Consider the following 288358-nt stretch of genomic DNA (forward strand, 5'->3'; position numbering starts at 1 on the left):
TTCTTCAGTGTATTGCTTCCATCTTTCTTTTATTTCATCTCGGTCAGTCAGTGTGTTCCCCTGTTGATTATTCAAAAATCCTACTCTTTCCCTTTAATTTTCTCTAATCTTTTGGATTAGGGCTCTTATTCTACCCTTTTTGTTGTCCTCTTCTATTTCTTTACAATAACTATTGTAATAGTTCACTTTGTCCCTACGTACTAGTTGCTGTATTATTGCATTTAGGGTTCTGACTATCTTTCTTTCTCCTTTTGCTTTTGCTTTCTTTCCATCTTGAACCATTTTAAGAGTTTTGTCAGTCATCCATTGAGGTCTTTCTCTCTTTTTAACTAGAGGTATTCTTCCCTGATAATGTCTCTGACTTCAATCCATAGTTCTTCTGGTTCTCTATCAACTAAGTTTAAAGCCTCAGATCTGTTCCTTATTTGATCTTTATATTCTTGTGGGATATTATTTAAATTGTATTTTGACATTATGATTGCTTTGTTGTTCTTCTTTAGCTTTACTATGATTTTCGATATTACCAGCTTATGATCTGTTCCGCAGTCTGCTCCTGGTCTTGTTTTTGCAGAAAGTATGCAACTTCTCCATCTGCTGCTACCAATTATACAATCAATTTGATTCCTGTATTGACCATTTGGTGTTGTCCACATGAACAGTCATCTTTTCGGTTGCTCAAAAAGTGTGTTTGCAAGAAACAAATTTATATATTTGCATTTATATATAAATCATTTTTATGTTATCTTCACTAATCTGTGCGTTTTGATGCATACTTTACATGTGTATTTGCAAACCAGACACGAGTGCAATTGCCTTGCCCAGTTCATGATTTCTAGCAATTGGTGGTCAGAGGCAATTGGTGGTGAGAGGAAGGGCGGGGTATAAATCAAATGATAAATAAGTAAATAAATAATACCTAGCAGACTCCTGGAACAGGGGAAGCTGCCCTGGCCTTGAGTCAGACCATTGGTCCATCTAGCTCATCAGTATTCGCTACACTGACCGGCAGCTGCTCTCCAGAATTTCAAAGAGGGGTCTTTCCCAGTCCTACCTGGAGATGTCAGGGATTGAACCTGGGACCTTCCATAGGCAAAGGAGATGCTCTGCCACTGAGGTGTCGCCCTTCTCCGAGGCTGTGTGATCACTCCTTTGCATCAGGATGTGTTCACTGCACCACAAAGGAAACAAGAAGAGTTGCTTCATATAAGTTTAGTGGCAACTAACTCTTGCTGAGGTGAAGCAGTCACATTTTTGGACAGTGACATTTTTGGGGGGGGGTCTCTTTCATTCTTTCTAAGAAAAGCTCCCCATGGACTCGATTGCTCATTCGCCAAGGCTGAAAACATTTGGCCTGCTTGTAAGCGGCAACAGACAAGACCCTGTGATCCCCTTCTTTCATGTTCATTTAAGGGTGAAAAATTACCAGCAAGGACTCAATTAACCTCATATTCTGCTTAGCCTGGTTTGCACCATGAGCTGCCAAAGCCAATACTTATGCTCCATTGTTTTCACAATAGCGGCATGTGTTTTATTATGAGTGCCTAATTAATTCCAACATTGGCACTTGTTATATGTTAGCATTGTCCTCCGGGGTGAATCCCACCAAAGAGGGGGAAAGGGGGTAGCCCTCATTTCCCTCTTTATTTGGGGCATATTCCACCAGTTCATCCTCTCCTCAATGAAATTCTGTAGTAACAAGCAGGCAGCAAAGAGTTTTTAATATTTATTTATTTATTTATTGCATTTGTATACCGCCCCATAGCTGAAGCTCTCTGGGCAGTTTATAACAATTAAAAACAAACATACAAATTTAAAAACACATTTTTAAAAAGCAATTTAACACACACACACGAATTTTACAGAAATATGAGTAATGTTTCACAGAGTAGACCCATTGAAATAGATGGGTCTAATTAACTGGGTACATTAATTTCCATGGGTCTACTACTCTGAGTAGAACCTAGATGGATATAGTCTAAATTAACAAAACACCTATTTTGGTAGGTAATGAATAGATTCCTATCAAATCTTACATTTCTGTGATGTTCATGTTATTTTATATTCCTCGTTTTCCTTTTCTGTTCACATTGGTCCATTAGCCAAATCTTGACCTTTTCCTTTATAATATTTCCAAGGTGTATTCCTGTTAAGACATCAGTATAATCTGGTTGCATATTTGTTATGTAAAGTGCCTGGCCACCTCTGTCCCCCACATGCAAAAATAGGTAGGGATTGTTCTGGTTAACCATTTAATAGATATTAATTTTTTAAAACCAATTTTAATATGTTTTTAAAGCTTTTCTAAACAAGATGTTGTTAAAGCTGTTGCCGTAATAGATTTAAAGTCTGTTTTTATGGTGTTTTGGAGTGATTTTAGTGCTTTCGGTTGCCGCCCTTCAGGGTGGGAGGGTGGAATATAAATAAATAAATAAATAAATAAATAAATAAATAAATAAATATTCAGTCGTCCTTAATAATAGTCCACAGACTTTCAAATCCCAAAAGCAAATATTTGGGTTGTATCCAAAGCAATGTGATGAAACATGTCCTATCAGTACAAGGTTTTCTGCTTGTGCAATGGGACTTCGCCCTCTCTTGTCCCCTGTCACTTCCTGTTCTAGGGGTTCCCCCAACTCTACAGAGCAACCCTCCGGGCATGTGCAGAGGTGAGGAGAGGAAGGGAAGTCCCATCGTGCAAGTGGAAATCCTTGCGCTGAAGTTGTATACAATGAGGAAAGAAACTTAAAAAAAAAGACAGCCCATTAGCAGCACATTTTTTCACTGCTGAAAATGTAGACAATGAAAATACAAAATGAGCCATATGCTCAGGAGCCCAATTCCTCAAGAACTGCCTCTCCTCATATGAACCTGCCTGGACACTGCATTTGTCATAGAGGCCCTCCTCTGTCTGCCAATTCTATGGGCAATGTGGAGGATGGCACCACAAGATTTCAGGGACTTTTCAGTGGTGGCTCCCCATTTATGAATGCTCTCCCCAGGGAAGCATGTCTGGCAACATCCTTGTCTTCTTTTAGGTGCAAGGCTAAAACATTTTTGTTTACCCATGCCTTTGACAGGGTAGTGTTCTGGAGTGTGAGGTTCTGGCTTGTTTTACTGCTCATTTTTAGTAGGGTGGGTACAATTTGTCCTTTCCTAAATATTCTTGGATGCGCAAGGTTTAGGTATTGTGTTTTCTTGTTGTTTTATATGGGGTTGTTATGCCTTTTATGCTGTAAATCACTTTGGAACCTCTGTGTGAAAAGCGATAATTATAACAAAAAATTAAAACCAGGACCCTTAAACAATTCTGTTACAGTGGCTCATGAATTTTTATAGCTTGGAATACAAACTTTGCATGTGATTCAGATAGGTAAGATAGTGTGTCCCTTCTCAGGAAGGCCATAAACCACGCTAAAGACCTTCCTGGGAAGGGAGCCATCGAGGGACAAGTAAGTCTAGTTCTTTCATCTCTGTAAAAATTATATGTTAGCAACAGTGTAGGATGGTTTCTAAATCTACCATACAGGACAAACATTATTCTCACATGGAATGCCATTAAATCTTACTTCCAAAATCGCTAAGCCAAGAACATTATATCAAATTAGTGCAAATTATTATTTCTGATGTTTTGGAACTCAAATGTAAGTTGGTTATTTATTTATTTATTAATATATATCCCGCCCTTCCTCCCAGCAGGAGCCCAGATTACAGATTAAAAGATGCAACCTTAATTACCTGTGAAAATAGTTTAAATTCTAATCCTAGGAATGGAGAGCTAACTGCCCTGCAGATGTTGTTGGACTCCAACTCCCATCATCCCTGACCACTGGCCATGCTGACAGGGGTTGATGGGAGTTGGAGTCCAACAATATCTGGAAGGCCACAGGTTTCCCATACTTGCCATAGAGCCTCTCTATCCACAGTGTACCCAAAGAGTACATGGAGATGCACAGAGGGAGCACTTCAACTGAGGAAGCAAACCAGCATGGTTAATGAATTAGCGTTCAGCGTCAAATAACAATTTCAAATTATTGCCACTGCCTTTTTGTGGAGTTTTTGTTTGGCAGAGAAAATAATCCAGCATTGTGGGGAAAGAGTGAGCAAAATACTTTCTTTGCTGGATTAGATCAAAAGTCCATCTCGTTCTGGATTCTGTTTCCAATTATGGCCACATAGATGCTTCATAAACAGGCTGATGCTCCTCGATTAGCCCAGGAGCAGGGAAACTTTTGTCAGCCTGAGGGCTGTGTTTCTTTCCGGGCTACTTTCCGAGGGCTATGTGTCCTGAGTTCTTGGGTCTGGGAGGTGGAGAGACAGCCTGTCCTGGACAAGGTTGCACTCCCCTGGAAGGATCAGGTCTGTAACCTGGGGGTGCTCCTGGATTTAACCTTGTCACTGGAGGCTCAAGTGGCCTTGATGGTTAGAAGTGCCTTTTTCCAACTCTGGCTGGTTTGTTAGCTAGGGAGCCTTCTGGACAGACATAAATTGGCCACAGTATTCTGGTAACTTCCAGACTGGATTATTGCAATGCGCTCTACATGGAGTTGCCCTTGAAGATGACTTGGAAACTTCAACTGCTCCAAAATGCAGCAGCGAGATCAGCAGCTGGGGTTCCATACAGATCTCATATAACCTCTTTTAAAACAGCTGCACTGGTTACAAGTTCATTTCCAGGCTCAATTCAAGGTGCTCACACATATGTGTTTAAAGCCCTCTAAGGCCCCATATATCTACAAGACCACCTCCTTCCCTACCGACCCTCTCAGGTGTTGAGATCAGCAAAAGGGGCCCTCTTCCACCTCTCTCTGAAGTTTGGGTGGTGGTGGCAGCCTGGGAGAGGGAATACTCTGTGGCAGCCTCAGAGTTGTAGGATTTCCACCCACAGGGATCTGTCTGGCATCTTCACTGTACAGCTTTCGTCATAAGCTGAAGATGCACCTCTTTACCCTGGCCTTTGGTACTTTATATATATATAACCTTTGGGTGAAGGGCGGGTAATAAATTTTAATAATGATGATGATGCCCGTGGTGGGTGGGGGCAGAGGCAAAAATGGGTGGAGCAACAGATGTACATGTTTTTATTTATTTATTTATTAAATTTATATCCCTCCCTCCCAGAAGGAGCCCAGGGCCGCAAACAAAAACACGAAAAGCACTTTAAAACATCTTCAAAACACTTTAAAACAAATTAAAACAAAACATCTTTAAAAATCTTTTAAAAAAGCTTTAAAAACATATTCAAAAGCAGTTCCAGTACAGATGCAGACTGGGATAAGGTCTCTGCTTAAAAGGCTTGTTGAAAGAGCAAGGACTTCAGTAGGTGCTGAAAAGATAACAGAGATGGCACCTGTCTAATATTTAAGGGGAGGGCATTCCAAAGTGTAGGTGCCACTAACTTAAGGGTCTGCTTCCTCTGTTGTGTGAAACAGACCTCCTGATAAGATGTATCTACAGGAGGCCCTCATTTGTAGAATTAAATGAAAGACTGGGTATATAAAGGGTAAGATGATCTTTCAGGTATCCTGGTCCCAAGGTGCATAGGGCTTTATATACCAAAACCAGTCCAGAACCTTGAACTTGGCCTGATAAATTTTATCTTTGCACAGTAAGCTTGTTTCTACACACATTCACACATCCCTCTGCATCCTCCATCCAGGAAAGCAGGAAGCATTATCAGAGTTCAAGGGCACATTCCAGTCAAGAAAAAACATTTAGGGGGTGAATCAGGGTCAGTGAGGGGTGTGGTCCAGGGAGAGAGGGGGTGGTCTGGGGAGACTTCCGAGGTCCACATAGAGAGGCCTGGAGGGCCGCATTCATCTCCCAGGCTTCAGGTTCCCCACATTCTGTCTCTGAAGACATTTCATTGATTTATCAAGGCTAATAACCATTGATATCCTCCACAAATGTACATAATACTTTTTAGAGAGCCATATAAGCTATCACCACTTCTTGTGGCAGTGAGTTCCACAAGTCAATTGTGCAAATTCACATTAGAAATTTAGCTTTTGAGGGATTGCAGCACTTGTGTTTCAATTAAACATATATCAGGGGTTAAAATACATTTTTTATTTGCAGGAAGAAGCTGGTCGTCATGGTTTATGTAACAAAGGTTGTATAAACTTTTAGCAACATATTTGTCTCTGGTATGAAAAGTTACATGCTTTTTTTTTTTTTAAAGGAGCAAAATATGACTCAACATTTACAATTTCTAGTCTGGACCAGGGAATATTAATAGGGCAATTAGGGAGATTATTTTCTATATCACTTAGTTGCCAAATATTTGCATGGCTAGAATGTGGATTGATCAATCACTTTGCTTTCGTTATTAAGCCATTTTATAATCTCATAATATTTAGAGCTGTACTCTGCATTTCTGATTGAAATTAATTCCACTCATATAATTTCATTTGACATTATTTGTGCCTAGGCAATTGCTGTCATCATGGGCTTTGTTGACCATCATAAATGTTTAGAGGCAAATTAGCCATCCCAGGCACACTTTTCATTTAGTCTTCAGATACTAATTGTGCGGTTACTCTTTGTTTTTAATCAAATCAAAGATAACTGGAGGGGGCATAGAAAACAACTCACATTTCCGTGACTTGGCAGATTACGATGGGAAGTGAAGCAGTGCTATCACCTATGTCTCCATATATAGCTGCTCCTTCATAAGATCGGACCTTCTGGGCCAGACCAAAGATCAAAGCCCGGCAGAAAAAAATACGTCTCTGAAATGGTCATGACTCCCTCTGTGCCTTTGGGTTCAGCCCCAGGATGGCAGACTCTGGAGGAAGATGAGGAGGAATGAGATGGGGAAGCTGGAACAGATGGAAGCTCTTCCCTCTCCCTGATCCCATCTGGCTCGAGTGTGGAGACCAGTGTTGGATGGTGCCTACTGGGACTGGTGGGGCAGAAGGCAGGGAGCCCAAAAGTAGGTGGAGCCAGAAACCAATGCCAGGCAGGGCCAGCTAATTCTAGTCTTGTCCCCATCCTTCCTGATGAGTTCTACAAGACCAGCCCTGAAATGTAAGAGGAGGAAGCTGACAGCTGGTACCATCCTCTGGACTGGTTGAATGCAAGAAAGCAGGCAGGTGAGGGCTGGCTGGGGGCAGACTGAGGGTGGTGGGGCCCTGCTCCTTTTGTCTCAATGGACTAGCCTCCATTGCTAGGGCTCCTGCTGGTGGAAGGGCGGGATATTAATCAAATGATAAGCAAATAAATAAATAAATTGCTGCCAGCTGCTATTGAACTACAAGTCCCGACCACACTGCCTAAGGAGGGCTTCTGTGTTTACCCTCGAATTTGTTTGAAAATCATCCCCAATCCATCAGGACACATCCGGCCCACCCCAAGATCCGTGAGGTGGCCCTATGCTGCGCCCCAGGCACCTAGATATACCACCTCATCTGCCAGGCACCACCGTCCAGCTCCTAACCTGAGTGGTGGCTGATAGGGTGGAAGACAGGGAGGCCAATGATAGGCCGAGCGAGAGCCAATGACAGGCGGAGCCAGCTGATCCTAGTTCTGTCCCCATCCTCTTCCTTGCTCAGTTCTACAAGGGGCAACAGGGAGGCTGAGGAGGAGGAGGAAGGCGACTGGTAGGGCCACCCCCTGGGCTGGTTGTAAGTAAGATGGCAATCCTATTTTAAACATGTTATTTGCTATTTTTCTTCTCTCATGAAATTCAAGGTGGCATACATAAGAGTCCTTGGGCAGTCTTCCATCCAGGCATCAACCAGTTCCAGATGTGCTTATCTTCAGCAATGGCTGTACTTGTACCCTCAGACCCTGCCCTGGGTTTATCATAGCCCTGCTTTCATCAGAAGAGGTCCCTGCATTGCAGAGCTTGGGAAAGTTACTTTTTTTGAACTACAACTCCCATCAGTCCCAGCCAGCATGGCCACTGGAATGGGCTGATGGGAGTTGTAGTTCAAAAAAGTAATTTTTCCAAGCTCTGCTGCATTGTACTTATGCACAAAGAATATAGGTTCAAATGAAATTCCAGATGGCCTTTACAAACCTTGCAGGGTAGTTGTGAAGATGAAACAAGGTACAATTTGAGACACTGTGCAATTAAAAGTGCTATGGAAGTTGTGAATAATAACTGGCTTCAGTGAGACTAAATTGCCACAAATCTCAGTACATATGGTTTGTGAGTTGTTGTTTTAAATTAAAAACTGCCCACCAGGGGAACAAAACAATTTGGAAGTGCCTTAAGTCAGGCGTGTGTGTGTGAGGGAAAGCGGAACAGATTAAAATGCATCTGAAGGAGATGCCACAAACAACTCTTAACGTTATAAGGAAGCCCTTGTGTTCCACAGTCCATTACTGGAAATGCACATTGATGTTTTATTTTGATGGACTCTAAAGTGTCTTTGCGTTTTGTCAGAGAGGTAAGTTATTTGGAAGTGTTATTAAAAAGTTGTTACCCTAATTGGAATAATTTCAATACGAAATAAATAAATACAAAATGAAGGCTATGGGTCTTAATGGACGGATGTGTGTAGAAAGAAGAGTTGAACAGCATGCAAGTAACTCAGGCCTCCTCTCTTTTCTACAGTATTAGACAGTCATAGTGCCCCCCACACTTCCCAATCATAACAGCTAAATTAGAAAAGATGGGCACCCTTAATTTCCCCAAACAATCACTTAATGGGAGCCGTATTATTCCACGAAACAGGCGAATGGCGTCCCGATCCATTTTATGGGCCATCAATAAGCAAAACCTTGGCTGCTTTTAAGACTAAGCCAAAAAGAGACACTGGTGAAGTGGGGGGGATGGCAGGAAAGTGGAAAAAGGGGGGGAGGAGAGAAAAAGAGTATTTACACAAAATTTGTGCGCCAGCAAAGTGCAGGCAGTGAGAGGAATTTCAATTATTTAATCAGAAGGAAAATGGAAGCGCCTTTAAGTGTTGTGATTGGAGCCAGAGAAATCTAATGTGGGCTGACATTGAAGATGAGGGAAATGGGAAGGAAATTAAAGCTGCTCCTACTTAAATCATGTGGTTACAAATGATAAATTAGTTTCTCGATGCTTTCATTTAAGTGTTTAAGTGGAAGGTTTTATTCTTAATGTAGTGTTGTCACACGAAATAAAGCCCTTATCCGCCTCTGGGGCTGGCTGCTTTCTCTCTCCCTCCCGCCCCCCAGTTTTCCCCCTTTGCATGGTTGGTTTGGAAGCAAGCACGGAACCGGAGGGGCAGTTGGAGAGCCACAGTAACATTTTGTATTCTTTTGTTAAAGCGGCCCTGCAATATGCTTTCACCACACACTCATTAAGGTAATAGATGAATAATGTCTATTAAAATGCACTAGGCTTAAATGAATTTAATGTGCGGGTTGGGAAGGGGGGGAAAGTTATTTAGAAACACATAGGGAAAGCTCATTTGGAGAAGATACTATATGCATTTCTAATCAAGGCTGTGATTTTTCAGTGGTACATGTGCATAAAAAGATAATACAGTCAGGCCGGAAGACAGGGAGTCTGCATTTTCAACACAGTAGCAAGATTGCTCTGCAGTGTGGATGAAATCCAAAAAGACAGATCAATTTTGGGTGGAAAATTCCTAGGTGTACATGTTTTGCCAGTTCCACTTTTTAAAATAATTTAGTCCATTAATTAAGACTTCTTTGCTGTTCAGTTATAGGCTGAGGTGGCTTAACTTGAACATAAGAAGAGCCTGCTGGATCAGGCCAGTGGCCCATCTAGTCCAGCATCCTGTTCTCACAGTGGCCAACCAGGTGCCTGGAGAAGCCTGCAAGCAGGACCTGAGTGCAAGAATAATTGGCACATATCTAGCAAAACATCCTGCACATGTGAAATATAAACAACAACGGGGCTTTTAAGTTATTAGTTTTAAAAGAGTTTAGGGTGCCCTTCAGAGGGAAAAAACACTATGAGGCAAAGTCAGCATACAAAGTACAAACCATAAAAACACAAATTAAAGCAGAAAGCAGAACAAAAGCAGCAGCATCAGTTGCAAAAAATCAACATACACATATAGCAGAATCCATTAGCAGCCTTAACACCAGCTCACATGCATGCAAAATGCTGGAATGCCTAGCCAAATAAAAATGGCTGGAATGACACCACAGTCAGCATTCAAGAGCCTCTGTAGGGTAAAAGGTAAAGGTGTCCCCGCACTTATAGTGCGAGTCGTTTCCGACTCTTAGGGTGACGTCTTGTGACATTTTTACTAGGCAGACCATATATATGTAGGGAGTGCACCCTATAATATGGCCAAATGAGGTCCAGAGTCCAACATTCCTTGGCTTCTTATTCTCCTCCCCTCTCCACAATACCTAAAGGAGATCAATAACAGCAACTAGTTTAAAAAAAGGGAATACCCCAAGCCCTTCTGAATAGGGGAGGGATTTGCCACTGGACAGAAGTTTTTAGGGCAGAGATGGAAAACCTGTGGCCTTCCAGAAGTTGTCAGACTCCAACTCCCATCAATCCCAGCCAGAATGGCCAGTAGCAAGGGATGATGGGAACTGGCGTCCAGCAACACAGGTTCGCCATCCCTGAAATAGGGCTCTGTTTTGGGGGCTGGTACTTGCTACATGCAGATGCAAGCCTCATTAGGGCAGGGGTAGCTAATGTGGTGCTCTCCAGAGGTTATTGGACAACAACTTCCATCAGCCTCAGCCAGCATGGCCAGTGGTTAGGGGTAATCAGAATTGCAGTTCTCAACAACTGGAGGGCACCTCATTTTAGGGCATGGCCTGAAATTATATGATACAGCTATCTTGTTGAAGCCAAGCAGTTTTGGGGGTGGCCAGTGCCTGAAAGTGAACCCTATGCGTACCTCCTTGTGTTCCATTATGAAAGAAAGGCAGGCTATAAATATAACAAATAAATAAAACAATACTGTATTCTCAAAACAGTCATTTGAGGAAGCTTTGTAGCTGAGTGGGGATTTGAACTCGGGTCTCGCTGTCCCATTACCTCTGTTGCAAAATGCCCCTTTGCCACTGAAAGAAATGTACACCGTGATACATAATGTCATTTATTATTGATTGATTTAAGACACTTGTATACCACTTAACTGTTAGCATTTCTGAACAGTGTACCTAAAAATAAACCATGCAATGGCAGAAGGATAGGGAAACAATTACAGACGCACCAGGTTGCTTTGGGGAAGGGCCCCAGCGCGATAGCAGAGCATCTGCCTTGCATGCAGAAGGTTCCTGATTCAATCCCCAGCATCTCAAAGGAAGGCTGGGAGAGACCCTATCCTGAAACCCTGGAGAGCCACTACTGATCAGTGTAAATGATCCTGAGCTAGGACCAACAGTCTGACTCGGTATAAGGCAGCTTCCTATGTCTATATTTGGGGAGGGCCATAGTGGCAGAGCATCTGCTTTGCACGAAGGTTCCTGGTTCATTTTCTGGCATGTCCAGGTGGGGCTGGGAGACACTCCTGCCTGGAACCCTGGAGAGCCACTCCTGCATGGAAGGCAGATGTGCTACTAGGGAGCTCTAGCCTTTCCCCTAAGCTTACAATGCTCAGCACAGATTGTGGTGGTGGTGGTGTTGCTGCCTGCACTGCAGCCACAAACAATGACCCCACTGGGGAGCAGTCTGCTGGTGTCAAGGGGGTCCACTGGAGAGCACTTTCCTGATGCCCATCACACCTGGTTCTGGCAATGAGCAGAACCTCTGAGAGGTCGCCATTTTGGTCAGGAAAATAGCACAGGGATGGGGGAAGGGTTATCTCAAAGTCACTCAAAGTCACCTCTCTGCTCCAGATCTGAGTCCCCATCCCACTCCATCCTGTGACTGCTTTAATGATGCATCTCCTGCTCCCACTTGTGGTGTCCCTGAGCTGCTATGCAAAAATCAGGAAAAGGAAAAGGTTCTTTTTACAACTCCCTTAAAACTCTACAAGAAAGGCACTGAATAATACGGCGAGCACATTATTTGCTGAGAACCAGACAGAGAGTGTATCAGTTTAACATATGGAGTATTTTGAAGTGATATTGGCTAAGATCAGAGGCAGTTTTTAAATGTCATGCAAGGTAATGCTCCAGTGTGTCTCCTCATTTTGAGTACCTCCTCTTCGGAAATGTACAAAATGGCATTTGCCAAATGTAATCTCCAGTTTAAAAGCAGTATTTGAAGATCCATTTACCTGATGCAGAACACAAACCTGCCTTTCCACCCCTAAGACCTGTCATCCACTTCTGGAGTGCTTAAAACTGAGTGCCCAGATACAGGGCAAGTTGAAACAGTCAAGAAGCAATCTAACACAAAAAAATGTCATGAATGCAATGTGTCTTACTCAGATCTTTCTAAAACACATCTCCCCCACCCTACTCCTGCCCTTGATCCTGAAGGTCACGATACAGAAAAGTCCAGCTAATGGAACCAATATTTTACTTTGATCCTTAAAATAAAGCCCATTCTCTCTCCCTCTCTTTTTTAAAAGTAATTTTGGTCCAGCCTAGATGGAGAAAACTAGATACCACAGCGAGCTTTAATTGTTTGTCTGCTGATAAAAGAACATCCCTTTCCCACTTTTATTTTGGGGGGGGGGGTATAGAGAGAATAAATTGGTTAAAATTACATAAAGTCTTGACCAGTGCTTTGTGCCTGTGTATTATGATGTATGGATTGATAGACTGCAAAACAGTTTAAGGCCCTTAAAAACCACATAAAGGAAACAAGATCCAGGATCCAAAGGGTTTGGACATGCCCAGTAGGAGTTCTGCCTCCTCCCCTGTGAATAGCAGACCATCATGTCATAGAATAAACTGTGTTTGGAAATCACCTCCATGGTAAAAGATGTTAATAGCACACTCCATGCCACAATTAGGCCTACCGAGTAGGCAGAGGATGCAGCAGATGCTTATTAATTAATTAATTAATTAATTAATTTAAATTTACATTTATATCCCACCCTTCCTCCCTGTAAGAGCCCAGGGCAGCAAGCAAAAGTATTAAAAGCACCCTAAAACATCATAAAAACTGACTTTAAAATATATTTAAACAAAACATCTTTAAAAACATGTTAAACAAAACATATTAATAATAAAAAAAAAGCTCTAGAAGCATCTTCAAAAGCAATTCCAACACAGACACAGACTGGGATAAGGTCTCTACTTAAAAGGCTTATTGAAAGAAGAAGGTCTTCAGTAGGTGCCAAAATGGTAACAGAGATGATGCCTATTTAATGGGAGGGAGTTCTAAAGGGTAGGTGCCACAACACTAAAGGTCCGCTTCCTATGTACGGTATATCCCACTTTTCCTCCAAGAAGCTCAAGGTGGCATACATGGTACTCTTCCTTCTCTATTTATCCTCATAACAACTCTGTGAGGTAGGTTAGGCTATGACTGGCCCAAGGTCACCCAATGAGCTTCATGGCACAGCAGAGATTTGAACCCTGATCTCCCATGTTCTGCGCCAACACTCTAAACCTCTACACCATACTGGCTCTTAGATGTTCCTCTGGTATATCTGTGGCATATCTGCAACCCAGTGTACATGTGACTATAGGACTGGCCTGCCCAAATATATAACTTCACATGGATGTTAATGTGTATTTGGAACTGGGCGTAACTATTATGTTGTTCCACACATCAAAAGACTTAAAATCAAGCAGGCTTAAAATTCTTATTCTTATTATATTTGGAAATGGGAAGATGGAGGGTTTTTTTATTTTAAAGGAGGTTGGATCTTGTTGTTGGGGTTTGTTTTTGTTTTTGCAGAGAGGGGAGAGAAAAGATGTCATTCTTGGTTCTAACATCATACCCAGAAACTTACGTAGTAGGACAAATACTCGGCTGTCGGTGAACTTGGTCAAACCACTTGAACTCTCACTGAGCTTTCATTTCTTCCATCTTAAGAGGGTGGAGGATAATTCAATTTCTTCCTCTCCTTTAAAAAGCATTTTGAGATCTTGAGTGCATTGATTATTACATCTCGCTGTCTGTGGAGAACATCTAGTGTTTCTTATACACAAAGTATAAACTGAGCAGCAATGACAGGGGGAGAAATGTGGAAATGAAGCAGGAACTGAATTATTGTGTCAACGTGAAAGAGGAGACCAATGGCTCTTTCACACTTTACATGCCAATAAGCCTGAGTTTGCTTCAAAACTTTTGCTACTCAAAAGACAGCCACAGTCACAAGTGCCTGAACAAGTGGATCAGAATGATACACATGCTTTTGTCAGGTGTACACTTAAAACGCCTGAGGAATGTTCCTAAAAACAGCGATGTGAATGATTGCAGGATTCACAGAGGCTTATTAATTATTCTTAGGGTCCTGAACCCAAACAGTGTTGCAGTCCTCAACATCGGAAAGGTTTCAGATGACAGCAATGAAGATGTCAAAGGTCTACATGGCAAATCTTGTGAGGAGAGTATGGAGGAACCTCTTACGCAAAGCAGATTAAGGAGGAAGATTTGATGATGTCAGGCAGAATAATGTCTGAAAGAAGAAGAGAGACTTTCCCCACTCTTTTTGCACTGAGGATTGGGATAAGAATCATTGGGTTGTATTAAGTCCTACTTAGACTCATTGAAATTAATGAACCTAAGTTAGTTGTGTCCATTAACGTGAGTGGGTCTACTCTGAGTTGAACTAGCATTGAATAGCATCCAATGGATTAATACTTCAGCAAGGTATACCTGGGCTAAATAGTAGGAAGCAGTTTTAGAGATTCTGTGTGCCATAATGTCCTGTCTTGGCCACAAATGGAGCTAGTTGTTGGAAGTGGGGGCAAGAGCAACTCCTGTTTGGGTTCTTTTGTGTGTATTCCAGAAGGAAGATAGAGTTAGGGTCCTCCAGCTGGCTAGGCTTGCCTACCTTTACCTATGCTGTTCTCTACCTAACTTCCTTCTGTTGTAAACTGATATGCTCAGGGAAACTGACCTGCCCCTCCTTCCTTTGTCGTCTTCTTCGACTGTCCAAGGAGAGAGGAGACATCTTTGTCTTTGCTCTCTCTCCTGAGCCATGAGGGCAATACCCAAGTCTGCACATTGCACCTCCAACTTAGTTAGTTAGTTAGAGCTATCTACTATGTATTTTTTATAAATAAAGTAGCTTTTTCTTATTTTACTAAGTCTTAAGCCTCTGTGATCTAAATGCAGGGTAAAAGTCTGCTACTTAAGTAAATACACACACTGGCACACGCAGCTCATACCTCTACTCTCCATATGCATAATGCTAATAAGGCAAGATTTTTGTTTTGTTTGTTTATTATGACATTTATATCCCATCTTTATTCAAAATGTCAGGGTGGCATTCATGGTTGTTCCCCCATCCTCTCCATTCTATCAACACAAAAATCTTGTGATGTACATTGAGCTGAGAGACTGTTACTGGCTCGAGGTCACCCAGCAAGCCCAACTGATTGAGGGGGGAAAGCATGCCCACACTATTTTGCAGCCCTGTCTCTTTTTCTTTTCTTTTAGATGTGGCAGCTGTTATGCTACAGCAGCCATTTTGTGACTGGCTCCTACAGCACTTTCTCAGAGATCTATATGTGCCCACTGGCCCATCAAGTTTGGCAATCCCTGACTTAAGGGCTCAGCTGAGGGGTAGCCTTTGCTGGAGGAGCCCCTGAACTCCCAACATCTGTCCAACATCTTGCAAAACTTCCCTTCTGGATACTTGCTGCCCCCTTGTGTAACTCTCAGGCAATGGAGGCTGGTCCATTGGTCACATGAGTCCCTGCCCCACCAACCTCAGTCTGCCTTCAAGCAGTCTCCACCTGCCTGCCTTCTTACTTACAACCAATCAGGAGATGACTCTGCTGTCATTGGCTCTCACTTCACCTATTGTTGGTCTCCCTGCTTTCCACCCCACGAGTCCCAATGGGCACCACCCACCACTGGTCTAGGGAGTATCATGATTCCATTGTTGGACTTCCCATGATCTGGAGATGAGGTGGGAGGCTCTAAGGAAGAGTCATCTGGTGTGGACAATTCCCTTTTTAAAAGCCCTTTACAAAGTTCTGTCTTCCTTGCCAGCTGATTCTCTGTGAAGTATCACCATATAATAGCCTTGAGGGGAGATATGATAGCACTTTTCAAGTACTTGAAAGAAAGGTTGTCCCACAGAGGAGGGACTGGATCTCTTCTCGATCATCCCAGAATGCAGGACATGGAATAACGGGCTCAAGTTACAAGAAGCCAGATTTTGACTGAACATCAGGAAAAACTTCCTAACTGTTAGAGCGGTAACACAATGGAACCAAAGACCTTGAACAGTGGTGGGCTCTCCCACACTGGAGACATTCCAGAGGCAGCGGGACAGCCACCTTTTGGGTGTGCTTTAGTTTGGATTCCTACATTGAGCAGGGGGTTGGACATGATGGCCTCATAGGCCCCCTCCAACTCCATGATTCCATGGTTCTATGATTCTATATTCCTGATAATGTGGAAGTTAGGCCCACTTCCCCCCCCAAGAAAAGAAAAATGATAATTAAGGATCAGGCGAAGGGCATTGTGGTATAGTTGAGCAGGAAAGGACAAACATCTTTCACTCCTTTCACTTAGTTCACTCCTGGGGTGCTATTTGCCAGCTCTCTGCATGCCAAATAGATAATCTTTTATCTGAGAGAAACCCACCAAATACTGTAGTGTGTGTGTGTGTATTTGGGGGGGGATTCCCCTCAGCAGGAACCACCGAAGCTCCCCTACACCACCAGAGACTCCTGTGGCTGAAGAATCCCAAGACCTCTTCCATAGCCTGAGGAGGTTGCCCAGCACCCTTCCCTCAAGATTCCATTTCAGAACTTGCACTGGGTCTCTCCCAACGCTGATGAAGCCAAGATCTGAAAAATTAGGCAGAACCCCTTTAAACCCAAGGAGGCTTCCCTAGTGGCACTGGTGGTCGCTTCAGTGAGCTCCAGAACTTTGCTTAGAGGAACAGCTGAGCCTGCTCTGCTTTGATGCTCATAAGCAGCCTGCTCTGATTACCCAGCGCTCTCCAAAAATGCCACTTGGAACAGGGTAAGGAGCCACTTCTTCCTTTCCCAGCTCTGGGGCAGCCCATCATGGGCCAGGGGAGGCTGATCCATTAGGGAAGATGGGGCTCTGCCCTGCCAACCTCACTCTGCTCTCAGCTACCCTCCACCTGCCCATGATCTTACTTACAACCAGTCCAAAGGGTGGCATTCCTGTCGGCTCCCTCCTTTTTAGTCTCAGTTCTGCTCTTGTAGAACTCAGCAGGGAGAGGGAGGCAAAACTAGACTTAGTTGGCTTTGCTTGTTGTGGGTTCTGGCTCCACCTACTGTTGGCCTCTCTGCCCCAGCAATCCCAATGTGCTCCAACCACTGCTGTCATGCCAGGGGCAATCACAGGATCTCCTTCCTTGGATATTCTAAAGCTCTGTTCTTCAACTTTGGGTCCCCAGATGTTGTTGGACTACAACTGCCATCATCCTTGGCCACTGGCTGAGCTAGCTGTGGTTGATAGGAACTGTAGTCCAACAACATCTGGGGACCCAACATTGGAGAACACTGTTCCAAAGTATGGAGAGGGGAGCCTGTGGTCCTCTAGATGTCGCTGGATGTCTATCAGCTTCAGAAACCATGGCCAATGGTTGGGGGTGATGGGAGTTGTAATCCAAAAACTTCTGGAGATTGACAGGTTCCCGATTCTTATTCTAAAGAAAGTACAGGTGGGCCTCTGCTGATTTAGGCATTTGGAGCTGAAATGGATAACTGGTTAATTTTTTACTGCACATCCCAGCGCAGATGTAGTGCACAATTTTTAACAAAGATGGAGAACAAAAGCTAGAGAACAGGAGTGTCACTCAGCTATCAAAGTTGCAAACAATTACTTGATTTTGTATGTTATTGAATGAAAGCCAGGGGTGCCGGCTGGGACAAACAAAAAAGCCCCAAGATGCAAATCAAAATGCAGGGTGATTACAAGATGACCTGAATGAAGGAAAATTGACCAAGTTAATGGGCTATGCCAACAATAGAATGGATCTATAAGAGGAGGAGGGATTAACCAGGATCTCAGTGCACACAGATGGGGTTAGGCTTAATAATTACATTGGTCTCCAGGATATGAGTAATACCTGCATGCGTACCATGGATGCACATGGATAATTAGTATGTGACCAAGTGAAAAAGGAACCTAACTGAAAAGCAGATTCCAAGGAAACATCGGACCTTCCCAATTCCACCTTGACCAGCATCGATGAACAATGGGTGTGACATCACTAGGGTGCCAAGGAGATTGTGCAACAATGGCAGACATTTGGTTGGGACAAATCCCTTTTTAGAAAGCCCTCTAAAAAGTTCTGCCTTCCTCGCCACCTGATTCTCTGTAAAGCACCATCATACGATATTCCTCATAATGTGGGAATAATGCCCCCTTTTCCCCTCAAAAAGAAGGAAAAGGATAGTGAAGGATTGGGTGAGCAGAAGGCAATGGTGGAGTTGCAAGCATCATGATGTATTTCACACCTGAGGTGCTATTGGCCAGCCCTCTGCATGCCAAATAAGTAAGCTTTTCTCGGAGGCAAACCAACAAGCGAAGTGGAAGAAGAGGGAGGTTATATTAGCATGCATGGCTAAGTGCCATATTTATTTTGAAAAATCCCAGTCCCTTTATTACAGGAGTGGGGAACCTCAGGACCAGTTTAAGGCAGGAATGGGGCATCTCAGCTGAGGGGGCCAAGTGTGGCCCTCCTTTCCTCTCTTTTGGGCCCTTTGCAACTTCCCCCAGACCCCTTTCTTCAGCCACACCTTTCACAGGCCCTGCTTTGCACGCTCCTTGAGTGTTTTTGCCTGGTTGAAAATGTTCCCTGGAATTCTGGTAATGCCTTCTGCTTGCCTGGATCGAGAGAGGTGTGTGTAGAAACTAGCCTACTGAACAAAGGTAAAATGTACATTTGTTGCTCTGCCCAACATTAGCTTGCACCCCTTCCCTGAGTGGCCAGAAGGGGATGATGCTGTCCTCAGGCTGAAAAAGACTGCCCACTTCTGCTTTATGATGACCAACCAGAATGTCACGATATAGTGAGCAAGATTTTTGAGGCCACCATAACGCTTCATCAGTCTGGATGTTAAGCAAAGCAGGAGGAAGGGACAGAGTGAGAAAAAGAGCTGGTTTGGCAACAAAGCCATCATGGCTGAATTGGTCCAAAAATTCATTATTGTTATATAGCCCTAGAAGGGGCATGACTATGGGGGCTGCCATGATGAGTGCCTGCACTTCAGAATTTACCACTACACCACTGGCATAAGAACTACCACAGGTAGGGACCACTGTAGCCTAGTGGCAGAGCACAAAATATGCAGGCAGAAGCTCCTAGGCTCTGGCCCTGTAATTTTGCAGTTACAGGATTTCAGGTAGCAGAGCAAGGACAGACCTAAGTCTCTGAATGCCACTGCTATTCAGACTTGGTGGCTGGTGGCTCAATGTCAGCACCTTGGACAGCTCCTTGAAAAGTCAGACTACAACCTGGAGTGGATTCCACTGCCCCACTGACATGGAGCCAACCCCTGCCACTGCAGAATAGGCAACAGTGAGCTCAGTGTGCCAATTGTCTGACAGTATAAGCTGCTATCATCTACCTACCTACCTACCTACCTACCTATCTATCTATCTATCTATCTATCTATCTATCTATCTATCTATCTATCTATCTATCTATCTATCAGTTTATCTGTTAGCACAAGGATTTACACTTGCAAAGTGGAACTGCTTCCTCTCCTTCCTCCCACATGCTCTGCGCCCTCCCCAAATCTGCTTTGGGGGGTTGGGGAATCCCCAGAACAGATTTACGGGGTGCACAGAGGAAGGAGAGGGGGGTATGTTCTGTTGCACAAGTGTAAATCCTTGCGCTAATGGAATGAAAGAGTGCTACTTTGGATACAAGCCAAACTATGGTTAGCATGACACATCTCTAAAAAAGCGTAGAAGTATGTAACATCTGGACCTAGATATACAATAACCAATGGGCTAAGCCATGCATCAGAAAAGGTCGATGTAAACAGAAGGGAATTAAGTGGGCATTTGAAACAAAGCACTGATGGTGTTTGCTTAACATCAATAGGCAAGCAGTTCCCTAATCTAGGTGCAGATATATTAGAAATGTGATTATTATTTAATTGGGAAACTGAGACTCTCAAGATAATAAAAAGGCACAACAGTACTGTAAATAAAAATCAACAGGCCCATACTAACCCCTTTCTGTTCTCCAATTTATTCATTTTTCTGCCTCCTGGACTATAAAAAGGAACCCTTTCCTTTCCTCCTTTTCTGGACATGGGATTGATCTTTGAGTACTCTGCCTTGTTCCTTTTAACCTTAGTCCTTAGTCCTGGCATTGTGCATCCCCCCCCCTCTCTCTCCCAACCTCTAGGATTTACTGAAGTCCCATTTCTTTAATCTCTGAATCTCCTTTGAAAAAGAAATATCGCTGATGGCTAAAGAGAAGCTCCACCCCTCCCTGAGAAGTAATTGCATTAGATGAAATGGCAAGGCAAGCTGCTTAGCTCTTTCTCCCTTCCAAGGCTGGCTGCATTAATAAGTTGGGTTTTTAAGCCTGTTTCATCACTATTAATTCATTTCCCTTCCCTGTTTGCTCCTAAGAGAAAACTTGTTAGCCGGTCGGCTTTCTAAAGCATTGAGCCCAAATCGTAAAGTGATGCAGGAGCTAGTTTTTCTGAGTATGAGGAAGGCATGGAAGAACTCCTCTCATTCTGTGTATAAAGGTGCCTGGAGAACTTCACCCCAAATGGGGCCAATTCTCTCTCTCTCTCTCTCTCTCTCTCTGTGTGTGTGTGTGTGTGTGTGTGAGAGAGAGAGAGAGAGAGAGAGAGAGAGAGAGAGAGAAACGGAAACGGACTGTCTTCAAGTTGATTCCAATTGTAATTCCAATTCCAATTACAGGTTGTATTTTTTAATGTTTGACTAAATTATATGTCTAAGTCAATGTGAGCGCTTGTATCATAGGAGGAGAGGTCAACCGCAGGCATAAAACTCCCTGATACTGATATTAAACAGGCAATGTCCAATAAGGCAATGTCCAATACACATACATACGTATATACAGTACTGTGGAATCAAAGGGGTACATCCAAGGGCTTGGACATACTCAGTTGGACTTTATTTTGAAAATGGACTGCCTTCTAGTAAATCCCGATTTATGGCGACGCTATGAATAGGATTTTCATGGTAAGTGGTATTCAGAGGGCGTTTACCGTTGCCTTCCTCTGAGGCTGAGAGGCAGTGACTGGCCCAAGGTCACCCAGTGAGCTTCATGGCTGTGTGGAGATTCGAACCCTGGTCTCCCAGGTCATAGTCCAACACCTTAACCACTACACCACACTGGCTCTCTAGGACTTTATTTTATTTGAAATAAATAACTTTTCTCCCTCTGCATGTCAAACCCCCATCCTATGTCTTAAACTTAGAAGCAGAGATCCAAAAACTCATACAAATAATTTTATTCAATTATTAATTAAAACATTTATAGACTGCTCTTTCATAAAAATATGGCAAGGCAGTGTATAGTACACACAATTATGCGTAGCGCACTCAAAGGGATTCAGAGCTTGTGTTTCTTGAGCAGCAATGACGCCCATCCTGAGTGTCACATGAGAAACTAGTTTTGAAATGGAAAGGAGTTTCAGAAATTCCTTGTGACATTGCATTGGGGTTTGATGTACAGCATTTTATTTTTTTAAAATCATGCTGACTATGCCCAAGCCTTTGGATGTATCAGAGATAGTCCTTTGGATTCCAGGCTACTTAAGTGGTACTGCATAGGCATAGAATCACACTCTGAAGGAGGTGGTGGTGCACCATCTCCTTAAAAAGACCTCCCTGTACCCAGAAGTGTTAAACAACTCTCACCCAGTGGCAAATATCCTCTTTCTATGCAAGGTGCTCAAGAAGGTGGTAGTGGTGGTTCAGCTTCAAGCATGTTTGGAGGAAATTGATTACTTGGATCCATTTCAGTCTGGCTTCAGGCCTGGTCATGGCACTGAAACTGCCTTGGTCACCCTGGTTGATGACATCTCTTGGGAGAGATATAAGGGTAGTGCCCATTCTCCTTGATTTCTTGGTGGCTTTTGATACTGTTGACCATGGGGTCCTTTTGGAACATCTAAGGGAGGTGAGGGGTTGAGGGCATCATGCTTCAGTGGTTCCTCATACCTCCAGGGCCACTTCCAAAAAGTAGTTATGGGAGGCTTTTGTTTAGCATCATGGGAATTATCCTGTGGTGTTCTGCGAGGTTCCATCTTGTCCCCCATACTATTTAACATCTATATGAAGTTGCTGGGAGCTGATCAGGAGATGTGGAATGAGGTGTCATCAATATGCAGATAATACACAACTCTATCTTTCTGTTCCATCTGAATTGGGAAATGCAGTTGAGGTAATAGTCTGGATGAGGGCCAATAAATTGAGGCTGAATCCTGAAAAGCCAGAGGTATTATGTGTCCAGAGCTCTCATGTCCAGGAAGTGAGGTGACAGCCTGTTCTGGATGGGGTTGCACTCCCTTTAAAGGAACAGTTCTGTAGTTTGGGGGTACTCCTGGATCCAACATTGTCATTGGAGGGTCAAGTGGCCTTGGTGGCTAGGAGTGCCTTTTTCCAGCTCTGGCTGGCTCACTAACTTCAGCCCCTTTTGGACAAAGATGACTTGGTCACTACTCCATGTTCTGGTAACTTCCAGACTGGATTGTTAGAATGCCCTTTACATGGGGCTGCCCTTGAAGATGACTCAGAAACTTTAACTGGGTCCAAAATGCAACAGCCAGATTACTGTCTGGGGTTCCCTTTGAAGGAAGTAGACTGCCTTCAAGTCGATCCCAACTTATGGCGACCCTATGAATAGGGTGTTCATGGTAAGCAGGATTCAGAGGGGGTTTACTATGGCCTCCCTCTGAGGCTAGTCCTCCCCAGCTGGCTAGGGCCTGCTCAGCTTGCCACAGCTTTACAAGCCAGCCCCTTTCTTGTCCGCAGCTACCAGCTGGGGGGCAACTGGGCTCCTTGGGACTATGCAGCTTGCCCATGGTTGCACAGGTGGCAGGGCTCATAACCCCTGAGCCACTCACTGTGCGGGTGATCTTTAGCTGGCCCTTGACTCCCAGTAGACACGAGCGGTGATTTGAACTCACTGGACTCCCAGCCAGGCTCTCCTCCCCACTGTGCTATACCAGCTGTGGAGTTCCCTTTAAATCTCATATAACTCCTATTTTAACAGAGCTGCATTGGTAGTCATTTCATTCCTGGCCCAATTCAAGGTGCTCACTAGTGTTTAAAGACTTAGGCCCCAAATATCTGAAAGACTGCCTCCTTCCCTACAGACCCTCTTGGATGCTGAGATCAGCAGAGGGGGCCCGTTTGGTAGTTCCACCACTCTCGGAAGCTTGATAGTGGCGGTGGCCCAGGAAAGGGCATTCTCTGATGGCCCCTGTTGTGTAATTCCCTCCCCACCGCAGTACATGTGGCAACTTCATTGTGTAGTTCTAGGCAATTGTTGAAGATGCACCTCTTTACCCTGACCTTTGACACCTGAGATATATATTTTTAGGATCCACCCTATTTTGTGATTTAAAGATGTTTTTAATTGCTTTTAATGCTGTATTTTAAAATCATTGTAACTAGGGTCACCATCATTTTGTCATTTCAAAAAGAGTACATTTGGCTTTGATTGGCTTCGATAAGTGAAAAGTAAGAGTATGCTGTTGCACCATCTCAAAAAGAGTACATGTACTCTTAAAAGAGTACGGTTGGTAACCCTAATTGTAACCTACCCTGGGACCTTTGGGTGACGGGCAGGTAATAAATGATGGTGATGACGACTTTGGAATTGGAAAGGACCTCAGAGTTGTATTCAACTAAGTTCTACTCAGAGTAGACCCACTGTAATTAATGAACCTAAGTGAGTCATGTCCATTAACTTCAACAGGTCTACTGGGGTTTTCTTATTTTATTTATTTGATAGATCTATATCCCGCCCTTCTTCCAAAATGAGTTGAGCATGCCCAGGGAGATTTTTTCACTTTTATTTATTTATTTATTTATTTAATTACATTTCTAGACCGCCCTATAGCAGAAAGCTCTCAGGGCGGTGTACAACAAATTTCCACCCATTGCACAGCAGGCCAACCAAGTACAACCCCATCAATACGAAAAGATGCACCTAGTCAGTTCAATGGAATTGAGGTGAGCATCACAAGATGGATGCACACCCAGATGCCCATTGCATCGGTGTCGGCTGTAAAGGTTGAGTGGGAGCCTTCTTCCACACACAGCTCTCACTTGTTGGACTGGGAGAGATTGGCTGTAGCAGAAGCTTCCAGATTGCTTGTGTTTTTGTTGTTGTTGTTGTTACAGCAAGGAACATTAACGATCCAATAAAGCCGAATGATGAAATGATCTCTGAAACACTAAGACATACTGCGGGTGTTATCTTCCTGAGGCCATTTTCATTATCCTCCAGACAAACATGTGGGAGTTAGAGTAACATTAACTCATGTTCTCCAAGTTGCAGGTTCATTAAACTATCATGATTGCCGTTTCTATTATTTTCAGGGTTTTGCCATTTATTTACCATTTACCAGCTCATGCATATGGATGGCATGGTTTACACTTCCTGGAGAACTGTACTTTTCAGCCTAATTGATTCTGGTAATTAATTTGTTCTACCTGCTGGATCAGATGGAACTGCTGTCCACGCGCCCAAGGATTACCACTTGTCTTCCTAACATCCCTCCTAATTATCTAATAGCATGGGTTGCGAGAATTCTGGCTCTATTAAAACATTTTGACTATTAACAGCCCATGACTGGAATTGTGATGACAACTCGGTTTTGACAAATTAGAGCTAAAATCAGGAGATGAAGGAGAAGTGCCTTCTTTTAATTTCCCTGAATTTAACATCAATAATTAGAGCAATTTTCTGAGATGCGAGCTGAAATTATCCCGGCTATGATGTGGTGTATCACCCTAATTTTAGCAAATTGACTCTGGGGAAATGAATGTTACAGATAAGGAGGAGTAAAAAACACAACAAGCAAAGAGAGAGAGAAGGAAGGGGAAAATAGATAATAAGGGGAGAAACATAAGATTAAAAGGCAAATGAGCTGGAGCAAAATCCCAACAGGATAATGTTTGGGAGGGGCAGAAGGAGAAAATAAGAAAGTAAGCAGTCATGAAAAACTGTGGCACTGCAATAATTCAGCTTTGGGGCTAGGGACAGAAAGGAGTAGGGAAGCAGTAGCTTTTCTATTTTTTTTTTGTACTCTGAATATTTCTGGGTATTTTTTTTAAGCTCCTGTTCACCGCCATTATTGGAAGTATTTCATTTATTTAATTATTATATTTATATCCCACCTTTCCTCCAAGGAGCTCAGGGTGGCGCACAAACACTGTTCCCCTCCCAATTTTATCCTTGCAACAGCCCTGGGAGGTAGGTTAGGCTGAGAGACAGTGGCTGGCCCAAGATCACCCAGTAAGCTTCATGGCTGAGCAGGGATTTGAACCTGGTCTTCCAGGTCCCAGTCTAACTCTCTGACCACTACACCACACTGGCTCTCAAACAGGGTTTCAGCTGCAATAAATCGGAATATAGGGCAGAAGTATAAATAGGTGCTAGGGGAGTGTAAGTGTTGGAATATAGCAGTGCAGACTTCAAAGGTTGTATCCTTGCTCAGTCACATTGCTCCCCATATATAGCCCAGGCAGGTCACCATGGCTTAGCCCAGCCTACCTCACAGAGCTGTTGTGAACATATATTTAAATACCCAATATATATATATGCACACAGAAATGACTGATCAGAGAACCATGGAAGGGGACTTGTAGTACAACTCCTTGCCTGATGCAGGAAACCCAGAGTTAGACCATCTCTAACAGAAGGCTATCCACCCTCTGCTTGAAGACTACCAGCAAGGGACAGCTCATCCACCCCTCGTAGGCAACTGATTCTTTTGGTCAAGATGTTTTCCTTAATGTTCAACCAAAATACACCCTCCTGTGACTGAAGTTCAGCTGAGTCTGGCTATCTGGAGCAGCAGAGAAAAATCATTGTATATTGACATCCTTTCAGGTATTTGAAGAGTGTAATCATGTTCCCACTTAGTCTTCTCTTTGCCAGACTAAACATACCCAGTTCTTTAAACCTGTCCTCATATGATCTCTCTCCATCCCACCATCAGATCCTCTTCTTGTGGTTCTCCATGCCCCTGAGGTTTGGCTGGCCTTTCCTAGGGACTGAGCATGACACGCCTTGCCCTGTGGAACTCCCTACCAGTAGAGGTTTGGCAGGAATCATCCCTGACTTCTTTTACAAGTCTCCTAAAAACAGTGTTTCTCAGTTAGAGCCTTTTGTAATCTGAATTTTCCTTTTATCAATCAATATATACTGATGTTTTACCAACATTTTTATTATTGTTTTTATTATCTGATTATATTTTTATGCAGTATACTGTCTTGCTGTATTTTTAAGACAGTGCAGTCGAAGGTATTTCAATCAATCAAATTCTTGATCACTTTCGCTGTCCTCATCTGAACCATTTTCAGTTTATCTGCATTCTGGAGGCTGAAACTAAATACAGAACTCCAGATGAGGTCTGACTAGTGCAGAATAAAGTGGAATAACTATGTTAATACTAAAAGATGTTGTGTTAATTACTTAATATATGTGGTTTAATTGAACACATGAACCCAGGGGCCTTTGGCCATTTAACATCATCAGTTGAAACCCACTCCTTGAAACTCATTCCAGTTTCTTCCAGATGCTATTTGCACTGTCCATGCACATTTAGAGGTTGTTGTTTGGTACATCGCTAAACGTAAGCACTTAGAAGTATTACTAATTTTGCTGGGAGATCAAAGTGCCGTTAGTTTGCTCCCTTTGAAATCAATGGATATGTTTAGTCAGAAGTGATTCCCGCTTAATATTGTGGGGTTTACTCCCAGGGAACTAAGCATGGGATTAGAATCTTAGGCCTTAGAAATATTTGACTTTGGCTGACCAGGTCTGTTAATTTCTGATCTTATCAATTGAGGCTGCATTCCTAAGCATACTTGGGAGAAGCAAGTCCTATTCAATTTTTGGGTAAACATGCACAGGATTGGGCTGTTAGTGTCTTGCAGGAGGGACATTGTCCAAAACCATAATATAATCCTTCTCTGCACCAATACAAATATTTGATTTTCTCCAAGAGAACCTGTATTTATTTTGTATACAGGAGAATCCTCTTAGTTGTAATTCCTGATAGTTTCTATCACATTTTTATTTATTTCAACAATTTATATATAACTTAGCACCATAGTTTGTAAATGGTGCACTTTAAAAAAATAAGTGCATTATCATCTTCGTCTTGTTGGTTCTCACAACAGGCTCTCACAGATGGACAACTAAGACTGGGAGAAGGAGGCTCTCTCAAAGACTCTGCTGCTGGGCTATCATTCTGACCCATATTTGCCCCACGTTCTGACTCCAAATCTCTGGCCCACACTGTCGGCCAGGGATGTATCAGAAATCACATGGGATTTCACACGGAAAGTACTTTTGAGCATGGGAAAACAATGTGCATGGTGGTGATCCCACATGCATCTATTGTAGCACACGTGTTTATGATATGCACACACATGGGAAGCTGTGGCCAATTGTGGATTCTTGTTACATGCTGCATGTTGACCTGTAGCGCCCGGGTTGTGCGCTCTTTTTCTACATGCCTGCATTTTTCATGTGGGAAAGAAAGGCCATGGCAAGGGAAGACTCTTATGACCTTTCCCTCTGTCTCCTGTGTCCCACAGGGGACCCCCCTTTCCCACGCCTTCCCTTGCAGCTCCTGCACACCCCTGACCTGCGAGCAAGCCCTGCTCTCTTTCAGCACCACGGACAGCGGCTCCCTCCCTCGCGCACACTCGCCACCCCTGCGGGTGACATCGGGCAAAGCCGGTTTTCCCTCCGCCCTGCTAGTTCGCGATTGGCTCGCTCGAGATCCCCCTTCGGAGCGGCTCTCAAAGGCACAAATCCCCCCACCCACCCCCAAGCTCCCGAAAGCCCTTGAAGATCCACCTTGCTCTTCTCTCTGGGCTCCTCTAAACCGGGAAGGGAGGAGGAAGGCGACCGGTCGAGAACCAGACTCGTGGGGGGCTTTAAAACAAGAGAGAGGCAAAGAGCCAGGGAGCGCCTCCGACGTCCCGCTCTTCATCCAGCCCAGAGCCGCCTCCAGAAGCCGGGAGATGAACCTCAACTTCACTTCGCAGGCGGTGGCCCACTCCATGTCTTCCCAAAGGCCGACTTCCTTCTTCATCGAGGACATCCTGCTACACAAGCCCAAGCCTCTCCGGGAGGTGGCCCCCGAGCACTTCCACAGCCCCCTGGCCTCTCGGGTGCCTCTGCTGGACTATGGGTACCCCCTGATGCCACCCCCGGCCATCCTGGCGCCTCATCCGCACCACCCGCTCCATAAGCCTGATCACCACCACCCGTATTTCCTGACCACCTCGGGTAAGGGCTCCTTCCTCGCCGTCACTTCTCTCTTGGCGTCGTTCCCTATCGCGTGAGAGGGGGTGTCTGTTAGCACCCCTAACCTGAACCTATAGGTGTTTCTTCCGGCGGGAGCTTGTGGGCTTTAGAATGCGGGTCCTGCCCGATTTGCTGTCCCCGACAAGGCAGAGGCGTCCAACGCAGCCCAGCAGATCTCCCTCCCGAGGCGCACCGCTGACCTTGCATTCCCCGGCAGCGGTTCCCTCGAGGTGGCTTTCTGCCTTGCAGGGAGGAAAAAGGACAGGGTTTGGTTCCGAAATTCAAAGCAGCCGGGCATCTGCAATTCCTGGCCTCTTTGAACAGGGAGCAGCCGCTCGGGCCACGCCGCCAGAGAAGGAGAAAGGGCGCTGGAAGTTTTGAAAGCAGCTCCGGGCGGCAGAGACCTCCTCCTCCTCCGTTGGCGCCCCAATTGCGGCGTCGCTGCGCCTCGGAGCGGTTCAGGTCGCCTCCCCTTCATGTATTTCTCAGCATCCTTAACCGCATTAAAAGTTAGATCCCCTCGGAAGTGAAGTCCTCGGGATTCCTAACTTTCCAGAGCGCCGCGACTGCCCTGGTTCAGAAATAAAACAAACCCGAAGGCTGCACAGACTTCCCAGCTACTGTCTCCTCCCAGCATGCCACCATTGAAACGGAAGTTTTATTTAAATATCCTTATAACTACATTCTTTCCTATTTAATTCGAAAAATAAATAAAATCAAGGGTTATTCCCTCCTCCTTCAGGGTTTTAAACAGGTTCTCTCGAACAGGAAGGAAGGAGAGAATGATATTTTGTGGAGCGGCCAATGCTTTCAATTGTTTGGAATCATTTATCCTCCTTAAGTTAAACCCGATCAAATATTGGATTTTTCTGTGAACCGAATTCATCCCACAACAGGACTCCACTTTAGAACCTGTTAAAAAACAAGCTCAAGAGACTCTCATTATTTTAGAATAGAATTCCGCCTTTGACAAAAACCTTTCAAAAGCAAAACAAAAACCCTTACTATTAATTTATCAGCCACCAGTTGATCGAATTAACAAGTCCGCTACGCGGTGAAAATGAAGAAAAGGGGAACTGTCGGACAAAAGCTTAAATTTTCTTTCCTTAAAACGTATTTAATTAGAAATTAAATTCTGGTAGAAATTAAATAAGAGAACATCGCCCGAAATTGTTTCTTAACAGCGCAGTCCTGCACGTATTGATTCAGAAGTAAGGCCCGCTGTGCTCAGTAGGTCTTACTCTCAGGAAAGTGTGCACAGGGTTGCCACCTAAAAGAGGGGGGATCTTTTCTAGAGTTGAGAAGCGCATGAGATTCGCCCCCGTAAGATCGATTTTTATTCCATTCTTTTTTTCTGATACAAAAAACAGGCAAAAATGAAATTAATAAAACTTTGGGGTGCGGGGGAATTGTCCAGATAGGATAACTTCTTAGGAATACAAAATCAACGATCATGAAAAAGTAACGGAGCTGAAAGACAGTCAGCAAACTTATATTTCACCTGTGTGGATGTCAGCCACTCTTGCGCTTGTAACATTCCAAAGAGTATGTATAGCCAAAATCGTGTTTTTAAAGGCCTTCAATGTAATGAGATAGGAAAACAGGCTGGTGGGTACAGACGACCATTCTGCCCTTCCTGCATTTATACGCAGATCTACCTGGCACATTGTTAAAGCAAAATCCTCTTTAGCACTCAGCAGGATTTATCCAGAAACAAGCCAGTTTTGCCAGCAGTTACATGCAAACCACGGTGAATTCACACCTGGTAAAGAGTCGTCTGCACCCACCATGGAACACCGGATTACAGTCGCAAACCCCGCGGGTTTCTTTCTAAATGGCGGACGTTTACAGAACCTTGCAAGAGAGGAAGCCGAGGAGAACAAGACGCGGGGTGGGAAGGAAAGGGCAAGTAGCTGATCCCAGACACTTTTAAGAGCTGTCTCTTCCCTTCTGGGACGTGGGGGGTGGAGGGCAGACTAACTCTAGAAAACCTGAACAATGAACGATCTTTGAGGAAGTGATAGATGTGTCCGGATGGTACCCTTAACGGACGGAGCACACAGGCTCCCTCTATTCTCCGGCAAGGCAGCAATTCAGTCCCTGAAGCGTTCCCCGTTTCTGCGCTTTCAGCGCCGGGAAAAACTTCACGGAATGAATTGCTGTCTGTCGCGCAGCAGCTACGAAGTCGCAGGAGCTCTGCCACAACCGTGAAAGAGGCGCCCTGAAATCCTTCCTGAGAAGGTCCCGGAGGACCGATATAGCTGCGAGCGGAGTCCTGCGTTCAAATTTTACCCCCCAACCACAAGCACGGCGTTTGGCAAGGAATCCTTGCTCCCTCCCTCTTCAGGGGCACATCTGCATTACAGTTCCGGCCTACTTTACAAGGTTGTTGTAAGGATTCCTGAAAATAATAATAATAATAATAATAATAATAATAATAATAATAATAATAATAATAATAATAATAATAATAATAATAATAAATGTCTGAGGGTAAGGGAAGAACCTAGGCCTCTTGGGGGAAGGTTCGGACTGCTGGGAGGATCCTCGCAGCGACACCCACAGACCCGCCTTCCAGCTCCTGCGCTCAGAAGGGGGTCCCGCCGACTTCAGCCTAGGCAAGCGCATATCTTGCCAGGCTTGTGGTCTCCAGCCCTGCCTCCGAAGCCAGCAATGTTTGGGCCGCAGGACGTCGGGCAGAGACGAGGGACAGGCCAGGGCCTCTGTCTTCCCGGGTACCGGAGGGCTGGAAGAAGAAAAGCCCCGCTCCGTCGGGGCGGTTGGCGGAGGAAATGGTGGGCTGAGGCGCTGGCGCTGGAACAAGGCACGCAACCCCTCCGGTCCGCCTCCTGCTCTTTCTCGCCCTCAGGCCGCCTCAGGCCGCGTCGGGAGCTCCGCGCGTCCCCGGCCCGGCGTGCGTGCGCCCCGGCGCTCCCTCTCCACCTTTTCGGCTCTTAGGCCCCCGCACCTCTCCAAGGGTGTTCCCACGCGTAAAAAAGGGCTTCGGTCCGCTTTAGGAGCAGAAAAGAAGCAGGCCGGGCCTCTCATGCTGGTGAATCCATGTGTGGACATCTTTGGGCGAAGCGGCGTTTCAAGGAAGGGGTGCGCTGGGGGGTGGTGGCCTAAGACTGGGGGGGGGTCAGCTGGAGTCTAGGGAATAGGGAGCGCGTGAGTCTTGTGTAAGGAGGATAGATTAAGGGGATCCCGCCAAGGAAGAACCTGCTGCCACATGTGCTTCAGTCTGGTGGGTGGAAGAGAGCCCCCTCCCCGCAGGCGATGGGCTATTGAACGTTATTGCTTCCCGCCTGGGGCAAGAGACGGGCTAGCCTAGGGGTGGGGAACCTGGGGCCTTTCAGGTGTTGCTGGACTCCAACTCCCATCAGCCCCAGCCAGCATGGCCAATGGTCACGGATGATGATGGGAGCTGGACCCTCGGTAGCCCAGCAAGATCAGAACGGTAGCCCAGCAGCATCTGGAGGGCTAAAGATATCTCACCCCGGGCAAGGCGTTTAAAGGAGTGAAAAAAGGGCGGATGAGTGGAGGCATCAAGTACAGTAGAGGCCTATCAAGGGTTAGGAGTTGATGGCTAAGTGGAACTTCCACGTGCAGAGGAAGTCTACCTCTGGAGGGGGGGGAGATGCGCTTCGCGCTCCTTCGCCCAGGGCCTGAGCTTCTTAGAGGGCATCTGCCCGGCTGCTGGTGGGAACAGAACACTACGGGCCTTTGGGGCGGTCCAGCAGGTCGGTATCTTTATCTCCCCCCCCAATCCTGAAGATGGGCTGTAGCTTGGTGGGGCAGCTCTCCTGCCTGGAGGGCAGGCCCGCCACGGATCTGGTCGGTGGTTGTATCTTCCCTGCAGGGGTGCCGGTGCCCGCCCTCTTCCAGCCTCACCCGCACGTCGAGCTGCCCGGCAAGCACTGCCGCCGTCGGAAGGCCCGCACCGTCTTCTCCGACTCTCAGCTCTCGGGCCTGGAGAAGCGCTTCGAGATCCAGCGCTACCTTTCCACGCCGGAGCGTGTCGAGCTGGCCACCGCGCTTAGCCTCTCCGAGACCCAGGTAGGGCCCCGCCTGTGGCGACGTGGGGGGAATTGGAAGCAGGCACCACAAAAGTCCCCAGCCCCAAATCGTGTGTGTGTGTGTGTGTGTGTAATAGCCTTCCGCAAGGGGAATGATCGCGGGCTGAGCCCCGACCCGTTTTCACCTTCGCCCGAGAATCTGGGGACAGGATGACTGAGGCCGCGGCCCTCGTGCGCTCTTACCCGGGAGTCGGCTCCATGGATGACTGCGTGGGGTTTACTTCTGAGTAAACATGCGGAAGATGGCGTCTCAATGATGATCGTACTTTGATGTGTTGAGCGCCCCTCTACGGTCCAGAGGAAACCTGTAGTGAAGGCGTTTCTCAGGAACAGAAACCTCCCAAGGCTTTAAAGCGGGTCAACAGCCAAGCACAACGTGGCTTGTGTCAAAGGGCTTTATTTATTAATTTGTACCCCGCCCTTCAACCCGGAGGTTCCCAGGACGCTTTACAACATTTCAGTAAAACCTAAACAATAAAACTGTCGTCAAAAACAAATCCCTTCCGACATCATTTAAAACTATACATACATCTTAAAATAGCCATCCAACCGTCCATCAGAGAGGCAGCAGTTCTTAAATCTGCCACCCCAAGAAAACTGGGGCGGGGGAATCCGTCTTAGCTTGGCGTCTGAACGTGGTTACCGAAGACCATCGCTCTGCAGGGCGCTTTCCAGAATTGATAGAAGCTTTGAAGCCCCGTCGTTGTCCCGAGGACCATACAATGTATATGTCAATAGTGGGAGGGCAACGGTGAGAGAGATGAAGCTAGCAAGGGATGGGATCTAAGCAAATGCTACTACAATGACGTGCAAGGGACCTAATTGATGCATCTTTACTCAGAAGGAAACTTCACTCGCTCCAATGGGACTTACTCCCAAACAAAAGTGTGCGGCTTCGTTTCCCTTGCACAATTCGATGCTTTTTACCTGGGAGAAGTAAAGCCCCATGGGATTTACTTTCGAGTAAAGATGCATCAGGTTTCAGAATCAGAAAAAAAAAGGAAATGGAGGGTTTTCATGGTAAGGAGTATTCAGAGGGGGTTTAACATTGCCTCCCTCTGAGGCTAGTCCTTCCCAGCTGGCTAGGGCCTGCTCAGCTTGCCACAGCTGCACAAGCCAGCCCCGTCCTTGCCTGCAACTGCCAGCTTGGGGGCAACTGGGTTCCTTGGGACTGTGCAGCTTGCCCATGGCTGCACAGGTGGCAGGGCACGTAACCCCTTAGCCACTCCCTGTGGGGGTGATCTTTTGCTGGCCCTTGACTCCCAGGAGACACGAGCGGGGATTTTAACTCAGACTCTGGACTCCCAGCCAGGCCCTCCTCTCCACTGTGCTATACCAGCTGTATTCAGAATCAGAAGCCTACAGTAAAGAGGAGGGGTTTTATCTAACCACTACAGTATTGTGCCCCTCTCCCCCAATACATCTGAGTTTAAGCAAGGCTGGCATTGTGGGGCCTTGAGCAAGCCAGCCTCACTCAGTTTCAGTTTCCCACGTGTGGAACACAAACCCTAAACGTCCTCCTCTGAGGTTGTTTTTCCATGAACTTTCGGATGCTCACATGCTGTGTTCAGTGGCAGGAGTGTCGCTGGGACTGCCTTTTGAAAAAGCTAGGATAACTGGACTCCTAAATAGTATATTTTGCACAGTGTGTTCACAAGAACACTTGCAGATGTGGACACACACAGGAGGTGAATGGGCCCCTTCATTTCAACTCCTCAACGGGCCTGTTCCTTGTCCTGGGTAATTTAAACCGGTTCGAAATCCGAATTCTAGTTAAAAAGGGGGGAGAATCATTTGTTTGCTTGCTTATCTATTTGGCAAATGTGCCTTTCCCCGTCGGTTTTTTCTCTCCCCTGCCCTGCCCTGCCCTGCCCTGCCCTGCCAGCAAGGACGGTGTTCGGAAGAAGGAAAGAGCTCTGAATCCAGAGCGAGTCCCTACCTTCGACCAAACCACGCCGCTTCTCCTTGCAGGTGAAGACCTGGTTCCAGAACCGGCGGATGAAGCACAAAAAGCAGCTGAGGAAAAGCCAAGACGACCCCAAGGCTGCCGGCGCTGAGGAGGGCACGGAGCAGGGGGCTGGCGAGCCCGAACTGGTGCCATCGGACAAATCCACCGACGCCTGTTCTACCGCCGCTGCGGAGCCCCGGAAAGGCGGCCACCCGCCGGCGTTCCTGCTGGAAGAGACTGAAGACGAGGTGGACATCATCGAGGGGGCGGCAGAGCTGTGCGGGCCTCAGCATCTCATCTAGGGCGCGCTCCGGACGCTTTCCCTGCCCCGCCACGGACTCCGGAGGCGTGTCGGGACTCCCACCCAGGACGGCTGGCCCGACGCGGGGTGTCGGCTGCGAAAGGACTCCTGGGTCCGCCCAGGACAAGGGCCAGATGGATCTGACCCCAGACTCTGGTCCAAGACGGCGAAACCCCGGTCAGATCTGAGGGGTCCCCACCCACTCACACACCTCTCCCCTCCTGTGTGAGACTGGGAATCACCACAAACATTTTCCGAGCCCACAAGCTAGGGAGCAAGGTGAAAGGGCGGGTGTGTGTGATGGGGTGGGGGGAACGGAGCGAGGTTCAGAACGTGGATCAGATCCACCGAGGTGATATCAGCTGGAGGAAGGATTTGGATCAAGGCCTTTTCCTCCTGAAGGAAAGTGATAAGATAGTCAACTGCTCAGGCTGACGACTCTTCAGTGGGGCGATTTTTAAAGAGCTTTATTTCTGCGCGCCTGCTGGAGTGGGTTGTTCCCGTTCCTACTGCAAAATGCAGAAATCTAAATTGGAGTAAGTGGGGATGGTAGCCTCTAGTTTGAAAACGAAACGCTCACACCCACACCCACACCCCCTTAATGCAAATATACACCGTGGGCTCTTAGATTTGTGGAACTTTAATGCCAATGGGCCGTTTAATGATACACGTCAAAGCATTATATAGTTTCTATAAATCATCGTTCTCAGAAAACTTCATATTCCCCATTCCCTCGGCAAGCAGCCCGATCCTGTGCGTGTTTACTGAGAAATAAGTCTCACAGCGTTCACTAAGGCTTACTCCCAAGTAAGCGCTCACAGGACTCCAGTCCGAACAAGACTATTGAAAATGAAAGGCCACGATCCAAGCCAAGTGAAAAGCACTCTGGAGCCCTATTGGTTTCAACGGGCGAATCAAAGCACATACTGAAATCCGTATCCTTGGGAATAAATGTACTTCTAAGGTGCTTAGCTATAAATGGATCATGAACGAAATTTATTCCATGGTGTTCTCAGGATTTATTTTGTTATTATTATTTAAACCAAGCCCTTATCTCTGGTAAGGTGGTCGTCTGCTCTCCAGAAAGACTGCTGTTATATCAATATAGCTATGGATGTTTTGTGTTGTTTTTAAATTCTGTTGATAAGTGCAGCACTGGAAATGTAAGGGAGAAAAGTCAGAAGGAGTAGTTTACCAGTAAACCCTATTTCGAAAGGTGGGGAAAGAGCTACCTCTACAGCAAGGTAAGGAGGTTTCTTACCTGGAAAGAAAGAAATAAGGCTTTTGTGCTTTGCGAGATTTCAGAGACCTTTTAAATCAGAGCCACCGATCTAGAGAGGGACTTCTTGAATGGGGGAAGGAGTCCGACGAAATGACTTTTGAGGTGCCTCCCAGCTCTGTGATTCTAAGAGGGGGGTGGAATAAAACCCTACCAAACTATCCATGAGGACTGGTCGCTTGAAGCCAATAAATAAAATCCCTTTCAAAGAAAGCAAAGACAAAACTAGATGAATTGGAAATGATTCTCAAGCGATTTAAAAGTCTAACGGTGTGGAAATTCTACCTTCTTAAACAAAAAAGGGGGGGGTCGCCCTCCTCCTTGGCTGCAAAAACAGCAGAGGCCCGCGTCTCCTTCAAGACTGTTGTTCTATACCCACTAACCTCTGTACCTTTTTGTTCTACCCTAAGCCAGCAATCCTATACCCAGTTACTTGTGAGGAAGCGCCGTTGAACTCAGTGGGGCTTACTTCAGAGTAAACATGCACAGGATCGGATGTGTGTCTTTAAAAACCACCGTTCTAGGACTGTTCACTCCGAGGGAAACCCTACTGCTTGCAAGTTAGTCTGCACAGAACCGCGCAATTCTACGCGCGGGGGGAGGCCGAGGGTTGCCAACGGCACGCTCCGCGGCAGTGTGCGCAGCGGCTGCAGCCGTGGGCTTCGCGGTGCCACAAGTTCTGTTCCTTATCTTTGTCAAGTGCCTGAGTGTTCCCTCTGAGAAGATTCCCCCCTTATAGTTTTTGTTAAAAAAGATTCAGCCTGTATAATCCAAAAGCTCTCAAGCGCGTTGCGCTACTGTTTCCTTGCCTTTATTGCCCACCCAACCCCGGAACACGCAAGGCTAACGTCTTTTTTAAGGTGGTTAGAGGGCTGGCTGCGGTTGATCAAGTTGTAATTGAGAAGGGTAAGAGTGTGTGTGTGTATGTATGTGTGTGTGTATGTGTGAGAGAGAGAGAGAGAGAGAGACCCTCTTGTTCTTAGCTGCATCCTATTTTGTCCAAATTTCGACTGCCGTTTGACCAAAACACAAGTTAATATGTAAGAAAACCTCATCAGAATGAACCTTGAAAAAACCACGGCCATCTCCGGAAGGGATTTTAAGCATTCATTGAACCGCACGGTTTCCCTTTCTGTTCTAGCTTGCTTACATAGGGTTGCATTCAACGAAGTCCTAAGAGTAGATCCATTGAAATTGATGAACCTGCTAGTCGATTAACCTCAGTTGGTCTACTCTGAGCAGGAGCAGCATGGAATACCCCCCATATTATTTTCTAAAACTCCGACAGAACAGAACCAAAAGTTCTGGGGAAGGCAGGGAGACGCATTCTGGGTGTGTGTGCAGAGGCTTAGCCGTATCTGCTGTGCAGGGGGGATTTCAAACGTCAAGCCTACCCCACTTCCGTTCCGCCTCCTCAGAACCTCTGGCAAGATTACCCCTTGGACCTTGTGTTTCGCTCACGATTCTTTCGCTAGTTCTTTATTTTAGACTTTGGAGGGTTCTGATCTGCCATCTCCACGGTAGATTCCTTACAGATTTCTCCCTATCCATTTCAAACTTCTTCAATCATGTGTACAAAAGTTAAAATTATTGAAATGTTACGTTATTAAATTATATTCCCCCGTTTTTGTGGGTTTAGACTTTAGAGACTATGAATAATAACAATAATTTTCACAAATCGCACGTAGGGGGGAAATAAACATCCAAAGATCGGGTGATTTGTCTTTTTGCGATTCTCCTGCAAGTAGCAAGAAAGCACAACCGAGATGCGGTGCCATCAGATGTAAATAAGCCCTTCGGACTGTGTTCCATGAGACTTCCCCCCAAGTAAGTGGCTGCAGCCTTAATGTTTTGATGTGTAAGGAAGGACATGGCTTATTTCCCCCCCTCTCCAAATGTAGCAGGTACAATGTAGGACTTGTTGCTGGTGTTAAATGAGTTAAGCAGCACAGCAGAGAGTAACAGCGGTCTGAAATGCAAGTGTGCCAGCGTGTGTGTGTGAGTTTAACTAAGAAAGCAGGATTTTTACCCTGCATCAGGATCACTGAGACTTCAGACTTAGTAAAATAAGGAAAGCGACCTTATTTACAGAAATACATAGTAGATAGAAAGGCATACCTAGTTCTAACTAAGTTGGAGGTGCAACACCCAGGCGTGGGAGTTGACCTCATGGCTAGGAGAGAGAGAGAGCAGAGACAAAAGGTGTCTCTCCCCGCCAGTCGGAGAAGAGAAGAGAGGGCGGAAGGAGGAGGGGCAGATAAGCTTCCCTTAAGAGGTATCAGTCTAGCGAGGGAAGTCAGTCAGTCAGAGTATCACAGGTAAAGGTAATCACGCCTATCCATCTGGAGGACCCTAACTCTATCTCTCTTCTGGAACATAAACAAAAGAACAAGACAGGAGTTGCTCTTGCCCCACTTCCAACAGGACTATTTTGCCGTCACTTTACCGCCTCCCGCCAGGACCCTGTACAACTCTTCCAGCAACGTCAAAAGGGCATTTCCAACCCCCCCCCCGCCGTGAAATAATAGCAGGTAGACATGCTCCTTCTGCCAGGAGGCTGCTGTTCAATGCAAAATGCAGATTGTGTGGAAATCCCACTGAAATCAATGGGACTGACTTCTGTATAAGCATCCATAAAATCAGAATTCAGGAAAGAGTTGTTTTTAAAACCCTTTTAGTGGGATCCTGTTTCTTGGGTTGTAATAATGCTTGTATCGCATCAAGGGGAGTAAGGTAGCCACTGATAATAGTGTTGCTGAGAAAAACCAGCTCTTTTTAAAACCCACAGCTAGGCCGTTCCAGACAAATATGCCTGATGTTTGTTACTGATGAAAACATCTCTGTTATTTTGACAGCTCCGATGATCTTATGACAAAGCCAATAATTCCAACTAGCATTCCCTTTCACTAATAGCAAAGTCAGTGAAGGGCTGCAGTGTAATTGTAATCCATTGGTTACAAACATTTGTAGCGCAAAACTATAGATATATATTGATGTCTACTCAGAACTAAATCTCACTGAGTTCAGTTGGTCTCACCCCCAGGTGAGTGGACACAGGAGTACAACCTTACTTGACTACAATGGTGCCATAATTGATTGGGCAGCAGGTATTAAAAATATGCATTTTAATACCAGCACTTAGAGAAGAGTGAGGACAGCAAACAGCCTCCTGAAAGAGGCAGTCCTCTTTCTCGCACACAGGGTGGAACCTTTCTTTTAAGTCAGGGTGGGCAACCTGTGGCCTTCCTTACGTTCTTGGACTCCAACTCCTATCACCCCCACCATAGGCCATGCTGGCTGAGGCTGATACGAGATGAAGTTCAACAGCTTTCCCATCCCTGTCCTGTGTGCCTGCTGCAACACATATGAGCATTGCCTAAAAACAAGCAAAAGTTTGTTTCTGGCCTCAGAACTATGTAAGCAAATTTAATCAATCAGTTAATCAACTGGTCCACTCAAACCCATATGATTCATATGGCTGCCATATTTCAGTAAAAGAATATGGACAGACAGATGTGTGTGTGGGAGGCATTTTATATATATATATATATATGAAATTGGCAGGCAAAGCCAATTAAGTCTAATTTTCTCCCTATCCTCCTCCCTGCTGAGTTCTATCATGGCAACACTGAGACTGAGAAGGAAGCCAGCCTTCAGGGCCAGTCCTGGATTGGTTGTATATTAGGAGGCAGGCAGGTGGGGCTGAAACCAGGCTGCGGATGGTGGGGCATGCCCCATTGACCTGAATGGATCGGCCTCCATTGCACAACTGACCTACAAAATAGGACTGGGGGTTGGATTTAGCCATAATACTCATTCAGAGCAATAGGACTTAAAAAGCATGACAAAGGCTGCAAACCATGACACACTTATCTGGGAGTAAGTCTCATTGAACTCAATGGAACTTACTTCTGAGTAGATGTGTACTGGATTGCACTGTAAGACTGCAACCTTAACCATGTCTGCTCAGAAGAAAGTCCTACTGAATTCAGTGGGGTTAACTCCCAGGCACGTGGAGTTAGGATAGCAGTCTAAATCTGGATTAAACTCTATGGTTTTTCCCCTCCTCTTGAACCTGGCTCTCTCTTTCTGCCCCTTCACAACTTCCTTATATATCTGACAGAATGCATTGGCCAGTAACTTGAACACAGATCTTAGTAATCTGTTTTGCACTTGCCCCTATGCTTCAGGCAAATTGTCTGCCTTTTAAGAATTATTTTAAATGTCTGAAGGCATATTTGTTCAATTAAACATACGTTGATCCCTTGATTATTTTTTAAAGCACAATAGTGTTGTTTATATGCTGAAATACTGCCTATCAACTTTGGTTGGTGGCCCAACTACGCCCCTATCTGGACAGGGACAACCTTGCTTCAGTTGTCCACGCACTGGTAACCTCTAGATTAGACTACTGCAATGCACTCTACGTGGGGCTGCCTTTGAAGACGGTTCGGAAGCTACAGCTCGTGCAAAATGCAGCGGCCAGAATGTTAACAGGAACTCGGAGGTCTGATCACATAACACCGATTCTGACCCGCTTGCACTGGCTGCCTATATGCTTCCGGGCTCGATTCAAGGTGCTGGTTTTAACCTATAAAGCCTTACACGGCCTGGGACCACAATACCTGTTGGAACGCCTCTCCCAATACGAACCTACCCATACGCTGTGATCAACATCAAAGGCCCTCCTCTGGGTGCCGACCCAGAGAGAAGCCTGGAAGGTCGCAATGAGAAAAAGGGCCTTTTCAGTGGTGGCCCCCGAACTATGGAATTCTCTCCCTGATGAGGTACGCCTGGTGCCAACGTTACTATCTTTTCGGCGTCAGGTAAAAACCTTCCTCTTCTCCCAGGCATTTTAACATTTTAACATCTTAACATTTTAACATTTAATATATAATTATTTTAATATTTAACATCTTAACATCTTTACCAGTTTAATACTTTTTTAACAGTTAATATTTTAGTATTGAGTTTTGTACTCGTCTATGTGTTTAATTATGTTTTGGTTTTTGGTATAATTTTTCTGCATTTTTAGTTGTTTAATAATGTTTTAATTGTATTGGATGTTTATATGTTGTGAACCGCCCAGAGAGCTTCAGCTATGGGGTGGTATAAAAATATAATTAATGATAATAATAATAATAATCTTTGCAGGAAATAGTCACACCATTATGAAAGTTTAAAAGGGGCTTGCAGTGGGTTCATTACATATCCAGTTCTAGCCAATTGGTGCTGTGCACAGTCAGGTCCTGCTGAAAACATGTAGAACTGTTTCTCCCTGAGAGTGATTCTAGAGACGACTGGTGAGTGTACTCTTGCACACAATGCAATGGGTACCCTTCCACAGTCACTCCATCACTCAAACAATGTACATTTGTATGCACTCAGAGAGTTTAACATAGAACAGCTTTCCTACAGCTATATGGACAATGGAAGCTTTTCTGCCATCATTTATATTTTCATCAAGTAACTCATGATAAGCTTCCAAGGACCCCAGGGTTCCCTAGAACACAGTTTGAACTCTCTCTCTCTCTCCCTCCCCCCCAAATTTAGAAAAGCTTGGGGTCAAAGACTGTGCATTTTAACCAAGAAGAACTCTTTTCCCCGACTGCAAGGAAACTAATAATATTGATCTGAAAGATTAAAAGGGCAATCTGACCTGTTCTCTTGAATAACAAGCTAAATTGAACATCCTCCACATCTCACTCTAATGATAGGATGGCCTATCATGCAGAAAAAGAAGGTGAGCCTGTTGTGGAAGCTACAATATAAACATAATCATTAAACATGGTAGGAGGGTCAAGGATTTGTATTTCAGAGTGTACTACCTTTTGACACACACTTTATCCATCAGTTTACAACCCACTTTTAAAAATCATAGTCCTCAAAGTGGTTCACAACACAAGTAAAAAAAAAACATTTTTCCTCACTTGTACACACATTAACTCACTTCTGCTTGCCCTCGTCTTTGGCCCTTCTGATTATTCTTTGCTGTTCCTCATGGCAGCCTGGATAATGTTCTTCTAAGACAGGGGTGAGACATCTATGGTCCTCCAGATGTTGTTGGACTCCAACTCCCTTCAGCCCCAGCCAGCCCAGCTCATGATCAGGGATGATGGGAACTGCAGTCCAGCAACATCTGGTGGGCCACAGCTTCTTCATCCCTGCTCTAAGGCTTAAAGTCAAAGCACACTTACTAGGGAGTAAGCCCCATTGAACTCCACAGGGCTTAACTCTGGGGAAACATGCTTAAAGTTGATGGCACATCTTCCTCAAGCTCAGAACATGGTTACTTGTCATGGACTCCTGGAGTTTCTAAGTAACCCTGTGCATGGCAGAATGTAATAAGACATTCCTTGATTGACGAATGTGTTGCAAGCCCCCTTTGTATTTTAATCATTCCCATAAATAAAGACAGCATCAACACCAGCACTTCTGGCATTAAGATTAAACAGTAAACTTTTCTGTGACCTTTTGGTAATTTTTAGCAGCTAGGTCTTTAGAGGGAATTCAACAAAGGACATAGGAAGCTACAACCAAGAAAGGCAATTGGTCCATCTAGCTCAGTATAGTCTGCACTAACGGGCAGCAGCTCTCTAGGGTTTCAGGCAGAAGTCTTTCGCAGCCTTGCCTAGAAAAACCAGGGATTGAACCTTTGCATACAGAGGATGTGCCCCTGAACTATGGCATTTTCCCCTATTCAGATCTTCCTGGCCAACAATTATTGAAATATTGTTCTGGAAAGAGAATAATCCAAATGTCCTAAGACTGAGATGGAGTTTTTTTAAATGGATTTTAGAAGTATAAATATATTCCTTTATTGTCACAGTTCACTGCTAAAAGAAATAATGGAGTCCTGCTAAAAGTTACCCATGTGTGTAAGTAAGTAAAAGGGATTAATGGTACAATTTCAATGTCCCTAAAAGTTGAGGTTATATCTTTTCCCAACTTGTCCTGATTTCCAGGTGATGTGGAAGATGCAAGAAAGGCACAGAAGGTGATCAATTAAGACATTAAGTATTTCCCAACACATGGCTGCATTTGCATTTTATCCTAATAACAAGGCCATCAGCTCATTTTCAGAGGAACATGGGCTACTTCAACTAAATCCTCGGATCAAAGCAAAAATGTCTGCTTGAATTTTCTAATCAGAAAGGGGATGCTAATTTAGAGCCCTTAATGTGTGGTGGTAAGAGACTCCTTCAATTAACTAAATTCTATGGGCTCAGGAAAATAATACTAATACTAATAAAAAATAGATACAAAGAGAGTCAGACTGGAAAGGCAGAAATGCTCATTAAATCAAAGAGGTCCAGCATTCATTACCTCTAGCATCTGGGGCCAAACACCGAGCATGCAGCTCATCAAAGGGGTGTGTGTGTTTGTGTGTGTGTAATGGGTTAAATTGAGGATATAATCTAATTAAAATATTAGATGCGAGCAAATAGTTCTTTGATATCCCTCTGAAGGTTTCATTAAAAAATAGGTTCTCAAGCTTTGTATTAGGGGGATTATCACTTTTAATCAGAGAAACAACAAGTTTAGGACCTTAATCAGAAATGCTTCAAAGTGTTGCCATTTCAGTGGGGTTATTGCTATCTGTAGAGAAGCAGCTCTTAAAAGATATGCAGTATGGAAATATTGGTCAGTTGCAGCTTGCAGGCAGTATCTGGGGGAGCTAAGTGAAAATAAGGGGGGATTTGGGAGACAAAGCATAAACTAGAATAGAAAGAGATCCTCCCCTTTCACATGCATGCCCTGCACTGTGGGCCCACTTCTGCACGGTGCAATGCCATGCTGCAGCAGCACTAGCGTGAACAGCCTAACAGTGTGGGGCACAGTTGATCACACGGCTCTTTTCCAGGGAAGGTGATTCTATACTAAAGGCCTACAAAGTCATGCTAGCCGCATACGCACCATTGCAACATGGGGTTATACCATGCTGAAGCATGTCCCACTCTTCAGGGACTATAGAGGAAGAGGTTGAAGATCACATCTGCTTTGCATGCAGAAGGTCCCAGCTTCACTCACTGGCATCTCCAGGCTGGTTTGGAGACGTTTCAAGTCTGAAATCCTGGAGAGCTGCTGCCAGTCAGTGTACACAATACTGAGCTAGATGGACCACTGGTCTGACTCAGTATATAACAGCTTCCTATGTGTGAAAGGGTCCAGAAACAGTGCAGCTTTCAGAATGTGGGTCTCCTAAATGCTTCTCCCTTTGGCTTTTCAAGAAGTGCACATTCTTGGAATGAACATGTGAGGGGTTCTTTCTGTCTGGTTCCACCCACCCCAGTCACTTTGCACAGGATACATAAGATTATTCATTTATTTTATAAAAATACTTTTATACTGTAATTTTATGAAAAATATCAAAGCGGTTTGCAACAAATATCACATGCACATACGCACAAAATAAAAACCACGTAAACTTTGAAATTATAGATTGCTAGCTGTTGCAGAAAATGCTTTTCTTAATTCACAAGTCGGGCAACATAGAAGAGTTTCCAGCAAACATTTAAAGGTAAATATAGAAGATGCCTGCTGAATTTCATTGAATCATAAAATCATAGAATAGTAGAGTTGGAAGGGGCCTATAAGGCCATCAAGTCCAACCCCCTGCTCAGTGCAGGAATCCAAATCAAAGCATTCCCGACAGATGGCTGTCCAGCTGCCTCATGAATGCCTCCAGTGTTGGAGAGCCCACTACTTCTCTAGGTCTTTGGTTCCATTGTCATATGGCTCTAACAGTTAGGACGTTATACCTGACGTCCAGTTGAAATCTGGCTTCCTGCAACTTGAGCCCATTATTCCGTGTCCTGTACTCTGGGACAATTGAGAAGAGATCCCGGCCCTCCTCTGTGTGACAACCTTTCATGTACTTGAAGAAAGCTTTCATATCTCCCCTCAGTTTTCTCCTCTCCAGGCTAAACATGCCCAGTTCTTTCAGTCTTTCCTCATAGGGCTTTGTTTCCAGTCCCCTGATCTTCCTTGTTGCCCTCCTCTGAACCTGTTCCAGTTTGTCTGCATCCTTCTTGAAGTGCGGAGAGACCAGAACTGGACGCAGTACTCAAGATGAGGCCTAACCAGTGCTGGTTCTTTGGAAGAGCATTCCACAGGAATGGGCCGATGGCACTAAAGGCTTGGCTTTGTACTGATGTCAAATGAGCCTCACCAACTTGGGGGATGATCAGTGACATGTCTGCAAGATGAGCTCAGCGATCAAGCTGGGATATAACATAGAAACAGGAAGCTTCCTTATACCAACTCAGGCCTGTGGTCCGTCTAGCTCAGTATTGTATGCACTGACTGGCAGTCACTCTCCAGGGTTTCAGGAAGGGGGACATTATCACAGCCCCACCTGGAGATGGTGGGGATTGAACCTAGGACCGTTTGCATGCAAAGAAGGAACTCTGCCACTGAAGGGTCCAGGTGATTAGAGGCACCGTAACAGACTTCTCAGTTAAGTATCCTGCCTGTTGCAGCTGCCCAGCACCCTCCCCATTAATCCTGAAGCTAGCATTGACATGGTTTCACACAGAGACAGCCATCTTTTCAGGAGTCATGGGACTTAATTCGCTCATTAGGAGCAAACCCTAGCAGCCTTTCCCAACTAGTGGGCCACCAGATGTTGTTGGACCACAACTCCCATCAGCCTCAGCCAGCATTGCCAATGGTCAGGAAAGATGGGAATTGTGGTTCAACAATATCTGGTGGCCCATTAGTTGGGAAACGCTGCCCTAGAGTATGTTTTACTCCAGAATCTCTCTCTCTCTCCCCACCCCATTATTTTCCACACCACTAATCAGTCCTAGAACAAAAAATTTGGGAGGGTAGCTTTAGGTCAGTGGTGAAAATGTGCAGGAATGAGTGAGCAAGTAACAGTCAAATATTTTGATGGGCCAGAAAAAGATTTCACACAGATTATCTTTAAGCCACGTGCGTTGTCATCACTAGGGATGGGGGAGAAATTCAATTCAGTTCCCATTTCAAACCAAATCTATCAAATTTGCACTTTCCGAAACAATGTGAGACCTGAATCATGGCCATCTGAATTTTGCGATTGATTTTGCCAATCAATGTTTACAAAAAATGCATATACAAGGGGAAAGAGTGCATGTATAGATGAGTGAAAATAACATTCAAAAATGAATTATATGATGAGAAATTGCTTACAAAAATATGTATATTAGCCAAATCAGCCTACACAAATATGCTTATTAGGAGAAATTCACACTAAAATGCTGGAGAATATTCATTAGGATTTTTTTTTAAAATGCATATAGCTGCAGAAATGTGGACTGAATTTAAGTTTGGAAAAACGAGAGAACCGAAGCTGACAGATCCTGAATCATCACACATTATGTTCTCAGACTCCACCTAAGGTGTTGAAGTGTACAACGAAGTATACAGTGGGAATGTGACCAATATGTATATCTGTGGCTTCCTCCAGATGCCTTTTTTATTGTGCATTCATGATGACAGGTGCTTATGATGGTATCGAGGCAGATATAAGCGATCCCAGTTTCAATACTGTTTGCACCTGCAAAAGTTTCAGATCATACTGTTTTGTTTCCAATTGCTGCATGTCCAGTAACATCCTGCTGAAATCCTGTTAACTTTTTATACCACAGCTTTTCAGGACTGCTCCCCTCTTTTGTTGCACCGTAGCACAAGAGTTGCCCCTTCAGATGACAATAATGTGGTAACATTGGGGAAGCATCATAGAAGATCTAATAAAATGGAATGATGTGTGGATGGTCCATTATAAGACCACTATTAATGCACTATTGTTGCATCAATAAAAATAATAATTATTAAAATAATTATATCATCATCATTATCAAATTTATCCTGCCCTTCCTCCCCAAAGGCAGCATAGGGTGGCATATTGTGGAATATATCCGCAGGGAGAGGGGAAACAGTCTATGATACAACATAGGCTTAGTAAAGGATTGGTCAAGGGAAGAAATGGAAAAGGTGTGCGCGTGAAATAAATCGTTCAACAATTCTAGAACATTATATATCCAACTATTTAATTAGCAACAATAACATCTGACAAAAATAAGCGAGGCTGAGTGACTAAAGAGAAAATATTTCACATCTTCAAAGTTCATTCTGTGATAGCAGAAACTCATAATTAAACGCCAGCCCTTTGGCATTTGGGGCGCCCTTCGAAAGGAGCCAATGGGAAGAGCAAAACAGTCCAGCTCTCACTGCCAGGTAAGCCAACAGTCCTGTGACTTTGGGCTCCTCACACAATATGGAGGGTTTTGAACGCAGCTACAACTTGCTTCTCCTTTTCGTGCCTGTTCTGCAGTGATTCCAGAGATGAAATTGGGGGAAGGTTCTCTCCATTTAACGTACGCGCCAGGTTTTTTTCATCTTTGGGCTCTTGTTCTGTAGGCCTCGATACAAAAAGTTTTGGCTTGGGAATTGTCTTGGCATACTCCAGGGCCTAAAGCGAGCATGACAGTAAACAAAGCAAAACAAATGATCACAGTAGAAAAACACTGCATTTCCCCTGCGAAATCGAATCGACAGCACTTCATTCCCAGTGAAGGGCAAAATTACACATTCAACCTCCACTTTGTGTCTGGAAATGCTGACAGCTGTTGCTTCACCTCTGTAAAGCAACAAAGGGAGGATGCAATTTTCAAGTATGAAGCAGTGGGTGGAGGAGGGGTGCTTAACCCTCTCTTGCAGTTCTATTTCCACACAATTACCACCATCCCTCTTGCAACACTGCTCCCCCCCCCCCAAGCTGGGATTCCAAATGTGGGTTTGCAATAGAAAAGCAAGTAGGGTGGGAAAAGTCTCATAAAAGTGGGTGGGAAAAGGGTTAAGCACCCTTCCTCCTGCCTACGATCCCCTTCCCCTCTTGTGGAAATCATTTTCTCCTGATGCCGCGCAGCAGGTGAATGGCGATAGCCATTTACTAAGCGGTAACTTTCGCTTACCATATAAAATGGTTGTCTAGATTATCTTGCCAGCAGGACGTGGCTTTTTTAAAAATAATTTTTAGAATCCTCCTCCCCACCTCGCTTTAGAGCTGTGCATGGGTAAGAATTGCCCTCTCACAAGTAAACACCTCTCCCCCAAGTCTTCTTGTGAGTTGATGTTCAAACTTCCCTTACAAAAAACAGTACGTTCGGGAAGCTTCTGGAAGTTTCAGGAAGCTTCAGCAGCTGAGGGAAGAGCACCCACTTTGGAAGCGGAAGGTCCCAGGTCCAAGCCCTGGCACCACCAGTTAAGGCTGGGAAGGACCCCTGCCCTGAAACCCTAGAGAGGTGCTGCCACTCCGTGCAGACAACACTGAGCTAGATGGACCCATGCTGTGATGTTCCCTTCTACCAGGGCTGTATCCAGGACTCTGGTACCGGAGGCTTGAGCTAATACAACTGTTGGCTTACTGCAGGGGTGGGGGAACCTGCAGCCTTCTAGGTGTTGCTGGACTACAAGTCCAATAATCCCTGACCACTGGCCTTGCTGGCCAGGGCTGATGGGAGTCCAAAAGCATTGGGGGCAGGGGCAGAGATTCTCTGTCTCTGATTTTGTGAGTTTCCACAAGCCTCAAGAGCTTTCGCGCAGGCATATTTGTTCAGCAACACGAAACGAAGTGGGGAAAGGAGTCAAAGAGCTATGAAAATGCAGAAGGGGAAGTAGGTTTGCACTGCAATGTCCTGAAACTCTTATCAGTGCTAAAAGTACAGACTGCGTATTATATATACACACAGAGAACCACTGGGGGTGCTTCCAAGTGGGAGTTTGTTGCTGCCTTGGTGCTGCTCAAGCGCAGAAATGTTCCGTAGTGCCCACACGATGCCGTCTTCAACAAAATGCCATCTCATATTATTTTCCCATTGAATCCAGATTTAAAGTTTCCATGGAAAAACCAGTAAATTGGGGGAAAAAAAACTTTGCGGAAATGGGCAACCTGGATTAAATTGGGGTAGGTGGATGAGAATGGAGGGGCATTTTGATGAGAACATTGTTATGTGGATGCTGCAGGCGGAAAGTCCACCACAGACTGCCACGTAGGAGTGTCCTCTGTTTTCATAACGCAAGGAAAAGTGCCGCATAGGTCCACCCAGCCCCTCTTATCTCTCTGCTCGCCAAATTGCTCTTTGCTTTTGCTGGGAGCCAACTGACCTTCTGCCTTGACACAACCGATTTGTTCTCAGACCTCGGCTGCGGTTTCCAGACGCTTGTGATATTCTTCATGTTGTGTTCCTTAATCTGCTTGGCATATTCCTTCTGCTGCTTTATTTTCTCAGACTGTCAGGAGACAAACAGCAGCAGCTGAAGGGCTGGTTAGGGACATGGTGTGATAGCCAACTATAAATTTAGAGACAGGTACAGAACAGAGACTGTTGGACTCCAACTTCCACCAGCCCTAGCCAGCATGACCAATGAGCAAGGACGATGGGAGTTGTAATCCAGAAATGTCCAGAGGGCACCAGGTAGGTTATTCCTGTAGAGCACAGTAGAGTGCTGGACTTTTAAACCCGGGAGACCTGGTTTTAAAAAATCCTTGCTGAGATCAGTGGGTGGTATTTGCCAAGGAATGGTCTCTTAGCCTAGCTAAGCCTGCTTGTGAGGATAAAATGGGATTATGCCACCATGAACTTTTAAAGAAAGAAGCAGGATACAAATATGAATAATGATGTAAATGATCCTCTGTTCTCTTGGTGCTTCTGATTGTGTGTGATGTGATCAGAGTACTCAGCTTACTTTGAGGGTGCAGATAAAATATTTAAAGAGAAGTCACCGAGAGCTTAGTTCACGTTTGTCTTAGCAAATTATGTGACAGATGCATGTTCCAAAAAGCTGAACATTAGGGTCAGTCCTACTCTACCCTTCTGTTTCAGGCAGGCTACTCATATTTATTTTTTGGAGAACAACACACATTTATTTCTATATCTACCTGCCTTAGGTAACCATGGAGACATTTAAAAAAACAGGTTAATCTAAGCATTAAACTTATATAGCTGTCCATCAACAAATCGCCCCTGGGTGGCTTACAAGCACGACAATTTTAAAAATACAATTATATAACCATTTAAATCAACAATGTGGGCAGGGGCTTTCCTTGCAACAGAGACCTGCATAAACAATTTACAGCTGGGATGGGGAATCTGCAGCCCTTCAGATGTTGCTGAACCTCAACTCCCATCATCTCATGCTAGCTGGGGTTGATGGGAGATGGAGTCCAAAAACATCTGGAAGGCCAGAGGTTCCCTGCCCCTGGGTTAAAACCAAACTAAGGCCACAACAGTCTAAGCTACGTTTAAAGTTTAAAGCCTGTGTGAATAAAAAGGTTTCTTCATCCAGATAAAACCCAAGGAAAGCCTCTCTGGGGAGATTATTCCATAGCCAGGGTGCCTAAAAGACCCTCTCCTGCATAGCCATTGGCCTCACTGCACTTGGCTGGGGCACCTGGAGAAGGCCTCTGAAGAGGGTCCTCAAGTTGTCAAACTGCCCTGGGAAGATGCTTTGGCGACATCATAGATGTTGGCTAGTTGGTACTGTCCATAGCTGGCTTTCGCTGCAAATGTGCAGAACTGTTTTTTTCTTTTCCAGAAATTAATCCTGACGAGGGAATGGTTACATTGAAATGGAATGTGGTCTGGATGCTGCCAAACCACTCCACATTTGATCGACAGTTTCTCTGTCTTCACCCTGACATGCTCCTGATTATGTCTGGGGTTGTTTTTTCATCTCAGACAAACACTTGCATTTCGCTTCTGCCATCCCTGAATGGGATCATGTTAGGCTTGATATGTAATTTATGGAGAGAGAAAATATTTTTTGCTTCATGAAGGCCATTTCTGTGGCAATGATTCTCTTTGTTTATTTCGATTTGAACTGCCCAGCCTGCCTCCTTTTGCACACAAGGCCAAAGAAATCAAAGCAGCTTTTAAACTACTCTGGACCGGCATTGCTTGCTGAGTTATTTCTGCACCTACAACTCCCCCCTCCCGCACACACAACCTGCTCTGCTGGACTGCAAATGTTATATTGCTGTTGTCTTATCAGTAGAGTGGAAGGGCAGCCTGGATTATGTCCTACCATATTTCTGCTCAGAGCATCTTGTGAAATCATCCACAGTAAAGGGGGAGAGAAAAAAGGCTTCTTTTGGGTCCTTTTTTGGATGATTGGCTTCATCTTCTTCTTTGGTCCAGTAACATCTGATGTGTCTTAACAGGGCATAATGTGCATTCAGCTACTCTGTGGCTACATTTGCACTGCTGTGTTTACTTTCATTTTTCCCCTTCTGCGATAAAGCCAGGCCATCTGAATTCGCAGGGGCAGCTCAATTGCATTAAAGTAATGCACACTTGAACCAGCCAGAAGAGAATAAACTTGGGTGTACTTATCTGCAATTGGAATTCTCCGCAGGTGAGTATCGACTAATGGATGCCTTTGCCAAGGGGAGAAGACAAATACAGCTTGAAAACATGATCTGGTTTGAATGTGCCTTGGCTTGGAGGACACATTGTCCACCCCATCTCCCATTTTTTTTTTACATGGAGGACAGAATCACAGGGATGGAAGAGAGTAGAAAATCATCTAGTCCAGCCTTGTCTATCCTGGTGCCCTCCAGATATAGTTGGACTCCAATTCCCACCAGCCCCAGCCAGCATGGGCAATGACTAGGGGTGATGGGAGTTGGAGTCCAGCAGCATCTGGAGTGCACTGGGTTGAGGAAAGCTGATCTACTCTGACTCCCACATGAGCTTTCCTGTTGTCAGCTTCAGGTCTGGGGGCTGGGCAGTAACGAAGCAGCCGGCAGTTAGCTGGGCAATAAATCAGTCAAGGCCAGGCAGATAACGGAGGCCGGCTGGCAGAAGAAAGGCTTGACAAGCTAACCAGTAGCAGTGTCCAAGAGCGTTGTCCAGGTAAGGAAGCATTGTTCAGAAAGCTAGGGGTTCAGTCTGAAGGACTAGAGGCTAGCAACAGCGTTACATGCGAGGGGTCACAACCGACGTTGTAGTCAGCAGTCTGCTGCAGCCACGAGCTGCCTTTTATAACAGACTCCCTAAGCCAGGTGCCCGTGATTAGTCTCCCAGCTGCTCAGAGCAGCTTGTTCTTAAATGACCCGACCTCTTCCTTCGTTGCTGTGCTACTCGCTGACATCTCCTTTCTGCAGGGGGGAGGGGAGCCTCCTGTTCATGCCCAGAATCCGATTGAGTGGCTTCAGCCAGGTCCTGGACATTCTCCAGCTGGGGAAGAGCCAAAGTTGTGTCCTCAGGGGTTCCACTAGTTCCTTCTCCTGGGTCTGCCAACTCTTCCTCTTCCTCCGAGTCCTCTGAAGGGGCCATGACACCTGTATGCTAAGATCTTCCTTTGAGGTCCTTCTCTGGGTGCCTCCAACTTCTGTGATTAGGAGGGTGGTGATTAAGGACTTAAGAAAATAAGAGCCTTGCTGCTGGATCGGGCCAGTGGCCCATGTAGTCCAGCATTTTGTCCTCACAGTGGCCAGGCGGATGCCCATGGGAAGCCCATGAGCAGGACCTCAGAGCAAGAGCAGTCTCATGATTCCCAGCAACTAGTTTTCAGAGCCCTACTGCCTCTGACAATAGAGGTAGAACATAGCTATTATGGCTAGTAGCCATTGATAGCCTTATCCTCACATTTTGTGAAATGATCTCCCCAGGCTGGCTTGCTTGCTGGTGCTGAATCTTCTATCAGACCCAAGTGAAGATCTTTTTATTTGTGGTTTTATTATGCTGCTTTTGGTGATTTCTTTTTTAAAAAGGTTTTATATTCTTCTTTTGTTGATCACTTTAAGCTCTGTTTTGTAAGCCACCCTGGGAAGTACTGAAGGGTAGAATATAAATGTTCTTAGCAAACAAATACATTAATTACATTGATAAATAAAAACAGTCTAACCTCCTGGGCCTGTGGAAGTTACCCACCACCACATCACCTCTTTTTCTCTGCCCCCCCCCCAGCCTGCTTATAACTTTCATGCAAATGAGAGCATGCAAGCAAGCATATAAATAAATAAAAAGTGAATGAGTAAGCGGGGAGAAGTAAACAAGCTCACAAGACAATGAACAGTCTTAACAGGCAATTAAGACTCGAGCAAGGCCACGTAGTAATAGGGAAGAAGAGATTTTCTGCCACCCCACAACCAGTTCTTGATCCGAGGCAGGTAGATGTTGCTGGACTCCAACTCCCATCAGACTCTGCCAGCATAGCCAAAGGTCAGAGATGATGGGAGTTGTAGCCCAGCAACGTATGAAGGGCAGCAGGTTGGGGAAGACTGATCTGGGGGGAGGCATGCATTCTTTCCTGAACCCAAGGACGGCAATCAATTTGGTCCAAACCACAGATGCACATTTGCCACTGTGCACTTGAACCACGAAGCACGTCTGTGCAGTTCCTGGTTTTATGTTTTTATGTGAGGGACAGTTTCCATCAATGAACGAACCTGCTGAACCTCACATAAGTGGTTCACCATGCAGAGAGGCCCCTGCACAGCCTGGATTTTCAGGATAGCAAGTCTGTCACAAAGATAAGAGGTGGTTAGCTTCAGGGCCAAACATGACATGACCTTCAGTGCATCCTTGCATTAAAGGTTGGGCAAGTATTTAAAAAGTGGAAATAACACGGGGGGGGGGCTGATAATTAACATTTTCCTCCCCTGTTGCACTACTGAGGAAAAGGTTTGGTATGCAGCCCAATTTTTTAAAACAAATGGCCACGCATGCTGCTTACTTTCTCTTTGATGGTTTCATAGTCAGGTCCAAGGCCCCCAAGCTTTATGTCCATCTTCACGTAGCCTTTTGTCCTAGGACCCTAAGCAAAAAGTTGAAATGAAGTTTTGATTCCTGAGCAAAGATCTTCCACTTTCATTATCAGAAGATTTCTTTAGGATCAGTAAGGACTGCAGGAGGAGAACAACAGAACTGTAGAGGGGCCTTGCAGGAGGAGGAGTGTTGCACAGGGGGGACTTGTCTAAAAATCAGAAATATTTCCAGTGAACTTGGCATTCACAGTTAACCTTACAGCTGGGGAAAATCTCTCAGAATGGACAGACCATGATAACCCGAAGGTATAGCAACTGCTTGGCATATATCTATGTTCATACGGTCATTTCCATGTTGAAAAGACGGAGAAAGGCCTGTGCTTTATAGATTTATCCATACTGCTGCTGCCCCTCTCTGCTGATGGATGGTCTGGCTTCGTAAAGGCTCCGTAATGGCAGAGAGGACCCATGAGCCACAAGAGCCCATAAGAGCACGAGAAGAGCCTTGCAACTGGATCATGCCAGAGGCCCATCTAGTCTGGTATCCCATTTTTCATGGTGCTCAATCAAATGGCTCTGGGACGGCCAGAAGCAGGACATAAAGGCAACAGTCTCCTTCTACTGTTTTTCCCGAGCAACTGGCATTCAGTGGTATGTTGCTTCTGAACATGGAAGTTCCACATGGCCAAATTAGTTCAACTAATTTGTCAACCCTTCCTTTCAAGCCATCCATACCTTGTGGAAGAGAATTCCATAAGTGAATCATGCACTGCATGCAGCAGATTGACATAATGTTAATATGCCCTACCCATGCTAATAGGCCAGGGATGGGGAGCCTGTGGCCTTCCAGCTGTTGTTGTACTACAGCCCCCATCATCCCTGGCCACTGGCCCTGCTGACTGGGGCTGATGGGAGTTGGAGTCCAACAGCATCAAGAGAGTCACAGGTTCCCCATTTGAGTCAGACCATTGGTCCGTCTAGCAGCTCTCCATGGTTTCAGGCAGGTGTCTCTCCTAGGCCTACCTAGAGATGCTGAGGACTGAACTTCGGACCTTTTGCATGCAAAGCAGATGCTCTACCACTGAGCTACAGCCTTCCCCCCCTCCACTTGTTATGGCGGTATTTCCTAAGCTGAGAATGGTAGCTGAAGGACACAAACTGTATCAAGTGGTCTCTGATAAGAAAGAAGCAGAGCAATTCAGGGAAGGGCTGCATAAAGATATAAGTTTGAAGCAGATAAAGGAACAAGCTCTGACCCAACAGATTCCTTTCACTGACAAACTGAGGAATCAAGTTGTGTGTGAGAATGGGATTTTATATAGACTGTGGATGCCTACTGAGAGAAAGGATGAATGTGAACCAGTGAAGCAATTGATAGTACCTAGCAAATACAGAACCAGATTGCTAGAGGTAGCCCACGATGTCCCATGTGCAGGACGTCTGGGAATAAAAAAGACCAAGAGGAGATTGGCAGCACACTATTATTGGCCAAACATCTCCAAAGATGTAAAACAACATTGTCTATCTTGTGGAATATGCCAAAAGGTGGGAAAAAGTGGAGTAAAGACTAAGGCACCCTTAAAGCCCCTTCCTATAATTGGACAACCCTTTTATAGAGTGGGAATAGATTTGGTGGGCCCTTTTTCCAAACCCACAAGGCATGGCAAGAAATATCTATTGGTGGTGGTGGATTTTGCCACCAGGTACCCAGATGCAGAAGCACTGAGATCTGTAGAAGCCCCTGTAGTGGCAGAGGCTTTATTAAAAATCTTTATGAGGCTGGGTTTCCCTCATGAAGTAATCCTTCAGTTTGGATTACTGTAATGCGCTCTACGTAGGGCTACCTCTGAAGACGGTTCGGAAGCTACAGCTGGTGCAAAATGCGGCGGCCAGACTGCTAACAAGAACGAAGCGGTCTGACCATATAACACCTGTTTTGGCCCGCTTGCACTGGCTTCCAATACGCTTCCGGGCCAAATTCAAAGTGTTGGTATTAACCTATAAAGCCTTATACGGTGCGGGACCTCAATATCTGTCGGAACGCCTCTCCCGCTATGAACCGGCTCGTACACTACGGTCTGCTACGAAGGCCCTCCTCTGGGTCCCGACTCATAGGGAGGCCCGGAGGGCAGTGACAAGATCAAGGGCCTTCTCAGTGGTGGCCCCCGAACTATGGAATAGTCTCCCCGAGGAGGTTCGCCTGGCGCCGACACTATTGTCCTTTCGGCGCCAGGTTAAAACCTTTCTCTACTCCGAGGCATTTTAATTTTTTGTTAATAATTGTAATGTTTGTAATTTGATTTTAGCCTTTGCTGTTTTTAGATTGTGAAATTTGATTTTAGACTGATGTTTTTGTATTATATTGTATTTTATTGTATCTATGTTCACCGCCCAGAGAGCTATTGCTAGTCGGGCGGTATATAAGTTTTAAAAATAAATAAATATAAATAACCTCATTCGGCAACAGGAAGGGGAGACCTTCCTTTTAAGCTTTTTTCAGTGAGATTGGCTGGGCCTTCACTTGCCTAACATAGCTTTAACTGCAGAATTACACTTTTCTATTTGCTCCACACCAGCTACCATAGCCCCAGGGAATCTGGCTGTGAAAGTCCCACCTACAGGCTTGTGAATCCCCACATTATAGACATATGGGGAAGTCAGATTTGGGTCATCGCCTTGGTAAAGAAAACTAGAACTGTAATCTGCAGCCCTAAGCTCTCTTAGGAGAGAAAAAAGAAATTCTTTGCTGTCAAGGATAGTTTCTATGCCTTTGTGCTGTTGTGGGTATCTCTGAGAAAACTTATACGAGGCAAGGAGGCTTGCGAGGAGAAACTTCCAGAGCTGTGGGTCAAGGTGTATTATGACTAGTATTGCTGACCCACTGCTGTCCCCTGTGAAATTCTTCAGAACCCCGCATGTTAAGACTGTTATCCAAAAAAGGGACAAAAGGCAACCGTCTGAATATGGGATAAGAGAAAGGGAAGGAAATCTGCCCTGCCCAGTTATAGTTCTCGGATCTGGCTAACGTCTTCTTAAGGGCAGTGAAACAGCAGTCCACAAACAGCCACTGGAGTCACTGCCTAGGAACAATGATTTCAGCTTAGCTGGTCAGCTTTGGTGCCTGAAGCTAGCTTCTGAAACAGTTCAATTTGTCATGGGTACATGAAGGTATTTTCAAACCGTCCTGCCATGCTTTAGCATGTAATGGTTACTGTATGGAGTTTGGACACGCTCTAAAAAGAACGGAAGAGGAAAGCTATACTAAACTGAGCCTTGGTGAAGTTTGATGGCAGAACAGCAAGAATATTTGGGCTACTATGAGCTTCAGTAATCTTGCAGCATTTGATGGCCTTCAGTTGATTTTCCTTGGGAAATGGGGGGTGGGGGGGCAGGGTGGGGTGGAGTGAGTTGATGAGCAAAATGGGCATGACAAGGGATAATGGTTCCCTCAGACCTGTGGCTTGGCTTCCTGCTGATTTATATAAATGGCTGTGTTCGAAACCATTTTACAAATGAGCAGCTTAAAGGAGAAACAGTGCCCTCTGTGTCCTCCCAGTGAAAACAACAAAAATGCATTATCTTAAGGGACACCGCTTGCAAAAATGAGCATATCAGTCAAACCATCATGCCAAAAATGTGTTTAATAGAATAAATTCATGCTAAAATGTTGACAAATGTTCATGAGAAATTTTAATGAAAAATGCACCGATTGCTGCAGAAGCTTGGAGGCCTAAATTCAAGGTTGGAAAAATGAGAAAGTAACACTGTCAGGTTCGTCCATCCCTAGTACCATCACATAAAACCCAACTCCTGGTTTCCCTTCAAGCTTTCTTCATCTCTGCAATTTAGAAGGTGGCCATGGTGGTGGGAAGCCTTTCTGTTGTTGCTCAAGCAAGTGAGAGTCCGAGCCCCTTGCGTATTGGCTGCAAACCACTCAGAGGAGATCCCAGTCTCCCTTCTGCCCTCCCCTCGCTCTGTCTGATGTTCTCCCAGCTTACCTTCCTGTTCTCTTTCTCCCTCTTCTCCTTCTGCTTTTCCATCTGAAGCAAGTAGCCCTCGGAATTGCTGCGGCTCAGAACAGGTTGGCTCTCTTCGCAGCTCTCCATGTTGAGCTGCGAGTCGCTCTCTCCCCTCTGTATAATGGGTGGGAACATGCTAGCGAACTGGCTTACAGCAAGGTGGTCATCTGCCAGCTGAGAGATTTCCCGGTGATGCTGCTCTGCCGCCTGGATGAGCCGCGTGGCTGGAGAAAGGGCTCTTATCAGGTTGTGAACGGATGGCTGGGATGGCCTCAAGAAACAAGAGCAAACAAAGGAAAACAAAAGAGAAGACAATGAAAAGCGGGCAAATTGTTTTTTTGTCCCACCTAGCTGGTCAAGTGGGCAGCTTACATGGTATTCAGAGATACACTGCAGGGCACAAAGGCAAGCACAGTCCTCTGCAGCTTGCCCCTTCATCTGGCACCCAAAGGTATACTGTGCCTACACATGGAGGTTCTACATAGCCTTCAAGGCTATCAGTGGCTACTAGCCACAATGGTTATGCTCTACCTCCATGGTGGGAGGATCTAGCAGGCTCTTTCTATGTTCTTAATACTGACTATTGATAGGCCTTATGTTTTGTGCATTAACAAACCAAACATCAAACAATGCCTTTTAAAAAAAGGGTTGCTGAATAAGTGCCAGCGATGGCCACATTACTTGATAGTAAAATGGTACAAGACTTGTTGATAGCTGTAGTTTAGATGGCTTCCATAAGAACAATTAGACCTGTGGCCCTCCAGATGTTGTTGGATTCCAGCCCATCAGTCCCAACCAGATTGGACAAAATGGTCTCGGATGATGAGAGTTGCAGTCCAACAACCTCTTGACAGCCACAGGTTTCCCCATGCGAGGATTAGAGATATTCACCGAGGAAGTCTATCAACACCTATCAGCTATCATAACTATGTATAGAAGCGCGTAACTGTAAGATATGGCTCTGTCAGAGGAGGGTGACTGAATAGGTGGAGATGAGCATAGCGATGCAATCCAACCCTCCGCCCCCAAGACTTTTTGGCTGTAATATTCACTGAGCTCACTGGGACTTTCTCCTGCGTAAACACACTTAGCATTGCACTACAAAACAATTTTTAAAAAGCTCTTTCAGTGGATGAGAGCTATTATGAGACAATTGTGCAGATAACACGGGGAATGTTGCAGGAAGATTAATATTTGTGAAGTGCTAATTAGGGACCATGATGTGGGATGAGGTATGGACTGCCCAACTACTCATGGTAATTTCAGGCACAAATCAAGAGGAAATAAGCAAGTGCTGATTATATCTCTCTCATGCTTCCCGGATTCTCCATCTCTTTTAATAATATTAATCAGACTGCATCCTTACTCTGAGTTACCAGAAACATGGCTGCTGGGGATCTTCTTTGTATAAATTTGTCTGGGCTTCAAAGACCAAACTTCTCCGTTTACTGGCTGTTGAAGACCAGCATTGCACACATCCGGAAAGCTCTTGTGCCCTATGAGGTTCCTACACTTGCCATGGCTGGCCGTCGATTGAGGTTCTGAAACGGTACACCTATATGGAGATTGTCTGTGGGCTCCAGAAGCGTTCTCAGGGTCGCGTTGGTTTTTCTTCTTCTTTTCAGCAGTACATGGCGAATGAAACTCTAGGAAGTTTTGAGGTGAACTCGGCTGAAGAGGATTCCTAGCAAAGGTTAGTAAGTTCATGGAATTCTGCTTGCCATGCTGATGAACAACAGAGGCTGGGTCTGGGGAAAACTGGCTGCCCTGACCAGAGCAGTTTGCCGCCGAAGCAGCGACAGAAGGATTTGGGTGTAGCCTGTGATGCAATGGAGCTCTGGCGTCTTGCTCCAAATCAGACACTTCTCTGTAAGAGTTGGAATTTGTATGAGTGTTCTCAAATTCTAACGCATTGTGACATCTGGCTTGCTGGCTCCTTAGTTCTACTAGGGCTCCCAATTGATGCCAGAGAGGGCTCCCGCTTAGGGAATTTTCTTTCAGGGATGTAGCTTGGCTTGGGTCTGTTGCGCTCATCTCGGGCCTTTTGTATTGGTGAGCCTAAAATGAGCAATCAAATTTAGCATGAAACTCGGACACTCATTTTGTAGTAATTGTAGAATCACTTGTTGAAATGAGAGCAAGCGTATTGCAGGCTGCACTCTTTATAATGACATTTGTATCCCACCTTTCCTCCAAGGACATCAAGGTGACAAATATGGTTTTTCCTTCCTCAACCCAATTTTATCTTCAGAATGGGTGGTATCCACTGCATTTGTTTCATTTGTGCAAGGATTTACGCTTGCATGATGGAACTTTCCCCTCCCATGCCCTTCCCAAATCCACTCTAAAGGGTTAGTGGGTTCCCAGAACTGATTTAGGAGGTGCACGGGTGGATGGGGGGAGTTCTGTTGCACAAGCGCAAATCTATGCACTAATGAAACAAGGGACTTAGCACTACATTGGACACAAGCCAATAAGTCCCAGGATAGGCGCATGAGTCATTACCTTGCTGAAACTAAGCAGGTGTGGTCAGTGCCTGGATGGGACAACCATATCTATGCCACCTTGGATTCTGTGATGGAAGAAGAAAGGTGGGATATATAAATAAGTAGTGTTGCAGGTTTGACAGAGAGGGTGTGGTTGACCCAAGGTCTCCCAGTGTGAACTTCATGGCACAGAGTTGGGGATATGAAACCAAGTTCTAGTCCAATATACCAACTGCTATACCACACAGGCTATCACATTTCATGAAACAGTAGCCCTAAACATATATGGGGTTTTGTGTGTACCTATCATGTAAAATTTAATATAGGAGAGTCAGTCCATGTGAAAAGCGCTTTGGAACTGGGCCAGGGAGACTCAGGTACAAAACTCTGATTAGCCATGATTCTCATCAGGTAGCCTTTGGCAAACCACCATCTCTCACTCAAGGTTGTAAGGATATAATGGGAGAAACACCATGAAGGTGATAAATAAACGAAAAGGAAATCGAAAATAAATATGAATGCATTGGCGAAGACTCATCTAAAACCATGCCTGCAGAGGCGTCACTAGGCGGGTGCAGGAGATGCGGACCGCATCCGGGTGACACCATGAGAAGGGTGACACCCAGAGCCACCACGAGGGCTCCCATCTGGCTGGCGCAGAACCCAGGAGTACGCAAAACCCGCGCAAAGGCGCCCGGAGCCCAGACTGGAGAGGAAGCGAGGGACGTGTGAAGGGGAAGTGGTCCCAGGAGGAGGAGGAGATCTGTTGGGAGGAGGCTCTGCCCCTGGCAGACGGCTGCCCGCTGGCTCCCTCAGCACCCTGACATGGCGGGCCAAAGGCAGGCTCCGGGCGAGTGGGCGGGCGAGCCCCTCCCTGCGGTGGGCTGGGGCTGGGCGGGGCTCAGGGGAATGTCCTTGCCGGCCTGCCGCCAGCTCGGAGCCGCCGATCGGGGCGTCCCGGCAGCCAGTCGGTGCAGCCATCAGGCCCCGCACTGGGTGACACCAACCCTAGTGACGCCACTGCATGCCTGACTGTTGGGACAGGGACAAACTGGCTGAAGTGGAGTCCAAATAGGAATGAGAGAATGATTCATAGATCTTGTGATTGAGATAAAGAGAGTGGAACTCCATAGCTTTAAAGTTGAGTTCTTCAAGCACCCATCGCTTTGAACCACCAGGTTGTGGAAGTGATCCAGTAGCAGTTTTGGCCAACTGTACTACTGTCTGCGGAAATATGAATCGGTGATAACTGTGATAATTGAAACCAACCAACAAACCAACCCAGATATTCTGAGGTGCCTATTTAGGGGAACGGCTGTAGCTCAGTGGAAGAGCATCTGCTTTGCATGCAGAATGTCCCAGGTTCAATCCCTGGCATCTCCAGGTAGGGCTGCGAGAGACCCCTGCCTGAAACCCTGAAGAGCCACTGCTACAGAAGTCTATATAATACTGAGCCAGATGGACCAAAAGTCTGATTCAGTGTAAGGCGGCTTCCTTTGTCCCGAGGCCTATAGCTTTAAAAGAGTTAGCATCATAGCTTGTCAAGAATGCTTGTTTTGCTCATGTCCTTGGCTGCATTTGACCCAGAGTCTAGATAAAGGCATCCACCTTTCAAGTACTATGTAAGCGAACTTCAACCGCTGTGTATATGTCAAGTGCAACACAAATAGTAAGCAATCAGTGCATCACATTTTTGCATCTAATGGTATAATACAGGCTTTGCACGGGAAGGTTTGTGAGATTATCGACTCATCTTTGCCATATACGTCACAAGCGAAAAACGATTACTTCATGAAAAGAAGCAAATTGGATTTTATCTGAACAGAACAAATTAAGTGTATGTGTGGTAAGAGGTCATTTTTTCAAAGTCCAAGGACTGCTCACTTCCTTCCTTTCAGCCCAATGTTTGCAGCCTCAGAACATCTGGGAAATTGATTTTTTTTTAAGAATCAATTTCAGAACAGTCTTACATTTTTTGCAACTTTTTGCATCAATCAATTGTATTGAAGTGCATCTTAAAATAAACAAGGCAGCTCTGTAGCTCTGTTGGAACAATCTTTCTTAGAAACACACACACACACACACTGTCCCTCAGAGAACTACAATTCCCAGAATGATTTAACAATCAATCCCTCTTCCCTGGGAACTGTAGCTCTATGAACAGAATAGCGGTTTCCTAACAACTCAGTACTCTAAACAAAATCCCCTTGTGAAGATGAATATAAGACTGCATCTGTATTTTAATTGTTTAAATGTATATGGTATTTTTGTAAGCATTGAAAACACCATGCTGCAGTTGGCCACAGACAGGCGGCGCTGCAAACTACAGTGTGATCATCTGGCCTCCGGCAGCAGAGTGTGAGTGGGTGGAGAGCTGGAAAGCGAGTGGGCAGAGGCGGGCAGAGGCCTGGGTGAGCCGTGGAGCCTGAGTGAACTGCGGAGGCCTTGGCATCACTGCTGCAAGGTCTCAATTTCCTCCAGCCCATGTGGTGGTGGGGAGGAAGTAGGGTGGGCAAGCGAGGAGGCAACACCAGGCGGAGAGCAGGAGATTGAGCAAGTGGCTGGACAGTGGCGGCCTGGGCGAGCCATAGAGCGACAGGCCGAGGCGGCTCCTCAGCAAGCAATTTGTTTTGCTGCTGTTGACCCCACCATCTACCTGATAAAGGGACAAGGTCTGGGGGGTGGGGAGGCGTCTTGGCAACCTGGGGGATGGGGAGAGGTGCCTTGGTGATCCGGGGCAGGACAAAACTTTCCTTGGTGATCTGGGGTTGATGTGTGAAGCACACAGGGGCAGAGCCCCTAGTATATAGTTTTTTTCAAAAGATAAAGCTTTTTTTTTTTGGAAGACACACATAGGAGGCCGAAGGGTTATTTTCAGCCACAACCATGAGAATTTTCTCATTTTTAAGTTGCCTTAGACAAACCAATGAAACAAGATAAAATCTGGAGATCTCATCAGCTACTCTACAATACAGTTGTATTGGGCCCCATCAGCACTAGACATTTAAAGCAGTATCCTTCTTCCCAGGGAACTCTGGAAACTGTCGCTCTGTGAGGGGAATAGGGGCATTGTAACAACTCCCAGCACCCTTCACAAACTACAGTTCCCAGGATTCTTTGGGGGAAGACAAGACTAAGAGGTGGGGAACCTACTAGGATGGTGTCCCCCCCCCAGAGACTGATGGAACCAATTGGTTTCCAGGTGGCTCTGGGGGATTTTCTGACTAATATGACTGCAGCTCCTGTTGAAGCCCTGGCTGATCTGTGGAATACCCAGATGGCCTGGGCTACTGCCACAATCGCTCCAGAGCATCCTCTCCAACTTAGGGCAATGAAACAAGTTTGGAGGTGGCTTGAACGTAAGTGGAGAAAAAAACCCAGATGAATGCAACTGAAACTCATTGTCGAGCTTACTTAGTGGCAGTGAAGGCAGCAAAAAGGAGACACTTCTTTGCTTCCATTGCATCCTCATTTGTGCTGTCCAGCAGAGCTGTGTTTTTTTCTTTTTAAAAAACCTTTTCTTTTTACAACGCCTCAGTAGCGAGGAGGGCCTTCCATCAGCTTCGGCTGGTGGCCCGGTTATGACCCTATCTGGGCAGGTATAGCCTGACTTCTGTTGTCTACGCTTTGGTAACCTCTAGGTTAGATTACTGCAATGTGTTATACGTGGGGCTGGCTTTGAAGACAGTTCGGGAACTGCAGCTGGTGGAAAAGCAAGGAGGGAGGCACCCCAAAGTATTGCAAACAAGGAGAGGGGGAACCCTCCAAGTGCCTTGCCAGTGAAAAGCAAAAGGTGGAAACAAAAGTTTTTCATTTCTTCCTGAATTGATTCAGGTGGAAAGAACCCTATATCAAGGGCAAACTGTAAATCGTACATATACACAACATTAAAATCAATTGTCAATCATACCACAAATAATATTATATGTATACATTAATCTATTAAAAATGAACAATTCCAGATATACGAAACACTGGCTGCAAAAACCCTAATAGAGCTGCATCTGAGGCCTTTCTTTGTGTGGCTCCTCCGAGGGAGGTGTGGAGGACGGCAACATGAGAAAGGGCCTACTCAGTGGTGCCCCCCCCCACTTATGGAACTCTTTCCCCAGAGAGGTACAGCAGGCATTTGGCTCTTAATTTTTTGAGGGTTTTTGGAGGTGTAGCCTCTTTTAGGGGGTGGCTTGTCCCACTATCTTATCCATGTATTGTGTTTTTTTAACTTCTTACTTATGTTAGTATTATATTGGTTTCAACCTTTCTGTTGTATTTCGCTTTGGGTTCATTTTTATGAAGGAAAGCGATTAATCAGTTTGTTGTTATGTGCCTTCAGATCGATTATGACTTATGGCGACCCTATGAATCAGCGACCTCCAAGAGCATCTGTCGTGAACCACCCTGTTCAGATCTTGTAAGTTCAGGTCTGTGGCTTCCTTTATGGAATCAATCCATCTCTTGTTTGGCCTTCCTCTTTTTCTACTCCCTTCTGTTTTTCCCAGCATTATTGTCTTTTCGAGTGAATCATGTCTTCTCATTATGTATCCAAAGTATGATAACCTCAGTTTCATCATTTTAGTTTCTAGTGATAGTTCTGGTTTAATTTGTTCTAACACCCAATTATTTGTCTTTTTTGCGGTCCATGGTATGCGCAAAGCTCTCCTCCAACACCACATTTCAAATGATTTTTCTCTTATCCGCTTTTATTAAATCAGTTTAATAAATAAAAATAATAAAGTAATATAAAGTGCTATGATACTGTTTAAAATGTATAGTGCAGATGGGGTCAATGTGTGCATAGGAGTGGAGAGATCTCCCGCCATCTTGGCAAACGATCAAACTTGGAAATAGATTCAAAAACAAAAACAAAAAAGTTAAAGCTTCCTCAAGTCCCAGTTAAGGCCTCAGGTGCCACTCCTCATGAGGTGAGAGATGGGCTCCCCAGAGGTAACACACAATCCATTTAATCTTTGTCCGACCTGAACTCCCTCCATTTCATCCTCCACTCTCCCCAGGGCTCCTTTGTCCACAACACTTGCGCTCAGGACAGAGCGTATGCACTCAGAATAACTGCTTAATGGTAGGTATTAAGTCACATATAGAGCAGGATGTTTTAGTGAAAGCTTTAGCACTGGGGAATCTTGGCTCCTGGTGCCAAGATGGTAACTTGTTAGCCAGACCTTTTCTCTAGTGATTAATGTTTGTATGCAGAGCAACTCTTATGCAACAGTCTCGGCATGAGATGGAACCAAGAGGTGACTTGGCCATCGTTTCCCTGCTTGGGTTCATCAAACGGCGCTGTAAAAAGAAAAGATTTTTAAAAAAGGGGAATAAACACCGCAAACCCACTTTTTAGGAAGAAAAATTGCATCATTTTACTATCACAGCACAAGATTCCTCCTAACGAGAAGACAGCTGGAAACTCAAAACAGTCTGCTCAAGAGGCTGCAGCATAATCTCAAGAACACAATCCAACTCAGCAAAGGAGGAATGGCAGTCTTCAAAGCCATAATACGGGGAGAACCTTTACCAGGTACAGCGGTACATAGAAGTGCTCCCTAAAGACAGATTGGGGGTTGGGGGAAGAGCTTCCCTCCACAATTCCAGTCACCCCCCCTTATGCTTGTACATTAGAATGTCCATAAGGGACTTTAATGGGTAAACTGGCCCCCTTGAAAAGTACTGCATTTGAGGTGACATGAGAGCCAACAACTGTGCTAGTGTTATTCCTCTGATGGCTCCCCCTTCACACGGTCAAGTCACCAATGGATGTTGCACCTGCCAAGTGATGAATATGTGTGTGTGAACTGGCCCTCTGTCGTCTTTGCAGGAAAAAAGCTGTCTTCTACAAGCTCTAATGAAGAATCATTTCATGGTGCATTTTTCCTTGGCTCGAAAATAACTTTTCCAGCCAAACCTTACGGTATCGATGCCTACATCAGGGCAACTTTTGAGACCTCCTTTCTGTTTGACTCCAGGTAGTCATTACACAAATTCTGTAACTGGCCTAGCAATTTTAACTCCCCATTGCCAGAGCTCCATGAGGCCACTGAGTCACCACCCAGCAGCTCACAGGCAACTGCAGGTGGGGAGAAAGGGGTCAGGCAGATTGGGTCTGATGTCAGCCAGCACTGGCTCTGGGACTAGCTCGGGATCCAGTAGATCCTGGGCTGACTCAGCCCTGCCTTTGGAATGCCCCATCTGGGGGCTTTCTGCTGGGCTTCGCTGGCAAAGACGCTGCCAGTGTGACTCCCACCTGATCCAGCAGAAGTGAGCAGAGGGACGCCTCCACTCAATTCACCCCGCTGTGTAAGAGGGGTTTGAATGCAACCTAAGAAACAGTGCCCAGTTTGGCTTTCCCTCTTCTCCCCCCCAATCTCTCTGCCTTTTGTTTTGCATCTTTTAGATTGTAGGCCAGAGGGAAGGGCCTGTCTTAGCAGTGACATTTGTAAGCCATTCCGGAAAACCTTTTTGGCTGCAGAGCAGGGTAAAAACACTTTAAATAAATAAACAAACAATGAAAGGGGAGTGGGCGCTTGTCCCTTTTTCTCTCTCACCATGAAATGGTTTGTGCCGCAGTCTGTTTATCTTTAGCTTGAGTTGGCTGCTGCTTTATACATGCCCCATAACTATTAATCTTACAAATCCACTTTCAATTACCACTGCATTCTTCTTTTATTTTAAGAGCATGAGACCAAACTAGCCCTTTAAGCCTTGTATTGTTCCAGACCCTTTTTGCACTGCACTCTCAGAAGGAAGCTAAATTAATTACAGTTGCCCCCCCCTTTAGGTTCTGCTTGATCTGTAGTTGTACAGTAATTAAAGTGTTTATGTCCAGATAGATAAGGAAGCTTGGTACAGTAAAGCACCCTTGCAAGAGTTTGTCCTGTTGAAGGCATCCTATCTTATTCCCACTCCGCCATCCCGGCCATCAGAAAAAAATAATTTATGTTTCTGAACCAGAGTACAGTTTACCAACTAAGCACGTGAATGCAACTCTGCCAAATTCCTCTCATGCATCCTTGTATATCTGTATCAATAATATTGACACCCCCCAGTTTAGAGACTCACCAGACCAAATCTTTTCATGTTGAAGCAGTTAAAAAAAGCACAACCCCAATAACACTACACTGGTTTCTTGCTGGAAAATAGCTATTATAGGGAAAATTAGGAATCAAAAGTTGTCAATTGTGACTGAAAGAGTGCCTAGGACTAGGAATAGAAGGGTCTGTCAATTTCGGTTCTCTCTGTTTCTCATTTTTCCAATCTCAAATTCAATTCTCTGTATTTCTGCAACAAATTGTGATTGTTTTTTTTTTAAAAAAATACTCATGAATATTCTTCAGCTTTTTAGTGAGAATTTCTCCTAGGGAACACATTTTGCAGGCGGTTTTGACTAATGCACACATTTTTGCAAGCCATTTCTCCAAATATAATGCATTCTTGTATGTTATTTTCACTAACATATTTTTATACATACTTTCATCCAATATATGCATTTTTTAAAAACATTGCTTATTTATTTATTTATAAAAAATATTTGTATGCCGCTATTTCATTAAAAACATCAAAGCGGTTTACAACATGTTTAAAACAACAACCACCGTAGAATAAAAAAATTAGAAATACAATAAAAACGACGGTCAACTATTGTGAAGAAAGCATGTTCTTAATGCCTGCATAAGCCTGGCGAACAGAAAGGTTTTCAGCAGGTGCTTAAAAGTTAAAGCAGAAGGCTCCTGCTGAATCTCTATCGGCAGAGCATTCCAGAGAACTGCGCCAATGATATTGAAGGCTCGATTTCATGTTGATGTTAAATGAGCCTCGCCAACTCGGGGCACAACCAAATCCACTCCTGCAGATGATCTCATTGATCGAGCTGGGATATAAGGGTTCAGGAGGTCCCTAAGATACCCTGGACCTGTTATTCAGGGCTTTGTAAATTAATACAAGGACCTTGAACCTGGCTCGGTAACAGATGGGCAGCCACTGCAGATGTTTTAAACAGTGGTGTCACATGTTGTCAGCCATGTGCTCCCATCAGCATTGTGGCCGCCGTATTTTGCAGCAGCTGAAGCTTCTGAACCAGGGCCAAGGGCAGCCCCACATAGAGCGCACTGCAGTAATCCAGCTTTGAGGTTACGAATGCATGGACTGCAGAGGTCAGGAGAACTGCACCACAAACTTTGGATAAATTTGTGTTTTGGTCTTCATGTTTTTTCTGGAAAGTGTTAATTTGATAAATTTGGCTTTAAGTTATCCTGACCCCAGGTTGTTTTTAACTTGTTTATTTGTGCTTCATGGTTTTAAACTTGTATGGTTTTAAAAATTGTATATTTGTTTTAATGTTCAATGTTTTTAATTTTTGTAAACTGCCCAGAGAACTTTGGCTATGGGATGGTATATAAATGAAATAAATAAATAAATAAATGCGAACTGAATCGAATTTTCCCCCCATTGCCACTTACGAGTGCTGGTTATGAAGGAAACCCTCCGCTTCTCCTCGTAAGCATGGGGGCGGGGAGAAGGAAGGAAAATGCACGGACACTCATCTCCCACTAAAGAAAACATAATCAGTTGGACATCATTCGGGTCATGGAGCCTCAGAATATTTGCACACAGGAATAAAGGAACAGAGGAAACAGCCTTACATCAAGTCAGACCGTTGGTCCATCTAGCTCAGTACTGTCTACTCTGACTGGCAGCAGCTTTCCAGGCTTTCAGCAGGACAGTCTGGTTGGTGAAGACTGATTGTGCCCCCCCCCCCACATTACATACATGTAGATGTAAGCTTGGAGGATTGGACACAGTTAGGATAACTGGGGTGCACGTGACAAAAAACGCAGGAATAGCCAATGTGTTGCCCTCCAGATGTTGGTGGAGTACAATTCCCTTTATCCCTGACTGCTGGCTGGGGCTGCTGGACGTTGGAGTCCAGTAACATTTGGAGGGCAACAAGGGGGCTACCCCTGATTTCATGCATGTTCAATGAGATCCTGCTATGGGTAGAATGTGCCAAAAAACCCCACAAAACCTACACAGCCTGTGGCTTAGGATGAAGCAAATCAGTGGTGGCTGGTAGCTCCCCTGGGATTGCTTCTTGAAAGTTCAGACCAAAATCCGGTGCGGATTCCACTTCCCCCACTGACATGGAGCCACCGGTGAAGCAACGGCATAGCCACTGGTAGACTGACCCCATGTGTCTTCCCTACTCAGAAGAGCCAGATGGCACTTTACAGCTAGGTGTCCATATCAAACCAAGGAAATTCAGAATCATAACTTTCAGGGGTCTTCAGCTCATGCCATGAATCCTCTTGCTGAGGCACATTGATCCAAGTGCTGATTAATGGCTGAGCCTATTAGACCTCACAGCACTATAGGGCACTTTAGAAATATTAAGAAACCACCCGAGAGTTCAGCTCTTCCAGAACATATGGAGGCAGACAGTTTTTCTGCTAGGAAAAAAATGTTTTTGGTAGTGCCACAGGCTACATATTGCTAGCATGCCAGGCAGGTAGAGCATACTTCTGCATTATCTCTTTGAAAGAGGAATAGGACACAACTTCGACCCGCTCTTTTTCTTCTCCTTCCTTCTTTTTTGGGGAGGGGGGAACGAACTGTTCTATTAATGCCAATAAAATTGAGAAAATGATCAAATGAAATTGCATTTTGAGCATCATAAGCTGTGTAATGTCTATTCTGTTAAATTGAGGCCCGTAATTGCTTCTCTGCTGAAAAGATACAACAAAGGCAGCAATCATGAGATGTCATTATCCCGGACTAGGAAACCGGCCTTTGCAGGGAGGACTTCAAAGGCTTGTGGTTCTCGAATTGCATTTGGCTGCTATTGTTGAAGCGCAGGCAATCTTGATTAGGTGTTTACACGGAGGTAAGGCACGGTGCACAGAGAGTCTGAGTGCCTTGGTCTAGAGCCATTAAAAAATCATGCATTATGTCCCTCGCTTTGAAGTAAGGGGTTTACAGGGAGGAAACGAAACTCTACTGAGTACAGCTGAGCTAGATAGGTCCAGCTACTTCCCTTCCTCTCTCAAAGAAACTCATAATCAGGTTCTTAAAGAATCAGGCAGCGCCGCAAAAGAAGTTGATGCTTTAGAAAATATGATCTGAATGAGGGAAACATTCACTTCAGCCCAGATTTCTACAGCCTGGTGCAGATGTATACACATTTTCACAACAACAGGAGTAGCAGCAATAGGAATAATTAGCATTTATAGAGCTTTCCTCACTAAATGTTCCAAGATAAACCTCATCTTAGGGTTGTTTTGCACATTGAATAATTTTAGGTGTACATCTCTCTAGTGGAGACTTGGGGCCAAACCACATGTGGTTTAATGTTGTGCGTATCTCTCCCCTACATGCCCCCCCCCCGTAACTAAACTAGCAGCTGCTGAAAGCCCAGATCAGGATCAAAACTAGTGGGCCTGGCAGAAGAAGGTTTAACCCTTTCCTCCCATGCAGTAGGTCCAACAAAAATCTGCCCCCCCATGCTCTTTCAGACAGGTAGGAAGCTCCCATTAGTGCTGCCTTGGAAAGAAGCCCCCAAATGTTACTAGCCTGCAATAGATTTATTAGCCTGCTACGAGGCTGGTAGCCTATGCTTTCAGGCTGGCTGCAAAGGAGGGGAAATGCAAGCTATCTGCTCCTTAGCAGGCTATTAAAACAATAAAAATAAAGATAACCTTTTACCAAACAAATTGGTGGAGGAGAGATGTAACAATTGCTCTCTCCACCAGTGACACTCACTTTCCTACATGTAATACCTGGCTGCATGAGTGACCTTGGAAGCCCCACTTCTTTGCGGGGAAGGGATTTTCGCTGGCTGTTATTTACCATGTGTGCGCATATGTTTTATATGAAAAGATGCATGTGATGCTAAACCATGTGCAATGTGGCCGTCATCTCAGTTGGCTGTAGCTCCCTGGTTGTGTGTGCACCTGGACACAATCCCGCACTTACAGCCATGAAATGTAGGGGAAAGCCCATAGAACAGCCACGTAGAATTGGTCAGTGACTCATTACAGACAAATGGAGGGACCAAGAGAGTGGCATGCCCAAGGCCACTGTGGGACTCAGACTTTTTAGCTGAGAACTTATTGGCCCAGTTTAGATGCAACACTAAACCCTGACTTGGCATTTTGGGAAGGTGCTCTGTGCTTACACAGTCCCTTCTCCTTCCACCCCTTGCATGCTCTGCTTCAAATTAGTTACTACTGGATTAACCAAACTACAGTTTATCTTTACATCTGAACCAAAAGACAATGGTTTGTGCTTGCTCTTGAAACCAGGATTGCAATCTTGAGTATTCTAAAACAGAAAAGAACAACAGGATTTATATTTATAATAAAAAACAAACTATGGGTTTGAAACTAGCTTGCAAACCTGGTTTGGAGGGTATGCACAAATCAGTTTGTCAGTTTATGTTCTCATGTCACAGCAGACTATAGTTAATGGTTTCCCGTGAAAGTTCAGATGGCTCCTGCTTCAGTCCTCTCCTAACACAAGTGGGAACAATAAACCATGATTCCTGGCTTAGTATTACATCTGAACTGGGAAATATGGATTGTTTCACTTGAAACAAGCCATAATGTGAAGCCAAGGTTCCTTCTTGGCTTATCAATTGTGGTTTCTTTGAGTGAAACAAACCATGGCCCCTGCTTCAGATGTAATGCTGTTATGTTTTAAATTTACTGTTTAATGTATTGTTTTTATCCTGTACGTCGCCCAGAGTGGCTGGTCTACCAGCCAGATGGGCGACTAATAAATATAATAATAATAATAATAATAATAATAATAATAATAATAATAATAATGATGATGATGATGATGATGATGATGATGTTTTCTTACTATTTTATACTCCTTTTGGGAATAATAATAATAATAATAATAATTATTATTATTATTAATAATAATAATAATAATAATAATAATTCCAGAGCTGGGATTCAGGGTGGCTTACAAAAATTAAAACAAATAGTTAACAAATAAATAAAACATACAGAAGTGCTAATTAAAATATAATTAAACTATAATATTAAAACCATTCAAAACAGAGCAATTAAAAAAAACACAAAACACAAATTAGTAAAAACAGCACCCAATTTAATAGCCCTTGCAGTCAGTTCCCAAAAGCCTGTGGGAACAGAAAAGTCTTCATCTGCCAACGGAAGGAGAGCAGGGAGGGAGCCAGTCTAACCTCCCTAGGAAGGCAGTTCTAGAACCTGGGGGCAGCCACCGAGGAGGCTCTTTCCCATGTTTCCCTCAGACGTGGGAACATGGGAAAGTGGAATACATGAGAATTAAACTACATCATAAAATGATTTAATAAAATTACAAACGGGCAGAAGACAGTCAAATCAAGGATCAAACTTAAAACAGTTAAAAATTAATTGTTAAGGAATTAGCAAAAATAAAAAGTAAGCATGGGACAAGAACAAAAAAAGCACCATTGTATAAAGTTCCCAAATTGATAGTCTTGGGGAGCAATCCAAGACACACTTATCTGGAAGTAAGTCCCATTGAACCCAATAGAGCTTTCTTCTGAGTAGACATGTATTGGATTGCAACCTTAACCATTATTCAGAAGGAGGAGAGAAGGGAACTAGACATGCCTCCTGGGATGAGAGTTCCAGGGTCTGAGTGCCACTACCGAGAAGCCCATGTCCCACATACATACCATGCCTGAGTGTTACATGTGCATATAGGAAAGGGTCCTCAAATTGCATTAAAACCACAGATTAAATAAGAGATAGTCGGTGTTGTTAATGGAAATAACAGCACAATATATTACAATAGCAGCTAAAAACACGTGTGAAATGGAATCATAACATAAGTGAAATACTGTTGCGAAAAAAGCTACATAGACTGAAAATACAAAATCCCCTTGTGAAGCTGAATCTAAGGCTGTATCTATATTTTCATTGTTTGTATTTATATTTTTTCACATGTTGATATATGGGGGGGGGGTTGGAAGACACACATAGAAGGATAAAGGGTTATTTTCAGTCCCCAACCATGAGAAATTTCTTATTTCTAAGTTGGTCTGGACGAAGCAATGACAGAAGAGATCTCGTCAAGTACTCTACAATGCATTCTTCTTGGGCCCCATTTGCACTAGACATTTAAAGCAATATTGAGTCACTGTAAACAGTTAGGACTTCCCCCAAAGAATCCTGGGAATTGTAGGATGGGGCTGTGAAAGACTGAACTACCTGTCAGGGGAGATATCTTGACCATGAAGGAGGTTTTCCCAGTGTGAGACTCATCCATTGCACTCCGGGTGTGCTGACCCCTGCAAATGTGTGAAACTCAACTGCATAATTCTCTGTATTCCTTTCAGCGCCTGATTAAAACGTTTCTGTTTAGGCAAGCCTTTCCAGACACATGGATTTGATCTGTTTAATCTTTTTAGGTAGTAGCTGTTTTAATTGTTTAAAATATGTTTTTAATTATTTGTTTTTAACCATTTCATTGATAATGTTTATGTTTTTTGTAAACCGCTTAGAGGTCTTTACATTCAAGCGGTATATAATTTTTGTTAAATAATATAAATAAAATAAAATCAGGCAGTCCAGGAGTTTGAATCCTGCCTCTGTCATGAATATAGTAGGTGGCTTCAGGTAAGTCACTCTCTCAACCTCAGCTTCTCCCTTCTGTAAATGGCAATATTAAGACTGGCTAATCTTACAGATTTGTTGTATGGATTATTACAACACCATGCATGTGAAGCGCTTTGAAGCACCACACAAATGCTTATAATTGTAATATTATCTTCTTTCAGGGAACATTAAAGCTACAGTTTGCTTTGTGTACCCTTTACAGGTTTCTTATATAGAGCATTTTAAGGCTGCTATTATTTAAAATATTAATGTTCTACCTTTCAACCTCCTTCAAGGTGGCTTAAAAACATCTTAATCGAAAACAATAAAAGCCATCAATATAAAGAATAAAGCTGATTAATAGTTAATACTTATTTCAACACCTGGAAGCAGCGCACCTTAACTTGAAGGATCACTTTACCCCATTTATGACCACTTGGACCACTTTAAACTGCAGAACTGGTACGGTAGGGCCCCGCTTTACGGCGCTTCACTGTACGGCGCTTCGCTAGTGCGGCGGTCTCAGTTAGATGCAATTAGACTAAAGCCCCACTCATATGGGGTTTGTTCTGCTTTTACGGCGGTTTTCAGGCGTCCTGCGCCATTCTATTCAATGAGTTCCGCTTTTCAGCAGTTTTCTCTTTTCAGCAGGGGTCTGAAACGTAACCGCCGTATGAGTGGGGCCCTACTGCACTTTTACAAGTGACCCTATTGTGTGTGTGAGGGGGATAGGTTTCAGCACCTTGGACAGCTCCTTGCATTTTGGATTAAGACCCATGGCAGATTCCACTGACCCACTGACATAGAGCCATTGACATACAGCCACTGGCTACAGCTCTGGAAAAGGTTTTGCACATCACTGGCAGGGCTAGCTGGCCAAATCTTCTGGCTCCTCCAACAGGCTGCTGTTTTCCAGGTGCAGCAGAAAAGGGCTGGGGTGGCTAAGGCTGCTATCCATCTCCCAGGCAGCAGCAGTAGCCCTGTCACGCCTACCTGCCTCCTCTCTGAGCCATACGTTTCCTCCCTGGACACCAGCTACAGCTGCTGAAGGCCCTGGAAATCCTCTCCAATCTGCTAGCACAAGCTGCTTCTGGTTCAATTCCCCCCCCCATTTCTTCCCTCTTCTTCAGACTTTTGTTCCACACATTCCAGGCCTTTCCTGTGGGACCCCCAAGGCCTGGCAAAGTCTGGGGAGGGGAGCTCCAGAGGGCAGTAGTGGTGAAGCCCCATTGAGATGCAAGCAATTATCATTATAACCATCTTTATCTTGATCAACAACATTTCAAAGATAAAGGACTGATGTACTTGAAACAATGGCACACTTGGAAAGAACAGATGCTGTTTAAAAGCTAAAATCTGCAGCACTGGATGACCGTAGGCTCCAACACACAAATTCCAAATTCCGCCTTGGTAGTCAATGCAGAAAAATCACATCAACATCCTATCTGGCTTTAATTGAGGTGAGCAATATTTATCACCAAATGAAATCCAGAAGCAAAACCTGCATTTCCAAATATAGCTGTCAGGGGATATTTGTCTAGACACCAACTATTGTTAAGGCATTCATTCGGTGCCCCCTAGTGTGTACAAGGGTTTCCATCAGGCTCTTGATATTAGACTGATGAAATGTGCAGCATTGTTTAAGAAAAAAAATGTGCTCAGAGGCACGTTACCAAATTCTTCCAAGCTACACAGGAAGTGGATTGGACTGTAAAAGACCAACCCAAATTATGTTTGCATTTTGACAAATTTGTAGGGCAGTACAATAAGAGAGGAAGTTAGGTCACTATAGCTGCCTAATTTCCCTGCTTTTTAAAGTTTGGTAGAAATATCTGTGGGCTATAGTTACGTTCTTAAACCACATGGTTTTTTGCCTATTAGTGAATTTCTCTGCTTTTTAATCTGGGAGGTAAGAAATGGGATCCTGTGCAAGTTTGCTGAGAATGGATTGATCATTTGCATGCTTATTGAGTTCAGTGGGATTTACTTCCCTGCAATCATGCTTAGGATAGGTGACATTGACCACAGGGGATGGGGAGGGGAGCAGACAGGAGGGGGAGGAGGAGGGCAGGATTGATCATTTGCATGCTTTTTGAGTTCAGTGGGATTTACTCCTGTGCAATCATGCTTAGGATAGGTAAAACTTACCTGGGGGAGGGGAGGAGAGGAGGACAAGGGCAGGAAGGGGAGGGGGAGGGAGGAAGGGGGAGGAGAGCAGATTGGATGGTTGGGCACTGGGCAAAGGGGAAACCCCTTTCCTTGCCAAAAGGAAAACATTGTGAACAGTATCATTGCTTTTCAGGGTTTCCCCCACCTTTTTATTCTACAGCAGGCACATGTAGCCTCCCACCCAAATTTAAACCAAAGCTCTCCCTGGCCACATCCACACCAGACTGTTACTTCACTTTAGGCGGTCATGGCTTCTCCCAAAGCATCCTGGGAAGTGTAGTTAATGAAGGATGCGGAGAGTTGCTAGGAGATGCCCTGTTCCACTCACAGAGCTTCAATCAGAGCAGCTGATTGTTAAACCACTCTGGCCACTGGAGCTCTGTCAGGGGAATAGGAGTCTCCTCTCAGCACCCTTCACAAACTACACTTCACAGGATTTTGGGGAAGCCATGACTGTCTCATGTGAAATAAAGGCCTTGCATGTGTGTGGCCCCCTGATTAGGCAAGCCCAGCAGCTGTGAGTCTGGCTTTTAGAACACTGACAGTTGGTTCTTACTGAGCATGCCCAACATTATCTTTGAGTTCAATGCAAAATTTCTTAAATTAATTAAAAATCAGCCAGGCATTTTTTAAATGTTTAAACTGCAGAAGATGAAGGTCAGAGTATGGGACAAGGTCAGTAATAGGATTACAGGTACTCTGGGAACATGGCTGATTTTTAATTAATTTCAACAGATTATGAGAACTCTGAGGAAAAAAAAGTCTTTCCCCCCCTCTCATTACACTTTGAACTCTCGATTCTCTCTGACTGTTCTGTGTATCACCATGAAAATTTAGAGGGTTGTTAAGCAAGCATTTGTGAGTTCAGGATTATAAGTTTTGTGAGGTTTTGTTTTGAAATGAGCTTATGGGAAGCATCAGAATAGCATGGAGGGTATTTTTAATTTAACACTGCAGAATGTGAAAAATTCATGCTGCCTGTAGTATACAGTATAATTATATATAGTATAATTATTGCCTCCAGATCCTCTCGTTCCCTTTGCCCTACTGATCTGATTGTACGTGTGTGCGTGTGTAGAGCTTCCTTCTCCTTTTACAGGGAGGCTTCCATTGTTCAGGTCTGTACTGGGGCTTTTGTATATGAATTCTTCCCCCCCCTCCCCACCACCCAGTTGTAGCTGGGAAGCTGCTATTATTATTTTCATTTATATCCTGCTTTTTCTATAAGGGGCTCAAAGATTCTTCCCCTCCCCATTCTATCCTTTCAACACCCATATTTTGTAGGTTAGACTGAGCGATAGTTACTGGCCCAAGGTTCATGGCTGAGCAGGGATTCAAAACCAGGTCTGGTTGGAGGAACTAGTTATCATGTGTCTCTTTAACTTGGAAAGGCATTGCCCCAGCTCAGAGCCACTCCGAGTTTAAGGGCAATTTATCCTGTGTGATGCTGACCCTTGCAAACCGGAGCCCCTCCAGGATTGCTCCCTCAGCTTATCAGTGGAGGGAGCGATCTTGCATAGTGCTGTTTTGCAAAGGGCTTGCCCCTTACAAAACAGCATCCTCACCCCTGGAGAATTGCTGCCTTTCCTCATCAGGCAGGAAGGAGAGCTGTGGCTGCCTCTTCTTCCTGACGCGCCTTCCTCTGATGGCCCCGGGTTGCTTTGGGTCATTGAATCTCACCTGTAGCGATCTGTGGCTGGCTCAAAAACATTGGAATGGGTCTGATTTGGCTCGGGTTTCAGCCGAGTCTGGTACAAAGCCTTACAAGATGCATAATCACTGTACAAGTACCCATCCAGCAGGGCAAAAGCATTCAAGGAGGGTGCAGAGCTGCTGGGATGTGTGGCCTGAGGAGATGGCCATGGCCTATGGAGCGTTATGAGGGATAGATAGAAAACCCTGGATGGCTGCATCTGGCTCCTGGGCTTAAGATCCCCCACCCATGTGTGAGCAGGAACTTAAACAGCAGGCCAGGAAAGATCCTTTGCCCTTGGAGAGCTGCTTCCAGTCTGAGTGGGCAATACTGTGCTTGGTGGATCAGTAGTCTGATCTAGTATAAGGCAGCTTCACAGCCTTTGCTTTCAGTCCCCCTTCAACCATACATTCACTGGGTCAAGGGTGTGGAACCTGTGGCCCTGGGCTTCTATTAGAGCGATACAACAATGGAACCCATGACGTCAGGACTGGCGGGCTTTCTGACACTGGAGGCATTCAAGAGGCAGCTGGACAGGCACCTGTTGGGCATGCTTTAACTAGGATTCCTGCATTGAGGAGGGGGCTGGACTCAATGGCCTTATAGGCTCCTTCCAACTCTATGATTCTATGATATTGTCAGATTACAACTCCCATTGTCCCTGACCACTGGGCATGCCATCTGTGGTTGATGCGATTTGGGAATCCAACAACATCTGGTGGGCGACATTGGTCCCCCACCCCTGTGCAAGGCGGTCTTGAAGAAGCTGCCATTTCTCAGCTTCAGTGTGCCCCGCACACACATATGGAAATAATATCAACTTACTTTACCTGTTTTTGCAAAGGAGCCCAATCTACATGTGCAGCAGAATCACAGAGTGACTGAACCACTTCAGATTCTGGAGATGTCTGCTCTGAATGTTCCCCCCGATTTTAAAAACAACAACAACCATGCAAATCAATAAACTTAACACATCAGAGACAAACCTCTTGATTATTGGATGGTATATTGCATTGTACACAATACAAAATAAGTAAAATTTTAAAAAATTAAACCGGAGAAATGAGGTGTTCGGAACACACTACATGGAAATGGACTGCCTTCAAGTCGATCCCGACTTATGGCTACTCTATGAATAGGGTGTTCATGGTAAGCAGTATTCAGAGGGGGTTTACCATTGCCTCCCTCTGAGGCTAGTCCTCCCCAGCTGGCTAGGGCCTGCTCAGCTTGGCACAGCAGCACAAGCCAGCCCCTTCCTTGTCCACAACTGCCAGCTGGGGGGCAACTGGGCTCCTTGGGACTATTCAGCTTGCCCATGGCTGCACAGGTGGCAGGGCACGTAAGCCCTGAGCCACTCCCTGTGGGGGTGATCTTTAGCTGGCCCTTGACGCCCAGGAGACATGAGCGGGGCTTTGAACTCACAGACTCTGGCCTCCCAGCCAGGCTCTCCTCCCCACTGTGCTATACCAGCTATCTGAACACACTAAAGTGCAGCTAAATGCTAAGTATTATTGGATCTTCTAAGTAGAGGCCATTCGCCTACCTGCCCTTGATAGTCTTCGCTTTGCTTTTTACCATGGAGGTGAAGGTAGGAATTGTTCTGCTGAGTTATTAATCCCAAAGTGAGCTTGTTCTTTTCTACAAAGTCCTTTTCTGGTCTCTGTTTAAATTCTTCAATATGAGTAGAAGAACTGTCGCTGTGTATACTAGGATTGCTGTTATAATGGCAGAGAACAACAACTTCTTGTTCTTTATCATGCAGTCTACAAGATCCATTGCTGACATTTGCAGGTTGATCACAAGAGTTCAAGAGCTCCTTGTCAAATCCAGATGGAATATTTTTTGCTTTTTTCTTGTGTTGACGATCCCTGTATATGAATCTGAACTGTGAAGGACTGCCGTTTGAATCGAGAGAAAGAAAGGGTAAGTCTTCATCCTCTTCCTGGAGAGATTTATCTAACCCAGTAAAGCCAGCTGCCTCTTTATTATTCTTCCAGTTGGGATTATATCGCAGCTCAGAGTACCTGTCCACAATTTCCTCTTTGTTACTAGAAAGAACACAAAAATAAAAACTTTTAATCAAGGGAAAAAGCATTATTTTTAAAAGGCCACTCACTTTGAAATCCTAGGCATGGGCCCACTAATTCAAGCCAAATTCAAACAGATGCAAGGAGTTTGGAAAAGATTACATTATGTAAAAGATTACATAAGAAACTGATTCAAGGAAAGACGTCTCACTTGTTTTACGATGTATGGTGGCAATTTATTGTTTATGATAGTGACAATGTCCTTTAGTAATATTTTCCAATGACTTCTCTTGCGATATGGAATACTTGATTTATGTATTCTGTTTTGTTTTCTCTCCATTGTGCGATACTGCAAGACTTATTCACTAATAGGCAAAAAAACCTTGCAGTTTAAGAATGTACCTATAGTCAACAGAATTCTATCAAACTTTAAAAAGCAGGGAAACCTGACCTGACCTCCCCCTGGTAGATTCACCATAGCTCTGCAATTTCCCTGTTTTTTAAAGTTTGATAGAAATATCTGTTGGCTATAGGTACGTTCTTAAACTGCAAGGGTTTTTTTCTATTAGTGAATTTCTCTGCTTTTTAATCCGGGAGGTAAGAAATGGGATCCTGTGCAAGTTTGCTGAGAATGGATTGATCATTTGCATGCTTATTAAGTTCAATGGGATTTAATCCTGTGCAATCATGCTAAGGAAATGTGAAACTGACCATGGGAGGAGGAGGATAAGGGGGAGGGAGGGAGGGCTGGAATGGAGAGGGGAGGGGGAGAGGGAAGTGTCATGAGGAAGGTGATAGGAGGGGAGAGGAGGAGGGCAGGTTTGATCATTTGCATGCTTATTGAGTTCAGTGGGATTTACTCCTGTGCAATCATGCTTGGGATATGTGAAACTGATGTGAGGGAGAGGCAGAGAGGGGGAGGAGGAGGGGAGGAAGGGTACGGGTAGAGAGGAAGGTGGGGAAAAGAGAGGATAGGGGCAGAAGGGGGAGGAGATTGGGTGGGTGGGCACTGGGCAAAGGGAAAGACCCTTTCCTTTTCAAAAGGAAAACATTGCAAATAGTATAATTATTTTTCAGGGTTTCTCCCACCTTTTTATTCTACAGCAGACACGTGTAGTCTATCACCCAAATTTAAAGCAAGGCTGTTCCTGGCCACATCCACAGCAGACATTTATTCCACTTTAAATAGTCATGGCTTCCCTCAAAGCATCTTGGGAAGTGTAGTTTGTGAATAGTGCTTAGAATTGTTTCGGAGACCATTATTCCCCTCACAGAGCTCCAATTCCTAGAATTCTTTGGGAAGAGGGGCTGACTGTTAAACTACTCTGGCAATTGGAGCTGTCAGGAGAATGTCTCCTGATTAGCCAAGCCAAACAGCTGAGAGTCTGACTTTTAGAACACTGACAGTTGGTTCTTACTGAGCATGCCTACACTTATCATTGACTACAATGTTAATTTTCTTAAATTAATTAAAAATCAGCCAGACATTTTTTACATTTTTAAACTGCAGAAGATGAAGGTCAAAGTATGGGGCAAGGTCAGTAATAGGGTTGCAGGTACTCTGTGAACGTGGCTGATTTTTAATCAATTTCAACAAATTATGAGACTACTGACAGAAAAAAGTCCAACAGGGCTCTGGATATTTTTACTCTTGTTTTGGATTTTAAACTGACAATTCTCTCTGAGTGTTTTGTGTATCGCCATGAAAATATAGAATGTTGTTAACCAAGCATATCCAAGTTCAAGACTATGAGGTTTGTAAGATTTTGTTTTGAAATGAGCTTATGGGAAGCAGTAGAATGGCATGGGGGGTATTTTCAATTTAACATGGCAGTATGCAAAAAATCCATGCTGACCATAGTGTACAGCAACTCTCATGGCTGCATAATTTGTACATTTTTTGTACTCCCCTTGAAGACCTCTATTCTCTGTTCTTTGTGTTTATTCTTTGTATACTTTTGTCCTGCCTTTGTTTCAATAAACCATTTTTTTAAAAAAACAGATGCAAGGAATATTCCTGCATGTGCTTGTGTTTATGAGGACAAATGTAATGGTTATCTTTTACTGTATTTGTGACAAGAAGCATGCACCTTCTCTGCATTTACTTTAAACAATCATTCAATTTTCATTAAACAGCAAACAGTAATCTAGCAGTTCACACATTAAGGGGCTCAGTTGGCAGCACTTTATCTCCTGTGCCACTTCCACTCTGTGTCCTCAGGAGGCCAGGCAGACAATGATCACATCCACACCATACATTTAAAGCACATGGATTCTCCCAGAGAATCCTGCAAACTGTAGTTTGTTAAGGGTGCTGGGAACTGTAGATCTGTGAGGGGTAAAATATAGTTCCCAGGATTCTCTGGGGGAAAGCCATGTATTTGAAATGTCTTTAATGATTGTATGATGTGGAGGGGCTACACATTGATTTTTAGTTTTTGTTGAAAGCTGCTTTGAAATTTTTAGTAAAGGAGAGAGAGAAACTTAAGAACAAAAAGTAAGAAGAGCCCTGTTGGTTCAGGCCAAGGGCCCATCTAGTCCAGCATCCTGTTCTCACAGAAGCCCACAAGCAACAACACTCTTCCCACTTGTGATTCCCAGAGGCATACAGGTTCCTGCAGCAGAGGTAGCACATAGCCCTCGTGGCTAGGTGATAATGGGAATGAGGAGGTAAACTCACAGAGGCAGGCAGTGGTGGCTAGTGCCCACTGGAACCGATGGGGCAGACGACAGGGAGAGGCCCACAGCAGATGGAGCCAATGACATGCAGAGCCAACTAATTTGAGTGTTGTCCCTACCCTCCTCCCTGCTGAGTTCTACAAGGGGCAACACTGAGACTAAGGAGGAGGGGGATATTGACAAGCAATGTAAGTAAGGCTGGTTGTAAGTAAGAAGGCAAGCAGGTGGGGGCTCGCAGAGGTTGGTGGGGCAGTGCTGCATTAGCCCTAATGGAGCAGCCTCCACTGGAGGTAGCCCTCCCTCGCAGTGTGTCTTGCTTGCCGAAGGGACCTCTACAAGCTGAAGCCAACATCAGTGATGGTTGTTCTTGTTATGTGCCTTCAAGTCGACTACGACTTATGGCGACCCTATGAATCAGGGATCTCCAAGCCAACGTCAGTGATGACAATAATCCATTAAACTTCAGCTACTGCCTATAACTGGGCTAGACTAGGGACTGGAACTTACTGTCAACGTTCCTGCAGGTTTAGCTGGAGCATGGTCCTAAACCTAGCCATGATTATTCATGAATGTAAATAATATGCATGCACATGAGCAATTCTGAAGTGGCGTGAGTCCAGAAATGCGTCACACTTGGCTAAAAACAATGGAAACACTTCAAACAACAGAATATGAACCTGGAAGAGGCTCATTGTATTGAAGTCCAAGAGGATGAGCTCCGTTGTATCATGTTGTCCAGGGTCGCCCCAGTGAACCCAAACAGGGTGAACAGCTCCATCTCCAAAACAAGACAAAAAGAGGATATCTCTCTCTCTCTCTCAGTAATCTTGCGCCCTACTTTTTTTTTTTTTACTGAATAAGGGTTACATGCACTCCCTCTGAAACAACAGATGCAGGGGCTCTACTTCAGATTCCTAGCTTTGTTATTGAGGCAGACAGGGAGCATCACAGACATACGGGATGATCTTTGTCACCCTTAATGGACTCCATTTGAGAGCATGCTGTGATAATTTGGAAGAACATAAAATCAAATTTCCATTGAGTGAAGAGCTTTGTGCTCAGTCAGAATCCTCCTCCCCACAAAGACAGGAGCACGTTTCCTAGACAATTAACATCCTTTTCCACTTGCAACAAAATGTTCAGTAACTAGCCACTTTGCCTATTGAGGAGGCATGTGAAAGTGCACCGTTAATAATTTAGCTCTCTTTTCTTTTTTTTGCCATGTTTGTTTCTAAGCAGACCATGAAATGGAAAGTGTTTTATCATTTTATGATTTAGGCTTAATTTAATCCTTTTAAACAACAATTATTTCACATTTCTGCAGCATTAAGGCTTCAATGCACGCAACAAATCCAATTTCTATTTGCACGGAATGGGAAAGTTAATGCACCTCTCAAAGCAAAGCAGGGAAAACAAATAACCTCTCTGGAATTTTTTAATTTGCCATTTATGCAGTTATTGAATAAAAAAGGCAACTATTTCATTGGCACATTCTCAACAATCTTTTAAAATTGATAACATTTTCTAGTACAAGCAGATATATTTTAAAGCCCCTGGAAGTCTGCAGTTCTGAATATACACGCTTGAAATCAATAGAACTTATGGCCGTTTAACAGCTAATAACTTGCCAAAGAGTCCATATATTCCTGTAAGCTGGTTGCCTGCATTGTCCAGCCAAGAGACGAGAATTTTACAATATAAAATAAAGTAAATAAAATGAAGACAGCACCAAGCCAGAAAAAACAGAGGCAACCTCAAGAGGTACATAATAGAATTGTTATAAATTTGCAGAAATGACCCAATTCCTTATCACTGTGGACAGGTTTCAAGTACAACAGAGTCTTCGTCAGAGGCAGCTAAAAATCAGTTCAATACAATACAAACAAATGTATCATAAAGTTTAGTGCGGGGATGGGAACCTGGGGCCCTCCACGTGTTGCTGAACTCTAACTCATCTCCCATCAGCCCTAGCCATCAAGTCCAATGGTCAAGAAAGGTGAGTGTTGTAGTTCAGTAAATCTGGAGGTCCATAGGTATAAAGATTATGCCACATTGTGCTATTTAGGGTATAATCTTATATACATGTATCTGGGAGTAAGTCTTATTGAATTCACTAGAATTTACTTTTTAGGAGATGTACATAGGATTGCACTATTAAACATTTTTTAAAAAAAATAAGATACCCTTAGGACCTTATTAACACATCTGTAGAACAATATTCTTTAAAAAAAATTCACTAAATTCACTATTCACTAACTCCACTATTTTACAAGTATTAATAGTTAAGGGATGATAAAGAAATGAATGTGTTGATTCCATTTCTACTATTTTATAACACAAGAGTACATTCTACTCGAAACACTTTGGGCACTAGGGAGCTTCTACAAATAAATATCGCAATTTTCCTTGGCACTTCTTATTTATTTAAAATATTTGTACACTGCCTTTCAAGTTTCCAGGGTGATCCCCAGCAAAATAAAATGTCACTGAAATCAACACAAAATCAAGATCAAATGTAAAACAAAGCACCAGCAAATGAAAAGCAGAAGATTAAGGCAAATTAAAACTTTGAGATTCATCTCCATGGACGCTGCCAATCTGCCACTATTTTTGGGTGGGATTCAATCACATGCCAAAAAATTCAGAATGTGTAATAAAAGTTGATTTAGAGCTCTTGAGCAACAAACCAACTTTCCCCCCCAAATCAGACTTTTTGCAATAAGGAAAGTGATGGGGAATAGCACTGGAAACTGGGGGATAACATTTGCTTGACAGTGTTATATAAACCTCCCAACAAACAAATCAGTATGAATGCTTAACAAATAATCAATATCATCTAACCACCCTGCAAACAAACCAGGATGAATTTCCAATAAACACGTCGCCTGGAAGGTATTTTTGTTCTTCTCTTCCCTATCTAAGTCCATGGAAACAGTAAAATGATCCTCACCACCAAGACAACAACAGCCAGCTTGCCAACCAGGTACATGGATACTGTGATCAGTCAATCACTTGGTAAACAGCTGTCTTACAGCATCCGCTCTTCCAAACAAACATATTATCAGGCTCAGACAAATAATGGAGAATAAGTGTCAACGGCTATTGGCCATGTAAGTTAAATGGAACCTCCATTTACAACTGCAGTATACCTCAGACAAACCATATTGGAAGGATGCTGCTTTCATGCTCTGCTTGTAGCCACTGCTGGATACAGGACAATGGGCTAGACAGATCTTAGCCTGACCTGGCAGGGCTCATTTTTGGTTTGTCCTATTTTTAGGCCATCCAGACCAAAACAAGAAACAAAGAGCATTTATGCCTGTATATTAAGAAGGAAATTCTTTACCTTGCACTGCTGCATTTTTCCTCTCCAGAATTGCTCCCATTTGGAACCCGTGTTACTTCTCCATCTGAGTCCTCTTCTCCACTCAAACATTTTTCCTCCAGGCTGTCTTCATCCAAGTTGTCTTTCTGCAGCTCTTCGCAAGACTGTCCAACCAGCTCTTTGCTTCTATGGATTCGTTTCTGAAGTTCGAACTGATACTGAATCTCCTGAGCAAGGCTTTCAGAATCAGACTCACTCTGAGACAATCCTTCAGATGCTGTTTTCAAAAAGGAGTAATGGACGTGTGGCTGAAGTAACCCATTTTGCGATAATGGGCTGTTTGTGTTCATGTTGCAAAAAAAAGATCAGAAAGGGCAGAAAAAGCCACTTTGCATATGACCCTTCTTCTGTAAAACAAAGGAAGTAATATCCTAATAATTGCTGTCTACTATGTTTCCAAGATTGTTTACAGTTATATTGAAAAGGGGGGTTGACTATATGATCCTCAGGGACCCTTCCACCTCTGTGATACGTCTTGTTAGCCACTTTGCATTTCCACTGAAAGAAAAGCACAAATTTAAAAATAAATACATGTAATATTTTCAAGATTTTACTTTAGAAGTTCAGAACCCCCCCGAAGTCCTAAAAGTTAAACAATTTTTTTTAAATGTTTTCAAGCTCTAATGTGGAAAATGTGAAAATCTGAATGGCACTGGAAATATGATCAAACCTTCTAATGTAACTTCTTAATACAATCACTGTAAATGTTTTTCAGTTGTTTATAAGCAGCTCACACCATTACCCTACCAGAAAAAGGGCATTACTGTTGTTGTTATGTACCTTCAAGACAACTACGATTTATGGCGACCCTATGAATCAGCGACCTCCAAGAGCATCTGTCATGAACCACCCTGTTCAGATCTTGTAAGTTCAGTTCTGTGGCTTCCTTTATGGAATCAATCCATCTCTTGTTTGGCTTTCCTCTTTTTCTACTCTCTTCTGTTTTCCCCAGCATTATTGTTTTTTCTAGTGAATCAAAAAGGGCATTATAGTCTTGGTCTGTTTTCCTGTTTGCAAGGCTGAGCCTGAACTGCCTCTCCGGATGTTTAGATTGTGAGTAGGCAAACATTCCTTAGCAATTCCAGCGATCTTGATCATGAGTAACCAAATGCTACCCACATTGTATCTAAGGCTGCAAACCTGCACACAACTATATAAGAATTAAGAACACACAAAGAGCTGGTTGGATCAGGCCAGTGGCCCTTCTAGTCTAGCATCCTGTTTTAACAGTGGCCAACCAAATACCTCTAGGAAACCAGCAAGTGCAACAGCACTCTCCCTTCTTGGGGTTTCCAGCAACTGGTATTCACAAGCCTCCAACAGTGGGCAGAATATATCCATCAGGTTAGTAGCCATTGATGGCTGTTGATTATAAATGTATTTAGAAATAAGCCCCATGGGAGTTATTTCTGAGTAAGGGTTGCTTTGTAAATTCTGTAGCAGGTATATGGTTTAGATCATTTTCCATTCTTTTTTGGGGTGGGCATTACCATCAGATCAGAAGCAACCCTGTCACTGAGATCACCCTAAGCTCTTGTAAAAAAAAAAAGATGATCAAAGTCTGTTCAGTTTCAAGGCAAAACAAACTGAGTACAGAAGACATAACAGGCTGTCAGGTTGAGAGGGGTAAGACTGTAGCTGCAGACCAGAAACCACAGAGATATTGCTAGGTTAGGTGTGCCTCTGCTCTGCTTCTTTCAAGCATTTATACCCCGCTTTCCTCCCTGAGTTTCAAGCAGCTAAGTTAAAACAACAATTTTAAACATTGATATTGATACATTTATTTATTTATTGTTAAATGTGTATCCTGCCACCTTAAGCACACTGTTCTTCCAGGGCACAGCCTTTCCCAACCGGTGTGCCTCCAGATGTTGTTGGACCACAATTCCCATCTTTCCTGACCATTGGCAATGCTGGCTGAGGCTGATGGGAGTTGTAGTCCAACAACATCTGGAGCCACACTGGTTGGGAAAGGCTGAAACACAAGAAGGCAAAAAACAATACAAATCATTGCTTCAAAAAATCTCTCTCTCTCTCTCTCTCTCTCTCTCTCTCACACACACACACACACACACACACACACACAGAGTGTGTGTTATACACATATTTTCATCCTATGGATCTTTGAGAAGCACTGAGAGTCAAACTGACGCATCAAAATTGGGTGTGTGGGTGTCCCCTGAGCTGTCAAACCCTCTCCTTCCACCCCGGAGTTTCTTTAATAGTTGCATGACTGGAAGAAATTCAACAGGTCAACAGGTTTTCCACCACTGCGCCAAGGCGAAGCTGCACCTGTTGGGTCTGCATCTCCAGCAAGCTGGCAAACGCAACTCTTTGTTCCCTAGAAGGTGAATACTGAAAATGCCCCCCCTGCCTGCCTGCCTGCCTTCTCCCAAATAATACATCCCTCCCAGCCTGCCTGCTTTCCCCGATTGAACCCCTTCCCTCCCTGCTCCCCAACTACCTTTCAGCAGCAACGCCACGGGCTATTCGCAGAGGTACTTTCCGCAGCTCCCGCCCCGCCACTAGCGCTGCGTCTCCATAGCAACAGTACACAGATGCACAGACCTCCGCCCCGCCTATCCGTCTACTCTCTCCGCCTTTTCGCAGCACATACCAATCCTCCGTAAAGGGGGGGGGAGGAAGAGACCAACGTGCTTCCTGGTCTTGCGCTCAGGGCGGAATGTTACCGTCCAGCCCATCTTGCAAAGAATGCTGAGGATGTATTGGACATCCAGAAGCAAATTATAAAGAGACCAACAACCAGTTATTCTGAACACACAGCAAAAAATGCTGCGAATGTATATTACCTATTATACTTCAATGTGATAATAAAATAAAATTAAAGCTTCAGTCTCTCAGCCTAGCCTACCTCACAGGATTGTTGTGAGAATAAAATGAGGAGGGGTAAGAACTAGGTACACCACCTTGAGCTCCTTTGAGGAAAGGTGGGATATAAATGTAATCCAAAAAATAAATCCTTTAATCAATCAATTCATTGGCAAGATTAATCAATCAAAATATTCCTAAAAAGGAATCCTTAATTGGGCAGCAGCTGTTTTTTTTTGTTAAATTTCCTAAAGGTTATTTTATATATAGAACTGTGTATAATAAAAACTACAGTAGTACTGTAGTTCTGTTATCCAGGGCGTTCAGCTGATTATTATGCTACTTTTCTCTTTGCTAGTCAAGATGTTTTACTGCTTTTGGGTTGTGTTTTTGTTTTAATGACATATTGTTTGTTTGTCTTTTAGACTGTGCACTGCTTAGAATTTTATAAATATTAAGTAGTATATAAATGCAAAAATAAATACGTAAATTTAAAAAAGCTGGTGTCAGCCAAGGCTGCAAAACTTCTAGCGACTGCAATTAATGTAAGAGCCACAATGATGTCCTTCTGAGTTTTATACTGTGTCATTTTTTAAGTTTCATCTGCTTAGTTGTGTTTATATGTGTTTTGGACTTTGTACATGGTGGTGGCTGAAGATGAAAATATCCAGCTATCGAAACAGTGAATGGCAGAAGCAATCCCTTCACAGCGGGGAAGCCTCTCTCAAGCCAGTGTGGCCATCTCGAAACATTTTGCTGTCACAGGCAGAACAGCAAATGGTGCCCATCTCTCCCAAGTCAAGGTGTATTCTACCCAAGGCTGGCTAGGTTGTTTTATCACCTGGAAACACAGGAACACAGAAAGCTGCCTTATACCGAGACTGACCATTGATCTATCTAGCTCAGTACAGTAGGGCCCCGCTTTGCAGCGCTCTGCTGTGCAGCGTTCCACCAATACAGTGGTTATCAATTGCAGAAAGGCCCCGCTCCTACAGCTTTTGTTCCACTTTTACAGTGTTTTTCAGGCGTCAGGCGCCATTTTAGACAATGTTAGTCAATGCATTCCACTTTACGGCAGCTTTCGCTTTATGGCGGCGTTCCAGAATGGAACCTGCCATATGAGCAGGGCCCTATTGTATCGTCAACACTGACTGGCAGCAGCTCTCCAGCTTGTCAGGCAGGGGATGTTCCCTGCCCTACCTGGAGATCTGAGGATTGAACCTGGGACCTTCTGCATGCAAAACAGGTGCTCTAGTGAGCTATGGCTCTTCCCCGAGAACAGAAAACCCCACAATTTGCTTAATGATCTGCTGCCCTTTCATGACACCCAAAATAGCCGCCAGAGATACCCACCACACTCTGCATAATGGTTGGGCTGGCCCTGAATCAATAGGCAGCTTTTGTATTGGCCTGTGCTCCCCGCTCTGCAGCCACTCAGCTGTGTCCCCCAGACCCTGCCAGTTATGGAGGAAGGTTAAGCAGAATTAATGCTGAAGAAGATATGTTTATTTTATTATATTTTTATTCCATCTTTCTTCCCATGAGGTCATGAATGTATCTGGCTATGCCTTCATCCGTTTTATCCTCACAGTAACCCTGAGAGGTAGCTTGGATTGAGAGGGAGTGAATGGTCCAAGGTCACCCAGGTTAGATAGCTTCATTGGTGCATGGGGACATGAATACAAGCCTTGCTGGTTCTCTCATGCCCCCAAGACGCTGCATCCTACAAGTTCAAACCACAGTAGTCAGACAGCCAGATGAGCCACTTCAAGTAAACTCTCTAGGGACTCAGCCTTCCCATCTGCAATTCGGGGATATATATTCTGCAATTCGGGGATATTTATTCATTCCTGACATACAGAGTTGTTGAGAGAGTTTTCTGAGAAAAGATGTGTGAACTGCATTGTATACTCTGAAGTGCTAAATATTTTATTGCATTTGAGATGCTGGCTGACACACACAAGTTGCAGATTGATTCTCAACAGTTTGGGTGGTATTATTGGCAAAATGATCATTCCAACTTGAATCTTTTTATTTTTATTTTTTTGCAAAATGGTCATTCCGAGTAGATTCCTACATTTGTGGGGTAGTCACTTCTGCTGGTCTGAAGCCCTCTTGAAAATGTTGACTTTGAAGGAATGTCACGGAACAGTGCAGCCCCAGGATAAATAGAGAATGCTGTCCAGCACCATTCTACAGTACATCGTCCGATATTATCAGTAGGGAGTGATGGTCACAGATCAGTCTCTTTAACGTAGGGCAACTGTTTCTCAAAGACTGATGAATCTTGACTCTCCTCTGAATTCTTTGATGTCCTCATGCATGATCCTCTAATTTCATATTTCTTGCTGGCCTTCCAAGGGACCACTGGGCAAAAATAAACAGATATGTATAGATACTGCCTTCCCTTCATCATACAGAGAAATGACTATTTTACCATTAAATATCATGTGAAATGATCTCCGTTAGGCATTAATTGTGATGGTTTTATAATTGGAGATTCTATCATTACAACCAGCCCAGAGATCTTATGGTGAAGGGTGAGGTGAAAAATCTTATACATAAGTCAATACGAATAAATCATCCATGCTTGCACTTCTTAATTCAAATGATCCCCCCATGCTCACAAACACAAATGTCCATGCTGTATGCTTACAGTTTGTTTTCTTCTGCTGTCCGTGGTTGTCTTCATTTGGCCGGGATCTGTTACTTTCAAGGGTCTGATCCGAAACATCATTTTCTACACAAATGACATTTGGAAAGGAAAATAATGGTTCTAGAAGTGCTGCTTAGAGACATAAGGCAAGACAAAAGGATTTCGGGAATAAAGATAAAAAAAGAGGAATATAAATTGAGAGCATTTGCTGACGACTTGATAATTGTACTAGAAAATCCCTTGGAAGGAATCAAAATATTGATGGATAAATTAGAAGAATTTGGATCATTAGCAGGATTTAAGATTAATAACCAAAAAACAAAGATGTTGGTGAAAAACTTATCTTTAAGGAATCAAAAAGAGTTGATGGAGAAGATAGATTTTAAAATAGAAGAAAAGGTGAAATATTTAGGTATTATTATGACAAATAAAAATTCAAAGTTGTTTCATAACAATTATGAAAAATTATGGACAGAGATTAAGAAAGATCTGTTAAGATGGGACAAATTACAGTTGTCATTAATGGGTAGAATATCTGTAATAAAAATGAATGTATTGCCGAGAATGATGTTTCTATTTCAAACATTACCTGTCATATCCTCTGATTTACCTTTTAAACAATGGCAAAAAGATATTTCTAAATTTGTTTGGCAGGGGAAAAAACCAAGAATTAAATTTAAATTACTACAAGATGCCAAAGAAAGAGGAGGATTGGGATTACCAAATTTGAGACTCTACTTTGCTGCTTGTTGCTTAGTCTGGATAAAAGAATGGATTGTATTGAGGAACAAAAGATTATTGGATTTGGAGGGTCATAACTTGAAGTGGGGATGGCATGGATATCTATGGTATGATAAAGTAAAAGTTAATGTGGATTTTAACAATCATTTTATAAGACGTCCTTTATTGAAAATATGGAATAAATACAAAACAAGGTTTTTTTCGAAAATACCACTATGTGTTTCAAGTCAAGAAGCATTTTATAGAAGAGAAATGGCTGGAAAAGAGAAATGGTTAATTTACCAAGAATTATTAGAAAATGTGCATGGAGAATATATAATGAAAGAGAGAGAACAATTAATAAAGGAAGGATATAGTTCACAATGGTTTGCCTATTTACAATTGTTAGAAAGATACAAAATGGATAAAAAAATGTATGGGTTTGAAATAAATAAATCTGATTTTGAAGTAGATTTGTGTACAAATGATGAATGTATAATTGCAAAAATGTATAAATTTTTATTGAAAATGGATATGGAAGAAGAACAAGTAAAAGAGTGTATGGTTAAGTGGGCAAAAAATTTTGGTTATAATATACAAATGGATCAATGGGAAAATATGTGGAAAAAAGGTTTGAAATTTACGTTATGTTATAATCTTAAAGAAAATTTTTATAAAATGATGTATCGTTGGTATATGACACCAGAAAAGTTGTCAAAAATGTATAGTAATGTTTCTAATGTATGTTGGAAATGTAAACAACAAGAAGGATCTTTTTACCATATGTGGTGGTCGTGTAAATAGGCAAAATTATTCTGGGCACAGATAGGTAGGATGATGCAAAAAATTTTGAAGATAAATATTCAGTCAAAGCCAGAATTTTTTTTATTGGGCTTTATGGGTAAACAAAAAGAAAAGAAATATGGAAGAATAATATTATATATGATTACGGTAGCAAGATTATTATATGCTCAAAAGTGGAAAATGGAATCAGTACCAACAATGGAAGAATGGCTATTGAAATTAATGGACTTAGTCGAGATGGACAAATTGACATGCCTTCTCAGAGAAAAAACGATAGATACATTTCTTAAGGAATGGAAGCCTCTTTTGGATTTTTTGTTGAAAGAAAAAAATGAAATGATGATAATGGGATTTGACGATTAATCAAGATAGACTATGGAAAAAAGTGAACTTTGTATGTTTTAGGGGTCAAGTTTGATATATATTATGTACATATAGCTGATCTGTAACAAATCGGAAGTCACGTTTTTTATTTATTTATTTATTTTTGTATTGTTTTTGTTGTTTGATTTTGTTGTGTTTGTTTTATAAAAATTTGAATAATAAAAATTATTACAAAAAAAAAGGAAAGGAAAATAATGAGCAGCTGTGAATATGTGTATCTATGACATTTCTTCATGGGGAGCAAAGTTCAGCTGATGCATATTTAATCTGAAGCCCCATTGGATTCAATGCCCAGGTAAGTGTGCATAATGCCAGTCATAAGAACATAAGAACATAAGAAGAGCCTGCTGGATCAGGCCAGTGGCCCATCTAGTCCAGCATCCTGTTCTAACAGTGGCCAACCAGGTGCCTGGGGGAAGCCCGCAAGCAGGACATAAGAACATAAGAAGAGCCTGCTGGATCAGGCCAGTGGCCCATCTAGTCCAGCATCCTGTTCTCACAGTGGCCAACCAGGTGCCTGGGGGAAGCCCGCAAGCAGGACCCGAGTGCAAGAACACTCTCCCCTCCTGAGGCTTCCGGCAACTGGTTTTCAGAAGCATGCTGCCTCTGACTAGGGTGGCAGAGCACAGCCATCATGGCTAGTAGCCATTGATAGCCCTGTCCTCCATGAATTTGTCTAATCTTCTTTTAAAGCCATCCAAGCTGGTGGCCATTACTGCATCTTGTGGGAGCAAATTCCACAGTTTAGCTATGCGCTGAGTAAAGAAGTACTTCCTTTTGTCTGTCCTGAATCTTCCAACATTCAGCTTCTTTGAATGTCCACGAGTTCTAGTATTATGAGAGAGGGAGAAAAACTTTTCTCTATCCACTTTCTCAATGCTATGCATAATTTTATACACTTCTATCATGTCTCCTCTGCAGAGCTTGGAAAAGTTACTTTTTTGAACTACAATTCCCATCAGCCCCAGCCAGCATGGCCACTGGATTGGGCTGATGGGAGTTGTAGTTCAAAAAAGTAACTTTTCCAAGCTCTGCGTCCTCTGACCCGCCTTTTCTCTAAACTAAAAAGCCCCAAATGCTGCAACCTTTCCTCATAAGGGAGTCACTCCGTCCCCTTGATCATTCTGGTTGCCCTCTTCTGAACCTTTTCCAACTCTATAATATCCTTTGTGAGATGAGGGGACCAGAACTGTACACAGTATTCCAAATGCGGCCGCACCATAGATTTATACAATGGCATTATGATATCGGCTGTTTTATTTTCAATACCTTTCCTAATTATCCCTAGCATGGAATTTGCCTTTTTCACAGCTGCCGCACACTGGGTCGACATATTCATCATGCTGTCCACTTCAACTCCAAGGTCTGTCTCCTGCTCTCTGCGCTGCCACACTGCTCCTGCCAGAGGCATGCCATCCCCAACCATCATATTGGTCTTAGTGAGACTCTGTGTGGGTGTGTGCACGTCCGTGCGTTTGTGTGCAGTTTTTAAAATGGCTTACCATGGCCACATTAACACCATACATTTCTTCCACTATTATTCTACTTTGAACCATCATGGCTTCCCCCAAAGAATCCTGGGAAGTGTAGTTTGTGAAGGGTGCTGAGAGATGTTAAGGAGACTCCTATTTTCCTCACAGAGCTACAATTTACAGTGTGTTTTAACAGTCAATCTCTCTTCCCAGGGAACTCTGGGAAATGTAGCTCTGTGAGGGTAAAAGGGGTCTCCTAATAACTCTCAGCACGCTTCACAAAGTACACATCCCAGGATTCATTTGGGGAAGCCATGACTGTTGAAAGTGGAATAATTGTGGAATAACTGTACGGTGTGAATGTGGTCCATATGTAAACAAGCACGACAGCCCTTTTAGGTTCGGCATATGTTCTTAAATATGCAGAAAAGTAAGGTAAATGTTTTAGGAAAGCAATCGACAGTAGCTGTAGGAAGGCTCAACTACTCAAGAGGTCAAGAGCAGAAAATAAAATTTACTCATTCAGACATCAAGAACAACTTTTCAGTCTCACCTCTCAGATTTCTTTTTGAGGTACTGAAATCCCAATGAGATAATTTTTACTATGTCAGATGTATGTGGTAAATACATTGCTTGAAAGTTGATATTTAATGTAAGGGTGAACTCTAAGGAAGCTGCCTTATACCATCAGACTTTTGGTCCATCCAGAATTGTCTACTGAGTGGCTGGATTTCAGGTAAGGGATCTTTTCCTACTCTGCCTGGAGACACTAGGGATTGAATCTGAGCCCTTTTGCCTGTAAAGCATGTGCTTTACTATTGCCCTTCCAACTCTAAATGTAAATGTACTGCCTTCAAGTCGATCCCGGCTTATGGCGACCCAATGAATAGGCTTTTCATGGTAAGCGGATTCAAAGGTGGTTTACCATTGCCTTCCTCAGGGTGAGAGGCAGCGACTGGCCCAAGGTCACCCAGTGAGCTTCATGGCTGTGTGGGGATTCAAACCCTGGTCTTCAAGGTCGTAGTCCAACACCTTAACCACTACACCACATTGGCTCTCTCTTCCAACTCTAGTCACCTTGAAATAATTTTACTATAATTGCCATTATGAGATAAGGGTGAACTTGAGTTTCTCAGTTATCTACCCTGATGCACAAATACTAGCTCTTCCGTGGTCAAGAGTCTTCCATTCACACAGGTCACTTCCAGACAACCTGATTATTAAACATTCATCCTGATCTTTTTGCACAAAGTTTGCAGGGAGGTTAGACGACATTGACTATTTACTGAGCATTCATTCTGATTTCTTTGTGGGAAAGTTAGACAATGCTGTGTCAAGCAAATGTTATCCTACATGTTCAGAGCATTTTACCATCACTTATCGCAAAAAGTCTGGTTTTCAGCAGGGGCAGCAGATGTGTTGCATAAGAGCTCCAAATCATCTTTAACTGTGTAAGTATGGCCAGTATGTGACTGAATCCTATATAAAAATAGTGACAGTCTGGAAGCATCCATAAAACTGTGGTGGTAAAACAACCTTATAGAGACTTTGCCACCTCAAAAAGTAACATAAAACACTGAACACATCCATATCATAAATTGAAAGCACATGGCTTTCCCTAAAGAATCCTGGGAACTGCGATTTGTTAAGGATGCTGGGAATTGTAGTTTTTGTGGAGAAAACTACAGTTCCTAGGATTCTTTGGGGGAAGTCATGTGCTTTAAATGTGCTTTAAATGTATAGTGTGCAGGTGACCATCAGCACTGAGTTACATATCATAATCAGAAAGTGGCGAGCAAGGGTCAGATGACTTACAGCAAGCCATCTGTGAAAGAAACATGGGTGGTGGGTTTTTTGGGGGGTGGGGTGGAGGTCAAACCATCCAAAATAACACTCATTAGCAGGGCTGACGGGGGTGGGGGATTTAAATCCCACAATGTAAGTTGTAATTTGCAATTAAATTAAAATTAATTAAATTAAATGCACAATTTGAAATTTATTTTCTTCCAAAGTATGTTTTTCTAAATCTATTTTATCCTAAAAATACATATTTTAAAACGCATTTTTGAACTGAAGCATGAACAACAACATTCAGAGAAGTGTGAAATCCAAAGGATAACCACATTCTGATCTGAGCATTAGTTTGGGAAGTACAGATCAAGTTGATTCATATTGGAATTCACAAAGAGAGAATCCCTCAAGCATTCCTACTCTTAAACACTCAGAAACATAGGCTTTTTGTTCATTCCAGAACTGTGACCTTGTCTGTTACCTCTCAAGTTCCTTGCTTCACTTCCAACCTCTCATCAGTTGTTCCAACAGCCTTTCATGGAATCTCACTTCAACCCACTAGATCAGCCTTCCCATAAGAAGAGCCTGCTGGATCAAGCCAATAGCTCATCTAGTCCAGCATCCTGTTCTCACAATGGCCAAGCAATTACCCATGGGAAACCCGCAAGCAGGACCTGAGTGCACAGAACACTCTCCCCTCCTGTGGTTAGTTAGCTTAGTTGGCTGGTGATACTGTGAGCAGGGCCGACGAGAGGTGGGGGAAGCTGGTACAAATTACCGGGGCCTGGCGGTCTGGAAGGGGGCCCAGGCCCTGACTATGTTGCATATGTTTTTGTCTTTCTCTGCAGTATCATTATTTGTCTATTGTTTTTGACATCCATTGTAAAATTGGTGATTTTCAAAGAAAATAATAATGATATAAAAGATTAAAGTGTAAAGATTTTTAGCTGGTCCTCCCTTGCTGGGGGGGCTGAATTTTTTTTTCCACCGGGGCCCAAACCTGCTCTCGGCTGTCCTGCTCATTACTTAATGCTGCCCTGGGCTCCTTTGGAGAAAGGGCAGGTAATAATAATAATAATAATAACAATAATAATAATAATTTTGATAATTCTCTCTTACCTTTCTTCCATTTTCTGTGTGCCTTCCACAGTTTCACCACAAAAAGAAGGACAATGATGAAGAGAGTGGAAAGTAACACCGTCACGAGGATTGGGAACAAAAGGCTTGCTGTCTTCTTCACAATTATTTCATGGGTAAGGTTTTTTCCTGTTTTTTTTTTAAAAAAAAAAACAAAATGCATTAATTTTAATGCCTTTGCCACTGTTTCCCAGCAACAAAATATTGCCGTTTGTGTCCTGGAGAAACATAATATTCCCATAACAGTCATGGTTGCTTGAGGAGATGATGTCTGGTGGATCCTCCTCGCCACCAGCAAACAAGGGTACATTGGTTGTTTACAACGGTTCCCTTCAGCTGGAGTTTTTGGTTTTGTTCCCAAATAACCGGGTTACTGAGTAGTTGTATGATCTGTTTACACAAAATTTGTGGATAGGTTAGAGCCAGTGTGGTGTAGTGGTTAAGGTGCTGGACTACGACCTGGGCGACCAGGGTTCGAATCCCCACACAGCCATGAAGCTCACTGGTAACCTTGGGCCAGTTGCTGCTTCTCAGCCTCAGAGGGAGGCAATGGTAAACCACCTCTGAATACTGCTTACCATGAAAACCCTATTCATAGGATCGCCATAAGTTGGAATCAACTTGAAGGCGGTCCGTTTCCATTTTTTAGGTATCATTGGCTATTTTTATTGAGTTTTCATTCTAATTTGTTTGTGAGAAGGCTATATGATGTTGCATCAAGCGAGACTTATCCCACACCCTCACTTTCCGTATCGCAAAAAGGCTGATTTTGGAGGGAGAACACAGGAGCATTGAATCAATCAGGGATTGATGGCAATCATACTGTTGGAATAAGAACGCAAGAAGAGCCCTGCTGGATCATGCCAAACGGGGCCCATCTAGTCCAACACCTTGTTCTCACAGTGGCCAGCCAGATACTCATGGGAAGCCCAGAAACAGGACATGAGCACAACTCATTTTACATTAGGACAGGAATAGCCAACATGGTGCCTTCCAGACGTTTTGAACTGCAATTCCCATAATCTCTGATCATTGGCTGTGCTGGATGGGTTGACGGGAAATGGAGTCCAACAACATCTGGAGTGTGCCTCGTTGCATCCCTGCATTAGGATGTTAAGTTGCACTAACTTAGTTTGTTGTCAGAGAATTCAGAGTCGTCTCAGAACCTGGGTATGGTGTTTGTGTACTAGAATTTCCTTCTCTTACATTTAATATTTTCCCTGATCCTGTTGAATTAAAAAAAAAAGGTGGTATTCATTTCACATTTCGGAATGAATACAGCAATGTCAACGATATTACAGTGAATAGTTTGAAATCAGTGGTATATGTATACATATATATCTGATTAGCAGCAGAAATGAATTTTATTTTTCTGTTTGGAAACAGCTGCTAAATTATTTCAACGTACCAGTAGTAGCATTAGAATTCATAGTTGCTGCTCCATTGCTTGGGGACAGTGTTGACTTACTAGACTTTTCTTTTGTTACATTTAATATTTTTTCTGAATCTGGAGAAAATGAAAAGAAAAGCATTGTTGCTTTAATTCCAGAGCAAAAATTTAAGAGATGATGATGATGATGATTATATAGCACCATCAAACGCACATGGCACTGTACATACAATAAAATAATAAAAACCAGTCCCTGCCAAAAATGTGTAAAATGTAAATAAAATAAAAAAGGACAACAAAGAAAGGGACGATAACAGAGGACAAAGAGAGGACTGCAAATTCACATACTCTAGGTATGCAAATTGTGAAAATGTAAATAAATTAAAAAGATCCAAGCCGAAATTCCAAAAACTTTGGAAAAGAAAGTTTTTAGATAAGACTTAACAACTGAAATTAAGGGAGAACTCAACTTAAGAAGAGTCCTGCTAGATCAGACCAATGTTCCATGTAGGCCAGTGACCTGTTGCCGTGATGGCAACCAGATGCCTCTGGGAAGGCCACAAACAGGACATGAAGGCAATAGCCCTCTCCTGCTGTTGCTACCTGCCATTTGGTATTCAGTGATATACTGCCTCCGAAGCTGGAGGTTCTGTTTAGCCATCTGAACTAACAGACGCTGATCACCTTAGCCTCCGTGAGTTTGTCTAACCCACTTTTTAAGATGCCTAAACTGGTGAATATCACCACATCTTAAAGCAGCAAATCCCAAAAGTTATTTATGCGTTGAGCAAAGAAGTCCTTTTCTTTCTGCATTTCCTTTTGCTGACCCAAATCTAAAACGGCGCAATACTGATATTGCAGTAAATAACTTAAAGTAAGCTGTATATGTAGGATTATCAGCAGAAATGAATTTAATTTTTACATTTGGAAACAATTGTTAAATTACTTCTTCATACCATTGGTAGCATTAGAATCCAGAGTTCCTGCTGCAGGGCTTGTGAATGGCATTTGTGTAGTAGAACTTCCTTCTGTAATATTTAACATTTTGTCTGACTCTGTTGGGGAAAAAAAAGTTCATTCCTTTCATACTTCAGGACCAATGGTGGCTGGTGCCCACTGGGACAGGTAGAGAAGAAGGCAGAGAGACCAACATTAGGTGAAGCCAGAGCCAATGACAGGCAGAGTCAAATAATTCTAATTTGTTCCCATGTTCCTCCTGAGTTCTAGGTGTCATCTGCACTGTACATTTAAAGCAGTACCATCCCTCTTTAAACAGTCAGGGCTCCCCCAAAGAATCCTGGGAACTGTCATTTGTTAAGGATGCTGAGAGTTGTTAGGAAACTCCTGTTCCCCTCCCATAGCAACAATTTCTTAATTGCTTAATTCAGCTTTTGCTATATATATAAAAATAAAAGGCCTAGATAATACTGCAGACTTAATTGATTGTAGGTTATGAAAATCTGTTTAATATCTCTACCATGATTAACTAGATGCATGTATACATGTTAAACCAAGATCAATTTGGCATGCTGTCATGGGAACAATTGCCAATAAAAGAAAGAGACGATTTCTATGGGTGAAAACTGGTGATGCATTTTACATTTACCTGTATAATGCTGAGGGTTTTCCAAGGTTACTGCACTAACTTCAAGGGTGGTTGGGGTGAAGTCTGTAGTAGACTCTGAAAAATAGAAATATGTCAAATCAAAGTTTTCTTGTTTCCTCCATGTAAGGAAGGGATAAAGAACTTGCGACCCTCCAAATACTGTTGAATTCCCAACTCCCATCAGCCCTAGTCAGCACGGCCAATGATTAGGGATGATGGGCAAATCTGTCAATTTCAGTTTCTCTCAGCTTCTTGCTTTTCTAATCATAGGCTCAGTTATTCACATTTTCACATCGGTTTGCTTTTTTGAAAAAAGCTCTCATGAAAATTCATCTGCATATTAGTGTGAATTACTCCAAATATACTCGCTTTTGTATGCTATTTTGTGGAATATACACATTTTTGCAAAGCAATTTTACCTAATATAATGCACTTGTGTGTGTTATTTTCAGTAACATATGCATGTTTATGCACACTTTACCCCAGTATATGCATTTTTGTACACATTACTTGTCTGGAGAACTCCCTGGCAAAATTTGGAGAAATGTGAATTTCGAAGGATGTCTGTGTTTCGACTTGCGTATTGTTTCCAAAAGTGTGAATTAGGTAGGGTCACCTTTACATGCAAACTGAATGAAATTTCTCCCTCATCTGTAGTTGGAGTTCAATACAGTCTGGAGAGACACAAATTCCTTATCTCTGATGTAAGGCATTAGGCCATGGCATCAACCACACCTCCAGTGACACAGAACAAGGCCTCCTCTCTCCTGCTCTCCTAATGCTAGACCTCAGGGTCATTCAGTGAAATTGATTGGCAGTTGCCTCTTCGCATAACGGATGATTAATTGATGGAATTCACTCCCATGAGAAGTGGTGAGGTCAACTGCTTTAGCTGGCTTTAAAAGAGGGTTAGAAAGGTTTATGGATAATGGAGCCATCATCAGCTGTTACGCATGACAGCAAAATCAAGCCTCCAGTTTCAGAGGCAGTCTACCCCTGTGCACCAATGCTAGGGAGCAAAAAAGGAGGAAGGGCTATTCTCTTCATGACCTGCTTCAGGTATCTTTGAGGTTTCTGATTGGCTACTGAGGCAAGATGGCCTTTTGGTCTGATCCAGCAGGGCTCTTCTGACGTTCTCACATTCTTCTGATCTTAACAAACAAGGAGATTCACTTGGGAGAGGACAAAATTGTGGCCAATGTGATCCTTGACTTCGAATTCTGCCCTGCTTTTCCTTGGTGCTTTAATCTGACAGCTATTTTACTGGGCTGCCATAATCTGTCCCACTAGTTGGTCCTAATATGCTTTTATCAAGAAGATAACCAGCTGGGCATCTCCTCTCCCTCCGCCAGCCACCGCCAGCTGTGAATGAAATCAGTATCGCTCCCTCTTGAGTGTTGAACAGAACCATATCGGCACAGGCACATCTGGCACTTACTGATATGTTCAAGGTGTAAAGTTGCTGTTAAATTTCCTCCTGCGAGAGCTTTGTGGCGAATCACGCAAGTAACAACAGACTTCTGGGTGTATGCGCGGACCGTGAGGGTGCTAGTTGAATTGCATTTCTTGTCTTCTAGCTGGTGTTTGGTATCACCTAAGATGCATTTGGGAATACAAGGGAGAAGGGAATAACTCATATAGGTGGTATTTTTTAAAAAAGGCATGCAATCAAAACATTTGGAACTTTAGCTGACAGCAAGAGGCCTGCAAAGGGCTGTATTTATTTTTAAATCAATATGTGAAGTTCACCCTCATCTCTGCAGCCTTGCAGTCTGCCAATTCTTTGTTTTCCTTTTCTTTTTAGACTCCTTCCTGTAGCCTTCCCTTCACTCCCTAATTCTCCTGGAACACTCCTGTCTCCCTTTTGAATTTGATTCCTGTTTTCCTGGGCTCTCCTGCCTGCTCTGCCCTGCTGAGTATCGCAGCAACTAAGCCAATCACTGCCAGAGGCCATTCTGAATGACCAGCACCTCCAAAACAATCAGTTGAGCGAACCAGTCGCTCCCAGAGTCTCCATCACTGATGCCACCACCACCAAATCCCTTGTAGTGCTTTCCCATAACGATATATTAGGAAGGAATAGGACAGAGGCAGCATGCTTCTGAAAACCAGTTGCCGGAAGCCTCAGGAGGGGAGAGAGTTCTTGCACTCGGGTCCTGCTTGCGGGCTTCCCCCAGACACCTGGTTGGCCACTGTGAGAACAGGATGCTGGACTAGATGGGGCACTGGCCTGATCCAGCAGGCTCTTCTTATGTTCTTATGTTATGTTCTTATCTTAAAGCTATCCCAGCCACAGTATCTAGAACAGGGGGTGGGGAATCTTTTTCAACCCAAGGGTCACAATCCCTTGAGGGTACTCTTCAGGGGCAGCATCCTAGTGGTGGGCAGATGCACAACCAAAAGTGGTGGAGCAACAGATATGACCCTTACAGTAGACATTTTATTTATTTATATCCCACCTTTTCTCTGTAGAGCTCAAAGTGGCATACATGTTTAATCCCCACAACAACCCTGTAAGGTAGGTTAGGCTGAGAGGCAGTGACTGGCCTAAGGTCACCCAGTGAGCTTCATGGCTGAGTGGGGATTCAAATCCTGGTCTCCCAGGTCCTAGTCCAACATGCTAACCACTACACCACACTGACTACCTTCCAACAATGCAAAAGGTGGCGTTATCAAGATGTCAAGGAGACATTCCGTCAAGGCAAAAGCACTCAAGGATGACATGGAGCAGGGCTGCTATTAAGTATGGCTGAGGGACAGTGTGTATGGCCTGGGAAATGCCATGAGGGCCAGACAGAGAGGTCTGGAGGGCCACATTTGGCCCACAAGCCAGAGGTTCCTCACCCCTGATCTTGAGTTTTAATTCTAACACAAACTATACCAATATTTCCTTCTTACAAAGTTATGAAGACTTGGGAGAAAAGTCTTTTGAAATGTACTTGAAAGAGAAAGGGAAGCAAGGGTAATATATCTGTGCTGATGAAGACAGTTGCTAAATGTTGATTTTCTTATTGTGTATGCAAGCTTGATTCTGTGAGACACTATTCTGGGGAACTCCCAAACACCTTTCTTGAGTGTACTGGAACGGCCTGGCAACAGAATGAAGGAGCAGCTTGATGCTGAAAACGACAGCAGAGCTTTTGCAGGATTTGCCTTGTCTTGTCCAACCCGTGGAGAGGCTGGTTTTAGAAAGGGGTTTTAAAAGACATTGCACCAAGGAAGAAAGTTATATGAAACATACCAAAGAGCTCCATGCCATTCTCCAGCAGCCACGTAATCTGAGGCGGGGGCTTAGCGCCCCAGGTGGAGCACTTTAGGACCACCTTTTGTTCTTTATGGTGAACTGTTATCCTCGATGCTTCCAGAAGAGGCTTGGAGGGAGCAGCTGCAACAGGAAGACAGAGTACATCATTCGATTTGGAGGTGACAGTCTCTCAACTACAACTTCATCATGGTGAAGAGTGCAGAGTCAGCTCCTAATTTTTTTTCTTTTACATCTGCAGACAAGAGATGTTCCCCTCTAGACCCCATCTGTACTATACATTTCAAGCAGTTTTATACCACTTTATACCACTTCCCCCCCCCCAAAAAAACCAACAACCTGGAGACTGTAATTTCCTCATGGTGCTGAGAGTTGTTAGGAGACCCCTATTCTCCTCACAGAGCTACTGTTCCCAGAGTCATTTAACAGTCAATCCCTCTTCCCAGGAAATTCTGGCAACTGTAGCTCTGTAGCAATTGCACAGCATAACTAGCATACCAATCATATACAAGAACCCATGATCAACCGGCTGCCCTGGATTATTTGGAAGTGCCAACGCAGCACTGGTTTTCAGCCTGTTCTCTGGTTCCAGCTCCTGTCTTTGAAGCTTGGGTGGACAGATGGGTCCTGGCTCCCGTTCAGTAGCTGCCGGTGGCCTCACTCATGACACCGGCCTTCCCATCTCTACCTCCTTCCATCCATGGAAAGCCTGGAGACTCACCTAAGACAGTGACGTTAACCTGCTTCCTTCTGGTTGGCTGACTGTAGTGGATGCAAATGTATAGGCCTTCATCATGTGCTGCGACATTGGAGAGGCGAACAGATAAGTCATCCTTTGAATAATGGATAAGCTTATACCGCTGATCTCTTAAACCTACAAAAGAGACAAACAATCTGATAAGACAGTAAAGGGCCATTCAAAGCAGTACATCAGCTTCTGCCTCATTTTGAGGGGATGAGGAATGGGCTATGTTGTGGGGACAGGTGAGCAGCAGTAGGTGTCAGGGATTGGTGGCTGGGATCATTGGGAGGCAAGGTAAGATCCCAAACGGTGGGGAAGGCTTGGTTGAAATCAGAGGCTGGCAGGGATGGATGGTCACCAGAGCCCATGCCCATTAAGTGCCACCATCTTTGTTCTCAGTGGCTACACCTTGCAGTCCAGAGTCATCCATGCCAGTACAAGAGACTCTGGGGCATTCTCCACATCTGTATCCTTCTTCCCTTTGCCCTTATCAGCCATTTAAGGGACCTTTGAGGTGGCTACAGCTTATATTATAATATAAGAACTTAAGAAGAGCCCTGCTGGATGAGGCCAAAGGTCCATCTAGTTCAGCATCCTCTTCTCACAACTGGCCAACTAGATGCCTCTGGGAAGCTTGCAAGCAGGACCTGAGCGCAACACAGTTCCTGCCACTGGCAATTCCCACCAACTAGTATTAAGAGGCTTAGTGTCTCGGAAAATGGAGGCATAACATAGACATTGTGGGTCCTGCTCCGTGTTCCTCTGCATCTGTGGTGTGGCAGATGAGGAGGTAGGACAGGGCCTGTTGGTTGCTGTCCCATAAAAACCCAACTGGTCTCCTCTCTTCCTGTCTTCTGAGACCAGGTAAATTTTAGGCATGCTTTTGTATAAAGTCATTTGGAAATCTGCTGTTACTTTTTCTGATATGTTAGTCCTGCCAATCGCTCCTTAGTCTTTGCCTTTAATGATTGTAATGGTTGCTTATATTATAAGCTGTAGCCACCTCAAAGGTCCCTTAAATGGAGTGGAGAGTACAAATATTTTAATTAGCAAATAAATAAGAGAGAAGCCTGCCTCCATTTTTAATCCAGCAAAGCAAAATACCTGTGCCCCAAGTATCAGAAGTGTGTGAAACTCTGCTGTAAAGTGGCACCTTGAAGACTAATAAACATAGTTGTGGCATATGCTTTCCTAGGCTAGAGCCCACCCGGTCAAGTGCAGAGGGTTCAACTGCTGTTGGAAAGTGTGGCCGCTTTTTCCTTTTTTTAATTGTATGGGTGGTAATAAACCTACTGGAAGGAGTTGCTGTAGTCACAGATCCTAACCACAGCAATGGGGCTTCCATTGCATCGGCTTCCTGCAAGTGTGGGTTGACTGACTGAACCAAAAGAAAGGTATGTTGGTCCATATGACTCAAATCACTGTTCAGTAGGAAATCCTACCTCTTCCCCCGTTCCACTGGAAAAGTTATTTGGTCCCTGGCTTCCTCCTGTACCTACCTCGCCAGGTGTTGAAGAAAATGACAAACCCAAGAGGGTTCTTCCACTCCAGAGCAGATCTGTTGTGTCCAGCAACAACACAGTATAGGTCCAGATTCTCTCCCTCCAGTACAGTTATGTTTTCAATGCAAGCCTGTTGAAAACACCCTGTCAAAGAAAATAGGTTTGTGTAGTGTCACTTTAGGCCAACCAACAAGGTTCCTTTGGAGTGAAATCTGTTTTTAAGAGTTGATATTTCAGTTCAGTCCCATGGTAGAAACACGTCTTTTAAAATGTATTGCTATAGGACTGGGGGAGTTGGTTTGGGTGAAGTCTGTGGATATCCCCCAAGACTATAATTCTGTACCTGTAGGAGTGAAGTTTGCCATTTGTATTGGAGAGACCCGCTGAACTGGGCAAACAAGTTCCTTCATAAGCTAATAGTTCTGACCAAGCCAGCCTCTTTATGAGTTAATAGGCCTGTTGAGTGGCTGATCTACATGCTAAAAGATGTAGTCCAGAGCAGTCCCATTTCTATAGGAACTCTGGCAGAAGAGTGATCCCCCCCCCCCGCGCCATCCTGTGGCCAGGAGGTTGTCTCTCCGTGTTAGTCAGTCTGGAGGTGAAGCTGGAAAGACACAGAGAGGCTTGCCTCGCTCTCCGTGCTGAATTCAAAGCTATGCCTTGGAAGACTCCCCTAGAAACCTAATGGGAAAGCAAGATCTTTGGGAGTGTTAATGCTGCAAACTCCTTCATATTATGCTCAGGTTGCATATATGTGTCAATAAAACCATATATCATAAAGACACCATAGTCTCCATTGACCTTCATGCCAAGGAAACCAAACCCTGGGTAAGCTCAGGAACCTTTGGAAGTCTCTCACTGCTCAGAGATAGGGGTGTGCGCAACAGTATGTATTTATTTCCATATCTATGCACAATACAACTACAGTACAATCACTCCTTCTAAGAGCGAACTCAGGTGGTGAGTACCAAGCAGGGATGTAAAAAGGCATCATTTTCTGTTCTGCCATCCATTGTATGCAGCACAGTTTCTGTTCCATGGCAGTTTGTCTTCACCCAAAAACTACATTATTTGTCTCACTGTCCGCTGTGGTGAAATTACGTAACTCATTATGTAAATTACATAGTTCCATTGTCATTACATTATTCCACCCCTTTCACTTCAGTGCAAAAGAAAAGTAAGGCAAATGGGGGGAAATGTAATCAATTACATATTGTTTGTGGACGGAAAGCAACAACAACAGTGAATAGCCTTTCTATTCAATGAATTGATTTCCATTCTGGGCATGGGACAAACAAGTAAACATTGGCAACTTCAGCTTCCATTTCTGTTTTCATTGGAATTCTCTGACATCCCAAGCATCAACAGGATTGTACTCAAAATGGAGCCACAGAGAAATAAGAGTGAAGATGTCAGCATGCTCAAAGGAACCCCAAGGCGTACAAAAGTACAATGAAAACAAGCAACAACAAAAGACCCTAAGGGGGCTCCCATAAGAACAACAGAGCGAGGACAGAGCATGCTCAGTTGCCACAGAACATTAAGTGACCGTTGAAAAATAAGAGTGGAATGGGTGGTGACTGAGGAAGTGACATGCCCTTATTCAGCAGGAATGGCTAGCTTGAACCCTGAGCAGGAGCACTGCTTTTAGGAGGAAAAATAGATTGCAACATTATCTGCAGATCCCATACGTTATATGGTTTGAAATATTAGAAATATACTGTAAATGTGCGATTCCAATATAAAAAGTTATAAATGCTACAAAAATACCAACCTTAGAATGTAGAGAAAGCAATATAAATATTAATATAGATATCATATCCAACTTTCTACAACTAAACAAAAGGACGCCGCTTAATTATAAATCTTGGTTTCTGTAGTCTTGTAGCTCTCGCTCTTGGGATTTTGCTTAGTCAATTACATGAGCTACCGTATTATACTTATCCATTTTTTACAGGAAAGAAGGAGGACCTGTGACCTTCCAGCTGTTGCTGGACTACAGTTCCCATCATCCCTGACCATTGACCATGCTGGCAGGGGCTGATTGGTGTTGGAGTCCAACAACATGAGGAAGGCCCAGGTACCGCATCTCTGCTTGGCACGTATGTGAAATCGTATTTGTGTCAATGGGACTTACTTCCAGGTTAGTGTGTATGGGATTGCAGCCTTAGGATGTCTATAATTCTTAGGGACAAGCATGCCTATAACAGTTGTAATTAGTGAACTTGTTTTTGACCTTTTGTATGGCTGGCAGTACATTTACATGTGAATTTCAATTTCTGACCTGCCCACCCCTTTTCCCAGGTACAACGTGGGTAACATTTGGGGTATGGAGGGGAAGCTATGTTGTAGTTCACTATTTCAAACCCTCTGTGATAAAGGACCGAAACCCAAGTTGTTTATTTTATTTATTTATTTATTAAATTTATATCCCACCCTTCCTCCCAGAAGGAGCCCAGGGGGGCATATAGGAGCATGCTTTATTTGCACTGAATCAGCCAAACTGTCTTCTTATCTACACAACAAAGGAACATCAGTTCTGCATGATGTCTGAATTAAGCCCATCTCTCTGTCTAGCCTACCTCACATGGTTGTTGTGGTGACAAAAGAAGGCTGCCTTGAGGAATACGATATGCAACAGAGAAACAAGTAGGATCTGCAACAAACTATTGCCATGTGGAATGCTCCTGTTCAGACTTCTAGCTAGCCATGCCCTCTTCCAGGTTACTCCATGCCATCTCTCAGTCCCCCCATCCCAGTCAGTCCATTCATTCATCACGTTTGTGTGCTGCCCACCCACCCAAGTTCTCCAGACAGTTTTCATAGGCAATAAAATGCAAACTACAGTTACAATACAAACCCTTAACAACAGCAACAAACATCCACAAAGCAGCTAGAACAATTGGTTAGAATTCTGGGACCATCTTGTCTGCTCAATCCCCACTGGTAGTTCTCTTACCATCGTGCTTTTTTCTCTAAAGGTTCTTTGGTACTTCTGCAAACCTTGGTGTTTCCCCAAACCTGCTGATATCTCCTCCTTGTGTGTGGAGGGTGCCGTTTTAGAAGTATAAGGATTGACATCCAGAAAATTAGATCACTGTTAGCATAGAGGACACCATGGAATATTCTGAAGCTCTAACTCTAAAGAAAAGCCTTGCAAAGTTCACTGTGTCAGGACCAAGAGACCTGCATCTGTGGTTTTCCATGGGACCTTTCAGTAGCTTCACTGTTTCCTGCCATTAGCATCCGTGGGAACCAAAGTATGTCAGTTCAAAAGTCTTAAAATGAGAGAGGAAGGAAGCGCATATGCACGCAAACATACACACACACACACACCAGCTCCAGAATAATTTATGCATAAAACTTTCCCTTTTGAGGCAATAGAAAATCCAGAGTGACAACAAACAGAAGTTGTCCAAAAGTGCGGTGGACATGGTCTAGACTCTAGACTGTGGCCACACATTCTCAGCCCTGTGAACAAATGCCCCAGGGTGCAGCAAAATGCACGCTCAACCCACTTGCAGCACACGTAACATCATTAATTGTGACCTAAATGCAGCACACCATCTTCAGCACTGCGCATCTAATGCTGACCCCCACACACATGGCCGATCTACAAGTTCCAGTTAACGCCCATTCATTCATTTTTCTGTGGCCATAGGAACATTCGGAGCTGCTTGGCTGAACTCCTCAAAATGTTGGGCACTAGAGTTACGAAACTATTTGCTACTGATGTTGTTGCTGCTGGCCATGGTGGGGGATGCTTTGCCATGTCCGCTCCCTTCTTCAGTTACATCTGTGCCTTTTGACAACTCCACATTCCCAAACCAGATGAAGGGCCTGAAACACCTCCACTACGAGGAAAGGCTACAATCTTTGGGGCTTTTAGACAAAATCAGAGACGAGGGTTGATCTCTGCTGACAGCATGCCTCTTAACAGGGATGGGGGAAATTCAGTTTGGTTTGCATTTAATTGAGAATCTACCAGTTTTCCACTTCCCATAACAATGTATGAACTGAAACACAGCTATCCTTCAAAATTCATACTTCCCTAAATTTTGTGGTGAGCTCCTCCAACCATAAAATGTGTACAAAAGTGAGTATATTAGGGGAGAGTTTGCATAACAATTCATATATTAGGAAAGATAACATATAATGCGTATCAGGGGATATTGCTTGCAAAACATAGTAGGGAAAATTGCACACAGAAATGATTGTATTAGGAAAAATGCACACTGATGAATTTTTGGGAGGACTTTTTTAAAAATCACAAACTGGATGCTGAAATGTGACAAGCAGAACTTAAAATTGGAAGAACGAGAAACCAAGAGAAAATGAAATGTACACATTTTCCCATCCCGACCTCTAAATCACATAATGAGAAGATATGATTCCCGAGAAAAGACAATAATGCTGGGAAAAACAGAAGGGAGTAGAAAAAGAAGAAGGCCAAACAAGAGATGGATTGATTCCAAGAAGGAAGCCACAGACCTGAACTTACAAGATCTGAACGGGGTGGTTTACAACAGATGCTATTGGAGGTCGCTGATTGACAGGGTCGCCATAAGTCGTAGTCGACCTGAAGGCACATGACGACATCACCTCTAAATACCAATCACTGGAGAAAGACAGTGGGAGAAAGCTATTGTGCTCATAAGAACCTAAGAAGAGCCTGCTGGATCAGGCCATTGGCCCATCTAATCCAGCATTCTGTTCTCACAGTGGCCAACCAGATACCTATGGGAAGCCAGCGGACAGGACCCGAGGGCAACGAAACTCTCCCCATCTGCAGTTCCCAGTAACTGGTGTTCAGAAGCATATGGCCTCCATCAGCGGAGGTAGAACACAGCCATCATGGCTAGTAGCCATGGACAGCCTTACCCTCCCCCATGAATTTGTATAATCTTTTAAAAGTCATCACTACTTTTTATAGGAACACATGCCATAGGTTAACTATGCACTATGTGAAGAAGTACTTTCTTTTGTCTGTCCTGAATCTTCCAACATTCAGCATTCATTGGATGTCCACGAGTTCTAGTGTTATGAGAGAGTCATGTCCTGCCAGTGTCATAACCTGCATGTAGCCTTCCAAGAGACATCTGGATGGCCAGTGTGGTGGAAACAGCACTCTCCCCACTTGTGATTCCCAGCAACTGGTATCCAGAGACAATACTGCCTCTGACAGGGGAGCTAGAACATTGTGGCTAGTAGCCACTGGTAACCTTATTCGCCATGAATTTGTCTCATCCTCTTTTAAAGCCATCCAAGTTGATGGCCATCACTACCTCTCACGGGTGCAAATTCCACAGTTTACCTGTGTGCTATGTGAAGAAGCCCTTTCTTTTGTCTGCCCTGAATCATCCAGCATTTGGCTTCCTTAGATGCCTCTGAGTTCTAGTATTAGTACTGAGAGAGGAAGGAAAGTTTCTCCCTATCCACTTCCTTCACATCATCCATAACTGTATGCAATTTTATCATGTTCCTCCTTACTCACCTTTTGTTCTAAACTAAAAAGCCCCAAAAGTTAGAACCTTGCCTCATGGAGAAAGTGCTCCAACCCCTTAATCACTTTGCTTGCCCTTTTCTGAATCTTGTCCAGCTCTATAATATTCTTTTGACTAGAGGCAACCAGAACCATACACAGGTTGTACAAAGCAAGTTTCTCTGGCAGTCAGCTTGTCCTCCCCTCCAAATTCGCTCTGCTCTCACTAAGGAGCGTTGGGTGTGTTCCCAGTCTATGCACGTCGATGGTTCACATGGAATAATGGGCTCAAGTACACAGAATAATGGGCTCAGGTTGCAGGAAACCAGATTTCGACTGAACATCAAGAAAAACTTCCTAACTTTTAGAACCGCAGGACAATGAAATGAATGACCTAGAGTGGTAGTGGGCTCTCCGACACTGGAGGCCTTCAAGAGGCAGCTGGACAGCCATCTGTTGGGAATGCTTTGATTTGGATTCCTGCATTGAGCAAGGGGTTGGACTTGATGGCCTTACAGGCCCCTTCCAACTCTACTATTCTATGATTCTATGGTGCTGTGCAGAGCCAAAGGTGAAGCAGAGCCAAAGGTGAGCCGTTGACCATCTGTCTTCAGGACGCACGACCTCATCACAGCCTCATCTAAAGGGGGTCCAACAGCAGCACTACCACCATACAAATATATGGTAAAAGGTTAAGAAAAGGGTCCCCAAATGCATGTTTGGGTTAAAGGTGGGTCTGGGTCTGAAAGTGTTGAAGATTGCTGCCCTAGACCATTTCCCCAAATCTTCTGCAACACACCTGACAGTCATAGCTCAGTGGCAGAGCACCTGCTTGACATGCAGAAGGTCCCAGGTTCAAACCCTGGCATTTTCAGGTAGGGATGAGAGTGTCTCCTGCCTGAAATCCTACGTTCCTGAACAGTTCCCCAAATGAAGAAAGTTTGTTGTTGTTATATGCCTTCAAGTCGATTACGACTTATGGCGACCCTATGAATCCTTTTGGATGTATTCATCGGGTTTTCATGGTAAGAGATATTCAAAGGTGGTTTACCACTGCCTTCCTCTAAGCCTATGGCACCCGGTCTTCCCAGTCGGTCTCCCATCCAAGTACTAACCAGGCCTGATCCTGCTTAGCTTCCAAGACCAGACGAGATCGGGTGTGTTCAAGGTAGTATGAGAAGCCCCCAAAATAAGCTCCATTGTTGTGACTCACCTTGCAGCAGGAGGGGCAGCAAAGCCAGCAGACAGAGCAGGGGAGCGAGGGGCATGCTGCAGTGATGCCTGCTTCAAAGGCAGCCCCTGGGTTATACTGACACAGCTTCCTCTTTGCTTCTGAAGTCAGGGCCCGCAGCTGGCTCCTCCTTTTCAACAGGGCAGCCAAGTGCATGCACCATGACTTCATCAGCGAGAGGATCTGCCCCCTTTCCTCTGGCTGCTCCCGCCTAACTTCACACCTTTCAGATGGGACACTTTCCTCTGCAGCTGCCGTCAAGAAAGCAGAGGCCCTGGTTAGCAGGCTCTAAAATTAGCTTTTTTATGTGGTCAGTCCTGACATCAGACAGCTCAGCAGATTGCTCTTTGAAGGCCAATTTGCACTTTAATTTTTTGGTTGCTGCTCCAGGTATGGGACGTGCACTGTGACAATTTTGAGCAAAGGAATCACACTCAATCTCACCCAAAGGGCAGTTCACCAGTTAAGGTACTCGTGTGCCTGTATTAAGTTGATTCAAAACAATAGAAACCAGGACGTACTTTTGCTTTCAAAATCAGCCCATTGGGAAAAGAGCGAAAAGAGCAGGGAAACAGTTTTTGAGTGGATACCTTGTAGGATTAAACTGAATATGCCTTAGGAGATACTAATGGGGTGTGTGTGTGTGTGTGTATCTCCTGAGAGCTTATGTTTTCACTTTAATACATCTGCAGGGGGGCTCAGAATTTGTTTGGTGCAGAAACAGCAAGAGATATCCTTAAAGGGAAGCCAAATGGTTAGTTACTCAATATTACTTCTACAAGAACAGGGGAAGCTGACTTATACCAAACTAGACAACTGGTCTATCTAGCTCAGATGGGGGTCTCTCCCAAGTCCCAACCCTATTTCGAGATGCTGGGGATCGAACCTGGAACCTTCTGCATTCAAAGCAGCCACTCTACCACTGAGCTACAGCCGTTTCCCCCTGTGAGGCGTCCTTCCCTGGCTCTCCCTGTCAGGTTCCTACCTGCGCGTGGCTACTGCCTGTCACTAGGCACCACCAGGGACTCCACCAGTCCGGACCGCTCTCTCTTATGGTTTCTCTCCCCGCTCTAGCACAGATCTCAACAGATCCCCCTGCTAGGCAACCACCAGTAACGTCCCAATACTAGTATTCCCAGAGACTCTGAATACTGGTATTGTTATTCTCTTCACCGCTGCCCCCATTTGTTACAGTTCCCCTTCAGCCTTGGTCATTACCTTACCCTCCCTTCTGGTCTGTGAAACCCCAGCCAAGGATCAGGCCTTTGGTAAACCAAATTAAGTATTTATTACAGATAACAAAGCTAACAAGATTAACAAGATTTCTTCTTAAGGCACATAAGCATATGGTTTTACTCAATACTAATCCGAACTCCACCTCCCTCCTTCTCCACTCTCTCCTGTCAAACAACTCTCTAAACCCCACCAAGCAACCCACTCAGTTCTCTTCTCCCCCCCCCCCCGATTCCACTCTCACTCTTCCTTTTATACGTTCAGCCATTTTAAACACTCAGCCAATCATCTAGCATTCTAGTGCCCATTCACTCCCCCTCCTCTTTCACTACTTACCATATATCTTCTAAACAACCAACACTTACCATATATACATTAATATAGGAACATCACACACACCCCCTACAAATTTCTGCCACTATGGGGAGGCAACATTTGGATTTTCTTCTTTGTTCATAAGAGCAGCCTTGCTGGCTCAAACCAAACACTATCAGTGGCAATGTTCTACCTCAACTGTCAGAGGTACTATGTCTCTGAATACCAGTTGCCGGGAATCACAAATGGAGAGAGTGCTGCTGCACTCAGGCCTTGCTGTACTCAGGTCCTGCTTGTGGGCTTCCCAGAGGCATCTGGTTGGCCACTGTGACAACAGGATGCTGGACTAGATGGGCCTTTGGGCTGATTCATCAGGGCTCTTCTTAAGTTCTCTGCCATCACTGATCTTTTCAGTAATCAAGACCTCTTAATAAGCTTCAGCTCCAGGTTCCTTGGAACAGAGTTTGAGAAAGATCCGTTATTTGTTTGGCCTTCACTAGGCCAAGGATGGGGAAACCTGTGGCCCTCCTAATGTTGTTAGACTCCAACTCCCATCAGTCCCAGCCAGCATGGCCAATGGTCAGGGATGATGGGAATTGTAGTCCAACAATATCTGTAGACTGAGCCCCAGGTTCACTGTCCCTACAACAGGCAATGGGGGTTGATAGGAGTTTCTTGCTTACTGAGAGCTGTTTTTGTTCTTATTTTTCTTTCTACAACTGCATTACAACCGCTTTTTCAACAGGATCACCTGTAACATTGATACGCAACTTGAAGTCGGAACACAGCATCATATGAAGTTCTTTTAAAAAAAATCACTACTTTAGGTTTGGCATTATTAAAAACTAAATCTGTCTTTCTTAATGTCAATTATGTTATGTGAAAAATTAATTAAAAAAAGAAAAAAGCTAAATCATTTTCTGCACAATAGGTACTAAACAGTCTTAACAATCTTCCCAGGCCCACTTGAGATGCTGAAAGTAGGGTCATATCAACTGCATAAAGTAATATATTTGCCGGTCTATTTAGGATTTTTGGCATATGATAATTCTGATTGCGCAGAGATACAATATAAAAATTAAAAAGAAATGGAACTAAAACACAGCCTTGATGGATATCTTTATATGACAGAGTCATGCCTGAAAGAGGAAACTTCAACACATTCCAACCTTCAAACAGGTTTTAGAATAAAGAACTTTCATTAAAAATATGTGTCAACCTGTAGCCACAATGTTCGACCTTCACTGGCAAAGGCAATATGTCTCTGAATACCAGTTGCTGGGAATCACAAGAGGGGAGAGTGCTGTTGCACACAGGTCCTGCTTCTGGCATTCCAAGAGGCTTTTGGTTGGCCACTGTGACAACAGTCTCAACCCTATATTTAGCATTTTATCCCAAACTGGTCATCTGTGGAATCAAAAGCTGCACTTAGATAAACAGAAGCAGCATAAAGCTGTTCACCTTTAGCTGTGCATTTAATTTATCAAAAGGCATAAAGTATAGCCATTATCTATAGGAGATTTTCCTTTCCTAAAACCAGCTAATATGGAATTTTCTTCCACCCAGTCATCTGATTTCTGCAGAACATACTTGGCATAAATTTTGGCTGGAATATCAGTCAGGCTGACTGGTGAGCAGTTCCTGGAATCCTGCTGGATACTTTTCTTAAATATTGGTACTGTTATATTAAGATTCTAGCCTTTGAGTACACAACTTGTATTATTCATATGAGTAAATAAGCCCTGCCAATAACTAGTCTATATTACTCTTAAATAATTCAGGTGGCAAGAAATCCTCTCCTGGTGCCTTATTGTTCTTCAATGTCTGTGTGAAGTTTTCTGGCTAAGGTTGCTTCTTCTGTTTTATATGGTGCCAAAAACTGGGGCTTCAGGCAACCACTAGTGCAGAAGGTTCAAAACTGCTGCATAAACAGCATTGAAGATCCTGCACAGGTGGTACCTGACAACCCAGCGAAGCAGTAGAATTAGCCTGCTAACATCACCACTTTGCAGGAGAAAATGTGGCCAAATTGGAACTTTGTACCTCATGGGGTGGCTGTATGACAATCAGTCAGTTCATTGCATGCCACAGCTAGCCCCGTTAATAATTTCCAGTGGGGAGAATAGAGATTTATTACGCAAGGAACTTGTTATGTTTCTGCTGGTGGCAGCGAGGCAATTAGTTGCCTATTACTGGAAGAACCTGGACAATTTATCTATTGACGGTTGGCAACAACAAATTTGACCTGTTGCGCTCATGGGGAAACTAAACAAATATGTGCCTTAAACAGACAACAAGAGAATGACTTTATTGAAATTTGGTATATCTTTATTTCTCATGTGACTAGGAATAAGCAAAGTTTGCATCCACCAACCACACCTGGTAATCTCTGGTGGCAAAATGTTCTTGGTTAACTCGTATATTTGGGACTCTGGAGCAGAGGGAGGGGTACTGGGGATGTTATTTCTGTCTCTGTAGTTTTTATTATTTTTTTATCTGTAAAAGAAACATTAAATAAACATACACACTATGCTTTACCTGTTGGAACTCCAGCTGCTTATCTACATGAGGAATTGGGCCAGCCTTCTGCTGGAATACAAGTTCAGTTATTAAATTTTCAGTTCAATTCAGTTCAGTTATTAAGTTTTCATAACAGACTATTAACTCTGCTACCTTTACATTTGGTTTCTATGGCTTCTGGCTCTCCCTTGAACTTCCAAAAGCAAGCAGTTAGTTTAAATATACTTGCCAGAGAACTTGATAGCCAATTGACCAAGATACAGGCTATGTCAAAACCACAGCTAAGGCTTTTTGTGCATGGGAAAGACTCTTTGACAGATGTGATCCTTGAGATTTTCTAGACTGTACCCAGACATTAAGTTAGATCACCAGAAAGCTAATTATCTGGATCTTATTAACAGCTCCATGTAGAAACACTTTTACAGAACTAAGATTTAATATCATGCCCTTTGCTTTTTTGGATGGTCATTATAAGAAATTAAGAATAAAAACAGAGGGAAAATCCCCAAATGCTGGAAAATATGGTGTTTATTTTCAAAAAAAGCCCAAGTTTCAGCCACTATATTGTTTGGCCTTTGTCAGGGGCTATAAATAAAATAGCAAAGATACACTACATTATTAAACATAATAAACAAAGTACATTACAGCATAAGATCTTATTCTACATAAACTAATCTGTACAAAAAATGTTTTTATATGGCACTTACATGGACTGGTCTGTAATATTCTTTTCTAAAAAGACTGCTTGAAAGCATAAACCACCACAAAGAAGCTCTAAGGGAATTACATGCAACTGAGGACAAAGAATATGGGAGTGATCATCTGTATTGTTGAAACTTATAGGTGATAAATAATATTTTATTAAGGAGACAAATAGCGTGGATTTTGGAATTAAAGACGCTGACCCCTGGTGGTCTTAATGAGGGGTTGGAATTTCTTCCTCTCCTATAAGTTGTTAAGAGGCCCCTATTCTCTGGACAGAGCTCCAACAGCCAGAGTAGTTTTACAGTCAGTCCCTCTTCCCAAAGAATTCTGGGAACTGGAGCTCTGTGCGGGGAATAACGGTCTCCTAACAATTCTCAGCACCCCTCACAAACTACACTTCCCTGGATTCTTTAGGGGAAACCATGGCCACATTCACACTGTACATTTATTCCACTATTATTCCACTTTAAACAGTCATGGTTTCCCCCAAAGAATCCTGGGAAGTGTAGTTTGTGAAGGGTGCTGAGAGTTGCTAGGAGACCCCTATTGTCCTCACACAGCTACAATTCCCTGAGTAGTTTAACAGTCAGTCCTTTTCCCCAGAGAACTCTGGGAATTGCCAGCCTGTAAGGGGACTATGACTTTCCTAACAACTCTCAGTATCCTTCACAAACTACACTTCCCAGAATTCTTTGGGGGACACCATGACTGTTTAAAATGGAATAATAGTGGAATAAATGTACAGTGTGAATGTGGCCAACTGTTTAAAGTGGAATAAATGTCTGGTGTGGATGTGGCCCTCGAGAGAAATTGAAATTGACAGGTTTATTCATCCATCCCTAGTTATGCAAAGTACAGTCTCTTGTCTGTCTTGATTCTACTATGAATCCCCAATGTGTTTACTCAGCACAATCCTCAACATGTTTACTCAGAAGTAGGGATGGAGAAAAATTCTAATCTGCCCACATTTTAAAAGCAAACTTACCTTATTCATACTTTCTGAAACAACATGAGAAGCAAAACACAGCCACCCTTCAAAGTTCACACTTTTCCAAAATTTGCAAAGCAGTTCTCCAGCCAAGTAGCATGTACACCAATGCATATGCTAGTGTAAAATAGTCATAAAACGCATATATTAGTGGAAAACAACATATAAAAATGCACATACACGTGAAAATAACATACAAAAATGCGCTATATTAGGGAAAATGTTTTGCAAGAATGTGCATAATAGGCAAAACTGCATACAAATGTGTCTATTAGGAGAAAGCTGCATGAAAATGCTGATGAATTTTCATGAGGACTTTTTGCAAGCTGGTGTGGAAACGTGGAGAAGTGAACTTAAGAATGAAAAGATGAGAAACTGAGAGAAACCAAAATTGACATATTCACCAACCCCTAATCAGAAATAAGTCCCATTGAGCTCAAGGAAGCTTTACTTTTTAGTATGTGTACCTAAGAGTGCAACTCCAGAGTTCGAGTATTACGAGAGGGAATAAAGAATGTGTCTCTGTACATTTTCTGCACTCCATATTTTCACAAACTTCAATCAGGTCCCCTTTTAGTTGTAAGAACATCAGAAGAGCGCGACCAGATCAGGCCAAAGGTTCATCTAGTCCAGCATCCTGTTCTCACAGCGGCCAACCAGATGCCTGTTATGGAAAGCCTGGCAGAAAGCCCTGAGCGCAAGAGCACTCTCCCATTTGTGATTCCCAGCTACTAGTTTGCAGAGGCACACCACCTCCAACATTGCTCTAAAATTTTGATTTAATTTTTAAATTGTTTTTGTGTTTTAAAATTTGTATATTTGTTTTTAATGTTTTTAATTGCTGTAAACCACCCAGAGAGCTTCGGCTATGGGGCGGTATATAAATGTAATAAATAAATAAATAAATAAATAAATAAAATGAATAGCTTCAAGTGCTCAGCTTTTCCTTTCAGGGAAGATGCTCCATCAACATGTCTGTCCCCTTTCAGTACCTTCTGCACCCCCTGCTCCAAAATAGTAGTTTGGAGAGAAAACGTAAAGCTTCTGGGGGGAAAAACCACAATTCAACACTTTCAGCACAATTATTGTGAGAAATTCAGACTGTATACTTTTTTTATTGAAATCAATGATTTTCTAGTGACAAAACATGGAAGATGAGCAGTAACAGAAAAACATAAGCAGCAATTTTCCTCTTCTTTTTTGTAAAAGAGTCCTAATGAAAACTTGTGAAGGTGGCATAGGATTTCCTCTTTCTATTGTAAAACACGTCAACACCTGAAAGTATGTTGCCTTATTAGCACCAATTCCTTTAATGCAAAATCTCTTCCCACTCCAAAAATACTGGAAAGCGCTGCTCTTTTTTTCTTTTTCTTTTTTTGGAGAAACCTAACATCTGCAGGGCCGGGGGAGAGAACTTTTCAAACATCCAAAAATATACTTTTGTATGAGATTATTCAAGCATCTTCCTCCCCCGCCTTCAATTTTCTTGAACAGAACAGGCTCTTTAAAATTCTGGTCCACAATCTTTTGCAGATTTTTCTCAGAAGTAAGCCCCACAACATTCAGCGGAACACACTCCCAAGTTAGCGTGCATGGGATTGCTGCCTAAATAGTTAACAGAGCAAAAATGTATAGTAAACCAATCATTCCATACATACAGATCTTGCCTGACGTTATAAGTAACATTCAGACAAGACCGTGGAACAAAATGTTCAATTAATGAAAGCGGCTCAATACATTTTAACTGTTCTATATCTTATGTGCTACTCAAACATACTTTTGTACAGTACATAATTAAGAGTTAACAAGCCATCAGTGCAAACACACACACACACAACACCACCACAATCCTGTCCTGGCAAGCTATCCCCCCTCCCCCAAATTAAATATACACCAGTAACCAATATTTTGGTCATGATTGTCATTCATTGTTCAAAGTTCATTAAAACTCTTCCTCAGAAAGCAGATCTGCAGAATCCATAAACTAACTCATCTTCAGAATGTCTGTACATAGCCAAAAATAGTTTAAATTACATATATATATAGATATATAGATATATATATGCATATTCCTAAAAATACCAACAGCAATAACAACTGCAAACAGTAGTTTGTTTTCTTGCTGTCATGTAACGTTTTATCTCCCTGACTTTGCACTATACATCCCTGGTAAAAATAATGCATTTGAGAATGTCCTGCTGCATTTTACATGTTAAATGTACACATTGTGAGTTAAGTAAATATACATATTGCACTCAAAGAGCATTCTGTTGACTCTGTTTCAGTTTAGTGCCTGCTGTACACTCTGAAAAGCTCCACATCAGGGCTGATTCTGTCCTTTATATAAGATCAAATGTGACATGAATTAATGCTAGTTCAGGCTGGCTGTGTGGCAGAGCTATTAACCATTTGGCTACCACTCACTCAACCGGTATACATGGAGATATATTTTTTTAAAAGGAAACCTCATGATGCATGGATGAAGGGATGACAGAGCAAACAGCCTGGCAAAAAAGTCAACCCACATGTTGTGTTGAGCAAAGGCCCTCAGTTGATGGGAAGTACCACTGGACTATAATGCCCATCATCCCTGAGCACTAGACACGCTGGACCAGGATGTTGGTAGCGAGTTATAGTCCAAAATATCTGGAGGGCGCCAGGCAGGGGAAGGCTTCTTTAGAATATAATAGGAACGGGGAACCTGTGGCCCTCCAGATTTTGTTGGATTACAATTCCCATCAGCCCCAATCAGCATACATAGCCCAATGGTCAGGGACAATGGGAGTTGTAATCCAAAATGGCTGGAGGGCCCCAGGTTCCCCACCCCTGCCTGGAGCCATCTGAATTGATGAAAGCTTCACTATGCCATGATATTAGTGGTTTCTCAAAGTAATAATTCATATAATAATTCAATTATTGAATTCGGTAATCGTCAACAACTCTCAATACCATGTTCTTTACTTTAGGGTAACACTCAAGGTGGCAAGCCCATGTTTGAAATAGCTGCTTGCACTGATGGTCTAGGAATACAAACAAGAGCATTCGTTATCTGAATTTCAGTTGATCTCTTTTTCCCTGTGTATTCTGCACTCAGCCCGTGTCTTCCAGGAGAACTCATAGCAACATAACCTAATGTAAACAGCCCTCCTAACTCACAGAATTTCTGGTTTGCATTGTATTTTGGATGCTCCTCAGAGATCACTGCATGCTTTAATCGCAATATTAGGTGCAACTACATGCAGGGCCAGTTCCAGGTTTGAGAGGTTCCTTAAGGTGCACTCTGGTAGGGACCCCTAGTGGGGTTATCTGTCAGGGGCTGCAACAGAAGGCAGCAGCTCCAATGCTCCAATCACTGCAGTGAAAACCCAAGTGGGAGCCGCCATTTTAATTTCCCACAATGCCCTAGAGTGACAATACATTGAGGGCACTGTGGGAAATAAAAATGGTTGCCTGGCACTGGGCAAAAATGTTCAAGGGTTGTCCAGGGCCCGTGTCCATAATGGGCATGGGGAAGGGTACTGGGGCCCCAGCAGCTGCCCAAGGATGCCAAGTGCTGATGCTGGGCTTGACTATATGCGTAAAACAGTTATCTCTTTCTCACTTGCCTGGATAGATCCAATAAGCTATGGTAATGTGAGAGAGCACCCTGAACAATAATAATAATAGTCACTGTTTTAAACTGGCTTGCTGCTACTGTGGCCATGTGTCCTACTTTGCAGAGGACTGTCCAATCCAAGTCTGGTTTAAATATAAAGAATCCCAAGAAGGGGAGAACAGTGATGACTTTGGAGCTGCCCATCCACCGTTAGCAACTGGACAGCAGATTGTGAAGGCATGCAGACCACCTGTCCACCGTCTTACCCACTAGGGAGAGATGTACTGTACTTCTATTTCTATTACAGTAATCATTTATAAATGAGCATCTATAGAAAGAAATAAGTATATGTTATGCAAATCAGTGTCCACTTTTGTCCCCCCCCACCCCTATTTTCTTTTTGGGTCTTACATTTTCTCTTTTGTGGTGATCCTCAGTAGCCACCTTGCTATCTGGATTGGAAAGACCGCTGCCCTGAAATGGCGTCTTAGTTGCCAGGACTTAAAAACACTAAAAATTAGGATTTGGGCCTGTTACAGAAAAGAATCATCATCTTGCAATTAAACGCTAACAGATCTAATGCATGCCCTTAACAGCTCTTGTCCAAGGTGCTAGTCATCTTGCAAAAGAAAGGGGGGGAAAATAGAATTTTTAAACAGTGGGTATTGGGGCTGGGTATTTGCCAGGGGCCAGTCCCATTAAAGGGCACACCAAAAGTGCTAGCACTACCATCTTGGCAGGCAATCTGAGCATGCATGTTCATCATGAGAAATGCTTTGTATGCGTGGGAATGCCATCAAAGATCAAACACCCCAGACACAACTTCCATATGACCTCAAAACACAATGCTTTTTCAATGGAGGCCATATTGTTAAGTGTTACTAAGTATTGAGAGATCCAAGCAATGTGTGAACAATCCCTTCCGTCAAAAATTCTGTTCCCATCAAGATCCCTTTGGCTTGCTTCAAATATATCTGAAATATTTCCAATATTCCAACAATGGTGGTAAACTAGGCACATAATCCTACACTAGGGAAGCGACTCCATTTCTATAGTAATTTTTGGGTAGAATTTTGTGGAATGTAGGTGTGTAATAATTCAGCAAAATGTGGTGGGGGGGATGGATTCTATCCGAAACAGCTGGGAATGAAACCGCAAAGGTCAATTCTGTGAAAAATTAAACGAGTAACAAACAACAAAACAGAGAATTACACAATTTTGAACACAGTGCCTAATTGTCACTAATGTTATACAGAAGGCAGTGAAAACTGGTTCTCCTCCCTGGAGCTTAATTCAAGGTTTTTAAAAATTATATATATTAAAGCTCAGTAGCTTACATCACAAAGACATTTCTGCTGGACAGAAGCCTGAAGAGAGAACGAGAGAGTGTTTTGAGTACACATATATTGTTCCACGATCCAAGCATACATCTATGTTGAGCTATTTTTTCTAGACGCACGAATCCCACTCTGTTGCAGATATGCTATACAGTGTTATTTTTAAATCCATCTAACAGGTTACGAATAATTTTCTTCACCATCAGTAATTAGAAGAAGAAAAAGTTCTAATACACGAGACACTCTCCAGTCTTTAGAAAGGCCAGCTGTTGAACCCTTCCTATTGCCTTATTCTTGGAGCAAGGTCTCTCTCCAGTTAAAGCCGCCAGTTGGTCCATGTGTGAGAGGGAGGATAGGTGGGTCGGTCAGTTGCCACAGACCTGTCTCTCCGAGTTCTTCACAGCAACAAAACCCCAAGTATGGAATCTGCCATTCATAAAAGGATGGGATGAAAAACCAGAAGGAGAGAGACATTAAAGAGAGGAATATTAACCGCACACAAATGCTTGTTGTTAAAAGCTGGAAACATTTAGGCCCCATCTGCACGATGTGTATAAAACAGTCACATACCACTCTAAACAGTCGTGGCTTTCCCCAAAGAATCCTGGGAACTGTAGTTTGTTAAGGGTGCTGAGGGCTGTGAGGAGACCCCAGTTCGGCTCACAGTTCCAGTTCCCAGAGTTCCCCGGGAAGAGGGATTGACAGCTAAACCACTCTGGGAATTGGAGCTCTGTGAGGGGGATAGGGGTCTCCTCACAGCTCTCAGCACCCTTAATAAACTATAGTCCTCAGGATTCTTTGGAGGAAGCCATGACTACACAGTCACGTGGTACATATTTAAAATAGAAGTGCATGGTAAAATAGGATACCAAGATGCTTTAAAACGGGTGGGGAAGTGGATCTGGATGGTGGGGCGGTTCCTTACCTCCCACCCCTGTGATGGGTGGGTGGGGCTGCTCACCTGCCAATCGCCTGACGCTATTATGATGTCGTCAAAGGTGCTCACTTTCAGCACTGATCAGCTGATGGGTACTGACAGCATTGAAGATGTGCTAGAAAAAATAGCTTGCCAGGCCTAATAAAGGTCATAGGCCACAGGATCTTCACTGATACTTTTTAAAAAAATGCTATCTTCTCATCAATAAGTACAACACACAGCTGAGATGTACTTTTCAAGTTATCTGTTACCAAAATGACGTGAAAGATAAACTTCTTAAAGCATCCTTCTCCCCTCACATGATTCTCCAGCCTTTGGAAGCTCAAACAATGATCATGCACTGCTGAACAAATACATCTTTGTGCTCGTAAGGAGATTTTCATTTAGGGGAAAAAAACAAAGAGCCTCCCACCCCTCTAGGTATCGAAAGAGCTTTATATTGCTGGTGGCTGTTAATTACCTTTCTGACCATCTGCACAAAGTCCTTCGAATTCTGAGGGGACAGGCCTTGCAGCTGGCAAGTACATGCCTCTAGGGAGGAAGCGTGAGCCACTATCAAAATGTTATTCCCTGCAGCAAGAGAGGGAAAAAGAATGCAGACTCTTTGGTATGGTAGCTTAACTTTTTGGGACAAGCGACACATTACAGTAATACCTCAGTTAATGAAGTAGACGCGTTCCTGGACGTTACTTCTTTAACAGAAACTTCGGCACCAGAGGTAGGAATAACATGAAATAATAGGGGTAGGTCAACATACTTCAGCAAACTTTTTATTCAAAACTAACAATACGCATGTCTGAAATGAAACCACCAGGTCAAGCCTTGCATACAGACCACTGAAGGCTTTGTACACTCAGACAGGCAGGTGACAGGCAGCCGCCACCACCCCATGCTTAGCCTCTCTCTCTCTCTCTCTCTCTGTGCGTGTGTGTGTGTGCCATCCTCCCCTACGCTCGAGCAGACTCGTCTACAGTAAACGGTGCACCTGGCAAGGAGCGCCATTCCACCCATGTGCGAGGCAGCTGCCTGCAACAGCCGCAACCCAGTAGACAAGGAGCCACATTCTGACTATGTCAGTGTCACCACCCACACCAAAAAAGACGTCGTTAAAAGGAGCTTCTTTGCTGGAGGATTTGTTAACTGAGGTATTTACTGTACCTGCACATGTTTGTTGTGATGTTTGTTATGAAAAAGCAACCTTGGGAGGCTGTGATTTTGAGTGAGGATGCAGTGGGAAGGGTAAAGTGCTTAATCCTTTCCTCCTCCATCTGTATTCCCCACTTGAAATCATGTCATAACCAGGGTACTGTACTAAATTACACAGGGAGTCCCACCCCCAAGTAAAGGAGGCTGATTGCTTCAGGTGTTCACCATTTAACTTGTGGAGGGCTGTAAGCAAGGGGAAGATAATACACTCAAGGAGGCAAGGCTTGCTAGCACATCTCTGCTCCCCCTCACAACAGTTTTAAACATGTGAAGGACAAATGCCTGAATAAGGCTAACAAAAAGGCCAATTTATACATGCACATTCATCACCATGTAGGTGCAAAGATGCTTTTTTGCATTGCCTTTAATAAAGACAAGTGGGACCTGCAACAAAATGTTGCCACGTGGAATGCTGCTGTTCAGGATTCCAACCACTCCATTCCATTCTCTCTCCCCCTTCCCAGTTTTCAGTCCCCCCCTCCTCCAGTCAGTTAACATTCCATGACCAATGAGCATGCTCAGTTCTCACTGGGCTGTTTTCGGGGTCCCCCCCCAATTTTTCTAATATTTTTTTTTGTACTTCTACAAACCTTGGGGTTCACCGAAGTGTGATGATATCTCCCACTTGTTCATGGGTGATGCAATTTGGCCACATAAGTAACGACAGTCCCACTCTAGAACTAGAGGGAATCATTTTCTCACTGCACCTTTGGGGTACTCCTTATTACGTTCTGTGGCTTAGTAGCACAACCCTTTTGATCTCCCTTAAATTTGTGCAGAACAATGCATGCAACCTCTTGAGGATCCCATTCTTTAGACCCTTGCTTGGGAGTAAGCCTAGCTTAACTCAGCGGGATGTACTTCTGAGTAAATATGCACAGAACTGTGCTGCAAGGCGGGGTTTTTACTTGCCTTTGGCTTTGCATTCACTCAGGATCTCTTTTGTTACTTGGTAGCTTCTGCTGATGTATGTATCATATGACTCTGAAATGCCTAATTTGCTGACTGGTATATGAGGTCTGCGGACAGAAAAATACAGTGGTAGTGGAAAAGCAGGAATGGGAGAGGAGACCCACCAATAAATCTACTGGAACAAACCAACAACAAAAGCTATTGAAATTAAACAAGCCAGCTATCTTGGCTTCAGACTCAGATATTATTATTATTATCATCATCATTATCATCATTATTATTAACAACAACAACAACAATAATAATATAAAATGTGGAATGTTCCATTATATCTGGTAAAGATGGACAGACTCTGGCCAAGACTTAATTGCAAGTTGCTTTGAGACATTATTGTAGTAAGCAACAAATACACGTCATATATAAAAATAGTGTGACACCATTTGGGTTCCAGGGCTAAAACACACAACCTCCCCCTCCAACCATCATTTAACTAGAAGAATGAAAAGTAACCCTTTGTATACATGTTCCTCATGTGCTGTCAATGCTGCAATGGAAAATTAAGGGAGAGAGTGGCTCTCTAGGATTTCAAATGGGAACTTACTCAGCCCTACTTGGAGATACCAAGGACTGAATTTAGGACTTTTTGCATTCAAAGCATGTGATCGACCACTGAGTCATGACTCTTTCCTGTCAAAAGGGAACAAACCCCCACAACAATTCCTCTGTCAATCCCAGCCAGCATGGACAATGGTCAGGAATGATGGGAGTTGCAGCCTCAAAACAACTGGAGGGCACCAGATTGGCAAGGCTGGTGTAGAATAAGTGCCTTGTGTTTCATCTTCACAAGGCCCAAAAACAAAAACACACACTAGTGGTCTCCCCTACCTATACGTTGTATCAACACTCAAACTGGCTGCAGCTAAATCCACTGGAAGTATCCAGGCAGGGAGGGAACTGCCGGCAACCCATTTTGTCCACTCGAATAAGCCCGGCTCTACACGAATCTTCAAGTTATTTTCCTGTTGCAAGCCTGTAAGTTGAACAACAAAAACAGAACCCTCTGAATAAGAAGCACATTCAGGTCCAGGACAGGGACATAAAGATGATGTTCAAAGGCATTTCTCACTCTTGATTTTGCAAACAGGTGCGGTGCCCTTCACTAGAAATCCAGGATGGGCAGCCCTAATCTTTGGGGATGGAGTGATAAAAGTTGTAGGTGCGCATGCAGCATGGATTGGAGAGTGTGCGCAAAGTAGCTGTGGCAGCCCTGCATAAATGCATGTTGTTCGAGTGGGATCCACTCCCCAATTGCAGCATAGTAACAGCAGCTTCTTCCATGCCCCACCCCTATTTATAGCCATGCAATCCTGTTGGCATAACAGAGGTTTCCCAGAAAAAGAAGAAAACAGGAAAAATGAACAAACCAAGTCACTTTGCTGCTATCGTCTTACCTTTCAAAATATAGTGTGCAGTCTGTACGCAGCGCAGTGAGGGGGAAGAATAGATGTGGTGGATGACAGTGTTGCTTTCGAGGAGGGCCTCACCTGTGTGAAAACACACATCCAAAATAAGTGGCGTAATGTTATCACAAGACAGATAAGAGATGCCATCATATGCTGCAACTGTCTCCACTGACCATATACTTCCAGCTGCCCCACCACCCCTGCCTTTGGAGGGCATGTAAGAAGTGGCTGCAGGAGTGGGACTCTGAACGCCATCATGAGTGGGGTGTCTCTAAGAGCAAAGCTGAAACTGTCTAACTTCCTTTTATTTTTGCTATATTGCCAAGAAGTGTATGGCTGCCTGCTAATGAATGTAATGTTGTTATATTTATAGTGCTGAAAAGGTTTTTATATTTGCTGTGATATTTGTTATGTTACTGTTTTATAACTGCCGTTGTATTATTTTTGTTATCATGAAATTGTTTTTCGTAGTTGCTGTTTAAGCCACTTTTTGTAAGCGCCATTTTTGGTGGAAAAGCAGCATGCAAATAAAAAGGATGATGATGCTATTTGGGGAGGGAGCAGAGTTCGGTGGTGGAGTGCATCCTGTGTGCGCAAGCGGTCCCAGGTTTGATCCCTGGCAGTTCTACTGCGAAAAGGATTGGGCAGCAGATCATTTGAAAGAGCACTGTCTGAGATCGTAGAGAGCTGCTGCCAGTCAGAATAGATGGGTTGGCCAACATTGTGCCTTCCTAATGTTTTGGGCTGCAACTGTCATCATCCCTGACTGTTGGCCATGTTGGCTAGCACTGATGGCAGATGAAGTCCAAACCAACAGAAGTCCAAACCACCATGTTAGTACCTGGTACACATTAGGAAGCTGAATATAGGAAAGCGCCTTATAACAAGTCAAACCACTGGTCCATGTCACTCAGTATTGTCTATACCAACTCGCAGTGGCTCTCCAGAGTTTTAGACATGGACCTACTGGGACTCTTAGATCTTCTTCTGAGGCTCTTCTCCACGTCCCCCCCTCTGAGGGAGGCTTGGGAGGTGCTGACAAGGGAGAGGGGCTTTTCAGATGTGGCTCTCCGTCTGTGGAACATTCTCCCCAGTGAGGTCCCCCTGGCCTCTTCACTGACATCTTTTCGGTGCCAGGTAAAGATATACTTTTCTTCTCAGGCATTTGATAGACTGAGATGATGTCTTTTATCAGTATGCTGCCAAAGCTTCCTGTGGCTGCATGGGGGTGTTGTTTTATTTTTTTGTTTTTATAGCATGGTATATTTGTGGGTTTTTTTAAACATTGTTTTAAGTCTCCTGGAGACCTTCGGGTAGCAAGTGACTAATAAATACATAAAATAGTCGTCGTCGTCACCAATGGTCTTTCCAAACACTATCTGGAGATGCCAGTGACTGAACCTGGGATCCTTTGCATGCAAAGTACATGCTGTGTGCATGTGGCGATCCTTGATGAGAGGAGAATGAGGGTTTATAAGTAAACAAGAGTGTCTCCATTTTCATCTGTAATATGTGTGTTGCTGGGTAAGATATAATATTCACCAGTCAACTGATGGGTGCCTTTTAACAACGCAAAAGGCCACTATCGAGTCAGTTATTCAGAGATTATTGCTCTGTGTCAATTTACTCCTGATCAATAGTCATTTCCAGTTTAAAGCAGGACTTTCCCCTACTGAGCCACAGTAGTTCCTCTGATACCTGGCAGACAACAATTTCAGTTTTGAAACAAACACGCCACCGTTTGTCGAGATCTTGGTGGTGGTGAGGCAGTACTCACCTTCCACCTGGGGGTGGCAGTCATGTTGTACCTACCAACTCTTACCATACTGGTAGGAACAATTGACAAAGTTCACAGTGGCTCCCCACCCCTTTTAAATAATTTTTTAAACCATTTTTATGGATGCATGATAGTAGTTGAACATCCCAGCTGATCCGTCTAGCTATGAGCTAGAATAGAGCTGGCTGCCATTTTTCTCCTCTCCTTCAATTTAATTTCTGCAGCCCACTGAAACTACTAGAGCAATGCAATGAGCTTCAGGGAGGCTACCTGTTCGTCATTTTAATGGATCGCTGGTGTTTAGTGAAAATAAAACTTGTTATGGGCAGAGTTTCTCCATTTTTTTTTTTATCACAACTTATTTCTCTTATAAGAAAGGAGGACGGTAGCTCAGTGGTAGAGAACACATTTTGCATACAGATGATCCAAGGTTCAGTTCCTGGCATCTCCAGTTCAAAGGATTAGGTAGCAGGTTATGGGAGTGACCTTTGCCAGACAGCAGCTGCAAGTCAGAGCAGACAGCACTGAACTAAATGGGCAAACCAGTCTTACCTGGTATAAGGCAGCTTCCTACCGTCCTAAAAACTCTAGTTGGGAGAAATGTATCAACTACAGATCACAAAGAATGCAACTGCCACTTTGGTCAATTAAATTAATGGATGTGCCCTCTATCAATGCAACTGGAGCCAAATCTGGCCACATGATCTCTCCCCCACACCTTCCAACTGCGAACTCAGAAATAAAAGAAGGATCCTCTAGCAAAAACAAGACTTGCTAGGCAGGCCAAGGTAAAGAGGTGAGGTGGGGCTTGTCCCCTTCCTGCCTTCTCAAGTGGCACCCTTATGCATCCACACACTTGGAATATAGTGCAACTTACACCAGTCTCAGTCTCATGCCACTTAAATGTAATTAGGGATGTGCTAAACTCCTCCCAATTCAGATTTGGTACCAAATTTTCCACAAATTCAGTTATTGTCTATCGTTCCAGATCAGGCTTTTATGTAGCAATTTTTCATGGCTGTTTTCGAAAATGGTTTTTTTAACAGAAAATCCGCAGCTAAAATATTGATATTAAGAATAATTGTATAGATATTTCCTGTCAAAATATTGTTATTAATATGTCCTTTTTTTGCGAGGGAAAAAACAGCTTGGTAAAAGCAGCAGCTAGTGCACAAAGAACGAACTCAAATCAATACTGGCCCGTTAGGTCAACAGAATGCTTTCTGTTTCTATATTTAAAAATTAAAATAAAACCAGAGCAACTAGATAGTGGCCCTTCTTTGGTGGTCACAATAAGATGCCAAGTGCTCAGCACACAGCAATGAGTAGCCAGACTGCCCACCCTTTGCTAGGTGATCATGTTTGCCAACTCAGAGTTGTGAGTGACGTTCACAACCAACAATTTCACATATGCTCAAATGACCTTTTGTCTTGAACTATATATGGCTAGGTGTTGAAAGTCTTCTTTACTTGTGACATTTCACATAGAAGAGGCCAGAAGCTGGCCTTTCACACAGTACTTTGAGAAACTCAGCACTGGGAACTTTCCCCAGTGACTTGTTGCTTTCTCAAACATACGCGCAAATCAATGTGTCGCTGCAGCAGTACATGGATTTGCAGCCAAATGTTTTGTCACTGCTAAACTAACAGTTATGTGCAAATGGAGATCACAAGTTAAGTCATCGCCTCCAGGCTCATCCTGCTGCTAGTCTCTCACAAGAATGAGTACAAATGGCATCACAGAAGGGCAGCAGGATCACTAGGCAAAGCATGGAAACCACAATGTTTACGCAGGTTGTATGCAAATGGCAATACCCCTGTGCCTAAGTCAGCCTTTGCCAAACTGGGGTCCTTGAGACATTTAGGACGACAACTCGCATCATCAGATAGGATGCATAAATATATACCCAACTGCTTGTGTTACAGCTGGTTGCTCAACAGGCAATGGTCCCTTAAGAGAGTAAAGGAAGCCCAAGCCCAAAACTTTCTGGGAGGGAAGTCATGAGCTCCCTGTACTCAGCCTCCAGTGGGGGAAGAAAAAAAAAACACCTTTCCTGCAACAGGGAGCTTACCAACAAGCCGTGCTTGTGTACATCCAAACACGGTGATGGGAGCATCCTTTTCATAATCCCTGAAACCACCACTCCGTTGAGGTAGGCTGTGAGGCATATTCAGGTTTGTCCGTATGTACCTTCCTGTCAGGCAACAGAGAGAACAAGGAGGCTAAATTAGGTGGTTCTCCAATAGTAGGTCCCTCAGGTAGCAGTTCTCAAACTGTGAGGTGAGTCTCCCCAGCCAAGAGAGGCGCAAGGCATTTGGAAGATTGCGTGAAGTTCCAAGGAGGGAGAAGTTCCTTCATCAGGGAGCTCCAGAGTATTGACATGTTACTTCTGTACAATTGGCCCTGTGAGGGACAGAAGGTTATCACGTCCCGGCGCTCCCATGGGGAATTGCTCTATTCAAAGTGTACAGAAGTAAGGAGCCCTGTGCATTAGCCACACAGGCTGTGGGAAACTGACTGCCCTGTTTTAGACGATTTAATGGAAAAGAATTGGGGGTGGGGTGGGGAATGAAGGCAGCACTTTGCAACAGAATCCACCAAACTACAGATTCTGAAGTGGACCTCCCAGACCAAATCGGTTGAATCCACTTTGGAATCCCACTAGGGCGGATTCCTCCTGCATCCCTCTTGAACGAAAGTCTGTTAACGCGACGTTGAAGGTCTCCCAATAAAAACAAAGTATTGCGGTACAAACAAACTCACCTTTGGCGTCAAAACACTGCGAGAGCCAGTATTTCCCAAACACAACATCCATTCTTTCTCCATGCCGGCAGACAAAAAGACACCTCTTCTGGGGCCCGGGTGGGTTGGTGATCCTTAAGGGCTGAGCATCAGAGAGAAAGCAACATTTGGGTAGGGCGAAAATCCACCCTGTCTTTTCCCCCTTTCCATGGTCCAGCCTACCTGAGAGACAGGTTTGGAGATATAGTGATTGGGGGAAGCATGCCTTACCTGCATACTCTGGCAGAAGATAGTGAGGGGACCAGTATCCCCTGGCCCTTGATCTTCCTGCAGTCTTCGATCCACCACTCCGTCAGTGAACATGAGGAAGGATGGGGAAGCAGCAGCATTCAGAATAGAATACGACCTGTCCAAACAGATAAGGCTGGTTTGCGGATGCTCAGAGGCATTTTATTTATTTTATTATTTGCAACCTACTTTCCTCCCACAATAAAACTTTTACAAGTTGGCTTACAAGAGGGCTGGGCAGAAGGTAGAATAGGATGTATGGCAGATCTCTGGGTGAGTTGAAGCAGGTTGGCAAGGATTTCTGTCTCCCAGGACAGAAATTCCATACTACCAGGCTACCTGCTCACTGAGCATTCGGCCTGATTTGTTTGTTCAAGTTTGCAGGGAGTCATAAGATGTCAGGTCCTTCCAATGCATTTTCCTGTCACTTTCCTTATTACAAAAAAAATATATCATTTTTTTCCGGGGGGGAGGGAGGGAGGGAGTTTGTTGCACAAGAGCTTCAAATTCAATTTAGTTGCACAACTTGAGCTTGCCAGTATTTCACTGAATCTCATCCAAAAGCATTGACAGTCTGGAAGTACTCACAGATAACAAAATGACTCCTCTCCCTAAATTATATTGCTGAAATGAAGAAAGCTGGGTGGTGGTGGTAACCAAGAGTAGATGTTTGTGTGGAAGGACAGTGAGCTCATTTCACTTCTGATACTCAAAACAAATTCTTTAATTCTGTGTGTTTATCTTTTGCACCTGAGTTCACTAAGTGGAGTTCTGATTTAAAAAACCCCAAAAGTAGAACATGCAAATCTACCCCCTGGCTTACAATATCGAAAACAGTGCAATAACATATCACCATTGAAAAGGATCACAACTGCTAGACAAATCAGGGTAAAATACCTACTGGAGCCAATAACATTATTCATAAAAAACTTTTGGCAGGAAAAAGGGTCCTAACTCACCCAGAGGCCATTATTCATTCCACTGCCTTGAACTCCTTGGAGGAAAGGTGGGATACTAGTGTGATATACAACCACACACCCCTGTGAGCATTGGTCCTGGCCATAAATTATAAGGCCCTACAAATGGATTAAATTTGTGCGTGGGATAAACTGTGACAAAGAAATACAGAAGGCTGCTTGACGCCCAAGACAAACTGACTTGTTTTTCCCCCATCAGTGGGTCAGCTCTTCTTTCTCTGCTGTCCAGCTGTAGTCTCCTCACAGGAGAGCAAAACAGACCCACCAATTATAAAAGCTCTTGTCGCCAAAGCAAGCAGGATCAGAGTGCTTACCCATGAAACACCCAAGTGCCGCACTCGTCTGCTTTGGTGATGTAATTCTCAGGCAACAGTCCAGAGCATCCAGTCGCAAGAGAAGTACCATAAATCCAGCCTTCACTGGTAGTGATTTGCTCCACAGGAGACATAAAGATGAAGTCTCCCGGAACAAGCTCAAGCTCATCATCATTCTGTGGGGCGTATGGGTAGATCACCTGAAGCGTCTATGGGGGGAATAGAAGGGGAAAGCCTTCAGCCAACATCGATCGTATGCAAGAATATAGGAAACTGTGTATGTATGGATGTGAAAGTTGGACAGCGAAAAAACAGGGTAAGAGAAAAATCAACTAATTTGAAATGTGGTGTTGGAGGAGAGCTTTGCACATACCATGGACTGCGAAAAAGACAAATAATTGGGTGTTAGAACAAATTAAACCAGAACTATCACTAGAAGCTAAAATGATGAAACTGAGGTTATCATACTTTGGACACATCATGAGAAGACATGATTCACTAGAAAAGACAATAATGCTGGGGAAAAACAGAAGGGAGTAGAGAAAGAGGAAGGCCAAACAAGAGATGGATTGATTCCATAAAGGAAGCCACAGACTTGACTTTACAAGATCTGAACAGGGTGGTTCATGACAGATGCTCTTGGAGGTCACTGATTCATAGGGTCGCCATAAGTCATGATCGACTTGAAGGCACATAACAACAACAAAACTATGGAAGGGTATAGCTCAATGGTAGGACATCTGCCTTGCATGCAGAAGGTCCCGGGTTCAATCCCCGACAACTCCAGGTAAGGCTGGGAAATAAACTACTCAGCAATGGTCTAACTCAGTCTAAATCAGTTTCCTGCATTTCTGTGTCTTATACTGAGTTCAGAGTCAAATGACTGGTCCACTAGCTGAGTACTGTCTACACTGCCTAGCAGGGCCCCCTAGGGTTTCAGACAGGGGACATGCACAGTCCTACCTTGAGATGCTGGGGATTGAACCTGGGACCTTTTTATGCAAAGAATGTGCTCTGCCACTAGACTATGGCCCTTCCCCAACAAACCAGCAAGTGTGCTTTCCCAGAAGAGGCTGGGGTTGTGGAGCAGAGCCGCCCCTACTCCAATGGTGCCACTACAGCTTACTTGGAGGCACTGGGGCAAGGAAGGGCAGCAGTGAGGTCAGAGCTATGTGGATGCACCGGTGGAGGCAATCTGGAGCTCCCACAAATGTGTATCTGCCCAGCTGTAGCCTCCTCACAGGAGAGCAAAACAGACCCACCAATTATAAAAGCTCTTGTCGCTCAAGCATCCAGTACCATCCAGTTAAGTTACAGCAGCATCTGCATTGGAAAGGTGGCTCTGGGGCTTCACCCCAGGAAGGGTTTTGATGATGTTCACCACTCTTGGGGTGTGTGTGTTACCTATTATACATGCATTTTAATGTTCAATTTCCCCTTAGAGTCTTTGCAGGAACTGAATGTAAAATAGATAAAATGAAGGGAAAAAACAACACAACATATACATGAAATCCCCCCTGACTGCAGTGGCATGACATCAAGACACGTTGCTCCCAGAGGGGCTTGCTGCATTGATTTCACCATTGTGCTGCAGCAGCAGCAACAGGGGCTTCTTTTGTGAGCGAGCAGCTCTTAGGCAGGTGAAACAACCTTTTGAAGAAGACAGGCAGGCAGCCCTCAAACCACCTCATATGAAAACCTAGTGGAGGCTGGTAGTCCTTTAAGGAAAATAAGCCACTAAGCACACACACACCTGCCTTCTCTCCCCCTCCAGTCCTGGGGTTGGCCCTGGCTGTCAGCTTCAACCTCTTTCTTAGTCTCGGCATTGCTCTCATAGAACTCAGCAGGGGGGCAGATGGGGGCAAAACTAGAATGAGTTGGCTCTACTTCTCATTGGCTGAGGCTCACCTTATGTTGGGCTCCCTGCCTTCCACCCTACCAGTCCCAACAGGCATCCAGCCACCATTGTGTGAATCCATAACTGACTGGGGGAACCTGGCAATGCATGGATTCTGGAGTGAACTTCTGTCCCAATCCACACATTGGTCTGGGTAGATCAGCTGCATCCACTTCTGAATCACATCTCTCTGGATTCCTATCCCTGCTCCTGCCCAGTGTGGCCAACAGGGGCTGTCATATGGCTTTCCCAGTGCTCTGCTCTTCAGATTCCCTTGCCTGGAATCTAAGCGCCAAACCTGGTACACTTTAGCATGGAACATGCAGGATTTTTTTTTTTAAAAAAAATATGCATCTGCTATGCGTGTGTGGGAGGGGCTGATAATTAACAGGATCAAAGCAGTCACACAGAAAGAATCTAACCATTTCCTCCCTGTGCTGTGGTCCTGAGGAAAAATACCTCCTTTAAAAGCTAGTATTTGCATTTCAGGAAACCCCCTACTTGGCAGCAGTGGCAGATTTCTCCACAACCCTCCAAACCAAATGCCAGCTTCAGAAGAGGGATTTCCCTTCTTAAATTCTCCCTTCCATGCTTGCTCTGATCCTGCTAATGGAGGCAAGTGATGCAATTTGCATTTTGAAAAGTGCAAATTATTAGTATGTTCTAATTCTGCATGTTCGAAGTAAAGGGCTTAAGTGTCATTTGGCCCTAAGGCCAACAAATGGGAGACAGCAGCCAAGCTCCTCAAGGGGCCAACTCTGAAAAGGCCTCCAGTGCTGTTCACAAATGATAGTGGTGAGAAGTTCAAGAGCCCTTTGCTTAATACAATAAGCTCTTTAGTGAAAAACAGAGCTGGGGAACTTGTGGCCTTCTAGAAGTTACTGGACTCCAACTCCCATCACCCCCAGCTAGCTTTGCCATTGGGTCAGGGATTATGGAAGTTGTAGTCCACCAACATCTGGAGGGCCACAGATTTCCTATCTCTGTTATTTATTTTTTTTTAAAGTGGCTTTTTTGCCTGTGTCTCAAAGTGGGTGAGGTGCAGGACCATCAGGACCTATATTGGGACGGACAGATGCAAAGACCTTGAGAGCTAGATTTAACCATCCTGGACACAACCTGCCTCTGCCTACTTTATATCAAAGCAGACACAATCTTCCTCCTCATACAGCTCCCACCTCACAATCCCACCCTCACTATGTGCTTTGAATACAATGCGGCAACCTTCTTAAGAGCTTCAGCCCCCCGAGTGGGGAAAAAAGTTTTAATCAATGCCTCCTGGAGCCCCACGCTTACCTCATGATTAGCAAATCTAATATCACGAGAAAATATGGCAGCCACCCAGTCGCAGCCCAGCTTGACGTCTATGCTCTGAGCTAGCTTCTCAAGCGTGGCCAAGTGGTTGGCTTGGAAGTGGTAAGCCAGCGTCACATGGAGCTGCTTCTTATGGGGTTCCACGTGTACATCTGCAAAGAGGAAATCTGTGGTGAGTTGGGAGCCAATGGGACGGCAGATGAGCTGGACCAGAGCAAGGCCTGCCTAGGCTAGGTCTGACGGGGCAGATAATCCTGGGATCTTTTTTGTTTTTCAGTGCTTATTGAAGACTTTCTCTTTTTTTAAAAGCAAATCTGGTAAGCATTGGTGTCCATGGGATGGGGCAAGGGGATGTGGAAGAAAACAGAGCTTCCTGTGGTGTATAAATCCAGATCTTGCCAGAGGCACTTTATTAAACAAAGTAAAACAAAACCAAAGTAAAACAAGTGGCCGCTTGGAGAGAAATTCAGACAAGCATAAATCCAAAGTTCTCTGCCATAGACAATTTTCAGCTCACTCTTATAGCAAAATTTCTAAGGCGTACATAAAGCAGGTTTCTATCATCACATAATCATTTCTCAATTACTTGCAAAAAGAATGCCTGAGCTATGCACATGTGCCTATCTACTTGTGGTTTTCCAGAAGGTTGAGCATCAACAGTTTTCTTGGAACATTCTGAAACACACCCTGTACATGCTCTCTGCAGCATATTTCATGTCATTCTTCCCATCATTCTCTTCATGTCTGCAAGGTTCTGACTAAAGTTTGAGGTCCATAGAATATTAATTCCACAGGGATCACCCCCCCGATGACCCATAATCCCTAGATTCCCAGCTTTCATAAAAAGAGAGTATATAGCATTTGTAGAACCCGAGAGATGAGGCAAAATGTGCATGCACTATTCTTTTAATGTTTTGTTAGAAACTAGCCTGTTACCACATTTCAGGGTTTTACTCTCTCCCCCCCCCCCAAAAAAATCCTGTAGATGCCCATGCTTGTAAATACAGATTTAGTCCCAACCTGTACCTGTGTGAGTTTCAAAATTGTTTATAGACATGACATTGCTTTAATTGTTCATAGAATCATAGAGTTGGAAGGGGCCTTGTAGGCCATCGAGTCCAACCCCCTGCTCACAGCAGGAAATCCACAGCTAGAGCATCTCCCGCAGATAGCTGTCCAGCCTCTGCTTGAAGACATCCAGTGAAGGGGATCCCACCACCTCCCTCGGCAGTCGGTTCCATTGCCGAACCGCCCTTACTGTCAAGAAGTTCCTTCTAATGTCCAATCTGAATCTACGCTCCTGCAACTTAAAACCATTAGACCTAGTCCTACCCTCTGGGGCAGCAGAGAACAAATCTGTACCCTCCTCTATGTGACAGCCCTTCAGGTACTTAAGAGTGCAATCATGTCACCCCTCAGCCTTCTCTTCACTAGACTGAACATGCCAAGTTCCTTCAACCTTTCCTCATAAGACTTGTTCTCAATACCGGCTATCATCCTCGTCGCCCTCTTCATGTTTTCATCGTTATATTGTTTTGATGTGTTTTACAGAGAGCAAATCGCAAATGGAATGAAATAATTGCCCCATCTGTTTAAATCAGTTTTTTGCACTGCACAATTCAGAGAAGCATGAATTTTGAAGAGTTTCGGCCTGCATGTCGTTTAGGAAAGTGTGAATTAGGTATGTTTGTTTTGAAGTGTGAAATGAATCATGATTCTTTCCCCAACCCTACCATCACTGAAAGGGTTATTTACAGGCATCTTGAGATAGGTAGAGAATGCAGGAAGCACTAGCACCACAAGCCCAGAAAACACACACACATGCACGCACACACACACAGAAAGAGAGACTGCCAGAAAGGTTAAAGAACTGCCAAAATGTCAGCTTCCTTCTCAGGAGATAATGAATCAGAGGATGTATAGATTCTGTTTTTCTTTTGAACCAATGAGAATGGAAAAGATGATGCAGAGCACTGCAGGGCACCTCTCTCTGAGCTCAAGATGAAAGATCAGATCCCCGGGGATGTAAAAAAAAAAAAAAAAGGCCTACCTTCTTGGAACTGGTCGAGATATTTTGCATCTGGGAATACTCTCAAAAGTGTTGGAAAACAGAAGGAACCACATAGGACTTGTACAGAGACTGGAAGGCCCATCCTACAATCTGCTTATTTTGTGCTCCTACAGAATTGCGGCACGCAGATGCTGCCCTGCACCTAGACCACCCTAGGCAATCTGCTAAAATAGTACCTGCAGAGGGGAGCAGAGGACTCTAGCAAGTGAGCCAAGCTACATATTGAGAGCATGATGAAGGTGGGAGTAATTGTGATGTGGTAAGCGGCGGTAACGCAGCCGAAGCTCTGCTCATGGCCGGAGTTCGATTCCAACAGAAGGAGGAAGTCGAATCTCCAGTAAAAGGGGTCGAGGTCCACTCAGCATTCCATCCATCCGTGGTCGGTAAAATGAGTACCCGGCATATGCTGCGGGGTAAAGAAAGGCCGGGAAAGGAACTGGCAATCCCACCCCATATATATGGTCTGCCTAGTAAACGTCACAAGACGTCACCCTAAGAGTCGGAAACGACTCGTACAACAAGTGCGGGGACACCTTTACCTTTTTTTATCCTTGTGAGGTCAGAAAGATAAAAGATCAATCAAACCCTTTCTTGTGTTAGAAGGGCATATTATACAGCATGGAGTCTGGAGAATCTGTATCTAAAAGACTGTCTCCTCCTATAAGAAGCTGCCCAGCAATTCAGATCTTCTTCTGAGGCTCTCAGAAGTTAGGTGGGTGCAACCCAGTTGTGGAACTTTCTTCCTAGACCTCATCTAGTACCTTTGTTACTATCGTTTAGGACCCAGGCAAAGTCTGTCCAGTACAACTAAAACACAACAGGAGTGGCCAGCTGGGAGATGTGGGGCCGTAAACCTGCCTGCTGGCATTGATGTTGCTGCAGTGTCCCAGGACAGTGTGGGGGTGGCAGCAAAGACAAGGTGGCATGGACACACCAGCAGGAGCACTGGTATACTGCTGCCAGGAGGTCAGGTCCTCAGTTCTGCTTCTGCCTGCCAGCCACTCTGGCAACAGCCTGAGTTTAAATATCTGGGTATACAAAAACATGTTTACCCTGGTGCCAAAAGATTGTAAGTGTGAGGAACAAGCTCACAGTACTAGGGAGAACATTCTTTTTTTTTTTTACAATAATTTTTATTCAAATTTTCATAAAACATACAAAACAAAATCATAAAACATTCAAAGACAAAAAACAAAACAAAACAAAAATGATTAAACAAAAAAATAAAATGTTGACTTCCCATTTGTCGCAGATCAAATCAGTTGTAGGTCTACAATATATAACAATCCTGTCTCTTAAATTATATTATAAAATCACTTTCCTCTAGTAGTTATCTTAATTAATCATCAAATCTCATAAACATTACTTTATTCTTTCCACAAAAAGTCAAAGAGAGGTTTCAATTCTTTAAGAAATATATCTATCAATTTTTCTCCAAATAAACATGTTGATTGATCCATCTCATTAATAATAATAATAATCTTATTGTCATAACCATAGTCCAAATAAACATATCGATTAATCCATCTCATCAAAATCTGTTAGGTCCAATAATTTCAATAGCCATTATTCCATTATCCATATTAATTCCATCTTCCATCTTCAATAGTCCTGTTAAGTCCAGTAATTTCAGTGTCCAATCTTCCATTATCAGTATTCCATAATAATCTTGCTGTCATAGCCATAGTCATATAATAAGAGCTGATGGGAATTTCCTCTATCCCAAATATTTTCTTGCCATCAATTCTGAATAAGTTGCTGAAATATTGTTGTAAAGTCATATCTGTGTTCTTCTTTTTTACAAAATGCACTGGCTCATCTCTTGAGAGTTTTTCCATTGTCACATGGCTGCAGTTAATTCCATAGATTTTCTCTATATCAAGCTCCATCACGTCATTCCAGTCCAGAAGATTATCCAAGCCATTGATAACTTTATCTCTAATATCTTCATTAATTTCTTCAGAGATAACGTTAAATTCCAAATAGTAGATTTTATTTCCAATATCCATAAACTCCAGATCTTTTTCCAATTCCACATTTGTTCCAATCTCCAGGGCTTGTATCTTCCCTTTATTTTTTCTTTTCTCATCTCTGATCTCATTCTCCTCTCTCACAGGATCCCCTATTTCTTTAAGCTCCTGCGTCATTTTGTTCAGTTCAATTTTCAGCTCCTTACTGCCCTGTCGCAGGGTTTGTTTCGTTATCTCAATCTCATCCATTATTTTCTGAAACATAATTACTTCCAGATTCTCAGCCACTTTCTTGATTGCCATTTTTAAAACCATGAAAACAAAACAAAACAAAAATAAAGAAGAACCACTTCTTATTTCAGCAACAATTGGGTTAATATTCCAGGCTTGATGACATCACAGTATAAACAGAGCAGCCTGCCTTATCTCTCTATGTTCAAGGACACAAAACAAATTTAGTTCCCAGCATCAAAACAGTTAGTGGCGTCGTGAAGAAGCAGATTCGTCAAAATAAAATAGACCAAAAAGAGAATAGTCCCAGACAATATAATGTTCCTCGGAATAGAAATCCCTCTTCTGTTTATATCTTTAGAATGCACTTCCAGGACAGCTTTTTGCAATAGAAACAGAGATAAGCTGTTAATTTCATGAACAACAGAGAAGAGTTATAGCTCACCCAGAAGTTCTTTAAAGCTGATTCATTTGACAAATCTCTTTTTGCTGCAACAATTTAAACCAAGTAAAAAAAATAATAGAAAGAAGGGTGCTTGCCTGTTAGTCCGTTTTCTCTTTGAAGAAAAGATAAACGTATCGCATTAATCAGATAGAGCTTGTTCGGAAGTCCGTCCGGCATTGCTGGCTGGACCTTTTCTCATAAATTAATGAAATCCAGTCCTCCCAACAAAAACAGGCTTTTGAGGTTGATCTCTACGTTTCTCCCTGCCCGGGAGAAATTTCATCAGTCAAAAAAAAAATGTTCTGACTGATTTATATCTGAATAAGCTTCTTTTGAGGCGGGAGCCCGTCTCAAAAGCAGGCACAAGCGAAGTCACCCTTCCCGGAAGTCAGAACTAGGGAGACCATTCAACTGGTGGGTGCGAGCCCAGAAAGGGCCCTGCTCTCTGTTCACCACCACCCACCTGCTCCTCACACATGAATATATCCTGGAGAAGGTCTCACCACCTGATTTTAAAAGCAATATCTGGGGAACCTTTGACCCTCCAGATGTTGCTGAACTGCAACTCCCATCAGCCCCAGCAAGCATGGCCAACGGCCAGGGATGATGGGGGTTGTCATTCAGCAACATCTAGAGGGCCAAAGGTTGCCAGACCTGTCTTAGAGCACAGAGGGCTTCATACGGAAGCAGGCAGTCCCCGAAAAACCTTGGTCCAAGCTTTATTGGAGCTTTTCTAGCTTTGTCTTTTGCAGAGAAGAGTATGAAGGGCCACCAGTCCTCTTCGAAAGCCTCTTTGTTTTTCCTCTTTCCTTTTGCTAATCTTAATTTGATAGTCAATTTTTCTAACAGGGCAATTTTCCACACCTCTCGACGCCATCTGTCCAATATGAGACCTTCCAGAGTTTTCCAGACCCGTAAAATCACCGTTCTGGCAGCCACCAACAAGAAGCCAATCAATTTTCTAGCTTTGTAAGCCACCTGGGCGGCTTCTTTTTAAAGTCCAAAAGAAGGGACAGAATGCAACAATAATTTGAGTAAAACAACAACAACTATAAAATGGTAATTAAACAAATCCCATCATGACGTGAACACCCACCGGCTTTAGAAGTGGCTTCTGCAGCAAAATCTGCAGCAAATTTCTTGAGGACCTCAGCGCTGTCCTCTTTGACAAAGAGCCCAATGAAGTTGGACGAGGTGTAGAGCTCCAGGGGCAAAGGGGTGGGGAACTTGCACCTCCACCGCGTCACTGTAGCATGCAGAGCTTCACAGAGCGCATCCACTTTGCTGTCTTCGCACTGCCAAGAGACGGTGGTCAGATTAGAAGCCAAGATGACACTCCCAGCAGAATAAATTTACTTTAAGAAAGAAACAGAGAACCCAGAATTTTTGCATTTAGGAAAGTGACGGGGGAAATGCACTGAAATGCATTTTGCATTTGCCATGTGGGGAGGGGGATTCTTTAACATTCACCCCACTTTTTCTGTAGGAGTATTTGCAAAAAATAATTTCTAGACACACCTGATCTCAGGTGAACCCAGCACAGGAAAGTTGCATCCTGGTTGCTAGGGAAAAAGGAAGGGCAAACTATGGAGATTCCAAGGGCTAGAAAAAGAAAGAAAGAAACGGGAAAAGTGTACTAAAAGGGAGAGCAAAACAGTAGCTCTTTAGGATCCCAGTGATTCCTATTGCCTGGTGTCCAAACAACTTATTAATCAATCACAGCTCTGATTTCATTTATTAGCTAATAACACTGACAGGCAGAAGCAGCCAGGCTGGCTAATTTTGCACAAATAGCTTAAAAGGGTGCCTGCACATTTTGTTCCATAACTTTCTTTCTAGAGACAAACCTTGTTTAAAAAACTGAAAGCCCAGATTCAGGGCTACCTGCTGGGGACACCACTGAAGCCCTTTGTGGGAACCATGGTGCCCATGGGCAATGCGTTGGTGATCCCCCGTCTAACTTCTGCATAAGCTTTGTGCAAGCCAATCTGGACGAACGCTCAATGAACAGGTTGCTTGGAGGAGCCCTTTTAGCATCCCATGCACTTTGGCCCAAAGGCAGGCTGAGCGGCGCCTCCCTCCCGTCACTTTGCAGGCAGCATCACGTGTAATTCGGCCCTGACAATTCGACCGGACGCAGAAAAGGAGTGGGACGGCAAAAGAAAAAAAAAAGACACCCACTCACCATGAAGAATTGGCAGAGCGTGATGTGGGGAAAGATGTTGTGTGCTTTGTTCTTCCCACACAGCTGCTTTGACTGCTGCCAGAAGTCCGACAGCTTCTGCGCTAAGGGTCCGGTGGGACGCAGGTAGAGGACATACTCCCGAGGCAGGGGGTCATCAAGAAAGGGGTCGCATACGTGGGAAAAGAGCCTGGAAGCGGAAAACAGGAGAGATAAGTGGCAACTGCAGAAGAGTAGAAAAGAGCAAACGGGTCTGATCAAGGAATGCAATGGGAGAGGTTATTAATACAGAGGCTGTGATATCTTCTGCAAAAAAAAAAAAGGAAAGGAAAGGAAGGAAGAAAAGATCAGTCTGGAGTGAGAAAGCAACAGCCAAGCGCCTAGGAGCCTAGAAGTTAAGCCATTGGTCCATCTAGCTCAGTATTGTCTACACTAGGGGTAGCCAATGCTGTTGGACTACAACTCCCACTGTTCCTCTCCGTTGGCCATGCTGGCTGGGGCTGATAGGAGTTGGAGTCCAATGGCACCTGGAGGGCACCACTGGTCTACAGTGCCTGGTAGTAGCTCTCCAGGGTTTCAGACAGGAGGGAGTCTTTCCCAGCCGTACTCTGAGACGCCAGGGATTGAGCCTAGGACCTTCTGCACGCAAACCAGATGCTCGACCGCTGGACTACGCCCCTGCACAATGCACCAGAGCTCTCCAGATCTCTTGTCCCAAGGGCAGCTCTTTGTGATGCTTTGGAGGTGCCCCTGCCAGCTTCCTAGAACAGACTCCAGGGCAGCCGTTCCCAAGCAGTGTGCCTCCAGATGCTGTTGGACCACAACTCCCATCAGCCTCAGCCAGCGTTGCCAATGGTCAGGAAAGATGGGAATTGTGGTCCGACAACATCTGGAGGCACACTGGTTGGGAAAGGCTGCTCCAGGGGGTGTAATGGGAAAGGGGCACCGATGGTTCAGGAGCTCTGGGTTGTGGGTGAAAATCTCCCCCACACAGATGGAAGTTCTGCCCACAACTATTTGGATGCAGCTCTTGATGTGAGAGCAGACCGTGAGCCTCCATGTACTGCGACAGCATTTCAGTTCCCATGCGTTAGTACAATGGCAGGCTACCATACGCTCCCACAAGAGACAGCCCCCTATTTTCTGGAACATGCCTCTGGGAAATCAGCGTGTCTAAGCTTGTCCCTATTTTTGCCCTTAGGAAATGCCTTAACTCAGTGGTAGATCATCTGCTTTGCATGAAGAAGGTCCCCGGTTCAACCCCTGGCATCTCCAGATAGTGCGGGGAGAGGCCCCCTGCCTGAAAGCCTGGAGAGCCGCTGCCAGTCAGTGGAGACAATACTGAGCTAGATATACCAACTGTCCGACTCAGTGCAAGCCAGCTTCTTTTGTTCCTAATTGCTTCCATTCTCCAACTTCCATACGTGAAAGTGCCGTGTAGCACACAGCCCACTATCCCCAAAGGCTGGAGAAACTCACTGGGAACTGATGATAAAAGGCCTGGGATGGAGAACATGTGCCCCACCAGATAATGTTGGGCTACAACTCCCATCATCCCTGACCACTGGCCATGCTGGCTGGGGCTGATGAGAGCTGGGGTCCAGTGACATCTGGAGGGCCACAGGTTCCCCACCCCTGGTGTAACTAATAAAAATCCGCAGAGGTTACAGCAGAGATGGAGAACCTGTGGCCTTCCAGATATAGGACTCCAATTCCCATGAGCCTCAGCCAACATGGCGATAGTCAGGGATGATGGGAGTTGTAGTCCAATGGCACCTGGAGAGCCACAGGTACGCCATCCCTTGGTACCAAAACTATTGCAAACTGCTGAAAAAAGACTATAGGATTTGGATGGAGAACACATGACCCTTCAGATGATGTTGGACTATAGTTCCCATCATCTTGGCCATGCTTCCATGAGCAGCAATATCTGGAGGGCTACAGGTTCCTCATTGCTGTTGTAGGGCAATTCTGTCTTTCTAGACTAATCTCAAGACCAAAGCCTCTCTTGGCTTTTAAAACTACACAGGGCACACTATTGCAGGGTCAAGCAATGCCGCATATGCAAGAGGCTATTTAAGCGGAGGGTGGGGATCAATCTGTTGTACCTCCACCCTGCTTTGCAGATCCCACAAAGGTCTCTTCCATCTCTAAGATCACACAGGGAGACGGAATAGAGCGGAGCAGCCAATATGGCACCTTCCATATGTCGTTGGACTACAACTCCCAGCATCTCCATCCAGAAGGGCCAATGGTCACAGATAATGGCAGCTGTATTCCAACAACATCCAGAGAGCACCACATTGGCTACCCCTGGAACAGAGCCTTCAAGAATCTGTTAACGGGGACATCCATAGCTTGGATAACCATCTGTGTTATGAGGCCTGGGGTGTTACAAGGTCCTTATTTTCATCCGAGAAACATTGGAGGGAGGTTGCATTGGGAGAAGAGCTTGGGAAAGTTACTTTTTTGAACTACAACTCCCATCAGCCCAATCCAGTGGCCATGCTGGCTGGGGCTGATGGGAGTTGTAGTTTTAAAAAGTAACTTTTCCAAGCTCTGATTGGGAGTGCTGCAGCTCACTGGTAGAGCACATGGCTTTGCGTGCAGGAAGCCCCAGGTTCAATCTCCAGCATCTCCAGATAGGCTTGGGAAAGACCCCTGGCCTGAAATTCTGGAGAGTTCCTGCCAGTCAGTGTGGGCAGTGCAGAGCTAGATGGGCAATAATCTGAGGCAAGAGAGCTCGCTACATTCCTGTTAAAAGCCTGGGGAAAATACTTTCCACCAAAACAAATATGTAAAAATGAGATGTTGCAGAGTTTCGAATGTATTAATTCATACCAACCAGTCACATGCTGCTTGGACACTTCGGCCTCCTGTAGATGCCAGAGCTTTCTGTCTGCAGGAAGGGAAGGAAAGAAAGTCCCCTGTTAGTGCTCTTACAAGCACTAGATGGCAACCAAGGGGTGCGTCGTTGGCGTCTCTTTGCACAAGTTTGCAACAGCAACACACGCTAGTGAAAAGTTTGCCACTATAATCCCTTCCTTTTACCGGGATTGTCCTTTAGGTTTCTTTTCTTTTTTTAAAATCCCACCTGAATCCAATTTTGTCTCTGCAACAAAGAAAAGAGCACCAGAACTCGTGGACATTCAATTAAACTGAATGGCGGAAGATTCAGGACAGACAAAAGAAAGTGCTTCTTCACGCAGCGCAGAGTTAAACTATGGAATTCACTTCCACAAGGGGCAGTGGCGGCCACCGACTTGGATGGCTTTAAAAGAAGATCACACAAATTCATGGAGGGTTATAAGGCTGCCAGTGGCTACTAGCCATGATGGCTATGCTCTGCCATCATAGCCGGGAACAGTATGCTTCTGAAAACCAGTTGCCGGAAGTTGCAGGAGGGGAGAGTGCTCTTGCGCTCAGGTCCTCCTTGCAGGCTTCCCACGGAGGCATCTGGCTGGCCACTGTGAGAACAGGATGCTGGACTAGATGGGCCACTGGCCTGATCCAGCTGTAGGGCTCTTTCAATGAAATAACCATTTTCCCTTGGAAATTTTCTCTGTACCGAGAACCCTGAAGGGTGAGATGAGAAACTGGAGTCTCCATGGATACAACGTAACAGAAAATCTGTGGTCTTAAGTAAATAACCAGATCTTTCGTAGGCCCTGAACTCAAGACTGTGTGTGTGTGTGTGTGTGTGTTGTTTCTCCCTCCTGTGCACCCCCCCACATACCTCTGGAGAGTCCATATGCGCTCAGCGACAAACAGTTCACGCGTAAGACTGCAGCTGCTGCTTAATAGCAGTAAAAGCTTGTGCTGGTTGGACTCTTGCAACTGGGCAGGGAGGGGGCCCTTTGGGGAGTTCTGCCACCCTCGGAAGTTTGGGGTGGTGGTGGCCCGGGAGAGGGGAATTCTCTGAGGCAGCCCCTAAGCTGCAGAACTCTCTCCCCACCAAGGTACATCTGGCAACTTCACTGTACAATTTTCGGCGAATACTGAAGACGCACCTCTTTTTGCAAGTTTGTTTTGTATGCCATCTTTCAGGGCTGAGTGGGGGGTGTTGAACCTGGGTTTTCCTAGTCCCAGTCCAACCTTCTAACCACTACACCATACTGACGTTCTGATGATGTGGGGTGTTGCTGCGATTGGGATCCCACCCAAGAACCCCCAAAAGGTGGCAACACAAGAGGAAGGGCGGTCCAAATCAAGACTGCTGTGCTGGAAGGATGGGGCATCATTTTCCTCAATCAACCTCCCCATTGCCCCATGGGGGAGGCATAAAACACCCATATAGTACCCTGTATGTTTTGCCCAGTGAAACAAATCCCTGCTCTGCCCTGAAGCTCCCTGAGCGGCCACAGGCCCATCGTTCTCTCAGCCTAAGCTACCTCACAGGGTTGCTGTGCAGATTAAAACGGGACAGAGGTAGCAACTGTGTGCGCTACCCCAGTCCTGAGTTCCTTGGAGGAAGAGGAGAATTTAAAAAGTATGATAAATAAACATTTGCAATTGTGCGGGGTGGGGTGGGATATCAGTCACAAATATGGCACATGGAGGAGGATCAACCCCCCCTTGCTTTCTGTATCACAGTCCTGATAGAAATCAACTTCCCCAATGGCTTCTATTTCATTTAAGGGGGAACCCCCCCTCCGGAAGATCCTGTCCACAGTTCTTCTACTTCACATCTAGCTTCGGTGGAGGCTGGCCCATTAAGGCAAATGGGGGCTGCTCCACCAACCTCACTCTGCTCTCAGCCAGCCCCTACCAGCCGGCTCCTGACTTACAACCAGTCAGGCGGTGTCTGCATCTGTCACTGGCTCCACCTACGGTTGGGCTCCCTGCTTCCCGCCCTGCCAGTCCCAATGGGTACCAACCACACCGGTTTAGTTTGGCGCACAGTGGGGGGCGTGGACAAAATATGTCTCTGAGCACAGAGGCACATTGCAGCCCCTCCAAGATTTGCAAGAGCCTTTTCGAAGCCTCCCTACCGATGATCTTTTATTGATTTATTTTTAAACAAAACTGCTTCATATCTCGAGATTTCCACCATCACCACCTTTTTTTGGCTTATAACTATACAAACCAAAGCCATCCCTCACCCTCTCCCTCGGGTTATCTTTGGCATTGAGCATCTATCTGCATTAAACATTCATTTGTATCAAATACCTTCCTGGCATTATTATATGTCAGTAATTTTGTCACTGGGAGCAACCTGAGGGAAGAGAGGCAGGAGTTGGCTGATTATTCCTACGGCTTTCAGCAGCCACCCACTCCGGTCTCCCAGCACAGAGAGTTGAGAGTCAGACATGACAAAGCAGGAAAGACCTGCACCTCCAACCACCCCCCAGCTCTTGCTGACTCATGCCATTGAAAAAGAGAAGATTACTTGGGAAACACTTCCCAGAGCAGCTGATACACTGTGGACTGTGCCTGCTTTCTTGTGAGAAAAGAGCACTGGAGGCAGAGGGTAACAATTATTATCAGATTCCCAAGCCAAATCTGGGGGAGCAGGTAAGCACCTTTTGAAAGCACATCAGCCCCCCTCTGGCCCCAAGCAAATAGCAGCCTCTACCCAAAGGTTCCTGCTTCCCAGGCAGCAGTTGAGACTCCTGTCTCCTTCACTAGCTATATTCAAAATTGCCAAGCTGTTTTTTCCAGCTCCCATCCAAGTAGGGAGAGTGACAGCTGGCAGCCACCAGCCATCAATGCTCTTTTAAGCAAGTGTCTTTGAGCTGGCAATACCCACTGAGAAAGCATCTTTAGTTATTAGCTTAACAAAAGTGAAAGCATATGAAAATCCAGCCCAGTGATGAGAGAGGGATGGTTCTGTTCCCAAAGGCTTGTTGGGCCTCAGCACAATAGCTGAGGGGAGGACCGTTAGTATGCTCTGATCTCCACTGGAGAAAAGGACACGACATATCCACACACCCTCTGCCATTGTGTATCCTCTAGTCCAGTGGTTCCCAGCCTTTATGAGTACGAGACCTCTTTTATAAGATCAAAAAAAATCATGACCCTCCCAAGCTAATTGTAATTTTAGCCTCTGTTAATTGAAAAAATGGTGTGTGACAAAATCACATCTCCAAATATCCCTTTCCATAAAAAGCAGACAGGGAGGTGTTGCTTTCTTTTCTTAATGCAAAGGTCCAATCAAATTGGGAACCCCACCTCACCCGAAACACAGTCTGAAGATGTACAGTCCTGTCTCCCAACACCAGTGGGTTACGGTGTTGGTCTAAGATCCAGGTTCAAATCCCCACCCAGCTATGAAGCCCGCTGGGTGACCTTAAACCAGACACAGTCTCTCAGTCTGACCTATCTCACAGGGTTCGTGTAAAGATAAAATGGAAGACCATGTGACCATCTTGAACAACTTGGAGGAAAGGTGGGGTATAAATGCAATAGTAATTAAATAAATAAATACATTTCAGTGGCAGTATGTGGGCCCCAGCCTCAGCCAACCTGTGGAGCTTTTTAAGTAATAAACAACAACAACAACAACAGAAGCAGCCATGTAGTCATGGTGAGGATGCTAGATTTTGAAGACAAAAGGGTGGATAGACTGAGTAGGGGGTTAGTGCTTTTAGGCCTTGGGATGATCATCAGAACTGATCAGTTCAGTCATTTTAACAGCATTTGAATAACATGTGTTTTTAACTTGCTTATCTGTTTTTATGGGTTTTAATGGTTTAAATTTGTATACTTGTTTTTAATGTTTTTAATTGTTGTAAACTGCCCAGAAAGCTTCAGCTATGGGGCGGTATATAAACTCAATATATAAATAAATAAACTTGGTTAGTGTGCACTTGGAGACCGAAAGCAGAGCAGAAGAGATCAGTGCACACACACACACAAGCACACCTGCCCCTCCTGCAAGCATCTGCAGGCGTGCATGCATTTGGGCACATGGGGGGGAAGCCCTCAGCTGCCACAGCATCTTGGAGAGACAGATTGGGGGGGCAGAGTGTAGGTGGAAGAAAGGGGGGGATACTGGCACATGCCTCAGAGATGGGTGGAGAGCAAATCCTGAGCTTCCTCACTGCTCCTTGGCTCCGTCTGAGCTGAAGGCGAGATCTGAGTGGCCTCTCAAATAAGAATAATTTTTAAAAGGAGTTGGCAGTGAATCAGAAGCCAAGAAAGGCAGGCAGGCTGGCTCCCAGGAAGGAAGGGGAAAGCAGCCTTTCCTCACAGCCTTGCTTCTTTTTGCTTCACGAAAAGCCCTCTCCTCTCGTTCTGAGCAAGGGCGTCAGCAGCAGCGGCAGTGCGAGGAGATGGAAGTCAGTGATAGTAAACCCCTCTTCTTCTTTGCAGCTCTACCCTCAGCCTCCTTTGACATCTGCCACATGTTTTATAGGCAGATGCCTGCCTTTGGCGCACCTGAAAGATGCTCTGGCACTTCAGCCAAAGTCCTCCTCTCTCATTTGGAGCAAGGGGGAGGTGTCATCTGTGGCTGCAGTGGGGAGCAGACAGCATCCAGGTAGTGAAGACTTTTTGTAAAATAAATAAATAAATAATTCATTTCTTTACTGTTTGCAGCCTCTCTGGATTACTTCGCCGCCCTCCCGGGGGTCATGACCCCCAGGTTGGGAACCACTGCTCTAGCCATTTCAACACCACTTGCCCAAGGCAAGTGCCACTTTTTCAGTCCTATGCATAAATCCTTAACAGAAAAAAGGGCACATACCCTTTGTGCTATGTAACAGTCATGGTTATAGAAAGGTTTTCGCTTCCCATACATTCCATTATAAAGTAAGCAGCAACCACAAAGGATATCCATTCAATACAGAGGTGCATGTCAATAAATGTTAATGTATAATGGCAACAGGCCATTTACTTGAGAGGAAGTGATTGCAATAGGAAATGAGGCATTAGCTCTTAAGAAAAGCATCCAGACTCAATAGCTTCTCTGAATAATTGGTATGATTCTTTACTGGCATGCTTCTCCTGCCAAACTAATCTTATCTTGATTTTTGATTGGGTAACCTCCCTTGTAGACTGTGGGAATGCTGTGGACATAATATATCTCAACTTCAGCAAAGCTTTTGACAAAGTGCCCCATGATATTCTGATTAGCAAGCTAGTTAAATGTGGGCTGGATGGAACAACTATCAGGTGGATCCAGAGTTGGCTCCAGAATTGTACTCAAAGGGTGCTTATCAGTGGTTCCTTCTCAAACTGGGTGGAAGTAACGAGTGGGGTACCACAGGGCTTGGTCCTGGGCCCAGTGCTCTTCAACATTTTTAGTAACGACTTGGATGAGGAAGTACAGAGCATGCTTATCAAATTTGCAGATGATACAAAATTGGGGGACACAGCTAATACCATGGAAGACAGAAAAAAAATTCAAAGGGACCTTGATAGGCTGGAGCATTGGGCTGAAAACAACAGAATGAAATTCAACAGAGATAAATGCAAAGTTCTACACTTAGGAAAAAGAAACCAAATGCACAGTTATAAGATGGGGGATACTTGGCTCAGCAATGCAACATGTGAGAAGGATCTTGGAATTGTCGTTGATCACAAGCTGAATATGAGCCAACAGTACGATGTGGCTGCAAAAAAGGCAAATGCTATGTTAGGCTGCATTAACAGAAGCATAGTTTCCAAATCGCGTGAAGTACTAGTTCCCCTCTATTCAGCACTGGTTGGACTTCATCTTGAGTATTGCATCCAGTTCTGGTCTTCACACTTCAAGAAGGATGCAGACAAACTGGAACAGGTTCAGAGGAGGGCAACAGGGATGATCAGGGGACTGGAAACAAAGACCTATGAGGAGAGACTGAAATAACTTGGCATGTTTAGCCTTGAGAAGAGAAGACTGAGGGGAGATATGATAGCAATCTTTAAGTACATGAAAGGTTGTCACACAGAGGAGGGCCGAGATCTCGATTGTCCCAGAGTGCAGGACACGGAATAATGGGCTCAAGTTGCAAGAAGCCAGATTTTGAGTGAACATCAGGAAAACCTTCCTAACTGTTAGAGCCATACGACAATGGGACCAATTCCCTAGAGAGGTAGTGGGCTCTCTGACACTGGAGGCATTCAAGAGGCAGCTGGACAGCCATCTGTCGGGAATGCTTTGATTTGGATTCCTGCATTGAGCAGGGGGTTGGACTGGATGGCCTTGTAGGCCCCTTCCAACTCTACTATTCTATGATTCTATTCTATGACCTTTAAAAAGCAACTGGATCCCACCCAGGGATGGATAAATCCTTCAATTTTAGTTTCTCTCAATTTCTCACTTCTCCAGTCTGAAGTTCAGTTTATCACATTCTGCATCAGTTTATGAATTTTGTTTTAAAAGTCCTCATCAAAATTTGTCAGCATGTTAGTAAACATTTCTTGAAATATACATATTTTTGCAAGCAATTTTCCTAAAACAAGGCATTTTTGCATGCTATTTTCACTAATAGAAGCAATTTTATGGACATTTCCACCTAATATATAGACATCTGTACACATTTCTTTTTGTTTGGAGAACAGCATGTCAAAATTAAGAGTGTGAATTTTGAAGGACAGCTTGGTTCGCATAGTGCAGGAATGGGAAATGTTGCCCTCATATGTTGTTAGACTGCAACTTGCATCATTCCTAGCAAGTGGCAAAGGCATTCACCGCATTGGACAGTCTCCAACCGATAGCCATTTCAACGAAATGCATTTCATTGTGATGCGGCATCTTGATAGCTCCTGGCGGTTTAGTCATGCAGAACAATCAGAGTGATGTGCAAAAACACTGGGTCATATCCAGACGTAAATATGGTTAGAGTAGAGCAGCCTTCCCCAGCCTGGTGCCCTCTAAGGTTTTTGAGCTACAACTCCCATCAGCCCTAGCTAGCATGGCAAATGGTCAGGGATGGTGGGAGTTGTAGTCCAAGATATCTGGAAGATACCAGGTTGGGGAAGGCTGGAGCAGACTAACTTAGTTAACAACTAACTTAAGTCCCCTAACTTTTCAACTTTTTTTCTAAGCATGATTGAGTCTGGATCCAACCTGTTATATGGGTTGAGTGGCGCTTTTCAAGCTTTCACACCAGCATATAAAAAAATCTGTGTGCATGACGTTATGTGTGCTGTCAGGCTGCACTCAACTTTTGTATGCCAAAGCACTGCAGGCTGTGTGAATAACATATGTCATACTGGAGGCAGTTGTGAGGATTGCCCCCAAGGCACATCTACATATCTCTGGATCATATCCAGACATCACTGCTTTATTGCTGGGGAGGGCAAAAATGCGCACACCAGGGATGTAGTCATCCAGGCTCTCAGACCTCTTGCTTTTTTGGAAGCAGGGTCCCAATGTCTCCAGAATCCTATGAGTGAATCAGCATGAAAGGAGTGTGTGTTAGCCACTGAGTGTCAGGCCCAGGATGTGACTCAGGAACCAGACCAACGATTGTAGTTAATTCGTGTTTTATTAGGGTAATGTCCAAACAAAGACTGCGTTTTCTCATGAATCAATACAGGGATACAGGTCCTGTGGCATTGGGAGAAAGTTGACAGAGCAAGGGACTTCTTCCCGCCTGTTCTTTAAGAAGGGGCCAAACGGGCGCGCAATCTTTCGCTTCTCCTTAACTGCCCCTCAGGTACTGCCCACCTTCCCCCCCTTCTCTCCTGTCTTTTCAGCTGTCTGCGTGTGCGCAGTGAGGGGGGAAGCATCACCCCCTCCTCTTCTGAAGTTTCCGATTCCAGGATGGGGGATAGGGGAGGAGCTGATGGTAAACTGCCTTCCCGCTTTTCGGCTGTGAGCAGCCCTCCCTCTTCCCCCTCTTGCTCTGAGCCTGAAAGAGGGGGAGGCGTGAGAATGTCCAGGGAGGGCTCAGGCTCCCCGTTGCTAAGCGACCTTATCACTGGCAGTTCCTCTGTTTCGTCTTCGCTCCAAAGGGGGGAAGTTCCTCCCCCTTCCCTCTGCCATCCATCCGAATACTCTTCTCCCAACTCTCCGGGATCCAGCTCCCCGGGATTGGGACCCCAGCTCTGCCTTCCGACACTGAGAAGAGTCTTCTAACATGCTTCCTTGTCATTTCCTGCTAATTGGAGCCAATCAGAGTGAAAGGAGGTGAGTCAGCCACTGAGAAGACTCTTTTCAGTAGCTAACAGTCTCCTCTTGCAAGCTTATTGGCTCCTAGGGATGTCTCTAGTTGTGGGGGAAGAATTGACAAGGATCTAATTCTTGACTCAGCAGCAAAAAAAAAAAGGGGAGGGAGTGTGGTTGTAACTATCATGAAGGAACCCTGCACTTCTGAATTTGCCACTACACTACTGGAGCACACTTTAGCAATTACATTTCATCGTGTGGTGAGTCTGGTGTTGGATTAGGATGAGAGAGACCTTGAATTCCCAACTCAGCCATGAAGCCCACTGAGTGACCTGGGACAGTCACTGCCTTTCCGTCTATAACCTATTGTTATTATTTATTAAATTTATATCCCACCCTTCTTCCCTAAGGAGCCCAGAGCAGCAAACAAGAAGTGATAAAACAATAAAACATCTTAAAAATAATTCCAATGCAGATGCAGACTGGGATAAAGCTCTCTGCTTAAAAGGCTTGCTGGAAAAGGAGTATCTTCAGTAAGTGCCTAAAAGACAACAGAGACAGCGCCTCTCTCATGTTTAAGGGGAGGGAATTCTAAAGGGTAGGTGCCATAACACTAAAGGCCGAATTCCTATATCGTGTGGAACGGACCTCCTGATAAGATGGTATCTGCAGGAGGTCCTCACCTGCACAGTGCAGTAATCAAATGCATATATAAGAGGCAAGACAGCCTTTCAGGTATCCTGGTTCCAGCTGTATAGGGCTTTATACACCAAAATCAGTACCTCAAACTTAGCCTGGTAGCTAACTGGCAACAGGGTTGTTTTGAGGATATATCGAAGGGTAAGAGAACAACCATATACACTGCCTTGAAGAAAAGACACAACAAAACAGCGTTTGTTACAAGCTCATGGTCTGAAGATACATGATGTAGCCCCCTTGCTGCAATTAAGCTGCTCTGGGGTTTAGCGAGGGTCTGGATAGTAGACCTCATGGCAACCTTACGGATGCTGCTTTAAGTTCCATCATGGCAGAAAAGTGGGGGGAGCAATGAAAATAAAAATAAATGATCTGTGGAAGTGTTTCCTCTTGTAGCTTTCGTAGGCTGCTGCCATATTCCAAGACATACACACACTACAAGGAAAAGGCCAGAAAAACCATCAGCATCAAAAACAAGCCAGGGATGGAAATGGTAACGGTCAATGCTTTTTTGGTTGTTGTTTGGTAAAAAAGAGCTGTATCTGAAGCCTGCTGCATACAGCTGAAGCCTGCAGAAAGCAGGATTGAACCCTCCCCATTAGCTGATAAGCAAGGGGTTCTCAATTTTTCTCTGTTTGGGAGCGTGAGGGAGTCCCCCACAGGGAACTCCTGTCCGCAGCTCAGCCCTGGAAAATGCAGGATTTCACTCCCATCCCACCCATCAGGTGATGAGCAGGGTAGTGTTAAATCCTGCCCTGACACTATCTCATCATGATGTCAGATGATTGACAGGTGGGGGGAGATCGTGGTCTGGCTTGCTAAGTCAAAAAAGTTCCCCACCCCTGCTCAGGAAAAAGAAAAAGGTGCCAGAACGCATAGTCAGAAAAAAAGCACTGGCGGTGACGATGGTGAATTTACAGTTGCAGTAATCTCTTCCGTTCCAGCAGTAATGCACAAGCTGGACATGTGATTGGGGGGGGGGGAGAGAGAGAGAGAGAGATGAGGGGAGGGCCATAGCATATGTTGGCTCTGCTGGGCACACAGTATTTCAGTTACGCAACCTCTTGCCAGCTGAAGGATCCCTGTGCCTCCTGCTGAAGAGCCCCCCTGTCTTCTTCACACATGTGTGGCAGCCTTTAATCTGCTGCTTTGCTGGCTCCTTAACTCAAAAGCGTGGATGGGAAGCATAGCCGTCTCATTAAAAAAATATGGGAGAGATAACCAGACAAATGTGTTGGCATGTATGTCTGTGTCTGTGTGTTTTTAAGGAGCCTGCTGCATTACATGAGATCATTAACCCATACGGCCTTGGTGGAGGAGAGGGGACCTTCTACGCATACAGATAATCAGAAGTGTGGGCAGAACTAGAGCGCAGTTTCCAGAGCTTCAAGCACACAGGATTACAGGGACATGGGAACGTGCTATCAGTTAGCACTGCTATGCATAAGTCAACGGCCTCCCCCCAACTCAGATCTCAGAAGGGCTGATTTACTATAAACCACACGGTATCCATGTGGGTCATGTCACAGGGCAGTTCCAAGGGCAACAGCAATCTACCAGGCTCCCTGGTGAGTGTTCCTGTAAGATGCACACATTTATGGCTTTAGGCAGATTTCAACATTTGTTTTAATTTTATTATTGTATTTTTAAATTGTTGTAACCTGCCCTGGGACCTAACAGTGAAGGGTGGGTTAGAAACCTATATATCATCATCGCTGGTGGTGCCGCTGCCACTGGGGACCGCCCGGTTGGTGTTGACCTGCAAAAGGGTCTTTTCAGTGGTGGTTCCCTGTTTGTGGAATGTCCTCCTTAGTGAGGTATGTCTGTCTCCCTCATTATTGACTTTCAGGACAAATCTAAAAACATTCTTGTCTACCCAGGCATTTGATGGCTGGAAGACACTGTTCCTGGCAATCCAGAGATCACGGGTTGATAGGATGCTTTTAACTGCTTTTAGAATATTAACTGTTTTTAGGGGAAAAAATTAAAATGTTTTAGCATTGCTGTGTCTGCTGCCCTGGGCCCCTTTGGGAGGAAGGCTGGGATATAAATGGAATAAATGAATAAGTAATACATTCACAGCCTGCATTTTTAGAAGCACACTTTTAAACAGAAGATGCAATCTGTGGAGGGGCCCCTCAAGCAAATAGCAGAGATGAAACACAGAGAGGGAGCAACTAGAAAGATGCCTGCTTTCGCAAATAAATAAATAAGAGAGAGAATGTGCAGTTGGAGGTTTCAAATATGCTTTAAAATGCACCATCTGGAGCCACAGCGATAGTCAGAAAAGGAAATGGTTGTCATGTTGATTTGAAATAAATAAGTTTCTCTCACCATGTTGGAAGACAAATTGGATATGTGCACATGCCCTCCTTCCCTCCCATTTTCTACATGAAAGGGGGGGGAAAGCTGGACTCACATTCCATCTTCTGTTCTCTAAAGCCTCAAATGTAGACTAGGAAGCCCTCAACAACTCATCCCATCAAGGTATTTTGGAATGTGGCTAGCAACGGGGGCACTTGTTTGCTCCAAACCTTGCTTCATCACAGAAGAAGAATGCCAGAATCCATTAACTGGGCCAACCAAAATGCCACAAAATAGAGAGGAACTTGCTGAGTCCTGCAGAGCCTTCTCCTCCAGGTTGCATGTTAAGCAAAATGGGGGAAGGGAGAAGGTTGGAAAGGGAGAAGAGAAGCGAGGAAAAAAAGCTGGACTGATGCTGAAGCCACAAACTTTGCATCCAGTCACAGTCTTCAGATGGAGTGAGGAGACTGCAGACTTGGGCTCCATCTGCACTATATATTTACAACACAACCATATCACTTTAAACAGTGATGTCTTCCTCCCAAGAATCCTGAGAATGTGTTTGTGAAGGGTGCTGAGGGTTGCAGTGGGCCCGGGATCTCATTCCCACCCTCCCCACTTTCTAACACTTTTTTTAAAAATTTCAAAAAGGGATCTTAGTCACCCATATTAATTTCCCAAAGGCATCAAGACATATAAATTTGCATATGCTGTTTTTATCAAAATTAGTGTCATGGGCCCATGCCCTGACTCCTTTAAGCATGGAGGGTCGTCCCCAACCAAGTTCTAAGTTGGGTTGTAGCTCAGTGGTACAGCATCTACCTTTTACATGCAGGAGGTTTCAGGTTTAATCCCCAACATCTCCAGGTAGGTCTGGGAATGACTGAAACTCTGAAATGCCACTGCCAATCAGTGTAGACCAGCCTTTCCCAACCTTTGGGTCTCCAGATGTTATTAGATTACAACCCCTGTCAGCCCCAGCCAGAGTATCCAATGGTCAGGAATTATGGGAACTGCAGTCCAGCAACATCTGAAGACCCAAAGGGTTGGGAAAGGCTGGTGTAGACAATACTGAGTTATATGGACCAATGGCCTGTCTTGGTATAAGACATCTCCCTATGTTCTACTCAGAGGAGACACACTGAAATTGATGGACGCAAGTTAGGATCCTTTACTTTGAGTATCCTCTGAATGTCCTACTATGTGTGTGACTAACATGGGGTCATCTCCAGAGCTTGGAAAACTTATTACTTTTTTAAACTACAACTCCCATCAGCCCCAGCCAGCATGGCCACTGGATTGGGCTGATGGGAGTTGTAGTTCAAAAAAGTAACTTTTCCAAGCTCTGGTCATCTCCTAGCAGTGCCCCTGCTTCAGAGTGAAGAGCACCAGAAGAGCCCCGCTGGATCAGACCAATGGTCCATCTAGTCCAGAATCCTGTTTTCACAGTGGCCAGCCAGATGCCTGTGAGAAGCCCATGAGCGGAACTGTTGCAGTTCTGTTGCATATTTCTTCAGTCAATATTGTATTGGAGAAGGTTTTTTTTTTTTAAAGAAATAAAAATGCAACAAGGGACATCTTTTTTCCTTAAAATGGTGTTGTTAGATTCGCTCCTCTCTTATGATTTCAAAACCGGATGCTTGGGGCTGGTACAAGTTGCCTAATTAGCTAGAGATCTGCCATTCTGTGGAACTAGTTGCACAAAAGCTGTTAAAAGTATAACAGCTGTCCCTGAATGACTTTTCCAAGGAATAAGAAGAGCTCTTGATATGCTGTGTGAGCATGCACCAAGCAGCAGCCCTGTCACTGTGGCTCTGATGAGCTCCACTGAGCCATCCTACCCAACATCTTCCTGAGCATCTACCTTCAGTTCATACAAGGAGGTACTAACTATGACAGCTTAAAGAGAAAGAAATTGGCAGTGATAAAAAGAGAGAACTCACACTTTATTGCATAGGCAGAAGTGCAGAACATGGCTTGATTCACACATCACTATAAACCATAGTTAAACCAAATGATACCTGCAGCATGCTGGTCACATTGCTGCAACCAAGGATGCTTCACTCCCCCCGCCCGCCTGCTCCTGCTGCACTACGGGGAGCTAAGCCATGGTTTGCCTTAGAGTTATGCCCAAACCTGTGTTTGTGGTTTTTCCTCTCCAAAACAAACCACAAGCAAGGTTTATTTTTGGATTACTGCTCATGGTTTGTTTGGAGAGAATTCAGACAAAAGGTTAAGCCAAACCATGGCTTAGCTCCCAGTAGTATTGCAGTATCTGTACCTTTTCCTTTTACACCTCAAGGGAGTGATTTTGAAAGGGGAAATCCCACACTTCTTCCATTCCTGATTGTAGGCTCCAAGTGCTGCTTTTCAGTCACATGACTGCATTATTTATTTATTATATATCTCGCCCTTCATCCCAGAATATGTAGTATGGCTCTCACTGAGTCTTTATGCTTCCTTCTGAAGGGTTTTTTTTTAAAAAAAGGTATTATATTGCCATACCTCTTCTAGAAGTAGATTCTACAACCTTGGGGCCACTATGGAAAAGACCTTTTTTCTTTTCATATTCATCCTGATCTCCCTGGATGATGGAGTCCTGAATATCTGTTTGAAGTTCTTAAAAGATATGGTGGGGAGTTTGCACATGGAGAGGCATTCTCTAGTCACCACATCTGTATTTATTATGGAGAAGGCTGATCATGTAAACTCACACACACCATTCACAATTGATGCTGTCACACATTTTTCTTACCATTTAAACTCAGATACTTTTTGTTCAGAGCTTATAAGCATGGATTGGGCCAGAGTTTCAGCTGGAATGATAGTAGGAGGCTTAAAAACAAAAGATCAGTCTTGAAACAGCAAAGCAGCATTTGGGTGGGCTGATCCCTGCAGGTGAGCCTGTCCATGTGAACACATAGTGGTGGAAGGCAGGCTACACACATGGATCCCCAAACCCAACATCACTGTTCCACTGAATGTACAGCATTCCAGATCATGCGGAAGCTTTATCCAACAGAAGTCTATTTCAGCAAACACAGAGATGTGGCCCCCTCCATCCATTCACTGAATATACAGAGGGGCTCATCCGCAAACCCCTAGAGAGAATCCAACAATCCTCACTATTTATTAAAAAAAAAAAATCCAGTCAAAATCCTCAATGCTATTGTGTGGTCAGAGTGAGCTAGGGTGACTGTGTTTGGTAAAAATATCCAAAGGGAAGTGAGTTTAAAACACACACACATACTCTCTGCTGAAAAGGCAAAGCCAAGAGACTGGGAGTGGGTGGGAAACGGAAGCATGCACAGCTAGAAGGAAGTATAAGAGCCAAGGAATGAGGAAGGAAGGCGATTGTACAAATGGTGCCGAGTCCAAGGCTACTGCTTCTTTTGTCCTGGTGGGGTTGTTTTGGGAACCTGTTAGGACTCTTTTGGGTGACCTTGCATATGAAGTTCAGGTCAGCCCACTGGGATGATGATGATAATAATATAGTTGCTTGTTATGTAATGCATTATGCTATTGAAAATAAAATCTAATACAGCATTAACGTTTTCATACAACATACAAAACACACACACCCAGCAATAACAACCATAGGATGCTTTGGCAGCACACTAACTAAACCGAACTGCACTGAATCAGCTCAGTCCATCAAAGCTCTGGGGAAAAAGTAAGCCTTTGACTGGAGCTGAAAAGATGCCGGTGAAGGAAGGCACCAGGGGGACCTCACCGGGGAGAGATTTCCACAGGCGGGAAGCCACAACCAAAAAGGCTCTACTTCAGGGATGGGGAACCTGTGGTCCTTTAGATACTGCTGGACTCCAACTCCCATCAGCTGCAGCCAACATGTCAGGGACTTGTAGTCCAGCAACACCTGGAGGGTCAAAGTTCCCCCATCTCTGATCTAGGTGCTCCTAGCTGTTCTTCAGGGTCTGTGGCAGATGTCCTGCTAGCCAAGACCCCTTTAGCTGGAGATGGCAGGAAGTGAACTTGGGGCCAATGCGCACCCCACATACACATCAATAGACCTTCCCCATGAAAGGCTCTCTCAGACTGCACAAACTAACAGATGGAAGGGAGCACTTCAGTGCAATGGTGCTACAGGAAGCGGTCTGGGGTGATTCAGTGTCAAGTCCTCTCCTCACCCTGACTCACTACTGAACTGTTGCCCCAGCTACGAGCATGGAGGGCGGGGGTGGGATCAGGAACTCTCTTGACAGAGGGAAGTTCTGCTCTTTGGGAGAGTCACAAAAGCAAAGGCCTTGTCTTCTTACATACAAAACTGTTTACAAGTGTTTACACATCATGCTGTTCCAGAACTTAATTAAACAACTTGACATTCAGATGGGGAGCTTGTGACGCTTCAGATGTCATCCTAAAACAGGGCAAGTGGTCACTCTGCCAGTCAAGATCCAAAGATGTTGAGGACGGAAAGACGGACTTAGTGGGCAGGGTCCTCCTCACCCATGAGATGGGTTGCTCAGACTGAAGACCAAACACGGAGGCTAAGGATTTCTAAATCTTAGCGATGCCACATTGGTCCTTGTGGTCAGCTGACACTGAGTGCAATGGACCAAAAGTAGATGAGATGCCATTCATGCAATTAGCAACTGTGTGAATGGCTTTTTAAAAAATTAATTGTAGGTGTGCCTATCCCCCCCCCTTCATCCAGATCAGGCCTGCAATGGGGAGAAAGGTGTGAAGCCCTGCACTATTCCACACCTGCTTTTTGCGTTGGGTGGCAGGATGGGGTGTTTCTGTGTGGAGAAAGCTCCCATTCTTTCCAGTGTGATATTTCCACCTCTCATGCAGAAAGCAGGCATGGGGGACCCAATCTGTACTGTTACTAATTGCATGAAGGACCTCTTCTCTAACCAAAAGAAGTGTACAAAGCAACATGTATTAGGGAAACACGCGCACAAAAATATGTATATTGGTGAAAATAACTTTTTAAAAAGGGATATTAGGAAAAGAATCCCAAAATGGATTATATTAGAGAAAGGTTCTTGCAACAACAAAAAACATATATTGGGAGAAATGCACACAAAAATGTGTAGGAGTTTTTCTGCAAACATTTAAAAAACAAACCAGAAATGCAAACTATGCAAAAATGGGGTGAGCTGAATTTAACATTGGAAAAACAAGAAACTGAGAGAAACTGAAATCAATAGATTTGTCCATTTCTGATTACAAGAGGAGTGCAGAAGCTCCCCTGTACAGGGAAAATCGTCTGGCCATAGGTGCAAACAACTCGAAATAGTGGACAACAGAGGAGAATAAGTATTAATGAGGGTTGCCCCTTCCTGCAGAAAATCATAGCTCCACAAAATATATTGCATGCTGCTTATTTCGCAACTCTGCAGTTGCATCCTAAACACCATCCTGTCCTAGCCTTATTTGTACAGCCTTGTCCATCACACAATTAAGACACACTTAGTATGATTTCACAACCCACCAAAAGGGCTGAAACTGAGATAAGGAGGTGAACCTTAAGAAATGCCAAGATAAAGGAAGATTGCAATAAGCAAGCAGAAAGGTCATCAAGTGAAGCAGGGAACATTATTTGCCAAGTGCATTTCTGGTTTCATTAAACCAGGAGGCAAGACTAAGTTGGGAAGGATGTGCTAATGCTGACTCACATGCCGTCTCATTGATATGAAAAGGATGACTCATCAAGTAGTAAGGACTGATCAAGGAGTCAGCAAAACCCCGACAAAGTCAAGCTCTGATTCAGAAACAGATTCCCCATTTACCAAGAGGGCTTGGTTGAAGCCACGTTCAACAAGAGTATTGATCATATGAATGTTAATCCTTTCAGGGGTGCAATCTTAACTGCAGTCACTGTCCTGCAGGGTTTGACAGAACGGCAGGGCCGCTGATGCATCTACAGCCGTGCTGTGCATGCCAGCAAGGGTGGAAGATGGAGAAACAGGCAAATCGCTGCACCACCTTGGAGCTGACACATTGATCAGGCCCAATGCTGTCATGTGACAGCAGTAGGGCCGACTTGCAGTTCAATAGATCCAGGGACAGTCGAGCCCCTCAGCCTCCCCACTCTGGAATGGCCAGTTTGGGGGACTCCCACTTCTACCACCCACACGTTCAGCAGCAAGAATGAGGAGCTCCACACCAGCAGGGCAATGCTGCAGGTGGAAGCAGGAAGGACCGGATGAAAGGTCATCTCCCAATTCAAACCACCACCACACCTGTGCATTTGGGCTGCAGGTACTGCTACTCAACAACAGCAGCAGCAACATTTGTAGACCATCCTTCAACAAGAGCTCCGAGTGCTCAGGAACACTTGACAATGAAATACAAAACATCTACAGTAAAGCCACAATATTGTAAGAATAATCAGCAGCAACAGAATACATAATTGGGACTTAACTTTAGCCCTCTGTTTTGCAGGCGCAAAGTTGTACTGATGCAGAAGGGAAGTAGAAAATGGGGGTCCCAGGTCTTATTGAAACGGATGAGTTTGCACACACCCCATAACATCAAAACATAGCAACAAAAACAGCAGCATTGATAGATTATTAGTTTTACAATGCAGAAACAGAGGCCAAAAGTTTGCTATGTTCTAGTTGTGCCCCTCCCCCCAATCAATTAATCAAAGGTGAAGCCCAGGAGGTATTGGCACAATCTAGGTTGCCATCATGAGAAAGGGCTCAATTATTGAGCCCACCTGCTATAGCTGTAATGCAACCTTCTCCAACCTGGTGCCCTCAAGATGTCTTGGACTACAGCTCCCATCAGCTCTGGCCAGCTATGCCAGCCACAAGACACAGATCAAAGTCTGATCTTAATGTTCAGGCAGGTTCAGGAGAAGTATTTCTAAAGGTATCTCTTTGCACTTTTTTTTTTGGCTACGTATGGCTCCCTGTAGGATTGAGTGACAAATTGTTTGGTAAATAAACCCTGGGCATTACTGGGGGCTATGCAAATGCCACACATCCCCTGCCCTTTCAGTATAAAATATGGAAATCAATGAGACTGTCCTCATGCTACAAGTGAAGCAATTAATGCTGACATTTCCAAAGAAATATAATCAGAAGTGCTTTTTTAAAAAAGAAAAGGAAAGGAAAGAAAAAGGAAATAAGCCTGAAAACAATGGGGTACACAAAAGCACATTCTGAATGAGACGTATCCTTTTAAAAAACAAAATAACAAAAAAGAAAAAACAGTACCTTTAGAGAAATAAGCAGAGGGAGATGTAATCTGGTTGCCATAGCGCACTTCCTCTTTGCTCTGGAGCGGAGGATGATGGCAGAGAAGTTTTTTGTCTAAAATTATGCACAACGCAGAAGGCTTTATGGTGCAGATCAGAATTAGTTCTGCATGTAGCTTGGAAATGTAGGGTCAGAGCCAAAAAACAACACAGGAGCCCTACACTATGCCTTCTCTTATCCTGTACTCGCAAACTGAGGTTTCTCATCTTTAGGCATTTGGATCTAGAATGCTAGCCCAGATAAATGCAGACATTCTGGCTAAGTCCACATGTTAAGCTAAGTTGAGCCATGGTTTAGTGCAGTGACAGGGGGTGGCTCCATGTCAGTGGGGCAGTGGAATCTGCTCTGGGTTTTAGTCTGAACTTTCAAGGAGCTGTCCAAGATACCAAACCTATTGTGGGAATAGGTTTCAGTACCTTGGACAGCTCCTTGAAAGTTTGGACAAAAACCCAGAGCAGGTTCCCCTGTCCCACTGACATGAAGCCACCCCCTGCCACTGGTGTAATGTGAACGAGCAAATGTGCAAGCTCCCAGAAAGGAAATCATGGCTGCTTAGTTCTTCCCTCGTCATTTTGCTGCTGTGTCACACTCAGCTAAGCCAACCATGGTTTGGTTTAGCATGTTGCTGGTGGTTTGTCTCTCCCAGACAAAGCATGAGCTGTAAACCATAGGGCAAACCTTGGTTACAGCTCATCGTCTGTCTGAAGAAAGCTAAACCATGAGCCTAAATCTGGATGACACGCTAAGCCAAACTATGGCTTAGCTCAGCGTGGCGCTGCAGCAAAATAACCAGGGAGAAGCAAAGCAGAAGTGAACTCCTCTTGGGGAGCCTGCACATTTGCTTGTTTGTTTGAAGCCATGGTTTGGCTTAGCATTGCATGTGAATGACAGCAAATTAATAGGGGGAAGACTCTGCATATATCTTATTCCACGTAGTCTCTGCTCTGCTTAAAAAAAAAAAAGCACACACGCAACCCAATCCTCTCTCTGAAAATTCTATGCCAAGATAAGCTCAGACCTGCTCAAGCGAAAGCTGGATTCTGTAACCTGCATATGCTGAAGGATGAACCTGAAATCTGCATGCAAAAAGCATGTGCTAGCTCACCCAGCTACGGTCTCTTCCACTATGAATACCCAGACGTATTCTATAAAAATGTGAAACGTAATTATAATGAGTTGTGTAGGTCTCAATGACATGGCATTAACCAAGATCCTAAGACAAGAATCCCTTAAGTGGTCACATCCACGTATTTCAAGCAGTCTCATACCACTTTCAACAGTCATGGCTTCCCCCAAAGAATCCTGGGAACTATAGGTTGTTATGGGTGCTGAGAGTTGTTAGGTGACCCATCACAGAGCGACAGTTCCCAGCATCCTTAAACTACAGTTCCTAGGATTCTTTGGGGGAAGCCATAACAGTTAAAGTGGTATACGAGTGGTTGAAATGTGAGGAGTGGCTGTGACCAATATCCTTTGCAATGTTAAAATATTGCTGTTTTTTAAAAATTGGTTAATTTAAAATGCAAATCTTTACTATAAGCATTTATTTATTTATTTAAAACACCTCTTTTTCAGAGGGCACTTGGAGGAGAGACCAGATTGCTTCTGCTGTTAATAACTGCTGATTAGTGATTTGTTGTCATTTTAATAGATTGTGATTTTTTTTATGGAGTCTATGTAGTCTTATTTACTTGTTTTATTGTAAACCACCCTTAGGCCTGTGCAACGGGTGGTGTATAAATAATCAAAATATTTTTTTAAAGAATAGTGTTAAAATATTTAAGACAACAAACAGTAGCAGACACACAAACATAATCATTAATCAATAAAAAAAATTCCTCCTATGTTTAAAAAGGGCTATTATTTAAAGTTTATATTTTATGCAAGAGAGAGAGAGAGAGAGAGAGAGAGAGAGAAGCCAAACCACCTCCTGCAAAAGTGTGGCACTACAAGACTGTGAAAGGCTGGTGAAGGCATTGCATTGTTTACTTGTTTATTTGGATGGAAACCCTGGAGTAACTTGTGTGGTGGAGATAGGAATGTGCGCTGGTCGCTATAAATTTTGAGTTCTGTCTCAAATTTGGCATGAAGCAGCAGGAAGGCAGAACGCAGTGAAAGAAGAAAACAAGAGCCTCATTCAGGGTGCCGCTCAACACCATCTCCTTCAACAAGATTTATAACATTCCACTAACAACTGCATCCGTTCTTCCATGGAGGTAAATCTGTTTGGAGTGCACAGGTGGTAGAGGGGAAGCCCTTGTGATGCTTACCCAATAATTACCGACAACATTATTTCACTGGCATGTTGAACTTGACTTGTGCTGAGTGTGCGCCACTCAGTGGGGCTGCCAGGCCAGTGGAATTTCAAATTTGCAATGCATATCAGTGAGGATGAACTTTAAGAATATGGCCACCAGCAGTTCCATACTTAAAGAGAAGGGGAAGGAAATCTAGTCTATTTAAAAAGAAAAGGAAGTACTTTGCAGTTAATGTGGGAGCACAGGAACTGAAGGCATGTCCTGGTGGCCGAGGGCACAGCACGCTCACTTTATAATGCTAAGAACATAGGAGGCTACCTTATACTGAGTCAGGGCACTGATCTATCTAGCTCAGTATTGTCTACACTGAATGGCAGCAGCTCTCCCAGGTTTCAGGCGGGAGACACTCCCATGTCCTACCTGGGACCTTCTGAATGAAAAGCAGATACTCTACCACTGAGCTACAGGTCTGGGTGGATCTGGGTGGGGAGGCCATCAGAGAATCCTATGCGTGTGATCTGTTGATCCATAATCTTGCACCAGCAACAAGAGACAAGCTTTATGGCTCATAGACGTTTAAATGAGAAGTTATCTTCTCCACAAAGTACATAGTTAAATGATGGGAACTGTTACAGTGATGGCTGCTAGCTAGGATAGCTTTTGAAGGCAACTGGATAAATGCATAGACGATAAGGCTATCAGTTGCTACTAGTCATGATGACTCTGTTACCTCCAGTATCAGAGGCAATATCACGGGGACAGTACTGTTGTGCTCATGTCCTACTTGTGGGCTTTCCAGAGGCATCTGGCCAGCCACTGTGAGAACAGGATGGTGGACTAGATAGGCTTTTAGTCTGATCCAACAGAGCTCTCCTTGTGGCACTATTGTGTAGCGTAAGATACCTGAGGGGTGTGTGTGTTTCCAAGCCTACTGGACATGCCTACTCTACCCATTGGGGGACTTGCCACAGCTTGCTGGTAGAGCAAATGTTTTGCTCGCAAAAAGTTCCAGGTTCAACCCTTGATATTTGCTGGTAGGGACCAATATCCTGACTTGATACAAGGCAACTTCCGATGTTCCACTCCCCTGAGTGATGCAAGTTTGCACCACTGGACAAACAACCCATTTCCTCCTATCGAAGTCTGCATTCCACATTCAACAATGGAAATAAACATGCCTTGGAAAAGGTGCGGGGTGGGATGGGGTGGGGTGGGGTGGGATAGAAACCAGAGAAACAATAAGCTTCTGCTAAATTTCATCACTTCCGCAATAAACAAAACGTTATTCCCTTTCAGGCTTTGCTTATGTGCCAAGTTCTGCTTTTGTAACACAATAACTACATTGTTCTTTGTAACTCAGGCAGCCTGGTATGTGTTTTGGTTATTGCAGCTCTTTGTGGTACCATCCTCCAATGACAATAATGTTAGTGTACCATTATTTCCTTACGAGTGCTGCTTTGCTGGGTACAGCCCCCCTGGATAGGAACCCAGGGAGCTGCCTTCTACTGAATCTGACCAATAGTCCACCTAGCTCAGGATGGTCTGCACTGACAGGCGTATGTTTATAAGCACCCCACCCCAATTGTAAGAATAGGCGTAGAGTCACAGGAGACACCTAAAAACATTAAAGCGGACATATATTTTAATATGCAATTTTAGTTTATAATGTATATTTTCAACTGCCAATTTTTAAAATATTTTGAATTCTTTTTAAGGTCAGCTTGTTTTTAACTCACTCCTTAGAGGTTTTTATGATTAAGCATTACAGAAATTCCGTTAAAGATAATAATTAAAACTAAATTTTAAAAAGTTTCTAGAATGCAATGATAGTCTTTAACTTTTTTATAATACAACTCTTCTACACTTACAAGCTTAAAAATCCTGCAGGTTGTCTCTCTGCAAAGCTGATCAAGAATCATGTTGTGTCTTTAAAAAAAAAAGTTGATCTAAAACCTAGTACTTTTTAAAATCAAAGTACTAGAAGCTAGTTTAGTTTAATTCAGAGAAGTCACAAAGAACCTCATGTGAAGGGGCCTCCCAAATTAACCATAATGTGTGCTTCAGATACCATTTATTTCCTTACATTTATATCCCACCTTTCTTTTATCATGGGCCCCAAAGCTGGCATGTATGAAGTTTCCCATTCAGGTACTGACCAGCCTGTGCCCTGCTTAGCTTTAGAAAAGTGGTGCTTTCCTGTGTCTTTCAACCATACCCTGAGAGTATGGTATTAAAGGATACCTGAAATATTGTCTTACCCCTTATATACCCAGTCAATCACTGTGCTCTGCAAGTGAGGGCCTCCTGCAGATACCATCTCATCAGGAGGTCTGTTCTGCACAATATAGGAAACAGACCTTTAGAGTTGTGGTACCAACACTGGCATTCGCTCCCCTTAGACAGGCACCATCTCTGTTATCTTTTTGGTGCCTACTGAAAACTTACCTTTTTAAACAAGCCTTTTAAGTAGAAACCTAATCCCAGTCTGAGTCTGTGTTGGAATTGCTTTTTAAGGTGTTTCAAAAGTTTTTTTTTAAGGATGTTTTTAAAGATGTTTTGTTTTAATATGTTTTAAACTCTTTTGCTTTTAGAATGTTTTAAAGGGCCTTTAGTGTTTTTGTTTGCTGCCCTGAGCCCCTTCTGGGAGAAAGAGCAGGATATAAATTTAATAAATAAAATAAAATAAATAAAATAAAGAGAGCATCACTTCCCACATACAGCAGGAGCAAAGCACACACACACACACACACTTAGGGATGGAAAGATCTGTCAGTTTCAGGTCTCTCAGTTTTTCATTTTTCCAATCTTAAATTCAGTTCTGCACATTTCTGCAGCAATTTGCAATTTAATAAAAAATCCTCATGGAAATTCACCAGCATTTTAGTGCCAATTTCTTCCAAGAAATACTTTTTTATAGGTAGTTGTACATATTTTTGCAAGCAATTTCTCATCATATAATGCATTTTTGTATGTTATTTTCACTCATATATTCATTTTTATACACACTTTCCCTTAACACATGCTTTTTATAAACACTGTTTGGTTGGCGGATTATATTGCAAAATTAGAAAAAGTATGAATTTTGGAGAATGGCTGCTTTGGTTCTCATATTGTTTTAGAAAGTACAAATTGGATAAATTCTGCTTTAAATGGAAACTGAATCGAATTTCTCACCCATCCCTAAACACATTGCACATTTTGTTCAGAGCCCATTGAGGGGTGTTCAGTTAAGATGGGTACTGGCTGCCTCATAATCTTGATATGGCACTGGACCATATATTTCCCCCTTCCTTCCTGTCTTCCAGTGACCGCAATGGAGTGATTCAGAAATACACATGACTAATAAGCAACAGATCAACCATATCGTTTTCTTTTAACCCAAGCTGTATCAAATTGTACATTTCCAAAAGATTATGTCTTGGCACTTGACGTTTCCTTCTCAAACTCTGCTTGATCTATACTTGCAACAACTGCGCTGAAAAATGGCAACCTACCTGCGCTTTGCCTATCCTCCCACAGCAAGGCCAATAGCTTCAGGGCAGTAGGAGGGTGTGTGATTTCAATAAGGGTTAACAGGCACCCCCTCCCTTGCTCTGTACACCTACAGAGAAATCCAGAACAGTGCACCTGGAAGCTCTGTGGAGCAGATCTAGAGTATAAAATATTGAAAAATTAGTAAAGATTTTGGTCAGAGTCTACTACAGACCACCATACCAAGGAAAGGCTATGGAAGATGCTCTCCTGAAACAAACGACCAATGCTTCAACTGGTCAATGAAAGGCTTTGGCTGGATATGTTATGGGAAAGAGAGTCTGCTAAGCATGGAAGTTCCAAAAACATTCCTGACATGCCCAGGGCTTGCCGAACCGTTAGGCAGAGTGAGGCAGCCACCTCAGAAGGCAGGTGCTGGAAGAGACAAAGGCCACAACAAGATTTTGGAGGACAGAGCTCAATGTGCCACCTGACCAGCCCTCAATCCCCTTACACAGCCTGCTGCCCTCAGGTGTGGTGAACAATGCTATCCCATCACAGTGTTGAAGTAAGATTCAGTTGCCTGTCCAGTCCACTTCTGTATGTGGAATGGGAGGGTGCCATTTTGTCCTTTGCTTCAGGAATCAAAATGTCCTGAGTCGCCCCAGGTGTGCATTAGTAACAGCCTCTTATTTCAGACAATGAAGGTGGGAACGAGGGGGCCAGCTATCCTTGAGATAAACAAATGGGGAAAGAAGCCCACAATGGCTGGGAGATCCCAGATATGGTGTTATTAAGGGCACAATCACAAAGAATCCCAATGAGAAAGAAAACATAGGAACCATCTAAAAAGAGCCAATGTGGTTGCACGAAAAGCTAAATAAGAAAGTGGAATTGCTCGACTCATAAAAACATAAGAAGAGCCTGCTGTGTCAGCCCAGTGACCCATCTAGTCCAGCATCCTGTTTTCACAGTGGCCAACCAGGAGCCAGTGTGGTGTAGTGGTTAGGGTGTTGGACCAAGACCTGGGAGACCAGGGTTCAAATCCCCACACAGCCATGAAGCTCACAGGGTGACCTCGGGCCAGTCACTGCCTCTTAGCCTCAGAGGAAGGCAATGGTAACCCCCTCTGAATACCACTTACCACGAAAATCCTATTCATAGGGTTGCCATAAGTCGTAATCGACTTGAAGGCAGTCCATTTCCATTTTCAACCAGGTGTTTATGGGAAGCCTGCTAGCAGGACATGGGTGCAACTGCGATCTCCCCTCCTGCAGTTTCTAGCAACTGGTATTCAGAAGTACACCACCTCCAACCATGGATAACCATCGGGGCTAGTAGCCATTATAACTGCTACTTTGCTGCTTCCTCCTCTCCAAAGGGAAACTGTGTGATCAGTGGTGACCGGACCAGTGAGCTTCATTGTCCAGTGGAGACTTGAACCCTTGGTGTCTCAATTCCTAGTCTAGCATTCTAACTGCTACACCACATTAGCTCTCTGCTGGTTCCGAGAAAGTCCATGACTTTCCATCAGTTTGTCACATAATCAGGAGGTCACTACAGATGCTCTTGCTAAAGAATCCTGTTATACAGTTGAGGAGCCTCAGGAGGCTCTCCAGAACAAAGTCTGAAATCTATCATTCTTGTGGAGGGATTAAGAGCTGCCTACTTATTAGTAGTTAAGGTGCTGGACTACGGCCTGGGAGACCAGGGTTCAAATCTTCACATAGCCATGAAGCTCACTGGGTGACCTTGGGGCAGTCACTGCCTCTCAGCCTCAGGGGGAGGCAATGGTAAACCCTCTCTGAATACTGCTTACCATGAAAACCCAATTCATAGGGTTGGCATAAGTCAGGATCGACTTGAAGGCAGTCCATTTCCATTTCCATTTATTTATTAATTAATTTTTGATTTATATCCCACCTTTCCTCCCAGCTGGAGCCCAGGGTGGCAAACAAAAGCACCAAAAACACTTAAGACATCATAAAAACAGACTTTAAAATACATTAAAATAAAACATCTTTAAACACTTTTTTAAAAAAAGCTTTCAAAACCACTTAAAAAAAAGATTAAAATCATTTTTTTTTAAAAAAAAGGTTTAAAAACGTATTAAAAAGCAATTCCAACACAGATGCAGACTGGGACAAGGTCTCAACTTAAAAGGCTTGATGAAAGAAGAAGGTCTTCAATAGGTGCCGAAAAGATAACAGAGATGGTATCTCTGTCTTGCTAAGACACTTTCCATATAGGGGGTTGCACAAATCTCATGTGAAGTTGCTATGTGTCATGCACATCCAATCTAATGCTTGTCAAGTGTAGTAAGGACATGTCTAGCAGTAGTTAAAGAATCAAACCGGCAATAAACCACCAATGCAAATATAGTCTGTATCTCACACTTCAAAGATATGTAATCAACCAGCAGCTGGACAGGCCTGAAATAATCTGTCATGGATGGATTTTAACCGAGATATTCTTCTTCAGTTATTGAGTGTAATCTGGCCTTGCCCTACTTCAAAAGGGTCCTCAAACTAGGAGTTACACTTCCACCAGCCCTTTAAAAAGAAAAGAAGAGAAAAGAATCCTTGGTAGGCACATTTTATGAGACACTGAGATTTGAGAAGCCAGGGTTTCTTCTTAGTCACTTATATCCATTTCTCATAGGTATGCAGACAGAACCCTTAAATTTCCAGGCAAAACCAGGATTAATATATCAAAAGCAGTTTATTGGAAACTACAGGCACCCAAGACAAACAAAATAACAGAGTTGGGGGAGAAATTTAATTCAGTTTACATTTAAAGGCGAATCTACCTAATTCGTGGTTTTTTAAATACATAAACGGAAACACAGCCATCCTTTGAAATTCACACCTCTCTGAATTTTACGATGAACTACTTTAGCCAAGTGTGTACAAAAATGCATATACTGGAGTAAAGGGACCATAAAATGCATATTAAAATAACAGACAAAAATGCATTTTTTTAGGGAGGTTTTGCAAAAATGTATGTATTAGGTAAACATTATACAAACACGTATGTATTAGGAGAAATTTGCATGAAAATGCTGATGAATTTTCATGAGGACTTTTTAAAAAGTTGCAGACTGATGTGGAAATGGGGAGAATTGAACCCTGGAAAAACAAGAAACTGTGAGAAAATGAAATCAACAGATTCGCCCTTCCCTACAACATTGTTGTTATGTGCCTTCAAGTCGATTACGACTTATGGCAACGCTATGAATCAGCAACCTACAACATAATAACCTCTTTATAAAAGCTCACTGTTACAGTGCCCTAATTGAATGATATCACAAGCTTCTTTCTTTAAAAGAACATAACAGAAAAGAAGCTGGGCACTCAGTCTTGTTCCTGAAGCAGCTACCTTTGATTCATTTTGGTAAGCAAATCACTGTCAGAATGAACTCAGCCACACTCGTCTAAGCCAGGATCCCTTCTCGATCATCCCAGAGTGCAGGATATAGAATTATGAGCTCAAATTTTGGCTGAACATCAGGAAGAACTTCCTAACTGTTAAAAGTGGTACAACAATGGAACCAATGACCTTGGGAGGTGGTGGGCTCTCCAACACTGGTGGCATTCAACAGGCAACTGCTTTAAGTTGGATTCTTGGATTGACCAGGGGTTGGACTTGATGGCTTTATTAGGTCCCTTCCAACTCTACTGTTCTATGATTCTATGAAGTCTCAGTTGTAGCTGAGGGTACTAGCATAGACTGAGGTGAATTTTAATTTAACAGTCAAACAAAGAGACATACATGCACATTTAGAAAGAACCCAGCATATGGTGGCATGGTCAATGTCAGGAAGTTGTTGTAGTCCAAAAGTTCTGGAGGGCACCAGGTTGAGAAAGGCAGCAGTAAGAGATAGTGATCCAACACAAGTGATTCCAATGTGATTGATCCCTCTTACAGTTCCTGTGTCGTGTGTGGAATATTGTTGTAAACTGCCCAGAGAGCTTTGGCTTTGGGGCGGTATACAAATGCAATAAATAAATGAATAAAATAAATAAATATTAAACCTAGTTTTCTTTAAATGCAGAATGTTAATAAAATGAGTAAGATCTCGGCAGGTGCTCAAATTTCTTGGTTCATTTATGCATGCAAATGAAGCTGGTAATAAGTACCAATGTTGTTGGGGATTGTCCCTAGTGGAGCACAAATGAAACTGGAATTTGTGGTCAGGAATAAACACAGTAAGGTGTGGAAACAATCTTATCACAAAAATCCCTTTAGAGTAATGGAAACACTGTATTTTTTTTTTAAAGGGGTAAGCCAGGACAGGCTGCGTGGGACAGCAATGAATGAAGAAAAACAATTACATAGTACAATGGAATCTCCTCAACAGAGGTAACTAATGGGGGCCAAAACAGATGTGGCACGTAGGATCTTCAAACTGTTAATACTGCAAAGCAGTTCTGAGGGATCTGATTTTGATTGGCATGGTGGCTTGGAGGGGAGGGATCACAGGAACACAGAGTTGCAAGGGACCTCCTAGGCTGTCCACTGCAACCCCCTGCTTGATGCAGGAAATTCAGAGCTGGTATATCCCCACTAGATGGCCACCCACCCTCTGTCTGAAGACCTCCAGTAAGGAAGAGCTCCACCAAACCCGGTGGTAGCTAGTGCTCATTGGGACTGGAGAAAGCAGAGAGGCCAGCCCACAGTAGGTGGTGCCAATGAAAGGAAGAGCTAGCTAATTCTAGTTTTGCCCACATCCTCCTCCCTGTTGAGTTCTAACTTGGCAATATTGAGATTAAGCAGCTGAAAGCCAGGGCCACCTCTTGGAGTGGATGTTAGTAAGAAGGCAGGAAGATGGGGGCTAGCTGATGGCAGACTGAGGTTGCTGAGGCAGTGTCTCACCTCCCTAATGGGCCAGCCTCACTGACCAAACCATTTGGCTCCATCACTGAACTGCACCATAAGCCAGAGGAATCACGGGTAGGAAGAGCTGGACAACTCAGGGAGTAGAGGTTTAAACACTTTGGGGTGTACCAGCCATGCGCAAAGGTTCCTGTACTTGTGGACAGGTGAGTTTTAATGTTGTGCCACAGAGGAATCCAATATAACTAGTTGCTCTAGCACAGCCTTTCCGAACCAGTGTGCCTCCAGATGTTGTTGGACCACAACTCCCATCAGCCTCAGCCAGCATTGCCAATGGTCAGGAAAGATGGGAATTATGTCCAACAACATCTGGAGGCATACTGGTTGGGAAAGGCTGCTCTAGCAGATAGTTGTCATGCAACAGATTGTGCAATGTATTGCACAATAGATTGCGCAACAAAGTTACCAGTGACCCTCTTATGCATTCAACACATTTCACCATGCTAGATTAGAGCATGCCCCATAATACATTCCAAGGGCATGGTCAGGAACAGGGGTCACATAGCTTTTTTTTAGGCCTGTGAGCACATTTGGATTTTTGAGTAAGTGCTGGTTGCCACCCCCTCTGGTCACTTCTCTCCCTTCTTCCCCGGATCAGCCCCCAAAAGACACAGAAAGAAAAGTGGGCACACTTTTCAAAGAGATCTACATAAAAGTCAGATCTGGTAGAATTAAATGACTTCCCAACCATACTTTTAAAGCACATTTAAAGCACATGGTTTTCGCAAAGAATTTTGGGAGCTGTAGTTTGTTAAGGGTGCTGGGAACTGTAGCTCTGTGAGAGGTAAATTACAGTTCCTAGGACTCTTGGGGGGAAGCCATGTGCTTTAAATGTATTCTGGACACTGCACTTTAAGAAGGATGCAGACAAACTAGAACAGGTTCAGAGGAGGACTACGAGGATGGTCAGGGGACTGGAAACAAAGCCCTAGGAGGAGAGACCGAAACAGAGGAGGGCCAGGAGCTCTTCTCGATTATCCCAGAATGCAGGATACGGATTAATGGGCTCAAGTTGCAGAAAGCCAGATTTCAGCTGAACATCAGGAAAAACGTCCTAACTGTTAGAGCTGTGCAACTATGGAACTAATTTCCTAGGTGGGCTTTCCAGCACTGGAGGCATTCGAGAGGTAGCTGGACAGCCACTTGTCGGGTATGCTTTAAGTTGGATTCCTGCATTCAGCAGGGGATTGGACTCAATGGTCTTATAGACCCCTTCCAACTCTACTATTCTATGATTCTATGGTGTGGAGGGGACCTTAATTTGAGCCTTGAAAAGTGCATAGAGCTGAAAGAGGAAGTAAGAAAGATAATCACTCCTCCAGCTTCTTCCTTCAGCTCTATGTACTTCTCAGTGGAAAAAAAGATAGCTACCCACACCAACTTATGACCAAAAGGGCAGTAGCAGAAGGAAGGGAGACTCTGGGGGGTTCATGGGCACCAGGGAATACCTAAAAGGCGCTATTGCACTCATAAATCCCACACTGTCAACCCCTGGTCTGGAGAAAGCTGATGCAGCAACCTTGCTGAAGCTAAGCAGGTCTAGGTCTTGTCACTGGCTGGATGGGAGACTGTGAGAAACCAAGGTGGAATAATATACTCTAAATAGGGAGGTCACAGCATGTGCTTATTGTGGGCCACACTAGTCAATTTGGAAACGTTTCCATGCATGCAAGAGGCTTGAAATCCCATTGGCAGGTGTTTTGAGCAGGCTGCTATGTACCCTAGTGCATATTTTTGGTGCACTGATTTAACAATCAATCTCTCTTCCCAGGGAACACAGGGAATTGTAGCTCTGTGAGGAGAATAGGGGTCTCCTAAATGGATTGATTCCATAAAGGAAGCCAGAAACCTGAACTTACAAGACCTGAACTTATATTGTTTCAAATTTTCAAATTGTGTTTTAAATTGTTTTTTTTAAAAATGTATTTTAAATTGTATTTGTTTTTAGTTACTGTAAACCGCCCAGAGAGCTTCGGCTATGGGGCGGTATAGAAGTATACTAAATAAATAAAATAAATAAATAAATCTGAACAGGGTGGTTCATGACAGATGCTCTTGGAGGTCACTGATTCATAGGGTCACCATAAGTTGTAATCGACTTGAAGGCACATAACAACAACAACAAAACAACGCTCAGCGGCCTTCATGAACTATACTTCCCAGGATTCTTTGGGGGAAGCCATGACTGTTTACAGTGGTATAAGAGTGGAATAAACGTATGGTGTGAATGTGGCCTGAGACTTAGGAGAAGAGGGCTAAGAAGGAGAAATCTGACAGCCAGTGCCATCCCCAGATGGGGTGTAAGCAGCATCTTTTTGGTAAAAAAATTGAGTGCCGGCACTCATACCTTGATAAAAGTGCCATGGGTACCAGCACCAAATGGTTTCCATGGGCAAAAAGAGAGAGAGAGACGATAGTACTCTGGAGTGGTGAGTACGGTCACAAAATTAGTACTGGTTGCAAGTAAGAAGGCAGGCAGGTAGGGATCGGCTGAAAGCAGACTGAGGTTGGTGGAGTGGTGCTCCCTTCTCCCTGATGGACCTGCCTTCAGCGCAGCCTATGTAGGAGGAAGAGTTTCAGAGTGGGTATGAAGTGAAAGGGACATCTGAAATCACTTGCAGAAAAAAGCAATATTAAAAAAAAAATGATGAGGCAACAGCCTCTGTAAGCAGCAACTTTGGCTCCCAGCCACCTCCCACACACAGCTGGAAATAACTTGGTTTAAATAATTTTCTCATACACATGCATATTGCAATTAAGTATTGAACAGACTAAGAAGGGACAGCATTCCAAAACCTGGGACAGCTTGTCAATCCATTTTTAATGGCCTTCAGGCTCAGGGCAATTGTGCCTGTTTTTGCCTTTGGGGGCACCTCTCAATGAGGCTGACCCGAGTTCAAAAGAGAACGACAGATGCAGCGAGATCATTGAGGAGGGGTAGAGGGAACCAGCAGTTACAACTCCCATCCTCTCTGACCATTGGCCATGCTTGCTGGGGCTGATGGGAGCTGGAGAACCAAAGGCTCCCCACCCAGAATCTACAAGCAGGGACTCCAGCAAAGTGGTAGATCACACATGTTCTGCAGGCAGAAAGTTGCAAGTTCAATCTTTGATATCTTCAGGGTTTTTTGTTTTGTTTTTGTTTTAAAGGATAGAGCACTTTTTTTTACGATTCGGGAAAGCCAGTGTCGGTTCAGTGTAAACAGTACTAAGCTAGATAGATAATGATTCTGACCCAGGATAAAGATAGCTTCCTATGTCCTCTTCCACACTTTGTCCCAAATCAGGACACAGTCAAAGATTCTGTAGGGTCCCCCTTGGTGTGAACAGTGTTAAAGGCTCTCAGAAGGACCATAGCTCGGTGGCCAAGCATCTATTTTGCATGCAGAAGGTACCAAGTTGAATCCTCAACATCTCCAGATGGGGCTGGGAGAAAAGCCGGTTTGAAAAACTCTGAGCAACGGCTTCCAATCAATGTGGACAATGCTGAACTAAACAGACCAGTCGTCTGACTCAATATAAGGCAGCTTCCTGTGTTCTGCATAGACAGAGGCGAGCGAGACAAGACACAATCTAATGGAAGTGAGGGGAAGTGAGTTCAGGAGCCCTTAGCCTAGAGAAGGGGGGAAAATCTAGGTTCATTCATTTTGATGGGTCTGCTGTGTGTAGGACTTAGTTGAATACAACCCAACGTATTAATGATGTATTGCTTGACTGTGCACTGCTTAGAGATTTTTTGAAATGTTAAGCAGCATATAAATGCTTTTTAATATATCAGTCTAAGTCACTGCCCATGGCCGCATCCTGTGCCAGCAACTTCCATAGATAAATTGCATGCCATGTGGGAGAAGTACTTCCTTTGGCCCATCCTGCCAACATGGTGGCCACTTACACTTCACAAAAAAAAAAGAAGCCACAGATTTGCATATGCTAATTTATATGTACAGATGCAAATTTAAAAATATCTATAATTTAGAAATATAACACATCTCTGCATAAAGAGAGGGCTGTAGACAGATGTGGGCCTGCTCACTGTGCTGTCCCAGGGCTAACCACTAACCGGTAGTTTTAAACCCCCTCCTGCTCTCCTATTTTAGGATTATCTTTAGACCCTAACAAGCTGGTATAGCACAGGGGGGAGGACAGCCTGGCTGGGAGTCCAGAGTCTGTGAGTTCAAATCCCTGCTCGTGTCTCCTGGGTGTCAAGGGCGAGCTGAAGATCACCCCCACAGGGTGTGGCTCAGGGGTTACATGCCCTGCCACCTGTGCAGCCGTGGGCAAGCTGCGTAGTCCCAAGGAGCCCAGTTGCCCCCCAGCTGGCAGTTGCGGACAAGGAAGGGGCTGGCTTGTGCAGCTGTGGCAAGCTGAGCAGGCCCTAGCCAGCTGGGGAGGACTAGCTTCAGAGGGAGGCAATGGGAAACCCCCTCTGAATACCGCTTACCATGAAAACCCTATTCTTAGGGTAGCCATAAGTCGGGATCGACTTGAAAGCAGTCCATTTCCATTTTAGACCTTACTTAGGCTGTAAGTATTTGCATTAGTTGTGAAATCTCTTTGAAGCTGACTTTAAAAAACAACAACACTAGCTGCTTCTACCAGGTTACACAGTAAAAAGGGGGGGGGCGTTTTCAGAAGAGAGAGGCTGAGACGCATTGGAACTGGCAAACAATGAATGTGTTTCTACCCTTAGACCAGACCACCATTCAAACAGAGGTCTGTCCTCTGTAAAGTAGGACATGTAACCTCCTTGTCTGCCAGGCAGTTTCACTGGAGGATCCCAAGTTCTAGTGTTATTGGAGAGCGAGGAGGGGGGGATTGCTTTCTCCTTACCATAAATAACAAAAATTGCTTCGCCCCAGAGATGAAATGATTTAACATGGCCGTGCATGTGTATTTTGGGCCACCGGAGCAATGAAAGAGAAAACGAAAGGCAAGACTTAGAACCCCTTGATAATGAGTAGCAGCAGTTGCCTGTCAGTGGGGGTTATTTTGTATCATTGCTAATTGTCAGCCTGAAGGGAAGGAGGCTATAATTAGCCCTTCTGTGTTGTGTGTTTATCAAAGAGGGAAAATGGTCTTTAAAAGATTGTGTGGCTTTTGTTGTTAACTAAATTGCCATAGCAGATGGCGTGTGCTTTAGCGACCCTGCTTCTGATGACCTTCTGTATTGGGTCTCATTCATACAAGCTGGTAAAAGGGGAGGGGGTTGGCTTGTATATATGGTAGAGATTGACAGATCTCTATTTCTGGACCATATCAATTTAGCACACGTTCAGGCATGTCCGTTTTGTCCCTCTTCCCCGTGTGTTTTTAAAGGACCCGCATAAAAATGCCTGTTTAAATATGTATTTTATCACAAAGTACACAATGTATGGATTTCTGGACGTACTTTATCTGAAAAGACATGTCTCTAACACATTTTGATGCATTTTTTGAGCTGAGAGCTGCATCACAAAATTTGGAGACCTGCAAAATCCAAAGGACAGTGATGTTACAATCCGCACGTTGGTCCAGGAGATGGAAATAGCTCAGTTTTTGTTGGAATTCACTGAAATTGGATTTGGATGAAGGCTCGCCACCTTAAGTTATTAAGTGATCACAATGAAAAGCAATGCTGGCAAGGTGACACACCATCCCTCCTTGCAGCCTTGCTCTTTACTAAAGAGGCATATCCAAGTGGCAACCTCCTGTGGCTGTGCCCCTCTGGCATTGCAACGTTGGGGGCTCCACTCTCCATACTGCTTACCCAAGTCTTTATAGGCTGCACCGGGGCCTGGTCTGCCTCCAAAAGCAGTCCAGGGTGGAAACAAAGGCACATTCTTCTAGGTTCTTAGGGAGTGGAGTTGGGTGAGGATTTGCATGGGAGGGCTGTGGACCAATAACTGAGATCCCCCTCCTCCCCAACTATTTGCCACATTTATTTACTTCAATGGGTCTACTCTGAAACCAGTAAAACTGCAATATAAAAACACAAAAAAAGTGAATAAAATAGAAATTCAGATGATTCAAAGATGTAAAACGGGGTCCATTCTTATGGGTAAACCTGGGAAAATGAATTAGGCAAATTCATGGCGGGTAAGTCTCCCTTTGTTACTTTTTATGATGACTAGATGCACCCTCTGAATTCAGAGCAGGGATGGGATCCATTGGCTGCTGCCAGTTCACAAGCATTCCATCGACCTAACAGACTGTCATCGATTCGAGTTTGTTCTGTATCTGCTAGCCACTCCTTTTACCAATCCGTGGTTTTTCGCTAGGAAAAAATATCAGCACTAATACTGCTATTTTAAAGGAAATATCAATATTTCCCTTTAAAACTATTTTGAAGGAAATATCGACAAATGATCATTCTTACAATTGATGTTTTAGAGGCGGAAAAAGTCCATTTTCAAAAATAGCCATGGAAATTTGCTGCATTAAAATCTGACCCTCAGTGACTGAGAATAAGCGGATTAATGGAAAATTCAGTACCAAATTCGAACTGAGCAGAATTCTAGCACATCCCTAGTTCAGAGACTGTATTACACTGAATACCAGTTGCTGGGGAGCAACTGCAGGTGAGATTCTTTTGCTGTCACACCCTGCTTGTAGGTATCCTGGCCACATTTGGTTGGCCTTTCCAAGAAACAGGTTGCTGGACGACACAGGCCTTTTATCTGATCCAGGTGGGCACTTCTTATGTCAACCTCAAAGATGGTTGTGGGAATGGCCTATACAAATGTGTTCTCACACACATACACACACACCCTCTCCAAATTGCTAGGGAAGGGATTTCCATTTCCATGAATCAACCCTGTCTCTGTAGCAACATTAACATTTCGATTCCTTCCTCTCTCTCTTCCTATCTGCCTCCGTTCACTGGATAAACAGCCCTTGGCCAATGCACAGGAGCATTCAGCTGTATGTCAAGCCAGCCAGGATATTAATGCTGATTCTGAATAATTTGCACGGGGAATGCAGTGATCTGGGCACGCCCCACCGGAAAACAGTCGGATGAGCAGCGGGGGAAGGACCCAAAGACAACCAGATGTTAAGGTAAACCTATCCAGCTAGAAGATAAGGTCATGTGCGTACTTCCTGTCAATACAAGTGCATGCCAACTATTTACTGGTGTAATTAATCCTTGCAAATGAGCAGGATACTAGAGATGGAGAGATCACTCTTCCCACATTTATTGACTTCTGTTGCAAAACAACTATATTTACATGAACAGCGATCACTACTCAACAATTTGTTTACATGCAAACGGCCGCAGTTTCAATCTATGCTATCTCTTGGTGGAGCTCTGGAATAGGGATGAGGAAGGAATCTGCCAAACTCAGATTCCTAAGTGGAGTCACCTGACTTGTTCCAGGTGGATCACCACCCAGATCAGATCAAGGGTCCACTTCAGAACCCACAGTCCTGGGGATTCCTTTACGCAGCTGCAGTACTGCCTCTGTCACTCTAAAATATATATTTTCTTTTAACACTGTTCATCTCCACACAGATTGCAAAGCATTTCCTATTAAAAATCCTTGCAGAAACAGGATGGGATGGACGTAAGCATCACCTACACTATACATTTACAGCAATAGTGCACTACTTTAACAAACATGGATTCCCTCCTCCCACCCCAAGAATCCTAGGAACTGTAGTTTAGGGTGTTGAGATTTGGTAGGAGAGCCCTATTCCCTTCCCAGAGCTGCATTTCCCAGACTGGTTTAACAATTAATCCTGCTTCCCAGGGAACTCTGGGAATTGAAGCTCTTTGAGGGGAATAGGGGTCTTCTAACAATTCTCAGCCCCCTTTACAAACTACATTTCCCAGGATGCTTTGGGGGAAGCTGTGACTGTTTAAAGTGGTACAACAGTGCTTTAAATGTATAATGCAGATGGAGCCTTACAGAAACACACCAAAATACCTCCTCTACATGAATGTGTCCTTAATTTGCTGCCAAACCAATTTAAATTGGTGCCACAGATTAATCAACGACAGTTGAGTTGATTCATCTACCAGTTTAAAAGTTTGCAGCCCTCCCGAACCAGGCTGGCCTGTGGGTGGCTTTTAAGACTCTCTCAGTCAAAAGCAAGAAATCCTTTGCATAAAAGTCCTCCCTCCCTCGAATGTCAACCACAGTATCCGTCACTCTCTTTCTGGAAAACTCAGCTGAAAAAGGCAGAAGAGAGAGGGGGGGGCAGGAGAGAGCAGACAGCCAGAAATGATTATGACACTCCTGACCAGGAAAAAGAGTGTCATGCCAAAGAACGGGTGAGTCAAACCTCCAGATGCAGGACCAGTGTACCTCTGACAAGAAAGGTCCTCCCTTGTTTCCATTAGGCTTCACCTGTGACTCTCTGAAAGGGCATCTGCCTGGCAACTCTGAGGGAAAAGACAGCTGGACTAGATGGGGTCCAGGACCAATCCATCCAGGCAGTTCCCTGTGATGTCTTAAGCACCACTCCCACCCATAAGACAGAAGAGCCAGAAGAACAAGTTCTGCTTGTAGAGCCAGAGCAGAACCTGTGGGTTTTCCTAAGTGTCTGTGGCCTCTGCCCTAGTCTGTTAAGCTTCTAGGAGTCATAAGCAGAGTCTCAGCAAGTAAAAGGGAAATGCACCATTATCCAGGGCAGTAAACTGGGCTCATGCTGTACAGAACAAGCTACGGGGTGCTGTCAGTGGAGCACAGCAAGGGTCATTTAGTGTGCCACAGTAGCTGAAAACTGAAGCAGCTGAATTAGGGATACTCATGCAAGGAAAGCATGCATGGTGCTGCAGAGAGAGCTGGACTTCGATTGGGGAGGCCTGGATTCAGAAGCCTGACCAGCCAAACACACTGGGAGGCCTTGGGCTATTCACTGTCTCCCAGCTTAGCCCACCTCACAGAGTCGTCGTGATGATGACATGAGTTCAGCCCATCTTTGCCATCCTAAGTGCTTTGAAGGAAAGGAAGGATAGCGATGGGAATAAATTTCCATCCTCCATATCACAGACTTCCTACATGAAGCATCTGCTGACCAAAGAGAGGGATATTTATTTTCACTATTGACCCGAGCTTCAATTGAGACAAGAATCAGGCCTGGAATCAATTCGCAAGTACTAGAGCACGGACAGAGAAACCTTTTCAGCGCGAGGGCCCCATTCCCCTCTGAGTAGCCTTCCAAGGGCCACAAGCCAGTGGTGGGTAGGGTCAGAGCAATGAACGTGCATTTTAGCTTCAGGCAGCAGACTAGTTTCTATAAACTCACACACCCCACTATATCCTGCAGCCAGCCAAGCAAGAGGCATGATCAGAGTTCAAGGATGTTTTAACCAGGCACAAACACTCAAGTAAGATGTGAAGCAGAGCTAGTGAGGGGCGTGGCCTGGGGAAAAGAGGTGTGGCTGGTGATGGGGGTGTGGCCTAGGGAGAGTGTCAAGGACCTGACAGCAAGGCCTGGAGGACTCCATTGCAAAGTAACTAGCATGAGGGGGGCAGGCACTGAAATCTGGAGTTGTAGTTTCCCAGCACGTTTGAACTTCCAGAAAAGGGAAATATTGTTGGGATACGTATCTGCTTTGCTCCAGCATCCTGCCTTTCTTTGTGAAGTTGCACAGAACTTGCTGCGATCTATAGATCGGCGTCTTGTTGATCTTCAGAACTGTATTGTTCTTCAGTATGGTATTACTTTTCTTCACAGTTAACTGTGTGTTGCTTTTATATCATTAGGGGAAACAAAATCATTCTGTGTCAAAGATTTAACATCCTGCTCTTTGTCAAAGAAAGCCAACAAAATAAAATGGTAATCGTTACAGGGTTAAATCCAAACTCGAAACAACTGTATCAGAACAACAACAAAAGCCAGAAGCAGTAGCACGAAACAGCAAGATATAAAACTGGAGAAACAAAAAACCAAACAGATAAAAAGAAGGGGAGATATCACCCCAACAGGGCAGCTGGGAAAAGTGGATAGGAAATCAAGTCTCAGCCAACACCAAAGGTCTCTTTAAAAAGCCAGGCCCTTGACGTCTATTTACTTACCATGAGTTGTATCTACTCTTAGTTCTACTCAGAGTAGACCCATTGAAATCAGTAAACATAGAATCACAGAATTGTAGAGTTCAAAGGGACCTATAAGGCCATTGGCTCCAACCCCCTGCTCAATGCAGGAATCCAACTTAAAGCATCCCCGACAGGTGCCTGTGCAGTTGCCTCTTGAATGCCTCCAGCGTTGGAGAGCCCACCACCTCCCTAGGTCATTGGTTCCATTGTCGTATGCCTAACTTAGACCCATCAATTTCAGTGGGTCTACTCTGAGGGCCCTCCAGATTGGGGTTTTTGTTTTCTTTGCAGGTGTACTCTGCAACATGTCAGCCGCACAATAATAGTTCATTAGTGGTGGATCTATACTGGATTGTCCATGAATCATTCCGCTTTATTGGTTGTTCCACTATGCTTTTCCAATGGTACCACACTGCTGCTATCTGGAGGGCACTCTTGCACTATAGTGCCACAAAAGTGAAACACACACACATCTCGGAACATTTATAGTATGCAGAGTTATAGGATTTCAGCAGGAAGTTATGGCACATGCACCAGTTAGAAATTAAACACCCCACAACTTTTGCAGACGCAAAGAGTATTGAAATCGGGATTGCATATAACTGCCCCAATTATCACCATGAGCACAAATGATTATGAATGCACAATAAAAGGGATGTCTGGAGGGGCCCTTAGTTGGATACAACCCTATATTTATATAAAGCCACCCAATAACTTTGTTGTCTGGACAATGTACAGTAGGGCCCCGCTTCCCGGCGCTTCGCTTCCCGGTGTTCCGCTAATGTGGCGGCTTTCATTCCCCGTTTTAAAGCCGATTTTTGCCCTTTGGCGGCATTTTGCAGCATTTTCACGCGATGCACCCCATTATACTCAATGGGGTTCCGCTTTACAGCGATTTCCGCTTCACGGCAGGGGTCCAGAACAGAACCTGCCGTACAAGCGGGGCCCGCCTGTACAGCATAAAGTTATAAAACACAATTAAAAATGCAATATTCTAAACCAGTTTGCAGCACTGCACATTTCCAGCAAAAAGAAGACTAAATTCCTTTTAGCTCTTCCAGAACACTGCGAAAAATGTTTCATTTTAGCCCTAACATCTGGCACAATTCTGATTGCAGAATAGACGCTCATACAGCCAGAGCTGTAGTGGGAAATTTTCCCCAGTTCATCATGTAGTACAAGGAGAGGCTGTAGTTCTGTGGTATAGGGCAGAGGCTTTGCTTGCACAAGGCTCAAGAACATCCAGCTAAAAAGACCTCAGGGCCAGGAAAGGCCATCCACCTGAACCCCCAGAAAGATGCTGCCAATCAAAGTACACAGCACTGGGCTGGATGAGCCACTGGTGTGATGCCAGTATAAAGACAGCTTCATATGTCTGCATGACGAATCTTCATACTATTTTGTACACATCACCAAAACGGGGACAAAAAGAGGACACTGTTTTTCATAAAGAGTGCATATGCTAATTTCTATATATAGAGATGCAAATGTAGATGTAATTACTATTATTTCTCACCATAGCGAAAGAGACTGTGACGAGGTGAGCTGCGTGCCTGCTTAGTTTGCTGTTCAGGTGCTCACCGCGGATGGCCGCTTATTCTGTGACCTATTCTATTGGCTACAACAGAATGCTTCTTTCAAGTCTAATTTCAGTGGGGAGGAGACTCTACGGGCACCATGGAAGGCCTCTGCAGACACATGCGACTGCATGGATGCCACACTGGAAAACTCTGATATTAGCTATGGCAAGCCAGAAGGAGACTAACAAAACTGGGGCCAGGGGGTGGGGGTGGATGGAAAGAAGAGAAATCTGGGCGTTATGGGAAAGTTTGTAACAGCCTTGTGCCGCAATTCCAGGGGACAGTAGGACAAGCAGAGGGAAAGAGAGGGAGGGAGATCTGATCACGGAGGCTTAACTGCAACAGCCATGGAAAGCTCTGCCGCCGCCTCTCCACTGTTGCCTGTCAGTGCTTCATGGAGAAGGCCCATGGCTCAGCGGCACAGCATGTGCTTTGCATGCAGGTCTTGGGTTCAGTCCTTGGCATCTCCAGCTAAGCTGGGAGAGACCCCTGCCTGAAACCCCAGAGAGCTGCTGCCAGTTAGTGTAGGCACTACTGAGCTCGACAGACCAATGGCCTGATTCAACAGAAAGCAGCTTCCTATGCCTGTCGTTGCGCCAATGGCAGGAAGGGATCATGTCAGTGTCAGGGGCTTTGGACTCTGTCCATTGCCCCAGAATGGCAGGGAGTGGGCTCTGGGGATGCCGTACACATTTCCCCTCCCATTGGAAAGAAAAGTCCTTTATCGTATTTATTTATAAGAATATCTATAAACCACCAGCTCATTTTTTAAAAAAAGAAATGTCACAGGGATGTACAGTAAAATTATCAAAACATTGTGAAATCCTAAAATTCAGAAGAAATAGCCCACACTGAATCAAACTAAGAAGACTGAGGGGAGATATGATAGCACTCTTCAAGTATATGAAAGGTTGTCACACAGAGGAAGGCCGGGATCTCTTCTCGATTGTCTCAGAGTGCAGGACACGGAATAATGGGCTCAAGTTGCAGGGAGCCAGATTTCAACTGAACATCAGGAAAAACTTCCTAACTGTTAGAGCCATAGGACAATGGAACCAGTTACCTAGAGAGGTAGTGGGCTCTCCGACACTGGAGGCATTCAAGAGGCAGCTGGACAACCATCTGTTGGGAATGCTTTGATCTGGATTCCTGCATTGCACAGGGGATTGGACTTGATGGCCTTATAGGCCCCTTCCAACTCTACTATTCTATGATTCTATGAAATTCTCTACAATCGTTTTCAGCAGGTGACAAAAGACCAACATTGTAAAGGTGCCTGTCTGATTTCAGGAGGGACAGTGTTCCAGAATGCTAGCATAAAACACTGATATAACTCCCAAAGCAGGAAGATTCTGCCCTGCCAGGATGAGCCTATCAGGGTTCTGGAAGTGGCCATCACCCTTCCCTCTCCTGCCTGGTAGGATTGCGCTGCCCAGACAGAACGCAGGAGGCGTTATACAGATTTCAATCACGTTAGACAGCACTACACGCCAAGCAGTTTCCAGGTGGCACCCGGGAACTATTGGGGCAAAGAGATACCAATGGCTGTCAAGAAAATGTATATATTCTGCAGCACACTATTTTGAATTAAAAAAAAACACTAAAGCAAAATAAAAAGATACCTTAGGAAAAACAGCCTATAGCCAAGGAGCTGGTTGTGACAATAATGAAAAATGAATGCTGCATTAACAATGAAATAATCACCAGCGTCAGCACCGACGGACATTAGCAAATGACCTTGAGTAAGAACTCTCTTTTTCAAATCTATACTGACAGATCAGCCGAGGCCCCATCACAGTTTCCGTTAAGCAACTCGCATCCATTGTATGAGCTGCTAAATTTGGATCTCTGGTGGATTCAAGATTCTTTCATTTTGTTTCCAATCTCTCTCTCTCTCTCTCTCTCTCTCTTTTTGCACAACTAGGGATTGCTATGGTGTGTACCCTGCATCCTGTTCCTTATAAAAACCTGTCCAGTTCCTATTATTTGTTTGCTGTATTTACAGTAATTAGCAGCATCTCAGTGGCCTCCCTTTTCCCAGGGCAGAGATGGCGAAAGAGTGGCCCACCAGGTATTGCTGGACTCCCAACATCCATCAGCTTCAGTCAACATGGTCGCCAGCTCTAGGGATGATGGGAGGTGAAGTCCAGTGATCTCTGGAGGGCTCGCAGGTTCCCCTGTCACTGTTCTAGGGCCGGGTTGGGGAGCCTGTGAGGAAAAGGTCCCTCATCCCATGGACAAGGAAGTACGTGGGCTGGTAGGTTACATCCCATTACATTTATTGAATTTGTGTGTTGCTTCTCACAAACGAGTTAAAATGGAAATGGACTGCCTTCAAGTCAGTCCCGACTCATGGTGACCCTATGAATAAGGTTTTCATGGTAAGCAGTATTCAGAGGAGTTTACCATTGCCTTCCTCTGAGGCTGAAAGGCAGTGACTGGACCAAGATCACCCAGTGAGCTTCATGGCTGTGTGGGGATTCATACCCTGGTCTCCCAGGTTGTGGTCCAACACTCTAACCACTACCCCACACTGGCTCTCCACAAACGAGTTACAACAAGAATAAAACACCACAAAAAGACATAAAACATATTTAAAAAAAACAGAATTTTTTAAAAAATCCAATCATGGGTGCTGCTGAAATGTCCAAGAAAACAAAAATGTCTCTGCCTGACACTGAAATGATGACAAAGTTGGTGCATGGTGGGCCTCACTGGGGAGAGCATCCCAGAGACAGGAACCTACCACAAGAAATACTACTGGTAAAATCCTCCCTGCTGAGCTCCCCCACCCCACCCAAAAAAGGAGTGATGCTCATTTCTCACATGGCCTGTACAGGAGATACTGCCCACCATTCAGTAGTGTAGTGGCAAATTCAGAAGCACAGGGTCTCTTCATGATAGTCACGCCATGCCCCTGTTACAGCCACGCCCCCTTTTCCACTTTCCCTTGTCTTCCTTGCTCTCCCTGTCCTCTTGTAGGTCCACACTCCACTGCAACAGACATCCCTAGAAGCCAATCAGCATGAAAGGGGAAGCTGTGGGTTAGCTACCAAGAAGAGTCTTCTCAGTTGATAACTCACCTCCTTTCACTCTGATTGGCTCCAACTGGCACAAAAAGACAAAGGACTCTTCTTCGTGGCTAATACACTCCCTTTTCAGGCTGATACAGAAACAGGGACCTGGCTGGGATCCTGCTCCCAAAAAATAACAGGTCTACAACACCCCCCCCCGCAACCCTGGACGACTACATCCCTGCCACCATTAATGGATTTCAAACACAGTTCCTTTGATGGCACAGCACCTCAGCCACAATGGAGGCCAACGGGGAAAACATGGCTGGGTTACACTGGTGATGGGGTCTCCCATCCAAAGCAGCTCACTGAGTGATGTCATGTCATGTGAGCTTCCTGGTCACTCTTGAATACTGGGAGGGAGATGGAGAGCGGCATATAAGAGGTGCAGCACATAAGAACTAGCACCTCTCCATGGAGGCTGCACACCAAACAGCTGGTTTTATGGAAATTTATTATTTACTTGGAATAGTTGCCTGATAACCTAGTCCTCTAGGCCATTGGTCTTCAGATGGTGGGTCAGAGCCCAATACCAGGCCTGATCTAAGGTGGGTTGCAATAGCAGCAGCAGCTCTGTACATATATATAGCAAAAAAAAAAAAAATGGTCCCCAAATGCATGTTTCTCTTAAAGGTAGGTCCTAGGTCTGAAAAGGCTGAAGACCACTGCTCTAGGCAACATGCCACAGAAATCAAATAATGTAATAAAAGATTTTAAAAAATTAACTTCCGCACATATACACACACACACACAAATCCATGAATATATAACAAGGGCGGCAATAATCCCATAGGGATAAAAATAAAACACTCCTTTCAGATCTCTACAATTCTGCAAGGGAGTTATGTAATTTGAGGCAGTTGCTGAGATACATAGATAAACGAATAAATCACACTTATTTATCTGGCGTTTCTATCATGGCTTTCTACCAAAGTTCTGTACAAGGTACAAACACAATAAAATAATTTCTTCTTTTAAAACACACAGTAAAACTCAAAACACAACCAGGGTGGTGGTGGAGGAGGAAATGCACCATTAATTTATGGAATTCACAGTAAGAGGATGTGGTGATGGCAACAAGCCACAGTGGGCAGAGTCCAGTGCACTAGGTCCATTAGCACAAGGATTTACGCATGCACAACATAACTTCCTCCTTTCCTTCTCCTGTGTGCACTTCAAGCCCTCCCCCAAATCTGCTCCGGAAGGTTGGGGAAAAGCCCAGAACAGATTTAGGGGGGAAGGGAAAACATTCATTGAGCAAGCATAAATCTGAAAATACCTGAAAGGCTGTCTTACTCCTTATATACCCTGTTGACCACTGCGCTCTGCAGGTGAGGGCCTCCTGCAGATACAACCTCATCAGGAGGTCCGTTCCGCACAATATAGGAAACGGACCTTTAGTGTAGTGGCACCTTCCTCTTTCAACAAGCCTTTTAAGTAGAGACCTTATTCCAGGCTGCATCTGTGTTGGAATTGTTTTTAAGATGTTTTTAAAGATTTTTTAAAAGTTTTTTAAAAAATGATTTGTTTTTATGATGTTTTAAATATATTTTTAAAGATATTTATTTTTAATATATTTTATAGATGTTTTTACTGTTTTACCATTTATTTGCTGCCCTGAACTCCTTCTGGGAGGAAGGGTCTAACAGATACTTTAATATTGATATTGATAATGATAATGATAATAGAAGGAGGAGGAGGAGGAGGAGGGTGATAAATCCTCCCAGCTTTACTGGGGAAGGAAATGGACAAATTAATGCAAGAGGAGGTGAGGTCTGTCAACAGCTTCTGGTCACTGTGCTTATGCAGAACCTCTAAGTTTAGAGGTGGTGTTTCACCATATATCTGATGAGAGGGAGTACTATGGGGCAGGGGTATGGTCTTCAACCCCTGCTTGTGGTTGTCCCAAAAGCATGTGGCTGGCCCCTGGAAAGCAGCACGCTGGATAAAATGATGGACCCTTTTGGTCTGGTCGAGCACGGTTCTTCCTGTACAATTAAATGTCATCATGGAATCCAGTCAAGAAACCTTTGGTCGGCACTAAAAGCCCTCCTGATGAGCCAGGTTTCCACCAGTTGCTAAACCCCAAAAAGAGATAACATGCTAATGCAGGCAGAGCAAGCGTTACAGATACTGTTCCCCACTTAGCTACATTCACATGTAATATGGGTGAACACAAAGGACAAGGATTCCAGTGGTTGAGCAGAAAGGCATCAAATGAGGGTCTGGGGAGTGCAAAAGAGCTTCTCTCCCCCCACTCACATACTCTGTTTATCTAAAGGAGCACACTTCATCTGTCTTAATGGCTCACTGCATCTTATCTTACTCATGTGAGTGCCTGCAATCTAATCAACCAATCTTACAGGAGGGGGAAAAAAACAGCCATTCAAAGCTTTTTTTAAAAAAAAATCTTTTAAAAGGAAGTAGATTGAATTAGAAGCACAAGATTCAGCAGAAGCTGTTAATCTTCATTATCTGCAACATGTCACTCCCATCACTGTTACTACTAGACTTCAATAAAAAGTCTGGCCATTTTCACTACTTCATTGTGCAGATGCATCATGCAGTCTGTAAATCAGAGCTTAAGAACAAGGACACTGGTCCATCACCTATTTTCCCCACAAGCTGTCACCAGACTTGTGGCACCTTAATGACCAACACATTTTGAATCTTTAAGGTGCCATGAGACTCTTGATCATTTTTGTTATGACAACCTAACACAGCGCTGCCCTCCTGGAAATCGTTACACATCCTTAGCTTGAAAATGCATGAAGAGCTTCAGCTTTACCCAGAAGATCATTTCCAACTCATAACTGATGAAATAAGTAAACGTTATTGATTGTCTTGTTTTAAGAGGACAGAGGGTGAAAGGAAGGGTAGATGGACATTTCAGTGAAGGATCTGGCTGCTCTAGCTGGAGAAAAAGCACTTCCATCACACCATGACATTAAATATATCTTATATTTAAGATATATATTTGTATGCATATTATGCCAGGATATGCATTTTTGTACACATTACTTGGAGGGGAAAACTGCACTGCAAAGTCCATGTGAGTGACACGTGGGTGGTCTCACCCACCTGGGTTTGTTTATCGTTTCTGAAAGCATGGATTAGGTAGGTTCACCTTTAAGTGTGAACTGAACTGAATTTCTCCCTTACCTGTATATCATGAACAAAACCCAGAAACCTTCTTAGTAACCCTAGATGTGCTGGGAGCTCTTTCTACAACCAAAAAGGGCTCCTTGTCTCATCCCATTCTGGACTGGCAACCCAGCTGGCTGCAATGTGAAGCGTGGCAAACTGACACAAGCAAACTTCCCCCTCCATACTGAGGTTAAGGAGGTGTGATGTAGCTGGAGAACTGATGACAGAGAAAGGAGTTGGAGAGGTGTGTGTGACTCTGGACTAGCACTGGGGTCCATTTCCAATTGTCGGATTCGCCATAGGATTAATTATCTTTTCTGATATTCTCCATCTTTGCTGAGAGAATTTTGAAGTAGCAACTCTCCGTGCCTTGTTTCCAATTTATTATTTTTTTCCCTGATATGGTTTTAAAAAAAAATTGCTTAGAAATCATTGATAGTGGGAGTGATACTTTTATCAATCTACTTTCTATGTGAGCTCTGCAAATGTGTATTCCCTTTCACTGATGTCAATGAAGTGTTGATTGTAACTGAAAGACAGAAAGAAGCAGGGGGGAAAGAGGTGTTGATTGTAAGCAGCCTTAATCTGTCTGCTCTGCAATGCACTTGAAAAGGAATGTAAACAGGCAATCATTACAGAGTTCAGAGTAAAGATAGCTACCAGTGCAGACTTGTGAATAAATAGCAATTATAATATTGATAATTCTCTGCAAAGGAAAAATAAGTACTGGAGGAGATCAGAAAAATGAAAAGATATTGGAGGAAAAAGGAATCGGATTGTTAACGACCACCAAGCGGCCAGACTTAAAAATGAAACATAAAAAAGGAGAGGATTCCATCTCTACCCTGGATCCATCCTGAGCTGCTGAACAAAGCAAAGTGCTAACTAAGGCTGTGACTAAGACTTGTGAGGTGTGGCAGAATCCTTTGCCAACCCTTTTCTCCCACCCTTGGTATATTGTTCTGCATCCCAGAGGTGGCTGTACGGCACATATAGCCTGTAATTTGCAAATCATTCTGGTCTGAAGCACCCTCTAATATGCAAGGTATTCTTGGAAACACTTTGTTGCCCTGTAATCTGTGGTCAGGACACATTAGAGGTCAAGCCAAGCTTACAATGTTGTAAGACAAATTGGGTTTGTAAAACCAGAATCCTCCCCCACATTCCCTCCATGGTATTAGTCCCTAAATGCTACTTAGGGTGTCCATGTACACATCACCAAAAAAGAAGAAGTGCTTCTTCATCATCTTTTTTTTCTAAGACAAAACTGGACCCAGATTTGTATATGCTGATTCATATGTGTAGATGCAAGTTTAGAAATAATTACCATAATATAAAGATATATATCATTCATCTCACCATAGTGGTAAAGACTGTGAACAGGTGATCTGTGTGCCTGCTCATTCTGCTGTTCAGGTATAAACTATTAGTGGGCAATTTCAAGGCCCATTTTATTCTTCCTTCTTATGAACTTCTGTCTTTCAACCATACTTGGCTCAGACAGCTCTTCAAACAGAGGGTTGTCCTCTGCAAAGGAGGGCACATGGGCCACCCAGATCCACTTTGAGCTCATGTGATTTTGGCACTGCTTCCCCCACCCCTTTCCTTTGTCGCTATGCATATGTATCTGGGGAGTGTTTCAGCCTCTTCTTGAACATGGCCAGCATCTGTTTCTACCTCTGTATCACCCTGTTTCAGGGGTGGTGAACCTCTGGCCTCCAGGCCAATCATGATGCTTCAGGGGGTCCCATGTGGCCCCTGAGGCCATTTCACTCAAACCATGCACACTAATGACATCAGCTGATGGGCAAGGGACAGGGCTTAATCCGGCATTGGCTACTCAATCCTGCTCCCAGGAGGGAACAAGATCACAGCAAGATTTAATCCCTGCTCATCAGCTAAGCAGGGATTAAAGCTCTGTGTAAAAATGCCCTTTGAAACAGCTCCTGCATACGCGTGAGGTACTTCAAAGAGGCTTTTGCAAAGGCTTTAAGACAGCTCCTGTTTGCTCAAACGGGAGCACAGGAGCCGCCTTAAAGTCTTTTCCAAGTCTCCCCACGCTATCCTTTAAGTCTTAAAAGAGGGAAGACTTGAAAGAGGCTTTTCTATGTATCCCATCCCCCTTTAAATCCCTGATTGCAAAGGCTTAAGGGAAGCACAAGGGATTTTGATAGGTGGGTTCCAGAGCTTGGAAAAGTTACTTTTTTGAACTACAACTCCCATCAGCCCCAGCCAGCATGGCCACTGGATTGGGCTGATGGGAGTTGTAGTTCAAAAAAGTAACTTTTCCAAGCTCTGGCTGGGTTCCCCTACCCACCAATCACAGGATGTCATGATGACACCATGTGAGTGACAAGTGGATCACCCTACCCACCTGTCAAATTTGGCCTGCAAGGCAGATCCTGATAAGGATCTGGCCCATGGAGCCCACCCCTGCTCTATTTAAAGACTAATTTTAAAAAACAGGCTGCAGTTCTTTACACACATACCTTGGAGTAGGTCCCATTGAACTCAGTGGGTCTTCATAGGACTGAACTGCTATCAGTCACTTTGCTGTTCATAAAATTTTGAGCTTAACTGCACCTCATCTCTCACTAAGATCATCTGAAACCATCCTGCAATGGCCAGGATGAGAACCCAAGGGGCAATGTTTGAAGACATCCTGATCTGGATTTAAAGGGGTAGAATCCAGGGTTAAAACCATATGCTCCCATATCACTGGGTGACCTTTAGGTGTGCCCTTAGCTAGGAGCTTACCAGACCAAGAAAACCTGGGTTGGTGGTGGAGCGACCTAGTTGGCGATGGAGTCATTTTGTGACTGAGCTTCTGGTTTCTGGGGTATGGTGGTGTAGTGGCAAATTCAGAAGTGCGGGGTCCCTTCATGTTAGTCACAGCCATGTTCCCCCCTTTTTTTGCTATGGAGTTGAGAATGAGATCCTTGTTGGTGCCTTCTCCCACAACAACAGACATGCTTAGGAGCCAATAAGCATGAAAGGGAAGGCTATGTGTTAGCTACTAAGAAGAGTCTTCTCAGTGGCTGATTCACCTCCTTTCACTCTAATTGGCTCCAGTCAGCAGGAAAGGACAAGGAAGCATGTTAGAACACTCTTCTCAGTGACACTCCCCTTTCATGCTGATTGGCTCATAGGATGCTGGAGACAGAAGGACCCTGCTCTCAAAAAAGTAAGGGGTCTAAGACCCCCTGAGACCCCAGATGACTACACCCCTACTGAGGTATCAAGTCTGTTTCCTCATGGTGTCCTGCGGATTGCTCCACCTTAAACTGGGCTCTGAATATGTGGTCCCTCAAGCAGGCTTGCCAAATTCATGGAGGTGGCCCCTTGGTAGACTGCAGCGCTTTGCACACGGAGACACAGACTCTGCACTCTCCATGTCTTTGTAATTTAGATCTTCTGCACACTACCAGGGATGGGAGAGAAATTTGGCTTGATTTGCATTTTAAAGGGAACCTAATTCATACTTCCTGAAACAATATGCAAACTGAAATAGAAGTATGCTTTAAAATCTGCACTTTTCCGAACTTTTCAGTGCTGTTCGCCAACCAAACAATGTCTATATGCAGGGGACATGTGCACGCAAAGACACATGCTGGTGAAAACAAAATAAAAAATGCATTATACTGGGGAAAATTGTGAAGATTGTGTATACTAGACAAAACTGCACATATGTATATTAGGAGAGATACACACTAAAATGCTGATAAATTTTTGCCAGGACTTTTTTTTTAAAAAAAGGAATTAGTAAGCTGGTGTGGAAATGTGTGCTTAAGACTGCAAAAATGGGAAACTCAGAGAAGCCATAACTGACAGATTCAGACATCTCTACCCTCTCCACACACCCCATCCATAATCGATGGTCCCCTTTTGCTGGTAAAGAATAGCACAGAAATCATCATCTCTTCTGCAGTTGAGTAGAAATTCTTTAATACTCTCAGGCTCAGAGACATCTGGCCATGTTTCTTGGAGATTCATTCGATGTGACACTCAGTAGAAGGTCAATGGAAAAAAACTGTCAAACAGGAAGTGAGCCTGTCAATGTCAGCATACCAAACGCTGTGTGAGAAGCAAGTGGAGCAAACCACAAACCCTGCTCTCCGACCACCAGGCATTTGCAAACCAAGGCTCTATGACGCCAAAGGAGGCAACTCACAACATAACACATGCACTCAAAGAACATTCCTCAGTTTGGCCTTTTATTGCAGTGGGGTCCCCTTCCTTGCTGAGGAAAAAACTAAAGCTTCTCAAGTAGGCAACACAGTCATCTCTGCACAAACACATTTGGCAATGCTCAGACTTGCTGGAAAATCAATAGGGGCTGCACTGATGCAATGCATATGCATGCATGCTGTCATGTAACACATCAGTATCCCCTACCCATGTGGCTGAGCCTACAGTTCCTGCAAGGCATCAGAACATAAGAAGAACTCTGCTGGACCAGAGAAAAGGTCCATCTAGTCCAAGATCCTGTTTCTCACAGTGGCCACCCAGAAGCCCACAACTGGGATGTGAGCGCATTGACACTCTCCCACTGCTGCTCCCCAGCAAGACAATCAGTGTCACACTGGCTCTGAACCTGGAGGTCCCATCTATCTGTCGTGCCCAATAGACTTTGATAGACCTTTTTCTCTTCCTCCATGAATTTGTCCAGCCCTCTCATCAAACCACCTAAGCTAATTGCCGTCACTGCAACTTGTGGCCATGAGTTTCACAAATTAACAACATGCTGAGTGAAGAATACTTTCTCTTGCCTGTCCTGAATCTACTGCCAGTTGGTTTCATGCAGTGGTCCCAAGTTCCAGTATTTTTAGGGTGGAAGAAAAGCTTATCTCAGACCACTTTCTCTGCACCAGGCATGGCTTCATAAACCGCAGTCACCTTCTCCTCCCTTTAATCAGCTGAGCAACATTGTGGCAAGGGAGAGCTTCAGTGTGAACCAACTGTGCAACTTATGGGAGAGATGTAGCACACGCTTTGGATACGAAAAGATCCTAGGTTCAGTCACTGGCATTCTCCAGGTAGAGCTGGAAGACTTCAGTCTGGAACTGTCAAAATCTGCAGCCAATGAGTATAGACAAATTGTGCTAAATGATTCTTTCCTGCCTCACAGGAGGCAGTGACGGCCACCAACTTGGATTGCTTTAAAAGAGGATTCGACAAATTCATGGAGGATAAGACTACTAGCCATGATAGCTACGCGCTTTCTCCACTGTCAGAGGCAGTATTCCTCTGACTAACTACCAGTTGCTGGGAATCACAAGAGGGAAGAGCACTGTTGTGCTCATATTCTGCCTGCAGGGCCCATGGGTATCTGTGGCTGTGAGGACAGAGTGCTGGACTAGATGGGCTTTTGGCCTGACCCAGTAGCCAGGCTCTTTTTATGTTCTTGTGTAGAGGGTAGGCCTAGATTTAACAGGTTTAAGTTACAAGAGGCTAGATTTTGGATGCATTTGGGGAGAAACTTTTAAATGGTTTGACAATGGAACCAATTACTGGGGGTGGGCATGGGTTTGCCTTTGCTGGATGACTTCAAGCAGAGACTGGGCCACCATCTATTGAGGGTGTTCTGGCTCTGGATTTACTGCATCAAGCAGAGAGTTCAGGGCCGGCACCAAAGGACAGCCAGGTCAGGCCCTGGCCAAGGACCCCTGTGGCCCAGAGGGGCCCCTGAAGGGTCCCTCTTTAGGGTGCGAGGGTAGTGCTCCCATTCCACGATCTGCAGCAGCGATGACTCCCGACCCTGCCATAGATCACAGAGAGGGAGCTGCCAGCCCCCTCCTATAAACCACGTGGGCCTGCGATGCCTGCACACCCTACCTGCCATTCCTGTTGCAGTGAATGCTGTGTGTGCTGCGCATGCATATCTGCCATCAACCAAGATGGGGGCGGAGGCTCCCCTAAGGGACTGTTGCCCCTGCCGCCATCTTGGTTGATGGCAGACATGTGCGAGTGTAACATAGCATGCATGCATTCCATCAACCAAGATGGCAGTGGGGACATCAGCTCCTTAGGGAAGCCCGTGTCACCATCTTGGTTGACGGCATTCACATTGAGGTGATGGGAGAGGTAGGTGTGGCGTAATGGAGATTAGTGGATCTGATGTCAATCAGGCAATGAATCCACTCCAGGTTTTAGTCTGGACAGCTCCTTGAAAGTTCAAATTAGAACCCAAGGCAGATTCACTGCCTCACTGGCATTGGAGCCCCCACTCTCCATTGCAGGGTTGTGCTAAGTGATCTAAAAAGCCCCTGTTCCATCTCTAGGAGCCTGTTCCAAAGCTTCCTCTGTTCCTAGAGTATGCCCAGATTGGAGTCACATGGCAGCCCAGCCAATGGAGAAAGCAGAATATCTCAAAACTTCCACGCAAGCACATAGTAATCTCCTCTCCAACCTAAAGCAGCAATGGTAAAAAAAATAAAATGTCTAGGTTGACATAATATACGTAACACACCAGGGCAAAGGGATGCTCTGTACCTTGCCAGAAAACACATTTAAAAGACAGCTACATCTTCCATTTCAGAGGATGGGCCAATTACAATTCCTTCTGTGGAAAGACACTCTCCCCCCCGCCCCACCCCCCAGAATACACTGCAATTTGCAACTGCCGTTGTCAGTATTTTCTTCCCCATACAGCTGCTATTTCAATTGCAGAATCGTTATTCAGTGAACATTTGGTTCTCCCACCCCTTCAGCACTCTCCTGTTAGGCTCACTTCCAAACCAGATGCACACCAGCGCTCAGATGCACCCGCAGCCGCAGCAGAAGGACCTGGGAATTGCGTATTTGTGAGATAGACCAGTGAGTGATTTCATTTGTCACACTATCTGTCCAGGCTTTAGCTATCATAGGAACATAGGAAGCTGGCTTATACTGAGTCAGACCATTGGCCCATCTAGCTCAGCATTGTCTACACTGACTGGTAGCAGCTCACCAGGGTTTCAGACAGGGTTCTGTCTCCGCCCTACCTGGAGATGCTGGGAATTGAACCTGGGACCTTTTGCACGCAAAGCAGATGCACAACTACTGAGCAATCGCCCTTCCCAAGAGTATATATTAAAGAACAGAAGAAGAGTGCTCCTGAATCAAGCCAAAGGCTCATCTAGTTGAGCATCCTGCCCGTTATGGGAAACCTGCAAGCAGGACTTGAACGCGATAGCACTCTTCCCACTTGTGATTACCAGCAACTGGTATTCAGAGGCAGTTACATCCAAGAATCCCACAAGCAGGATGTGGTCCTCCACCACAGTTGCCCTGTCAACAACTTTTATTCAGTCTGAAAAAGGCAGTTCATAAGAGCATCAGAAGAGCCCCTACAGGATCAGGCCAAGGGCCCGTCTAGTCCAGCACTCCATTCTCAGTGGCTAGGAGCTCGTATGCAGAACCTGAGTGCAAAGAGCACTCTGCCCACCTGCGATTCCCAGCACCTGTTATTCCGAGGCTTATTGCCTCCGATAGTGGCAGTAGAACATAGCCATCATGGCTAGTAGTTACTGATATCCAGTACCCTCCATGATTTGTCTAATCATCTTTTAAATCCATTCAAGCTGATGGCCATCACTACACTTTCTGAAAGTGAATGTCATCGTTTAACTATATGCTGGGCTTAAAGCACAAGTCCCTTAAAAGAAAAAAAATAGTAATTGTACTTTTAGGGAAAGAAGAACAAATAATATAACGATACCAACAGTTATTATTAAAGAAACGCAAGGTTCTCTTTTCAGTATGGAATGATTAAGCATCATTTTCAAGATGGGTAGATGAACCAACAGAAACGATCTCGCTCAGAGGCTCAGAAATGGCAGCAGGTCAGGTGAGGGCAGCTTCTCACTGACCCTGCGCCTTTATACATAATAATAATAATAATAAATAATAAATTTAATTTATGTGTCGCCTATCTGGCCAATGGCCACTCTAGGCAACGTACATACAATAAATATGGCAGAATACAATATAAAAATACAGTGAAATATATAAATTATAAGAGCAAACAATACATAATAGGAGGCATTTAAAACAGAAGAATATTAAGCCTCCTCAGAAGTCCCGAAAGCCTGCTGAAAAAGCCAGGTCTTTAAGGCCTTGCGGAACATATTCAGGGAAGAGATGTGCCGAAGATCTTGTGGGAGGGAGTTCCAGAGGGTGGGGGCCGCCACTGAAAAGGCCTTCTCTCTAGTGCCCGCCAACCTAGCTGCTTTGGTTGGCGGGACTGAGAGAAGGCCTTGTGTGGCCGATCTTGTCAGGCGGCATGATTGGTGGCGTTGTAGGCGCTCCTTTAGATAAACTGGGCCGAGACCGTGTAGGGATTTAAAGGTTAAAACCAACACCTTGAATTGGGCCCGGAAAACAACTGGAAGCCAGTGTAGATCGAACAACATGAACCTAAAGCACACTGAGCCACTGAATACTGCTGGAAAGGGAGAGGAAGAAAGGGGATGAGGAGGAGAATCAGAAACACATCACACTGGACTGAAGCAGCCAGCTGTTGTTTTGGTCAACAGCTTCCTGGCAGGAGCTGTCTGAGCAGATAGAACTTGGAATCTCACAGTCCACAGACATTTCTAGCTCAGCATAGAGCCAGTTCCTGAATATACGTGCATGAGCACACATGTATGTGCACCATGGGGACAGTGAAGCCAACCCAATACTAGAAACAGGTTACGGCTCTGATGAAAAGCACTATAAAGCCAAGGTGAGGACCCGTGGACCCCCAGGTGTTGCCGAACTACAACTCCCATCACCCCTGACCATGGGCCATGCTGAGTGGGACTGACAGGATTTGGGACTCCCACAACATCTGGCAGGCCTGCTATAAAGCTTCTGTTCCCATCTTCCCTCAAAGGTTACATGAAAATTGTAGGGGAGAGGTCTCTGGGGGCGATTGCTGTTGCTGGAAGAGGAGGAATGCACAGTCTCTTCCCAAAGCTTCCAGGGAGAAATTTGTAAGTGGCCACAGGAGTTAGAAAAGCTGTCCAGTTCCTGCCCTTCAGGTCAACACCTACAGCAGCCAGGTAGGTGGCATTGGAGCAGAAGTGATGGGCAAGAGAAAGGCAGCTACCTTGCTTGACATTCACAACTCCTTTTGCAGCCCTATAGCGGTTAAGGTGCTGGACTATGACCCGGGAGACCAGGGTTCGAATCCCCACACAGCCATGAACTCACTGGGTGACCTTGGGCCAGTCACTGCCTCTCAGCCTCATGAAAATCCTATTCATAGGGTTGCCATAAGTCAGAATCGACTTGAAGGCAGTACATTTACCTATAGTGGTTAAGGCAGCCTTTCCCAACCAGTGTGCCTCCAGATGTTGTTGGACCACAACTCCCATCAGCCTCAACCAGCATTGCCAATGGTCAGGAAAGATGGAAATTGTAGTCCAGCAACATCTGGAGGCACACTGGTTGGGAAAGCCTGGGTTAAGGTGTTGGACTAGGACCTGGGAGACCAGGGTTCAAATCCCCACACAGCCATGCAGCTCACTGGGTGACGCTGGGCCAGTCACTGCCTCTCAGCCTCAGAGGAATGCAATGGTAAATCCCCTCTGAATACCACTTACCATGAAAACCCTATTCATAGGGTCACCATAAGTTGGAATCGACTTGAAAGCAGTCCATTTCCATTTGTCCTTACTTAAAAAGAAATTCCCACAGAGTTAAGTGGGACAGTTCTTCCTGGTACAAAGCAAGAATGACTACAATAATTACGAGTGTTTAGATGGTGCTTTAGGATGTTCAAAGTAGTTCACTGTTTTGCACATGCCAACTCTGTAAAGTAGGGCAGTATTATTAACCCCATTTCACATATGAGATGTTGAAGCTAAGAGAAACGGCTTGATCAAGTGTCGCTTTTAATAACTTCATTAGCCCTTACTTTTTTCTTTTTTTTAGGTAGATGCAATAAGGGGTGAACAATGTTAGCACTGGGCCCCACCACAGTTCTGATGCAAATCAGGCAGACCCATGCATGTTTTCTTGGGAGTAGGTTGCACTGCGTTCAATGGGGCTTACTCCCAGGTAAGTGTTCACAGGACTGTAGCAACAGCCACTATGCTAGCTCCATATGCTTAGCATTGCAGCCCAGATTTCTCTTTCTCTGCACTGCACTTGAAATTATTTCAACTTCACACATTTTTAACATATGTTTGTTCCTAATGGTAGAATAGACAAGTGTGTGTGTGTGTGTGTGTGTGAATTTTCCATCTGCAAAATATATAGTTTTTAAAGACAGAAAATCAACAAAACCAAAGAGAGCTGGCAAAGGGCATAGAAAAGCTAAGTGTTTTTTTAAAAAAGAAAGAAAGAAGAGAAATAAGGAGTGCAGCCTCTCCAATATTTATTGCAAGCTACTTAGGAGACCAAAATATGACTCACTTGTCTTTGGATAATAAATGGCATGGAGAACCATTCTAAATCCCAAGCCCAATTTTTCTTAAATGTGAAGTTTAAATTCAGCCGTCTGTTTGCAGATGCCACTGGAGGCTTTTGCTAAACAACAAGACTTTGTACTTGCGCCTGCTCCTCGCAAGACCACCCAAATCTCCTAGGAAAACACCTGACAAAGGGCATGTTTGGTCTCTCTCCCAGCTGCCTGCTCTCTCCTTCTTTCACCCCAAACGTCCTCTGCATTTTCTTATCAAAGAAGAAAGCCAGCCCTGTTGCCTTCAAGGTTCCTGTCAGCCGAAAAGTGGGCCAGTGAAGTGCCAACTGCAATTTAGGTTTGTGATTTTGCAGTACAGACAAGTGTCAACATTTGGCATACCAGTATCTTGATTCATTCATTCGCTTATTTATTATATTTATATCCCACCCTTCCTCCGAAGGGAGCCCAAAGAGGCAAACACAGCAGTGATTAAACAATACAATTGAAACTAAAAACTTATTTCAAACATCTAAAAACTAATGGTTTCAACAGGTTGCCACTAGACACAGTGGGTTGTATTCAGCTAAGTCCTATTCAGCGGAGAACCACTGAAATAAACAGACCTAAGTTTGCCTTGTCCATTACTTTCAATAAGTCTACTCTAGGTAGGACTAACATGCATCTTTCACCTTTCAGCCATTAGGTGCCTGCGTAAAGAAGAATGTTTTAAAAATCATCCTGAGTGTCAATAAAGAGGGAGACAGACACACCTCACCAGGGAGGGCATTCCACAAACATGGAACTGCTACTGAAAAAGCCCTGACAGGGGTCAACACCAACTGGAGAGCAACCAGCTTTTCCCCCTGTATAAACGTATGGATACAGTGAGAAGCAGGATTAATAGTTTATTACTGCCTTTGTGCGGTTAACAGTAAGGGGGGAAATCACCTCTTGAAAACAGAGTATGTTTACAGTTTCTTCATCATAGTCTCACAGATTTCCCCCAGGTATCAAAAGTTACTCATTAGATGAAACAGAGGAAAGTGGCATATTGAAATAACTCAAAACATGTGATCAAGGTCCAGTTCTGGCGCTCAAATCCATCAGCATCCTTTCTTCTATGCCAGTACTAGGACAATGCCTGGCCTTTTTCTGCCCATGATAATTCTGGGTGGTACATAAAAAAAAAAAAACATTGCATACTTCTAGTCATCATGGTGCCAGAGAGGACATGGAATATGGTCAACATGTGCTGAAGACATAGGAGAAAAATAGAAGAATACCCCCAAATCCATAACTCCCCTATCTACTCCTGTGTTTATCCCAGTATCATTATTGGGGTTGACTAACCCCACCCCACCAAAAAAACCCACCCCTTTCAACACTATCATAATTCTAACCATGTATGCTTAAATGGAAGTCCATCTGAATTCAATGGCTCTCAGGTAAGTGAGTACAAAATAACCCCAGCAAAGAAGCCAAATCACAAACTTCAGGTTAGGCAAAAGCCAGGTTTATTGATTAGTTTGGCCAGAGTGCAACATTCCTTCCCAGACTCAAGACTGTGAGCCAAATCCTTTTTCTGAAGACCAGTCCATTCTTCACAACCAGCAACTGAACATAAGAAGAGTCCTGTTGGGTCAGGCCAGTGGCCCATCTAGTCTAGCACTCTGTTCTCACAGTGGCCAATCAGACAGACATCCATTATAAGTCCACGAGCAGAATCTGAGTGCAACCGCACTCTCCTCATTTGTGATTCCCAGCAATAGTCAGACATAATAATTGTGGCTAATAGCCATTGATATTGACTCCATTACAAAGTGTTACACTGAAGGGTATTGAAAGACAATATGGACATTCTATCTGGGATATCATGCCTTTGCTAATAAGTGAGTCATGCCCGTTATAGCCTATTGAAGGCATGCCTGAAAATGTGTGGGTAACGCTGCTGAGATCAGACTTCAAAAGGGTGGGCTGAACGAGTCTTGGAGCAGTTGAGGCAGGGCCTATGTGTCCATCACCTCTCCCTCTCATGGTGAGCAGAAACAGAATTATGCAAAAGAAAAGATACTATGCAAACAGGCTTAAGTTATGCAGGTCAGAGAACTGAGTTTTTCCCATAGGATTTGGGTTACCATGGTGCACAGCATACACACACAGTCTTGATTCCATCTAAGATGCAATGAATTGTGCTGTGGTAGTCAACCTTCTATTAAAGGAGGGGAAAGGAGGAGATGGAATTCACAACCTTAGAGATGCTACGATAAGTAAAGAATCCTCTGTAACGTCACAGCGCTGTACTTCTTTCACAAGCACATTGCAGCAGCAACAGCACAAGCAGCCAAAAGCCCAAGACACTTGCACACCTGGATGGCTGCAGGTATTATAGCATTCAAAGAGACTCTCTGTATCAATGTCTGGCCGAAAAAAACTATGGAATACCTTGCACGTGTTGGCAGAAGTTATCGTCTCAGAATGACAACTCAGCAACAATATTACCCCTGATTGTTATCTGTATAGACCAGCTCAAGGAAATGAGTATCTTGATTTGCTTTAACTGTTTATACCTGAATAGGGAAACAAGCCTTCCCTAATCTGGAGATGTTTTGGAGACCAGCTAAATCTCCTTGACTGTCTGCTCTTGTAAAAAGCAACTCGCATTTGGCTTCTAATTATAAATGCCTACCCTTGTTAGATTTTCACAGCCCCATCAACGCATTAATTAACTTGTTCCCCAACATGACCTCATTGGAACATCTATTCTGAAGAACAGATTTTAAGGCAAGGGACTGGAGAGAGAGGATATTTGCTCCAGATTCCTTATTTCTAATCTTGACAGAAGTGTGCTTCAGCTGCGAATCTTCGAACACCAATGCACATATCTAGAAGTATCAGATATACAAGCTGTTATACACTCCATTGAAATCTGAAAAGATCTCGCTGGGATGTCAAAATTGGATAAGTACAGCCATGCAAATTGAAATCTTGTATCTCTGCAGTCAGCAATGACACGTTAGTGTATTCCCATTCAATCTGTGGAAGCCATTTCAGCCTTAACCAACCAATTCGCAAGTGCTGCATTTCAGCAATAGTTCTGAACATCTCTATCGAGCTCCGGATTGTTGACATGCATAAAGGAGTTGAAGTAGGACAATGGGGAAAAAATTAAATTCACAACTATGAGGGTATGAAGCAAGAGCATTGCTGGGGTGGATCCAAGGGGCACAAGCCCCAAATCTTTTCCCAAGAGCCCTAGGTATTTCTGGATAGATAATGAATCCAGTGTATATTGAATGTGGAGAGAGAGTGTGTTTTGGATTACTGAGTAGAATGTTAATTTGTGGAAATAAATTTATATAAGATGACCTTATCTAGAGATGATTTGAGGGGGTAATGAATGGGGATAACTGAATGGGAATTGAACAGATCTGGAGCAGGATCTGATAGTGAACTGGTGTGGGGTGCAAATTGATTGAAGAATTTATTTGAGATTATTTGGACGGGAAATTAGTTAGCCTACCTTCTATGAGATTTAAATTCTAAATATGCACATATATATATATAAATCAGCATATGAGAATTTGCAGGGGGGGTTACATTAAAGGTGCAGAATCTTTTAAATATCCAGCAATGCTCTGATACAAAGGCCATCAGGCAGTGCCACAGAGTTAGGGGTGGGAAGAGAATAATTCTTGGCTGTCTTTGAGCAAAACCAGCCAAGCACCGAGAAATGTCAAATATTTTATTCTGCCTTCCATATGGCTGGGTCCTAAAAAAATTGATGGCAGTGCCTAGGAATTTGTAACCGTTTTTCCAAGTCTCATTGAGCCACGTAAATCCACTGGCAGATTAAAAATAATCCCACTTTTAATATGCTGTTTAGAAACAGGACATTGGTGTGTGTGTGTTCACAACAGATCAACTACAAAAGGAAAGGCTAAGTACATTGAATCCTCTGCCCTGCCCCAACTTCTTCCTGGTTTAATTTTATCCTGTATCAAGTAATCCCACATATTAAACATGGCATCCAACACACAACCAAGCACATGGAGATTGCTTAAGAAAAGCACAGGCTCTCAGAATCATAGAATAGTAGAGTTGGGCCTATAAGGCCATCAAGTCCAACCCCCTGCTCAATGCAGGAATTCAAATCAAAGCATTCCTGACAGATGGCTGTCTTGGATTACAAAGATTTATGTTTCTGAATAATCCAGTCTGAACTACTTGATACTCATGGCCCTCATTCCTTCTTCAGTTACTAAAGTCCCTGGAGAAACTGCACACATGAAAATAATTTCCAAGCTAGCAAGCTGGCCATTTTTAAACTGAGCTCCTGTGCCTCTAGCAGGAGCCCATCGCACAGAAATTCAGACGGCAACCTTTTTCTTGATAAGTGATGTAAGTGATGTAGGAAACTTTAACTGCTTACATTCGGTGTGTCTGGCTGCTTAGTAAAAGGTGCTGGGGATTTTTGTTAAAGAGGGGTCACCCTTGCTAATACCCTGGAGAGTATAAAATCTGGGCAGCTACCTTTGCCCACTGAAGAGCCAGAACGATCCAGTGGATGAAGCAACTCCCCTATGAGGACAGGTTCCAGCACTTGGGGCTTTTTAGTTTAGAGAAAAGGTGAGTAAGAGGTGACATGATAGAAATACATAAAAGTATGCATGGCACGGATAGAGTAGATAGAGAGAAGTTTTTGTGCCTCTCACATAACGTTAGAACTCATGGACATCTAATGAAGCTGAATGTTGGAAGATTCAGGACAGACAAAAGAAAGTCCTTCTTCACACAGCACAGAGTTAAATTATGGAATTTGCTTCCACAAGAGGCAGTGATGGCCACCAACTTAGACAGCCTTAAAAGAGGACTGGATAAATGCACGGCAGATAAGGCTATCAATGGCTAATAATCATGATGGCTGCGCTATGCCACCATAGTCGGAGGCAATATGCTTCTGAAAACCAGTTGCCAGTGGAGGGGAGAGTGCTCTTGCACTCAGGTCTTGCTTGTGGGCTTCCCATGGCTGTCTCTTTGGCCACTATGAGAACAGGATGCTGGACTAGATGGGCCACTGGCTTGGTCCAGCAGGCTCTTCTTATGTTCTTATGAAGAGCAACCCCAGCCTGCCCCGTGGGTGGGTGGGTGGATGGATGGATGGGAGGTGGACTAGGAGAAAGTCTGTAGCTGAATGGCAATGTGTGCCAGACTCAAAGCCCAGCATTTCCAGATAGGTTTGAGGAAAGACCCCGGTCTAAAACCCTAGAGGCTAGCCAACGTCCACCTAGGAAGCTGTCTTGTACCAAGTCAGAACATTGATCCACCTAGCTCAGTATGATCCACTCCAGTGGCAGACAGCATGGTGTCCTCCATTTGCTGTTGGGCTCCAACTCCCACCATCAGCTGCAGGCAGCATAGCCAATCAGGGATGCTAGGAGATGCAGGCCAGCAACATCTGGAGGGCACAATGTTGGCTGTCCTGAGGCAGACCATACTGGGTTAGATAGGCCAATGCTCTGACTTGGGTATGAGGCGGCTTCTCATGTGGATTGAGTCTGGATGTACATCTTTGCCTCCCCCCTCCCCGCTCATTCTCTGCATCCTGGGACAATCGCCTGCTAGCCAGACAGCATCCAGCAGAGTCACAGGACTACTGCCCCAAAGATGGGCCATAAGCAGTGATAAAACATCTGGTGTGAATGCAGAAGGGTCCCAGGTTCATTCCCTGGCATCTCTGGTAGGGATGGGAGAGACCAGCGATTCTGCAGGGCCAGTGTTTATTTATTTATTACATTTATATACTACCCCATAGCCAAAGCTCTCTGGGCGGTTTACAAAAAATAAAAACATTGAACATTAAAAACAAATATACAATTTTAAAAACCATACAAAGTTTAAAACCATAAAGCACAGATAAACAAGTTAAAAGACCTGGGGTCAGAGCTCAGCACATGCTGTTAGAATGCCTGGGAGAAAAGGAAAGTCTTGATCTGGCGCTGAAAAGATAACAACTTTGTCAGGGAGATAATTCCATAATGTGGGGGCCACCACTGAAAAGGCCCTTTCCCTAGTGTTCTAGTGTAGAACTAGAAGAGCCAATGGGTCCGACTCTGTATAAGGCCTAGTATCGGGGTAGCAAATTCAGAAATGCAGGGTCCTTTCATTATAGTTACAACCACGCCCCCTCCCTTTTTCTTTTTCCTTGTCTTTCCTTTTTCTTCCTTTTTGCTGCTGGGTCGAGAATTAGACCCTTGTTCATTCTTCTCCCACAACAGACATCCCTATGAGCCACTCCCCATGAAAAGGGAGAGTGTTGGCTACTGAGAAGAGTCCTCTCACCAGCTGACTCACTTCCTTTCATCCTGATTGGCTCCAATCAGCAGGAAAGGACAAGGAAGCAGGTTAGAAGCCTCTTCTCACTGGCTAACACACACTCCTTTCATAATGGTTGGCTCACAGGATGCTGGAGACATAGGGGCCCTGCTCCCAAGAAAGTAAAGGGTCTAAGATCCCCCGAGTCCCTAGATGACTACACCCTTGATAAGGCAGCCGCCTGCATTCCTACCCCGGCTTCCTTCCTTCCCAAGATCACGCAGCAGAAGCCTGTAGCCTTGAAGATGCGCTGCTTGCGTTCTCCCCAGGAGGAGCCAAATCGCAGCATATATCCGGAAGAACAGCGGCTTCATGACAAGAGGCCTTGCAAAGTCGCCCAGGTCCTCTCTGAGAAGGCGGCTTGCCTTGATTGCCACCTCGCCTTTGCGTTTGCAAGCTGCTACTTAAAAGCCGCACATGCCGAGAGCATTAAAAAAAAGGGGGGGGGGAAGGCAGCAGGTCTGGTGTGTGTGTGAGAGAAAGACAGAGCGCGATCGGGCTTTGCCTCTGCTGCAGATCGGGATGGAGAAGCCGATGCCCACATATATGCGCGCGGGCGACGGCAGCAGCGCCCCTGTCAACGCCGTCGGGACGCCTTCAGAAGAGCAGCACCAGCAAGCTGCCGGCGACAGCCCTGTGCGCGCGAAAGCGGCGACCTGCCATCCCACGACCCCGCCGCTCCCCCGCCATCGCAGCAGCGCAAGCCAGAGGCAGCAATGGCCACACACAGATTAATCAGCACAAAGAGCCACCAACGGGCTTGGCAACCCCCTGCAGTCGTCCTCGCCGCCACTCGCACTGTCAGCTGCTCTTCGCATTCCTCTCCGGGTGGAAATGTGGGCCGGGATTTTTAAAAAATTAATTAATTACGCCTATTTGGCTCCTCTTCGAGCCTTCCGGGAGGAGCATGACTCAACCTCTCTCTCCCCCCCGCGCCCGCTCCCCGAAACGCACAAAACAAGAGGTCGGGCTAAGCAGCGCAAAGGCAAACCTCCCTCCCTGCACGCACCGCCCTCCCCCCCGCTCGCCCATCCCCGGTTCCATCCGCGACGCCCGCCGCTCCTTCCCCGGCCTAACTCACGCTCTGGCTTTGGGAAACCCCATGGAGAGGAGGACGTCCAGCGAGGAGCCGTGCTTGATCGTCCCCGCCCGGGGCTGCCTGTTTCTCCTGGGGGTGACTTTGCTGTACAGGTCTTCCTTGGCAGCCATGGTGCACGGCGTCGGGGGCTGGCGTCGGGGGCGTCGGTGCGGCGCGATCATCCGGCCATCACACGGCAACGCGCGCCGAGCGGGCGGGCGGGCAGGCGAAACAGCAACCGCTCCGCGTAACCACACGCTCCAAGCGAGGGCGGCGCGGCGGCGACGGCGGCGGCTGGCGCAGAGGAAAGGGCTTGCTCAGCTAGTGATCGGGCGGCGGCTTCCTGGGGAGGCTGCGAGGAGCTGTCTTTCCCAAGTCACTCCTCCACCTCCGCCTCTCCTCGCTTCTGGGTTTGCCTGTGCAAAGGTGCTGGTGGGTGCGGGTGCGGGTGCTGCTGGTGCTGCTGCTGCTGCTGCCGTCGCCGCCGGCTGCCCTCTCCTCTTGCCGCCGCACGTGCGCCCCGAAGGCGAGCCATCCAATCCACGCGAGCCCTCCCCTTTCGCAAGAGGCTTCTGCTGTCGTTGGATCTCGCAGTCGGGATTTTCTGAATGGATCAAAGAGAAGCAGATATATAGATATCTTGGAATGGGCAGGCGCGAGAGCTCTCTGTCTTTCCCCTCTCTCCTTCGTCCTCCTCCCCTTGCCCAAAAAAGGAGCCCCGCCCCCTCTTTTAAAGAGACAGTCGCATTCCCGGCCACTGAAGCAGGCGCCGGTGAGTCTCTCTTAAGCCCGTTTGAAGTCCTGACGACCCTTCGTTTGATCGGTGGGGGTGGGGGGACGGGGGACTGGATATAGCTAGGCCCAGAACCCGTTTCTAATATTAGCACCACTAACCAGTAATGTAGTGACAAATTCAGAAGTGCAGGGTCCCTTCACGTCAGTCATAGCCACATTCCCTCCCCTCGCCTTTCTTTTTCTTTTGCTGCTGGGTTGAGAATGAGATCCTTGTTAATGCTTTCTCCCACAACAACATACATTCCTAGGGGCAAATCAGCGGGAAAGAGTAGAGTGTTAGCTACTGAAAAGAGTCTTCTCAGTGGCTGACTCATCTCCTCTGGTTGACTCCAATCTGACTGTCACTCTGATTGGCTCCAGTCAGCAGGAAAGGACAAGGAAGCTCATCAGAAGACTCTTCTCAGTGGCTAACATGCTCCTCTTTCATGCTGATTGGCTCGTAGGATGCTGTAGACACAGGGATTCTGCTGAGACCTTGCTCCCAAAAAAGAAAGGAGTCTAAGACCCATTGAGACCACCCCCCCCAGCCCACAACACATGGGGGTAAAGAGAGACACAGGTGACAGTATTTAGTAGTTTGGGACAGGGAGTTGGTGGCTTATCCTTAAAGCCAAGCCTCTCATCCATCAAAAGAAGTCAGGTCCTGGGGCCAAGCAGTGCTTTGCCCCACTAGATGGAGCCATTAAGGACCAAGCCTGGATGAACACTTGAAAAACAGATATAAGCCCTTAAATGTGTTTGTGTCAGACCACACCAAGAGGTAGATTTATAACTGTATTTCAAATTTCCTGTGGCTTTGTGTGTGTGTGTGTGTGATATGTGAACAGATAAAAGTACTTTCTAAGTCCTCCGCCTGCCATTTCCCTTCCACCCCGACCACACAATTATACACATGTGGGAATGTTGCATGCATGTTATTATTTATTAAATTTATGTCCCTCCTTTCCTCCCAGAAGGAGCCAAGGGCAGCAAACAAAAACTAACAACACTCTAAAACATATTAAAAATAGACTCAAAATATATTAAGGCATCTTTAAAACATATTAAAACATCTTGAAAAAATCTTTTAAGCTCCCCTCCCTGCCTGGTTGGAAAGCCCTGTCCCTTTCACAAATGCAGAGTTCCATCACCTTCTCTGCAATCTGGTGAAACTGAGAAGGTTGAGGAAATCTCTGTCAGTTTCAACAACTGACAAGGCCAGCCTTGTCAATTTCAGCAGTGCCTACTCCTCTCCACCCCCCTTTTCTGCTCTTGAATAAAAAGGACAATGCTTTTTTCTCCAATATGACTAAAATTTAAGACAGACATGTATGGAGGGGGATCTTCTCAGTGGCTGAGCATCTGCTTTGCATGCAGCAGGTCTTAGGTTCAATCCCCAACATCTCCAGGTAGGATTGGCGGAGAACCCCATGTCTCTAGGAGAGCTGCTTCCAGTGAGAGTAGACAATACTAGGTGGGCCAATGGTCTGACTCTGTATAAGGCAGCTTCCTATGTTGCCACACTTGTGGAAAAATGAGTAAATTGTCAATGTAATTATGACAGTGAAGTGAAGTGTGTGTGTGTTTCCAAGAAGAGTGCTTTCAAACCTGAGTAGCTAACCTGTGGCCTCCAGATGTTGGTGGGCTACTGTGCCCATCATCCCTGATCATTGGCCATGCTGGCTGGGGCTGATGAGAGCTAGAGTCCAACAACATCTGGAAGGTCACAGGTTAGCCGTTCTTGCTTTAAAATACGCCTGGGATTTCAGCCTTAGTATTCAACTACCTAGTATTATTATGCTGCAATGGTAAACCTATGAAGAAATTTCTCTTTCAGGCTGCTTGCTTCTTGTTCCTACATCTGAAGTCCTCAGTTCCTTCTTTGGTTCAGCGGTGATGATCTAGCCTGCATAAGTAATGTAAAATCTTTATTATGGTCCAAGACCAGCGATTAGCCTGCATAAGGAACTGGGATGTGAACTGTTCTCCACCAAGAAAATAAGCTTTGGTCATGCTGCCAAATTATACAGTCAACATTACTGGAGGAAGGTCTGGCCTAAAGGGTTATTTTGGCACACTAGTGTGGTGTAGTGGTTAAGGTGCTGGCCTACAACCTGGGAGACCAGGGTTTGAATCCCCACACAGCCACGAAGCTCACTGGGTAACCCTGGGCCAATCACTGCCTCTCAGCCTCAGAGGAAGGCAATGGTAAACCCCCTCTGAATACCGCTTACCATGAAAACCCTATTCATAGGGTCACCATAAGTCAGGATCGACTTGAAGGCAGTCCATTTCATTTCATTTTCAAGCCAGGAGGTCCCAGGAATTCCACTGATTTCTTTTTTAGGGGTAAGTTTTCAGTAATAAAATATTTGAATAGTTCTCTGCTGCAAAATATTTTTTTCATATCACATCACAAGGAGGTTTACAAGATGCTGTTAGACCATAAGCCTCCAATGCTATATAACCGTCCTTTGTTGCTAAATCTTATCTTGATGGCAATTTGCTGTGCTGCCCCCAGTAAGAAAGTGGAGGATCACTGTCATCAGTGAAAGGAGTGATTCATCCATCATCAAAACCACTGCGGAAGCCTGATTGGTTGGATTCCACTTTGATCTGCCCTGCTTACTTGCTTGGTATGTAAGTTCAACTGTTAATGCCTCAGCTACTCCTGATTTACACCATAGCATAAGAGTAGGAATGACTCATTGATGGTTTTCCCCAAGCTTCAGTGTGCTAAAGCCATGTTGTTGTTATATGCGTTCAAGTCGATTATGACTTTTGGCGACCCTATGAATCAGCGACCTCCAATAGCATCATTATAAACCACCCTGTTCAGATCTGTTCAGGTCTGTGGCTTCCTTTATGGAGTCAATCCATCTCTTATTTGGTCTTCCTCTTTTTCTACTCCCTTCTGTTTTTCTCATGAGCTTATGAACATGGCATAAAGCCGTGAGCTTACCACAGTTGTCAAGGGAGATAGAAACGGGCAATACGCTGTAGTTTTGATGGAGCTTGTTTGTTTGGGCTGATACAGGAAACTGCCTTATATCGAATCAAACCATTGATCCATCTAGCACAGTGTTATCTACATGACACAGACTGGAGGATAAGACTAGCAACAGCTACTAACCTCGATGGCTATGCTCTATGTCTACTGTGAGGCAGAATGCTTAGGATACCAATTACTGGAAACCACAGGAGGGGAGAGTGCTGTTGTACTCAGGTCCTGCTTGTGAGCTTCCCATTGGCATCTGGTTGACCACTGTGAGAGCAGGACGCTGGCCTAGATGAGCCGCTGGCCTGATCCAGCAGGCTCTTCTTATGTTATTATGTTCTTAACAGATGTGGGGGCTGGAGATGCCATGTGATAACTAGGGTCCCAGGGGGTCTTAGACTCCTTACATTTTGGGAGTTGGGTCCCAGCAGGGTTCCCATGTCTTCAGTGTCCTTTCCTGCTGATTTGGAGCCAATCTGAGTGAAAGAAGGCGAGGCAGCCACTGAGAAGACTCTTCTCAGTAGCTAACACACTCCCCTTTAGTTTTTGTATGGCAACCAAGAAGGGAAACGCAGCAAATGAAATTCCTTACTTTACAACATCTCATCACATTTGCCCATGCACATGCACCGAAAATGGTAGATCTCTAGCTGACAGGCAACACATGGAGATCTGCATGGCATCATTAAGGGAAAATATTGCAAATGAAGTAAGTGACTGAAAGCTCATTTTATCGTGTAATCTTAGAAGGGGAGTGGCTGTGAGGAGGCATGGTGTGACTATAATGAAAGGATCGTGCACTTCTGAATTTGTCACTACACTACTGTGACGACACCAGGCCTGCTCTTAATTATTTTGAATGTTTGCAAGAGCAAGGGACAGGCTGTTGATGAAAGGTAGCTCCCCCCCACCCCCCTGGACTTAACTCTGCTTCGTTTTGCCCCATGTCAAGGCTTGTATGGGTCAACAATAGTAATATTGTGAAATAAGAACAAAGAGAAGGAAATGCAAAAGCTTTCTGTGGCTCAGCTCTAGGTTGCTGCCTCCAGAAAAGGGCTGCAGCTTTTCCAGGAAATGCTCTTGCAACAATTTATTTGTTTTAAACCATGTTGCAAAATTAAACAACATGGCCAGGGGCCAATAAGCTACTTTAAAGCACACGCTTTTGCATGTCTGTTCATAAGTAAGCCTCGTTGACTTCACTTAAGGGCTTGAATCCTATGCACCACTTTCTTGCTCTAGATTTCCTTCCAAGAAAACATGTCTAGGATCGGGTTGCATGTTTACTTTTTAATGCTCATTATCTCCATTGCATAAGCAGTTATCTAAGCATATATTCCATTTTAGAGCAAATCCTGCTCTTCAACAAGGTGATCAAAAGCTGATGGACAACATTCCTGAAACCTATATAAACACATTTTTGCTTGCTTCTTATGAATATCCGGGCTGTTACAAAGATACCTGAGTAATTGGCTGATGGGGATTGCTTGCTTCTTTGTAATGTGTCCTTCTATGAATGTTTAGAACACAGCGCCATTTGAACTGGTTAAGAGTGGTTTTTTTTTTAAAGAAACCGCACCTGCTTAGTCTGAAGGGAAGGTGGTTTCATGTTCTGAAGAAATCTGAGAGCCATTTCACACATACAGCTTTTAAAAATGATATGTGTACATGAGATGAATGTGTACCTAAAATGATGAATGTGGGAAAGAAATGTTCCAATCATGTGTCTCAGCCAAGTAACATCCATCAGTGAGTCAGGATAAGCCCTTGCGTGTAGAAGGTTACCCATCCCTGTTTGAAAGTAACAACCACCATACCTTCCCTTACAGTGCACCCTGTGCACATACACTCCAAATTCCTATTCTTAATTGTTCTTATTTATTTATTATTGATTAAATTTATATCCCACCCTTCCTCCCAGAAGGAGACGAGGCAGAAAACAAATGACAAAACACTAAAAACAACTATAAAACATATTAAAAACAAAACATTCTGTGGGGTTTACTCCCAGGTAAGTGTGTACACTGTACAAGATTGCATCCTAAGTAATGCTTCATACACTGGTGTGCATCACCTGCTGCATGTTTGTTGGCAGTAAAAGGACTAGAAGACTTTCTTAACCCATGTTCCATCCTTGCTGTTTGATTCAAGTGGCTGTCTTCATTCAAGCCACGGATGGGCAATCCGCACCCCTTCGGCCAATTTTATGCAGCTCTCAACCTCATGTCAAAGCTCCTCCTCAAGTGATCCATTTAAATCAGGGGCGGGAAATCTTTTTCAGCCTGAGAGCCACACTGCATCACGAGCAACCTTCCAAGGGCCACATGCCATCAGTGGGTGGGGCCAGAGGCCACAGTGGGTGGTGCAAGAGGTGCAACACTGACCTATGAACAGAGGCCACAGCCGTGCAAATGCCAGTGGTTTCTATATGCACATCTCCCTAGCCAGGCAGGTGAGAGGCATCATGGACACATGCCAGCCAGGGACAAACATGCAAAGAGGATAAGAAAGGGTGTTGCCTGAGAAGAGGCCTGGGGGCCAGACAGAGAGGCCTGGAGGGCCACATTAGCCCCTGGGCCTGACATTTGCCACTCGTAGTTTAAACCTCTGGTCCTGGTCCCTGACAGTGTGCTGGGCAGGGAGAGCAGGAGACAGAAAGAAAGGGAATGCCAACTTCTTGATCTGTCTCCTCCCACTACAGCTGGCATGCAGCCCCTGGTAAGGAATTTTGTTTTAACTGACAACAAAATGTAAAATAAAATAAAATGGTTGCCCACCTGTGATGTAAGCATGCATGGTGGGTTTTTTTTGGGGGGGGGACCTGTCTTTCTTGAACAGCAGGGCCCCCTCCCCATTCCTAATGTTACATGGCAAACCATTTTTTCAAGTGGAAAGGAGTTTCAAAAGCATTTTGCCACATGGGATTGTGTGTGTGTTTGTGTTCTGAAATGAAGATCCTGCGATTCAAAGTCGAAAATGTCAAGCATCCCACTAGGAATGTGTTGTTGGTCCTTGAGCACATCTGAATTAGCTTTCTGGATACCAGTCAAATGGTGCGCAATTATGACTATTTCAAGCGAGGAGGGGGATGAACCTGGTCTTCTAGGCTGTGCTATGGATAGAGGTTGAGGTTTCATGTGGGACTAATGTCCAGGTTACATTTCTCAGCATCAGGCTACAGAGATAAGAAAATGGCACCTGTTGAATTTCTGCTTCAAGCAGCAAAATGCCATAGATACATAGGAAGGACATTGGTCCATCTAGCCCAATATTGTCTACACTGACTGGCAGCAGCTCTCCAGGTTTTCAGGCAGGGTCCTCTCCCAGTCCTACCTGGAGATGCTAGGGATTGAATTTGGGATCTTCTGCATGCAAAGCAGATGCTCTGCCACTGAGCTACGGCCCTTCCTCACTGAGCTATAGACCTTTGCCACTTAGAGAGAGCAGCACCTTGTTGGGAAATGAAGTGAAGAGCCAGTCTGGAACATCCCCAGAAAAAGGTCTCAGGTCTCCTCCAGATGAACTGTTTTTGAGCATTCATTCTGATTTGCTTGCACAAAGGTTGCCTGCAGGTTAGATTATGCTTGGCTGAGCATTTGTGCTTGGTTGAACATTCATCCTGATTCACTTATGGGATGTTTATATGTCTTCCCATTAATCATTTGTTCATCCCACACTATTTGGTGCATTTTCCCATCACTTTCCTAACCAACAAAAGTCTGTGTTTATTATTTTTTTAAAAGTTGATTTGTTGCACCAAAATGGTGGAGCAATTTTAATCCGCTTTAATTGTGCAAACCTAAACTTCTGGTATGTGCTTGAATCCCTCCCACAAAATAGCAATGGTCTGGAGGCACCCCTCAGTAACGTTCTGATTCAGAGGTTATTCTTACAGGGTTGCTCTGCCAGGTTTTTTAGAGGCCTTTGTCATGGGGGAAAGGCTCTGTCTGTGGCTTCCTTTCCCAGCTGCTGCGGTGTTGAAGTTGTCTTCCTCCCTTTCTTTGATCTGCTGGGTTTTTTTGGGGGGGGGGCTGGGGGGAGTTAATTTGCTCTTTTACACAGCTGTTTTTTGTTAATTACTTTTGGTTCTTTTACATTGTGGTTTCCATGGGGATATGAGTTTATTGTTGTCATGTGATTTTATTTTGCTGATCTAAGCTCCTCTGGTTTCTTCTTTTGAAGAGGAGCAAGGCATTCCATTTCTAACAATCAACAATTACCCTGAGGCAACAACCCAAGCCTACACACATCCAAGAAGTTCTAGGATATTGCTGTCATTCTCACTGAATCATTCCCTATCGCTGTGTCTTTATGAACTCTACACACTATGTACAATGCTGTGCACACAGTTCATCCCATGTTTTTTCCCCACCCAACAACCTGCCCAGACCCTGAGATCGTCATCTGAGGACCTTCTTTGTGTGTCACATCTGAGGGGTGTCACCTCTGGAGGATGGGAATGAGAGAGCAGGCCTTTTCTGTAGTGGCTCCCTTTCTATGGAGCGCCCTTCCCAGGGAGGCCCTCCTCACTAACTCTGCCATTCTTTTGTTGCCAATTGTTATTGTTTTGTTTTTGTTTTCCTGGGCATTACCAATGATCAAATGTTTGCTTTTTGACTTGGTTTTTAAACATGCTAATCTATCTTTATGATTCTGTTTTTACTCTGGTTGTAAATCACTTCAGGACTTTTTGTAGTAGGAAATGATTTAATAAATGATGGCATACTGTCCTAGCTCAGTGGTAGCACATCTGCTTTGCATGCAAAAGGTCCCAGGTTCAATCCCCAGCATCTCCAGAAACCATGCAGAGGATTAGTCGTCCAGGGTCTCAGGGGGTCTTGGACCCCTTACTTTTTGGGGAGTCAGGTCCCAAAAGGTTCCCTGTGTCTCCAGTGTCCTATGAGCCAATTGGCACAAAAGGAGAGTGTGTGAGCAACTGAGAAGAGTCTTCTAACTTGCTTCCTCAGTGTTTCCTGCTGATTGGAGCCAATCAGAGTGCAAGGAGTCCCTGTTGGTTCCTGCTTCAAAAAGCCAAGTTATGGAGAGTGAGAATTCTGTAACTGCAGAAGAAGAGACAATTAATTCTGATGATAGTATCCCATCTACATCATCGAGCAATTTGGTACCAGCAGGAGACAAACGTGTAGACACTGAACTCCATAATTCAAGCAATATCTCTGCCAGGGAGAAAGGACAGTGAAATGGTGACAATGACAGAGAAGTAGAGAGCAATATTCAAGCTTAACCAGATTATTCTATAATCGTAGAAAGGGCGTGGCTGTGATGGGGCGCAGCTGTGAGTATTATGAAGGGACCCTACACTTCTGAATTTGCCACTACACTACTTCTCAAATGGTTTGCGATGCATATCTTTTTCTTTTTCTCTGCCAATTTCTCTCTTCCATCTATTCCATCTCTTTCATCTTTGTCAGTTGTGATCTCCCCTTCAATGGATTTCTGCCTCTGGTGGTTATTTCTCCTGTATGAATCCTGACTTTCCTTTAACCAGCACACAGGGACAGCAAGCAGGAAACTCTGAGATGGTCTCTCTGTCTCAGCCAGGGAATGCCAGACCTGGTCAGTATCTGTGATGGAACCACATTGGGCAAATTTCACCAATTCTCTGGGTTCACATTCGTCTTGATTACCTAAACTCTGGCTAGGAAATCGATTCATCTTCAAAATGCTGGGGATTTATTTATCTTCAAAGTGTTGAGATGATTTTTAACTGATAGTCAGGAGGAATCTTTTTTTTAAATGTTTTGTATTGGTATTTCCAAGGTACATTAATTATAGGAGTATATGACAAAACCATAAACAGACAACAACCCCCCCCGAAGTAACAAAATATTGATATAGGTGCATGAGATGATCTTGAAATCCTTATATTTTGCACATGTTGACATTCATAGTGCTACATGGGCACCGATAATTCCAAAGGGGCCCATGATTTTGTGGCAGCAGCGGCAGAGGTGATTCCTTGCTAACATGCAAGATGAAGGGCATCCTAGTGTTAAATGAATCTGGAGACTTTCAAGGCATGTTTCCTATTCAGGCCCTTGAGTTCCCTCTACTGTTGAATTAAAATACTGCTTGCAGTTTCTTTTCTTTTTTAATCTTTCCTTTTTTTAATGTCTGAGCATTTGCTATGTACATGACACATTCCCTCAACCAGTTTCCATTCTGATGGTTGAATGAGCAGTTCCATTATGCAAGTGGAAATCCTTGCACTGACAGAACTACTTAGTGCTGCACTGAGTACAATTCCAAGGTTCAAATCTCTAAAGAGCCATGAAGCTCACAGGGTGATCTTGGGCCAGTCACTCTCCTTTAGCCTAACTTCACTCACAGGATTGCTGTGAGGATTAAATGGGGGGGGGAAAGGAGGAGGAACCATGTATGCCAGCTTGAGCTCTTTGGACAAAAGGTGGGCTATAAAATATTATTATTATTAATTAAATGCATATCCCATCCTTCCTCCCAGTAGGAGCCCAGGGTAGCAAACAAAAACACTCTTAAACATCTTGAAAAACAGACTTTAAAATACATTAAAACAAAACATCTTTTTAAAAAAGTTAAAAATGTATTTAAAAGCAATTCCAACATAGACACAGACTGGGATAAGGTCTCTGCTTAAAAGGCTTGTTGAAAGAGGAACCTCTTCAGTAGGTGCCAAAAAGATAACAGAGATGGAGCCTGTTTAATATTTAAGGGGAGTGAATTCCAAAGTGTCGGTGCCATAACACTAAAGGTCCACTTCCTATGTTGTGTGGAATGGACCTCCTGATGAGATGGTATCTACAGGAGGCCTTCACCCGCAGAGTGCAGTGGTCGACTGGTTATATAAGGGGAAAGACCATCTTTCAGGTATCCTGGTCCCAATGTAATACATAAAGAATAAAGATAGATGCCCCATCACTGTGCTCTAGACCACATTCCATTTGCATGGAGCAACTGCAAGACACAAAGGGACTGGCAGAAGCCCAGCATGAATGATGAAGCCCATGACCTATGAAGTAATGCACAGATATTCTGCAGGGGCTGATCTGAAGGGGTTTCTCAGCAGATCAGGTGATGTGGAAAGGATCACGTTCTATGTGGAAACTTGGAACCAAGGCTCTACTACAGCCTTTAGAGCAGCCTTTCCCAACCAGTGTGCCTCCAGATGTTGTTGGACCACAATTCCCATCTTTCCTGACCATTGGCAATGCTGGCTGAGGCTGATGGGAGTTGTGGTCCAACAACATCTGGAGGCACACTGGTTGGGAAAGGCTGCTTTAGACAGTTAAACAAGAAGAAAACAGCTGGGCAACTGTAGAGTTTCTCTGCCATCTGGTGGAGAGGAGAGTTTCTACACGCAACGTCACTAGAACAAGAATTCTCAGAGATAGGTGCTGATATTTGATATTGCAAAACAGTTTTGCTAGAAGCAGCGGAGGCTGATCCATTAGGGAAGATGGGGCACTGCCCTGCCAACCTCCGCCTGCTCTCAGCTACCCCCTACCTGCCCACGTTCTTACTTACAACCAGTCCAAGGGGTGGCACTCCCTATCAGCTCCTGGCTCTTTAGTCTCAGGTTTGCTCTTGCAGAACTTGGCAGGAAAGAGGAGGGGACAAACCTAGAGCTAGTTTGCTTTGCCTGTTGGCCTCTCTGTCTGTTGCCTCACCAGTCCCAATGGACACCAGCCACTGCTGGCTACGAGGCACATCACTTTTTCTATGCCAGGAGAATAAAGCTTGATTCCTAAAACTGAAGAAATACTCCTGCTGTTGTGGTGTTTGTTGTGTTGTTTTTTCTGTAAAGTGACAAGGAAAAATACGTAACTGGCTGAGGACGTTTGAGGCTGCCATTTATATATGCTATGCAGAATAGTAGAGATGGAAGGGGCCTATAAGGCAATGGAGCCGAACCCCTTGTTCAGCAGAGGAATCCAAATTAAAGCACAGACCCAGAAGGAGAAGCGGAAGAAACTCCTGAGAACTCAGCTCCTTCTCCCCCTCAGCTGCAGAGCACCCCAGACACAGCTGAAGCCCTTCAGCCAGATGCAGACAGTGAACAGGATACTCCCTCGTCACCTGCAGAACGCAGACAGCAGAAGGTCAGGCAGAAGAGGGGCAGGCCTGTCCACTTAAGGCCAAAATGCTAATAGCTCACACCTGCTGACAAACCTGCTCCTTAAAAGACAAACCTTGGTTTCAGCTTTTTGCTGACTATAATGTCAGGCGTGGCTTTGTGTGTTTCCAGTTTCCCTATACCTTATCTTGGACTGACCCCTTGGCAATTGAACCCGGACCTTTTCTGACCTCGCTTCTGGACTTCTGGCTTGGCACGTAAGCTTGGAAAGGGCCTTGCCCTTATCACTCTTTATCCTTCTTAGCCTGGCAGATTTACGACCAGACTGCCAGCTAAGGACTTTCATGCCCTCGTAAATACCCAGGAATTTCCAGCCCCCGCCTGCACTACTGTCTTGGTGCAGAGCTGAAGGTACGAAACTGTCCTAGAGCGTGCTTGCCTGGTGGGAATGTGTCCTTTGTGCCTTGATAACGCATCTTGCTTCCTTGGATGGAGGATAAAGAGAGGTGTGAGTGTGTGTAGAAACTCGATGCTGATGATGAATTTATTACCCGCCCTTCACCCAAAGTTGCTTCCTAGGATACAATAGTGTTGTGTACAAAGATCAAATTTGCATGTGTTGCTCTACACGCTTTTCCCTTGGGTCCCACCCATGATTGGCATCCGGCCCTCAGAAGGTTGCCTTGGGAATTTGGCTGTCAGGCTGGAGAAGATTCCCAACTCCTGACTTAAGGCATATCAAATTTGATATGGATTTATCACTGATCAGATTTTTATGTTTATTCATTTTAGCCCCTGACGAAGGCCGAGTTTTGTGTGGCTGAAATGTGTTGGGCTTATTTTTCAATAAATTCATTTGGAATTTTATCATATGCGCTCCTCTCCTTCCGGCATCTTGGGGCTTCCCCCCTCCCTTCCCTCTCCTCTGTTCAGGTATGGCCACAGCTGATGCCCTAGCTGAGCAAAAGCCCTCAGTGCAACTGAAGCCACTTGGGACTCCAGTGACGGAGCTAGATTAAGAAGTCCCCCAGACTACACTCTCACTCTTCTAGGGAAAATGCAATCCCATCCAGAGCAGGCTATCTACTTAATTATCTGACCAAAGAAGCGCCTTCAGAGTCTCCATCTTGTTATGATTCAGTTTATTGGCCCTCATCCAGTACAGGCACTGATGCAGCACTAGACTATCTTAAAGCACATCCAATGCACCCAATGGCACTTACTTCTGAGTAGACATGTATTGGATTGCAGCCTTTGTCTCTTCCATCACGGCCCAGAGGAACTCTATTTATCCTCTTCCATCATTGGCAGCCCGACTCAGCCTATAAGCCAAGATGCTCTGCTACATAGGTTGAAGGAGCTACTTTAGGATTTTTATGAATTAAGTGAAATTCATGATTTTTCATGAATTAAATGGAGGGAAGGAGGGAACGGGGGATATAAATTAAATAAATATACAATTGGTCAGTTTTGTGTTTCTAGTTTCTTTTAAAAGTAACCCTCATTTCTGCACCTCTGTCCTACCACTCAGTAAATATATTTTATTAATTTGAGCTGCTGGCAGTGCCTGGTATATCATAATACAGACTCTGTCCCACCTCCTCACTTTATAATCTTATAATTTTCCTAAGAAGAGGTGCACAGGAATCACAGAGTTAAGTCTATCTGAAGGTGGCTGCAGGACTCAAAGGCATGTACTTTCCTACTCCGGAGGAATTTGTATAGCTCTGCAGTGCACCAGGCTCAGAGTTAAGGAATAACTGGGGGTGGTGCAAGTAGGGATGAAGTAGAAATTCAATTCCATTTGCATTTAAAGGTGAACCTCCTTCATTTGCACTTTATTTATTTATTATATTCTTATTCCACCTTTCCTCTAAGGAGCTCAAGGGGGGCAGGCAAACATGGTTCTCCTCGTGATTTTATCCTCACAATAACCCTGTGAGGTAGGCTAGGCTGAGAAGTAGTGGCTGGCCCAAGGTCATCCAGAGAGCCTCACTGCTGAGTGGTGATTTGAATCCTGGTGTCACAGGTCTTAGTCCAACATTCTGACCACTTCGCCACACTAGCCCTCCACTTGACGGAACAAGGTGCGAATCAAAACACAGCCATCCTTCAAAATTCTCACTTTTCCAAATTTGGCAGTGCACTTCTCAAGTAATGGGTACAAAAGTTCAAATGCTAGGGCAAAATGTAATATGACAAGCCCACTATCTGTACTTCCTGGAAACAACTGAAGACAGTTTTGCTTCAACAAGCTTTTCCAGCAAGATGAAAAGGTCTCTGCCTTAGAACAGGGCTTATAATTGCTTTCTTGCATTAATATATTATATATTGTATGAGTAACGAATATAAGTAAATAAAGGTATTGGCCAGATTAGTGAGCTACTTTGAAGGCTCAAAGGGAGGAATGTTGCGGAAATATTTCGTTTCAGGTTTGCGTGAGCTCTCCAAAGCGGCTAGACCCAAAATGTATTAGTAAAATGTATGAGTGGAACTGCTGAAATTGCACTTATAAAGCTAGGAGAAGAAGCAGAGTAAAGGTTATAAATATGTGCTTGCTTTAGAGGTCAAATACTTATCAAAGGAGATATGATGAAAATGTAGGGAAGGGGTTGGAGTAGTTGTGTCATGGAAAAGGAAGAGAAAATGTTATCTTGACCTGCATATTTTAGAAGATACAATAATGCTTATGCTATGTTAAGAATGTTTATACCAAGTTATTGTACTGATTGACATATGTTGACGTGAAGATTGAGTAATCAATGTAACCTTGAAAAGAGTATATAAGAAAGATGTGTGTTTTATGAAAGGGAAGGTTTGTGCGCAAATAAAGACTTCTAATCAAAGAATCAATTGTTGTGTCTTGAGAGTTTGGAGAAATGCATTGAACTATAGCAGGCAATAGCCTATTTAGACTCCTGTGACAGTGTTCATTCTGAGTAGTTTTTAGACCAATACTTGGTAGTTCTTGTACTCTTTTTAAGAATTATTTTAGCTCTTTTTGAGGATATGTCTGTAAATCATCTTGGGATCAGGACCTATATGTGGATGGCAGTCCACAGATTAATAAATAGTGATGATGGTGATAAAATGCATACCAATAGCATCCCAAAATGCATTACATTAGGGAAACTTGTTTTGCAAAAGTGTGTATGTTAGGCAAAAGTTCATACAAAAATGTGTTTATGGGGAGAAATTTGCACTAAGATTCTGACGAATTTTCACGGGAAGTTTAAAAAAATTAAAATCAAATCAAATCACAACCTGATGTGCAAATGTGGAGAAAAGAGAAACTGTGAGGAAGTGAAAGTGACATGTCTGCTCATGCCTAACTGTGGGTGCTAGTAACAAGCAGGATACCTCCCAGCCAGTGGTGGCTCCATGTCAGTGGGGCAGTGGAATCTGCTCCGGGTTTTCATCCGAACTTTCAAGGAGCTGTCCAAGGTGCTTCAGCTCCTTGAAAGTTCAGATGAAAACACGAAGCAGATTCCACTGCCCCACTGACATGGAGCCACCAGCTGCTTCTAGTCAGTTCTTCAGGCAAGAGGAAGGTGTGGGTGCATGCCTGATCTCTCACAGTGCCCTTTTCTCTCCCTCACTATGCACTCTCAAAACAAACCAAACATGTTTGACACGGTGTTTTAGAACAAGGCTCCCTCCTAGGGATCTCTGACAGCTGCATTAGGAATATGGGAGAAAAATTATGATTCCTTAATTACAGTGTGTCATTGTGTGCTGCAGCTCTTCATTCCTCAGCTGTCTGTTGGCATACCTGTTTCCCCTCTCTAATGCCAGTGTTTTGTCGGTTTTGCTACGACACTTACATTGGTGACTTGAGCGGCACTGGTATTAAGCATTGAACCTGTGGTGATAAGATGCAAAGCCCACTTCTGACTGACATGACAAATCAAAGGAGGTATGTGTGTCCCTTGACAGATGGTCCATGTTGCAACCTTTGAGAAGCCAAGTGAATTATTATTCTTGGCAATGGCTTTACAGTGCAGTCCTAACCATGTCTATTCAGAAGTAAATCCTAATGAATTCAATAGGGCTTACTCCCAGGTTAATGGGGTTAGGATTGCAAAATATAGGAGAAATGCAGAATTCAGGTTGAGTGGTTATTTTGAAACGCATCATGTTCGTAATGAGTCCACATGAGACACACTTATGGCCTGATTTATTTAATAATAATAATAATAATAATAAAACTTCTATCCCATCCTTCCTCCCAGAAGGAGCCCAAGGTGGCAAACAAAGAAGAAGACACTAAAACTTCTTAAAACGTCTCAAAAACAAAACAACTTAAAAAGCAATTTCAACACAGACCCAAACTGAGATAAGGTCTCTACTTAAAAGGCTTGCTGAAAGAGGAAGGTCTTCAATAGGCGCCAAAAAGATAACAGAGATGGTGCCTATCTAATAATTTATATATATATATGCTGAGAGCATGTGATTGAGTCCATAACTCTGACTCCTGCATGGAATAGAGTTTTGCATACTTTTGCAAATTTGCAACATCTCGTCTCTGCTTCCTCTTCAGAGGTCTTTTTGATCTCAACTTTTAAAATCTTCTCTGTTGTGCTATTTCTCAGCTTTTTGTTCTTACTTGCTTGGGACATTTTGTCACTACTGGAAGAGGATTGTTGTGCATACATCCTGCTTGTGGACTTCCCATTGGGGCATCTGGTTGGCCACTGTGAGAACAGGATGCTGGACTAGATGGGCCTTTGGCCTGACCTAGCAGGGCTCTCCTGATATCTTTTATGATCCAAATGCCTTCTCTTTTTATTTTTATTTTTTTGTCGTCTTTCTCCATCATGGCCCTTCTTGTTTTTCCTGATTGACATTTATTTGGCACATTACTGCTCTTCCTTCAATTCCTCTCCCTTTTGTTTCACTAGATCTGTACGCCTGTGGACTGGGATGTCTCTCAATTTTTGTGTGCTGATGGATAAATTAATGATGGGTGTGGTATAAATAAGACAAGATGATGATGATGATGTGAGTGTGTCAGACCATCGCAGGTAGAACTGTCATATTGCCTCAAACAGCCGTGCTTTCAATGGAGTCTGTTCATATATTCAGCTGCCAGTCATCAAGGATATAATATCTATGTAGCAAAAGTAAGGGATCTTGGGGAAGTGTCTAGCTTTGTATGCAGGAAATCCCAGGTTCAATCCCTGGCATCTCCAGGCAGGGCTGGGAAAGACTCATGCCTGAAATGCTGGAGAGCTGCTGCCAGTCAGTGTCAACAATACTGACTCTGTACAATGCAGCATCCTAAGTTCCTAAGGCCTCATTAGAAATAGCAGAGGAGGCAGTAAAACATTCTCTTTCCAGACCATAGGTGCACAACAGCATGACTGAATGCTTTCCCATATGGACACCCTAGTGCCCCTAGAAATCTAGATTTCAAGAAGAAGAGTTCTAGCCTAGCCTTCCTCCTGATTTGCATGTTTTTCATGTATCTGGGATTTTTCCACTGAGAAAACATTCACAGGATTGGAAGGAATCTTAGAGGTCATCCAGATCAACTTTTTGCTCAATGCAAGATCGACAGTGCAGGATGCAAACACAGCATCCATCCTTTGCTCAAATACCTTCAGCAAAGGAGAGTCCACCACCTCCTGAGGTAGTCTGTTCCACTGTGGAACAACTCTTCCTGTGGCTATTAGGGGGCTGCTCCTACTGTCTCACTGAAACCAATTTCCACCCACTTATTCTAGTAGTCCTTCCCTTTGGAGCAACAAAGCACAAGCCCCTTGCTGAACTACAGGTCCCATCATCACTGCCCATGCTTGCTGGGGCTGATGGGAGCTGTAGGCCAACAGCACCTGTAGGGCTAAAGCTTCCCCACACCTCATATAGGCCCAAATAGACACAGTTCAGTTCACCCAAAGTTAAACACTTTGAAGGCCCATCAGATTCAAGAGGCAAATTTCAGACTTGCTCTTTCTCTCTCTCTTTGGCTTTATTTATGTATTTATTTGAGGAATTTGTAGTCTGCCCTTCATCCAAGAGTCTCAGGGTAGTAAACACTAACATTAAAATCACAACTAACAATAGATGTGTAATACAAAATAAATTTGAACTTTAGTGTTTCATTTTCACCAGATCATGCACATTCTTTTTATTTTTTTCTGAGCCTTGATGCACAAAACAGGCCCAAAGGGTCAACTCTGGAGTGAATGAAGCTGTGGCCTGAGGAAAGAGTAGAGCAGAGGGCAGACGGTACGAAAAAGAGCACTTGCTAGAAGTGTCTCCTGTGCTAGACAGATGCTCACCGTGCATTTAAAGCACATCCAATGCACATTTAAATCACATGACTTCCCCAAAGAATCCTGGGAATTATGGCTTCCCCTTCACAAAGTTACAGATTCCCAGCAATCTTAACAAACTACAGTTCCCATGATTCTTTGGGGAAAGCCATGTGCTTTAAATGTGCATTGGGTGTGCTTTACAATGTTCCGAAGGGAAAGCAAAATGGATTGAGGCTCCAGTTCCATCCATCCACCTTCTAAGAATTCTGGCCACTAGGTGTCGCTGTTGCATTGTAGTTACGATTTTGTGCTGCACTGAATTTTCTCACTAGAACATTTCTGAGGCAAAAAGTGGGCTCTGGAAAGATGTGAAGCATCCTAACACTGCAGACAAATAAATCTGTAGCTCTTCACAGTCTTTAGTGCCATTCGTTAGGGCTCTTTTTTAAATTCTTCACTGCATGATCCCAGGCAATCAGGGACCACAGAATGAAGGTGAAAATGCCACAATATGGCATAGCCAAGCATATTTGTCTTCCTATTGACATCACTAAGGATAAACAAACCTTTCTATTGCTCTCACTCTGAATGTGAGGAAGAGGGAATGCTCCCCCACTGTCAAAGTAATCAGACTGACACTTTCTGTCTCGCTGCAATGCGTTACCCACTCATCCCCAGTGCAATATCCAGCAAGACTCTGGCAGCTGTAGTAGTGAGTAGTTATATATTAATCACTGGCAGAATGCAGTGGAGAGGTGCATCCCACAGAAAATGATGCAGCACAGATGGGCTACAATCTGCATTGTGAAGCATATTTAAATTCAGATTACCATCCATCCATAATCCATTACTTTCAATGAGATGCATAGCCAAATGCATATCCTCATTCACAATCTGTATGCTGATGCACATCTGAATGTAATCTGTGACCCATTCTTGCTCCATTTGTTTCAATAAGATGCACATCCGATAAAATGGTGCTCTCTGCTGTAACTAGTCTGTTCTGTGCAAGTGGATGAGGGTAAGAGAGAGTCTCCCAGTTATGCCAGCAATGAGACCATGTCTGATCTTTCTCTCCTGAAATTTGCCCTCTTCTGAATACTTTTGCACCCTTTTATAACAGGATGGGAAACTTTGCCCAAAGTGGGAGTGGCTTTCTGCAGTGTGGGGCAAGCCTCCATGACAGGTATCCCCTTGTGGAGGATCCCTCTGTGACTCAACACTTTTGATAACGAGAAAGGTCACATCCACACCATACATTTAAAGCACTCTTGTTCCACTTTATGGCTTCCCCTCACAGAAAGCTGGGAACTGTAGTCCCTAAGGGTGCTGGGGATTGTAGTGCTGCCCTTAACAAACTAAAACTCCCAGGATTCTTTGGGGGGGGAAGCCATGACTGTTAAAGTGGCATGCCATAAATGTATGGTGTGGATGTGACCAAAGACTTTTGCCTAGTAGTGTGAACAGGGTGTCATTCTAATATTAAGGCAGGGCTATATATCATATTCTCTTTGAAAGAGATGTTCTATTTTTAGGTTTATAGCTTATAAATGTGTGATAAAAATGTGCCAAAAATGGAAAAGTAGGCATAGACTCACTTGAGGCCAACATTGCTGGTGTTGGTGCTGGAGAAGTTAATTATTTCTTTCCACAACTGAGATTTTAGATATGGGAAGGACGTTCACCACCACCACCACCACTACCACCACCACTATTATTATTATTATTATTATTATTATTATTATTATTATTATTATTATTATATACAGTAAGAGCCCAGGTCAGCAAACAAAAACACTCTGAAACATCTTAAAAACAGAGTTAAATTAAAACAAAACATCTTTTCAAAAAGCTTTAGAAACACATTAGAAAGCAATCACAACATTGAGCATGAATGCAAGCTGGATTTGACCATGAAGCGACATAAGAACATAAGAGCCCTGCTGGCTCAGATCAAAGGCCCCATCTATGGGAACCCCCAAGAAGGACAGGAGTGCAAGAGCACCTCCCCACATGCAAATCCCGCCAACTGGCATTCAGACGCTTAACCACCTCTGACAGTGGAGGCAGCAGACAGCCATCATGGCAAGGAGCCACTGACAGCCTTATCCCAGGATTTATTCAAATGTGCAGCTAGACACATTTTGTGCAGTGTCAAAAAAAAAAATTGTGCCGTGTGAAAAAAGCTTTTGTGCAGTTGAGTATATGGGATTTAATAAGGAGCTAGACAGTTTCTAAGAAAGAAATAGATTAGAAAAGGTGGAAAGAGATGGAAAATGAAGATAAACACTGCTTTTTTTCAGATCTTCATAACCTTATACTACTAGTCAGTGGTTTATTTGTTAAAAAAAAATTGAGGTGCCGGTACTCGTGTCTTGATAAAAGTACTGTGGGTGCCAGAACAAAGTGGCTGGCCTGGGCAGCAAAGAAATGAGGTGCTGGTGCTCTATACTGGTGAGTACTGTCACACACAAAAAACCCTACTTCAACATTGTTGTGAGTTGATCGGAGACCTTTGGGTGGCAAGCAACTAATAAATCTAATAAATAAATCAATAAAACTATAGGACTTAACTAAATACTTGACTAGTTTGAGGGCGGACAGTGCGCAGGCTGCTTGTGCAGCAGGGGGGAAGAAAGCTTCAAAGAAACCCGGCCTTCTCTTTCATGGATTTGTCTAATCCTCTTTTAAAGCCGGCCAAGTTGGTGGCCATCACTGCCTCTTGTGGGAGTGAATTCCATACTATACTTTGTAAAGACGTCGTTGCTTTTGTCTGTCCTGAATCTTCCAAGATTCAGCTTCATTGGATGTCCATGGGTTCTAGTGTTCTGTGAGATGGAGGAAAACTTCTCTCTCTCCGCTTTCTCCATGCCATGCATCATTTTATATACCTCTATTATGTCCCCGCTTACACACTATTTTTTTTTCTAACCTGAAAAGCTCCAAATGGGGTAGCCTTTCCTGACAGGGGAGTTGCTCCAGCCCCTTTGCAATATGGTTTCCATACCGGATGTCTTGGGGAGAAATGAACTCTTCCTCTAGGTTCTGGCTGAGTCTGGTTACACTTCAGATGGGGTTAATTTGTACCAGTGAGCAGCCCACAACATCTGTTCTCAATAGGGCTGCCAGGCTCAGGGCCTGAGAGTGATTCTGTATCTTTAAGAGAAGAGAAAATTCAACCAAGTGCAGGTTTTCTTGCAACACTGTAATGGGGAAAAACACAAGGTGGAATTCTCCCTTCCCCCTGCACAACCTTTTGGTTGCCAGGCCCAGCCTCCAAGAGGTCTTCTGCATCTTTAAAAGTTGTGCAGGGGGAAGGGAGAATTTCACCTTGTGGTTTTTCCCATTACAGTGTTGCAAGAAAACCTGCACTTGGCTGAATTTTTTCTTCTCTTAAAGATACAGAATCATTCTCGGGCCCTGAGCTTGGCAACCCTAGTTCTCAATGCCAGGACTCAAGCTGGGAATGTATGACATAAGAAGAGTTGCATTCTCCTAAGCAGGTGTAGAGTGTGAATATGGACAGACACACGTGCGGTTGTGCTGGCTTCAGTGCGCCTCCAGCTCTATTTTCCAAGGCCAGAGATGCATGGTGCTAGTCCAACTCCAAAACCTGGGGAAATACAACTCCGGTGCATTTTTCTCCCTGAAATCAGCTTCACTCAGAAATCAAAACTGTTTGGGAGAGCACCTCGTTGCCACTCCATGGTGTGTCCAGTGAAAAGGCTTTGCTATCGGTTGTGCAGAAGCAATGATTGGCCTGACGCTTTGCTGTGGTCAGTCCTTAGGGGTCTGAGATCCCCAGCAGGGAAGGCAGATGTGTTCAGCCAGGGGCAAACACATTTAACAGGTGTTTGAAACCAAAGCCAGAGGAAAGGGTCTGGCTGCTTTTGAAGCAGCTAGCACGTCTGCATCCTGCATCATCTCTAAGGGGAACCACAGAAAATCCTCACCTATCAGCGGTTATAGAGAAGACCTCCTTAATCCCAGCATGGTTTCTTTTTCTTTTAGGAACACAGGAAGGTGCCTTATACTGAGCCATTGGTCTTCCTAGCTCTATATGGTCTACGCACTGACTGGCAGCAGCTCTACCCTGTTTCAGGCCTAGTCTCTTCTAGTCCTACCTAGAGATGCTGGGGGCTAGACCTTACTTGTGCAAAGCAGGTGCTCTGCTATTGAGCAACAGTCGTTCCCCAGGAAACTAAGCACTGACATCAAAGGTATTTAAATGACTTCACATGAATTATCTCATTGATTCTTTTCACAGCCCTGGAAGAAAGGGCAGTATTATTATACCCATACTACAGACTGGGGTGGGGAGGGGGACTGGGACTGAGAGACAATGGTTTGCTAAAGGCCACTCTCTGAGTTCATGGCAGAAGGTTCTTGGTTCTGTATAAGTGATATGCAAATAATTGGGGAGAGAGTGAGGCTGCATTCAGACAGCACTTTATTCCATTTCCCCAATGTTGCCTTACCTGTTAATTTTTGCATGTTACCTTTCACACAATGTAAAAACCACTTCTGGAAATCTAGTGGAATCCAATGGAAGCTTAGAGCTCATTTCCATATCGATTGCTTCCAGGGAAAAAATCTGTTTGCAACCCCGTTAATCTGGAAAATCGCAGGAGTTCAGCATTGGTTTTCTGGGGATCACACCACTGCTGCTCAAATAACAAAATTTGGGGGGTATTCCAGTATACAAAAGCACACACGCACATAAAGGATGAAGGGGGATAATAAGTTGTTCACTGTTGTTGTGTCACACCATGCCCAATGAAATTTAGCGCAATGTGGCGGTATATTGATGGAAAAAAATAACCACATTTCCATAATGCAACAGGTACTGCAGTGTGAAAAGAACATTAGAAACCAGGACAGAAGCACTAGCATTAAAATCAGGGAAAATAACCCAGCAACCCCACATCTGAATGCAGCCTGAGTCCATCTGAGCCAGTTCAGCCTAAAGGCTGGTTTGCTGCTTTTTCCTTCCTCCAAGCATTTGTCAATATAAGCTTTGAAGCTTGCTTAAAGGGCAAGAGCAGGCGGGTCCTTGCCCTGTGGCCCTCAGCTGGTAGATTTCAGCCCTATTGGCTGGGCAGTGAGGAGCCTGTGCAGAACCTGGAGGAGATGACTGGAGACACCTGGAGCTTGTTGGGAACATTCCTAGCTAGGGATGGACAAATCTGTCCTTTTCAGTTTCTCTAATTTTCTCATTTCCCCCATTTTTAAATTGATTTCTCCACATTTCTATGTAAGTTTGCAATTATGGAGAGGGAAGTCCTTTTGAAAATTCATCAGCATTTTAATGTGAATTTCTCCTAATATCCACATGTTTGCACCCACTTTTTCTTAAGATACACATTTTTGCAAAGTTTTTTTTCTTAAGATCATGCGTTTTTGCATGTTATTTTCACCACTGTATGCATTTTTATGGACACTTTGACCCGGTAAGTGAAATTTTGTAAGAACATTACTTGGCTGAAGAACTGCATTGCAAAATTCAAATAAGGGTGAATTTTGAAGTATGACTGTTTGGGGGTTCATATTGTCTTGGAAAGTGCAAAATAGGTAGCTTTGCCTTTAAATGTGGACTGAATTGAATCCTCCCTACACACACTCTCCCAACCCCAGGACTTCTAACCAATGCTACTGCAGATCCCCCTTTTGTGTTACACCGAGGGCAACCTCTTTCCCCCTTTTATGGGTACTATGAGGGGAAGGAATGATTGTGGGATGCTCCCTGGTGAGAGCAGGGAGCTGCAGGGGTGGGGAGTGTGTAATTTCCCCCCATCCTTTGGTGTAAGCTTACGTGGGGGAGAAAACAGCAGGAGTGAGAAGTGCTGATCTACCTAGAAATGCATGCTTGCGTATTTGGTGGGTGGGGCTGACTGTCTCTGCTGTATTTCTGTATTTTGGCCTGCTAGTAGTTGTGATGTTATTTGTTTTAGTTCCTATCCATGCTTAAGAGGATCTTATCTAAATGTTCTGTACTGCTTTAAAATGTGAATTTTTAATATATATTTTGTGATTTTTATAGTGTTGTAACTACGGCGCCTGATCCAGCACTTTGGAGTGGCCCTAATCTGACCTGGGAAGATCCAGGGTCAACCCAGCTCAGTTCTGGGGTCAAAGTTGATTCTGGGACCTTGCACAATCATGTGGTTTTGGTGGGGAGAACCCTAATTAAAACTCTAATTAAACATGCAGTTGGGGGGGGGAGAAGGAGACACACACAGGCTTCCTGTGCATCTTCTTCTCACCCCTTCTCCTCACAGCCAGGCCCCCCCCTTTTGACGGCCCTGGATTGCTCTGGTTGGATCTGATCCAGCTAGGGATGACCTGGGTCTGCCTCAACCTGATCCCAATCCAACCCAAATCAGCCCAGTTTGGTTTAGGATCTGAGATATGGCCAGATCCAATGTACAGCCTGAGTTGTAAACTGCTGAGTGACTTCTTTGATGAAGCAGTATATAAATAAATCGATATTATTAATATTGACTGTGGAGTGCATAGTTAAACTATGGAATTTGTTCCCACAAGAAGCAGTGAATACCACCAATATGGATGGCTTTAAAAGGATCAGACAAATTCATAAAGGATAAAGCTATGAATGGCTACTAGCCATGATGGCTGTGCTCTGCCTCCATGGTTGGAGGCAGTATGCATCTGAAACTGCAGGAGGGAGAGTGCTCTTGCACATAGGTCCTCCTTGCAGGCTTTACTTCCCTTAGTTCCCTGGTTGGCCACTATCAGAATAGGATGCTGAATCTAGCAGGGCTCTTCTTAGGTTCTCATTATTGCCTTCAGAATTTGCACAGGTGTTTCACAGCTTCTGTAATTCAAAAGGGATCATGAGACATGGTAATGTTTTGAAGTGGAGGTTTTGGCATAAGAATTAGGGGTGTTTAGTATACTTTGACCTATTGGCAACACATCTTCAGACTTGAGGGTGGACCTGAACTTCCCCAATTTTAACCCAAGGTAGACCACAGGTGCGTTTGCTCTCTGGGTTTGTGGACCTCCACACTTCCAAAAGGCCTTTCTTGGGAGCATGTTGTAATTGAGGCACAACCAATGTGTTGACCCATTCCAAATCATCTGGTGCATGCACCATGATTAGTAAGAGTGTGGGAGTTTAAAAATAACCTGTGGAGGAGGTGCTTTAATGAGCAATTATCATTGCTTTCCATAGACTTCTGTGGCAAGAATCTCCATGTGTTTAGTCTTCTTTAAGAGAGAGAGAGAGAGAGAGAGAGAAACCTTGCCAGATGTTAGAGTAAGTGACTCGTTAGGTTCTGGAATATTCTTCTGACTGGTGCACTGAACCATTGTCGACTATTAAAATAATTGGGCTCTGAATATTCTGACCTGATAATGTGCAAGAATCTTGGCAGGCTTTCTAACGGACTGTGATTGTGGAAACGGAGGAGGGGCGGAGAGTGTTTGCTGGAACAAAGAAACACAAAATTCTGTATGCAAAAGCTCACCTCTAACTTAATCTTAAGGGGGGATCATTTGGCTTTAGAAATTGGGCCTCCTAGCAAGGAGAGGGGGGGAATATCTGACTTTTGCATTTCAACATCCTGAACCTTTCCTCTACAAGGAAGCTTTTTTGTGCCCACAGTCAGTGTTGTTCTCCCCAAAGAAGCAGCTTTTCAGAATTGATTGGGTACAAGGCCGTTAGTGCCCTCACCAAATGTTTTAAAGTAGAGAAGATGAAAAGTGAAACAAGTACCCTAGTGTACATACTGGTCTGGTGTGGGGGCACATTCCCATTCTAGTCAACCCAAGACGAACTCATAATTGGCTTAAAATACAAATCAGTATCAGGAATTTAGGTGGCATGGATACTACACTCATGGGTGGCTCTCTTTTCTTTCTTTCTCTCTCTCTCCCATTTTGTCACATTGATCAAACCCATTGAATGAATTGCAGCACCTCTGTTTTCACCTTTTGGTGCCCCTCAGTTGGAGCTCATTACATTTGGAAGGGCTGCGTTTGGGGAATAACACGTCTAGGACTTTTAACTTTGATCTGAAGAAGCCAGAGAAGAAAAGGACGGAAATTGTAACGGACTGTGTGTGGAGTGGCTTGATTAGCTGCACCAAACGTAAAAAAAAAATCTGCCTGGCTTGGAGGGTGAGCTCCAAAACAACACAAAGGGAGGAGGGGCTGCCTTTGTAACTGTGCTTGTGTGTTCCCATCGCTTGCCATTATTGTCTTGCTCTTGCACATCTGAAATGAACCTTGAACCCCCAGGTGTCTTTGGAGGGGGAGACGGATGGGGAGAGGAGGGCCCCAAGTGGTAAACAAATAATTTGCCAGTTGTTTCATTTCTCCATGTCCACTCTAACAGCACCCTTTTACGTGGACAAGTTTCAGCGTCATCATTTGCTCTTTCACTGCTGCTGTGGGGAGCCTTGGAAAGACTCTGCTTGATGCACAATGGGTGTGGAGAAGGTTAGCATTTATGACCGGATCCAAGTAGCAAAGTAGGGGGAAGGATCATTGGAAGATGCCAGAGGGCTCCTGGACATCATTTCCTCCTCTTCAACTCTTGACTGGCTAAGGAGGGCAAGTGATGTACTTTCTGCCATGAATCAAATGGGAGGTTCTGGGGAAAGCCAGTTATGCTGTCTTAATTTCAGCTACTCTCCTTTCCACTGCCATTATTTTAGTATTGCAAATGGCTCATTTTGCTCATAGGTGTTCACTTGGGTTTGTACAGCATCATGGGTCTTGTAGTGTAAAGGTTTCATCATCACTAAAGCCATTTAGTATCAATGTGTGTTTTTGCTCACGAGAGTGCAGGTTGTAGGGTACCAAGATACAAATGAGAACAGGGTTCCTGAACCTTCACCTCTACTACATCATGGGTCTTGCAATCTTAAGGTTTTATCAGTGGTAGTTTAGTAGTGATGTGTGTTTTTGCTCATGAGAGTGCAGGTAGTAGGGTGGCAAGATACAAAAGGGCTCCTGCACATTTACCTATACTGCAGCCTTTCCCAACCTTTGGGTCTCCAGATGTTGCTGGCCTACAATTCCCATCATCCCTGACCATTGGCCACACTGGCTGGGGGTGATGGGAGTTGCAGTCCAACAACATCTGGGGACCCAAAGGTTGGGAAAGGCTGCTATACTCCATCATGGGTCTTGAAGTCTTGAGGTTGCATTAAGTCATTTAGTAGTGATTTGTGTTTGTCATGAGAATGCAGATGGTAGGGTGGCTAGATATCCTTTTTTAATGGCCATGTAGAAGGGGGAATTTCAGTAGGTGTACCTCGCACAGATGTAACACATCAATCTATCCCATAAATATACAAGTATCAGCACCACCATAGCTGGGGTTCCATGCCACAGGAGACGCGCAAGGAGTGGGTCTGACAGTAGATTATGATAGGATTTGGGGGGATGAAAGGCATGGCTTTGAAACGTTATTAAAATTTTGGGTGGTACTTGCAAATAGTATGGTCAATTGAATTTTGGTTGGTTTTATCATATACACAATTTCTTTGCTTGTTTATTGTAAACATTTATAAACTGCCCTCTACCATACAGTACAAGGACAGGGTACACTCCAATCTGTGTCACAATCCATGTCACTGGGTTCCTGCCGGGAGGAAGGGTGGGAAATAAATAAATAAATAAATTTCACTTCAAACCAACAGAACCATTTATACAATGATTAATAACAAGTAGAACACTTCCAGACAAAAGTGGCACAGTCAAAGTTAAAAACCAAACAGAAGTGGGCCCCACAAAATAAAATATTTTATCTGTTAAGGGCCAGGTTGAAGAGTTGCATCTTCAGTATTTGGTAAAAGCTGTATAGTGATAATGCTAGATGCACCTCTGTGGGGAGGAAGGTCCACAATTCAGGTGCTCCCTCAATGAAAGCCTCTCCCAAGCTGCCATACTCTACATTTGGGGGTGGGGTGGGAGAACTACAAAGAGAGCCCCCTCTGCTGCTATTAACACCCAAGAGGGTCTACAGCGATAGAGGTGGTCTTTCAGATGTTTGGGGCCTAAGTCATTTTATTTTATGTTTGTTTACAGTAATACATCAGTTAACAAAGTAGATACATTCCTGGACTTTACTTCTTTAACAGAAACTTTGGTACCAGAGGTAGGAATAACATGTAAAGAATAGGGATAGGTTCCTACGCCTACTAATATATGGTGGGGGCAGCTTCAACAGGGTCTTTAAAGGGTGCCTCCCCCTCCCCCATTCTCCTCTTCTGAATCTATTGGATCCTTTGCTCCCCAGCCCTGAGAGAAAGCAAAAAATCTCTTCAATGCAGAGCCAACACACAGGCTTCTCAGTTTCACCCTAGCAAAGCAAAGGCACAGGCCTATCAATTTATTGATAGCAAAGCAAAGACGCAGGTCAGTTTCACCTTAAAGCAAAGGCACAGGCTTGAAAGTTTATCCATGGCAAAGCAAATCTGGTCAGTATCACCTTAAAAAAAAGCCTTCCTTAAAAGAGCTTTGTTCCTGGAGGATTGGTTAACTGAGGTATTATGGTATTTGTTTATTTATTGCATTTCTGTTCAGCTGAGTTCTCTGGGAGGTTTATATAGCCAATAAAATGCAACACTTAATTTACCATAAAAAGCCTTAAAAAAAAATGAGAAAGCTGTGGTGGTGGTGGGGAACCAAAACCCCATCAAAATCAATACAGCCTAAACTGCCACAGCTGAAACAACCAAACCTGCATAAAATGGAGCAAGGAGGGGCTTGAGACAAATATTAAAGCATTCAATAGATTGTAATAAAAAAAATCTGACAGAACAGAAAGGTGCCTACAAGATAAGCACTAGATGAGCCTTTTTAAAATTACATTTTGTAAACAAAATTATTCTTTTTTTATTTCGGGCTTTAAGCCCCAATGCAATTGCCTGGATGGGTGATCAGCTGAGAGCCACACGGGTGCCATCTTTGGTTCCATGATGGAATAAAGGTTGGAAGTGGTTTAAAATATGTTTTGTTTTCAAGATGTTTTTCGTGCTTTATCATACATTTGCTGCCCTGGGCTTCCTTTGGGAGGAACGGCAGGATATACATTTAATTAATCAATTAATTAATAATATGAATGTAAATGAATAAATTGTCTTAAATATAACCTCCAAGGGCCTCAGAGAGACAGACGTGGTCCCTTGGGTTATATTCAACTACGTCCTACTCAGAGTATACCCACTGAAATTAATGAATCTGTCTATTAACTTCAATGGATCTACTCTGGATAGGCTTAACACTGAATGCCCCCCCCTGGTGTTTTTATCCTCACAACAGCCCTCTGAGGTAGGTAAGGCTGAAAGACAGTGGTGCCCAGGGACTTCAAGTCTGAGCAGGAATTTGAACTTTAGTTCCCCACTCCTACTCCCATGCTTTAGTCACAACAGCAAACTGGCTTTCAGTCATTTGCATCTCCTATGAGACTGACCACCAGAAACAACCACAATAGTTGAAAGATTCCCCCCCCACATACACACAAATGAAGTCCCATCATTGAATGCTTCCAACATCACTCATTACACACAGACTACTGCAACAACATATCCTTTCCTTGGTAAGTGTTTTTGCTGGCGTGTCCCACATTGTTGTTTGAGGGAAAATAATAAAAGTGATTTCCTGTGATAGGGAGTGATTTTGCAATAGGAAACATATGGCAGAGCCCCAAATCAAAGGTGCTGCTCAGTTTTCCCTGCATGCACTCACCTTGCAGGAAGTCTCCTGTGCTATGTTTTGATGGATTGTGCTGAAGATGGAGCAGACCCCATGGAGGGGAGAACTTTGAAAAGGGGTGAATATGAACAAAACATATTCACTGTTGTTCTATTGCCACCTTTAAAAGGAGGGTAGTTCTGCAGCTGTAACTAGATGACTGAAAAAGCACTACAGGGTCGGTTCCAGGATTTGGGGGAAGCTCTAGGGCAAGGGTGGAAGAACCTTTGGTCCTCCAGATGTTGCTGAACCACAACTCCCATCAGCCCTAGGAAGCATGGCCAACAGCCAGGGATGATGGGAGTTGTAGTTCAGCAACATCTGGAGAGCCAGAGGTTCCCCACACCTGGGCTAGACAACAGCTTAGATCCTGAAAAGTCCCAGTTTGACACCTGCCAGAAGTTGCTATTTTGGCAAAAGAGCTTGCAAACTTGATGAGAGCAAGCAGTGACTACCAGCATTATCCTTCCCACCCACCCCCAGTAGTAGCAGCTGCTGGTTCCATGTCAGTGGGGCAGTGGGATCTACTCTGGGTTTTAGTCCAAATTTTCAAGGAGCTGTCCAAGGTGACAGTTCCTTGAAAGTTTGGACTAACACCCAGAGCAGATTCCACCGTCTCACTATCATGGAGCCGCCAGTCACAACTGCCATCCAGAAATCCATTTTTTCCTCTTTGGGCAGAAGGAGTGTGGGGTGGAGACTACTTTAACTTCATTTATTGTTACAGAGATAACACTAGCAAATTCAGCATAAACATTGCTGTATAACAAGGGTGGCTAACCTGTGGCCTCCAGATGTTTCTGGACTCCAGCTCCCATTGGTCCCAGCCAGCATGGCCAAGTGGTCAAAGATGGTGGGAATCATACTTCAGCAACATCTAGTGGACCAAAGGTTTCCCACACCTGCTCTAAGGCAAGATGTCCTGTGTGGGCCTGCCCCCTTGCTATTGCTGTCATTGCCCATTTATTATTCTCTGTGTCCATTGTGAACATCTGTTCAGAATGAGGAAGCAAAGAAAGTGGAAGCAAGATGTGGGAGAAATTCGGTTCAGCTCACATCTTCAGGTGAATCAACCTGATTTCACTTTCCAGAACAATATGTGAGCTGAAACATATCCACCCTTTGAAATGTACATTTCTTTGAATTCTGCAGTGCCATTCTCCATCCCAAAAAAGCGTAGTGAAATGCCTGTGCTAGAGTAAAGTGTGCAAATAAGGGCATACATCGCGAACATAGCCCACAAAAATGCATTTTATTAGGCAAAATGGCTTTGCAAAGTTGTGTATATTAGGAGACATTTGCACTACAATGCTGAAGAATTTTCTTGAGGGCTTTTGTTTCTCAAAATGGCAAATGGCTATGGAAAGGTGGAGAACTGAACTTACGATTGGAAAAATGAGATACTGAGAGGAACTGAAATTGACATATTCCTCCATCCTTAAATGGAGGTTGTTGCTCCTCTTTGGGGAACAGAAGTAAGTGGGGGCCCTGCTGTGCTGTGAGCCCTGCTTGGTGCCCTTCAATATTGTTCGGTATTATAAAAATACACACAGAAATAGGAACTAGTTTGGTTGGTCCTATTTCTTAGCAGAGATATAGAAATACAAGCAGCAGAATGAGAATAAACCAGCCCCACCTTTCTCTATATAAACAACAACAGATACAATCTCTTAGGTAAAAGAAAAGAATGTTTACTTACGACCTCATATGTTAGGAACATATGCTCTAGCTTAGAAGAAACAAAATAGGAGTCTCAGTTCATTTTAGTGGTTTAGTATTGATGCTCTCAGAGAGAGCATCATTTGCCATGCGGCCTCTCTCAATGGTGGATAGATCAGCAAAAGGGGAATATTCAAAAATCCCCCAGGACAAAGGAGGAGGAAGTCAGGAAAGTAACCACACCCATTAGGAAGTTACATCATGGTAAAACAGGTACATGGGATATTCCCCAAATATCCCGTAAAAGGAACATGCAACATTTGCCTATTCCAACAAATATCACCCCAGACGCCAGCATGGAAGCCTGGTTAAATTAAAAAAAAAAACACCCTCGGTACTACAGAAACATTGTAGATAAGACATGAAGAACGTGTTAGGATGCTTGTGCTTCTCGCTGTTACAGGAATTTATTTCAATTGCCTATTTTGGGACTACTGGATGTGCACAAATTTGTCTTCCATGGTTTTCTAATGAAGAAAACTATAGGGTCGTGCAAAGTCTGCCCCTATCTTTCCACCTTCTTGGACCTTGGCATTCAGCACTCTTATCTGTAAAAGCAGACTTTTAGTCATCGCTTTGCAGATTCTAATAACTGTGATGCATCACTCATGTGTCCATAGTATCCACAACTGGCTGAATTGCTCATCAGATTCCTCATCTGAAAGTGTGGCCATCTCTCAAAGAATTCTGATCCAGATATGAATCATGTGCACACTCATTTGCCTGACTCTTACAGTGCACATCAGCATAGCATGCTTTTCTCCCAAGACTCTTCCAAGCTGGGCACAGTGGAACAAGAGATCCATGAGGCATCCATGAGGTGCATCCTGCTAAAGATGAGGTACAAGAAGTCATTGGTTTTCTCTTTTGGACAGATCCCATGGCGATGATCTCCCAGCCTGCTCTTTGTATGGCATGCTTCCCCACAACTGTGCTTTTCTTTTCCTGAAATGAATACAGATTTGTGGCATCCCAACTAAAATCCAAAGGCATTCCCTTTCCTGCTTTGCATCTTTCTCTACAAGGCAAATTAAAATTACTGTCCTGCCCAAAGCCAAAGGACTCAGTCTCACTTGGTTCTGTGAGTTTTTCTCTTTGTATTAAAGTAGTAGATACATCAAAAGGCTTGCGACTCATCAATCTATCTAGGAACTTTTGACCCGACTAACACTGACTAAGCATGTCTTCATAGCTCTCAGATGTTGACTCAGCAAATATCCCCTTCTCTGAGTCCACTTAAGCAGGGTGGGTTTTCATGCGTAAACGAAGACTCCTCTGCAAGCTCTTCTGTTGAATCTTCCACCTCTGACACCTACGAGCACTGGGTGATGGGGGCTGGATCTCCGCTCCTCCTTCTAATGGTGGGGGCTGACTGTCTGCTCGAGGTGGGAAGCTGCAGGGAACCCGACTGGGAACGACAGGTGGACCAGGCGGTGCCTCTGACGTGGGTGAGGAGGGCTTGTCTAGTGGAGCAGTTTCTCACAGGGCAGCCTCTGACTGCCCAGGCTGCGCTTCAACAGGGAGGTCAGGATCAGAGGGAGTTGGGCTGCCAGTGACAGGAGTCTGGGTCTACTGTGAACTCTCCTTGCTTCTAGTCCCTTTCCCCAGATCACCCCCCCAGTCCTCGGTGTCACCCTTGTTGATGCCTCCCCTCCCAACTACCTTGCTTGAAAACAATTTGCAAGTCTTATTGTTTGCTGTGGAGAGCTCCTATGAATGGCAGAGTTGCAGTGAAGATTGGTCTGTTAGGGCAAAAGGGGCTCTGCCCCACCAACCTTGTTCTGCCCTCAGCCAGCCTCCACCTGCCTGCCTGCTTATTTGCATCCAGTCCAGAGGATGGGACCACCTGTCAGCTTCCACCTCCTTAGTCTCAGTGTTGCCCTTGTAGAACTCATCGGGGAGAAGAATGGGGCAAAAATAGAATTCTTTGGCTCCTCTGCCTGCTATTGGCTCTGACTCCACCTACTGTTGGCCTCTCTGCTTTCCACCCTACCAGCCTCAATAGGTACCAGCTGCCACTGCAGAGTGGGCATGCATATCCTAGATTTAAGGGCGCCAGCAGTATTTTTCAAAAAGGAATTGACAACCTTATTAACAGTGCTGTCCTGTGCTGGCAATAGTTGCTCCTACTCAAAAGCCTTTCTCCGTCTGCTGTATTTTCCTTTCTTAGCACTGAGTCTCCCAGTAAGTACCGTGCTAATCACCCACCCACCTGCATTGTCTTTACTCCTCGGCAATTAGATGAGTTTTAAACTCTCTCCCTCTCTTTGGACATTGCTTCACGCAGATGCAATGCATTCTACATTCTTTACAAGGAAAAGGAATCACCCTGAATGCTTTTGGAAAATGCTTTTCAAATTCCATCACACCCAGACAATACCTAGATGATTCTGCAAAGAGATTCCTAGGTAAATGGTCTTAAAAGCATGCACACACGCCCTTCTGCCACCATGAGTGCAGGGACAGCGCGCAAATTCCCCATAGCTCTGTCACAACACTCTAGACAAAAAGCTGAATTGAACCAGATTTTGTCCCACTTCTTAGGAAGTTGCGTGATCAAGGCAGCTATATATAGCAAGTGGGAAAATCAGGGGCATTGTGGAACTGCAAAAGTAGGCCAGTGGGTGGCAGGAACTAATAATGAATTTAAAAAGCAGAGTGTTATGTTGCAGGGAATCCACAAGGAGGATATCCAAGCCCATGAATACTCTTCGTTCAGAATAGAGGGTCTGGGTGAAAAGGCGTTTATTTATTTATTAAATATCTATCCCAACCTTCCTCCCAGTCTTTCTTCTAGAGCAACGGAATAGAAAAGGGTGACTTGTAACACATCCTCATGGGTTTGCTTGTTTTAAAAAACTTGAGCTACAAACTTTAACTCATTAATGGGCCCCAAACACCAAACTGGAACTTCTGTTGCAGATTGAGATGCATGCTGGTTAATCAGGGAAGTTCTTAGCCACTGACCACAAATAAGGAGCTCATGCTGCAACCCTATCCATGCTTGCTTGGAGGTAAACCCTATTGAACTCAATAGAATTTACTTCTGAGTAAATCTGCAGAGAATTGTGTTGTTGGTCATCATTTGCCTGCTGGTGATTTAGCGGTTAGAGTGTTAGACTACAACCTGGGAGACCAGGATTCGAATCCCCACACAACCCTGAAGCTCACTGGGTGACCTTGGGCCAGTCACTGTCTCTCAGCCTCAGAGGAAGGCTATGGTAAACCCCCTCTGAATACCGCTTACCATGAAAACCCTATTTATAGGGTCGCCATAAGTCGGGATTGACTTGAAGGCAGCCCATTTCCATTTTCCAAAAATCTTGGCTTCTGCAGTAGGTAAACTTGCTTTGTCCCATTATCTCCTATTGCCTCTAACCATTAGTTTTAGGAACATAGGAAGCTGCCATACACTGAGTGAGACTAGTGATCTATCTAGCAAAGCTGGTATAGCACAGTGGGGAGGACAGCCTGGCTGGGAGGACAGCCTGGCTGGGAGTTCAAATCCCCGCTCATATTTCCTGGGCGTCAAGGGCCAGCTAAAGATCACCTCCCATAGCGAATGGCTCAGGGGTTACATGCCCTGCCACCTGTGCAGCCACGGGCAAGCTGCATAGTCCCAAGGAGCCCAGTTGCCCCCCAGCTGGCAGTTGCGGACAAGGTGCAGCTGTGGCAAGCTGAACAGGCCCTAGCCAGCTGGGGAGGACTACCATAAGTCGGGATCGACTTGAAGGCAGGCCATTTCCATTTCAGAGCAAGGCTTATTTGCTTCCTCCAGGCATACCTACAGCTGGTTGGCCACCACCCTGCCAGTCACCATGTGCAGGAAGGGAATATTAGAGACTTGAATAGTGGTTAGAGTGTTGGACTATGACCTGGGAGACCAGGATTCGAATCCCCACACAGCCATGAAGCTCACTGGGTGGCCTTGGGCCAGTCACTGCCTCTCAGCCTCAGTGGGAGACAGTGGTAAACCCCCTCTGAATACCACTTACCATGAAAACCCTATTCATAGGGTCGCCCATAAGCCAGAATTGACTTGACGGCAGTCCATTTCCATTTTATGTTAAATCAGTGAAAGGTTTTCCTGAATAAGGGTGTGTACTCTTGGCATCCACAACTTAGTCTGTATTTAAAAGGTTCTAAGGAGATACTGTTGTAATCTTCATACGCTCCAGATATTTATCTGGAACAATCCCCTTTTTCTAACATCTGTCCCTAGTAAATCCCGGGGCCAGTTTTACCTCTAGCTTTGCATTTGGGGATATCTTGTTTAATTCTTTTATTGCTATGAGGGTTGTCATTCTTCAGGATCCAACTTTCCCCAGGGGGTAGATGCATCTTGCCTCTAGTGTACATCCATGTAAGTGCATGCACATGAATACTAGGAGCACAATCCTGTACATGTCTACTCAGAAGTAAGCCCTGAACAAATGGGGCCTAGAACCACCTGAGCCCTTATATTCCAACCCGATTACTGAGCCCAATTACTGAGTTCATCCAGAGGGGCTCTGTTAGTTGTTCCCCGTGTTGCGGAGGCCTGACTAGCCTCAACTGGAAGTAGGGCATTCAGTGTCACCAGTCCCGTGCTGTGGAACACTCTTCCAGCAGAGATTCGGCAGGCACCTTTGCTTTTGACTTTGAGTAGATATGGAAGGATCTGTCCATTGCAGTTTTCTCAGTTTCTCATTTTTTCCGATCTTAAACTCCACATTTCTGTAGAAATTTGCTTTTAAAAAAAGAGATCCTCATGAAAATTCTTCAGCACTTTTGTCTAAATTCCTCCTAATTAAATCCATTTTTGTACACAGTTTTGACTAATGTACATATTCTTGCAAGGAATTTCTCCAAATATAATGCATTTTTGCATGTTATTTTCACTTACACATTCATTTTTATGCACATTTCCCTCTAATATATCCATCTTTTAAAACACTGGAAAGCTGCATAGCAAAATTCAGATATGGATGGCTGTGTTTTGGTTCTCATATTGTTCTGGAAAGTACAAATGTGATAGAACTGAATTTGTCCCCCATCCCTACTCGTGAAGACTTTTTTTTTATATGCCAAAAGGCCTATGCAGCTATTTAAAATTGTCTTGAGTAGCCAGTCATTTTAGTGATTGTTCTGTACTTCTTTTAAAGCTTTTTGATGTTGCTGTGTGTCATCCCAAGAGCAAGAGAGTACTTTTGTTTAAAAAATACTTGTATAAATAAATAAATGAGTTTAAGTGATTTCAATGGGGCTTACTTCCAGGTAAGTGGGTATCAGACTGTAGCGTTGGGCACCATTAAGTACACACCTTGTCTGAAGGTGCTGTGCAGTCCATGGGGGCCTCACTGGGGGACCCTGTTGTAGGGAGGGCTAAGCTAGACTAGACTTTCTACAAAACTGAACTGTTTAGGCAAGAAAACACTCTAGTCTTGAGTCAGTTGATGTAACTACTCTTTACTTCTGATGTTGCTTCTCTCAGGAGGTTTGGATCACCTTGGACCCAAACTGCCCCAATTCGGGGAAACAGACATATGCCTTGAGTCTCCAACACCATCAGTCTGACACCTTTCCTTTGCCCTAATTAATTATTATTAATTAAATACACTGGCTCAGAATGTAAAATGGAAACCTTCCAGACTGTATATTAAGCAAGGTTTCAAGAGTGAGGGGGTTTTTTTGTGGTGTGTGTATGTGTCTCATATGTGAGAAGCAAACAGAATGTAAGACCGGAATACTGAATGTGTGTTGAGGGTGTCAAGGGAATGGTTTCCATAGGAACAAAAATTATGGAGGATTTTGGGCCTCTCCTAAATCAGTTCAATAAACTCATGTCATTCTCTGAAATGGCAAATGTAGAAAGAGGCAGGGGGAAGATGTTGGGCAGACCTGGCCTAGTTTCAGAGCCTGTGTTATTGTTGCTGTTGCTGTTGGTTGTTGTAGTTATCATTATAGATGGGGCTGCCTTTAAAGACAGTGCAGAATTCAGCAGCCAGATTGCTCACCAGGGCAAAATGGTCTGAGCACACAACATCACCTCAGGTGCAACTGCACTGGCTACCAGTTTCTGGGCTCAATTCAAAGTGCTAGTTTTGACCTATCAAGCCTTATTTGGCTCAGGACCCCAATACCTCAAGGCCCACCACTCCCTACATGAATGAACCCAGACTCTGCAATCAGCATCTGAGGTAGGGTTGCCAGGTTCAAGGCCTGAGACTGATCCTGTATCTTTAGGAGAAGAGAAAGTCAGCCAAATGCAGGTGTTCTTGCAACTCTGCAATGGGAAAAACCACAAGGTAGAATTCTCCCTTCCCCCTGCACAACTTTTAAATAAATAATAACAGACTGTTCTTTTTTGGTAAAAAATGAGGTGCCGGTACTCATACCTTGATAAAAGTGTCATGGGTGCCAGCACAATATGGCTGGCATGGGCAGCAAAAACAGAGAGGTGTCATTACTTCATACTGGTGAATCCATCACAAAAAAGCCCTGATAATACATAAGGTTTCACCAATTATAGTTGCTGCATTTCCATTTCCATTTTTTGGGGAGTCATTTAAGACCCTGTGGGTGGTCTGGGAGGACCTGATGTTACAGCCTTGCAGGAACAAAACAGGTGCAGGGCCTACTCAGTTCCTTGGATGGGGAGATCAGTGGGCGCCAGGTAAGAATAACACATAAACATAATAAATATATGCATGCTGTAAACTAGAACTGGGATGATCCCTCCTGTTATCACCATTTTGCCTGACAGGAAATGTATTTTTTGCTCCCTGGGAAGGGGAGGTCTATTTTGTGAGGAGTTTGATGGCAAGCAATTCATATAATTTATGGGAGGAGGTAGGGAAGGGGGGCATTTAGGGGAGACTCTTGCAGTATTATTATTGATTGATTTATATACAGCTTATCTGCCAGAATGGCTTCTTCATATGCCATGTATCTGCCAAAATGGCAGCTCTTCCCTATTATTTTTCTTTCAAGAACCACCACTTGTGGTGACTGTATTGGCTCGACCAACATTTTCCCGCAGAACACATCTTTAAAATGTTGCTAATCCCTAAGCATGCACTTCACCTGCATTGTTGCAAATTGTTTCCCCTTCTCTAAAAATTGTATCTCCCTGCCCCCGCCCCAAATTTGCCATGCACAAATTATGTGGTGAATTGACGTTTTGGATCAGCCTTACTGTAAATGCATTGGGCCGCAACTAACTTGGACAGCGCAAGGATTCCCACTAGCACAACACTTTCCCTCTCCTCCCCCTCCCGGCCCCTCCCCAGATCTGCTCAGGAGAGTCAGGACAATCCCCAGAACAGGGTGCAGAGGGAGGAAAGCGGAGATTGTTCCATCGGGCAAGGAGAAATACTTGCAATGATGGAATTATTTCCTTAATGCTGTGTTGAATACAACTCAATATCCTTGCTCATGATGTTTTGCTGTAGGTCCCCCTTGATTTGTTGGGATTACAGGGGATGGATTTGGCACAGAAGAGAAGAAATAAAGTGGGATTAGAGTCTTGTCATATATCATGGAAGTACATACTACATAATCCTTGTGGAAGTCAGTGAGCCAATTAAAGCTTCCCAGTCCAGGCTGAAAAACAGCTGATCTTGACATAGCCTCTAATATGTTTGACCTGAATCCCATTTTGCACATTGCTCAATGGCAAACATACCCTAAACCTTTCTAACCAGTTGAGACACCCTTAGTAGAAATGGATAATCCAGCTGGACCACAGAAGACACTGATTCTTCCAGTGTGGCACCTTTTGTTTGGTTCAGGCTCTCTATGGTAGATCTCAGTTTCTTTCATGTCTTAACTGCACCCCAATGCTGTTGACTCCACCTATACAGTGTTTGTTGGGTGAGGCTGGGTCTACACAGGGAACAGAATGAGCTGGGGATAAGATGATAGAATGGACTCTGCTGCTTCAGATTAGGAAGCTGCCTTATAACCTAGCTCAGTATTGTCTACACCAGTCTTTCCCAACCAGTGTGCCCCCAGATGTTGTTGGACCACAACTCCCATCAGCCTCAGCCAGCATTGCCAATGGTCAGGAAAGATGGGAATTGTGGTCCAACAACATCTGGAGGCACACTGGTTGGGAAAGGCTGGTCTACACTGACTGGCAGCAGCACTCCAGGATTTCAGATAGGCCTATCTGGAACCACCAGGGATTGAACCGGGGTCCTTTTGTGTGCAAAGCCTGTGCTCTATCACTGAGCTAAAGCAGATGCTTTACCAGAGAGCTATGACCCTTCCCCATCAGGTAGGGAGATATCACATAAAGCTTTCCTGCAATAGAAAACTAGCACAAATAGCAGTGCTGGACTTAAATGGCCTTATGACCCCTCCCTAGATGATAATCTGTTGAAGCACCTTGGACAGCTCCTTGAAAGTTAGAACTAAAGCCTGGAGCACATTCTACTGCTCTACTGACATGGAGCCACCAGCCGGCAGTGGTAGGGGGCTCCAGGTTTCTGTGAGCCATTGGGCACCCAAATATCATTGGGCTCTGTTTGGCACTGCTCATTCTGTATCACCCCTTCCGGTTAAAATACACTCAAAATGACTCTGGTTTTGGCCTCACTGCTCAAAAAGGGCCCCAGAATCTGCCCCCCAAGACCAGCCCAATGACATCACTGAAGGAAGTATTCTGTTCCAGCCTCTTGCCTGCTGGGATGGTTTTCTGTTTGTAAAGGGAGCTTTCAAAAAATGCAGTCGCCCATCTGCAGCTTGAAAAGGTGCAATCTGTTTCATCATCTCACTCTGCTGAATGTTTAAGCCAGGCCTTAACTCCTCTGTAGTTCAGCTGACAGTTAGGAGCAGAAGAGCTGGAAGATACCCTTCACCAGTGGAACTATAGAACCGCTTCCAGGTATTTGAGGATGAGACTAGAGGACAGCCTGCAGGGAAAGAATTACAGGAGACCTCACATGATAGCAAGAGAGAGGCTGCAGCTCAGTTAAGCAGAGACAATGAAACCGTGTTCCATGACAAGAAGAAGAGAAGAGTAGTAGTAGTAGTGGGAGACTCGCCATATATGCTGCCTCCCTGGAGAATGGATTAGATATGTGATGGAAGGGTTGCCATTGCTCACAAAGCCCACTGACAGATATCCCTTTCTTCTCATCCATGAGGGAATGAATGATACTGCCAAGAGGTGCTACAAAGAAATCACATCAGACATTGAAGTTCTGGGAAGGAAACTCAAGGACTTTGGGGCCCAGATAGTTTTCTTGTCCATCCTTCCAATACTTAGAAGAGGAGTAGAAAGGGAAAGAAAAATATTCCGGGTGAATGACAGGCTACAAAGGTGGCGCCAATGTGAGAGATTTGGATTCTGGGACCACAGGCTATACTTCTTGGAAGATGGACTGCTGGCAAGTGATGGGCTGCCCCTCACAAGGACTGGGAAGAATGTGTTTGGCCACAGCATGGACAACTTCATCAGGAGAGCTTTAAAGTGAATCCTAAGGGGGAGGGAGATGTAAACCATGGCTAATAAAGGCCTAATGAATAACAAGATGACTCGGAGGATGAAGTGGCAGTTATGAGAACTCTGGGGGAAAGTGACCATGCTATATTTGAGTTCTTGATTTCAAAGAAAACAAAAGCTGAGAGTAGCCATACGCATACCCTGGACTTCAGGAAAGCCAATTTTAATAAACTCAGAACAAGGTTCCATGGCAAGCGACCCTAATAAGAAAAGGAATCCAAGATGGGTGGGAGTTTCTAAAAAAGGAAATTCTAAAGGCACAGTGGCAAACCATTCCATCAAGGAAAAAAAGGGGAAGGTAGCAGAAGAAGCCAATGTGGCTTCACAAAAAGCTTAGCGATGACCTGGAAACAAAAAAGGACACATACAGAAAGTGGAAGTAAGGCCACACCACAAAGGAAGAGTACAGACAGGTAACACGGAATTGCAGGAATGGCGTCAGGAAGGCTAAAGCTGAGAATGAGCTGAGGTTAGTGAGAGATGCCAGAAGCAACAAAAAAGCTTTCTTCAGGTACATCCATAGTAAAAGACAGAGAAAAGAAACAGTGGTACAGCTACTCAATAAGGATGGCAAAATGATAACAGATGACAAAGAAAAGGCAGAAGTGCTCAATTCCTACTTTGGCTCAGTCTCCTCCCAAAAGAGGGTCTATGACCCTCCTGGGAAACATGAAGTTAAAGGGGCAGGCTTGCAGCTTGAGATTGATAAACAAATGGTCAAGGAATACCTAATCAAATCTGCAGGCCCGATGAACTGCATCCTAGAGTATTGAAGGAGAACTGGCTGAAGAACTCTAGGAACCACTGACTATTATTTTTGCAAAATCATGGAGGATGGGTGAAGTGTTGGATGACTGGAGGAGGGCTAATGTTGTCCCAATCATCAGAAAGGGCAAAAAGGAGGAACCTGGGAAAATTCTGGAGCGGATTATAAAGTAGTCAATCTGTAAGCACCTTGAAAACAATGCAGTGATTACTAGAAGCCAACATGGATTTATGAAGAACAAATCCTGCCAGACTAATCTTATCATGTTTTTTGATTGGGCAACCTCCCTCATAGACTGTGGGAATGCTGTGGACATAATTATCTCAAATTCAGCAAAGCTTTTGACAAAGTGCCCCATTATATTTGGATTAGCAAGGTAGCTAAATGAGGGCTGGATGGAACAACTATCAGGTGAATACACAGTTGGCTCCAGAATCGTACTCAAAGAGTGCTTATAAATGGTTCCTTCTCAAACTGGGGGCTGGTAATGAGCAGGGTAACGCAGGGCTCAGTCCTCTTCAACATTTTCATTAATGATGAGGTGCAGGGAATGCTTATCAAATTTGCAGATGATACAAAATTGGGAGGGATAGCTAATACCTTGGAAGACAGAAATTCAAAGGGATCTTGATAAGCTAGAAGATTGGGCTGAAAACATGCCATGGTCCACCTAAATTAAGCATGTGCACCAGCAGTGTTCCATGGTCCACAGTTTGAGAACCTCTGCACTAGATACTCCAGTCTCCTGCTTAAATAACAACAATAACGAACTTTGTCACACTTGGCTGTCACCTTTTAATGGCAGTAAATCTAACTGATCACCCACCCACTCTTACTTTTATTACTAATTTCCAAATCTGTTTAATTTGATTGTGTTGATTCTCTCTCTCCTCCCCTTCCCCTCTGCATCTCATTTTAGTTTTAATTATGATTAGATTTCTCTCTCTCTCTCTCTCTCTCTCTCTCAGATCCAATGGTTTATTTGAACTCTTTTTCTGGTCTCTGATGGATTTAATTCCAGACAGTACATCTGTGAAATTTTAAAGTGTGCATTAGATATCACACTGATGGATCAGCCAAGCAAGGAATATTTGACAATTCATGTATTCCTTTGCTTTGACCTGTGATATTTGAAATATAAGCCACTTGCAAGGCGTTTAACAGCCGGTGCATCTATAAACATTTCTCACTGCGTTTCTCGTTGCCTTGGGATCATTTCAATATGTGCAAACAGATTCGCACACGCACCTCAGTCTATGACATCTTCCTTCTCAGAATTTGCTTTGAGATATTCTACTTCATTTTGCTTCCTCTGTAGAGTTGGGCCAGAGCACTTTGTACAGCACTTAGACGCTAATGGTGTAGGGAACAACCTGCATATTCAACTCTGCAACTAAACACTCCAGAAAGGGATATGGCCCACTTAATTTCAACATTTTAATATGTAAAAATAATATTTTTTTAAAAATGGGAGGGACCATAGCTCCATGCTTGGTCCCAAGTTCAAACCCTGGTGTCTTCAGGCAGAGCTAGGAGAGAACTCTGCTTGAAATCCTGAAGAGCTACTGCCAGTCAGTGTTGACAGTACTGCGCTAGATGAAGCAATGGTCTGACTCAGTATAAAGCAACTTCCCATGTTCCTACAATCTCTGTTGGTCACTGATGTGCTATATCTATAGAGTGAGTATATGTATTTAGGGTCTTTTACCACAAATTAGTTGTATCTTAACTCTTAAGTGAGCCTGTCTGTGCATTTGAAACATGGGAAGCTGCTTTATACCAAGTCAGACCTGTCTTGTTCAGTACTGTCTACACGGGATGGTGGAGAAATTTGATTCAGTCTGTGTTTCAAGCCGAATCCATCAAATCCGCACTCTCCAAAACAGCATAAGAACCGAAACACGGCCATCCTTCAAAATTCACACTTACCCCAATTTTGCAATGCACTTCCCCAACCAAGCAATATGTACAAAAATGCATACATTAGGGGAAAGTGTGCATAAAGCATAAATATATTAGTAAAAAATAGCATACAAAAATACATTATGTTAGCGGAAACTGCTTGCAAAAATATGTACGTTAGTCAAAACTGCATACACAAGTGTGTTCATTAGGAGAAGTTTCTCACTAAAATGATGAAGAATTTTCCCTGAGGGTTTTTTAAAGAAAAAATTGCAAATGGGTGCAGAAATGTGGAGAACCGAATTTAAGATTGGAAAAATGAGAAAGTGAGAGAACTGAAATTGACAGATCCTTCCATCCCTACTATTTACACGGATTAGCAGTGGCTCTCCAGGGTTAAACCAGGTCACATTCTCAGTCCTGTCTGGAGATGCCAGGGGTTAAACCTGGGAGCTTTCATGTACACAGCTTGTGCTCTGCCGCTGAGCTACAACCCTCCGCTTCTGCTCTTACTTAAGGACAGAAGTGCTGGTGCTGGATCAGGTCAGGGTCCACCTAGTCCAGTGTTCTAGGTAAGAATCTCATCAATTAACAAACTTCATCAGAAAACAGCTAGCGGTCCATCGTGATATGCTTTCTTCCCACTCCTACTGCAGAACATTGCACTTTGTGGTATGGAAAATGATTTGTTGAAGTCAGCCCCTTTCTTAACTTTCCTCAGTGTTTACGTGTGCAGGAGCAGGATCATGTGTACCAGTAGTGGTTGGTGCCCATTGGGACTGGTGGGAGTTAGCAAGGAGACTAACTTTAGGAGAAGCCAGAGCCAATGACAGGTAGTGCCAACGAAATCTTGCTTAGTTACCATCCTCATTCTCCTTGCTGAGTTCTACAAGGGCAGCACTCAGGCCATGGAAAAGGAGGAAGCCGAGAGCCAGGATCACCCCATGGGCTGGTTGTAAGTAAGAAGGCAGGTCAGTGGGGGCTGACGGAGGGCAGATTGTGGCTGGTGGGGCAGTGCCCCCTTTGCCCAAATAGAACAGCTTCCACTAGGAATGGAGGAGAAATTTGATTCAATTTGCACTCAAAGGCAAATCTATCAAATTCTCCCTTTTCGAAAGGAATATGATAACTGAAACACAGCCATCCTTCAAAACTCACACCTATTCTAATTTTGCGATGCAGTTCTCTAATGTTTGCAAAACAAAGAGGCATTTATTAGGAGAAAATAATAGGAAATAATATATTGGTGGAACAAACACATAAAATGCATTATATTAGAATAAAGTGCTTGCAAAAATGCTCATGTGCTTTCATGAGGATTTTTTTAAAAAAAATTGCAGATTGTTGCAGAAATCTGGAAAACTCAATTTAAGATTGGAAAAATTGGAAATTGGGAAAGCCTGTATTGAGACATCCTTCAGTCCCTGGCATCCACTGATGTTTACTGTTTCTTCTCCTGACCTCACAATGTTTACATGAAGATCAGAAAAGAGCCTACCTATGTACAACTCTCTCCCTATGATCAAGGACCCTGAAAATGCCGGTCCCCTGATCAAAGAGAGAGGCCTGTGCACACACAGTTCTTGTATATTGTAGGTTCTCTTCCAGGGGTTTCCAAACTGCCCCCCCCAGACCAGTTAAAAATTGGTGAGGGTTTTAGCGAATCCCTTAATGATGGCCCTGCCTGTTGTAGCAACTGTAACATACTCTTCAAATGCTGCATGGCTTTTAATTGTATTTGTTACTGCTATTATTATTATTATTACCCACCCTTCACCAGCAGGTCCCAGTAAAATACCATAAAATACAAAAGAAGAAATCTAAACAATCAATAAAAACACAATTAAAAAATCAATATGAATATTGAATGCAATGGATGTGCCCTCTCCCGTCATCAAGCACAAATCTGCAGACATGTTGCGGACCACCTGAATGAAGCTTCCGGAACACAGTTTGGGAACCCCTGCTCAATTCCTGTTTTGCAAATGAACTTGTAGAAGTCAAGAGCAAGGACAGCACCCACAATCCTCTCTCCAGGTCCTAAAAAAAAGGTAAAGGTGTCCCTTCACTTCACTTGTAGTGCGAGTCGTTTCCGACTCTTAGGGTGACGTCTTGTGACGTTTACTAGGCAAACTGTATATATGGGAGGGGATTGCCAGTTCCTTCCCCGGCCTTTCTTTACCCCCCAGCATATGCCGGGTACTCATTTTACCGACCATGGACGGATGGAAGGCTGAGTGGACCTCAACCCCTTTTACCGGAGATTCGATTTCCTCCTTCCGTTGGAATCGAACTCCGGCCATGAGCAGAGCTTTCACCTGTGTTACCGCCGCTTACAACTCTGCTCCATGGAGGATCTTTCAGGTCCTAAAGAAGAAGCAAAAACACTGCCTGAAAGCCCTTAGTGCAGGGAAGGGGAACCAGTGGTCCTCCCAATGTTGTTGGACTGCAACTCCCATCATCTTTGACCATTGGCCTTGTTGGCTGTGGCTGATGGGAGTTGGAGTTTAACACATCTGGAAGGCCACAGGGTCCCCTGTCCCTGCCTTACAGTGTTGTTTAAACCTCCAGGCTCCATCCAGGGGGGAAGTATCTTTTGAAATTTAGAAATGGGTCACCCTGCAAACATGGACAGGAATATAAGTTGCTTTATATCAGGTTAGAATGAGACCATTTGTCTATCTTGCCCTGTGTTGTCTGCTATGACTGGCAACAGCCCTTCAGGGTCTCTGGAATTCCTTCCCCTTAAATATTACACAGGCGCCATCTTTGATCTTTTTGGCTCCTATTGAAGACCTTCCTCTTTCAACAAGCCTGTTAAGTAGAGACCTTATCCCAGTCTGCATCTGTGTTGGAATTGCTTTTTTATATGTTTTTAAAGAGGTTTTTTTTAAAAAAAGATTTTTTTAGAGATGTTTAAAATATGTTTTCAAAGATGTCATGTTTTAATATATTTTAAGGCCTATTTTTTAAGATGTTTTAGAGTGTTTTTAGTTTTTTTGTTTGCTGCCCTGAGCTCCTACTGAGAGGAAGGGTGGGATAGATAGATAGATATAAATGCAGGAGCAAATATTTGACTATTCCTTTGCATCACATACTTTCTTGATGCAAAAAAAAAAAGTGTGCAGAAGGTTTTAGCCCTCCCAACGGAATCTAAACACAGAATGGAATAGTGGGATGCTCTTCAGAGATTCTCTTAATATTTGGGGTTATGTCCAACACTCCACTGAAATTTAAATACCTAAGTTAGTTGTGCCCATTGATTTCAATTGGTCTACTCTGAGTAGAAATAACATTGGATACAGCCCTTTGTTTTTCCCCAAAGGATTTTTTTGGAGGGGGGGATTAGATAAACAAACTCTCAGACAATAATTGGCGTGGTTAAGGCCAAAGGGGTGTTTGCACATTACATTCAATGAGTGCACAGTCTGTGTCTTTGTGTACACAAATAGTTGAGCTGTAAACATCAACACGTGTGCACTCTTTCACACAAACTCTTGCACCCGTGTAGAGTCAGCTTGTACCTGTGTCCAGAGTTGCACAGGGACAAGCCTGTAGACTTAGTAATATAGTGCTGAGTTATCAGACATTCCTTTCTAACTAGGATGCTACATTTGTCCAATGTTTATTATAGCACAATCCTTTGCATGATTACTCAAAAGTAAGTTGCATTGATTTTGGTTGGACTTATTCCCTAGGACGTGTGCACAGCAGTACAGCCTCAGCTAAGGAATTTTCCAAAGTTTAGGAGTGTCCACAATTTTAAACAAAGGTAACATTAAATTCTTAAGTGGCAGAACCTTTGGGATTCTTTCACCAAACTGAATGCCTGTCCTAAAACACTATTGCCTTTTGCCTCTATTTTCCCAGAAGAGTCTTCTTCTCCTTTTGAGTTCTGAGTTTTATCAGCAATTCTTATGCTAACAGGGGTCAGGAGATGAGAAGTTTCTCACGTTACAGATGAAGGTTCTCATGAATAATGGCCCATATCACCTCTATTGTCTGCCCCCAAACATAAGCAGCTAGACATAAGGGCAGAGGAGAAATTTAAAAGCAGTGAATGCACCAGAAGGGTTCGAGCGAAAGCAGAGTGAGTCCAGTGGTGAGACAAATGCAAGGTGGAGCAGATGGTAATTTGGGGAAGAAAAGGGCAATGGGTTGAGCAGATTAAACTGTTAAGCAGTTACAGAATGGGACACATTTATCGAATTTAAAAGTACCTTGAAGTCCTCAAAGCAGGATTAAAAGAGTCACAAAGGAAGATCACTGTAGCCAAAATAAACTACAGATAGTTATTCCCATTTTTAAAAAAAATGATTAGTAGATGGCATGGACTTTTCATAGAAGTTTGATGAGAACAGGTGCATGCATGAGATGGACAATGCTTTGTGGTATTAGCTGTCAGGGTACAAAGCAAGTCTGTCTATCTGAAGTAGGGCAGGTTCAAAAGTGCTTGCTGGGTTTTGGCAGTGTTAAAAATCCTTTCCCCTTAAAACAATTTTGGTGGCAAAGCAGGGGGAAAAAAAGTTTGTCCATTCTTTCAAATTGCCCTCTCATGCTCTCTGTCTCCAAATTAACTTTGGCTGTTTTAGGATTATTGTTGTGTTTGGCTATGTAGCATTGTGATCACATCTTCTTTAAGCCCCTCCCCCATTAAACCCTGCTTGATGCAGGATCTGCAATACAAATATAGTGTCCCTGCTAACCAGTGGATGCTGGTGGCTCCAAAGTCAGTGGGGCAGTGAATCTGCTCTGGGTTTTAGTCTGAACTTTCAAGGAGCTATCCAAGGTGCTTTGCATCCATCCACTGCTGATAGCTAGCTATACAGCCTCTGGTTAAGTACCTCTGGTGAAGGACAGCCCACTACAGTCCATTCTACTGACCAACAGCTCTTCCTTTTGGGACTTTCCCCCTCATCTTTAGCTGAAATCTGCTTCACTGCAGTTTCCTCCCATTTGTTCTCATCTTGCCTGTCATATTCTGGTCTGATGCTGGATCCCACAGAGAAAGCAGCAAGGGGGGAGGGGAGGCAAGTCTGGTCAAAGGTTACTGGACCATGGAGGACTCCAAGTGAGCAACTTGCTCCAACCAAGATTAGGAGTAGACTGAGGCTTTTAAAGATTCTGTCTCCAGATACTCTCCTCCAGGTTCCACCCCTTGTATAGGACTTCAGAGTCTTAAAAGGGCCAACTCTCCGGCCTGAAGATGGGCACTCCTCCTCTGTTCCATAGCTTCCCTCCTGGTGCACTCCCTGTGCTGTGATGTGTGATGTTCTTCAGGTTCAGGAGAAGGTGCTCATGAAGGTCCAGGTTTTGGCCCAATAGGCTCTGTTAGTCTGGGAGGCTCCTGTTTAACAGCCTCAGGCATAGTGGTCTCTGTACGTTCAGCAGTCTGTTCTGAGTCCTGAACCTGACCCAGTTCCCCATCTAGTGCCTCTGCAGCATCCAACTCCATGCCCGTGTCACTGCTGGATTCAAGGGTCATGACATGTCTGGAGAACAGAGAGCAACTCTGATCCACCTGGATCCTCAGCTTACCATCTACCCAAGGCCCTGCAGTCCTGGCTGAGAAAGGAGAAGGTATACTGGGAAACAACCCAGCCTTCCCCTTTACATTCCTGCCAGCTCACAGCTGAGGGCCTGCAGGACTTGGATATTCAGCAGACCTGCTCCACTACTAAAGAACTTGGGTTCTGTCCATTGTTGCAAGCATCAATCTACTCACCCTATGAGCTCTCCGTGGTCCTGTAGGCCTAACTATTAATATCTACTTGGGGTCAAATTAGAAGCCATGTTTGTTTATTCATGTATCTGCCCTGTTCATATACGGTGTCTGGGTGTCAGGGGAGAGTCTACTTTTTGTAACTGTGCTTAGGCAGGGGGATCTGGATTCTCCCCTTCTTTCCTCATTGCACATTGTGCTTTCAGGCACTTTCCCCACCAAACTTGGCTCAATTCAGGAATTGGAACCAGGTTAGGAGAAGATATGGCTGTAGCAACTATCTTGTGAACTAAGTAGGTGTGGAGGCAGGGGGACTCAGCTTTGTACCCCTTTTGATATAAAATGTAGATCCTGTCACAGACCAGCAGAGGTAAAGGTGAGCAACATGGTCCAGTGCAAGCCTGTATCAAGCCCAAAGGTGGCAGCTGTGGCTCTGAGGGCCCAGAGGCAAGGAGTGTTGTCCAAAGCATGTTGTCATGTTCCCAAAGGCAGAAACGACACAGCAAAGGGGTTTCTTCAGCAGCCAGCGTAGGTGACGAGCTTATAGGAACAAAAGTGGCTGCCTTATACCAAGTAAGACCATTTCTCCATCTAGCTCAGTATTGTCTCCAGGGATTGGCAGGAACTCTCCTGGATTTCAGACCAGGGTCTCTCTCACCTCTGCCTGGGGATTTGTGGGGCTCAACCTGGGACTTTCTGCTTGCAAGGCAAATGCTGTACCACTGAGCTATAGTCCTTCCCTATAGCTCAGGTTTTGGTGCCGAGCTTGAGGTGCTAAGGCCAATATTCAAGCTAGAAATTCAAAGGAAGAATCAGGAGTGTGCTCTAAGTGCACTTCCCAATTCTTCATCTCCATCAAAAATTTGGTGCTTTTGGATCTGGCACCTTTTTCCTTCGCTGTGCAGGGCAAAGTAAAAACGTGCCAAATTAACAAAGTTGCCACCTTTTTGTTCAAAGGAAAGATTGGGAGTGAACTCAGCGTACACTTCCATTTTTTCCCCATTTTGTCCATGGCGTGACATTTTCTGCACCTGATGACATATATTTTGTTCATAATTTAGTAAATTTATATCCTGTCCTTTCTCCCAAAGGAACCTATATTTGACCTGGGGTCAGTAGAGGCTGGCGCATTAGGGCTAACCTCAGTCTGTCGTCATCCAGCCCCTGCCTGCCTGCCTGACATCCAGTCCAAGGGGTGGCACTGGCTGTCAGCCTCCTTCTCCTTAGCCACAATATTGCTCTTGCAGAGCTAGCAGGGCAGAGGAGGATGGCCACAAAACTAAACTTAGTTGTCCTGGCCTGTCATTGGCTCTGGCTTCACCTATGGCTGGCCTCTCTGCCTTCCGCCCCACCAGTAGGCACCAGCCACCATCGCATCCCTTTGTGTGTGCATGTGTGATTAGGCCATGTGTCCAAAAGGCGAAGGGCTTCGGCTCAGTGGGAGAGCATCTGCCTTGAATGAAAAAGGTCCCAAGTTCTGTCCCTGGCATCTCCAAGTGGGGCTCCAAGAGACTCCTGCCTGAAACCCTGGAGAGCCACTGCCAGTCAGTGTAGACAATACTGAGCGACATGATCCAATGTTCTGACTCGGTACAAGGCAGCTTTCTTTGTTCCTATGTCCTAGATGCCACATGATTTCCAATGTCATGGCATTCTCTGTGACTTAGAAATGCTTAGTGGACAGTTATGTGTCACCGCCACACACACAGGGACGCAGCCAGACCTAGAGAAGGGATGTGAAGAATCCTGCCCATTCAGCCGCAGTTCAAACTGCAGGGTGGTTCTGGCTAGCTGTGCAGCTAATGGGAGAAGACTGGTCCAAGTCAGGAAGAAAAATGGATTTCCCTTGTCAACTTGCATGCATCTTATGTAAACACACAGTAAGCCCTCCAAGAGAAACAGCTTGCTTTGTGTTTGTGGGGGAGGGCTAGTCAGGGTTTTGCAATTCACACTTTTTCAAAACTTCCTTTGCCCAGGCCATTTAAATTCTGCAGCAGGAAAAGCTGTATTATGCAACCTGTATACATTATTGCTGTTGGGCAGATTTTGCACAATTTATTCTGGTTCTGGTAGTCATTAGCGGGGGGGGGAGAGACTGCAGCAGGACACTCAAAACCTTCCTTGTCCCCCAAGCTACTCAGAACCTTATTCAGTGTCCCTTTCTTCTGGCTTCTGGGTTTTATACAGTATTTCCCCCACAGTTTGAAGCACGCCTCTGTAATCATCAAGGCTGGGAACTGATTTTTTTTAAAAAAACAAATAAATAATTAAATATAGCTGAAAGAGAGGAAAGCTGAGCTTCTCACTGTCTGCCGTGCTTCAGCAGAATCCTAGCATGTCCAAGGCACTTGGCGTGACTGATTCCCCACCCCATCCCTGCATGTCGAAGATTTGGATAGAGATGAGCTGGGGTGGGGGAGGGTGGGCTGCTACTACCAGACCAACTCTCATGGTCCCCCCCCGCCCCACAGTGATTAAAGGGATGATATTTTGTCGTTATCTCTTTTCTGGTCACGTTTTACTGTTGGAGCTACTCAGCAAATTAATAGGTACAGAAATGCAATGCTCTGTTCTTATTACACACTATCGATCTGATTGCAGTGTCATTAATTGAAAGACTTGGGAGAAGTGATGGATGATGCAGATCTGGGTTCCACATTTTCGTCTTGCTGGAGCCCTGTAGGAGAAAGCTGCATGAAACTGACTGAAGCCTCTCTCTCTCTCTCTCTCCCTCCCCCCCTCCCCCCTCCCCTTTTTTGGACTGCCATGAATTATTCGTTCATTGTCAGACCTTGTAACTGCATTCAGACATTGGGAGATTTACAATGTGAAATCCTAAATGTCAGTTTTTTAAAAAAAAAATTTTTTTAAAAATCTTAGGAATATTGAAGAAGGCTGCTGTAGAACATTCACACAGACCGAAGCTTATTTATAAATATTATTATTTTTTAAAAAAATCCATGGGGTGATGTTTTTTTCTCTCACGACTCTACATAATTTCAGCAGAGGCCTGACTTGAAAACCAGTTTGTCTAATCAAGGAGCATTACTGTTTCTATTATGCCTGGATTCGAGGCAGATTTATACATCTGAAAGAGCGGTGTTCATCATTCTAACCTCCCAGAAATTATATATCTAATCTATATCTATAGCTATGTCTATATATATATCTGTTGTTGACCAGGCAAGATTAAAACAAGTTGGTTTCAATGCATTAATTTTCAAAAGCCCCCCCCAGCTTTATTTTGTTTTAATGCATGCATGCTGCTTTAATAACTTGTTCAAAAGGTTTAAAAAAGTGGAATATAATGTTCTAGTTTTATTTTTTTTAAACACCCATCAACTCATCTTTGATTCTTGAGATTTAATTTGGAATGGAATTTCTTTTCCTGAAAAGAGATTTTCAGTGTCTTTTTCTGTTATGCCCAAGATAAAAGATATTTAAATAAAATTGTGACGTCAAGTGTGTTTTGCTTTGTGGTGCATTGGATATAGATATAGTGTTGTAAGCACACTTTTGGAGGTCGCTATTGAATGGAACAATAAGCATTGTGAACCAGGCTGTTGCTTGTCCCTTGTTTCAACTTACTGTTTGTGGTAGCAAGGAGTTCTTCTAAAATGTCTGGGCAATGAGTCGCTCTCCAAGTGCTTCAAAGCAAAAGGTGTGTGTGAGTGTTTGGAAGTAATTTGAATAACAAATGTTCCAAAATGCCCAGGTAACATCGGTAATTGCATCAGCAAAAGTCAGCAGAAGTAATAGCACAATCCTGTGCATACTTTCAGGTAAGTGTGTATGGGCTTATACTCTAAGATATTAAGACATATTAAAGTAGATGAGGTGGGGTTGTCACCTACCATCATCTATTCTTACTTTGGAAATGAAAGGGCAATTTTATATTGCTATGGTTGGTATGGAAGATGTTAAGAGTTACACACAAATAAGATGAAGAAAAAAATAGTTATAAACCCAGTGCATTTTCCTTCCTGTTTAGGTATTGGCAACATGCCCCCATGACATGCACCTTGTACGAGTCTCTCATTCTGTTGCCTCCTTAACAAAGCATGAGGCACTGATTCTAAAACATGTTTGTCGAATTGGTATTCATAAATTATCATTTTGGATCCCATCCAACCTTAAATATCCAGCCTATTTTTTTTAAAAAAACAAACCTGAAAGAACGAAGCTGCTTTTCAACGCCTTTCTTGAGAGATGTGGGTTTGCAGATAGCTAACTTGGAAAGCACAAGAATTCATTTTTACAACAGAGCCCCATGTGTGGAGGGATGGAAAGTTGGGGGATTTGCCACTTGGCTCCCCCCTCCTTCTTCTGCCTGCAGCTAGCCCCCTCCTTCGTGTATATTTTAACATGTCTTTGTTCAGAAGACTAGATGATTTTGTAGTCTGGACTATGCTCTTTGTCACTGGTGTCGTCGCCGCTAGCAGGAGGTTTTGGCAAAAGATATCAGAGCAGAGCCACTGGTTCTTTTCTTTTTTTTAAAATAAGGGCAGAAAGCTTTCAAATCATATAATGCCTTCTTAAAATGATCCTGTCTTTGGGGAGAGGAGGGGTGGGAGAAAGAACCAGACAACGAAAAGATTAAAAACGCACTGTTTTCCGCATTGTCACACTCGCTGGTGTAAGTTGTAACTGCTATGGCTCTAATCCCTAAGGTGCTGGTGCCGCTGGTGAAAAGGGTGGATTGAAAATGCTGGAAATAAATAAATAAATGGACTCGCTCACCTGGCAATGTCTCGTTGAGCTCAGCGGGCTCACTTTGGAACAGACATGCACACGATTGTGCTGTGAGGGTGTAAAAATGGCTCAGATGGGGACACACCCATTTAACCCTGCTAAACAACAGCAATGCCCTTTCATACATAGACACAGGCAAACCACTTTTAAAAACAGTGTAAAAGCCTCATATCATATCAGATTAAGCAATCCTATTATTGTTATTATTATTATTATTAGTAGTAGTAGTAGTAGCAGCAGCAGCAGCAGCAGCAGCAGTAGTAGTAGTAAAAAAATACCCAGGATTCTTTTCATTCATCCTGCCTACAGTCTGGAGTAATTTCCATCTGTTTCTCAGGACTCCCAGCCCTCTGAGGTTAAGTGAATCTAAGGGGTATCAGGGTTGCTGAGGGTGAGAGGAAAAGGACTCCCTTCGGTATCTCTCCGCTCAGCCTTTCAGCCGTTGTGCTGATTGTCTGCCAGCATGTAACCTTATGCCACCATAAGGAGCTCTATCTGCACATTAAATACCTATACAAAAGTTGCCGTTCAGCGGAAATAAAATGATTTACATCCAAGACCGCAAAACATTTTGAATGCAACCGAAATGCTTTGAAAGGTGGTCAAGGGTTCCAAGCATATCATATTAAAAGTCAGGTTAGGCATGAGGCAGAGAATAACATTTTTAAACATTCTTCCCCCCCCCCAAAATCTAGATTCTTATCTACACCCCCCTTTGATTTAGTTACGGGGCCAAGGTTTTTCTGGGCTTTGTTTTTTTGCTTTTAGTTGGTTTGCACCCTCTAGGAGCTAAATTTACAGATGCATGCAAAGGCAAGATTTTCTTTTGGGGGGTATCCCTTATGGTTAAAGCAGATAAGAACATTGCAGACAAAACATAAAACTGATTGTGGCCAGGTTTTCAAAATAATCTCTTTAAAATAATCTTAATGAGAACAATGCCTTTAATGGAAAATAACACATATTCCCTATTTTTAAGATTGCAAAATAAAAAAGGCTCATTGAATGGATTTTTCCCATTGCAGCTTCCCATTGTCTCTGACTTTTGAATTTGTTTTGCAATTTTTGCAATTTTTAAATATTTAATCTCTCCCCCCTTCTCCCCTCTTCCAACTAGGTATGTATGGAAAATAGCAAGAAGTTATATGCATTTTATATTTATTTTCCACTCTCTGGAAAGCCATTGCTTTTACAAGCAATCATGGATTACTTAGAGGCGTTACAAAGCAATATTTTCATTCATTCCTAGCTTAAACCTCTTTGAAAAGAAAAAAAGAAAAAATTGAAAACCAAATAATAATATTATTGTGAATAACCTTTTCCTACTGAAAACAGAGAAAGGAAAGATTTTGTTTTAAAGGTAGAAAGGCAGGCATTTTTGTTGCAAGCAAAGTTACTGTACGTGACCCAGGTGTTAGAGCTTATTTGCATATTTCCCACCTTTTGTACACCCCGACGCATGGGGATCTCATGCTATTGCTGACTAATTGATAGTTGTAGTAACTGCTATAGGCTATCCTTCACTTACAAATGCATGCAGATGTGTTATTTTGATTCAAACATTTAAGGAACACACACACTCACTTACTTACATGGACAGAAAGTCTTCATATACTAGTAGAGGTGTGTGATGCAGATAGCAGGACATAAAATAGGACACACACACACACACACACTCCTGCACTCTCTCTCTCTCACACACACAGATGGCATCCAGCATAAATGCCCCTACAAACAGTTCTAAAATTGCATTTGTAAATGCTGAAGTCTTCAGAACTGTCCAACAGTTCCAAAAATCCTTTTAATCTCCTCTCGGCGGGACGACTCCATCCAGATTGTCCGAAAAAAGTGGAAAAGGTGAGAACTCTGCCATCTTAGCTCTGTATTCATCTGATTCTCTCTCTCTCTCTCCCCCCCCCCTTATTCCTCATGCCATTGTCCATTCTTATGATGGCAGCCTCCCTTGCTCTTGAATGGAAGTGTCACAGCAGGAGCGAAAAAAAGGGTCCGGGCGGCATTGTCAATGCCACGGTTGCCTATTGTTTCGCAGTCTTTCACTTTGCCGCTTTTCTGAACCTCTTTCCCTATCAGTGGCCCCTGTCAAGGGGCAGCGGCGGTGGTGGTAGTGGCAGCAGAGGAGGAAGAAGAAACCTACCGGAGAGTTATTTGTCCTTTTTAAAAAACAAAATAAAACATTGTGCACTGTTATGATAAACAGCTGCGCAATGCATTCTGCAAAATTAGGGGTTATAATGACGGAGTGGGTGGCGGTGGATTCGTTTACCTTTGCCATTTTGTCGCTTGCTCCTCTTATGTCAAATGCCGTGGTTTCTTAAGAGACTTTTTGTGTTGGTGATTTGGGAGGGGAGGGTATATATGACTTGCTTTTTTATTTTCCAACGAGCAGTAAGAAATCAGACAGAGCAGTAAAGTGAAACAGTGATCTGTTCTGTAGCAGGGTTAGGAAAAAATATATATACTGTTTCTCTCCAGTCTTAAGTGTTGGAAAAGGCAAAAAATTGAAGGCATTTCTCTAGCTGACTGACCGCTCATTCTTCTGTCTATCTTTTTCCTTGATAACCATACAACAGATATTTCAAAAGAGGTGGAAGATAGTTTGCAACTTATGCTTAGTTTGAATAGCAGCTGAGTGAAAAGATGGGCTTTTGTGTTTCAGAGCATTAGATTTTGCACCAGCAAGTTAAGAGGAAGACTCTCTCTCTCTTTCTCTCTCTCTTTCTTACACAAGAATCCTGGATTGTTGGGTCATCTCCAAGTAAAATCCATCTCATTAGGCTTATTTCTGTCTGCAGAGAATATTGTTAGATCTTCTGTTGCCTTCTCATGCACAAGTTCCAGGTGACTACATCTTGTTCTCAAACAGGCCGGTATCCACAACTTTAACTCCTGGCCTTAGAACTTTCTTTTTAACGGCACCCTGGTATTCCTAACACTCTTTCTAAAATGCAGCTTTCATATATGCTTCTAAACTTGCAGAATATTACAAAGCCAGCAATTCTGATGATGATTTTTTTTGGGGGGGTGGAAATGTCAGTAAGTCTGAAGAACGAAAGATTGACGACATAGTCTCTGCACCGCTTTGAATTGGTTTATTAAAAAGAAGCATTGTTCCAGCCTCCTGTGCTTTGAATCTAAAATACACCTTTTGTGGGGTCCTATTTTTAGATGGCGCTCTTGTCGCATTACCATTGACAAAAAGTATTTTGATCTCTATAATTATCTGGAGAAGCATGTAATATCATTTGAGTGTTTGCTCCCTAAACCCTTGAGTGTCTTAGTGGCTCTGAGCATCTAGCATCATATAAAACATGCCTAATTTTAGTGGCTAATGTTTTTGTTTTAATAAATGTAGTTTACGTCTTAGAGGGATTTGGCAAAGGGATCTGCCTGCCCCTTCTGGAAATGAATCATGATGGACAATGTAACTTATGCACTCCATTTGATTGCCCTGGACAGGAAAAAATACAGAGGTTTTTTCAGATAAATGTTTGGGAATTCGTAGAAGAAAGGTAGTCTGCTCCCATTGCAGTTTTATTGTCAACAGTCTGAAAAGTTATAGATTTGTTGTTTCACAGGCCAAACAAATTGCTTTAAATAATCTGGCTGATAAATACCTTGCCTAGGTTGCTTTTTGCATGTTAAGTGTTTCTAAAAAGTATGAACTTGGTGGTTTCCCCCCCCCCTTGCAAATTGTTGGGTGGTGCTGGGGTGTGTTTTGAATGAAACTTTATGAAGCAACAATTAACGATTTCGGCCTTCTCTCAAAACAAAACTCTGAATGAGGTCAAAGACAGCCTGGGAATGCAGTGAGCCATTTCCATTCCACATCTGCCTTATCTATAGAACAAACCAGCCGAAATGATAAATATGAGGCAGATATGGAACGGAAAGTGATAAACTTCACTGGGTGTTGTTGTTGTTGTTTTTGCGGGAGAGGGCATTTTCGTTCCTTTTCGCAAACAAGATTAAAAAAAACACCTTTTGTACTTGAAATTAGTTCATGCATAAATCTAGAGAGAATATTGCAAAGCAGGATTCACATGTCTGAAAATGTTGCTTCCCAGTAGGGGCAGGACGAAGGAGGGGTATTCCTTCACCTAAGTCCAACTTCTCAAGCCAATATGTGAACTAAGTGTAGCTCTGTTTAAGTATTCTGACTTTCCCAGGTTTTGCTTTGCAGTTCTCCCCACCGCAAAATGTGAACATCAGTGCATGCATTGGGGTAAAGTGCATATAAATATGCTTTAAAGAGAAATTTGCACAAAAAGGTGTACGAATTTTCATGCAAACATACAATTCGCAAACTGATGCGGAAATGGATCAACCTGAATTTAAGACTGGGAAAATTAGACACACAGGAAAACAGAAAATGGACAGATTTGTCCATCCCTCCATCCTTGAGTTTTGCTTTCAATTCTGATAATATGTCAACAGAAAATTATTTCATCAACATCCATGATGTTTTACAGAGGTGAAACAAGCACAAAATTATATATCCAAATAAAGTTGCTTTTTTGTTGTTGTTCTTGCCAAATCTTGCTCTTATTTGTCCAACATTTCAGTGTTACGTACGTAACAGTGATAGGTTGAGTGATCTAATTAACAACAGTATAGGGCCACAGTTTCTGTAGAGTTGTTCAACTTTTGTAGCTGTTAAAACAGGAAGCGAAAGTCTCCAACTTCCTGTTTCCCTGGATAAGCATTTGAAAGTCTGGGTGTGTTTTGTTGAGTCAATTATAGATAGAAAAAAACATTTTAGACTTGAAAAACAAGAGTGAGGTTTTTATGAGATCTCAACGTTGGCCTGGCTTTGCTGTTATTAAACCTGTTTGGGATTTCTCCTATTGACTTGAAATTTGGCCAATATCAAGACATGTTTGATTTTTGCCCTAACAGTGTGTAAACAGGAGTGTTGCCAGAGTGCTGCCTATATTCTTGAGAGGTTTGGCTCTAAAGTCTGGAGTGATGGTGTTGGGTTTTGGTTTTTTTTTTTGGTAGAGAGGAGTGTATGGGGACCTGATCTAGAGCCAAAGACATACTGGCATTGCAGATGGGACCACTGTCTTGGGTAAACAGTGAAATGTTACTTATTCAAGCGACTAAAGGTTCATTAAAAGTTAGGGCAAGTTAGGCTGGGTAAGGCTGTCTGCCTTCATCCACAAATGTTACGATGCCATTAAAGCATGGGTTGGGAACCTCTGGCCCAGGGGCCAAATGTGGCCCTCCAGGCCTCACTATCTGACCCTCATAACTCTCCCCAGGCCCATCCCTTACTGGCCCTGCTTCACGCCCGGAGTGCTTTTGCCTGGCTGGAATGAGTCCTTGAACGCTGGTCATGCCTCTTGTTCTTGCTTGCCTAGATGGAGGACAGAGAGGGGTGTGTGGGTGTGCGTAGAAGCTAATCTACTGTTTTTATGGTAAGATTTACATTCTTTCCTCCACCCATTTTTGCCTCTGGCCCCACCCACCACCAGCATGTGACCCTCAAAAGGTGGCCCAGAAGGGAAAGCGTCCATTTTAATTTAATTATTTATTCACCACTTTATGTTCAAAAGAATCCCAAAGCCAGTAGTGTAGTGGCAAATTCAGAAGAGCAGAGTCCTAGAGTGCAGGATCTCAGAGAGTGTTGCTTTAGGAGAAAGCTTCTCAACCACCACCACTCCTGATGTGGCACCGTTTGGATTATAAACAATAGCGTAGTGGCAAATTCAGAAGTGCAGGGTCCCTTCATGATAGTCACAGCCAAGCCCCCTTCTAAGATTATACAGCTTCTAAGGTTATGGAATAATCTGGCCAGGCTTGAATATTGCTTTCTGCCTCTCAGTCACTATCTCCTCTTGACTGTCCTTTCTCACTATCACAGATATTGCTTGAATTGCTGGATTTAGAGTCTACATGTTTATCTCCTGCTGCTGTCAAACTGTCTGATGATGTAGATGGGATACTATCATCAGGATTCACTGCTTCTGCTTCTGCAGATACAGAATTCTCTTTTTCCACAACTTGGCTTGGCTTCTCAGTGGCTGACTCCCTTTCATTCTAAATTGGCAGAATTTCATTCTAAACACAGCAGAAAAGGATAAGAAAGCATGTTGGAAGACTCTTCTCAGTGGCCAACACACTCCCATTTCATCATCACTGTTCATGCCGCCTTTCCATAACAATTTATGCACAAGGCAGCTCACAACATGAACAGAAAAAAGTTTCACAATTCACTGTAAGAAACAAATTCAAATGGTCAATAAGTTAACAAAAACATCTTTAAAAACATACAATAAACATCCTTATAATTCCTAATAAAATCCAACAATAAAATATAGAAGCATAATCTCAATAACAGCAAAACAAAAAACTGACCAGCAGAAATTAAATTTTTACTCAAACAGAAGCCCCTAAACAACATCCCACAATCAAGATGGTCTCTGGCATCTTCAGGCAGTGATACCTTTTATAGCTGCAGTCAGTCAAGGCCCCACCCTGCCAGACCCGCTGGAAAGAGGCCAGCAAGCAGGGAAAGGGTCTTACAGCCAAGATGGTCTTTCATGCTGATTAGCTCTTAGGATGCTGGAGACATAGGGACCTGGCTGGGACCTAAGATTCCCCCCCCCCGAGCCTGGAGGACTACATCCCTGCCCAAAGTAATGTACAAAACAGAAATAATACTAATACTAATATTTATATCCTGCCCTTCTTCCCAAAAGAGCCCAGGGTAGCAAACTTCTCAACAAAACAATTTAACAATAAAATAAAAGCATTCTAAAAAAAGTTAAGAACATTCTCAAAAACAATTACAGCTAAAAACATTATTTCATACAATGTATTAACAGATAAAAATCTATTAAAATACACCATTTCGAAATCAACAGTGACCGGGCCAGGCGTATCCTTCTGGGAAGGCCTGGTGGCATCAGAATGTCTTCAATAGATGCCAAAATCCCTAAAAGGTTGGCACCTGTCTGATAACTACCCGAAGTGAGTCCATAACACTGGGGTAGCTACACCAAAAGCCCACTATGTGTCACCACACAGCAGACCTCAGGGGCATGTGGCACTACAAGTGCCTCTCTGGTGGCAGCATGACTGCACGGGTATAGAGGGAGTAAAGCAATCTCTCCAATACCCTGGTCCCAAGTTGTTAAGGGCTTTATAGACCATTCCACAACTTTAAATCTGGCCTAGTGTTATACTGACATCCAGTGCAGATCCCTCAGCACTAGGGTTGCCAGGTTGAGGGCCTGAAACTGATCCTGTATCTTTAGGAGAAGAGAAAGTCAGCCACGTGCAGGTTGTCTTGCAACCCTGTAATAGTAAAAACCACAAGGTGGAATTCTCCCTCCCCCCTGCACAACTTTTAAAGATCTAGAAGACCTCTTGGTTGCCAGTCCCAGCCTCCAAGAGGTCTTCTGTATCTTTGAAAGTTGTGGAGGGGGAAGGGAGAATTCCACCTTGTGGTTTTTCCCATTACAGTGTTGCAAGAACACCTGCACTTGGCTGACTTTCTCTTCTCCTAAAGATACAGGATCAGGCCCTGGACCTGGCAACCCTACTCAGCACTGGTGTGATGTGCTGGCAGGAGGTCATTCCAGTTAGCAGTCTAGCTGTCACGTTCTGCACCAGCTGCAGTTTCTGCACCAAGTCTAAGAGTAGCCCCACATAAAGTGCATTACAGTAATCAAGTCTCAAGGTTATCAGTGCATGAGTAGCTGCAGTCAAGCTGTCCCTGTCTAGGAATAGTTGTAGCTGTTGTCCAGCAGAAACTGGTAAAAGGCTCTGCTAGGCAGTAAGGACACCTGGGCCTCAACAAAGATGGATCCAGGAGTATCCCCAGATGATGGGCCTGATCCTTCAGAGTCAGTGCAACCCCATCTAGAGCAGGTAATGAACCTATCTCAACTACCTGTATGAAAATGCATTAAAATGCTTCAGGTGTGCTTCAGGTAGAGCTGGGGGAGAATATCCGCTAAATTGGATTTAGTACCAGATTTTGACCTAATCCAACAATCCGCTGGTTTTTCGGTCCAGCATGGATTTCTTGCTGTGGGTTGTGGCTGTCAGTGGTGCAAGGTTTTTTTTTTTTAATCTGCTCTGAATTTTACATGATTGTCTTCGTCATTGGATTTCCTCTCAGCTGATGCATTCTTAACTTAGGTGATAATGATCATCATTTATATCCATTAACCCCCTTCTGTTTAAGGTGATTATCTGCCTAATTGATATGTAAATAGGAAAAAAGGTGGAACAACATAAGCATATTTCTAAGCCTTTGTTAAAAATTGTGTTATTTTTTCTGCTTAAAAAAAACCCCAGCAGATTGGAAATGTTCAAAAGCCAATAGGAACAAAAAAAGTGTGGATCAGCAATGAAAGTGGAATTCAAGTGGATTGGAACTAGGCAGCCAGCATCATCCCTAGCTTCAGGTAACAGAAAGATGGGAGCATACTACTCTGAACATGGTAGAGACCTTCACTTCTGGTGAACCACAGCCAGTCTGTATAAATCTGCAGCTATATGAGTGAAGCAGTTCTGAAAGACCAAGTCCTTGTGGCTGGATTAGTCTAGTTTGGCATGCTTCAAACCCATTTGTTGATGGGACTACCTAGAATAGTGTGTTGATTCTCACTCTACTTGGAATGGTGCAGTTCTGGTTGCTTCATCTCAACAATGGGAGGAAACATAGCTCAGTGCTAGAATGTATGCTTTGCATTCAGAAGGTCCTAGGTTCAGTCTCCAACATCTCCAGATAGGTCTGGGAAAGACCCCTTTCTCAGACCCTGGAGAACCATTATGAGGCATTGTAAACAATATTGACTTAGATGAGCTACTTCCCCAAAATACTTAGACAATGCAAGGCTGAAGAAAAATTTGATTCAGTTCAAATTTAAAGGCAAGCCTACCTAATTCACTCTTTCCAAAACAATATGTGGACTGAAACACAGCCATCCTTTGAAATTCTCACTTCTCCGAATTTTGCAATGTAGTTCTCCAGCCCCATAATGTATAAACAATGCATTTACTCGGATAAAGCGTGCATGAAAATAACATACAAAAATGCATTATATTAGTGGAAATGGTGTTGCAACAATGTGTATATTAGGGGATTGCATATAAAATGCATATTAGGAGAAATTTGCACTAAATTCTGATCTCTTGCTTGGAAATGAGAAAAACTGAACAAGATTGGGAAAAATTGATAAAATTGAGAGAAAACAAAATTGATAGATTTGCTCATCCCTAGTCAATGGAAAGATGCAGAAAAGGATTGCCAAAATGATCAAACAGTTGGACCACCTCCCCTATGAGAAATGGCTAGCTCAAGTGTTTAGGACTTCTTAGCTTAGGGAGTCAGGGAAATTATAGTTTTTTTAAAAAAATCATGCCATTTGTTTGTCTGAATCCACCCTTTGCATCTTGGAAAACTTTATAGGTAATCAACTAGAATTATATACTGTAGATCAGGAGGTAGCTGACTTCAGCCTTGCAGAATTTTTTCTTTAAATCTCATGATAAGCACAAGTAAGGATCTCATACTTGTCTGTCTTATATGTTTCTGAGTTTGTACTTGTGATTAAGTACCTTAAAAATACCCTTCTGGATTAGGTCAAGGTCCAACATAGTTTACAAAAATTCCAACATCCAGCAGGTGCTTTGGTGGTCCACCAGAAGCTGACCAGTGCCCCATTGGTGGACTATGATCTACCTTCTTGCCCCTCTAAATAAGTAGCCTAGATGAACTCTCAGGGTACAGACAAGACAAGGCTTTGAAAATATGAGGGATTTTTGAATAAATTGCAATGAGTAAGTAAAATTCATACTTCTGTTTTCAGTAGTATGCTATGTACCATCAATAAATGGGAAGTTCAGACAGGAACTGGAGGTGGAATGATAGAGCTGTGTACACCAGCAGGATTGTATTCTCCATTTTTGCCAAAGCACGTCTGCTTCCAAGGCTAGGCTGAGCCTGGTAAGTTGTCAATGTCAACTGCTCTTTTGGATGCCTCCCTTTTATAAGAGTCAATTTGAAAACCAAACATTTGTAAAATGATCTCTTGGGCCATCTGGTTCTTGCCTGTTTGAAAAACGGCATTCAGCTGAGTGGATAGCCTGAGAATGTCTGCTACAGACCTTCATTGTGCTGATGTTTAAAGTAAACTTGGTGCGCCTGGAAAAAAAAAAAGAGAGAACCAGCAATGTTGGTTTTCCATAATGCCTGTTGTTGTCAGTTGAGTTCACTGTAGTCTGTCAGTCGATCTGTGATTAGTTGTGGCAGCGGCAGGGCAGTGGTTAATTTGAACAAGATAAATTGCTAACATTTCTCTTACAGTCCAAGTACTGGGCCGGACATCAACAAATGAAACGGGTCTCTGTCAGGGCCTCACTTTCTACCTTTCCTATAGATGACAGATCTAGCAATTGCCATGAGGTTAAATGGAGCTTCCATAGTTGGAGGCAGTGTATCCTCCCAACAGTTGTCTTGATGTTTGTCCCCAGCACCTAAGGTTATTACAAAATGTCATGTATGGGAGCTCTTTTTGCTTTCTGGCTGGTTGGTTACTTTTAGGAGCAAAGCAATGTACTGGATGGATTCTCCACTGCTGGAGGCAGTATGTCTCTGAATACTTGTTGGGGAGCACAAATGGGAAGAGTATTATTGTCTTCATGTCCTGCTTTTGGGCTCCCCAAAGGCATCTAGCTGGCCACTGAGGGAACAGGATGGTGGACTAGATGGGCTACTGGCCTGATCCCCCAGAGCTCTTATGCTCATAGGTTTCATAAAGACTTCTTGAAATTATGTGTTGGGTAAGGCCATTTGAAACATGAATTCCTTTACTAAAACTTCTTTTTGTCCAGAATGCAGGAACATGGCTAGCTGGTGTATATTTGTGTGGAGCACATAATGCCAGTATTGTGTGAGGGCCACTACGTTCCAGCTTGTTTTTAGGCAAAATTTAAAAAAACTAGCTTTAATCTTTAAATCCTGATGTGGCCTGGCTTTGGGATATCTGAGAGAACATTTATTACTGTATTCCCATTGTTTGAGGTCTAGCAAACCTTGTTGGAGTGCCAGCTCTTTGCAACTAACTGAGCTGCCTTAGTGATGGTTCTGTGTTTGTGGGATCTCCTCCCATCCAATAGTTACAAGTTGTGGGTACTTGGGTGTACAATGATGTACATGATGATGGTGATGATGGTGGTGGTAGTAATGATAATAATAATATTTCTATCCTGCCCTTTCTCCAGAAGAAGCCCAGCATGTTCTACAAACTCTTCTGTGTTGTAGTTGTTACAGGTTTTTTGGTGGCAGTGCCTACGTTCTGGGACTCTGGCCTCTCTGTTCTCCGTCCGTTTGTAGACCTTTCTTTTCTGACGTGGTGGCATGTCAAGCTCAGTTTTGATGTCCTAGGGACGTTCACTTAACTTTTAAAAGCTTTCTTTGAAAACAACAACAACACGGCTGTTTCTTTTTTGTTTAATAATTATTAGTTTTAATTGCATTTGCTGTGAGACACTTTAAGCCCTTCTATTGGTATATTAAAAGCGTGTCAATACTTCCTTTCAGTTCTACACACAGTCACACACCCCTCTCTACCCTCCATTCAAGCAGGCATGAGGCATGATCAGAGGTCCCGGACGCATTCCAGCCGGACAAAAAAGCACTTGGCGTGCAAAGCAGGGCCAGCGAGGGGCGTGGCCTGGGGAGAGTTCCGAGGAGCAGGTAGAGAGACTGGGTGGGCTGCATTTGACCCACAGACCTGTAGTTCCCCCCTGTTGGTCCATGCCATTTTGGCCTTCCATTGCCATAGCAGCTGTTCCTCCACTTTCTTTGAGTCCAGAGTCTGTGAGTTCAAATCCTCGCTCGTGTCTCCTGGGTGTCAAGGGCCAGCTAAAGATCATCTCCACAGGGAGTGGCGCAGGGGTTAGTTATGTGCCCTGCCACCTGTGCAGCCGTGGGCAAGCTGCATAGTCCCAAGGAGCCCAGTTGCCCCCCAGCTGGCAGTTGCGGACAAGGAAGGGGCTGGCTTGCGCAGCTGTGGCAAGCTGAGCAGGCCCTAGCCAGCTGGGGAGGACTAGCCTCAAAGGGAGGCAATGGTAAACCTCCTCTGAATACTGCTTCCCATGAAATCCCTCAGGACATCTGACTGGCGCCTCTCTTATGTACAGTGGTGGCTGGTGCCCATTGGGACTAGTAGGGTGAAAGGCAGAGAGGCCAAGTGGTGGGCGGAGCCAACTCATTCTAGTTTTGCCCCTCCCCCTGCCTTCCTTCCTGTTGAGTTCTACAATGGCAACCCTGAGACTGAGAAGAAGGAAGAAGCGGACAGCCAGTGCAACCCCCCGGACTGGTTGTATGCAAGAAAGTAGGCAGGCTGAGGGCAGGCTGAGGGCAGTGGGGCAATGCCCCATTTGCCCGAGCAGATCAGCCTCCACTGCCTCTATATTGTCATCAGCAAAACCCACCTGCCACTAACTGAGCTTTTGTGGTACGCTGACCTGTTAAGGAGGGAGTAACGGCCTTTAGGAGGTTGACAAACAGTGCAGGATTCTATGACATGAGTAAAAAAGTAGTTTTGACCAGGAAAAATCTCACACAGGGCTTAGGGGCAAGAAATACTGTGATCTCTCGGCTGGAAGTATGGAAACTGAGGCTCTGTGAATGAAATGAGGGAAAAACAAGGAGTTGAGGGAGCCAGTGTTGTATGGTGGTTAGAGTGCTGGTAGAGCTGGGGAGATCAGGGTTCAAGTCCCCACTCAGTCACGAAACGCATTGGGTGACCACGGGCCAGTCATGATCTCTCAACCTACTTTACAGGGTGGTTGTGGGGATAAAATGGGAGGAAATATCATCTGTTGGCTGGTTTTGCAAAACATAACAAATGGCTAAAAGTTTAAACTTTGCATATATTATAACTAGCTGACTATCGTTATAATGTCAGCTATTTATAATATATGCAAAGTTTAAACTTTTAGTCTTTTGTTTTGAAGTACAGTCTGAACAAATTAAGCATCCCTAATGTAGCCATAAGCAAGCCACAATTTACTCAGCAGCAGCTTTGTTTTCCTCCATCTGCAATCAGAACAGGTGTGGGGAACCTTTGGCCCTGCAGACGTTGCTGAACTACAGCTCCCATCATCCCTGTCCATTGGCCATGTTTGCTGGGGCTGATGGGTGTTGTAGTTCAGCAACAGCTGGAGGACCAAAGGTTCCCCACCCCTGAATTAGGGGATGATATGCTGGCCTACTCAACAGGGTTGTTGTAAGAATTGCCAAGAAAATATGCAAGTAACTCTATAAATGTAAAGTATGAATTTTTTTTACTGCTATTAATTTAATAGTCAGCTGGGGTCAGATGATGATGAGCTCAGCTTGGTAACTGCAGTATGCCTTCTCAGAAATTTGATTGGACCAAGGCAGATAAAAGGGAAAGAGCCTATTTCATCCTTTATGGTGTGTCTCACACATTAGATTATGGTGCATTATAGTGTTGACGGAATGGGATTTCAATATTATGGCACAAAAGTGGGAAACAAACAGCACCTTACAACGAGTATTATGGCATAATGGGATAAGTACGTAAGAGCCAGAGAAACAGCAGGCTATAATAATAGATACTTAGTCTCTCTGCCAATACATATATGTGTGTGCACACACATAAGCCACTATACTAGGTGAAGGGAGCTGGAGAACAGGAACAAGGCAGAGATAATAGTAAATTCAAGAGCTTGTGAACAATGATGCAGTTACCGAGGATTTCTCCATACAGTGATTGACAGTAATGCACCTTTGATGTTTGGCAGACTTCAAAGAGGAGCTGTGTGCTCCTCATTCTTCCTCAATTCCACTCCACTTTTGGTAAAAAAAAAAAGGAGCCTTTGCTTATCTCAGGGTTGGGGAACCTGTGGCCCAATACATGTTGCTGGACTCCAGCTCTCATCAGCCCCAGATTGCATGGTCAATGGTCAGGGATGATGAGAGATGTGGTCCAGCTACATCTGGAGGATTACACTTTCCCCAACCCTGTTCGTTCATTCATTCACTGAGATGTTTTTCAAGATGTTTTGTTTTAAAGGTGTCTTTTTAAAGATTTTTTTTTTTAGTGTTTTGTCACTGTTGCTCAGGGCTTCCTTTGGGAAGAAGGGTAGGATATAAGTTTAATAATGAGTGAGTGAATGAATGAACTCTACATCTAGAATTCCACCCCTACCAATCTGATTTGGTAAAAGGCAGCTGCCTATACAGTAGGGCCCCACTTATATGGTGGGTTCCGTTCTGGACCCCCGCAGTAAAGCGGAAAACGCCGTAAAGTGGAACCCCATTGACTTTAATGGGCTGCGTCACGCGAAAATGATGCGAAAACGTTGCAAAACATTATAAAACGCCGCAAAAGAGAAAAAAAATAGCTTTTAAATTAAAAACAAAAGCCGCCACATCAGCGGAACGTCTTAAAGCGGAATGCCGTAAAGCAGGGCCCTACTGTATTCCAAGTTCAGCTAATAGTGCAGTCCTATGCATATTTACTCAGAAGCAGGAATGAAAGGACCTGTCAGTTTTGGTCCTCTCAGCTTCTCCTTTTTCCAATCTTACAATCAGTTCGCCATATTTCTGCAGCAATTTGCTTTTTTTAAAAAAAAGAAAATAAAATAAAATCCTCATGAAAAATATTTAGCATTTTAGTGTGAATTTCTCCTAATAAACACACATTTGCATACACTTTGGACTAGGGTTGCCAGGTCAGAAGCATACCAAGCCCTGAGATTTCAGGAGTGGGTCCTAGTGATGTTATAGGGAGTGAGCCCTAGTGATGTCATTAAGCATGATACATTAAGCATCAGCCACAGTTGCTTGGAGCATACCACTCAAACAAAAAATTCTCTGATTGGAAATTAAGATAGAAGTCTTAGCTAAATGAGGGTGTTTCCAGGATCAGCTGAAGTGATGGGATCATTCCTTCTCACCTGCTTAAGGAGCCAGGGTAGGGAACATTTAATCTAGCCTACTTGCTTCTGGCAAGAAGGGTTTCAGTGCCCTCAGATCCACACCATGCATCTGAAGCACATTCAACATACATTTGAAGCACATGAATCCCACCACGGCCTACTAATGTTCACACTTTTGCAAGCAATTTCTAATATAATTCATTTTTGAATGTTATCTTCACTAATATATTCATTTTAATCTACAGTTCCCCCTACTATATGCATTTTTATAAACATTGTTTGGAGAACTGGATTGCAAAATTTGGATACCTACGAATTTAGATGGATGGCTGTGTTTCAGTTCTCATATTGTTTCTGAAAGTGCGAATTTCATAGATTTGGCTCTAAAGGTGAACTGAATCTAATTTCAACCCTATCCCTACTCAGAAGTACATCCCACTGTGTTCATTGGGCATACTCCCAGGAAAGTATTTATAGGCTTTCATCTTAAAAGGTTTTCATTGGGTTTGGACTAGGGAGATCCACTGAAGAACGTCTGGATGTCGAAATGTGCCGAAGCTGTTTCTTCTCACTCACCCATCTTTAAAATGAACGGCCGAACTCCTCATTCTGAAGCCTTCTATGCTGGCATGTATGGAAGGTAAATCAAAAGCCCTCCAGTAGCCTGTTGAAAGTGAAAGAGAAATTCTAAGCAGGCTGAGGGTAACTCTATTCAGTGAGGAAATCAGGCTTATTAGAATCCTTAATTTGTATGGGGAAAGAGGAATGGAGCAGGCACTTCAAATCCATTGTGGGTCCAGATTTTACACACGCATGCGCAGTGCACATCCAGAGAGAGAGAGAGAGAGAGAGAGAGAGCCCAGGGAAATATAGAGGGGACCTGCGTTTGTCAAAGTCAGTGAATCACCTGCCAGACTTCAACAAGGATTTATAGCTGCAGAGCGGCGAGCAGGTTTTTAACTGCATTTGAACTGATTTGCTTCTTGGAGACGTGGGCTGTTTTGCATTATCGATTCCTCTTGACTTCACCGCTCCAGTTGGTGCTGTTGACCCTGGGCGTGCTCTTGGAACAGCCGGGTTCTCCCACAATGTCCTTGCATTAAGTCAATTCCTATTTGTCTCCCCTTCCCTGATAGACCCCCCTTTTGTTCTGCTTAGTGATTGCTCTTCCAATGCCTGGGAGAATTGACCAGGTCTGCCCCAGTCTGGCTTGTCTTCCATGGTCCTGTAGTCTTTATTAAGAGCTCCCTTTAGGACAGACACTTTCCATCTCCCCATACAAGCCTAAAATCAGACGGGATACAGACCTTTGTACCCCTGTGCCTTGGTTTTTGTCCCTCAGGGGGGTTGCCTGATGCTTTTTTCAAAACTGACATAGCACTGGTCACAAACTGAATCTGGCAAACAGCAGGGTGATGGTGTGTGTGTGTGTGTTTTTCCCCTTTGAGGGAGAGGAAAGAGCCATTTATCTAATGGTGCAAGAGATTCTAGGCTGGGTGGCAGATTGTAGTGCACTGCTGTAAATGGCTTTGGCTAAAATTGTCAGTGAGGCAGAAGCAATGCTTGAGAAAAGACAGCAGCAAAAATGGAACCGTTCCCCCCCCCCCTCTGGTGGACAGTGAGGAAAATTAGGTGGCCATCACAGCGGGATTTGCAGGAAAAGCCCTTTTGCTGCCTAACTCTGAAAAGGAGGATTTGCATGGTGGCTTTGAAGCAGTGAAAATAAGAACATAGGGAGAGCCTTGCTGCTGGATCAGGCCAAAGGAGGCCCATCTAGTCCAGCACTCTGTTCTCACAGTAGCCAGCCAGATGTCCCCATGGGAAGCCTACAAACAGGACCTGAGCACAACAGCATTCTGCCTCACCTGCACTTCCCAGTAGCTGGCATTTGCAATGAGTAGACACTTTCCCACTTTCTGCAGTTTTGGCAAGGGGAAAGTGCTCATGTGAACATGCCAAAATGTGGCAAGACTGCAACTTGTCATGCGCTGGAGAAAGACTGCTAAAAGAGGTCAATCCGGGACAGGCAGAGCTTTTCCTTCTGTGTGATGAAAGCATTCACGAGAATTGTGCAAGGGAGAGCTGGAAGAGGGCAGAGACTATGCTTTTTCCAGAGGCCAGCCGGTTAAGGTTGCCAGGTCTTTGATCTTGAGACTCAGGTTTGGGGGGCTTTTTTGATTGGGCCTTTAGGGTTGAGGCACCTACCTTCTGGAATTCCCTCCCCTTAAATATTTGACCAGCACCATCTGTGTTGTCTTTTCGGCACTTATTGAAGACCTTCCTCTTCCAACAAGCCTTTTAAGTAGAGATCTTTCCCAGTCTGCATCAGCATTGGAATGGTCCTTAAGAACATTTCATTGCTTTGTTCCTTGTTTGCCACCCTGGTTTCCTTAGGGAGGAAGGTGGGATATAAATGGAATGAATGAATGGGAAGCCCTGCATTCCTTTTCCATTGCTTTCAACATCTTTGCATTTCACATCTTCTGTACTTTTAATAATGAATAGGGAAAACAGCGTGGGTGAATGTGTATGTGTGTGGGAATAGCCTAACCAAGAACACCAGAGTCATCGTCAAATGAACTGGTTTAAGCCCACTAGCATGAATGCAGCATCTTCAATTTACACTTTGGTGCAGCCACAGTTGGTCGGCAATGATGACATTCTTTCCTTTATTTCCCCCCCCCCTCCTATTATTGCTTTTGTTCAGTAACATCATTTCCTTTAATCTCATTTAAGCCAATAACAATAACTCTATCATATGAAACAGGAAATGCGGGCAAGAGTTTGTTATTGTGAGTGGGATTTAGGGGAAAATAAAATTTGAGAGAGAGAGAGAGAGAGAGACTCTGCAGAGCAGACATTTTTGTCATTAATATATGCATGCTCCCTCTGCTGGTAGTGCATGAAAATTATTGCAATTAGATTTTTTTCCCCCTTTTGGTACTGCTATGAGTCGAGCGACACAATCGGAAGACTGGCTGGCTTCAGCATTTGGCAGTGTATGGAAATTATTGTAACTGGAATACGTTTGTTGGTGCTAGTATGAGCTGAGCTGCACAATTAGAAGGCTAACCAGGCACAACATTTTCTGAACTGTATCTTTTTGGACTGCAAGATGAGATCAGCCAGTAGGCAAAGGTGAACTTCTCCATGAGGAAAAATCTAATGGGGGTCCTTTCAGACGAGGGATAAGGAACCTGTGGCTCTCCAGATGTTGCCGGGCTACAAATCCCAGCATCCCTGACTATTTGCCATGTGGGCTGAGCTGATGGGAGTTGGAGTCACACAGCATCTGGGGGGGGGGCACAGGTTGCACACCCCAGCTTTAGATGGGGGAGAGAGAAGGGGCTTAAAAGGGGGAATGATAGGGCTTTACATGGTGGAGAGAGGGAATACAAAGAGTTTTTCTCTCTCCATCTTTCATAATATAAGAACATCCAGTCACACTAATGCATAGTAATTTGAGGACAAGCAAAAGGAAATACTACTTTGCACAGAGCATAATTAATCTATGGAACTCATTGCCACAAAATGTTGCTGCCCAGAACTCCTGTACCTTTTAAGTCACAGGCAAGAGCTGGGACAGAGTATTGGAAAAGGGATTGTGTACAGTCTTTGCCAAAAATAAGGGCTACTGGCTGAAATTCTATTTTGTTTTGCTTTAATTGGACACAGGAGTCAAGACTAGCAAGGCTCAAGATAATGGTCTTGTTAATGTCAGGGCTGATGGCCAACACACCCACACCACATCCCCAATGTCCCTACACGCATGGACTCCTCACAAACCTTTGCTCAGTGACCGTGAAGGTCTGAAGGGGGTTCCTAGGCAAGTTCTGCTGAATGCGCTTAGAAGCCTCTGCATGACTGAAAACCCTGATAAGGCAGCTCCCCTGATGGTGGAGAGGCCTCTTACCACCTTCAGCTGAAGCCCCCTTCAACTGAAGCCCCCTTCAGACCTTCATGGTGAATGTGCAATGCTCTGAGAGGGCAGTGCCCATGGGGGCAGCGAGAGTGGGAGGGGCTTGCATGTCTGCCCCTCTGCACAGTTTTGACCCTTGCACCTCTAGTTGTGCTCCTCAAGAGAGTTATTGTCAGCTGTGATTCTGCACATCTGGAAAAGACACCCAGCACGCAAGTCAATGTGGCTACAAAATTTGGGTGGGACCAATGGCATGCGTCTTTCCCAACTGATCGCTAACCTTGTTTGGAAGGAAGGTGATGATTAGCTGGTGGACACCCATGCAGTTGTCCCTACCTGTGTGGCTTTAGGCAATTACTGCAGCAGTGTGGGATCTCAGAGCTCAGTGAAGTGTCTCACTAGCTATTCAGATAACTTCAGAAGGAGTCCATGATGAGGTCAAGATGGAGAAGAATCATAGAAAAGAATCATAGAAAAGAATCAGAATAGGAATGCTGGAAGGGGCCTATAAGGCCATCGAGTCCAACCCCCTGCTCAGTGTAGGAATCCAAGTTAAAGTATACCCGACGGATAGCTGTTCAGCTGCCTCTTGAATGTCTCCAGAGAGAGAGCCCACCACCTCCTTAGGCAGCTGGCTGCATTTTTGTACCGCTCAGACAGTTGGCTTCCTGTAACTTGACCCCATTATTCGATGTCCTGCACTCCGGAACGATCGGAAGTGATCCTCGCCCTCCTCTGTGTGACAACCTTTCAATCTTCTCAATGCCAATCCTGCCCACAACACCAGCAGAAAGTGAACAATCTGCAACCATATTCTTTCTTTTATTATTTGAAGCGTTTTTTGCCCTGCTCTTTAGGCATCCTCCCCCCCCCCAAAGGCTCCCAGAGCAGCTTACAAATGCCTTCAGGTTTACAATCTCAAAGGGACAACACGAAAGGAAAAGAGATTGGGAGGGAGGAGGGAGGGGAGCAAACACACACTGTTTCTTAGTGAAGTATAGTATACAGCATTAGATGGCATGGTGGTGGGGCAGCACTCCCCTGAACTCCTGACCAGCTGAGTCGCTGCTGCTTACCGGGAGAGGGAGGAGGAGAGGTGATGGGGAGGCTGGCACGGTGCAAATGCCCTGGCACAGCCAATCCAGCACTCCTGCCACTGCATTTGCATCAAGCAGACTCTCTCCTCACCTCCCCCTCTCTGTCCCACTAAGCAGTAGCAGCTCAGCTGTCGGGAGGTCAGGGGAGCACTTCTGCCCCACCATGCCTTCCACTACTGATAATATAACTATTTTTATGTATTTTTATTAAGCATGTAATCCATTCCACCATCTCTCTCCCCTCCACTGGCATGCATAACTATTAACTTTGAGTATCAGGAGTCAAGACTCTTCGATTTTACTTTTTAATATAAAAAAGGGGGTGCTTTCTCCTGTATTTTGTCACCATTCTACCTAAGGCAATGATCAGAACACTTGTTGGGTTACTGGGTTGGGAGGATTCCTGGAAAGTGGGCTGTTTAAATGTCTGGGCAAAGGCAGAAGAGTGAGGGGGAGCACATTTCCCTATTATGTCAACACTGTGTCCCATCGAAAGGATTCCGTCTGAGGATTTCAAAGCCCCGGAACTGGCTTGGGTCCCTGAAGGATCAATCGACCTGAACGCATCCTTTTAATGTTCCCCTCTCCTCCCAAAGAGAGACAATCCCAGCCTCTTGCGTAATGTAGGGAAGAATAAAGCCTCCCGTCAGGAGGAGTCGAGGAGGACCTTGCCTGGTCACTGAAAGGAAAAGGCCGCCGTCTGGTACCATGGCAATGGAGCAGGGATTACACTGCGGCGGAAAATAGGTTCCTTTTGATTATTATTCCAGTGCGTTCTTCTCAGGCGGCGGCTAAGCAATGTTGTCACTGAGCCTGACGAGAGGCCCCTTGCAAAGGGGCAAAGGGAGACCCCGAAGGGAATAGATTGGGCTGCAGCAGGAAAAAAAATATATAAATCTGCTCTGAAAAATGTTCAGGAGAGGAGGCTGTTCTGTTTGGAACAGATATTGATGGGTTAGGGGAAGACACTGCAGCAGAGGCCTTTTGAGAATCTGATGTGCATGTGCTAACTCTGTTGGGAGCTTTGACTCCACCATGAAAGATGCAAATGAGCTTGTCTTCCTCACACTCCTGGCTGTGGGGGCTTGGCTGCAGTTGCTGAGCGGCAGTGGAAAGGCTCTCTGTACATGCTCAGATGAACTCTCTTTATTTTACTGATGCAACCATCAGTCACTTTTGATGGGCTGTATGGATTTGTTTCTTGAAGGAGGCCCTCTTCCATCCAGCCCTTATCTCCTTCCAGACGTCTCCTCCTGCCTTGCTCATCTCCACACCTCTGCACCTCATCTTTCCCCATTTTCTCCACCTCATCCCTCCCACACTGGCCTTGGAGCCAACATGGCCATGGGGAGGAAGCCTGTGCAACATAATGGACATAAAGACAGTCTCTTTACTGAATGTAGCTGAACTGTTTGCTCAGCACAGACACGTGTCTGTCTGTCCTTGTTTTGCCACCCCTTGCATGTGAGAAGGTAGACATCCAGAACTGCCTCTGAAGGGTCAGCTTGCATTGGATGTTCAGTTTCCCTCTGTTTCTCATTTTTCTAACCTTCAGTTCTCCGCATTTCCATACCAGCTTGCAATTGTTTTTTAAAAAATTCTCAAGAAAATTCACCAACGTTTTTGTGTGAATTTCTCCCACTATACATGTTTTATGTGCAATTTTGCTTAATATACACATTTTTGCAAACCAAGTTTCCCTGATACAATGTATGTTTATGTTATATTCACTAATATATGCATTTATATGTACACTTTACCCTAGTGTATGCTCTCTCTTTTTTGCACATTACTCAGCTGGAGAACTTCATGGAAAAATTTGGAGAAGAGCACGTTTCGAAGCAGGACTGTGGCTTGGTTCGCATATTGACCAGAAATTACGAACTAGGTAAGTTCACCCTTAAAAGCAAACTGAATTGAGGTGAAAGGCAGAGCACTAGAGACTGTTATGGTGTCTGGCTAATAATTGGTTGACTTAGCAATGTGCAGGGTTGAACAGGTATTAAGGAAGCACAGAAGCAAGCACACAGGCAATCAATGCAAACACCAAAGCTGTGATGGCACCCTTGAAACTAAACCGGCCGCATCCAACCAGCTGTTCTTCAGCTTTTCTTGTGGGTCACGTTGGACACTGTGCTGTGGATGGCCTCCTTGAAAGTAGCAGTTGTTACTTTCAGGGACATGAAGGGTTTTCACTCCTGTTCAGGTGCCTCTCCACCAAAAAAAGACCAGGGCCGGCCCTACCATTAAGGCAGAGTGAGCACTCATCTCAGAAGGCAGATGCTGAAGGGCAGAGACTGGTGGTGCGAGGTTGGAAGGAGAGAGCTGTGTGA

General features: G+C 44.2%; 4 protein-coding genes and 1 pseudogene across 5 annotated transcripts; 1 reads left to right on the forward strand and 4 right to left on the reverse strand.

Annotated features, from left to right (window-relative positions):
- The first annotated feature begins 28186 nt into the window (after positions 1-28186).
- Positions 28187-36290, forward strand: BSX (brain specific homeobox). Its single transcript, XM_061592779.1, has 3 exons — positions 28187-28454; positions 32332-32528; positions 34520-36290. The coding sequence occupies exons 1-3, from the start codon at positions 28187-28189 to the stop codon at positions 34796-34798; spliced, it is 744 nt and encodes a 247-aa protein (XP_061448763.1). The 3' UTR covers positions 34799-36290.
- A 10817-nt stretch (positions 36291-47107) lies between these two features.
- JHY (junctional cadherin complex regulator) lies at positions 47108-88441 on the reverse strand. Its single transcript, XM_061592698.1, has 8 exons — positions 88370-88441; positions 85867-86403; positions 79358-79862; positions 59217-59908; positions 57830-58121; positions 53801-53881; positions 49226-49351; positions 47108-47531 (listed from the first exon to the last, which is right to left on the reverse strand). Exons 2-8 carry the CDS (start codon positions 86193-86195, stop codon positions 47328-47330), a joined length of 2229 nt encoding a protein of 742 aa, XP_061448682.1. The 5' UTR covers positions 86196-86403; positions 88370-88441; the 3' UTR covers positions 47108-47327.
- A 2385-nt stretch (positions 88442-90826) lies between these two features.
- On the reverse strand, positions 90827-112968 carry CRTAM (cytotoxic and regulatory T cell molecule). Its single transcript, XM_061592895.1, has 11 exons — positions 112896-112968; positions 106198-106344; positions 104678-104830; positions 103936-104079; positions 102133-102288; positions 100695-100769; positions 100045-100143; positions 99107-99205; positions 97681-97827; positions 91391-91474; positions 90827-91101 (listed from the first exon to the last, which is right to left on the reverse strand). The coding sequence occupies exons 1-11, from the start codon at positions 112948-112950 to the stop codon at positions 90968-90970; spliced, it is 1293 nt and encodes a 430-aa protein (XP_061448879.1). The 5' UTR covers positions 112951-112968; the 3' UTR covers positions 90827-90967.
- On the reverse strand, positions 112749-112864 carry LOC133368848 (5S ribosomal RNA; annotated as a pseudogene).
- A 4633-nt stretch (positions 112969-117601) lies between the features above and the next one.
- On the reverse strand, positions 117602-212559 carry UBASH3B (ubiquitin associated and SH3 domain containing B). Of its 2 annotated transcripts, XM_061592838.1 has the most exons (14): positions 211877-212559; positions 147179-147232; positions 144337-144523; positions 143248-143446; positions 137417-137586; positions 134224-134432; positions 132915-133050; positions 132666-132786; positions 131974-132096; positions 128113-128205; positions 127547-127691; positions 126662-126768; positions 125004-125113; positions 117603-124032 (listed from the first exon to the last, which is right to left on the reverse strand). In XM_061592838.1, the coding sequence occupies exons 1-14, from the start codon at positions 212053-212055 to the stop codon at positions 123895-123897; spliced, it is 1971 nt and encodes a 656-aa protein (XP_061448822.1). In that variant the 5' UTR covers positions 212056-212559; the 3' UTR covers positions 117603-123894. The 2 variants fall into 2 exon arrangements, with proteins under 2 accessions (XP_061448823.1, XP_061448822.1); XM_061592839.1 differs by lacking the exon at positions 147179-147232 and having other exon boundaries at positions 117602-124032.
- Between the last annotated feature and the right edge of the window lie 75799 nt (positions 212560-288358).

This window comes from Rhineura floridana, chromosome 12 (assembly GCF_030035675.1).
Source record: "Rhineura floridana isolate rRhiFlo1 chromosome 12, rRhiFlo1.hap2, whole genome shotgun sequence".
NCBI lineage: Eukaryota > Metazoa > Chordata > Lepidosauria > Squamata > Rhineuridae > Rhineura > Rhineura floridana.

Coding starts and splice junctions, on each gene's coding strand:
- JHY (XM_061592698.1), bottom strand. CDS start 86,195: ATGAACACAAACAGCCCATTATCGCAAAATGGGTTACTTCAGCCACAC. Junction 79,863..85,866: donor GAAAAATGCAGCAGTGCAAG/GTAAAGAATTTC, acceptor TGTTCTTTCTAG/TAACAAAGAGGAAATTGTGG. Junction 53,882..57,829: donor GGGAGAAAGAGAACAGGAAG/GTAAGCTGGGAG, acceptor CTTTTTGCTTAG/GGTCCTAGGACAAAAGGCTA.
- UBASH3B (XM_061592838.1), bottom strand. CDS start 212,055: ATGATCGCGCCGCACCGACGCCCCCGACGCCAGCCCCCGACGCCGTGC. Junction 133,051..134,223: donor GGCACTTGGGTGTTTCATGG/GTAAGCACTCTG, acceptor CTGTTTGGACAG/GTCGTATTCTATTCTGAATG. Junction 128,206..131,973: donor TACACAAGCACGGCTTGTTG/GTAAGCTCCCTG, acceptor GTTTTCACACAG/GTGAGGCCCTCCTCGAAAGC.
- BSX (XM_061592779.1), top strand. CDS start 28,187: ATGAACCTCAACTTCACTTCGCAGGCGGTGGCCCACTCCATGTCTTCC. Junction 28,455..32,331: donor GTATTTCCTGACCACCTCGG/GTAAGGGCTCCT, acceptor TCTTCCCTGCAG/GGGTGCCGGTGCCCGCCCTC. Junction 32,529..34,519: donor TTAGCCTCTCCGAGACCCAG/GTAGGGCCCCGC, acceptor TTCTCCTTGCAG/GTGAAGACCTGGTTCCAGAA.
- CRTAM (XM_061592895.1), bottom strand. CDS start 112,950: ATGCCCCTCGCTCCCCTGCTCTGTCTGCTGGCTTTGCTGCCCCTCCTG. Junction 99,206..100,044: donor GGATTCTAATGCTACCAATG/GTATGAAGAAGT, acceptor CATTTTCTCCAG/ATTCAGAAAAAATATTAAAT. Junction 91,102..91,390: donor ACAGCAGAAGAAAACAAACT/GTAAGCATACAG, acceptor ATTTTTGCCCAG/TGGTCCCTTGGAAGGCCAGC.